The following is a 259,266-nucleotide window of genomic DNA, read 5'->3' on the forward strand; positions in this document are numbered from 1 at the left end:
TTCTTCAACCCAGAGAAGAAAGTCGTAATAAGCAAATAAATAAAACAATCATGAAGCGAAGGTCCATTTATAGAATATGAGGAAGAACCTAAAATCCCTAACCCTTCATCCCCAAAATAAAAGACCCAGAAGAACCGATCGAACAAAAACGTACCTGGAATTGCAGAAACGCCACCTGGGAGCGGAGCCCAGAAGCGGATTATTCTGATTTCTATTTATTTAATCAATTTGGAATCTCTTAGGCGGTGATCAGTAGAGAACCCACCACCCGGTAAAGAGATGATCAAATGCAAGAAAAGGGACAGCTGGGTTTAAAAGCTGACTCCCAACGAATGCTTATAAGTATTTAATACTTGTTAAAATTCAGAACCCGATAAACATCGATGAATTGAGAATGGTGAGTAGCAGAAACTTTCAACTTTCCTCCCTTGGTTCTTAATCTTTTTTCCTTCTACTGGGTAATTTATGGTGGTGGGAGAGGAACAAGTAGAAATTAGAAATTTAGAATATCGTGAGAGAAGTATTCGAGAAGAGATTCGAAGATGCTTGAAGATAGTTTTGTTCGTTGGGGAGTGGGACTCTCTGAAAAGTTCTGATCTGCTCGTTACAAAGCGCGCCTCACAATATCTTCACAGTGCATCGTAACCGTGCGTTCGGAGCATCTTTCCATGAATGATAACATCATGTACGGAAGATGTTCTCATCGCACGGCTGCGATGAACTATGAAGTTGGTGTGAGGCGCTCTTTCTGAGAAGCAGACCCGATGTGCTCTCTGCACGGGTAAGTTGGAAATTTGAGAGCGATGGGTCATTTTTGTAATTTTATTTTTCTTTTTTCTCGGTAGGAGTGAGCCAAACATGACTTGACTCGAAGAGCCAGTCGATGATGCCATGATGGATCTTCACTCGGAATTGCCGGAGGGCCTGAATAATCTATGATAAGCTGTTTCCGATTCCCACTTGACACCAATCCGACGATCACGAAAGATCTCGTCATCAAGATTCTAATGTAACAAATCCTGCTTTGGATAAAAATATCTTCTTCATTATTTGACTTTTGTTTTTTTTTTAAGTGAAAAAACGAAAATACAACGAACGATTTTTCTATTTTTTTCGATTATGAATAAATTAAAACAAAAAAACAAAAAGGAAAGGCAAACTCTAGACGCTGTTTATTATTGACTTGGTCAAATGAAAAATTATGCTACTCTTCCGATTCTTTGCCAAATAGAACGCTAAATGGGTCGGGTCTGATTCGAGACAGAGTGGTAGGTGGAGCAAGCCCGAATCGATTATTAATCGGTTCATAAATAGAACTGAACCAATCATAAATACCAAATAGAGAAAATCGGGTGTGATCCGACTAAGAGTAGGCTAGGGGTATAGCGTGTTGTAGGTGGTTTTCTATGGTTGTGGACATCTCTGAGAGGATTTGATCGAGCAGCTTGGAGCTTGTGGTTATCTCTGAGATTATATTCATCTTCGGAGGTTGTGGTTTTGCAAAATGTCTTGCCTTTGGTATAGTGTTAGATCTTTCTTACTATTCCTTAACCGCCCTGGACTATGTTCTCACTATTTTCTGTTCTTCTTCTTCTTCTTCTTCTAAAACGACTACCACTGATCATTTTCCGCTTTTATCCTTTCCGGCCACTTCCTCTCAGCTTAGATTAGAATAGGTTTTTCTATTTTCCTTTCTACCCTGGACTACAGTTGCACGTAAAAACTGAAACCTTTCTCCTAACGACAGCGTTAGAAAGGTTTTGTGAGCTAGCTCCCGTTTTCCATTTTCCATTTACTGTTGGGCTCTCCTGCAACCTAGTGTGCTACGTACCGCTGTAAGATTTGCTTTTTTTCTCTCTGTCTCTTTTCAAGGTTTTCCTCTTGCCACTATCTCCATATTGGAAGGCAGGTCCTTTTCTAATCTGCTATTTAAAGCTGAACAAAATAAGGAAATTCAGGGCTTTAAGTTATGTAGAGGAGGAACTACTATTTCATACCTCCTCTTTGCTGTATGCGAAGCTGAACCTAGTCAAGTCAGAAAGGTGAAAGAAATACTAGGAAAGTTTGAACAAGTGTCTGGTGAAAAAATAAACCTCTCAAAATCGGGGGTGCTTGTTTCAGCAAGTGCTGCATTCATGGGAGAAAGAAAAAAAAAATATATATATATATATATATCTTACTTTCATATGCTCCAATTTAAATGCCCAGGAAAAATATTTGGGAAATAAGCTAAGCTTTTGTGGCAGAATTATAGCACCACATGGTGAAATACTAGAGAAAATAAATTGTAAACTTGCATCATGGAAAGCTAAATTCCTCACACACACAGGTAGGGAGAACAACTTTGGTTAAATCAATTGTACAAGCAATGTCCACATATTCCATCTCTACTTTCATGCACTCTATGTTGGGAAGAAACTAAGTTTATCCACAAACTATTTCTCTCCCCAAAATAAAAACTTGTAGATATTCAACTATCACAATTCCAAACAAGATATCAACAAAAACAATCATAAGCCAAGCAAAGAGAGACACACACGATATTTAACGTGGAAAACCCCTCTAATGTGAAGGGTAAAAACCACGGGGCCAAGGAGACCCAATAAAAAATCTCCACTAGTAACTTGAGGTAACAATTACAGCAACTCAAACACCACAATATGCTCACAAACTTAGAGCAAATACATATTCTCAAACATACAAACGAGAATACCAAAAGCGGTGAAAATAACAGTCAGAAAAACTCACAAACGCGACTACTATTCAGGCCACAACATGGAGACATTCACTATTCCAAATCAGATCTCCACCGTTCCGATCGTAGGTCTGTGAGTTTCAAACAATCCCACCAAATTTCAGTCAAATCGAACCACAAATGACCCTTGATCAGAATAATTGATGAAGACTGCCGCGAAATGTTTTCTTTTCCCAAACAACTACGAGTTGCTTCTGTTCGACCTCAAAAACCGGCGATTCAAAGCTCCGATCAAAGATCAGACCGTTCAGAATGAAGAAAAATGAGTTATCCACTTACTTTCCAAATTTCTACTCGATCAGACGGTGGATCGGAAAGTTCTGGCCATTTGATGAACTCTGCGCACTGAGAAATCTGCACAGTAATTCGATTTCTCTCTTTTCCTCTCTCTCTTCAACACGCCACGCGCAAAAGAAAATCTAACCCTAGTTTTTGTTTTTGTTTTTTATTTTTTTTTTGAAAAAAAAAATAGTTGGCTGAAGGAGAGTGGGCTATAATATGGGTCAATATCCCATAATGGGCTGGGCCCAACAATTCTCCCCCTCTAGCCCATGAGAGAAGGGAGACACTTCAAAAAAGGCAACTATGCAGATTTAAGGCCAGCTGCTTCGGCACACAGTTCAAGCTTCTCTCGAGGCAACACTTTTGTCATCATGTTAGCAGCATTTTTGTCAGTGTGAATCTTTTCAAGTTCAATCAACTTGGAGTTCAAAACATCTCGAATCCAATGATATCTTACATCAATATGCTTCGATCTATTATGGAATGTTGGATTCTTACCAAAATGAATAGCACTCTGACTATCACAATATAAGACATACCTCTTTTGAGTGAAACCAAGTTCATGCACAAACTTTTTCATCCACAGCAACTCCTTACATGCTTCAGTAATAGCGATGAGCTCAGCCTTAGTCGTAGACAATGCAACACACTTCTGCAACCTAGTTTGTCAGGCCACAGCTCCCCCTGCAAAGGTAATCAAATAACCAGAAGTAGACTTTCTAGAATCAACATCCCCAACCATGTCTGAATCTATAAAACTACAAAGAATAGGTTTCCCAATTCCAAAACAGAGTTTTAAATTAGAAGTACCCCGGAGATATCTCAATATCCACTTCACAGCAGTCCAATGTTCTCTACCTGGATTGGATAGAAAACGACTAACAACACCAACTGCATGAGCTATATCAGGCCTTGTGCAAACCATTGCATACATTAAACTTCCTACTGCAGATGCATAAGGAATATGTTGCATTTCTCATTTTTCTTTATTACTAGAAGGAGTTTGTCTAGTACTAAGCTTAAAGTGTAAAGCAAGAGGTGTACTTACCACTTTAGCCTTATCCATATGAAACCGTTGAAGTATTTTCTCAATATACTTCTCTTGAGATAACCACAACTTCTTGGCCTCTCTGTCACAAGTAATCTGCATGCCAAGTATATGTCTTGCTGGTCCTAAGTCTTTCATTGCAAAAGACTTACTAAGCTCATTTTTCAACTGTCAAATCTAGAATAGTTATGACCAACAATCAACATGTCATCGACATAAAGCAATAAAATGATGAAGTCATTATCAGAAAACTTTTGCACAAAAACACAATGGTCTGAGGTTGTCTTCTTGAATCCCTACTAGATCATAACAAACTCAAACTTCTTGTATCATTGTCTCGGGGCTTGTTTCAACCCATATAGACTTTTCTTCAATCTGCAGACATAGTCTTCTTTACCCTTCACCATGAAACCTTCTGGTTGCTCCATGTAAATTTCCTCCTCCAAATCACCGTGAAGGAAAACAGTTTTTACATCCATCTGCTCAACCTCTAAATCAAGACTGGCTGCCAAACCAAGAACAACTCGGATAGAAGACATTTTGACAACAGGCGAGAAAATCTCCTCAAAGTCAGTTCCCTTTTTCTAACGATAGCCTTTGACAACTAATCTAGCTTTGTATCGTGGATTAGAAGTATTCTCCTCAGTCTTTAACCTGTAAACCCACCGATTTTGCAAAGCTTTCCTGTCCTTAGGCAACTTGACCAGCTCATAAGTATGGTTGTCAACCAAAAATTTCATCTCATCATTCATAGCGGCAACCCATTCTTTCTTGTGCTCAGACTCCATAGCCTCTTTGTAACAATCATGTTCTCCCCCATCAGTGAGAAGCACATATTCATTAGACGAATAACGAGTAGAGGGAATATGCTGTCTAGAATACCTTCTAAGTGGGGCAACAGGTTCACCAATAGCACCACTGGTAGAAGCATCAATATCATCAGCAACATCATCATCATTATCTTCAACCAAATCATCATGAATATGATTCTGGCCATCATCATGATTACCAAACTCAACTACACTGGGCGTATCTGTCTCAGAAACTGGATTAAGATCAACCAATCCATCAATACTTGAAGACTCTTATTTTTCTGCCTTATCAATATCCTCAATGGTCTGATCCTTCATAAAAATAACATCACGACTTCTTACAAGCTTCTTTTCAACTGGATCATACAATCTATAGCCAAATTCATCGTGACCATAGCCAATGAAGATACATTGTCTTATCTTAACATCTAACTTAGACCTTTCATTTTTTGGCACATGCATAAATGCTTTACAGCCAAAGACACGTAAGTGGTCATAGGATACATCTTTTCCGTACCACACATTGTCAGGAACATCAGCTTGCAAAGCAACAACAGGAGATAAATTAATAACATGTGTAGCAGTAAATAAAGCTTCTCCCCAAAAAGATCCAGACAACTTTGCTTCTGAAAACAAACGTCTAACTCTCTCCATCAATATCCTATTCATCCTCTCTGCCAGGCCATTAAGCTGAGGAGTCTTAGGGGGTGTCTTCTAGTGTCTAATGCCCTGCTGCCTGTAGTACTCATCAAATGGTCCACAATATTCACCACCATTATCAGTGCGAATACATTTCAGTTTCTTTCCTGTTTCCCTCTCAACAGAAGCCTGAAACTGCTTAAAGACACCAAGTACATGGTCTTACTCATCAAGACATAAACCCAAAGTTTCCTTGAATGATCATCAATAAAAGTAACAAAATAAAATGCACCACCAAATGTTTTTGTCTTCATCGGACCACAGAGATCTGAATGCACCAACTCAAGCAACTCTGATTTCCTAGAGGGAGGATGGCTCTTGAAAGATACTCTATTTTGTTTCCCAGCCAAGTAATGAGCACACTTTTCTAATTTTGCACCTTTCAAACCTGAAAGTAGATTCTTCCTCGCCAAACAATCAAGTCCCTTCACACTGATGTGGCTTAGTCTTTTGTGCCATAACACTGATGAGTTATCACACTTAACTACATTCACACCATCAATGGAAACTAAAGTCTTGGTTCAGTACAGACCAGAACACTTCTTTCCACGTGCCACAACCAAAGAACTTTTCGAGAGTTTCCATTGTCCATTACCAAAAGTACTAACATAACCATCATCATCAAGAACACTAGTAGAAATCAGATGCAAATGAATGTCTGGTGCATGTCTGACATTTTTCAAAATCAATTCAGTCTCATTACTTGTTTTTAGACAAATAGTGCCAATGCCAATCACCTTTGACAAACCATTATTACCCATCTTTAAAACCTCATAATCACCTGAAGTATAAGATGTAAAAAAATCCTTTTTCGATGTAACATTAAAACAGGCACCACTGTCAACAACCCAACTTGTCTCATCACAAGCAATATTAATCAAATTCTCATCACAAACAATCACAAGATCACCTATAGTGGTGGTGGCAACACGATCATCATTGTCATTATCTTTATTTTGTTGCTTACCTTTGTTACCTTTATTGTTTTTCTTCAGCTGAAAACAAAATCTTTTGATATGTCCCTTTTTACCACAATAGTTGCATTCAAGGTTTTTGTACTTAGACCTTGATTTGCTTCTAACCTTACTTTTACCTCTGTTACCTTGTCCTCGGTCTCTATCATTGCTTCTCCCCCTGTTTTCAGTAATCAAAACCTCTGATTGAGAAGAGGATGCTTGCTGAGTTCGTCGTCTAACTTCTTCATTCAAAACAGTAGCTTTTACATATTTCAAGGTCACTACACCACCAGGAGCAGAACTGGACAAAGTCACGCGCAAATTTTGCCAAGAGTCAGGTAGAGTATTAAGCAACCAAAGTCCCAAATTTTCACCTTCAAATTTTATACCCATTTCGGACAATTGATCAAAGCACCCCTGAAATTCACTTATGTGATCAGAAATATGAGTACCTTCCTTGTACCTCAAATTCATAGTCTGTTTCAACATAAATAATTTATTGTTCCTAGATTTAGAGGCATACAAAGTCTCAAGCTTATCCCACAAGGTTCTGGCATGCGAATCATTAGCAATATGATTCAAAACATTATCATCTACCCATTGTCGAATAAAGCCACAAACCATCTCATGCTCAAAAGCCCATTCTTCATCAGATTTATTTTCAGGTTTTTTAGTAGAAAAAACTGGTAAATGTAACTTTTTCACAAATAGCAGATCCTTCATTTTTCCTCTCAACTTGTGGTAATTGGTGGCATTCAAACTAATCATTCTACCATAATTAGGCTCCATCATGCAATCAAACAAATCCACAAACAAATAACTTGGCTCTGAAACCACTTTGTTGGGAAGAAAATAAGTTTATCCACAAACTATTTCTCTCCCCAAAATAAAAACTTGTAGATATTCAACTATCACAATTCCAAACAAGATATCAACAAAAACAATCATAAGCCAAGCAAAGAGAGACACACACGATATTTAACGTGGAAAACCCCTCCAATGTGAAGGGTAAAAACCACGGGGCCAAAGAGACCCAACCAAAAATCTCCACTAGTAACTTGAGGTAACAATTACAGCAACTCAAACACCACAATATGCTCACAAACTTAGAGCAAATACAGATTCTCAAACATACAAACGAGAATACCAAATGCGGGGAAAATAACAGTCAGAAAAACTCACAAACGTGACTACAGTTCAGGCCACAACATGGAGACCTTCACTACTCCAAATCAGATCTCCACCGTTCCGATCGTAGGACTATGAGTTGCAAACAATCCCACCAAATTTCATCCAAATCGAACCACAAATGTCCCTTGATCGGAATAATTGATGAAGACTGCCGCGAAATGTTTTCTTTTCCCGAACAACTACAAGTTGCTTCTGTTCGACCTCAAATAACCGGCGATTCAGAGCTCCGGTCAAAGATCCGACCGTTCAGATTGAAGAAAAATGAGTTATCCACTTACTATCCAAATTTCTGCTCGATCGGAAGGTGAATCGGAAAGTTCCGGCCGTTTGATGAACTCTGCACACTGAGAAATCTGCACAGTATTTCGATTTCTCTCTTTTCCTCTCTCTTCAACACGCCGCGTGCAAAAGAAAATCTAACCCTAGTTTTTGTTTTTCTTTTTTTTTTTTTTTTGAAAAAAACAGTTGGCTGAAGGAGAGTGGGCTATAATATGGGTCAATATCCCATAATGGGCTGGGCCCAACACTCTGCCCACAAAAATAATCAATCAAGTAGAGAAGTGTCAAAAAATTCTTGGTGGGATGGAGAAAATCCAAAAAAGAATCAACAGAGAAGGAAAAGTATAGACAGGTCCAATGCAGATTTCTGATTTCCACCCACACTGTCATTCACACAAAAATCAATCCATACATACTATTGCGTGGGATAAATTATGTTAAACCAAAATATGAGGGAGGAATGGGATTTAGGAAGATGGGGGCTTTCAATAAAGCCATACGTTTGTGAAACAAATATAGAGGTTGTTAACTGATGACAAAGGGCTCTGGTCTAAAGTAATAAAGAAGAAGAATATAATGGAGCAAATAAAGAAAAAAATCGCATGACTCAACTTGGTGGAAAAAAGTAGAAGAATATAATGGAGCAAATAAAGAATAACTTAATGTGGCAGTTGAAAGATGGAAGGAAGATCCACATACTAAGACCCATGGAAACACACTTTCCAGGATGGTCACCCCAACTTAGGGAGAAAATGACAATCCAACCACACATTACTACTGTCCACAGAAAACTCAGTTAATCATATATAACCTAATTGACAAGATCATCCCAAATTCCTCATGACACTCTCAAATCCCAAGCCTGCAAGCTCGGTTCATAGTGAAAGTTTTTCTCTTTTTTTTTGTACTCAAACTTTACATCAATGAAATATAAGCATTTTGACTCTGTGCAAAACTTTCTCAGTGTAACAACTCCTGGACCGGTGAACTAAACCAAATAGGAGTAAAAATATGTAGGTTACTCTGAATTGTCAAGCTAACGAGCTGGACTATGAGTAGGAATAACTGAAGTAAATTTTTTCCAAGTGTAGGTCACCCCGAACTGCCAAGCTAACGAGCTAGACTACGAGTAGGGGTAACTTCGCATATTGTATGCCGAGGTGGGCAGACATTGTAGGGTATATACCCAACCTGTCTGCACATGGGCTACTCGCTTACGTGTGGGTTATCACTTAGTGTCAACCCATCGGGCCTGACCTCAAATGGGATCAACCTGTTGTTATATGCCGAGGTGGGCTAGACATAGTAGGGTTTGTACCCAAGCTGTCTATGCCTTGAGCATGAAAACTGATTTGCTTATGCCGAAGAGGCGATTAGGACTTATCTGCCTATGCCGAAGAGGCGACTTGGACTTATCCGCCCATGCCGAAGAGGCGATTGGGACTTATCCGCGCATTCCAAAGAGGCGACTGGGACTTATCGTAGTGTCGATGTCTTATATCAGCTCGGCATCATGGCCCTTGGGCTTTTGGGAGTGACCCACAATCCTCTCTCCAACTCAGTGATCACAAGTAGTATCTTCTTAGGTTGCCGATGTTCTACGCTCGAGGTATTTGCTTCCCTTCCAAAGTCTCGAGCTCATACGTACCTTCCCCATATACCCATCTTACTCGGTACGAACCTTCCATGCTAGGTCTCGTACTTCTTCCACCAGGTCTAGGTTAGAACGGAGCTCGTCATCATTCGTCTCTTCTTCGTAGGCCTCCAAGCGTAGTGTAAGCACCCCGATCTCTGTTGGGATCATTGCTTCCGTGTCGTAAGTGAGGTTGAAGAGAGTCTTACCTATGGCAGTTCTAATAGTAGTCCGGTAGGCCCAGAGCACACAGGGCAGTTCGTCTACCCACAATCCTTTGGCTTGAGCTAGGTGGGCTTTTAATCCACGAAGTATAGCTCTGTTGGTGACTTTTGCTTGCTCGTTTGCCTAGGGTTGTGCCACTGATGTGAAATTTTGCTGAATTTCCATTTCAGCACACCAATTCTAAAATTTTATATCCTTGAATTGCTTCCCGTTGTCGGAGATGAGTACTCGAGGTAGCCCGAAGCAACACACTATGTTCTTCCAAAAGAAGTTTTGTACGTTGCAGGTTGTGATTGTTTTTAGAGGTTCAACTTCCACCCACGTCGTGAAATTGTCTACTGCCATGACCAAAAACTTCCTCTGTCCTGTCGCTCGCGGGAATGGGCCAAGTATGTCGATTCCCCACTATGCGAAGGGCCATGGGATGGGGAGGTATTTCAGGTCGGCAACAGGTTGGTGGTGGATGTTAGCGTGCCTCCGACACTTATCGCACTTCTTGACGAGCTCGAGTGCGTCTGCCTTCATCGTGGGCCAGTAGTAGCCCTATCGTAATGCCTTCTAGGCGAGAGCCCTGCCCCCAAGTGCCCGTCGCACAAGCCTTCATGGGTGTCGTGGAGAACAAACTCAGCCTCTGAAGGTCGCAAACAGTGCAAGTGGGGGAGCGTGAAGGATCTCCTGTATAGCTGTCCGTCTATAATGACGTACTTAGCCGACTGGCACTCTACCCTTCGAGCTGCATTGCGTTCGGTAGGGAGGGTCCCGTGAAGCAGATAACTCATGAGTGGATCAATCCAGCTCGACTCTACTTGTGCTACAGGAGTGACCTCTCTTGCCCCCCAAGAATGCCACGTCGAGGTAAGCCCTCTATGTACACGGTCCAGATGGTGCTGCTGCTTGTACTGGGTAATGGAGACAAGGCATCGGCCTCAGCGTTCTTGGATCTCAGGATCTGTCTGATGAAGTAAGAGATGAAGCCGCGCGTGATTTCCCTGAGTTTGGTTAAATAGGCAGCCATGGTGGGGTCGCGGGCTTCATACTCGCTGCTGACTTGGTTGACCATGAGTTGAGAGTTGCTGCATATGACGAGGTGCTTAGCTTTAATTTCCTTTGCTAGAGTGAGCCCGCCAACCAATGCTTCGTACTCTACTTCGTTGTTCGATGCTGGGAACCTGAACCGGAGTGCGTATTCTAGCTTCACCCCGCTTGGACCGTATAGAATTATTCCCACACCACTTCCTTGTGGGTTGGATGAGCTGTCAACGTGGAGGATCCAGGGCTCCTCGTCCCAGGTTGGACCAGATCTAACCGGGATTGGTGCCACACTGGTTAAAGCTTCCACCATGTGCTCGAGCTTAGCCAACTCAGGATTTGTGGTACTGAACGTACATTCTGCCATGAATTCGACTAAGGCTTGGGCTTTAATTGCCGTTCGAGGTTCGTATTGGATGTTGTACTCACTGAGTTCGATAGCCCACTTCGCCAATCTGCCAGACACCTCGGGCTTGAGTAGGATTTGTCTCAGGGGCTTGTTGGTGAGGACGGAGATGGTGTGGGCTTGGAAGTACGGACGAAGATTGTGAGCTATTATAACTAGCGCGTACGCCAGTTTCTCGGTCTCTGGGTACGTTGTTTCAGCATCCTGCAAAACTTTGCTAACAAAGTAGATGGGTTGTTGGACCCTATCTACCTCTTTGATCAGTACCGAGTTGACCACCTCATCACTCGTTGAAGGCGAGCTGACATTCTGCAGTCCACTCAAAGTCTTTACTCTTTCTTATAGCTTTAATGTAAGGTAGGTAGCGATCTACCGATTTGGAGATAAAACAACTCAAAGTGTCTATCCGACCATTCAGCCTCTAAACCTCTTTTAGTTTGTGGGGAGGTCTCATATCTAAGATGGGCTTTATTTTTTTCGGGTTGGCTTCGGTGCCACGTCAGTTGACTATGTAGCCCAAAAATTTACCCAATGTGACCCCAAAGACACACTTGTTGGGATTCAATTTCTTATTATACTTTCGTAAAATTTCGAAAACACTTTGCAAATCGTCTAACAAAAATTTTGAAAATTGGGTCCTCACGACCATGTCATCTACATAACACTCAACTTTATTGCCGATTAACGACTCAAAAATCTTGTTTACAAGTCTTTCAAAAGTTGTCCCGACATTTTTTAATCCAAAGGGCATGACCTTGTAGCAATACAATCCGATCTCAATTATAAAGGTCGTTGTTTCTTCATCGATAGGGTCCATCTTGATCTGGTTGTAACCAGAGTAGGCATCTAGGAAGCACAACAACTCATGCCCTGAGGTCGCGTCCACTAGGCGATCGATCTCGGGCAGTGGGAAATAATCTTTTGGGTAGACTCTATTCAGGTTGGTATAATCGACGCACATGTGCCATTTACCATTGGCCTTTTTCACCAGAACTGGGTTAGCTACCCAGCCCGGGTAATGGACTTCCCTGATGAAGTCTGCCGCTAAGAGCTTCCCGACCTTTTCATCGACTATCCTCCAGCATTCTGGGGTGAGGTTGCGCTTTTTTTATCTAACTGGCCTGACTAAGGGATCGATATTTAGCTTGTGATTTAAAATTTTAGAGTCTATTCCGGGCATTTCTGTTGCGGACCAAGCAAATATATCTAAATTTTAAAGTAAAAAAGCTTACCAAATGAGAGCGAAGTGGCTCCTCGATCGAAGTGCTGATTTGGAGGGTCTTAGCTGGGTCATTGGTCGCTCGAGCTCGATGTCAGCCGCTAGCTTGGCTTTCCCCTTATGGGCGGATACATATCGCACAACCCCTACTCCATAGTCCGTAGGGAACTTCATTACTAGGTAGTAGGTAGATACTACTGCACATAGGGCGTGTGCAATGGGCCGACCTATTATGCCACGTGCCAACCTCTACAGGTACTGAAACTCGCCCTAGAGGTCTGACCTCCTCGCCGCCAAAGCCTACCAGTGGAGTATCTGTTGGCTTTAGGTCATTTTCCTGAAGTTGCAACTTGTCGAATGTGTCTTTGAATAATATGCCCGTCGAGTTGCTCGAGTCCACCAAGATGTGCTTGACTTCGAAGTTGTTTAGCCTCAGCTTTATCACCAGGATGTTAACGTGAGGATACTGGATCCCGCACGCGTCATCCTCCATGAAGTAAATCGGGTCTTCAAGTCGAGTTCACTTTGGCGGGTTCTGCTCCTCGCTTTTTAGATCCTGGATTGAAGTTCGTCCTGTTGCCGAAGTGCACCCTGCGATGATGGACCCACCAGTAATCATATTGATTACCACACGGATCGGTCTCTCTTCAAGAAATTACCATGGCGGCTGCTCGTTCTGCCTATTATTGGACTCGGGAGCATTCCTTATTTTGGTTTCCTGCTGGTCTGTTTGCCGATCTGCCTGGCTTCTTTCTTCTCTCTGTATGAAAATTTTCAGATGCCCACGATGGATGAGCTCCTCGATCTTGTCGCGGAGGTTCCTACAGTTTTGGTGGTGGGATCTCCCCTCAACCTAGGAGGCCACTTGACAAAGGAAGAGTCTTCGATGGTCATTAGGATTTCTCCTCACTTATCATTTAGGGGTGTGTAGTTCGTCCTTTCAATAGGTGGGGTCCTAGAGCGTTGACTTGACTCGCGAGATCATGAAGGAGATCGGCTCCCAAACATGTTTCTTCCCCTAGTCGGGGACTTACTCTTTCTTCTCTTATTCCCGTCATTACCTATCTTGTCACCATCTCTTTTTCTTTTCTCTGCTAGGTTGTTTATCTTTTGATTCATCTCTTCCTCAGTTTCGATGAACTGGTCGGCGAGATTGAGGATTTTTGTGATGTCTTTCAATTTTTTGGCCACCACATGCCATTTGAATTCTCTGTGAGTTATGCCCTTTTTGTCGTGAGTCTCATCGCTAGGTCTAGGTCAGGGATCTACAGGCAGGTGTCGTTGAACCGCTTGATTTAGCTCCTGATGGACTCCACTTCTCTTTGAACTACGTTAAGCAGACTTTCCTGCGACCTCGAGCGCTTCTTGCTGGTGATGAAGTGCAAGGTAAATAATTCCACGAATTGCGCCCAGCTCTTGATTGATCTTGGCGCGAGGTTCCGATACCAAGTCCGAGCTACTCTCTTGAAGGTGGTGGAGAAAGCTACACACATGTAGGACTTGTCAGCCCCAGCTTGGTACATATGGGACTGGAAGGAATCCACATGATCATTAGGATCCTAAGATCCATTATACTTATCCAAGGGATGCATCTTGAAGTCCTTGGGCATCGAGGTCGCCAAGAGCTCGGAAGATAGAGGGGACGACCCAGAGAGTAGAGGAGCGGTCTTTGGGGCTGACTATCGTGGATGAAGGGGCCTTGCCTTGAGTTCGTGCCTAGAACCCCAAACTGATTTCCTGTGAGCGATCCTTCTTGATGCGAACGCCGGGAAAGAGTGGCCCTGTTGGGCTGACTATCCCCGGACCTATTTCCGAGGTTGCCTTGTTAAGCAGGTGGAATGATCTAACCGTCTTTCCTCCCGCGAGGTGAGACTTGACTCTTGGGAGAAACTGGGACTTGGGAAGTCTCTTCGCCTCGGCGAGTGATGTTCTGGTTCGTGCGAGGTCGATTCTGGTTTTGCTTAGTCCCGGGGTGTCTGGGTGGAACCGGCTACTGGCTCTGCGGTAGTAGGGGGAATTGCTGTTGGTAGTGTTGGTAGAACATGTACTGTTGGAACTACAGTACCTGCTGCATTTGGACCTGGATGGCCCGCATGCAGTGCACCAGGTTGTTGAACTGAGGTTGTTCGACTCCGGGGGCAACCATAGATGGCTCAGCGAAGGTTGGACCTACCACTGGAGGGAGTGGGGTGTTCACCTGTGTGGTGTTTTGTGGCATGGTCAGTGTTGGGACTCCAGCTGTTGTAAGCGGTATGGTGAACTGGCCAATGCACACTGAAGGAAGCTGAGGTTGCCCCCTAGAGACAATTGATGTAGCGCGATCGGATTGCTCCCTGTTGGAGGGTGATCTAACTTCCAGTCGGACGGTGAGCTAAGTGAATCTACAAGAAAGGATCAGAGAACCCGGTGTGGCTAATTCGGTGAGGTCGTTTCGATGCTTAAGTTAGTAATCTGATGCAAGCTGAAGTGCTTCGATAGCTTAGAGAGCTAGAGAGATAGAGAGCAGAAAAATCACACGTACTTTGTGCCATCGGGGTTGGAGCCTTTATATAGTTCGGTCCTCGTGGGTTTTGCAGATCGGTTCCGGGATCTTCGTCATGATGGGATCCGTTTCCGCTTTAATTGGGAGATAACGCTACCAACTAATAAAGCTTATCAATTTTGCCCGAACCGGGCGAGGAGGAGATAAGGCTTTTCGTTACGTGGCGTGATCCCATGAGGTTCAGAGTCTGTTGGAGAGATTTTTGGGATCGTCACGTAGTGGTCCGGGTCGGTATCCCCGAGCTGATACCTTTTAGTTCCAAACTGGATTGAATGCCGAAGTGCCTTGGGGCCGAGGTGACCCTGTCCCAAGGTGACCTTGTCCCGAAGTGACCTTGTGCCGAGGTGGTTGAATATCTGAGCTCAATTGTTGCGAAGTAAGCATGTCAGGATGAGCTGTCATCTCTTAGTGAGGTCGTGTCCATGTGTCCCCTTTTTACTAGGTCGGGCCAAATCACCCTTCATCAGAAACCTTATAGGTAACCGATTCCGTTTTGTCCTAATTTCGATCCCTGGCAAAAAATCGTTGAATCAATCAATGACCCATTGACCCAGGCGATCGAACTATTGACCAATTCAATGGTTTTTGTCATTTTTTATTGTGTTGTCAGAACATGCCATCTGTTTGAACCAAAGAGTTGAACCGTTGACCTAAAAACCGGTGGCCAAAACGGCTCCGTCTTCAGGTTGTATGAGTCACACGCTCGAATGACTGCTTAATGGACTTCACATACTCAATTTTTTGCTTGTAATTTTTTTGTCTGCATGGGTTGCCCGTTTTTTATTTTATTTTTTAATTGGGAACCATTCAGGAAACCAGTACCATTTTACAACAATCCCGACCCTTGGCCAAAAACCGTTGAATCGGTTAACGACCCATTGACCCGAGTGGTCAAACCGTTAACCCGTTAACCCATTCAATGGTTTTGGCAGTTTTTTTTTATTGTCAAAACAAGCCGTCTATTTGAATCATCAACCCGAAAACTGGTAGCCAGAATGTTTTCGTTCGAACTAGACGATTGAACCGTTGACCCGAAAACTGGTGGCTAGAAGGCTTTCGTAATTTTTGTTATCAGAACGGGTCATCCGTTTGAATTGGATAGTCGAATCGTTAGTTATGATAGTTTTAATAATATTATTTAGTTATTTTTAATATAACAATAAATATTAAATTTATGAATAGGATTTATTAACAATATTCATTAAATTAATAATTGCCAAAATTAAATTAAATTAGCGGTATTTATTAGTAATAGTCGGTAATTATAATATTTTATTAAATAATCCATAACAACACTTTTAATAACATTCTTAATTATTTTTAATATAACAATAATTACTAAATCTATTAACAGTATTTATTAATAACAATATTTATAATTTTAATTTAAAGAAAAATTAAAGTATAATCAGTATTTATTAATAACAATAATCACTAATTATTTATTTATTAAATTAATATAATAATCAGTAATTTTTTAATAGTATTTTTTTAATTACAGTATTTATAATTTTAAAGTATATATCTAGTTATTAACAATAATTATAATAACAGTAATTATTAATTATAACCACTAATTATATATTTATTAAATTGCTGTAATAATCAGTAATTACTGTTATTTATATGGCAGTAATTACCGGGTGCTCTCACATAATAATAATAATAATAATAATAATAATAATAATAATAATAATAATAATAATAATAATAATAATAATAATAATGATGATGATGATGATGATGATGATGATGATGAGGATGATGATAATGATGATGATGATGTTTTACTCATAATATAAATACATTATATAAAAGTACTAAAGGTTGATATTAAAAAAAAATATTAGAGGGGGCTAAATTTCATACCCAAAAGTACAGGGGAGGTGCCTATAATGTACCTTTAAAATAATTCATCAGATTTTGGGTCGTCCCTAAAGTTGTTGATCTAATCAATATCGTCTATCTACTTTTCCACTTGGTCCCAGTTAGGCCTCTTTTATACGATATTTTAAAAAACGACTCGGAATCATTCTAGACATCAGTTTTTGTATTCACTATCTGGTTTGAATGGATGTTTTGTTGACAAAATATTAAAAAATAATAATTAAAAAAAAACGGTAAAAAACTATTAAATAGATCTATTCATGAGTAAACGAATCATTAACCAATTCAACATTTTTGAGCAAAAAATGGATTTAAGGTAAAACAGAACTAATTGCCTAAACGGTTCCTACGCGGAATAATCCGGATCAACGACCAATTGAAAATATTGATTTTACACCTTGCAGACACGCAAACAAGTTGAGAAATTATAGGTTTATTTATTTATTTTTTAAATGGCTGATTTCCAAGTGGAAATCTTTTCAAGTTCTAATTCGTAGCCTGGCATATCCTAGTGAGCGAAATAACCACGAAGTTTCAGTGGAAAGCGTGCAAGATGTTTTAACAAATTCCTAGGTGCCTAAATTCAATCTATGTATGACTGAATTGATTAGCCCTCTCACCGTCTATTATGATGACTCCCGGAAGATCATACACCCAAAGAATATTAATCTCCAAGGCCAACAAGATTTGTTTTTATTAGACGGGTACCGCACTTGACACTTAGGCTGTTTTTTCCAAGCAACCAAAGTTTTCCCGGTTGGACGTATCTCTGCACCTAACCGACCCATGATTCCCCTCACGCAACATTCATGTTAGTCTCCCGATACATGCACGTGGTTTAATTTCTAGGTCAAACAGGGGATTAAGGAGGATTATGTTGTGGTCATCGTGATGGTTACCTTCTGGATCGATCGATGGATTGCAAGAATGAAGAGATGGAGATACAGAGGGGCTGCTTCCATGAAGTGAGCTTCGTTGGCCAAGATGGTCGACGGCGAAAATCCAAGATGCCCGTGGTCCGAGAACTGGTTCGTCAGGGGTTCAACAGCGTGCCGGAGAGCTTCCTAAGGATGCACCCAATACCCCCTGCAGCTGTGTCTAGCGATGATGTCTCAGCAGGGCCACCGTTTATCAACATGGCCAACTTACCGATGATAGGCTCCAAAGAAGAGATTCGAGTCCAAGAGCTAGCCAAGCTTGGTAGAGGAGCCAGTGAGTGGGGTTTGTTCCTGGTCACGAACCACGGCATCCCTTCATCTATTCTGCAGTCTGTAGAGGACGTTGTGAAGGGATTCTTTAGCCTGTCTTTCCAGGAGAAGAAGGGGAGTGTTGGATCGTATGCTAGTGTTGATAACATGGGTTACGGACGCAACTTTGTTAAATCGGACGACCAGCCGCTGGATTGGATAGACCGTCTTACTATGAGGGCTGCTCCTAAGAAGGACACAGAAGGGATCCATGTTTGGCCTCAAAAACCGGTTGGATTCAGGTCCTCTCTCTCTCTCTCTCTCTCTCTCTCTCTCTCTCTCTCGTAAATTCTAGTGTTAAAGAATAGAAAATTATTTCCCAATTTATATATGTTGCTCAGGGAACAACCCAGTAATCTGTGTTATGAGTGTGAAGTCCAAAAAGGACTGCCTATCTTATGTAAATTTCTCTGTCCACCCTACGCATAGAATAAATTTTTGTGGGAAAGTATTTTAATATTAAAAAGAAACAAAAACCCTCAACAGTGCAGAAACCTGCTACCTGCAGCAATTCTTTGCGTCGTAATGAAGATATTTTATCAGATTCTAGCTTGAAGAGAGCAAGCAGAGACAGAAGTTAAGACCTCTAGTACATATTTTACTTTTTACCAAGCGAAAAAGTACATATTTTTTGGGCAAAAGATAGTTTTTCATTTAGTTAAAATTTGAAGATTAAATCCCAGTCTTGAGTAGCAAAGCAAGCAGAAGTACCTAGTGTATGCGCCATATCATTATGTAACATAGTCAACTTGAGCTCGCTGTGCCCATCTGACTTCTAAGCTCATCTCTTGCAAAATATCTACTACTTCATTTGCTCAGCTTCCCTGCTGCATCCAGCAAAGTTAATTACCTACTGTCAACTGTCTTCTTCATTGTGGAACTGGTGGTTTTAGTTGTTTGTTGAAGAGATTATTGCTTGGAGTTATCTCCATAGTAGTCTCATTATTGTTATGAGCAGTGCAAATTTATACTGTTTAGTGCTTTTGTCCAACCTCTTGAGTTTTTGGTTTTGCCATTGGTTTATGGGTTTCTCAGAAAGAGTCAGCTGTCACTTGTTCTGGGTTGATGTAAGAAAATGGCATTTGTAGAACAAATGCTCGAAATCGAAATTTTCTCTTTCATTTGTACAGAGATTGTATACAACTTCTTGACTCTCTTTTGAAGCTTTTGCTTGATCTTTCTGGGTTGAAATTTCAAGCTTGAAATTAAACATAGACTTTTTGACTTTAAATAAGATAGAAAATGAAATGCGTTGGGATCAGGTGCAATTTTGCTTGAGTGAAGCAAGACACAGCAGATAGGTCGGCCCAGATTGGACATTTATTTAGTCCAGGTTTAGCCCTATGGTTATGTTCAGCCCAGTGTTTTCAAAGCCCGACCGGGAAAACCGGGAAAACATCCGTTTCACCCAAAACTACTTTTTGGGTAAAAACCGTTGATTTGGGTGATCGAACCACTGTTTCCAAAACCGGACCAGACCGGACAGTCAGACCAGAAACCAGGAATCAGTCACCTGACCGTTCTGTTTTTCTCCAAAACCGCTTTTTCCCCTAAAACTGTTGATTTTGGTCAGCAAACCATTGAACCGGCTGGTTAACCGTTCGAACCGTTTTCCAATTTTTAATTTTTTTATTTTTTTGTCAGAATGGGCCAGCATTTGGGTTGAACACCGTTCAAACCGGTTACTGGACCCCTGACCGGTTCGGTCACCAGTTTGTTTTTAAAAACCATGAATCAAACCATCGACCCGAACAACGGTTTTTGATCGTTTTTTGTTTTTATTTTTTTGTTAAAGCAGGCTGTCTGTTCAGTCTGAATGGTTAGACCATTCGACCCAGAAATCAGGCCCAAAAGGGTTACTTGTTCGGTCTGATTTTAAAAACCTTGATTCAGACAACAATTACTCTGTTTACTGTTGCTGAATGCTGAAAATAGATTCAAGGACAAAGGTAGTAGTACTGTTTCCTGAATCATAGGTTGTGCATATATCTATTAGGTAGAGTCCCACATTATGCGGTTTAATTGATTAATTGACCCTGCCAGATGTATTTTTAGAAAAGAAGTGGCAATAGTGTTTTCCGTATATCCTCTACTGAGAAGCTAGTGGGGGCTCAGTTAGCATATTCTCTGTTTATTAGCTGATAGGAATGTTAAACAGCTATCTCTTTTCTAAAATATATCAGAGGAGCTCACATGCTATTCTGGCAACTCTAATATGACATGTTGGTTTGTCCACAAGGCTACTAATTAATGATGTTTTTCTTCTTAATGTTCCTTGGGTTTCAGGGAAGAGTGGTGTTTTGATGCTTTACTTGTTGGTTGTTTTCTGTCATAGGGCTATTGTCCTGCTCTCTTTTTATTTGTTTGTCTCTATCTTATTAATTCAGTGATTAGGATATATTTTAATGGAGTTTTTAATAATTTTTCTTGTTTTATTTTTAAGAGTATTCCACTTTTTTGAATTAAAAAAATTGCAAAAATTTAGAAAAACAAAATCAGTATGGTCTTGTTACTTTAACAATATTTGAAACTAGATAAAAATGACAGTAGCAATTATATCTTCGGAAATATTTATCCGGATAAGTGCACTTATCAATGTTCATTTAATTCCTAAGTTATATAGTGACCATTTTATCTATAAAAAAAAGATAATTACTAAAGGGATAATATTGTCCCATTATGCATTAGTAATTTTTCACGCAGACAGGAAAGTCATTTACATAAGTCTTAGGAGGGTATTACTTACCTAGGTAACTGAACTGCTTACCAATTGTTCTTTTCTGTGAGACCCATTCATACTAAAACACAAATGTGGATTTAATTTTTTACCGCCGAACCCACCAACTTACCTGCCCCCATTTAGCGGAAAATGATAGTGTCATTTTGTTTGCAGTATAAATTTCATTTGCACCAAGTGTAAATGCATTTGAGTGCAAATTTTGGCTTATTTTTGCTTCAGATTTGACTTCATCTTATATGTTTGTGAGAAGTAAAATGGAATGACCTCCAAAATAAATGAAAGAGAAAAGCAGTAGGAGGGAAATTTGTCTAGGTTTTTAGGAATGAGGTAGGATGCAAGAAGATGTAGTCCCAATTTACTATGAGAAAGATTTGGGGAAGGAAGAAGGTGGTGCAAATTTTGCACCAGCTTTTGGGATGCAAAATTTAGCACTACCAGGGAGTGCAAAAGAGAGAAAAAAATAAAAAATTTGTATCAGGTAGGGATATATATCTTGTTTTGCATTGAAACAAAAAAAAAAAAAAGTAAAACTGAACCCGGTGCAACCGTATAAATTTTGCACCCAATCAAGATTTGCACTGCAACCAATCGCAGCCTTAGAACATATATATTGTTAAATTGCAATTCCGTAGTATATAGTCTTTTCCCACAATGCCTTGTTTCTACTGGAATCCTGATCTTGTATCAACTATCAGGTCATTCCTTTTCATGGGTAGAGTAGATGATCTTCTCTGAGCATGTCCATATCATCTTTCTCTCATTTGTTCATCCATTTCTCCTACAGAATTACCATTACCAGTGATTTGTCTTGATATCTCCATCTCTTCTGCACTCATTCTGGACATGTTGTTTTTAATCTTGTATGTAAAGATCATGTACTTAAGTTACATTTTTATGTTTAATTTGAAAAATGAAAGTGACTTTATAAAAGCTCCAAAAGCAATTTTCTGCTCTGATCGTTAACAAACATCCAAACGTGCTAATTTAATAGGCAATCTGGTAGTTAGACTTATTTCAAACGTCGGTCATGGTTCCTACATACAAGACAAGAGTGAGGTCTGGGAAGGCATCTCTTAATAGTGAATACAAGTAGAATACTTAAGGGATGTTTTACTTTTTTGGATTGTTAGAGGGGGAAGTTGGTCAATGGGATTTTGTTTTCCACTGATAAAGATACCCAAGTTTATTTTTTTTTAGATTTATGTAAGGTCCATGAAAAATTTATTTTCCCTGATAATTGGTACATTTATCTCTCATGTTGATTAATAATTTTTCCATACAAGAGAAAAGTTGTCAACATTTGAATGGGACAAAATTGCCCCTTTTAATAATAAATTGTTATGGATAAAGCAGACATTATTTTAATCTAAATAAATATTTCTCAAAAAACACTTACCCAGATAAATGCATTTAACCGGGTAAATAACATCCTGAAAAACAAATGAAAACATAGTATTTTCATTTGATTTTCCCTGCATGCAACAGGTAAATCATACTTTTGATTTGTTGCAGGCAAATAATGGAGAAGTTTGTAGAGGAAGCAAGAAAGCTCTGCGATGAGTTGCTTCAAGCATTAGCAGAAGCTCTGAGTCTGGAAAGGCACATCTTCCTCCAAAACTTCGAACCCACAGAAAGCGTGGTGAACATTAGAATCAACTACTACCCACCATGCCCAAGGCCAGACCGAGTACTAGGCATTACCCCACACACGGATGCCAGTGGGCTGACCCTCTTATTGCAATTCAACTCCACCACGGGAGGACTGGAAGCGCTCAAGGACAAGCAGTGGTTCAAAATACCTTGGGCTTATGACGCATTGCTTGTGAATGTAGGAGATTTGCTAGAAATAATGAGCAATGGAAGGGTAAAGAGCTCTTGGCACCGCGTTGTGACCCAGGCGGACAAAGAGATGATCTCGGTGGCACTCTTCTATAATCCGCCACTCCGATGCATGCTCGAGCCTGTAAGGGATCAGGACTCGGATAAGGAAGGCGAAGGATACAAGAAGGTGGTGGTGGAAGATTATCAAAAGCACTTTTACGACATTAGCCCAACAGAAGACAGACAAGCTATTTCCTTTGCCAAGGTCTGATCTATATATGCCATACTTAATTGCCCATATGTGTCTTTACTCTCTTTACATTAATTAATGGCTTTGTTGTCGTAATGAAAATTTATTCCTTTTCATTTTCTAGGTTGCTTATAGATGCTAATCTGTATCTAGTATCCACAGGCCGCCCAGGTTAAAACTTAAGAGCTATCGATGGGTCAGATCTGGTTTGGGACAGAATGTAACAGTCTTGTTAGAATTTTTATTAATTAGTGTGTGTGGGGGGGGGGGTGGTATTTGATCCAATTAGACCTGATAATACTTGTCATTTATAATTATCAATAATAATAACAACTTAAAACTTTATTTTGATAATATATAATCTTAACAAAACTGACTGTAAAACAGTATAATAAACTGCTTTTATGTCAATAAAAATAATAGGTGTTTTTAAGAAATTTATCACTTTCGACATAAAATTTAATAAAATTGTCAAAAAAAGATCTTTATATATTATTAATTATATGATTGATTAGAAACAATAAGATTAAGTCCTGACCCATTATTAATCGGGACAAAATTGTAAAACCAGAACTGATCGACATAATTGGATTGGTTGGTTTGGCTCTATTTGCAAGACTCTATCCATTGACGGCTCTAGCAAAGTTCATGATGTTGTAGGAATGAAAGGAGGTAATTAGGGTGTAACTCAAATATATTGCTGTCAGGAAATAAAAATGCAGGTATCTCAACAACAGAGACAGATTCAAAGAGCTGGAAAAAAAAAAGGAGAGAGAGAGAGAGGAGAATAACAGGAACTAAATGCCTACCATCTTTTTTTTTTTTTTGGATAAGTGAAATATAAATGCCTACTATCTTGAGACATTTAATTTGAAGGATCCAAACATTGACAAATGCCTTAATGACTTCAACCACAAACATATACATCTGAAAAAGCAAATGAGTGGGGGAGGGGGAGGGGCATGGGGGTGGATAGGGGACATGCAGGTGGGATCGAGACATGCAGAGCACGTTGCTGAACGGATTAATGGCCTGGTCGGAAATCTAGGTGCACATCCTTCTTTCGCAGAGAATTGAGAGGAAGATTCCTTCAGAGGTGATGGCCTCAGCCTCAAGCATGAAGAGAGTTAGTTAATGCAGTTTTATCTAAAATATTCTGGTTCCTTTCTAAAATCATTGTTGATTTGTTGTCCAAAATGCAGGCCCTAGAGACTCTGGGCTCTCCACTTGCATGGTTGTGTTGAGAGCTCTGTAACCAATAATATGCGCCCCCACGCTAATGTGGGGTGTTATTATTGGTTTACACAGCCCTTAATACAGCCATTAAGTTTTGCTAATACGAACTTTTTAGTGCTTTTTGTTTTGGCTCGGCTCAGGTTTCACAGCCCTTACCCCTTTCCTTAATTACTCTCAACTTCTTCCTCTTCAATATTTTCCTTCTTTGCAATTTGTTTCTCCTCTTGGATTTACGGTGTTGCATTGAACTGTTGATTGGATGGAGAAAATGGGTCCCACTTTTAAGACGATAACCTGGACCACGGGGCTTACATGGCTACATAAATCGTTTTTGCCGAAAATTCTAACCTCAACTAGAATTGGGAACTGGTCTGATTTGGGTTAAGTTCGATTTAAACTTTAAGGCTATGTTTGGTTTGAAGGAAAAAATAGGGAAATGCAAAAAAATCTATACAAGATTTATAAAGATTTCATTTCCTTTCCTTTCTTTTCCCTACATTTTCCTTTAAACAAAATATATTGTAATGAATATTTTAAAAATAGGACTGGACAAGAAACCATTTTAGGGACTGGTTTCTGGGTATGGTCTAATCATCTAGTTCAAATGGATGGTTTGTTCTGATTTAGAAAATTAAAATAAAAAAGGCCAAGAATCATATAGTTCGACTGCCCAAGTTGGTGAATCACTGACCAAATCAACAGGTTTTTCTTTTTTCTTTTTCTCTTTTTTTTTTTTCTCAAAAACGATTTTAAGGTAAAATGGAATCAGTTGGCTGACCAACTCCCAGCTCGTCTTGCCCAACTGTCGAAATTTCAAAACCATACTTTAAACTGTATCCAATCAGACTTGACTTCACCCGGGGAACCAAGCATACCCTATGAATGGAGTGGAGCGGGTTTACCGTTTATGTCGAGACAAAGTGGGGTGAGATAAAAATATAAAGTATAATATTAAGTAATTTTTTGTAGCTATTATACCTTTCGGGTACCGAAAAGATTGCAGTGGATAAACTATATTGCCAAAAAACACAATACTGGAAGGTTGTTGACCAATAAAAACCCCTAGTCAATTACTCAATTTTGATTAATATCACTTGATTAGTTTTCACTTCTTTTATACAAGATATTTTTGGTATCATAATCAAATTCTAAAGGTTCAGTTTGGAAGGAGTATAAAGGTAAATATATACAGTATAAATACATATAAAATAATACAAAATGTAAGATTTTACACTCTATATACTTGTATTTATCCTTCTTCCAAACTGAGCCAAAAGAACAAAAAAAAAAAGAGAACTTGAAGGTGGTCTCAATTGGCTCAATTGGTAAGATCTTTGGCTGGTCCTGGTTATAAACTCCTACTGTCTTTATAGCTGAATGTGGATACCCTTCATTGTTAGAAAAAATTCAATTCTCGAAATTCAACGAGTCTCATTGCCTGATTATGTGGCTTCACGGTACACTACTTCAGAATGAATTAAGGTCCCCTTTGTTTTTCATTTGGTCATTTATCTAGTAACTTGGATAAGTTAAATAACCCATGTTCTTTTGTTTTTCAGATAAATAAGATAATGATTATTTTAGTCATAAAAAAATCATTATTAATAGGGGCAATTTTGTTTCATTGTATGTTGAAAATGGATCACTTACCTGGATAAAAGATTTATAGGGGAAATAATTTTGACCCTATATCAAATTAAAAAAAAAAAATTGATATGTCTGATCAATGGGAACCAAAATTACATTGACGAACTTCCCCCACTCCTTCAAAATATGAAAAATGAATAGGACCTAAGGCTGTGTTTGGTTGCAATGTGAATAAATTTGCACTGATGCAAAACCATGGCAGTGCAAATGATTTGAGTGAAAATTCTGACCTATTTTTGTTTCAAATTTTAGCTTATTTTGTTTGATTTCAGTACAAATGAAGTAAATTAAGACATGAAACAAAATAAAGTAAAATCCAAAACAAAATTAAACAAGAAATTGCATTTTTTACATTTACACTCCCATGCATTTGTAATAGTGCAAATAAATTTTCACTGCAACCAAACACAGCCTAAGGCTCAGTTTGGAAGGAGTACAAATGCAAATACGTTGGGTGCAAAATCTTGTATTTTCTATTATTTTGTTTATTTTTGCATTGTACATATTTGTATTTGTACTCTTTCCAAACAGAGCCTAAATGCCCATTAGAGAGGCTGATGTGCAAAGGCGTGTGGCTATCGAAGGTGGGTCCTACATTAATAATCTATATGGCCATTTGGTTCAACCTCTTTTAAGGCTGTGTTTGGTAAGGTGCTTTTTCTAATGAAAAAAACACTTATTTGACAACATTGCTTGATTCACAATGGGTGCTTGCCAATAATAATAAAAAAAAAAGCAACAATAAAAGAAGAAAAAATAAAGGGGTGAGATTGAGCGGTGGGATTCAATATTCAGTCAATTTTTTAAGAAAAACAAAAAATAATAGAAACCAAACCTGATTGTAGCTCATCATCACTACAAATGGTGAGAAGTGAAAATGAAAATAAAAAGTGACGAAGAAAATGGGGTGATAGTTTAATTTAAAGTTGAATGGGACATTTTGGATATTAAAAACATTTTAAATGAACAAAAACGGGATGAAAAATAAGAAGCGCTTCTTAAAAACAGAAGAAGCTAGAAGTCCATTTACAACATTTTTTTTTACCAAGAATATTTTGGCGGTGCTTTTGGCTTCATAAACACAATAAGCACTCATTTTAATCTGCGCCAAACATGGCCTAAGTAGCTTATCCTGAATGTTTCAAAACAGTTGAATCAACTTAGCCGAATCTTTCAGCTCAGCTTCCTGAAGCTGTCTTTGGTTTGAAAGAAAGGCGAACACAACGTAAGGCTGTGTTTGGTTTGATAAAAAACAAAATAAAAATAAAAAAATTTGAGGGAAAATTTTAAAGAAGTCTATAAAATCTCCCTTAATTTTCTTTTCTCCGTAAGTTTCTATCATATCAATTTGCGGTGTAAAACCTGGTTCGGTGTAGTTTTACACTTTCACTTTTGTATATGTTTGGTTGGGATGTAAATTAAGAATGATTGTTGATGTGAATGACCATTAAAACGTACTTTTACATCGAGAATCGTTGTGAAAATTATATCGAAAAAATTGGTGTAAAACTCTATATCCATCGGTGCAAAACTAATCTCTCTCTTCCTCCTCAGAGAAACTGCTCTATCAATGTTGTGGTTTCAATCTTCATCGGCGCCTTATTGTTTCCATCATAGTTTAAAACTCTATGCGACCTTCTTCGCCAGCATCCTCCTATTAGAGGTAGTACTTCTTCCTTCACTTCTCTTTCTCTCTCTTCTGGTCCTTTTATGTAAATCTTAGACTTGTCCAACCTTAATCTAGAACATTGAGAGATGACTATGTGCAGCAGCTTCCCTTGTTTGAAATCCAACTCTTCTAACCCTAATCTAGAGCACCGAGAGATGACAAAACTCGTTGACAGGTTGAGCTTCGATCATCGCTCCTCCAACATATCCACCATTGGCCTTATGTAGTCATCAATCAGAGATGCCATCGCCTCTGACACCAGTTCACCCCGTTCTTCACTCCAAACGCTTATAAAATATTCACCATTGTTTTACACCGTTCTTCCAAACGCAAAAGAGTGTAAAAGGTGCATTTGGATGATTCGCCGTTTACACTGACACATCTTACCGTTCTGGATTCACATCGACAGACTTTTGTATTTACACTGCTTCTAAATGCAGCCTATATTCAAGGGAGAATGAGAGGAAAAGCATAATACATATCTAATTTTTAAATTGGGATTTGCTCTTTAGAGAATGCACCATACACAACCTCACAGGCAAATCCCGCTATGCATTGGGTACATCTTTCATGAACAATAACATAGAAATATAGGAGATATTCCTGATACATGGTAGAATTTGTATGTGAGGTCGGTGCAAGGAGCAGTGGCAAATTCAGAAAAAAAAATGCAGTAAACTTCTTAAACTATCTTTATGGTTTAGTTAATTGACTAAATGTATTCTTACTGTTTAAAAATTAACTAATACTATCTTTATTATTTTTTACAATTGAATAAACTCTAAGTTATAATTAACATCTGCTAATATTCCGTCAAAACCCAAATACACGTGTGAGAGTTAAAATTCTTTTACAACCCAATATTACCCCTCCTCACACCGCAGGAGCAAATTTGGATTTTGATGGGTTGACAGTGAAAACAATCGAGTTCCTAGCAATATATGTTTTGGCCCATTTCCATTCTCCCTCTCATTTTTCTCATTTTTTTCATCTATAGTCGCCACTACAACTCCAACAGTGGCAATGTTCTCACCGCAACATCAGGATAGGTCTGACTCGAATACAAGAAAGACATCGGATACAAGAGACAAATAAGTATTCATTTACTTTCCAACACTTTTCTGTCACTGAATCCATACCTTGTTGGGAGAAGATTTCTACAGGGCGAGGGGGAACAGGGACAAGACGAGTCATCTTCAACAGGGGGCAAACGAGTCATCTCTCTCCTTCTCTCTCACCTCCTCTTTCTCTTCGTTCTGCCACCACCGCTGCAAGTTGCAACGGCGGATTTGGTACTTCTCCTTCCACCGCTTCCAACACCATCGCTCCACGCCATTTTCAGACACTCTCTCTTTCTCCTTCTCTCTCTTTCTCTCTCCCCCCCCTCTTTTACTTCGTTCTCCCACCGTCGTTGCAAGTTGCAGTGGCGGATTTTGTACTTCTCCTTCCACCACTTTCAACACCACCGCTCCGCACCGTTTTCAAACATTATCTCTCACTTTTTCTCTCCCCTCCTCTTTCACTTCCTCCGTTCTACCACCACCGCTGCAATCTCCTTCCACCGCTCCCAACACCACCCACTCTACTCCATTTTCAAACACTATCTCTCCTCTCTCCTCTCTCTCTCTCTCTCCCCTCCTCTTTCACTTCCTCCGTTCTGCCACCCATTGTCAGCCATCATCGCATTCTCCAGATCCTTAATCACCGATTGATAAAATACTCAACCTCGTCAAAGTCGAAGATGCCCATGTAAGAGTTATCAGAGATTCTTGGTGAAAGCAAAACCAAAAGAGGAATCTGGTTCGTGGAAACCCACACACCCTATGGTATTCGTTCTCCACTCAGGTTCATACTAACTTCTCCTGGACAAAAACACCGTCGCACTGCCGGGAGTTGCAACGATAACCCCACGCATCCAAGGTGTTCGTTCTCCACTCAAGTTCAAACTAAAACATTTTGTGGCTCCCATCGAAAGGAGTGTGTAAGAGAGAGGGGGGATCAAATGTTTTGAATTAAAACTTAAAATGAGTGATAGATTGGTCGAGTCTTTGAGTTTAAGAGTGGTCATTTTATATTTTCCTCTATATTTAACGATTTTGGTAATTGGTAAACGAAGATTTGGCCGCCCTCACACTTATGCAACACGTGGCAAAGGCAACAGCTCGGCACAAAAGCACGCCTAATGTGCAAGCACCAAGGGGAGAAACCAGCGGTCCGAACTCCCTACTAGGGTCCCGAATTCACCCTTGGCCCCAAACTAGACAGTAATCCGAACTGGCCTGCATATAACAGATCAGGACATGCCTCGCCAAACTGGCCTGTCTTGTAATAGTATGGGACATACCTCGCCAAACTGGCCTGCCTTGTAACAGTTCGGAACACACTTCGCCGGGCTTGTCTACCTTGTAACAGCTCGAGATACACTTTGCCAAACTGGCCTGCTTTATAACAGTTCGGGATACGCCTCGCCGAACCGGCCTGCCTTATAACAGTTCGGGATACACTTCGCCGAACTGGCCTACCTTATAATAGTTCGGGATATACGTCGCCGAATTGGCCTGCCCCATAGCAGTACAGGACATACTTTCGAAATCAAAGCTTTGCCTCGCTCACCACTCCACCGCATCACTCTCAGGGCACCAAAACCAAATAAATTGTACTATGCCTGACACCAAGGAAGTCCGTACCCAAGGACAACGCACCTGACTGACTTGGGATCTGACGCTTGATAGCCACCTGCCACCGCCATCTCCAGTTAGAGAGACGGTTCCGACAACAGGTAGTGACGGTTCTGTCTCAGCAGAAAGGACGACACCCGAATTGATAGATGCGAGGGTAATCATACCCGATCTAACAAGGGCTTCGGAGCGAGTGCGCGAAGTGATTATAAAAGGCCCCTACCCCTAACAACAAGGTATGTGAACTTTGCGTCATCTGGTCTATACTTTGCCTTTGAGAGATTACTAGCTTGAGCTTCAGAATTATTTCACCGGTTTTTCCTTGGAGTTTCCTCATATTTTTCGTTTCAGGCTCCCCATCGCTCTAGTTCAGAGACGAAATCGTTGACGAATAAGACCGGCTAGATTTCGCTCCATCAGTAATGTAATGTTTAGACAATTGTAAAAATAGTAATGTTTAGACAATTGTCAAACCGTAGTTTAAAAAATTTACCCAATAAATCCTCTAAAAGGTACAAATTCCTGGTGAATTGACACTTATTGTCGACACATCTCACTTACTCCAACTTTTACATGTAGGGACGGCCACGGTATGCTTCTCTGGCTGGCTGGCACGCAACAAGCTACACGTTTATCATATGTGGTCAATGTACATCATGCCCACGTCATCCCGTTTCAACGGTCATAATATTTTCTCATGTCTCTACCGCAATTGTCTTAGCCAAGAGACGCGTTATTCATACAGGCAAACACCTTCCTGCTCTGATGCTCAAAAATCAAAATACCTCCACGGTTAATAAGAACTGAGGATTGAATACGTGGCTAATTTAATCTTTCATGCCTCCACGTGGCAAAGATAAATGGTCGTATGAAAACTTTCCAACTAGATTCGTTAAAGTAATCTTTTAATAATAATAATAATAATAATAATAATAATAATAATAATAATATATTTATCAGTTTCCTAAAAGAAGCTAAAGATATGGTCCGAAACCGATGGTCTCGACTCTCGAATCGAGTCCCAAATATTTCTGAAATTTGAAGAGAGAGAATATAGCGGGAGTGTGTGACCAGTGATTTACGACTACGTCGAAAGAGGAGAGAGGAGAGGAGTCGAGGACCCAGATACGAGATACCACACCCTTACGTATATGACAAAACTACTCCTATATGCTTAATGCCGTTTTCAACAACATGACAAAACTACCCCCAGAGGTTCCAGACTTGTAGCTGGAATATGTACGGGCATATTAGTAGTAATGAAATTCTGAGGGCGTTTGTTTGTCCCCGAGTGTTTAACATTTCGTGCTTTTTCAAGAAACAATCATTGCAACACAGTTGGCATCATTGCAACATTATTTTTTAGATGCTTGCATTTTTAAGTGATAGAGCCTGAAACACCAATCAAAATAAAATATACATATTAATTTTTTTTTATATTTCAATAAATGGGCCACCAAAAGAAAAAGAAAGAAATACCCCACCACCAGCTCCTACGATCTAAACCGTTCCTCATGGTCAACGTCTACATCTACATCATCGCAAAATTTTTAGAAAAAAAGCCCAAAACACATTCTTTTTTTTTCGGTTCAGAAAAAAAAAATGAAAAAAGAAATAAATAGAAAAAAAAAAGGGAGCAGCAGGGGAGTCTTATCTTATCATTACGCTAAAACTGCTGTACATCCGGCGGTACCGGTGATGGCTTGTGGCGCTTATACGGCGGCTCGGCTTGGCTGGGATCCGGATTGTCCGCACCAGACCTTTGAGTGTCACAACTCGCACAGGCAGCCGCATCCAGCACGCCGATCGGACTTGGAGGCGCGGGTTCCCTTCTCCGGTGTTTAAGGCTAGCCATCGGACACGTGTCCACCAGATAATCTTCCATTAGTTGGTAACAATTTCTCAGCATTTGCTGTAACCAATATCCAAACAACAACCGGCAGATTTTTTAGGTTTTACTTTAATTTAACGATTTCTCTCGCATTGACAAAATGGTTTAAGACTTTAATTAAACACGAGACATTACTTTGTCCACTTTGTCATAAAAAGACGCCACCCCCCGATCATCACCGGAAGTATCCACGTGTTTCCCGGCGGCGCTAAGCACGGCTGCGGCAGCTATCGTCGATGGAGAATAGCCCAAGAAATCTGTCACTGATGCACATACATTCAGAAACACAATAAAATTCTTTAGTATTTAGCGCTGTTATTAATAGTTTAGAAAACGAACCAAGGTAATTGCAGAAAAGATTCAATTTCGATAAATAGAAGACTGTATCAGAGAGAGAGAGAGAGAGAGAGAGAGTACCTCGAGTAGTGCTGATAATAAGATCTGAAACATGACTGAGAAATACGTGTCGGGGAACGAAACTGGGAAGCTTTGAGACGAAATAATCTACAAAATCAAAAGGCGTAACGGAGCGCATTCGCCATTTAAGATTGGTCATGACTAAGAGCTCCATTCGTTGGACTGTTCTGGGCTCGAACATGAATCTGGGTTCCAACACCTGCAAGTCTAAAAGGAGTGGAACGCTTGTTTCCTCCATTTTTGCTGCTAGGGAGACACATGCCACCGATAACAGCTGCAAAGGCCATCCATTCCCGTGCTGTTCGTTTCCCAGAACAATAAACAAAAAGGCGTCAGATTTCTTTTTACACATGTAAAACGACCTTTCCGGCGAGAGAGAATAGGGGACGGCGAGTAAGTACCGGCAGAGTATGAGAGGATAGAAAACGATCGAGATAATTGACAGCGAGGTACGCCGTTAGAGGTCTGAAACAGTAGTACGCATGCACCTGCGTGGCGAGAGAAAAACCAAACGGCAAAATCGATAAGGAACAAGTAGACTAAAATCACATTCAAAAGTAGTCTTATTAGACGGACAAATATTATGCCTTCAGCATCCAGCTAATGGCGTCCTGTCGCGCGGTGACATCAACCGAACGATCGCGAAAGCGTTGGAGATAGTCGGACTCCGGCATGTGATCGAGCTCCGAATTGATGAGTCTCGCAATAAAATGCTCATTGTCCTCATCGTCATCGTCGTTGGTCGGTAAACCAGTGCTCGTGGGGGGGTCAGGGTTCCAGGTGTCGGTATCCCAGGACGCTACCTCCCCTTCGCCACAGTATAAGCTACAAGCAGAGTGTTCGTCGGGGGACAGCGACATTATGGTCAAGGCAAATCAAGGCAAAATGAACGACGACGACAGCGACATTGTTGTTCTTAGGTGGTTTTGGTAAACCACTTAAGCCCTGTTTCCTGGTTTTGGGAAAGCCAGGGGGTTTGGTCATGGCCGCTTATGGTTTGGGGATGGTCATGTTTACCTCGTTTCTCTCTCTCTCTCTCTCTCTCTCTCTCTCTCTCTCTCTCTCCCTCTCTTCTCTTTCTTTTGAGTTTTGATGGCGGTCTTTGATATCGAAGGGCAATAGAAAGGCGTTTCAGCAACGACAGAGGGAGAAGAAGCTTTCAGCTTTATTTATATATCATAAACTCGAGGTGTCTACTTGCTACTCGCTAGTTGTGTGTCTTATGTCTGTCGCGGTGCACTCGATCATTTCCACTCTTTCTCGCAGGTTCCTCCTCTGTACACCACGTAACGTACTGAATCTCTGTAGTCCGGGTTACTGGTTGCATCCCGTCAAAACATCCGCTAGATTGAATATTTAAACGGGAAGAACCTTATTAACCTAGTATTTGCCACGTGGATGGATAATTTGACGAAACCATCAGGTAAGGTACGGAATTAATTAGGATTGGGCACTCAATCAATTCTTCGGTCTAGATCTGCCTCTTGATCCCAAAGTGTCGGTTACAACCAAGTGATGAACCGGTGGGCACCCTCCATTACAATCAAGATCCAGAAATCTTCCACGTGGCAACTGAACTTGGAGAGTGGAGACCCAAAAGGCTCCTTGGCTTCTAATCGAAATCACTCCGAAGGCCCCAAACACTCTTACTCTTGCCACATTGACTTTTTTTATGTTATTCCGGGAAAACAGTAATAGAGCTGAAGGGACTCAAGTTATTCCATGAAAACTTGCCAGATGTTTCCTACACGTGACGTGATCTCAAGGAGACGTGGTCCTCATACAAAAAAGGAAACCCTAATTGACCCAACTAGGCTAACCTTTTCCCCCGAATTAAATTGCCTCGAATTGCGTACTCAAATCAAAAAATTACTTTTGGGAGGGCCTACACAATAGATGGTCCCTGTCTACTGGGTAAATGTTACCGTAGTTGTCTTATCTTCCACCTTCATCTCTAAGGTTACCCGGCTGGCTAATCAGAATCGGTCATCCACCAAACCCAACTCCTCTCAGGGAGAGAGAGAGTTATCATCGGGATAGATCAATTACTTTGTGTTAAAAATAAAAAAATAATAATAATCTGTCTCTGCTGAGACTGAAGAGTCTGGAATTAGGGAGTAGTGCAATGAAATGGCTGGATATCTGACCTGACGGGTCCGATGGGAAACCATTTATTGCAGAGCATATCAGCCATACTTCTCAAATCAATAGCATGGGGCCAACCAATAGTCCCTCCATAAATGGTTCAAATTTCAAAGTTGAAACCCTATCCCATTTAGCTTGACAAAGAAAAGGAGGAAAAAGTGTTTAGATTCAAACAGACCCAAACCCTGTGATGGATGATGATGATTGATCATCAAAATATAAAGAAAATTAACATAACCCTGTATGTAGAAGATGGGATTGATGATGATGAACCACCGATAGTGACTACATTACTTTTTTTTTCATTATGTCATGGTTAATAAATAGTCAGCAACTCTTGGCAGAAGAAAATGGATGTGAATACTATTATGAATGAATGATACCTTAATTCGAAGTTTCAACGGACCCTTTTTAAGGCTAAATTCAACCAAAACTTTTAATGGAGGTGATCCACACTGCCCATTTCTTTCTACTGTGATAACGTGAGTGATCGATCTCACACTGTCACAGCCTTAAGATCAGAGTTACAATATGGGCTACTTGTAGGTGAAGAATGTGAGTAATGAGTTTGTATTTTTTGCTTGTCCTGTTTCTTTATTCTTTGTCAATATTAGAACCTATAACATTCAAAGGTCCCCCCCACCACCCCAAAATCCTCTCGGAGGCTGTGATCCTCTCTGTAAAAAGCTTGTTCCAAAGCTCAGAAGATAGTTACGGGACTAAAGTTACTTATCTCCTACTTTTATTTTCTTGATAACTGGGTAAGCTTAGCTACAGGTGATGCACCGTTTGGCACTGACGCCTTTGTCCAAGGAATTTCCCTCTTTTGATCCTGAGTTGTGGCCAAACATCTTTCAGTGTAGGAGCTGAGTGGGACCGACCTGCAAACTGCAATGAAGCACATAAGTGAGGTAGAGCGTAGAGGTAGGTTGGAATTTGGATTATCAATTTATGTAAAATGGAGGGTAAACATAATTAGTATGAGGAATATCGATATGGTCCAGGTTGACCAGGGAGTAGCAGCTAGCAGGGGGTCTAAACTCTAAACCCATGTGTGGGCGGTGCTGCTTAGCTGTATGCAAGAAGTCGGGATGGCTATTGGAGCAACCGTACCTGATGAACGGCTTCCTCTCTGGAACTCCTGTCTGAGGAGTGAGGACTTTTGGTTTGGGCTACTCAAAGCCCTAACCTAACCAGATGATCCTGTCTCCTTTAACCATCTCAATCTCATAAATGCAATCTAATCTCTCCCTGTGACACGTTTGCCTCTTCACATCATCATCATCATCATCATATGGCATATGGATTTGAGGAGAGCAGCAACCAAACAATCAAGGATACAGTTGATTGAATGGTTGGCATGGCCATGGGCGACCGAGATTACACTATTTCTAACTACTACTTCTAATCAATAATGTTCCAATGGCAGGAAGAAACAGCCTCCGCTACCCCGCCGCACGGCTATCAAGTATGAACAACTTGTCATCATAATGTCATGTGTGATGTGTGAGTGAGAGACCCTGCGAACAGCGCAGGCTGTGTCCAATATAAATAGCGGAAAAACACTGGCTATTGCTAATGAACAGGCCAGGCTGTTAGAGAGATTTCTGGATAAGACACGTTGTCATGGTTGTGGGGGGTAAATAGTAATTGCCCTCGATATTTCTTTTAAACAAAAAAGACAAGAGCCAAGAGGGGACTGAGAAGACAACTTACCATGCAGAGGAAGCTCCCAATCAGCCCAGGCTGTTTCTTCAAAAGAGTCAAAGTTTTCCCCGGCAAAAGCTGGAGCACTTGTATGACCCCATGATTTTGGACACTACAATTTAAACCAGAGCTTAAAAGTTCAAATAATGTTTTTAACATATGGTTGAGTCAGTTAATTTGGCATATCTACGTATCATCCGGCTGGGTTTCTAGGTCCTAATCAGAGTTTGGATTGGCTTCTAGGTCCAATCAGAGTTTGGATTGGCTCCCACAGCACTTGGAGCCGCATATCTCGAATATCTCCGTTCTTACAAGTTATTATTCACACGGAAATGTTTCCAATGCAATGTACTATATAAGGTTGGTGTAAGACAATGAGATATGCTAGCTCTATAAGGCGCAAACCCGAATTAGTCCAATCAGTGTCACAACGGTTTTTTATTTATCACATATGTTTTCTGCTCAATGTCATAACTGTAACAAAGATATGTACAATTCTTTCTATTATTTTGGGTAATTTTATTATTAAATTCATAAAATAACAAATTGATCCAATACAACCCACCGCCAGGGAGTTATCAACTAGTTTATTTCTTCCGTCCTTCCTACCTAACATTTAAAAAGTTCAAATAAAACATGTACTTGCATAAGCAAGTGATTTCAGTTTCATTTCCGGATACATGCGATTAGAGCTGCAAACAAGTCGGATCAGATTCAATCCAAATCCGATGCCGATCTGTTAAGACACGGATTCAGATATTCAACATTATTGGATTGGACTGGAGAAACCGATCCGTTAATTTAACAAATTGAATTTTTGATATTGGCTGATTTGATCCGTTAAGTATGAAATATTATATTATATATGTATATTTTATATACTATTTATATAATTATATAATTTTATATTTAATATATAATTTATATTACATAATATAAATATAATTTTATTCGAATTAAATATCCGATAATATAATCCAAATCATGCTCTGGAAAATCCTCAGATAGGTCAGATTTTTTTAATGAATCAGATATGCTCTCACTCAATCCAATCCGATCCATTTACAGCCCTACAAGAAATTCCCTGTATAGAATTAACTCGGAGAGGAGAGGCATGAGCGTGAACGTGGGCTTTTATTTTTTTATTTTTTTACCCTTTTATGATTCTGGGTAATGAACGTGGGCTTTATTCTCAGTCCAATCCACTCTCCAACATCAAATATGTCTTTTCTATGTGGTTGTTGTCATATCTGGTTTTTCCATTGGTTGACCGAAAATCTTCCCGTCCCATCTTCGGTTGCCATGGAGGAAAACGGAAATGGAACCTGTATTATTAGAAGGGAGACATATAGCTCTCAAATTCAATCATATAACATTTGAAGGTTCCACTCCTTTTCCCACTAATGTCCTATTGTTTTCCCCATAAATTTCTCATTTGATGGGAAACCACTTCCTTGGAGTCTTTTCTTTATTTAACAGATACAGGTCAGTTCCTGGAAAACGCCATTTCCATTTCAAGACCAACGTCTCATGCATGTATGATCGTGTATGGTTCTTTGTTTCTTTCTTTCGCGCAGCAACAGTATTGCACAACACCTGTTTGATGGATTTACCCAGTCTAGAAAAAGGAAGTAACTTCTAACTTGTGGAGAATGGAGACATTACAAACTCACTCCTCGAAAACTCTTGCCGAGTCACCTACCACCCATTGGGAACCACTTTGCTTGGATAATTAATCTACCACACCTTAAATGCCAGTGTCAATTCATAAACGTTAGTTATGAATACTTTCGCTAAACAATTACTGTGTAATATGTGGATTGGAACTTAAAAATTGTATCAGTTTCATATAGATCACTACAGGTGTGATATGATTTTATTGAATGTTGCTTTCACGTTTTGCTTTTTCTAGTTTCAGAACCAACAAAATAAGTATTTTTAAATACAAGATGTTATAATGTGTTTTTGTCATTCTTGAAGCATGGTTTGTTGATGTAATAAGTATGACATAACTGTCTTATGAGAGTTCACATCTCCCCCAAAACTAAAATTAATAAACACACATCCCACTGCAATGTAAATTCGCAACATCATATGAACTCTTTTATTTTCATCAGGCCCACGTAAAGTCAATAACCACACATATTCCTGTTATAAGGTGTCCCGCACATAACAATTTGGTTCTAGTTATATTCTTATTTTTATAGGCTGTGTTTGGTTCTGTGAGCGTTTATTGAAAAAATGTCATTACATCAGTGTTACATAGGTATTAGTGTTTATTGCATATGAAGAAAAATGAAACAATTGTTTGGTTAAATGGTAAAAAATTGAAACGTTTTGATTTTTGTGCATGGGGCATTTGGGGAAACATTAGATTCTTGTTTCCTCTAACACTTTAGTATTTCTTAAAACCAAATGTTGATGTAGCACACTTTAATGGGTATTAATATGAGTTGGAGAGTAAAAAACGTTTAAACTGAAACTCAATCAAACAGCAAAAACAGAAAATGTTTAAAGTAAAAAACATTTAAAATGAAAAAATATAAATAAACGTTTAAAATAAAAAAAAAAGTACAAATAAACAAATACATACTTAATCTTTTCTCAATAATTAATAAGGTGAGGTAAGCACAAGAGAATCACTCGGGATCTCCTACCCACATATTATTTCCACACCTGAGATATTCCTACAGTGATTCTGTAATGTCGTGTGGGCAGGGGTGTGTGGAAAGATTTTGAGGGCAAGAGATCCCAACATGTTGGGGAATCGGGATGTGCTCCCTATATAAATTTTCTCGCAGGGGACTACACAGCCACATCCCACTGTATTAAGAACATCTCTTCACGAATAATAAATACAACCGTAAGAGATGTTTCCGATATATAAATAGGACATTCAGTGAGGTCGGTGTGAGGAGTGCGGAGCAGATTGTGAGGATTATGGGCATTAGGAAAAAAAATTAAAGGCCATTCATTCTTATTATCTGTCTAAAAATAATATATTATCAAGGAATAAATCTATGATGCTAATGTTACGAAGCTATGAGAGCTTTGACCGACCAAACCTCCCCCTGCCGTGGTTGAATGTTGGTGAGTATATTATTTTCCCAATAATATTAGTTCAATTTTGTGAACCATACCACCATTTTCTGGCTTGACAGAATACCACGTACACAGGTGGATAAAAGCGTATATTGATAAGGTGCAAATAACCCACATGAAAAAAATAAAGGAAATGTAGAGGCCTGTAATTTGACTGTTCCCTGCTTTTATAGAACAGAAATTGAGAGGATCCCTTCCAGTGGCCAAATTAAATAAACAACTATTTCATGAATTTCAAACTTTGATGAAAGCCTCTAACACAAAACTCAATTCTTATGCCAATCCTGCTAATAAAATTGTGAACGAAAACTATTGACCCAAAAAGAGCCAAAACACGGATTTCTATGTCGATCTGAATTATCAATCTGGACAAAAACAGGTGGAGTTGACGAATTATGACTCAAATAGAAGTAGACGACACAGGAATCTTCCATGAAGCAGCTTGGTTAGATGAAGGTACAAAAGGGTTTTCACCCGTTTGCTCTGCATGACCACCTGGTTATATGGCTAAAAGGGGCCCTTCGTGCTCAGTTTTCAGAGAAGTTCCTTCTTCGATAGAGAGGTTGAATTAGCCAGCGAAATGGCCCACAGACACAGAGTTGATCCGATCGGCTGACTGAATTATTTTATGAGAGCAGCTGACTCAGGGCAATAAAGAAGACAATGCAACCTACAAATGCGATTAGTTCACCCATCAACTTATAATACCAGCATCCCGTTTCCTGTAGTGTTGAATTTCGAAATGGAATCGCCGGACAAGGACGAACACCACCAACGTAATGCTGTGTTCAAATTTCCGTCGGTGCAAGGGACAACTTTCTGGAAAAGCTTCGATCGAGCCTTTCACTTGGAAGATGAGAAATTATGTGTCTTCACTCACTCACACTCAGAGTATAGCTGTACAAGTACTATTAGAAGCCTATTTTTTTTTAAAAAAAAAAAGGCTTTTCAACTGGGTGCATACATGCGTTTGCAGACCTCCTCGATGGTGCAAGTGCAACTCTGTTGTTGCTTCGAGCTTTTCTTGCCGTATTATTCAAATTCCACCAACAGTAGTAGACTGAAACTCACAGTTTTGTACCTTATTTGACCGACTGTCAATCCGTGAAACCGAAACTCTATCTGATCCCAAAGATCTAGTTAATTTCCAACCCAAGCATATCATGTGATGGTTGAGGAAACATTCTCCTTTAAAAACAATTAAATTCTGACATACGGAATATCTAATAATATGGCGATGACATGGCTCTATACAGCCAAACAACTAAGATAATTAAGATTGATTCATTTTCTATTCTGTGTTCACTACAACATTCAGAGCAGCAGTTGAAAAACTGGTCTCATTGGGAGAACATTACCAGCGCAAAGGTGAGCTTCCCGACAAAAGCTGAGGCTGCTTCCAGCTTCCTTCCCATATTCCATTTGATAGATGCTTTGTGCGTCCAAACTGAAACTGACCGGCTGCACCATTATAGTTGGCTATGGTATGGCTAGACTCCGCTCAGTAGCCTGTGTACAGAAGTTGGGTGCATCAGGACCCAACCAAAAGTCCCATTCAGTCACTGTCGCGAGTGTAGAAAACGAAATCCTGATTCCTATCCTGAGAGAGCTAGGTTGTTGCCTCTGGCTCTGGGATCGCCATGCTTGCCAATGGTTGTTTGGACTCATCATCAGGTCACAGACCAGTGCGTGGTTGGGTGGGGGGGTCTACACACTAGATGTCGTGTTCACATTGTTGTGCACTGTGCTGTATTGCCTGTATTGATATTCCCAACCAGATCCGGACAGTCTGCACTTAGCTTATGTATTACACTTGTTCGAGCGAACACACACACTCTCTCTCTAGCCAGCCACCCGATATGGGGTGGTTGGTACAGTGGTATTGTGTTGATGTCGTGTTTTAGGTTGATCAATCCACAGCGTTGGGATACAGCGGATACAGATTTATTATGACAAACCATGTCAAACCACCTAGAGAGTTAGGGGGTGTTCGGCAACATGATTAGTTTTATTATTGAAAACAAAACCAGCCATGTTGTGGAACATCCCCTTATCTAATTTTCGTATACACAATATTGGGAAGACCACAACAATATCTTTGGTGTATTTTGGCCGAAAGTATTGTATGTTTTGCATTCTACTGCAGCATATGACATCTTGGGTGGATTTGGATCCAACATTGCCCATCACAACACCCAGAACAAGCCCATTTCACCCAACCCACTAAATCAAGTAATAATCAAATTTTCGGCCTTTTGGCAAATGAATTGGGTTGCAAGCATGCTTTTTTTATTTATTTTTTTAATCCAATCTTACAAACCCATCAGGCCTTTTTTTATATATCGATGAAAACAAAGTTTCTATAGTAGAAATGTCAAAAATATGGTTTAAATATTTTAGTCAGGAAAATTTTCCGAAACAAAAAGGTGGTCATCTTTCTAACATCCCAATTTGGTTAGCCATTGTTTGTTTCGTCGTCGTATTTGTCAACTACATTGCTTTGAGAATTATTCTCTTTTTCTATAAATTACTTTACAAAACACAAAACTAAAAACAATGAGACCCAAGTGCAACGGGAAAATCATTAAACCCTATAGACATAGATGGTAGATCCTGCCACAATTAGACTATTGTGGGCTTGAATCCAATTTTAAATTTAACCTCGAAATTAAAGCATGTTTCTATAGAATATAGACTACATTTAATAGTGTCTGCACATTGCCGATGCAAACCATTACTAACTTTGGACTCGGGCTTCTGCACGTGAGGAGTGCCATATTTGGATCGTTTCATACTCTAAGGCCTAAGGCTATGTTTGATTTGAACATATAAAAGAAACAGAAATTTGAGAAATGTTACTAAAAAAATTGTGAAATTTCTTAACAACTTTCTTCAAAGTTTTTAATATTTTTGCTGCATTTCTCTATTAATCGATACAAGAATTTTCTACAGAGTAAAATCATCACCAGAAAATGCTATTGTCAGAAAATTTGAATATTTTATTGTTGCCCATGTAAAAATATGATCATGGGGAGATATTCTGTTACCAAAGAGTATTTTTGACATTATATAATGTTTAATTGATGAAATAATAAGGGATGAACCCAAGTGTCTATTTTTGAGAATTCAAATTACTTAAGTAGAGTTCATATCTGCACCCCACAATGTCCCACAGTGCACGCCACTGTGTATTGAGAACATGATAATACCAGACCCAATGATGTCATCATCAGGAGATATTTCCAATACAAGGCAGGAATGCACTGTGGGATGTTGTGGGGCACCCCGTGCTGGGGCATAGATCTGAATTCACTCAAGTGTTACAACTAAAAGTTTAGAATACCTATTTATCACTACCCCGGAAGTATATAGGATACCTATTACCCTTAAAAAAATAGATTGAAATTATTCTTTTACCTCAAATCCATACTAACGTCTCATGCACATGAAGCTTCAAAATGGCCTAGTGAGCTCCCTATGTAATGGTGGGTCTAGATCATCCATAGGATCCCTTTACGTGGCAAAGATAGGTTGATACTAGTGACCCGATCAGATAACTAGCATTACATAATATCCAATAATCCGTATTAGGAAAACAAAGGATACGACGAAAGCAAGTAGACGTCACATAATGCAATTTTTGGAATTCTGCGCCCTACAGACTTGGTGGGCCCATTATAAATCTTTTAGTACCATTTCTCCAACGGCATTGGTTGGCGAATATATTCCATCAACCCAATATCTTGGGGTCTAGGGCCAACTATGCCAAGACCTATAAACCGGCCTGGGCCCCCACAACGCCACAACACCCAGCTTATTGTTTTGCTTCACAGAAAATGGGGGCCCACCCTTAGATAGGCCCTAGAATAAGGATTAGCAGGGCCAAAAGTAAGCCTGCCGCGGGACTGTTCTGTTCTTGAGTATTTTACAACCTGATAATTCAATTCCTACTGTAGAACTTGGAACGTTAATAGTAGAAACCATTTCATCATGTTGATTTTTGGGTTTTGTTCGTTTCTCGATAAGTTATTTATTCAGTTAAATGCAGTTATTAGGGTAAGTTTTTCTTAGGAGACATTTTATCCGGGTAAGTACATTTACCCATGTTCTTTTATTTTTCATGTAAATAAGGTAACGACCATTTTACTCATAAAAATCAATTATTAAAAGGGTTTTTTTTGTTCCATTCAAGTGTTAACAACTTTCCTCCTATGTGAAAAAGTTATTTATCCATCTAGAAAATAGGTATCACTTATTCATAAACTTTCCTTGGTCCGAACATAGGGTTCTTGGTCAATAGGAACCAAAATCCCATTGACCAAATTTCCCCCTCTCAAAATCCGAAAAGAGAACATCCCCTTCGTGTAGAAATTGTCTATGATGGAGGCGCTCTAAATGGTGGGCCTTGATTATGGGAGTATTTCAACATAGGCATTACCTTTGATTAGACAATTTAATATTTGCCACAAAATGGACATGACAGATGAGAACAGCATGTTCGTATCAAAGACTTCAATTTTCTTATAAACTATCAAGACTAATAAAGAAATAATTGTGAAGAAGGAATTCTCAAGCAAAAGAAGAGTTATACAGAAGGAATTTCCAAGAGAACTTTTTTTTCCTACGACATCGTTTTGTTACTGTAGTGGAGGGAAGAAAAGATTGTAGTTAGGGGTGGTCAAGAGTCGAGTTTTTCACAAGTTTTCGAGTTTGATTTAGTCTAATTCAAGCTTCACGCCTAATATATAACTATTTTTATTATTTTTAATTTTTTATATGTCAAATAAAAAATAATTATATATATGTGTGTATTACTTTTATAAAATGTTTGACTCACAATCAAGCGCAAGCCGAGTTGAGTACAAACTTGCAAACTTTTGACTTGAGTCAAATTCAAGTTTAGGTCTCTTGCTCAAATCAAACTCGAGCTCGAACTTGAACCTACTAATTTATTGACAAGCCAAACTCGAATAACCAAATATTCGGCTGGGCTCAGATCAAATCCACCCTTAGATGCGGCCTTAATCACCTGCTTATTACTTATTTTAACTCTTAAGAGCAGCTTAGAACAATTAAAGAAAGAATTAAGTTATTGACAGTAGGGGCTGCGATTATGACAATAGGGGAGTGCGTCTGCCATGTGCAGCGTTGCAATATGGAAGAGCCAACACAAGAGCAGCCCAGCTCAACATAACATCAAAGCCCTACTTGTCCAACCCAAGACCAGCCCAAAGCTAAAGCCAAACACAACTCAGGTTGGGCTTAATGGATTGATGCATTGGATTCACATCTGAATGTGGTCCAGATTAATCATAATATACATATTACAAATATAACCTAAAGTGTACATAATAGTCATCATCAGTTCATCACCATCATCAATCATGCTTTATTCAAATTCTCAACTATATGGGATTGGTTACATAAATCCTGTTTCATCAATCTAATCTATATAAATCTAATAGTGTACATAATATATTGATAAATAAACTATGTTTGGTTTGAAGGAAAAGATAGGAAAAAAAAAGAAAAAGGTAAATTTGTATAAATTTCCCTACTTTTCCTTTCGAGCCAAACATAATCATAATGTAAACATGTACATTGCATAGATACATAATGTACGTATTTACATAGGGTAAATATATTATAAAAGATGGGAAGAGCTCCAGTTGGGGCGGGCTATTAAAAGGCCTAAATGAAAACGAAGCCCATGGAAAATTTGTGTTGGGCCGGTTGGGCATGTCTTAGTTGGAAACTTCCCAAGCTATCAGGTAGCTTAGTGAAAGTCTAAATGCTCCAGGAATCTTCCACTGCCACTGCCAAGATGCTTTGGGGCAAAAGGTCGCATTCGCTTTACCAACCACTGTCCATACATCAAACTTCAACACTTGCCACGTCGCTTAAATGAGTTCTTGTTTGGGACAGTTTGTTAAGTACTTGAAATCTGAATGTTATGTACGTTTCTTTACTCTTTATCTGAACCCTTAAGCTGTGCTTGGTTTGAAAGAAAAGTAGGGAAGGGAAGGCAAAGCCAGAAATGAGAGGAAGAGGCAGAGAAAAGTTTCTCTTGCTTTCTTTTCCCTTTCCTTCTTTTTCTTTCAAACCAAACACAGCCTAAACAGCCAGTATTATTCAGAGAAAAGCCAAATACAAGGAGGAATATAGGGTTGGGGTGGAAAGTGAGCTTGGGGAAATGGAAATCCCTACAGATGGATGGGCCACATCATCTGTTTACGTGCCAAAAGTAGTATAGGTCATGTACGAGTTGGCAAGGAATATGGCCTTTAAGGCACATTAAAACATAACCCAGCCTCAAAATGGACCCAAGCAAGGCCACTGAACCGGAAAGCCCATTGATATATACACTATATGGGCCAGGATGGTTCTAAGTTCTAACCATGCCTCAACATCTCTGTTCAGTGCTCACCCATCTTGGCATTGCTGCAGGCTGCTGGCAGCAGCATTCAGTAAGGGGGCATTCTTTTATTGGATTTTGAGAGGGAAAAAGTTGGTTAATGGGGTTTTGACTCCCATTGTTTAAGAAATTTATGTTCTTTTTTCAGATTAATGTGCAGATAAGGAAAGTTTATTTTTCTGGGTATCACTTTCCTGAGTAAATGATACTCATCTCCTAGGTGGGTAAATAACTTTTTCACCCGCCACATGAATAAGACAAAAATTCCCCTTTTAATAATGGATTTTTATGGTTAAAATGATTATTGCTTAATTTAAACGGGAAATAAAAAAACATGGATAAATGCACTTACTGGGTAAATCTTTCTTGGGAACACTTACCTAGGTAAGGTTCAAAATATTGATACAAGGTGATACGCCAGTAGGGCATATTGGCTTGTAGCGGTATTGTTTTTGTGTTTTTTTTTTTTTTGTTATTTTTTTACAAAACTGATTCAAATGAACCGGTTTAAAGATAGTTTACTCTCTGAACCACTCATCGACCCGAAACACCCTCTCTAGGGCATATCAAAAAGACTCTGATACGAGCAATACATGATAAAATTTTGCTCTTGCCCGGATAAATAACTTTTACTGAAAAGCGAATGAAGGCTATAAGAGTTCAATTTGACAACGACACGACCGTTAATACTAATTTAATGTGGGGACATAACAATACATGGAAGGCTATGATTTCAAGGTGTGCTAAAACCATGTCGTAGTAAAAGGAGATTTTTAAATCTTAGCCTCAAGTGAGTTGCCATTTTGAACCCGAATGTTAACCACATAAATAGATAAGGTGATTTTTATTTCTTTATTCTTCTAATCTGAGCAATAAGACGTGGGAATTTGTCACTACTCACTATAGTATGTCGCTTTGCCAAAATACATTGTATATTAAGCAACAATGAGTGGCATGTTTTCTGTTACCTCCTTATCAAAAAGGACATGTGGTAATCAGTTGATTAAATACAAATTCCAGTGAAATAGGATGGCATTTTTTGCTCTCTCTCTCTCTCTCAAAAGGTATAGTTGAGGTATAACAGCGTATAAAATATAAAGCATAAGCCTTAAGTGTTGTAAGGCTTTATGAATAAAAGAATTAATTAAAGTTTATAAATTGGTAAAAATAATATATAATATTAATAAAAGAAAATAATCCATTATGAAAAAAATAAGAAAAATAATAAACTGAGAATGATAGATTTTAGAATATAATAAAAAAATCTCACTTTATTTATCCAAGAGAATCAATGAGCATTATCGGCCCTTTTGCATCGAACTCTCTTAATACACTAAAATTGTACTTGGTTGGAAGGTGGCCAAACCTATACACGACTTGTAGCCTAAGAGAAACTAATAGAACTTGAATTCGTCTATTGATTTTTCATTTTTATTCCTTTTACTTGGTCCCTTGCTTCTTCCATATATTTTCAACTAAAATAAAATATTTGTTATTCTAATAACCATTCATACTTGAGGCTTATGCTTTTACACCTCACGCCTTAAGGTATAAGCCTGAGGCAAAATCAATATCTCTCACCTCAGGCTTAAGCATTTTTAAACAATTCTCTCTCTCTAATTTATTGGCTACACTTGAAAAAAAAATGTGGTTTGCAATGTTTTGAACTTCTATAGCCAACAGTTCCAAAACTAAGGATATTGAATATTCAAGTAGGTGGAGACAACGTTTTAAAAAACAACTTAGTTTGGCCAGTGGTTTCTAGGTCAATGGTCCAACCGTCTGATTCGAACAGATGGCCCATTCTGATAACAAAATTAAAAAAAATAAAAAATAAAAAAAATGGTCAAAACTGTTGAATGGGTCAACAGTTTGACTGCCCGAGTCAATGGCTTGTTGACTTTTTCAACGGTTTTTTATCAGATTCTGGGTTTGGGATAAAACGGAACCGTTTGCCTAAACGGTTCCCAGGCTGAACGGTCTAACCATCCAGGTTAATGGCGGTTCAAAAATGTTGGGTAGAGGATGATTTCGTTGCTTTATCCTTTTCAGCAAAATTAAATTTGATCCTGTCTTTTACAATCATATATTGTAAACATCTTCTTTTTAATTATGGAGGAGAGATATTTCCAATGCATAACTACTAAAAGGATGTAAGGACGGTCTTGTGAGTTCCAAATCCAAATTCAAATTCCTTTTCAGCAGATAAAATATTCATATAATAAAGTTTCTAAGGGTAATCCACCCCATATGCCATATTACTATTTAAGAGCTCACAAAGTCACAATCTACTTAATCACCTATTCACTAAAAGACAGAGCAAGAAGCCATTCAGTTCACGAGTCACCTTTTCTGTTTGTTGGAAGAGAGCATGGCCATCTGATCACTGCCGTAAAATTATTTTGTTGTCGGAATACCCATCACCCCTGCCAACGCAACGTGTGTTCCATGATAGCGGGCTTATTGGATCATCACTCTTTCTTTGGGCCAAAATGTTAATAAGATGCTGAAGTGGGTGTGCAGAATCACAACTCGTCTGGCCAAGAGAAAATGTCAATCATGCAAATATTTCATTTGATTCAGTTAGTTTGTTGTGCAAACTAGTTTCAGTTTTGCTGGTGTATTGTATGGGAATGCAATTGAGTTGAGTGTAATTTCTGCTTTATTTTTGTTTTAGATTTGATTTTATCTTATTTATTTATTAAAGTAAAATAGAAAATAATATGGTGATGTGATCCCCACCTTATATGAAAAATAATGAAAATAAAGAAATCATTTATTTGGGAGTGAGGTAAGAATATATCAAGATGCATGGTGTAGTCCCACTTTATGAGAGAAAGAATAAGGTAGGAGAAAAGATTATGCAAATTTTGTATCAATTAGAAATACAAATCATGGTCAGAAACAAATGGATGCAAAACTGAATCAAGTGCAAAATTTGTATCTAGATCAGACTTCCAATGCAAACAGAGCTTAAGCACACGTTAGGCATGTGTGTAAAATTAAATATGACCCATATTTGATATATGGTATTTGAATTTAACTTTTATGACATATACAGAATGTAAATAAGTATTCACTTTTATAAAATATAGACAAGCTGGTTGCTAGAATTTCACTTTCCCTAATACATGACAATATCACAATAGGGACACACTAAATTCACAACAGGATACATTAATCATTTTGATAATTGATTTTTGTAGTGGTGATTATGGTGGGAAATTGAGCCACTTGATAACTGATGAATTAAATGACTCATCACTTCATCTTTTATGTTCGGTTTCCGTGCAATCTCATTTAGAATGCATGGAAATGCAAATGAACTAAAAGACATAACAATAAAGTATTATACACTCTATCAAACAACCCCTTACAGGGCTACTGTTGATTGTTAAAGTTTTAGTGAAATCTGTGGCTCTGTTTATGATGCTGAATAAACTCTTCCACCACATATAAACAAAGGGAATTAAAAAAAGGATTTTCCAAAACAAACAAGAAGAGACATTGAACTATTTATATATGAGGACAGAGGAGGAGGGGGGTCATTCGGCTGGAAAGTATGACAAAATGAAACGGGCAATCATGAATAAACAAGATTCCAAGCTATATTGTCAATATATCGGTATCCGGTTTCATTAATAAGGACACTTAGATTCAGCCAAATACCCTTTGTCACAATGTGTTCATCACACGTTTGACTACTCGCCCCTCGCCACCCTCCCAGTAACCCAACCCGACTACTCGATGTGTTCGAATCTAGTCCACCTACAACGCATGGCATTTCTGCTGTAAGCTTAAGCAACAATTCATCCCTTTGCATTAAAGAAAATAAATAAATAATCAATTTATCCTATTTGATACATAGCATTCTGGACTACCAATTCTTGACCCAATACTGCTTCATGTTTTCTGAACACCTCTCTCTCTCTCTCTCTCTAAAACCAAAATTATATTCCCTTTCTTTTACACCAATACAAATCTCAACACAATCCAAATTTTGCACCTGGTTTCACGTTCACTTCCACCAGATGCGAAAGTTTGCATGTTTTGATTCATTTGAATTTATTAGTAGTTTAAATTTAAAATCCTAAAAAATAGATGCAAAATTTACACCACCATCCTCTACCTTAAATTCTCTCCCATAAAAGGTGGGAACATAATTTTATTTCCCATTACGGTCCCAAGTGAATGTTCCATTTCCACCTTCTTAAAGGAATGGTACCACATCATTTTACCTTACATTTTCTCTCTCCTAAACAAACAAAACAAGATCAACCCTAAACTCATACTCAGCCCATTCGTATCCCGGTGCATTTACACCAATGCAAATAAAAATTTCTACGGCAGACGAACACAAGCCTCAGTGCCTTAAATTGTTTATACTCGAAATGGCACATCCCTACCTGAAATTGATTGACTCAACACGCCATAACGGAACATTTTATTTTTATCAAAAAAAAAAAAAAAAGACAACACGCAACGGATCAAACTTTTTTATTAATCTCCCATAAAAGTAGTATTGCTATCTCAATTTGAAAAGAGTATAAATACAAAATATACAATACAAATGCATGATACAAAATACAGGGTTTTCCACTCTATTCCTTCCAAATTAAGCTTTAATAATTTCTTTCAAACCAAACGTAGCCTAATGATACCAACCATGAACAAATACACCCAACCAACTCTCCCAAAGGTCACTAGTTCTTGAGGCATTCATTTAATTCCTTTGAAAATAAACAACACCTTTTAGGGACCATTTGATAACAGATGAACAGTCTTGTGTTGAGTTCTTCTCCAAGCTGGTGGAAAAGAGGCTCTGCGCCCGGAATGTGGATAGGCAATGGGATGGGATGGCCTCATTTGTCCCCCAGCCAGTCTTTTGCTTTGGGCCTTTTTTTCCTTTTGAGGAATGTTAGCCCTTTGAAGGTTTTTAGTTCTTCTGGTTCTGGCTTCTGGGTGGGAATCCGAATCGCTACAAGACAAAAAAGCCTGCTCCACATGCTACCATTCCAGGCCACTTCAATTTTCAGACCATAACGCTAGAGGTTGTGCGTTGTGCGTTGAGACTTGAGAGAGCCACCGATTCTGTAGGACCAACGCCAACCTGCTTTGGCTGGTTGCATGCACAGATTATGCAATTTCATTTTCTTTGATTCTTTCATTTCTTTCTCTCCCATGGTTTAAGACTCTACTCATAGTCGTCCTACTTGATATATACCGTAGCCTTCAACTGAACCTCAATCCTGGATCAATCTCTCTGATAGACCAGTTTTCTAAGCAAAATACTTATTAGGTTACTTAATTACCTTCAGAAACACCAAAAGATGAAAGGAAAAAGAAAAACATGATTTTTTATAACGTGGCTGCTGAATCTGAATGCGACAGGAGAAGGCTACAGGGTCTATGTCCATCGCTATTCTATTTGTATTGGGTGCCATTTAGTGTGGGGCTTTTCTGATACAAACCCAAAACTACAAAAAGGAGGAGGGGAAGAGCTAAACCGCCATGTGGGGTCTCAACGATACTGCACAGACAAGCAAACCGCAAAACGTGTTCAAGATTCAGTTCGATCCCCACTTTGTCGACCATCTCTTTTCTTTCTCTCGTCGTCTTCTTCTCCTCCCCCTCCTCTCTGCTTTTCCTCTTTTTGCCTTTTGTCCTATTCTTTTTCTTCTCTTTTGTTTTCTCTTGTTCGTCCATTCACCTGTTCATGCCTATCTGATTATCTATATTGTTTTTACTACTTTTTATTATTATTTGGAATTTTGGATGCGATGCAAGATGGAATAAAATACAGTATTCCATTCATAAAACAAGAAAACAGAATCATCATAGCATGCCTGTCACCAATTTGCATGTGTTTGGAAAGCTGGAAACTGCTGGTGGCGAAGCGGAGATTTTCCTTTTTCCAGAACAAAGAATAATAACAAGAGTCAAACAAGGAATTTTTCGTTTTGGGTGTTAAAATTGGACACAGACCCTTAACACTTTTAACCGATTACAATCTACAAGCAAGAAGCAATGGGGTGTCATAAATAAATTACTAGTCAGATCAGGCTCAGGGGCTTCGGATCAGCACACGAAAATGAATGCTATTTGTTTACTTATTTGTAGGAGCATTTCCGCTTAAGTAAGCAACCATTGGATACTACCTCAAAGAGAACGAATGACTGTTGCTTTGAGACATGTGGCTGTTGGAATCCATGAATGTAACGTAAGGGATCAATGGCAGGCGTGAAGCTCTCATCTGATGGTTGCAGAGACTTGCAGTAAGTATTTTTTCCCAACGAGGCAATTTGTCAAACAAGAGAAGTGTATAGCAGGTATTAATTAAAGGGGAAAGAGTTTTGCAGACTCAACCCTACACACGCAAACGCAATCATCAAGCAATGCAACTGTCGTATAATATTGGACTCTGCCTTTGGCTTTGCTTTGTTTTTTTAACTTTCCAGTACTTTTCCTTCCACCACCGCCGGTCCACAGTAAACCAAATCAGATATATTTCCTCTCATCCAGCCAGACCGGACCAGACCACCTGTCACAATGGACAATGGTCCCCCCTCCCCCAATTCCCCTTATCTTTGTTATTAATTAATTGATTGAAATAGAAAAGAAGTTGGTAACCGTGTCAGACAGTGAGGAAGAAAATCTAGATAGACAAGGGACCCAGAAATAAATCAATATTAACTAATACCATTGGAAGCTTAGTTGACAACAGTGAAAAGAGTTCCCGAATCCCCAACTCATTCTCAATGTGCTTGTTGAAGCATCAAAGTCTGGCACTCATTTTCTTTATCAAAAAGAAATATATATATTCGTTTCCACTTACCAGTGTGAGTGGCCAACCATTGTGATTGTGGGTAGGTAGGCTACATGTAGTAAAGAATTAACTATTTTGAATAAAACCGCAATTGTTCCTACTTCTTATAAGGGTGTTCATAAAAAAAAAACCAAATACTGAATCAAAATCAGTAATTTGGACCGAAAGATCTTGTTAATTGAACCGGTCATTTTGGTTTTAGCATTTCATTTTGTCAAATTTTTGTTTGTTTTTATTAACCTATTAAATTCATTATACATATATATGTCTTATTTTATTTATATAAATATAATATATATTCTAAATATAAAATCCCCCCCCCAAAAAAAAAAACAAACCACTAAACCAATTGATTCGATTCAATTTCGATTTGGTATTTTAAAACCTGACGGTCCGGTTCGAAGTGGTTCATTAGTTTGGGGGAGGGGAAATCGGGTTTACTCATGCCCAAACATAAACAAGTACCACTACTAAGTACCCTGCCAGTGGTGCAGGAAAAAGCAGCAAGCTCGTACTGAGAAAAATAGGCAGAGGCTCGTTCCATCCGTAATTGAGAAAAGATCGGTTTACTGTTCATCCATTCAAACTCTAGAAAGTGCATGTCATGACCAGACGAGGATATCTACTATCGACTACCGTCGGATAAGAATCCAACTTAAATGATTTTCTTTTTTTTTTTTTTCGAGGGTAAAATGCAAAAACCTCCCCCCGAAGCTTCTTACAATAATAAAAATCTCCCTTTTAGTTTCATTTTGATAAATACCTCTCTAAGTTTTTCAAAAATTCAACAAAAACCTCCCTTTCATCATTAACGCAGACGGAAAACGTGAAGGCTGATGTATCAAATTTTCCAAATACCCATTCAACCCTTGTGTAAATTATTTTACATACAATTTTACTAAACTTCCCTTGATCTCAATCTCCCATCCCTAAACTCCATCGACTCAGCTTAAACCTTATGTCAGTGATATCTCTCTGGTTGTTTCAGCTTGCTAAGAGATTATCCAGGGTTGGAAAAGGAAGGAAAAAGCAATGGCTGATCTTGAATTGAAAGTTAACAGACAAAGAAGAATGCAGGAATTAATGACACAACATGGCATTGAAAATTAGCAGAACTCGAAGCAGCAGAGAATAAGCGAAAAGAGAAGCAGATGAAAGGAGGCAAGATGCTTAGTCAAATTTTGTCATCTAGAACATGAGAAAGGCTCTCTCGGATTGCTTTGATTGAGCCTGAGAAGGCACGTAGAGTTGAGGATGTTCTACTGAGTGCTACTCAAATGGGTTAGATAGTTGAGAAGGTGTCTGAAGAAAGGCTTATATCATTACTAGAACAGATTAACAATCAAACAGCAAAGAAAACCAAAATGACGATTCAGAGGCGTTGGAGTGTTCTAGACTCTGGAGGACGATGATTAAGACTTATTTGGTGTTTGATGATAGAAAATGAGAAAGCTTTTAAAAAGGCTGTATAATTTTGGGTCATTTGACCAGCACTATTGAGCGGGTCTCACATTTCAATATACCTTTTGCTACTATCTTCGTTAGAAATTGAGTGCCTTTTGTTCTATCGTTTGTATGCATGAAAACGTATGAAAATGTAAAAGCTGTCTTTGATTTGTATTGCACCGGCGATGGCATATTCCAGCCTACTGGTATACATTCACAGTCATCCCTTGTTTGGTAAATAGTCTCTGTTATATCTTGCATACCAAAATAATAGTAAACCACAAATTTCACTAAAAGAAAAATGGAGACAGCAACAGAAAAACGAACACAAAAAAAAAAAAAAAAAAAGTAAACAGGAACAGAAAAACCAACAATCATAGCCATACATTTTTTTCGTTTTGCTTTGAAAAAAAATGTAAAAAATGGTGAATGTGTTGTGTTGTTACTCGAATGAGGGCAATTTTGATTTTTTTAAATATTTTAAATAACAATTGTCAGGGGTAATTTCGTAATTTTGTATATTTTCTGTCTGAATTAGTGATGGAAGGGCGAATTTTGTGAGATTTTTAAAAAAATCCCAGGGGAGGTTTTTGCCTTTTACCCTTTTTTCGATGTTCTATCACGTGAACAACTTATTTCGTGACAAGTGTAGGATTAGATTTCCTATCCTACGTTTCTTTCTAATTTGTGACAAGCTTTAAGGGTATTTTCGCAGCAAAAAAAAGTGTTGTGTATTTAAGTATTTTCATATATTAGAGTATTTAGACACGCGTAATATTCAGGTAGCTGTCTTGGACACCGGCTAAATGAAAGTACAGGAAAAAGTGCAGGATATCGGACTCGAAATATCGAGCCATAAGGCCCGTAACGAAAGCGGACAAGTATGTTCTCTACTCTGTAATCCGTTTTATGGGCATTCAGTCTTAGCAGAGACGATTGATAATATTAAGATTATATTTGGCTGAATAAGTGATTTTAAAAATAAATACTTTTAGTATTTATAGTGTAGGGAGGTTTTTTTTTTTTTCAAATCATTTACATTTATTCTAAGTACATTATTTTAGAATATTTTAAACATTTATTTGGGTTAAAGCATTTGGTGAGTCATTTAACCATTAAGTACTTATATATGTGGAAATGACAATTATAACCATAAAGAATTGTCAAAAATAGAGAAAAAAAGGAAATTCTTGTACCTATATTACTCTAATTCATATGATTTAGAGTACAGTCCACTCTCCGCCCTCTCGCATCCCATCTCGTTATGTCAAAAAATCCCATCCATATTATCCATTTAATTTTTTTTTTTTCTTTTAAGAAGTATGGTAGTGAGATGTAAAGTATTTTTTTCAAATTTTATAGGAAGAATAACTAATCAGTCCGGCTCAGAATTCTTAACCCCACTATTCAAGAGGGATGAATTCTGACCGTGGATTAATGTCAAATCCACGGGCAAGATACGGTTTATAAAGGGGCTATTAATGATTCTAATTTCAGAATTCTGCATTGGAGTGCAGTATACTTCTCCCATTAAGCTTTGTATAGGAGTAGTTATTTTAGGCCCATACCATACCAACAAGTGTTTATGTGCATTCGGAAAGTAAGTCCCAAATCCGAATAAGTTTAGTTTTGTATGAAATAAGCTTGTTTGGGTAAATTACAAATTACAAAAGATCCCTGGGTATTATAGGTTTAGTGAGAAGTGCCCCCCTGGCCTTTTATTTGCAATAAAGACCCCTTAAACTTTTACTTTATAAATTTTAGAAAAGGATTCTCATGCATTCAAATGTTTAATATTTTTTAAACTCCCAAATTACCATTTTCTTAGTCATTTAGACAATTTATAATTAGATTAATTTTCTAAATATAATATTGAAACTCTCTTGTTTGATCCAATAGATTATTGCAAATTTATGGCTGCATTCTATTATTCTATATTCAAACGAAAAGGTAGAGAAGGGAATGGATAATTTTTATATTTTAAGATGAAGAGAAACATTCATGTAAATAAAATAAACAATTAATTAAAAAAAAAACTTTTTTCTTATACCAATAAAATGATTATTGGTTTTGGGTAATTTTTGTCAAATAGAATTTAAGAGAAAAGGACGAGAAATAAGATAAGAAAAGTTTATGTGAATTTTAATAATTTAAGTAATTCTATCGCCCAACTTAACATGAAGTGGTATTTTGGCGAATAAAAGCTTGAGGAGGTATTTATCAATTATCATTCACCCTAAAGCCATTATCTTGGCCCGTCACGCTAATATCAAAATACCTATACTACCCAGCCTTTTTCACCAGCAGTCAAAGCTATTATTAGGTAATACGTCTACCAATATGCACTTGTTGACTAAAATAAATCACTTATAACTACTTATTTATCCAATAACCACCAGGGCTTTAAAGAAAGGAGGGAGAAGACTTGGGGGTACGGAGACTAGACTAGTAGACTACTATTAGAGTTTGAATTAAAACTCAAAAAGAAAGAAAAGAAAAGAATAATAAAGTGTTCGTAAAATGTAAATATAAATAGAGAAACAGGACCATAGCATTCATTTCAGCATGACATGATAAGCCCATTGAATGTGAAAAGAAAAAGTCGCACCACTCCTTCTCTGCTCTCTGCTCCCTGCTCCATCTCTTCTCTCTCACTCCCTCTCTTATTAGACTAGTTTTACTCTACTCTCGTACCTGCTGAAACGCCGTCTTCGAGGAAAGTAGTACATCAGATGGTTGGCAGATGGAAAACCATCGTCAAGCCAACGCCATCCTAATATTCGTTTTTGCATTTGCATCTCATCTCTGAGCTCACCTCAACTCTCTCTCTCCCTCTCTCTCTGCTCACCCGATTGACCTCCTTCCTCTCCTTCTCTGTATAAACCCCTAATAAACTTCTTCTTTTTCTTCTCTTCTCTCTTTCTTCTCATTGCAGGGAAGATTCTACTTCTACCGGAGTTTTCCTCCAGTTCCAGTTACCAGAGTTTATTCTCTGATCCTTTTCGTCTTCTTTGCTTTTTCTCTTCCTTTTTTTTTTCTTCTTCTTTGTGTCTTTGTGTGGGTGCAGAATCTTCAGATCCGTCGTATTTTTCTTATACATAAGGCTTAACTCTCTCCATAAAGAATCTCTCTTCTCTCATTTGTATTCGAGCCAAGTACCCGAACCTCGCCCATTTGTTCATTTATTTCTCTCTATTCTTGTCTTATGTTAGTGAACGTCCAAGGGATTGAAGTCCAACGGGATCGTCGCCGTCTATTAATGGCGGAGAATCCTCAACTCTAGGGATTTTTTTATTTTTATTTTTTTCCATCTTTTGGTAAACCTAACTCTAGGGATCTAAACTAGGAGCGCAGGAGATATTATTTTATCTCAATAACAGTTTCACGAAAAGAGAGAGAAAAGAAACGCCACAGTTCCGTAAATGCGATAGATGATCTAGATTTGCAGCTTACTTTTGCATTGCTCGGAAGAGATCATTATTAATTAAGCATCAGAAAAGTAAAACCGATAAAGAGAAAACAGTTCATCCGTTTTATTGCGAAAGCACTCGAGCATAATTGCTGCGGTTTTACAGTAGATTTATAGCTTTTGGCAGTTGGTACTGTGAAGGTCTCTCTTAAGAAACAGAAACTGTCGTGGAACAAGGAGAAACGTAGATTGCTTACATATTATTTGTAGGTCTGCTGGGTGTATCAGGTCGATTCCAGGAGAGGTGATCGACTCTGAGAAGAGATGGGGAACTGCCAGGCAGCAGAGGCAGCGACGGTGGTGATTCAACATCCTGGAAGCAAGATAGAGAGGATCTACTGGTCCGTAAGTGCACACGAGGTCATGACCTCCAACCCCGGTCACTACGTCGCTCTCGTCATCCCCTCTCCCACTCTCAAGACCGAGAACGGGATTCCGGTAAGGCAACTCAAGCTCCTTCGCCCTGACGACACCCTCCATATCGGCCAGGTTTATCGACTCATCAGTTTCGAAGGTAATATTAATTCAACACAACAAATCTACTGTAACTTGTCTTCCTACCATGTCACTTTCTTTTAACGACTATTTCGTCCTTGCTTTTTATTTTGCTTAATTACTTGAAATAGGTTCTTACAATTATTATCATTCCCTCCAATTCTACAGAGGTGTTGAAGGAGTTCGCTGCAAAGAAGAGCGTGAAATTGGGAAAGCTGCTCAAGGAGAGAGGACTCGAGTTGAGGAAAGATGGAGGATGTTCGAGGCCTCCTTCTAACTCCAATTCCAACTCCAAACCGGAGAACCCAAGTTCAGCCAAGGTAAGCTACAGCCATCTTCTTTTTTTCCTCTCTAGCTCTCGTCGTAAATTGGTTAGACCTTCCGTCGTCCGATTTGGTTTCTCGGTGGGAGCCCAAAAATTGTTGTGGGGGATCTGAGATAAGAATGTGAATACGTTTCTCGTCTTTTCCTTCTGTCCTTCGCCCTTTCTCTCTCTGGTTTCTCCATTCCCCCCACCAGAGGCATCTTTTTTTCTTTATTACTTTTAATAAGTTAATATTTTTTTGAACCACATAAAAAATTTCCAAGCCGATGAGATCAGTCTATTGAAAATTTGAAATCCCTTATCCTTTGGACATCACACACCGTCCATAAATAGTTTACTATCTGGAATTTACACGGGGATGCACGTCTTATTTGATCTTTGCATCTCAATTCGGTGCTTCTCTGGGTGAAGCTGTTTTGGTTAAATGCAAAGCAGACGATTTTTATTCTTGACCGTCGAAGTTGGCTAATTCAACTGATTAGGTGCCATCCCCAAAATAATAGGACCTTTTCCTTTTTTTATTAATACAATATAATAGAAAAAAAAAAGGAAAACCATCAAGCAAGTGGGATGGATACTTTGTGCAGACAGTAGAGAATAGAAATCTGTAGATTGGGTACGGAATTCAAGCGTGTGGATTTACTTTTAATCAAATCGACAGCCATTAATCCGCAGGTTGGAGATACTTTTGAGTTTTGTATTTCTTAATCTCTATTAATTAATTAATTACTAGTGCGATTTTTTTGCTCAAACAAAACTGATATCGATATTATTATTAAAAAAAATAGTAATGACTGCAACGGAATGTAGAGATTTTGCAAAGTCTTTGTTTTAATGTAATGGTGTTTTTGTTAATTATAAAGTAGACTAGTCATTAAGATAAACGGAGAAGTACGGATAAAACACTGCATCTTTGTCAACGTTCACGTGGATCAATGATCGATCGAACAGACCCTCAGACCATCTGAAAATTAGAATGGAGCACTGCACATAGGACACGTTTGTCAATTGTGTAGTTCATGTCATTGTCATATTAGAGAGAGAGAGAGATCCGGTTGTGGGAATAGTGGTAGAGGTGAAACTTGGATGGATTCCGAATTCATACAATTTGTTTATTATTTGGTATAATCATGGTTTTCAGGTGGAGCAGATGGTTCACCGACCGAGCAGCAGCAGAGGAGCGGGGAGGCATCATGGTGGTGGTGGGCAATGGAAGCCAGCATTACAGAGCATCGCAGAGGTTGGGAGTTGAAACTCTTCCCTACTTCCCACGCCCTTTCCGCTCTCTACCCACACACCCCCTCCACCGTTACAATAAAAATGAAATATCTTTTTAGTTTCTACTTCTTTTTGCGGCCTTATCTTTTTTCATCTCTACCTTCTTATTTCTTTTCTTCTTTTTAATATATATATATATATATATATATATTATCTGATTCTGATCTGAACACCCCCTAGCCTAGCCTGGTGTTTTTGTATTTTGCTGTACCTCATGTACACATCAGAAGCCTCACGCATGTTCGTCTTTATCCTCCTCTTTGGATGGATCGTAAAAAGGAAGTATTATAAAATTTGTCTGATATTACAGTATTTTATTTAATCCGTGGGTTTAGTGGAAAATTAATCTGGTATTTACTGAAAATGAATTGAAGCGATTCTTTTTCTTTCATGTGTTTCCCAAAATCCCCCCCCCCCCCCCCCCCTAGTGTTGTCAAACACAATCCCTAGAAAAGAAAACACTTCGTAAAAGTATAGAACCTTTACAATTATACAATCTCAAGATGTAGCTTAACTTGATCGTTCTTGTCTAGTACTTAAATTTGAGAAGTAATTTCCAGGATTTTGAGTGAATCCTCCACCTATTGATGACATGTGAAATGAGCAACTTTGATTTTCACTTCATCTCAAACGAGGGAGAGGAGAATGGGGGTTTATACTTTATAGATTTGGGTCAGGAGACTCAGGACTCAGGAGAGGAAAATGTTGTGTTTTTTCTTTAAATGGTCGCTTCAAACACTTGTGTCATCTGCGCTCTGTGAGACAGCTGGTGTGTTACTATTAGATATGAGATGATCGGTTCAGCGGATCCAGAGTGTCAATGACAACAACCCATCATCAACGAACGGTCTCAGCTTTAATTTCTTCTTTATTTATTGGTAAACGCGCTTTAATTTCAGTTTCAGTGGCTCATGTTTCTGTAGGACAAACAACAAGCAAATAGCAAGTTGGGCTGAAAAAGTGGTTTGTTCATCCCCTCAAAAAAAAATGAAACTTAAAGAAGGAAAGGACTACAGAAGGAAGGTACCTCCTGAATTAATTTCTATAGGGGACGTTAATTATTGATTAAAAATTGCAGCTCAAGGTCTTATGGTTTTAGGCTCCACCTTCTTTCCTCCCCTCTTCAGAAATGAGTGGGACCTCAATAAGTAGCCACTGACGCTGAAGGAGTCCGTAATCCTGGCTTCCATTGCCCTGGACCCGGACCCATGCTGCTGTACAATCTCTAATTGACCTTGCAACGTATTACCATTGTTTTCAAAACCGGATCAGACTTGACTGTGGGACCGGAAAAACCGGGAATTGGTCATCTAGTTGGTTTCATTTAATTCCAAAACTGTTGATCTGGGTGGTTGAACTGTCAAACTATTTGACCCAAGAATGTTTTTGGCCGTTTTTATTGTTTTTGTCAGAATGAACTGTTCATTCAGACTGAATGGTTGGACCATTCAACCCGGGAACCAGACCCAGCATGGTTCCCTGTCTGATCTAGTTTTAAAAACCTTGAGTATTATTACCACGCTCGGTGAAATCATCCCATAACCCCTCCTTTTCTCTCTCTCTCTCTCTCTCTCTCTCCATTTTCTTAATAAAGCCCCATTACACGAATTCATTTACCATCCATAGAACAAAAGTATTGACATGAATATGCAAAAATTACGTATCGTGCAATTTAAAGGGACGATGCTCATGGTAATTAATTGTTTCAGGCAATGAACTAAAAAAAAAAAGAAAAAAAATTTCAGGCAATGGAGTCAGGAAACTTCTCTTGGAGGGTTTACCTGGTTGCTTGTTTGGGTAGTTGGATAATTCAAAAGCGGGTTGATTATGATCCGGTTTTATCATCAACATTTGAACCGAACCACCTCTAATCTAAGAAGGGTTTTACCAATATGTTATTTGAATCTTATTTTTACATTCACACAATTCTCTTTGCTCATTTAAGAGGTGTTCTATATATCTTTAATAATCATGGGGTCTTTTCGTATAATTAATTAATCAAATACATGTATTATTAATATTAATACTACAAAAAATTCTCCTTCGTTGATAATTTATCCACTTTCCTGTGTATTCGGATGGACCCACTTATATCTGAAACTTTGATCATGAGTAAAGTAATTGAACAATTGATTATCAATTATTAGTTGTGCACTTAAGTGCTTTCTTGACTATTTTGAACCTTCGAAACTTTCATAATGATAAAGAAGAAATTTCTTGGTCTAATGGTAAAATCTTGAACTGACAAAGTTTGAGAAGGCAAGGGTTTCAGTGTAAAGCAAGTCACTTTGTGCATAAAATGACAAAAATTAGGATTGGATCCAATCCATCCCTCCAAGACCCTAGATAAACTAATAAGCTCATTTTTGTTAAGATTAACTCAGGGTTAAAATTGAGGATCATAATCTTTCATGTATTGACGTTCAGCTAATTCAAGGTGGGGCTACATAGGGGTGCACCTTAGGCGGACCCAACCCAAGCCCAAACCAATCGAATCCATAGTTTTAGACGAGTTGGGCTTGAATTTTCACTCCTTGGGCTCAAAAATCCCTTTTATTATTTTTTGGGCTGGGTCCAAGCCTAACTCTTTGGTAGCCTGAATCCAACCTATCTATATACATACATATATGTATACTGTTTTAGTAAAATATACATATGTGCACACATTCATTTATAACGAATTTTAGTATGGATTAATTGACCAACCTAATTGGACAGATCAAGCTTGACCTTGGGCTTAATCCGAACTTGACCCAACTTTAAAACATCAAATTTCTGTATGGGCTGGGCCCGAATTGGACAGATTGGATTTTACTTTGGACTTAATCCGAGCTTGAGCCGTAGGTCCAATTCTTAGGATTGGACCAGTGTTTAACTTAAACCTGGTCCAGCCCACCAGACCTGCACCCGTAGGACCACAGCATGACAACAATACTTTAATTTTTGGTTTTAGCACAATACTAAAGCCACATCGTAGCGAAAGTTGTTTGCAGATGCCCAGGACCAATATGGAGTAATAACTTTTACAATGACAAAAATACCCTCATACCCAAAATGCTCTTCACGTATTCAAGTTATTTTCCCAAGTTAAGCCAAGCAACAGAACAAGTAAAGAAAACCTTTTTTTTTTTGTCTACTTTTCTGAGAAAATCATTCATTCTACGTGCACTAAAAGCAGCCCAGATATGATCCGGTACCAATATCTGACATTGATTTCTTTCATTTTTTTAATACTTGTTTTCTTTTTGTGGACAAGCACGCCAGTGGTCAATCGTTGGAGGATGAATGGTTGAATACTGGATATGACGACCGCCACCACAAAGGCACAAACCCATTCCCGACATTGATTCGCTTGTTTAATGGGCAAAATTCACTTTCATTAAATGTCCACGATAATGTCAATTCGTTGTATCCATTCATCGTTCATGAACCTGCAAAGAATATACGAAACTTGTTTCTAAATTCATCGGCCCAAGTTGTGACTTGTGATAACAACAGATGTTAGCAGATACAGTGTGTGTACAGTGATTTATATAAACGAGATTAGGATTTGCTTTCTCCACTTGCTTAATATGCGAATTGGCACATTGAATACTGGGTTGATCTGTAATCTGTGTGGGGATAACGAATTCGTTGTTGTGTAAACTGTAAAGAACCCCAGCAAAGGTTTCGTAAAATCTGCAGTTGTTTTGCATTGATCCATTGTAAAGATCCATTCCTTGGTTCCATCAAAGGGAGATTTGGGTTAATTAATGGACAAAGATCAATTAGGGCCAGAAGTAAACCCCACCACAACAGGTACGACACACACGGTGAACGAGGCTGTGTGACTTGGCATGATTTGTGAACTTTGCATGGGGCCTGTGGTGTGTACTGTTAAGGTAACACAGCGAGCACCCATCCCCACCCACCACCACCATCTCTGGTTTTGGCCCCTTGTACACTTTAAAAAACATATATGCTGTAAAAGAACTGTTTCTGTGTCCTGATTGATCAATAATACCCTTCTTTTCAGCTTTGCCGACTGTTCCTTCCCCTTTTGTCTGCATGAACTTTTCGTTCAATTGTCCTTTGTTTTTTTTAAAACAGCACTCTACTTGTAATGTTATGTCTCTTCTGCTCTTCAAGCTTCTTTTTTATCAAGGTGGACTTGTAGCTTTTCATGATATTTTTTGCACACTGGAGAAGTCAAGAGGGGAGAGAGAGAGAGAGATGTATAGGAGGTATCTTTAAGGTAGAGGAGCAATCCTTTGAATTTTCAAATAAGACATTTCTTTTTACTTATGTTTTTTATTGTCCCAAAGTATATATAACCAGCACAAATGCATCGTTTGATAATCCAAAAAAGCAAAAAGAAAAAGTGTACGGCATGCCTTGGCAACTGACAGAAATAAGTGTCGGGCAGGCAGCGGCCTGTACAATCATCCATGCACGACTACCATGCAGAAACGGGCCTCTATCACAATACCACATATTCACATTGATGCAAATATAAGCTTCCATCTTTTCATGTCGGCGGGTCGGGCCAAGCTTGGGGTCGACCCCGGCTCAACTATAAGATTTAAGACCAGTCCCATGGCTCGAGGGTAACGGAGCTAACTAACGAGTCAGTCCAAACCAACCTAAACCTAGTATAGTATTACAAACCACCAAAATACAACCTAATATAATGCATCAGATTAAATGGGGAAAAAATAAACCTTTAGAATAGAGTTCAATGTTAATGGGCCCCATGTCTGTTGACTTTGCTTCTTCACTTTCTAGTTTCTATTCTTTAGTAATAATAACCGCTATGTTCCATGGTAACAGTAGTACTACTCCTTGCTACACTGTTTTCTGAAAAGAGAACGAGAACTAGCAAATGCTTATAAAAGATGCATGGAACAAAGGAACCCAAAGTTGAAATTTTTCTACTTACGGGAATAAATGTTGATATTGTTCTATTTGATACATCAAACCTAGATGTAAGCATACCACGGAACAACTAGTAAGTAAAACCTGTAGTATCAAATTAACAGCAGAAGAAAAAAAAGATTTAACAGTATTAGCCACTATCCAATAAAGTTGCTCCTTTTAGCAAAAATCAAACATATTTGCTCTAAAATAGGAGGTTGGAATCTGATTTTGAGACACTATAGACTATATAGCATGTATATGCACTATACCAAATGATTCTCTTGTCCCCCCCCCCCCTCCTCTTTCGCTACTTCACTTAAAAATAGATTCTATTGGGAAGGACAAATACCATGAACCAAAGCTTTGGCCGCTAGACTGACGGGAACAACTTATTAAGGTTGCAAGGGAGCGAATAAAATTCTTCGCTCCTGCTATCTGTCTTGAAATTCCTAAACTTTTCCCACCAGTGAGAACCACTGTCTCTAACAACAGTACTGTCCCCACGACCAAGTGTGCAATCCAGGAAAAAAGCTACCACTGCTGCTACAGTTACATTGGACGAGAATATCACATTCATGATGTTGTTGAACTGCAGATAGTAGAAAAGAAATCAAATATAATTTCTGGCTTGACAAAGATTAAGATTAGATCAGTTTTAAGTTTCCATACCGATATGGAATGTGTGTTAACAGGACCGTGGCCAGAAACCACAACATATTCATTGAAGTACTGTTGCACTGAGAATCCCATGAAGAAAGAGAAGCCTAATATGAACTTCGTTCTAAAACTGTTGAGGTTGCAGAACTGAAGAAAACCAAGACCTGCAGAAGCTGCTTGAACAATGAAAGACCATAACCGAAGTCAAATGCTGATGGAATATCAATCATTACTACCAAGTAATTCAAATGGACGTAGTAATAAACAAATATAAACAAGAGACCGTTTTTGAAGTAAAGAACTTGCTTCTCCAGTATAAGAACATACTTATAGATAAGTTCCTCACGTGTAGCAGTAATTAATTAATTATTTTTACCACCAAGTTGCTCTTGTTCCTTATAATTCCCAACTAAATATCTTTCAGAATCTTTATCATAAAAGAATATTTTTCAGACAAATTCAAAGCAATATATATTCTTTTCAGTTTCTACTCATATAAAGTTCACAGAATCCATGGATCTTAACAGTAACTGTTGAGATGCTCCAAAAACGAAATATAAAGTACAAGATTTTCACTACCATGCCACTCATGTCTTCCTTCATGGCTTAGTAAAACATAAAGCCACAGTCCTTAATCTTATTGGGTATTTGTTAGGGAACATTTTGAGGGGAATTATTTATTTTAATCCAAAAGTGGTGGTTTTCATGTCCTTATCATCACCACCATCCATGCCTTAATCCCAATTATATGGGGTTGGCTATGGGAATCCTGATTTTCCAATCCGTTCTATTTAAAGCCATATCAACTGTTAACTTATAGTGCTTAAACCATTTCTTACTACTTCTACCCATGCCCTTTTTAGTCTACCCTGAGCCTCTTCTAACTCCTTCAATGTGTAACAAATCACTTCTTCTAACTGGCGCAATTGGTGGTCTTCTATGCAAATGACCAAACCATCTTAGTCTACTCTCTCATTTTATCACCTATAGGAGCTACTCCTAAGTTCTTACGGATAACTTCATTCCTGTTCCTATATCGTAGCATTTGCATTTCTGCCACATAAATTTTCTGGACATGTTTTTTGACTGCCCAACACTCTGCCACGTTCATTTTCTAGATATGTTGCTTCATGGCCTTATGGTTAGTCAAAAATTTTGGATTACCTCTTAATATATGTAGTGGAAAATACTACTATAATTCTGCTTTAGAGTAGTGTGTTCAAGGCTTTAGTCAACTGGAATAGCTTGGAGTAATAAATGTGAATAAATTCAATCCCGTGATTCACAATATTAATCATTTTTGTATCAGAGCATTGGGAAATAGTCTACAAGTAAAAAATTTCAAAGGATTTAGTAATTAAGAGAGAAAAAAATAAGAGTTTGCTTACTAGGAAGATGGCAAAACAAAATATATTAGGACAGCTGAAACAACATGGTATGAAATTCTTTTATTCATGCACACATTTCTTGTTAGTTCCACCACTAATATTTCGGTCACTATGTATAAGATGTTTTTATGGAATATGCACCCTATCTTATTTGCTGGGACATAACAAGATACAGAAAAACAATAATCATTTGCCTTAGCACCAAGTGTAAGTGTGCAACCAACATATGATTACCAATACAACCACCATATTTCTAATTCATGTGCAATCCAGAAAACAAATAGATTTCAAAATCAAGTATGACGCACAGAAACCATATTAGCACGACACACATGCTCACACATTCACACACTCACATAGAGAAGAGGGTCATACCCACATAGGAAAAGAGGATACAGTTAAGAGCTGCTACTATTGGCATTGGAATAGAAGCAAAAAGTGCTCCAAATTTTCCTGCTTATTGACATGAAGAACAACATATGATTGACAAAAAAATGGAAGAATTTGAATTTGAATACAAAGCTGCCATTGACGATATAAAAAAAATGAAACTGAAATTTTCTGTGTTCAATTATATAAGTTGGTGGTCCAGCCAACAAGGAACTCTTAGGGTGGGGAAATGGAAACTTACCTAATACAGAAAAGAAGAGCATAAAACCTGCAGATATTTGAATAACTCTTCGACTTCCAACCCGTGTTAATGCCAACAGACCCGCATTTCCACTGTACATGTAACAAGAAAGAGTTAAGGCAATCTTTATAGTGAAATGAGAACTTGAACGAGCACCCCATGATGGATGTTCCTTGACGGCAGTCTCTGTTGCAGGGTTATGCACCCTGACAAAGACACTAGAAACCATTATCTATGAATTAAGGGCCACTCCTTGGCATAATGGTAAATTCTCGGGCCAAGTGTGTAAACATGGGTTTGAGTCTAAGAGCAGCCACTTTGTAGGAAAAAAATTGCCAAAAGTTTGGTTTCCAAGACCTGATATAGCTAGGATCAACATTGGATGAACTTTAATTAATTTTGATGAATTGTTTATTGTTTTAACTAGAAACAGTAGCTTTCATTTACTGTTCTTATTATTATTGTCAAAGTGTTACTTTTATTTGGGGTTATGAAATTCTACCAAATGGACCACAGTGTCCACAACTAACAGAGTATGAACTTGGCTTTGTGCAAGAGTTGCACCTGATGGAGACCCAAGTGCAGTTCCTGTGAACTTGTATATTTCAAAGTCAATTGGAGGATTTGAAATCTCACTAGAAAATACTGCTAATTCAAAAGACACCTATAAAATAGAGAAAAAGTCTCAGCCATTTGAATGTTGGCTCAAGGTCTAATATAGGTTTAATTAGACTGAATGAATTCCTTGAGCATTATATTTGCAATGTTCTATCCAAAAGCAAATGTGTTTCTCACTTGTATCTTTAGACATAAGAGAATCATATCAATCTAGTCTTTACCATCTTTGAGTTGCTGACAATGAGATCAGTTTTCATAAATACCTAACAACTTGGGTTGGCGATATGGTGCTTGAAAGTGAACAATTTCTCCAATCCATCAAAAAAATTAATTACATTCTCCATTGCGAATTCACTACTTTGAAGGGATATTTCTGTTAAAAGAGTTGAGTAGGAAATGATCTCTTTGCAATTTCTGATATTCAAAGAGCTCAATGGATTTTTTCACAAAGTACAATATAAAAAAGTTGTGTGGTTAAGTTCCTAACTAATGTTGCAAGATAGAAACTCTAGAAAGGGTAGATCAATTAAGCAACTAATTTAATTAGTAGTTGAATCTATTAGCTTGGAAACTGGAATACCTCTCTAGGAGTTAGGGGGTGGTTGAAATTATATAAACATATAGCTTTCCCATATAAATCAACTCATTAGCTATTTGGAGCTGAGAGAGACAACCCTCAACCCCAGTCAGGCATGAATTCAACTGGAAGCCCAAGTCAAGATCCTCACTGCAGTCAACTTATGAATCAGAAAACCAGAGGTACTTGTTATAGTTCTTATATCAGATCTAGAAATTCATATAAGCAATCTTGGTGAGAATTCATCATAGTCATTGAATTGATTTTCACATGAGAATTTGAATTTTAAAGTTCTGATTTTGAGTTTATAACACTTTCAAAGAATAAGTTCAGATAGCTTCCTCTGTTTTTAAGTTCATTACACTGAAGCAGTGGAGCCATTCCCTGTGCCAAACATCCCATCCAGCAGTATTCCTATTCCCTGAAACCGAGATAATTACATAAGAGATCAAGAGGGTAAATACTTTGAGAACATAGAATTTACAGAATCACAGCAAGACATCATGGTAAACACAGGCACCTGCCAACCAACTCCACGGCTGAGCACAGAAGGCGGTACAGGTGTTGCACTCCCATACCTTGAGACAGCAATAAATGTACCAGTAGACTGCAAACAAAGAAGAAATAAATCTACAAAGAAAATATGTTGAATATAGAAATAATGAATTTTTTTAGAGAGTGAGAGAGATTCCCATCTTGGAAGAATATTCAGGTCATTAATACAATAAACATAGAACGAGTTAATATTGAACCATTCCATCTCTAATTTGTTTTTGGTAGGAAATGTGTAAAAAGTTGGCAATGACCACATGAGCTACTATAGACTACAGACATTTTATGGCCTAAAACAAGCCAACCTCAATGAGAGCAGCAAAAGAAGCTGCCATCATTGCAAAAGCCTCTCCAACTTCAAAGGTTGGTGCACCCCATTGAAATGGATATGGAACCCTTATCCTGCAAGTAACAAAGAAATGTGAGATGGAATTTTTCTCTTTTTTTTGAAAAAAAAAACAAGATTCAAGGGTTTAAGGATGCCAAAACATCAAAGGAGAAGATGGGACCAAAAAAAAAAGGTTTGGAACATTAATTTACAATAGTGAAACAAAAAGGCAGAGACCCAAAAGGAAAAGTTGCACCAGATGTAAATTGTATGTTGTATCTATACTTGGAAGAAATGACAGGAAAATTGCCTTTTTACCAATGTGGAGGATGCCAGTTTAATTGTTCTTTAAGACCCCCCCCCCCAACACACATGAACAAAATAGAGGAAATGAAAATAAGTCTTGTTCAGACATTCTGCACATAGGCCATAGAAGCATTTAAACAGAACAGCTCAAATGAGACATGATCCAAAGAAAATCAACTCAAGTAGACCATCCAAGTGGAAACTCTTTCTTCCAACCATTTTAGAATAATCTGACAAGCATCCAACTTGCCTCTTCAACTGATGGTTAAACAGATCAACATAAACTTTGGTTCTATGGTCTACCAACTGACAACATTGATCAGTAGCTATAATACCCAGATACCTGTAGGTCCTGTACATGCCTAGCATACTGGTATTGGATACTTCTAGATGTGCTCTATAGCATTAACACAACCAGCGTATCAGCCTGTATCGGTGTTTTTTTTGTTTTTTTTTTTTCAAATCTGGTTCAGAGGGATCGGTTTAAGGCCCAGGTACCCTCTACACCATGGTCTGACCCGAAACACCCCTGTAGGGGCGTATCGGGAAGGCCACAATACGATACGTATCGGCCGATACAGGCCGATATGTAACAATATTTTGAACCTTAGTTTTAACAGATTATATTATAATAATATCTACACATGTTAGAATTTAATAAATTTGACAAGACATAAGTCTTGGCAATGATATTTAGCTTTAAAATTGGATATAAACACATGATATAAGCATATTACTACCCACATCTGTATCCATGTATAGAATTTTACAAAATGGAGAGCTGTATCCTCATTTCCTGTATCCATGTCTGTATCTATATCTGTATCTGGGCATCATAGATTAGTGGATGGGTAGACTGCATATAGGTCAAGGAATCAAGGGCACAACTCCCAACACTATATATTGGCTCTAATTTCTCTGAAAGTGATCGCAATCAATTAAATATGAGATGTTTGAGCCCTAAGAAGGAAAAGCAAAATATCATACCCCTTTTATATTTGTTCCAACCATTGAAATTCCATCATAACAACACGAAACAATACACAAAGAGACATACAAACTGGGGGGAGGAGAGAGAGAGAGAGAGAGAGAGAGAGAGAGAGAGATTATTGCCATAGAATATAATAATTTACCCAGCTAAATATTATACCAAACTTCACTGATCAACATGAAACCTGTCAAAGCTGAACCATTTTGGCACAGTCAGCAGCAGTCATCTAAATTTTTACACTAAAAGGAAGGGTTGGATACATCTCTGGTCAACTATGAAAAGCACCAAATCTGATGAAGACAACTCCTAGCAGTATCAAATTTTAGCGTCACAAAGATGGCTATATCATAGTTGAGAAACTAAATACACAAAGACATTACAATTTTTTGTTTAAAATAGAATATAATGTCTTAAGAAAAACCAAATAAGAAAACTGCAAACACACAATCTGATTAAGGAGATAAGTAATTCACAAGTTTTACTTTGGTTGGAAATAAATGGAGGTGATTGCTCACCAAGGAGCCGTTCTAAGGAGTCCAGAATGATCGGTTCGACAACTGATTTGAGTTTGGAGAGGACTGTCCTTGTATGCACCAGCTACAGTCAAAATATGTGCATAAACCCACACAACTGCAACTGAGAATGGCACCACAATTCTATCAAATACCACTCTCTTTGCTGTCACCATATTGGGGAGATACTGCAAAAGAACCACAATTTCATTCCCTCAAAAAAATAACTGAAGAGAACCAACAAACTCCATGCACAATTTGCAAACATGATCATGACACAGCAATTTTGGTGAAGAGGAGACATAAATACAAGTACACAAGGCAACATAAGGAGCACACTAGTCTGAAAACTGTTGAGAAAAAATATGGTGCACAGAAGATTCAAATCCACCATTTTATTCCTACCTGTGATTTGCCCTAGACCAAAACATTGACCAAATTGGAAACTCATGGATTTCATAGCTTATTGAAAATAAATAAAATCAACAGAGGATCATATCCATCCGGTCTGTGGACCTTTATTTAGCCAATTTCCATCTTTGGCATTGGTCTTTTCCAGAGATCCATCTAATAGTTTATCCCATCTCAACCTGAAAGCACTGGTCCCCATGTGACCAAAAAACATAAAAATTTGATTGTACATCACAACCCTATCTGATCATAAGTCTATTTTACTGTAAAAAGAGACGAAAAAAAGGCACAAAAGTTAATTAATAAAGTATGTCAAGAAACAACCAATAGCCTCAATGGATGAACAGGAAAAAATAAGTTCAATTTACAACAACCAGAAAATGACAGGAAAAGGGAAACTACCAACCTGTGAGACCAAGACTAATATGACTAATTCCGGAATTCCAACTTCAGCACATTTTACCAACTGCAAGCATCAGTAGGAACACCAGTTTCCAAATGAAAAACCGAAAAGGTTTTTATAATCACTAAAATGTATAGCTTCAAGATGATGTCAATTGTCAAATAGTTGTAAAGTGAAATGTATAAATGGCATTCAAACTATGTCTAGATCATCACAGGTAAAATGTCTACAAGAGTGACATAATAATCCAATCAACTCCACATTTAGTCTCGTACATGCTATTGAGAGTGACGAAAAATAAAGAATACTCAAGCAATCAACTATGCATTTAGGCTGGTAGGGTCATGTTTTCAATGCATGGGCTCCCCACCATCACATGGCTAGTCCAATTCTGTTCAGACTACAAAACAATATAATTGAACGGATCTTTAGGCAATATAAACTAATCCAATAAGCAATGTCCCGGACCAGAATAATCAGCATTGACTGATGCAGTGTGAAGAGTTCTGATATCTTACTAGCGGAAAACCAAGTTGATAGAGCCCAAGCCCAGTAAGAGTTACCAAAGGGACTGCAGAAAGAGGGCTTAAAAACCTAAACAAATGAAAAAAGAAACATGAAATCATGAAGTACCCAATTCCCCGTAAATGAAGAGACAATCATATATGCTGCAGGAATTCATCATCCATGGACACACATTTGGACAACCAACCTGACAACATTTCTCCAGAAGCCCAAGAAACCAACAACAATCTGGAAAATTGAAGCACAAATAAGCGCTCCCTGTATTCCTCTCATTGTCCGTATAAACCTCTGAGAATAAGAGAAACCCAACAGAAAAAAAGATATAAGAATAAAGGTATATAAAGCAAAGTTACTGAATTACAAATAGAAATGAAGAAGGGCAATGAGAACGGGAAAACAAACCTCTTGAGGGTTATCAATTGTATGATATCTATTAGCCAAGGCGATTGAGATTGTTGGAACAACAAAAGTGCATGAACCTCCAACCACGGTAGGAAGACGAGTTCCAAATAGAGATTGTAACAGTGTGTTCAATCCTGCAACGAAGAGTAATGACTGTATCACTTTGGCCTTCTCCTCCTGGCAAATAAAAAAAACGAAGGAGCCAAAATTAGTTGAAATTAAGAGAAACTTATCAGAAAGATTAAGATATATGAAAGCACAAAAGATATCCTCACATTGCCACCACCCATTTGAGGAACAATGATGCTGGGAATTAAGACGGTCGTGCCAAGCACCACCAAATAGTGCTGGAAACCCAGAACAATTGCTTCCGCTGCATTACGAAAAATACACATACGGAATATCAAAAAAATCAATTCTTCTATAATCTATCCAATTACAGCAAGAAATACTGGAAGGATGGGAACAGGGAAGTCCAGCCTGAAATTTAGAAAAGAAACAGAAGGTGAATAAAAAATGAAATGACTAATTTACTAAACAGTGCCAATTGAAAAAGAATAATAGAAGACTAAACGATCCGAGCCTGGAGATCCAGGATAATCGATTTAACTAAAATTGGTCATAGAAACAGAGAAACGGCTATCAACTTACACGAATTTAACAGATTGGAAACCCACGAAAATTCACTCGGATAATCACTAAGAATGCTTCAAGGTTTCTTTTATAAATCTCAAATCACGATGAAAGGAAAAGTCACTGAAACCGAAGTACTATGAATTTATTATCGATGGGGGGGGGGGGGGGGGAGAGAGAGAGAGAGAGAGAGAGAGAGAGAGAGAGAATGAGAGATGAAGCAGCAACACAAAAATAATATTAGAAAGAGAAACAACCGAACTCCTCAAGTGTTCAACCAGAGAACGAGTTCTGAAACACATATTGAGGACCAATATGAAAGATTGAAAATAGGCGGGAAACCATGCAGAGTGAATGGACGGCTGAAAGCGTTGCATAAATAGTCAATCAACGACCAGCACTTGGCGATTTACGATTTCATCGTAAAAGAATAGTAAATAAACAGAGCTGACCAGAGTCTTCATATATGTCACCATCGAAAGTTAGAGAAAGAAAGAAATGAGGAAGAAGAAATGCTAAAATGTGCAGCTGATAAGAGGTGAGGAATGGTACGCACGCCAATGAGGAGGGCTGGTGATGCAGTAGTCAATCCCCGGAAGTTGCTCTTTAACCGGATGTGGCTGAAAATCGTCGTTCTTTGACGCCGGTCCGCCGAGACCTCCGGCCATTTCTCTCCTCTGTGAGTTTCTCTGAGACGGAGCGAGCGAGAGAGGCGGGAGCAGAAGAAGAATATCAGTGCAAGAAGGAAGCAGAAAAAGAGAATAAAAGGTACGTAAAAGCTAAAAGGGATGGATAGTCAGGTTCAGCCACCTGTTGGTGCAGGGCCTATTCTTGGGAAAGAACCAAACGACACAGAGAGAGGGAGAGAGTATCAGACTTTCGGTTTCATACTCCTTATTTACGTGAAAGATGAATCGCATCTGCGCCCCAATCGTGTATTGGGATCACCCGAGATATGTATGTGGGGCACCTGTGGGTCTACTGGCTACAATGTGAACTCGTGAAAGATAGGGAGGTTTTATTGAAAAATAAATATATTGAGTTTATTTATTTATACAGATAATATAAATATATTTGTTTGATGATAGCAGAAATGGCTGAACTGAATGGTGAAAATGACTTTTATAATTAAATAGGCTCCAAGGTCGTTTATCTGGTGAAAGGGAAATTTTTTTTTTTTTTTTTTTTGGTAGGGAAGGGAAATGGGTTTATTTATTTATTTATATTATTCACTTAAAGACAATAAAAATAAATGTTTTGAATTTTTGAGCATTTGATCATTTTAGAAATCCTAACCAAACAGTCAAACACCTCCTTAAGTCAATTAATTAGGCTGCTCCAACCCTTATGAAACAACTCCTAAAACAAAATTTTCATCGCCAAAAAGAATGAATATATAACAAAAACATTGAGGATCGGAAAACATTTTCCACTCATTTTACATTAAAAATTTAATGGAAAATCGAGTTTGTGTGAAACTTGAGTGAATGCATAACCAAAACCTGATTCCTCCCTGGAAAATTCGACCCTCAAAACATGTGTTTGTGGGTTAAGTGAGCCCAAGGTTTTCCTCCCTGTTGACAGCTGGCGTGATTTCCTTCCGGAAAAGGGATTCTGAATTCGGTGGAAAATCAAAAGAGACGCCTGACTCTTGATCATATATATTAATGCATAATCAGCGTTGTGAATCGTGACCTTGTGAGTAGGTGGATGAAGGTGTGACGTATCCTGATTCAGGAATCAGGAGATTAATTTCATGCACTCACGCTTTACCACAAAAAGACTTGGGTCATGCTCATGCATGCCCCCTACTCCATCTCCATCATTACTTCTCAATTCTCAGGACGCATTCCTATTTCCTACTATACTTTCTTCGTCTTTTCTATTTAATGAAACGATACCTTTCACATTTTTATCAATTGAATTGAGATTAGAGCATGGACCATCAACCATGTTCGTTTTTCAAATAAAAAATAAAATTTAGGGTTCACTTTCCATCCTTGAAATCAATGGCGGAAAGCGCGCGGAATTGTGATTACTAATTTCAACAGCAGAAACCAACAAACAAGATAGGGCCAGAAATGCTGCTGCTGCTCTACATCTACGTGGCACCCATGCTGAGAGTAAGGAGATTTATGGGGAAGATGAAATTTCCACTCTTACAAAAATTAAATTAAAAAAAAAAAAAAGCCTGAAAACATTTTGCCATTTCAACATGGAAATTGGGGTAGTTTTGTATTTTTCCTACATGTGAAGTGTCGTGCTCGTGCAACCATTACCATGACTCCATGAGCAAGCAACTCCATGCTGCCAGACGTTTTTTGTCCGGCTACCAAATTTCCAATAGCTCTCGCCTCAACTCAAATGTTCCAAGAATTTAAAACCCAACAAGACAAAATTAGAAAATAAAAGAAGAAGAATCATCCATAAATTACAATAAAAAATAAGATTTTATTTTAATAATTAGTTGTTATTACGATAGGGATGAGGAATCGAATCCTCGACGATGATACTTGTGATGGTCGATCAAGCTTTTGTACTTGCACGTGAAAATGACCACTGAGCAGTGAGTACTCCCTCGGCCTAGAACATGAACGGAGTTGGAATTATTAAAAAAAACATTGGAGGGTATTTTGGCCATTAAGAATTAAAGGTCCCTCTCCTTGCCAATAATAAACAGTGAGATAGTGCACTGCAAGTAATTTGGTCGCAAACTGTTAAGAAGTCTAATGGTTTTGGTCCTTTTGGAGTTTGAACAGCTCTAACGTCGTCGAAACTTTTTTCCCCCGAGGATCAGAATTTAGAAGAGAGTGTGTGTGTGTAGTAAAGAAATGCACGCTTAATGGTTTAGCTGGAAATAGAAGTGTCTTTGGGACGTAACCGTTCATTCATAAATAAAAGATGAGGAGTGAAGAGGTGAAATAGAAGGAAACGATTTCGTAGCTCACTGTTCGAAGTTCAACAAGCTTCGTATTTCTTGAACGGGAAAGAAGAAAACGATTCCGTAGCCCGTAGGGCGCGTAGCTCTTCTTTATTGACATTAATTGTTCCCTTCATTCGCATGCTCTAAATGGAACAAAGTATAAGAATTGGAAACGGGTCGACTGAGTTCTAACTTGAGAGGGAGAAAAGCATAAATCTTGCCATTTCCATCGAGATATCGAAGTCAGTTACCAACATAAACGGGTGGGTAATGGGTTTGGGTTGGTGGGTCAACTCGGAGATTTCATCTTCATGTAAGTTTTAATTTGGTGCTTAGAAAATAGGTAAGTTTGGTTTGTTCACGATTTTGGCATGGGACATCGGACGTTGCGGCAATAAATAGTCCGATGTCCGCGATCTCATTGAAGTCGCTCATTTCACTTCACATGAAAAGGAATTCTTTGATTCTTCACTTCTATACGGCCTTTGAGTTTAACAAAATATCTACGACTGATGGTCAGGGCCTCCTAATTCCGCCACAAAAGGATGAAGTCAAAGACAGCTCTTTTTCAAATGCACCACCACAAGGCTCCCAGCCCGGATGGTTTCACTGTTTTTTTCTTTTAGCATAGCAGTATTGGGGTTTAGTAGGGGATGATATCACCTCCATGATTCAAAGTTTTTTCATAACAAGAAACTCCTGAGACAAATTAATCACACAAGTCTCATTTTCATTCCCAAAAAGCGTGGTCCAGAGCAAGCTGAACATTTCAGACCCATCAACTTAATCAATGTAATCTATAAAATTCTAGCTAAGGTGTTTGCCAATAGGAAGAAACCTGTCCTTCACAATCTAATTCAGCAAAACCAAGCAGCCTTCTTCATCAAGGACAAGAGCAGTAATCTTGGCAAAATAAATAATTCATAAGATAAATAACCAAAAAGGGAAAGTGAAATGGGCGGCCCTTAAAATAGACATAGCCAAAGCCTTTGATAAGATGAACTGGAAATTTATAATTGAAACCATGAAAATAATGGGTTTCCTCGACAGTTGGTGCAAGTTAACCCGGTAGTGCATTCCCACGACTTCTTTCTTTGTTAAATTAAATGGCTCTATTCATGAAATCCCCACCACTAAAGGAGGTTTAAGGCAAGAAAATTCTCTCTCCTCTTACCTTTTTATTATTGATATGCAAACCCTCTCATCTTTGTTAAACAGGGAAGAACTCAGAAAGCTTTTTGGAATCAAGATTAATAGGGATGTCAAGTCTCTTACTCATCTCTTATTTGTCAATAACTGCTTCATTCTCTGTAACACGGATCCAGAATCTCTTCTCAACATCAAGTCCACATTTAATCTGTTTGAAGAGATTTCAGATAACGCATCAATTATGGGAAGTATGGCATCATGTTCAACAAGAATACGAATAGGACTCATCAAAAGCTTTCAAGTAAATTATTGGGCATGAAGATCGTGAACTACAACTCCAAATATCTAGGCACATGGTGTATTGACTTAGAATGAGGGAAGATAGCCACATACAAGAATATAGTAGAAAAAGTGGCAAGCAAAATGAACACCTAGCAAGCAATGACCTTATCTCAATGTAAACAAACCTTATATAGAGCATCCCTCTTTATACAATGCAAACAAACCTTTCACATCGTACCACGTGTAAAATTGGGTAGGGGTGCAAATCAATCAGATCAAGATCCGATTCAAGATCTAATCTTATTTGGTTAAATTCGAATCACCTCTTGTTGAATCTTCGGATCAGGTCCTATGATCCGATCAGAAATCATATCAGATTAGGATCACCCCTTTTATAAATAAATAAATAATATATATATTATTTATTTATTTATAAATATGTCATTTATATTGTATTTTTGTACATTTGTTATGTTATTTTTTTTATAAAAACGTGTATATATAATAAAAATAATTAAAAATACTTGTATTTTTGTTTTTCTTTATTTATTAAATTAATATATTTTATTTTTTTTAATAATTCATTAATTTTTAAAGAAAACAAGTCGGATCAAATCAAATGCCATAGGATTTGAATTCAGATCGAGTCCTATCAGATATTTGGATTGGAATTCTAATCAAATATTTGGATTGGAACGAATAGGATCCGACATAAACAGTGTCGAATCGGATTCGAATACCGCTGCATCCTTAAAATTGGACAAGCTAAAAATAATTTGGTGGCATGGCAGTGAGGAAAAAGCTAGTGGCTGCAACTTGAAATGGAATATCATTTGTTGCTCCAAAGTGGATGGTGGTCTTGGACTGAGGCGTTTCCATCCTATGAACAAAGCTATCTTCCTGAAATCAATTTGAAAACTTGTCAGCAATAATGGCAATTTGTAGTCACAACAAAAAAGCCTCAAAATATCTAAAAGGCAAATGCTTCTTCGACCTAAAAGCAAAGCCCTCAGATTCATGCATATGGTGGTGGAAATGTGTCATCAAGTAAAATGGATGAAGTGAATTCAAATTTCTTCTAGAAAGTGGGTAATGGTGAACAAATTCAAACCTACATGGACCCTTGGGTCCCTTCGTTACCAAGCCACATACTCACCCAAAGGAGTTCAGTCCAACCAGTCCCCCATCTCTAGGTATGTGACTTCATCACCAGCACTAATATGTGAAACTGTATTCTTATATAGCAAATGTTCGATGAAAATAGTGTAGCAGCTATTCTCAACATCCCCCACCCCACAAAGGGACAAGATCCTATGGAAACCTTCAAAGAACAGAGAAATTTTCTATCAACTCAGCCTATCGTGTTCTTTTCCATGAGCAGGCTCAAAGCGAAGCCAGCATTGTGTTAAATGGTCTAGGCTTTGTTTCATTCCGTGCCCTCGCCGTTGTCTACTCTTTATGTGGAAATTTCTTCATAATGCAATCAAAACTAAAACAACTATGTAAAGCTGTAGTAGGAGAGATAATGTTTGGTAAATGTTCTGCAACAACTGAACTCTGGGCGATTATAAGGAGCCTTCAAAAATTCTACACTGCATGGGCTATACAAGCTCTCTATGATGATCATATCCACGATCTCATATCTTTTTTTTTGTAAGCATAATTAAAACTTAGACCAGTGGTCAAACCAGCGCATGTAATAACAGAGCAAGCTAGACTTAGAAGTCATATATTAGTTACACTAACCCCTTCGTTCTCCCTTTATTCTTTTATGAAAAATTGCACAAGAGTTACGTTTCACCAAAAATCATAAACACACCACGCTCCTGATCTGATCGTTGGGCGTTTAAAGCGTTTTGACAATTTTCTGTGGTACAAAGATGTAGGTAGATAGCAGTGGTTTTGGCAAATTGATGAACCAAACAATATTTCATCGAGATGAAGCCAACTTTCTCTCTAGTAACCAATAGGAGTTGACAGGCTGAAACCTGCCTGCTATAACTATGTTGGCAGGACAGGCGTGACATCTGAAAAAGGCTACAAGCCTACAACCACGAAAGTCGAAGGAAACCACAAAGGCGGAAAGGCCAACCAAACATTTAATCCTATCTATCCATTACTCATTAGTGATGGAATTGGGTGGGTTGGATTTAGTAGTTTTTTAAAAGTAAACAAAAAAATATATCCTTGTACTTGGTTGGTTATCCATTCAATCGGATGAATAGTTCATTTATTACGTCACAACTAAATAATAAAAATGTAGAAAAATAAAATATAAAAGATTGTAAATAATATAAAAAAAATAAGTAAATTGGTTCCATCTCTAATATTATATGCTCATATTTAAACAAAAATAAATTTGATAAATCTAATTTATTTTTATTAATGGTGAAAATGACTAAAATATAAAAAGGAAGACAATTAATATTTAACTTATTAGGGGATGACTAGGTCAATATTTATCAATTTAACTAGTCATGTCATCATGCCATTGACCAAGTCAAGCTTTTTTTTTTTTTGTGACAAGTGGTTTAATGGTGAAATGGAGCCAAAACCTTGATTATGTGATGGGTTGACTAGTCTAGGCAACTAGTTCCATCATAGGTTGAAAACACTAAAGCTTTATTTGAGTGTATTTATTCATGTTCTTTTATTTTCCATGAAAATAAAGCAATGGTCATTTTAGTCATAAAAATCCATTATTAAAATGGGCATTTTTGTCACATTCAAATGTTGGCAATTTCCCCCTGGAAAAGTTATTTATCCACCTACAAGATGTACCCAAGAAAATAAACTTTGCCTGATCTCCATATAAATCCAAAAAAAAATAACATGAGTTTTTTGGTTGATCATTGGGAATACCATTGACCAGCTTCCCCCTCTCAAAATCCAAAAAAAGAATGCCCCTAAGATTGATGGTGTTATCCAAGGTATTTGCCAATACCTCTTATGCTTAAAATTCACTGAAGTCTGACCATTCCATGATTCATACCAAATGCCTGTTTTTTCTAATGTAAAAAAAAATGCAAAATTTGGCAGCATGGATTTGCTTTCATTTTAAATGGACCATAAAAAAGCTATGGCCAAATAAAATACAACTGAGATTCTACAAATTGAAAAGTTTCCACATGAGAAAAATGATTCATAGAGAATTAGTCAAAATTTATCACTAAAATCAGTATTATTATACTTACTGGTAGATTTTGCCAAATCTGGACTTGCTCCACACAGATCCATCTCACAGTGTTTTCAAGTTCAACCATGCATTTAGAACATCTCCTGTACTTGATTTTATTATTTATGGGGAGATGTGATGTGAGGTTGGTGGGAGGTGCAGAGCGAATCTGATTTCAATTTTGCTACCACCCTACCACTATCCTGCTGTTTATTCAAAACAGGGGAAGTGAGGAATAGCATGAGCATGAACAATATGACTCATCATGCATCTGCTGCACAGTGGAAATGTAGGCTTACACCCACAAAATGGGACTTAAAACATTCAACAGCTATCAATCACAATCTATCATTCAATTTGAGCTAAGTTTTTGTTTTAGGTGGTCTGATCAACAATACTTGATCGGTTGGTTGAAATAAAAATCAACCATGCAAATGACAAGCAAATTTACATGTTGGTTACCTTTGCACATGCAGAGAAGTTGTGCTCCAAGATTTAAACTCTGATCACCCAAGTCACAATGGAGCAATCCAACCGTTGCACCATTATGCCTTTAAAATCCCCATAATACCCATTTAAATTTCTCTTAGATTTTGGCCCCTACCTATAGCTCCGCCCAGGTTGGAGACAGATTTTATGTAAGTCGTAATTTCATTTGTTATGTAAATAGAAACCTGAACCCTGTGGAACATAGGACTGCATTGTTGGAAGCTAATTAAAAACTTCATTAAATGGAGACTTCTTGATTTCCTTCTTTCTGTTTCTCTCTCAATTTTTTTTTTTTTTATAAAATCAACCATTTACTGAATGTCTTTTGGAGCCATCACCATGGAGCTATTGCTTCATGTTATGCTAAAATCATGGGCCTAACAAAGACTGGTTCTAATTTGAATCTGCTGCTCACTCGACTGTATACAACAAGCTACGAAATCAATCACATCACACGAGTGGGCACGTCACTCTTCCGTATACATGGGTTCATACGATCCAGATGCATCTCTATCCGTTCGTATCCGGGACTGGATCTGCTCCTTACACTTGAACGCCTCACATGCACATCTATCGTGTATTGGAAACATTTCCCATAAATAATAATTTAAAAGCATGGAAGATGTTCGTGGAAAATGAGTGTGAGAGACCAGATCTAATCTTTACACCTGGCGCCTCATACACACCTCCTATCATTTATTATGAACATTTTTCGTATTTATTAATTATTATTAATGGGAGATGCTTCCAAGTGGATGTATCTGTAGAGCGCCCATTTGTGAAAAGCAAATTCCGTCATACAGGCGCCTGTGTGAAGAACAGATTCGCTCTCCGAGCTTCATCAGTGAACCGTCCTCCTTACTTGTAATTGACGTTGAGATATTCCGAGTTCGGCTTAGGTTCAGTGCAAGCCCGTGCTCACACCATTCAATCAAATAGCGTTTTGCAACCCTTGATAATATTTGATGAAATAAAACACATGAATACGGAGATATTTGATATTTTCAATACGTACTGTAAAAATTATTCGGACGGATGTTGCATTGATCGAAGCCGAATTCAGATATTCCCGATCTACGGCGGAAAGGCTGTGAGGCCAGTGAGTACGATTTTGTGAGGATAAAGTCGATTTCACTTTTGGGCGCCCTATATGCACCAACGCCAGAAATATTATTTATACTTATCAGTGGGAGATATTTCCAATGCACGGTTTGGATGTGCTACGGTGCGCAGATGTTCGAATCCGTTCGTCAAATCTTCGCCTTCGCGCAGTGGGAAAGTTGTGAATTTCCATTATTGCCCTCCAATCTCTTATTGACTGTTGATAACAGATCTTCATAGAAGTTTGAATTACCTTCATGAAGTGAGGCAGCAAAATTGCCGTCGCGCGCTCATATTTTTTGATTTCCTAACCAGCCAACTCGGGAAGTCACGATGAGACGAATAACGCAAACTGCATTCTGCGTGGGATTAGTCGTTCGTTTTTTGTTGTTTTTCTTTCTTTTTGCTTCGAATTCGTCCGCTGTCGTCGCTGCAGATGATGACCTATCTATTGGTAAGATGCTCTCTTTGTTCTCACTTTTTCCTTTTGTCACATGTTGAACTCAATTTAAGAGAAAAAGTTGAATTGAGCTGAATCCTCCAAATTTGCGTTCTTTCCCGGTTCCCCTTTTTCGATGGGTAGCTGACCATTCAGCCTCATGATTGCTGGCTAGTACGCTGATCAATTAAATCCTCATGTCGAATTTCCATGAGGACGGAGTTCTTCATCAATCTTTAAGTTTCTGATTAGAGATTGGGCCCCGCTAGAATGGTCTAGGGTTTGACGTCTAGGAAGGGGATACTAATGGAGTTCAGGGAAAACAAGGTGATAAAATGCTATGCTTGCGCACAACGGAGATTAGCTTTTCATCTAGCGAATTCTCATTTGATGACAATTTTTCCAAATGCATTTGAGACCGTGTGTTCTGGAAATCTTTCAAGTTCATATGGTGGTTCCAGGCTTAGATATAACAACTGATTTCAATTTAGTTAGTTTAGCATTGTACCTTAGGGTGTTGTTAGAGTTGTGAAATTTAATCCTTATAATAGAGAATTCACATCTATACTCTGGAAGCCCAAATAGACTAAGGACTTGTGTGTAGCTATAAGAACTGCGGATTTACAGAAGTCTAAGGAGAGATATCTTGAAATTTGTGGTTTTGTCACTAGTAGGTCACAGGGGTCAGGCTACCAACGAATATGCCATTTTCAAAAATGGAAACATGGATGAGCATGGACGTTTTTGTTACTGAATTTAGAGGTTTGTTTCTGAGAAATGATTCAAAAGTGAAGTCAGAAAGTGGGCAATGTCTTACTGGAATAGAATTTTATTGTTGTTGTTGAAGTTCCTAACAAACCCAAGAACAATATAATCGTTTGGCAAGTGGAGAAAATGGAAAGACAATGCAAAACAGAGCACACAGAGATTTAAGTGGTTCAGCTTATGGCCTATGTTCACTGACATTAAAGGAGAAAAAATATACTATCAGCAATGGAGATTTACAGTTAGTGTTCACAGCCTCTCACCAAAACCCTAGCTCCCAATACACCCAAAGTTCACACTTCCTTGTTTCTCACACACTCACTTGTTCTCTTTCTTGGACTCCAAGATACAAGGCTATTTATAGCGAGAAAACCCTAAACTGGGTTGGCCTCTCAAAACTGCTAAGAATTGAATCGCAAGTCTCGCAAGATCTCGCTATGAGTCTAGACTTGTGAGATCACTCTGTGAGATCAATTCAATGCGATCTGCAATACTAGTTTACCGCCTAACATGACCAAGTGACATGCGATTCCACCTAATGTGTGATGCGATGTTCAAGTGACCTACAGTTTTGGATACTTGCAATGAACACTTGCTTGCAATTGTAATATCCAATTGCAACTACCTCAACTATGATTTCCTTAGCAATAAGAGTCCATACTGCATTCCCAAGGAGTGGCCCAAACCCTCTGATTCCACCACAGACCACTATGAAAATTTGCCTTCGGGTTTTTCTCAACCTTGTTCGGGTTGGGTCATGGAGTGAGATCGCAACTGGAATTCAAGGCGCCAACATGACAATTGCAACCAAGGAAGCCATGGAAAATTTAGTTTGTTTTCTTCTTAAAAGGAAAAAAGAGTCTTCTACATGATTGGAGAATGTAAGGCCATCCATGCATTTTAATCCAAACTAGAATAAATTATGAGAGGCATGGCTTGCAACTCATGCTTCACTTATGAGGATAATATGATACACACACACACATATGTATGTATTGATGAGCAACAGAGTTAAGACAAATTTTGCCCAATTTTGATAAATACCATATCTTGAAACTGGTATCTTGCTGCAGCATTTGGAGTGTGACACAGGGATGTAGGAAGGAGAGAAGTGACGATACAATGAACACTTAAATGCTCAGCCAGAAAACAATGTCACACAAAGGAAAATCAAGAGCATAACTAGGAACAGCTCGTGCGTTCAACATTTATAGCTAAAATTTAGTATTTATAAGGGAGTGAGAGCTGCTTCCATTTCTTTGCATTGGTTTTTTTGGTAGACAAGGGCTGCAGTTATAGAGAATTCAAGGTAGCTGGTTGAAGATGAAGATAAAAGTAAGTGAAAGAATTGCCTCTAAAAAACAATTGTTATTTCTTTTTACAAATATCATCTTTAAACCAGGTCCAAACCCCTTTTCAATTCCACCTCTGGGATCATCTTATATTACTGTAATCCATACTACAAAGTAAATGCATGCTGAAATGCTGTCAACTTGAAATTTGTATAATCATATTATAATAATTGGAGATACTTTATTTGGTAGATGTATACTCAAAGAAGTTTTATAAGTATAATTGCTATCTAGATAAACAGAACTGCATCTTTATCAGTAAATTAGTAGAAATATAGTTAGGTTGTCTAAGAAGGTGACTGCACGATCTGTTTGAAAGTTTTGCTGACTAAGTGGAAATGAATTTCTGATCATGGAACTTTTGCATTTTCATCAAATTTGTGGCCATCTGGTTGATTTGTGAGCTTATTTGACTTTTGTCAATATAACTATTTTGGCTCTGCAGTTGTTGCTCACCCAACCACGTTGCAGCTATCATCTGGCTTTCCTGTAAAAGATTCACCAGGTTCCAAACCAAGCATGTCAATGGTTTGCAATAGGGTTCACATCCGTGGCCTTTCGAGGCTTAAAGGCCTTAGGAAGTATGCCCATTCATTGAAAGTAATTGTGAAAGTTATTCAGACAGGATCAGGGATTCGTCTTCAAAATGTTGAGGTTTGTTTCCACAGGTGAGCCCTATCCTATTTTGCATGGTCACACCTCAAAACTGCAGGCTGTTAGACATTGGGAATTTCCATTATTCAAGCTATCTGTTTATTACTTCTCCATACTTGTCTCACTAGGACAGATTTTCAAGAACTTTGATGCTTCATTTGAAACGTCTAGTTTTTCCTCATAGTTAAATATAGTTCCCCAATCCCCACTTATTGCTTAGAGAAATGGCATATGAAGCTGACTGAACTATATAGTAGTAACTAGGATCTTGTGGGAAAATTCAAGATGTAGTGCAATTTCATTTTTCCCTGGAGTTAGTTGCAGAACATTGAAACCAGTTGCAATTTTGTGTTTCTTCACAGGAATATGTCTCTTGGGATAGGGATGTGCCCTCAAGGCAACTGGGAGAAACTTGTTAAGGGTTCATGGGTTCGATCTATGTCTCCTTATGACAGCAAGCTTCTAGACATACGGATGCCTGGTCTGACCTCTGAAATCTTTGAGGTATCCACTGAAGAAGGTATATTCCTTTGGCCAAGAATCTGAGTTTTGTATATGATCTTAGCTTCTAATATTATTAATTAATCTATTGGCAGAGTTTTTGTTATATCGCATCTTTTTTTTAGTCATGGGAGTAGTCCTGATAACATTGGCACCCGAGTTTGGCAACTCCTTAGTTTTCTATTATAGCAGTGCGATGATCGTTGGCATTATCCTTGTGGTACTGATGGTCCTTTTTCAGGTATGTTACTGTTCTGTTTATCCTTTTTTTCCATTTGTAGACTTGGGTGACCAGGTTGGGTTGCTCCATTGCGGCCTAGGTGAGCAGGGTTCGAATCTTGGAAACAGCCTCTCTGTATGTGCAGGGGTAAGGTTGTGTACATCTGTCCTTCCCCAGAATCCACATTGGTGGGAGCCTTGTGCACTGGGCTTCCATTTTTTTGACTTGAATAACTCTGAGTTTGACATTGCATAAAATAAAGGGTTAAGTACTCTGCAACCCAATGCAGAATTCTGAATGACAGCCCCCCCATAGTCATAGCCCCCCAACCGGATCCTATGCGTGATATTGGCATCAATTTATGGTCAGGATTCATCCCCCCTGTATGGTGGGGCTACAAAATTCTGATCTGGACTGATCAGTCATTCTCCCTAAAATAAATCACCAAGAAGTGTTCAGTTTATGGTTGCAAATTTGATGTTCTGTGACATGGAATTTGTCTAAAAATTGAGATTAAATATTTTGAATCTTTTTATTGTTATTCTGTATATGACCAACTTTCTGATTTGCATCAATTTCACAGCCAGTGCATGAGTGCAACCTGGTATGAGTATGACCTGCCAAGTTGAAAAGGGAACCAAGTTCCTAACTGAGTTGGTCTGACTTCAAGATTGGTGTTGTCAAATCTGGATTGGACAAAAAATTGGAAAGTTCACTAGGCAACTGGTAACAGTTTAACTGGTAATTTGATTGTTCAGCCCTTCAAATTTGTCAAGAGATCAGGACCCAGAAAACTCACCAGGTCACTGGTTCACCAGTTCAACTATCCAAGTTGATTCAGGTTTGACTTGAGACAGGATTGCTCCAACTGGAAAAAGCTGGTGATCTGAAGTTATTCAGAGGTCTAGATAGCATTATGTGACTAATACGCTGCATAATTACAAGGAAAATGCCAAAAGAAGAATTGTTGGATGTAGAACCTAGCTAAAGGAATCATGATGCAAAGAATATCAATATTTGATGAGAGCACAAAATCAAAACTTGTTACTTCTCAAAAAATAGAAAAAAAAAAGACTCCTAAGTAGTATGTATAATGGGAGGAAAATAACATGAAGAACCTTTTCTCTTGAAAAGAAACAAAATCTTCAAGAAGCATATCTTTTTGCTTATTTCATCTTCTAGAAATTAGGGAGATGAATAAACTGGGGAAACAAAACATCGACCAATAAGCATTGAAACAATTAATTACTGAAGGGTATAATATCTTTATTTTTAATGTCAGATAATGTCCAGTCTATAAAACTGTTGGTCTTGGCGGAAATGTAGTTGAACTAAAAATAACAAATAGGTCAGAAATGTTGGAAAATTTGTATAAATTTTACAATGTTGTGAACATTAATCTATAAATTTGAAGAAAATATCAATCTATGAAAATATCTGTTAATATATAAAATTATGAAGGGACATATTCTTTTAAATAATATATCATTATAAAGTGATAAAAATGATGCTTTTGAAGTGATACACCATTTCAAGGTGTCCACTTCCTCTAAGAGTTTAAAAATTTTAGTCTATAGTGTTTGTTATCGGTATCTTAACTTTAAATATTATGAATATATTTTGAGAGGAATCCTATGAATATATTTCATAATGAAAATAAGAAGGAAAGAGTCTTCTATGTGGAAAATTTGAAAAATAATAGATTTGAAGAGAAAAAAAAATCACGTTAAACAAATTATTTAGATGACATATATGTTCATATATATTGAAAACCTTACACTGATATGATTAACAAAGTAAATATTTTGAGAACAATATAGAAGATTTTCATGCATTGGGGGATATATATTGGGGTAGAAGAGCTGGGGCAGACCAAAAGGGACATGGATTGAAGTGGTAGTGAGAAATGCTTTCAGAGTTTATAATTTAACAATGGATATGACACTGATGGAATGGTGGAATGGAATTCATGTAGCTGACCCCATAAAGTTAGGAGTTGGGACAAAGCTTAGATGATATCATGATGATGAGTTGATAACAATGAACCATATAAATAGAAATATTTAGACATTTTTAATCATCATCATGTCAACTGCATCACTAGTTGGCTTGGTTGACTACGGATGGGTTGAAACTGGTCCCTTGATCCGAGTTCTAAAGCATCAGACTGACTGCAGTACGTTATTTAGCACTGTCAGCCATGCAGAAATCTCCTTTCCAATTTGTGTAGGTTGGACCATGTCATCTATTACAATTCCATCATTTACATGGATCTCCGATAAGAGATGGGACTTCATGCATTCTTTTCAATTTTGGTTGATTATTTCATTTATTTAACTCCATTCTTGATATGGACTCTGACAGGGCATGAAGCTGCTCCCCACTGGTCGAAAAAATTCACTTGCAATTTTTTTATTTTCTTCTATCGTGAGTTTCAAGATTGTTTCCAATGTTGGGTTCTTTCATTTCATTATATTTCCTGTTGAAATAAGTTTATGCAAACTCTAATGCCATCTTGTTCAGGTTGGCATAGGATCTTTTTTTATAAGCTATTTGCTAGGCTTGGTGCATTCACTACTTATAGAGATGGGATTCCATGAAGACATGTACAATCCTGTGCGTAAGTTTTTCTCTTCTCTATTCCCAAAAGTTCTTTGTAATTCTATTATGAAACCATTCCATGCAGGCATGTACCTACTTTATCTATGCTTCGTTTGGCCCAATAAATCCAATAACTGTGACAATACATTTTCATTATAATGCATCCGTTACTAGATTAATGCTCCAAATATGCTGTAACTAGTGGAACATTGCTCAATGTACCCATTTCATGGTTTGCTCATGCTTTGAACACAGAGCTGTTGGACGAAAAAGGAGGTTAAATGGTTGAATAATGTTGTCTATCAGAAGTTCTTTTCTGGAATCACATTCAAACTAGTGGAAAAGCCTATAACATGCCAAAATCAAAGTCACTCTATTGAGTCTGAAGTTATGATAACACAATCTGAAATGTCGCTTATTTTGGATTTGGATGATCCATTTACATGATCAGATCCAATTTGATTTCTGAAACTTAACATCCATTTAATAATTGCTGATGTGGATTTGACCCCATCTGATCTATTTATATATAATTATGTATATGCAGCTATCTATCTATCTATCTATCTATATATATAATATGTTTCAAAGTTTATAATTAATAACTTCCAATTTGAGATCCTTACATTGGATTATATTCGGGTTCAAGGTTTTAATAATTGGATTGGATTCAGATGTGGCTGGATCTGATCCAAATTGCATCCCTACTCATAGAGATCAATTTAAGATAATCAATGTATCAATTACATGGAAAATGCTGTTATTAAGTTTTAGTTATGGGACCAGTTTTGAAAAGGTATACTCAAAAGATCAATGTGCTGGGTCAAAAGATCAGCCAATTCTCTAGCTGATGGTTTAGCTAAACAAGGGGCAGAAAGGGATTCAATATTTTGGGCTAAGTTGTAATTTTGTCTCTTCCTATTCTTTTGTTTTCTTGATTGTACTTGGAAGATAAGTGTGTTTGTCTTCCTTATGTAACTTCTTTGGTGAATTAATGAAATTGTTGTTGATCAAAAAAAAAAAAAAAAGATCAATGTACCCACATGCCTAAATAAGCACTATATATAATTTATTTTATAATGCCAAAACTTTGTCTTCATGTCAGAAGACCGTCTCCATTTATTTTCCTCTCCCCATTCTACTCCTCTCTCTCTCTCTCTCTCTCTCTCTCTCTCATGTGTTGTTAAGCTAGTATCTATTAAGTTTTCAATCCTATACTGTGTGACAGCATCTTGCTAATTATGACTTAGGGGGTGTTCAACAACATGGTTGGTTTTGTTTTTGAAAACAAAAACAACTGCCATATCAGAAAAAAAGAACAATATAATTTTGCTGATGTGGCAGTTGTTTTTGTTTTCAAAAACAAAACCAACCATGTTGTAGAAAATTCCCTTAATTATATACTGCAATTACAGGACATGCTTGTAGTCTGTTTTGTTACATGATATTCATTTTTGAAATAGCTAAACGGAGATGGTGAGCTGGTCTCACTGCAGTAAAAAGTTACATGATATGCAACTGGTTAGCTGCAGCAAAAAGTTTTATATTTATCTGTCCAAGATCAAGTTATACTTGGTGTAAATGGATTACGTTGATGCATACCTTTTTGGTGTGCATAGCTCCTGCTCGGATGCCAAGTTTTTATGCTAAAAGCAACGGTAGGTATATCAGTATTTTTTTAGTGCTCTAAAAATTCATGGTCTGCCTTTGGACTCAATTTGTGCATGCATGTGCATTTAATTAGGGTAGTAAAAATGACCACATCTCTCAATAGCAACAGTACTAGAGTGGTAGAAAGATGGTGGAAAAAATCTTTAGCATTTGAAGATGATTTTCTGAGGCAATACCAAGGTTTTTAAAACCAAACCAGACAGGGAATCGTTCTGGGGTCCAGTTCCCGGGTTGAACGGTCTGACCGTCCAGTCTGAATAGATGGCCCACTCTGACAAAAAAATTGCCAAAAACCGTTGTCCAGGTTGGCGGTTTGCCCGCTTGGGTCAGTGGTTCGCTTACCGAATCAACGGTTTTTGGCCAAAAAAGGGTTTTGGGGTGAAACGGAACCAGACAGGTGACTGGTTCCTGGTTTTTCCGGTCCGACTGTCTGGTCCAGTCCGGTTTTGAAAACACTGGGCAATACAAGTTACGTACATCAATATTGAAATTACCAATTTGAGCCTATTTCCAGATGGAAACATGCAAGTATCTTGATATTATTATTGCTTAAATAACACTAATTTAAGTCTTCAAAAGCTGATTTAAGTTATCCATTGGTGCATAGAAGAAGCATATGTTGGGCTGTTTTTTTTTTTAATACAGGCATATTACAAAACTATATTGGACGATATGATTGTTTAATTCTTTATTAGGATGGTGTCCCAAGCATTTTATTGCAGGTAAATGTGAAGGTGTTATCTACCGGGTAAAGCTGATGGCTACATATTGTCTGACGAAGTTTCTGGAAATTGAATACTTGCAGAGAATCCTCTAATCTTGTTTGTGCTGTTTTCTGTTTGCAGTCCTATGTTGATATTCTTTCAGACCTTTCTAGGCAAACCTCATTATTACAATTTGGAAGTTGTGGTTTTTTTTAACTTCCCCAGCATTTTTTTTCTTGTTTCTCACAATTTTCATTTCCAATCAAATGTAAACCACAGTTGGCAATATTCTTGCTGGTTTGTGTTGCCTTGGCTGGAGCTTGGTTGGGGTTCTGGGTTGTCCGTAAATTGGTTGTAACAGAAGATGGATCAGTTGATAAAAGTATAGCTCGTTTTGTCACATACAGTATCTGGGTTTTTGCTGCTGTCATGATCATTCAGGTGCATGTTATCATCATTTTCTACTCTTCTTCAGTCTCATCAGATAGTGCAACTTCCTTTTAAAAAATCAAATTTCCTTATTCACTTCTTGTTCATGATCCCATTATGAAATTTTTATTATTTTATCACACATGGGGATTACCAAAGTGGAAGTTATTTTTGAGCAGAGTTCTTTGGACCCCCTTTTGGCAGCAGGGGCATTGGTAGCCGGAATACTGATCTCATTACTACTGAGGAGGGTTACAAAGTTGAGATCTTCACGTCACCGGCACAAGTAGGTCCCCTGTCCCAATTAACTTCTGAAAGATGAGATGTAAATACCTGTGTATATTCCTTTGGGACTTCTCTATCCAATTCTTTCAACCATGTACTACTTGGTCCTATACCTAACCTTTGGCATTTTTTGCACAAAGTGCCTGCTCTCAGATTCAAATCTACACTCTCATGCTGTCAGCCTGATATTTTATCATCATGATCTGCTACACCTGCATTCTACTCCCTCTTGCTACATCCTATTGGTTGTAGTACCATATGAATATGAAATTAATTGATTACTAGTATTTTCAGGCATTCATCCAGACTGGCAAAGCACAACCGTAGAAAACTCCCAAACCAAGATTTCCCCACTGAAGAGTCAGATGATGAATATCAACACAAGATTCGAATGTTAGGAGAGACGAATTTATTTGGAACTGAAACTAGACCCTTCAGACTGTCTTCCTGCAATTCTTCCCGAGGTTTGTATCATTCCTTGAATTATATTTGACATCAAGTAGAAGGCAGGGTTTAGATCAGAATTAGTTAATGGTGCAAGCTTGACAATTTCTTACGCAACCCTTCAGGTCTAGCCAAGACACCACCTTGTCGGTCATTGGATTCAGAGACCTACTATTCTACTTATCACAAGACACCTGAAAGGAAAGAATTCTCGAAAGATGAATGGGACAAGTTCACCAGAGAGTCCACAAAGAAAGCTTTGGAGGATTTGTTCTCTTCTCCTGACTTCAACAAATTTGCTGTAGCCAATGCTGAAAGGATAACTTTGGCCCCACCGAAAGACCACAGAAGTACTTCCAAGCAGCAAGGGAGATGGTTCATTTGGTTCTGGGAATAAAAATAACTTTATGTAATCATAACTGTTTCAATTCCAATTTGGTAGAAAAATGAGGGCGGTATCTAACATCAATCAAATTGTAATGTCCTCTCTTTTTGTACAAAAACACGTCCTCAAAAAAATATGCTTCACCTGTAATGAGTTCATCATCATTTATAACGTATGGTCTCCCGGTCAGTTGTTGGTTGGTGTGCGAAATTGTGATTTGAGAGTGTTCTCGGCCACTAGGAAATAGGAATAGGAGCATGGACGTCTGGTCTGATTTGCGCTGGGCGTGGGCTATTGAACAAATTACAGGGACTGATGCTGGGCATAACATCTAGACTGATTTTGGTAGGTCAAGCTGGAGAAAGTAGCGAGCCCAATTGGCCTGAGTAACCCTATTCATGCATATTTTTCTAGTCGTGCAGATCAATATGCCACCACCACCAGTATTGCCTTAGTGTCGGCAAACAAGTTGCGCTTTATTCGGCTCAAGCTAAAAACGGAGCGTTCTTGTTAGGCCTTAGCTAATTGTGGGTCGCCGAGATCCCCCTATGCGCTGTCGGGATTTTTTCAAGTCCTGTGTGAAGTGTGAACTGCCAGAACTAATTATAAGGTTGTGTCAGAACAAGTCCTGGAAGAAGCGGGATCTGTTCCTCACAAATGGGCGCCTCACAGGCAAATCCACAGTGCAGTGGGAACATCTCCCTGAATAATAACTAATAACTATGGGAGATGTTTCCAATTCATGGTAGGATGTGCGTGTAAGGCACCCGTGAGGAGCCAGGAGTGAGGAGCAGATCCGGTCTCGTCCTCAAAGGGGACCGATTTGTGCAGATCTATTTTTTTATGAACTGGGCACAATCTGACAATCCCACGAAAGAAAAAAAAAACAAAAAAAAAGACAATGAAACTAATATAATGATAAAGGTCAATTTGTGGATATTTATCTTTCTAAATAGAGTCGTGATAAGGGCTGTCCCTCTATCAAAAACAGTGTGTGCCCAAATCACTCAGATGTAGTTTACCCATAAAAAATGATTTGTATAATCGGGCATTGGAATTTGGATACAGTGCATCGTTCACATTCTGACAAGGGTGGTCATTCTATAATCGGGCATTGGAATTTGACAAGGTTTCTCAATAATTGGCTCTTGTCCATCAAACGGGAATTAACAAAGCCAGACCAAGTCGTGTTCTTATCCAAAATTAGTATCTTGCTGAAACTAATATGGGATGAAAGGAACCTTAGAAGGCATCAAATCCAAAAAATGCCATCTTTCCTTCTTGAGATAGGAGACTCCAAGGGACCAAGAAACCTGCAACGAGAATTGGTTACCATAGATTCCAAACATATTAAAATTTATACTGATGGTTCTTTTAATCCATTTTTAAATAGTGCAAATGCAGCTTTTGTCATAGCCACTCACAATAATCACTTACTATTTGCATCAGGAAACGCCATTGCATCTCAAGGAAGCCAAGATGCTGAATGCAAGGCAGTTGTTAAGGGACTAGAAAAAGCACACCAAGAACGATATAAACACATATCTCTCTTCTCTGATGCAGCACAGGTTATACAGGCCATTCAAGAAAGAAACAACATTGGCAACTGGATAACCCAAATGCATATCAGAACTATAATGCTCAATATCACAAAATTTGAGGACTTTCAAGCAAAACATATCCCTAGAGATCAGAATACTCTAGCTCATCTTTTTGCTTACTACTCTAATAAGTTTGATGTAAATATAATATACAACTTTTCTGGGCTTCATCTACTTTCAAATTATCAATAAATTTTATTTTATTAAAAAAAAAAAACTTACAAATGTGCCTGCAAGTTCACATTCGGTTAGGGGTCTGACGCTGTCGAATGGGAATATGGTAGAGGTGGACGTGGATCTAACCCTCCAATGCACACGCAAGTTAGGGATGCTACTTGGGCCAGGTAGTCGGGATAGGATTGGGTCATTGAGCAACCCAACCCAACTCAAACCTGACATTTCTTTCCTTCACTATAAAAGAGGAAGGATGAGCTGAATTTGATTTACACCAATGACTTTGTTCCACACCAGCCATAAAGTGCTTATGGCCCACAATTACTCAATTGACTGGCATGGAACAAAACGATTGGTCTCACAGCGACTAAAACAGCTATAAAATTCAGCTAATCGGCCCTTCAAAATACCATTACCCAACGCTGATCCCAACTATCAGGGTCATGGGAGGGGTAGACTAGATACTGCCTTAACCTTTGACATTTTTTGCACAAATTGGCCACCCTAAGACTTACTAACCCACGTTTTAATGCATACCAGACCGAGATTTTACCATTAGACCAAGTAATGGCCTTTTCCTTTCTATATATAAATATTAAATAAATATGTATGCATGGATGGCCAATACATCAAGTTTAGAGGCATACGTTTCCCAGTGTAACATAAGTATTCCTAATTCCTAAAGCACCATACGTTTTATTTAATCTATATATAAATATTAAATAAATATGACCGAGATTTTACCATACGTTTTTTACCCAATACTGCTTATAGGCTTTCCAGGTGGGCCTCACTTCCCAAAGCCAAAAGCCACGGCCTGAAAGCCCTTCTAAACGATAAACATGCATGTACTCAGCTGGGTAGTGGAATTAGGTTCAGGAATTCTTGAGCTTGAAGGTCCATTGACTTGCACAATGCAGAGAGCCTTCTTTTTGATTGGCAATTCCCACGGGTTTGAACCTTTTTTTTTCTTTTGATCAATTCCACAGGTTTGAACCATGCCCATAATGGGAGGGACGCCAACTTACCATTTTAAACTACAGTCGTGAGAAGCGTCACCCGTCACCCCTTTGGTAATGCCAGGGACTAATAAAACCATTGATTAACAAATTAAAATTGAATAACTGCCATTACTAAATCACCAACAAGTTAGCATCATAGATAACTTCGGAAGTTCACTCCTCTATAGGAGTAGGATCTGTGTTAAATTGCTCTTAGAAGTCGTAACTATGTTGCAGATTGCCTTGAAACCGTAGGGAAGAGGGTTATTCCAGACCTAACATACTCAAATGCAAAAGAAAAAAATGCCATGCAACATTTTAAAATAAAATAGAAAAATCCCAGGGAAATCAGTTAAAATTTACTGTCAAGCTAAGACTTGCATTTTGAAATGAAAAAAGAACTCTGCAATTCCTAAATTTAAAGACTGTCAAGCTAAGACTTGCATAGTGTCAGGTTCCCAATGTCAATTATGCTCTAACAGGCATTCTGAATAATCATGAAGTTGCAGGGATAGTATTTTTCATTTTGGTTTTGCCCCCAGTATTCCAAGGACAATACGTAACAAGCAGGTTGTGTCTCATACAATGTACAAGGGGTGTCAAATATCCTTTAGGTTACTTCCATAATTAACATCTTCTATCATAAAATAACATAACAAAAACTATTAAAGGTGGGTTGACAGAGAACTTTAGACTATGAACATCTACCTGAAATTTTGTGGCTGGCTATCAATCATGATTCCTAGAGATGACCTGCAACTCAAGCCCAACTTGCTGATTAGATTTCAAATGCCATGTAAAGAACAAATAAAGAATTACCAGTATGAGGTGTGCAATCATATAGTATATGTAAGTGAGGAATAAGGAAAGAGAGATGGAAGGTATGTCAGTGTCTAGAATTTCTTCCTCAAATTAGATATCCGGTTGACAGTGACCATCTCAAAGATCCAGGCTGTCCAATTAATCACATCTTTTGGACAGTCAAAGAGAGAAATGGTTCATAATGTTACATTCCAAATTAATTTAATTGATTAGATGGCTAGGATTACTATATCAGTGCTACTTAGGTGTTCAACCCCAAGATGAAACTTGTCAATTGGAAGATTTATTTTTTCGTTGATCCAATGTCCAATCTGAAGCAACAAACTATGCATAAAATGGTCATATTCCCATGTCTAATAGAGAACCTAGACCTGGTATGTATTAGGTTATGAACAAGAATAAAAACATTTGCCCTATATCTACTCGGAATAGAGAGAAGGAAACAGGATCAGGCTCTGCCCTCCAACGCATATGAAGGAGGTTAACTTGCCTTAGATATTAGCGGTTTGGCATGTTCTTCCCACTCAGTAGCCCACTTTGCAGAAGATCCTTTCTGCAATGCACCTCTCCGCAATGACTTCAGATCATCACATGCATCAGGAAACCCCTTAAAGAGCATCTGCACATTGAATAGTTTATCAGGACTTCTGTTTTCAAAATAACACTTGACTATGCATTGATTGGTATCTTCCTAATCCAGATTAATTATTTTTCAGAAAGCTCAAATAAGAATATCTCAGACATGAAATCATCAAATTATATGAGATAAAGAGTTCATGAGAATTACTAAATAAAATATAGGGATAACTACTTATACCTCCCCTGATTTTTCTGGCATATACTAAAACTTCCCCTAGGTTTTTTGAAATGACTTTAGTAAACCTTGTTGGCTTACATCTCCCTTCTGTGAACTCACCATGAGTTGTCGTCCCCTTAAAGCTCATTTAACATAACAAACTTTTTGAAATTCTAAAACTTCCCTTAATTAACTTGGCATCTTTAATGAATAAAAGTATCACGTTTGAACCTAGATGTTCTTAAAACTTATGTTTGCCAAATTTAATTATTCTTCTAACATGTACAGATTTTTTTTATAGTACGATTTGTTAGGACATACCATTTATATATTTTAAAAGTGTTAATACTGTAGGGTACATCTAGAAGTGTCCATGCAGTTGTCACCAATCAGTATACAATGTCATATCATATCCAGTAAGTATCATTTCCAACAATGGTTTGCTAGGCATGTACAGGTATCTGGGTATCATATGCCATGAGCCAGTTATACCTAACAGTTAAAAACCCTTAACTAACTAAACCTTGGTGCTAGGTCACACTGATTTTTGTTTTGGCCCAAAATGATGCTTGTCTCGCTCTTGCTACAGCATATGGACATACTAGATTAATAAGGTCTAGCATAGTAATTTATGAAGCACATTAATGAGAAACAAAGAGAATAGTAGATTCTGTACTTCTATGATTGGACTTTCACATCCTTTCTTACCAAATGGAACTAATGAATGCAAGGGCAATATGGCCAATTCACTCTGTTAGAGGTAAAACTATTCCCGCATCTGGGAGAGGGTGTTTTAAGTACATTTAGAAACCCCAACGGAAGTTCTAGCATTTGTCAAGTGGATTGAATCATTAAAAATTAAACGGGTCATATGATTTGGCTGTTTGCCTACTGGGGTTGCTTGGTGGTTAACCAAGTCAACAATTTTGTAGAGAAGATGGGCCGAATGACCCATAGACTATTTATCCTTCTTTATCTTTTTATGTCCTTTGCTGTAATGGGCCTTAATCTGGGCCCTTATTTTTTCTTATATTATGTTTTCATTTTATGCCCAACCAGGGGCCTCTCTATAAATTACTAAAGTTTAACTTTATGAAATGGGATTAGGGGTGTAAGAGGAGATTATGTTAGAAATCTCTCTCTGAACCCTAGTCGCCGCCACCTTCTTCCTCCTCTTCTCTCTTCTTGAAACCTGATTTCTTCTACTTTCTACTGATTCTCTGCAACATTTTTAACAGTCCTTTTCATTTCAAAAGGCTGTTTTTCTTCTAATTTTTAAAGATTTGATGAGTTTAGAGTTGAATCCATGATGTCATAACAGTAGGGGTGCAACTTGGGGAGGCCCAACCCGAGCCCGGACCGACCCAGCCCACAATTTTACATGCACTGGGCTTGGGCCTAGAGCCCTTAGGTAGCCCAAACCCAATCAGAGCCTGACCCAACCTTATCCCAACCCAAGTTCGACCCCATTATATACATGAAAATATGCATATATACACATTTGCATGTATATATGCATATATGCATAAGTTTTTTAATAAACCATATACAAATGCATACATACATTAAATGGGCCCAACCCCAGCCCAACCTGAGTGCATCAAAATTTAGTGCGGGCTGGGCTTGGGTTGGATAGTTCAGGCTAGGCCTTGGGCTTGGCTTTAGGCTCAAATCTTAGAGTTGGGTCTGGGTTGAGCAAAAATCCGACCCAGACCACCCAACTTGCCTCCCTACACAACAGCAATAAATAAATAAATAAAAGATAAAATAGTACAAAAACCAACAATCCATCAAAGGGGTCAATGGGTCGCTTGGTGTTTTAAAAACCGACCTGGAGGCTGAACCATTTTTTTCTCCAGGTCAACCATCTGGATTGGAGAGGTCAGAATGTGATACGTCTATATATATATATATATATATATATATATATATATATAAACCTTAAAATTGATATTTAAGGCCAAAAAAGGCATTTTTTTTGTCAAAAATAGTGGGGTAAGGTTACTTGGAAAGCATAATCTAGAAAAATTAGCAAAATAAAAAAAAAAGGATCATCCACCAAGCACAAGGTCTAGAAGTTTTCATATACATGTAATTTGTAACTTGTGAGCTTATGACTGGGTCAAGCAAATATATATATATATATATATATATATATATATATATATATATATATATATATATATATATATATTTGTAGAGGAGATGGGCCGAATGGCCCATGACTGTCACTTCATGTTATGTTATGTTTCTCTCTGTTATGGGCCTTATTCTGGGCCCATACTCTGTAATGTTCTGTTTTTGTATTTTTCTGCCCACTCAAGGGCTTCTCTGTAATTTATCAAAGATTAACTTAAATAAAAGGTATTAGAGTGTTAGAGGGAGGTTTAAGTTCGAACTCCTCATCCTCTAACTCTCCTTGCCGCAGTTCTCTCTCTCTCTCTTTTCTTCTCTAATCTTCTCTTGTTAGTTTTTTTGGTTTTCTAGCACAATCCCTACTTCTAGGACTATTTTTCAACTTGGTATCAAAGCGGGTCGTTACTTGGCGTGTCCCTCATGTGGTTTTAGTTCAGCCAACTGCATGAGGAGGTTCTAGGGCTGAATGTTTACAGTCATTCGCCTGGTTCTTGGAGGTCATTGGATGGTGCCCAAGTTTCTATACACTTGGAGAAGGGTTCGGTTACCAGGAGGAATCAGAGGGCAAGTTTTTTCCAGCCTGATTTGAAATCAGAGAAAAGGGTTTTCGAAGCTAGCTCAAAGAGCAAAGAGTTCGGCCTGGTTTGAAGTTCAAACCAGAGATACTGTAAGTTGTTTTCTCAAGTTCTTTGCTGAGTTATTTTTGTTATTTGGGAGGACTGTTAAATCATTCAAAGCACACCTCCATTCGACCCACTGTTGCTAGATTGATTTCTGGGTTATTCTAGAAGTATTGTTCGGCTGTTTTTGGGCTTCCAAATTGCTGAAAACTGATTTAAAATTAAGTGGTACAAGCATCTACTTTAGTTCAGGTGTTTCTTGGACCTAGACAAAGTGTTCTTGAAGTGATTTCTGCTTGTTAACAGTGAAGTGTTGACTGCTGCATGCATAGTGAATGAAAAAGGTCCTCTTAGGTACTGTGGACTGTTTTCTTTGTTCTCCTTGGGAAATTATTGTTGGGAACCAAGAATACATATTGTTTGGAGGCTTGCTGATTGTTCCTTGAAGGCTGAACCAGGGTTTCTTCTCTTTGAAAATGCTGCCACCGAACTTGGTTCTCACGGCTGTCAGTTCTGAACTGAGTTTGTGCGTTGCTGTGTTTGCTATTACTTCAACTCAATCTGAGTTCTTTGAAGTTAGATCACTTTTAAAGGCTTGCCGAAACCCTAATTGAAACTATTACATAATGGACTACTCAGAAATTGAGAACAAGAGCACTGCTGAATATGGACATAATTCGGGAACTACAACTGATTCCTTGTTGGCTGTAACTACAGTTAAATTGGATGGAACCAATTATTTGGCCTGGTCACAATCCGTAAAAATTCATATTTGCAGTAGAGGAAAGTGGGGGTTTATCTCTAGGAGCAAGAAAGCTCCCTAGAGGAGGATCCCTCCTATGAGAAATGGGTGCAGAAGAATTATACAGTGATTGGGTGGCTTGTGAACTCAATGCAGCCACAGATTAGCCAACATTACCTGTGGATGAACTCGGCTAAAGAAATCTGGGATAGTGTTGCAGAAACTTACTCCCAGAAGTTGAATGTTGCCGGAGCCTACAAATTGAGAAGTGATGTGAAGGCAGGGGGAGAAGTCACTTGCAACATACTTCTCAACCCTGAAATCTCTATGGCAAGAGATTGATTTGATAGAGGCTGTGACATGGGATACCCCCAAGGATGTTGAAACCTACAGGAAATTGGTTGAAAGGAATAGGGTCTTTGAGTTCTTGACAGGGCTGAACTCTGAATACGACATTACAAAGCAAAACATCTTGTCCAAGGAAGATGTTTCATTGTCACAAGCATATACTTTGGTCACCAGTGAAGAAAGTAGGAGGCAAGTGTAGGTTCAAGGAGTCGGTATCAATTATCATTTTGCAAATATGGGAATTAAACCCAAAGGGGTTACAGGAGCTCACAGTGGCACAGGAAGGAATGAGGTGGTGTGTGAATATTGTAAGAAGCCGAAACACACAAAGGACAAGTGCTGGAAATTGCATCCCAATCTTGTACCTATCAGATTCCAGAAGAAGAATGATAGTAGAAAGACAGGAAGTGCACATGCAGCCACAAGCACAGATACAGAGGTTGAGTCTATCAGTGCACAGTTGGCAGCCATGAAAGCTGAATATGAGAAGTTTGGAAAGATGATCAGTCAGCTTGAAGGTGTATCTTCATTATCCATCCCTTCTGGAAGTCCAGCCACCATTGCATTTGCTCACTCAGGTATAAGGGCTTCCGCTAACCATGCATCCACCTCAGATAATCACAAAACCCCTTGGATCATAGACTCAGGTGCTTCTGATCACATGACCAACCTTTCCACTTTGTTTGTTTAATATGATTTACTTCCTGGCCGTGACAAAATCACCTTAGCTGATGGTTCTCTTGCCCCTATTTCTGGCAAGGGAACTGTCAAGGCTACAGGATCATCCACCAAGCACAAGGTTCAGAAGTTTTCATATACATGTAATTTGTAACTTGTGAGCTTATGACTGGGTCAAGCAAATATATATATATATATATATACACCTTAAAATTGATATTTAAGACCAAAAAGGCATTTTTTTGGCAAAAATAGTGGGGTAAGGCGACTTGGAAAGCATAATCTATAAAAAATACCAAAATAAAAAAAGAAAAGGGATCATCCACCAAACACAAGGTCCAGAAGTTTTCATATACATGTAATTTGTAACTTGTGAACTTGTGATTGGGTCAAGCAGGTCAATGGTATAACTGTCTGGGTCAAATAGGTTTTGACCAAGTCAACATTTTTTTTGTCAAACTCCAGGTTTGGGAATTAGCCAGACCGGAATTCCCTCCAGGTGACAGTTCGAGCGGTTCGACCATCCAAGTCAATAGTGGGTTGAAAACACTAACCGAGCCAATGTTCTTCCATATTTAAAAGACAAACCTGAAGATGACCCAAACCAGAGCTGTGATTGGGTGGTGAGTAGGCCGGTCCAAACGGCTTGGGTCAATGATAGGTTCAAAACATTGGAAAAAAAAGAGGTACAAGCTATACCTATGCTATACTAGTCAAAAGGATCATCATCTAATCCTTGTTCCAACCTTATGGGGTCAGCTACATGAGTTCTGTTCCACCGATCCATTCTATTTAATGTCATATCCATTGTTAAACACTTAATCTATTAACCCTTAAATCATCTCACTACTTCAACTTGGCCTGCCCCTAGCTCTTCTAGCCCCTGCAACTTGTAACAGACCACTTCTATGGTCTCCTCTGGCTAGAAAATCAGAAATATTATTTGCTGACCAATGACACCCATATAAAACTTGCATGCAAAGCATTAGATTAAAAACTTACTCCCCTAATCTGATCTTGTAGGTGCCAAAGTCCATCCAGCTCATTACTGTCTTCAAATCTCCTTCCACAATATAATTTGCATGCAAACCATCAGCTGAATGTTACTAATGAATTATGGCTATAGGTCCCTCTAGTTTCTCTTTAACTTCTGTATTACATTCCACAGAATTTTATGCACATCTCTATTGTTTGTGGCAACATCACACACACACACACATCTATTGAATATGAGGATCTAGATTGTTATGTCACATAACAAAGACAGCACAAGCAAAGCAGATCTCCTCCACTCCTGATCTAATCAGGAATTGGGATGACACCTTGCTACTGAAAAACCTAAAGGAATAAGAGCAATCAGACACAGAGACACAAAAAAAGGCAAAGAATGGGGACAATAAGACAGGTGGAGATATATATATTGAACTTTGTTAGGTATGAAACAGTAAATCAATCAACTCAGACAAACTTACCAGAAGTTCATCAGCTAGCTCAGAAGATGATGAGAAAAGGAGACCATTTTCCTCAACTTTTACAAGTTCTTCAATGCTTAGGCACAGCCAAATCAATATAAGTACCTCAACATAAAGAGACAAAGTACCACTGCAATTTGGGCATTAAATTCAACCCAATGACAGAAATAAATAAGCAACAAGAAATTACCATGAGAAGGAAACGGCACAAACAGGCAATCCACATCCAAACATATCCACAACCTGAGAACATCACACACAAACAAGGGAAAGCATCATTAGTATTGTGTGATTGTGTCAAGTGATATTACTTGAATTATTATAAAATCTTTTCTTTGTTATTGCATTCAACTTATTGTGGCAAACATTCAAACAAAAAAAAAAAAAAAAAGCTGCACTGAAAATTCAACAATGACATACTTTCATGGGAAGATCCAAGCCAGATGAGGAAGTATGGAGGCAAGCACCCAAGTCTGCTGACCCTGTGAATAACAAACATGAGTAAGCATTTGTGCATCAGTTTACAAAGGGAATTGAAAATTAGAAAACAATGCAGAAAAAAAAAAAGAATTACCTACCAAGAAGCAACGGGTAATCCTCAGCAGAAAGCCACATGGTACGAAAGGCCACACGTTTCAGATTTAGTCTCCTTATTTTCTCTTCATACTTCTCTCTTTCTGGACCTTTTCCTAATAAGATTGAATTTGTTTGAAATCCCTATCAAAAGATGTAACCGTACAAACAGACTTTGCACAAGAACAAGAAGCAGGACCATTACCAGTAATGATGAATAACAACCTCGGGTACAAGTATTGTTTTCCATTGCACATATTCTCCCAAAGCACTTCATTCTTATCCAAGTCATCCTCGTTTAAGATAGCAGCAACACGCCTATCATACATCACTGCAGCTTCCAAAAGCATGCCAAAATCTTCATCTGGAGTCCTGAAAAGAACGGCCAATTTTAAAACAAACATCATCTTATATATTGTTTATCATAAAGACTGTATGTAAGGGATGGGCAGGTCATACTATACCCCTGTCCTCATTTTTCTCTCTTTTATCCTTTCTAAGGGATGGGTAGGTCCTGACTAAGTTTCTTTTTTTAATAGTTTCCCATAAACAATGCATTTTTTTTATGAATTTAACAGCTTAATTTGAAGATTAAACTTAAAAAAGAAAATATATTAATACCAGTTAAACAAGAAAATAGAGAGAAGCTCAGGAAATGAATAAAAGAAGCTAAAACAAAGAAATGCCAATACTGAGCAAATTCATGTCATAACCATGAAGAGTTTATTTTTCCCCAGTCAAAGCATTGTATTTTGATTAAGTAATGATTTACACATTTACAATGTAAGATGCTCTGTTGTAGGCTAGCTGCTAGCATTCACTACCTATCCAACATGACCATGAAAACATAGTTTACAAGTACCATTTGATGTTGTCCTAAAGAGAATGCAGAGCACAATTTCTCATGGACCCAACAAACAGTGGACGAAAATTTGTGTATGAAATTTATGCCCCTCCTATACTAAGCAAATTAAATGGGTTAAAAAAAAAACTCACCAGCTTGTACTGCTAACAATAAGGGCTGGCCTATTCTGCTTCAAAAGAATGCCGGTGGAAACCTGGGTTGTAAAGAGTGTCTCATTCAAATCACTGCTGCCAATACCCATAGTTCCTGAAAGAGGAAAGAGGCTTATCCTGTAAGCCATTTTTTCTTAAATGAACTAAATAGAAATAGAAAACCATTGATTTGTTTGACAATCTACATTACCAAAGCTGACACAATCATGAATGCCAGGAGGATCAGTGAGGTATTTGTTCAGTCTGAAGAATAGCTACAAAAGGCCCTGACGTTACATTTAAGAGCTTCTGTTTGAAATATGGTAACAAAACATTAACAACTAATTCACCTTGTGTTTCTCCTCAAGTGAGGCAGGATGGAAAAACTCTGGAGGTTGATCGTATAGAACAGTTGCTCTAGTCATTTGGAAGATGATAGTAAAAATAAAATAAACTATCAAAGGATAAATGAAATGTCTTCATCTGAAGACTGAAAAAAGTGAAATTTGAGTAGATCCTCTTACTTGATTCCCCAGTTATGAACCAACTCAAGTTGCATTGCCTTTGTAACACACAAGGATCCATTTGCCATCTTCCCATAATTCTTTTCAATCCTGAAAAGAAGGTATAGAAAAGCTCATTCATCAGGCATATAGCCAAAAAACAAGTTATTCATAAAGAAGAGTGGATTCTTGCAGCCAAAATTGAGTGACACCATCGGTATGCTGTGACAAAGCGACTGCTCCTTCCAAGGGACAAACCCAACAGAGTATATCCAAAATTATGCCAATCCACAACAACAGCGGAACGTCTCAGCCTGCTTGCCCATTTCACAGCAACCAATGTTGGAACAGAAGGTGGATTCTATAAAATGTTAAGAAATTAAAACAGGATCAATTGCACTGAGCATTTGAAAAAAGCAAACAAGGGACAAGCACTATTAGATCACTCTAGTCCAACTGAACTGCGAAGGAAGAAAGAAGCATGAACTCTAAAGAGGATTCTGTTCAAAAAAGTGAATGTATGGTGATGAACATATTCCAGGAATAAATACAGAAAATCATTAATTTTTTTTTATCAATAACTCATTAATTAATTTTGACTTGCAATGATAAACTAATTTATGATAACAATTAGCCAGTGAACTAAATTATACTCTTAAATAAAAAACAATAAAGAGAATATCCCTCTTTTGTTGTCAGAAGATAACCATAACAAACAATGAAAGAACAACACGCATCCAAAATTATGAAAGAAAGTACTTGCATATAACGTGTCACAAACAGCATTAGGGATTAAGTGCTCAATGCTAGGTTAAATCCAGGCATTAATAGGAATTATAAGTTGTCTTGATTCTTGAGTCCACAAATAATGTACTAATCAGCAACTGAATCCTTAAGCTTAACAAATTATCCACTAGTAATCAAATAAGAAATCGTAGTATGTGCCACAGGGGCACTACTGTCTTTTTACTCTTTTTATTTAGTCGCCCTATATATAATAATAAGAACTGGCACCACTAATATACTTTAGGACTCCAATTGTTCTCTTCTCTTTTCCTCCCTCTCTTCTCTCCTTTCTCCATTCTTTTTCTATATTTTTCCACTGATAATATGGTATCTGAGCGCAAGAAAAGGGCGTATCAGACTTTTAAATAACGTGCATTTATTTATTTTTATTTTTTTTCAAACATGTTCATGGGATTCATACAAGTCCTGGCTACCCCCTGAAACTGATCATACCCCAATACTCCCCATATTTTGCATACTGGCGGGTCACCGATACAATATGCATTGGCCAATATGTTGCAAAATTTTGATCCTTGGTTGAAAATTATCATTTGATATTTTACTCCATCTGGGAAAGAAGGAAAAGAGAATAAAAGAAATGCAATATCAAGAAAGATGAACATTTAAGGGTTGGGTAGCAGTGGTGAGTGGCTAGCCTATAAAGTGGGCTGCTTGGCAGAATTGTATATTACTTGTATTCTATCCATTTTACACTTGAATTAATAAACATAACGGTTATCAAAAAAATAGAAGGAAAAAGAAAAGTCAGTTGACACACACAACAATCTAAAAGTAGAAGAATGACCAGAATAGGTGGATTTTTGGATAAATAGAGAACTTTTATTAAGAGGGTGAGGAGCCCTCAAAAGAACAAAGCAAAATACAGAAGCTGGAAAGAAAACAGAACAAATAAATAAATAAATAAATAAATAAAGCATGGGAAGAAGAGCTTCCCTGCATCATCAAAGATGAATCAAGAATTACAAAACCCCAGTGCCTTGTAAAATGTTCAGAAGTTGCCCCCTCAAACTCCTTGGGGGGTAGTATCCGAGCACCCAACATTTCCTTCTGGCTTGTTTGTGATAGCCTCAAGAGTAGTGCTTTTGCCTTCCAAGGTTTTCATATTCCTTTCTTTCAAGATAGGACAGAAAACGGCAAAAGGAATCAAGTTCCAGAGTATCCTCCCTCTGAAGAAAAGACCCTTGACAGGCCATGAGAACATCAAAGTAGGGAGGTCATTGGGGAGGACCCACTGCTGTCTAGTTAATGAAATGAATCTAGACCAAATAAATAAGTGTAAAACAATTTCCCCCTGCTGTCCATAGAGACTGCACACATTTTCAATCAACATAGGATAGGAGGGATGATGCAACATACAGCTGGTTCTTATAGAAATGAATACTTCACTACTCAGTCTAATATTTAATGCAAGAGGAAATAACCAATCCATTGGGCACATTCCATGCAGATGGGTATTAATAAATGAGGCTTCTCAAATTTAATGAAGGCAAATTCTGAATTATGAGTTATGGCATATGATTTCCTAGAAAAATAAATAAATAGAAAGAAGAATTTCAGATTTGGAATTTTGACCACCAAGCTTTCATCACATACATGGCAGTTATCAACAAGGACAGCTTCTGGAAGAAAAAATATATATATATAGAATAGGAAACAAAATTAATAAATGCAGTGAAAAAGACTAAGCCTAAAGCTATACAAGATAACACATCATTGTACCAAAATTTTAAACCAAAACAAACAGAACTTGACTTTACATAATAAAACTCTCACCTGTACAAGGAAAACATCTGGAGAAGGTATTTTAACACACAGAAACCACAGAAGCATAAAAAACTGAAATAATGGCTTAAGCAAAAGCATCAATGGGTAGAGTATCCTTGGTAGACCCTTGGCGCTTGTTGGCCATTGTGGCTGGAGAAGAAAAGAGAATTCTGTATCATTTCATTGAAAGAGAAATAGGTACTCTGAACCTATTGAGTGTACCTACCATTTTGTAAATATGAATTGCTGGATTATCTACAACTGCAGCATGTGGTTCAGAACCTGTTCAGGCATTAAGAAATGAAGCATGTGAACTGAAACCAAATTTGAGAAAAGAATACTTGGGTGTCAAAAGTTGCCACTTATTATTCACTTTTCAACTATAATTAATAAAGTACAGTGTTGTTATTCATAAAAAATAACTACTTATTATATGCTTTAATTACCAATACTTAAGGATTATACCATCACAAGTATGACATAAAAAATCTATGAAGATTCACACAGGTGCAAGGAGTTAATCAACAACTATAGATAACAGGAAGGCCTGTAAAGACCCTGACCATGGATGACACAATCCATGAAGCTGCACAAAGCCATGCAAACCTTACATTCAAATTTTGCATATGGTATGACAGTCCAAGACTACAAAAGGATTCAGACAGTATGGCAAGCTTATTTAACACAACATTGAAACAAGACACAAATATTAAACCAACTCACAAGATAGAATGCATCAGTGAGCATGGCTAGCAAAAATCAGATTGTCCCAGAAATTATTGATTAGTTAGATAGATTTAAATGTGGTTTCAGAAAGCTCATGAACAATCATTACAGTCATTTTCCTTTCCAATGAACAAGTAAAGGATTCTGTTAATAAGTATAAAGATCTATAGAAAGGGGTTTAAGATATAAAACATTTACATTGTAACACCATCTACACTGAGAACAGCTGACCAGTTAAATACAAAAGTTTCTGTTATTACAGTCATTAAGCTACTTCAAAGCCAAAATGCAATTCATAAGATAACAACTAGCATCTGTACTTTGGGGAGTGTGGGAAGAAAGAAATACCCAGTTGTTTGAGAACAAAGCTAAGTCAAAGAGTGATCTGTTATCTCACATTAACCACCTATGTAATCTGGGGGCCTCCAGCACAGATAAGTTCAAAGGACTCACTGTAAATAACCTCAACAGGACAATCAGTTTGGTAAATAGCTTGTATAATATCCTTGCAAAAGTTTTGTCTCTGAGATTGAAGGAAGTATTGCTAGATATCATTACACCAAACCAAGGAGCCTTTGTGAGTGGAAGACAAATTATAGATCAAATCCTAATTGCGAATGAGAGTGTTGAAAATGTCAGGAAGGATGGAAAGAATGGAGTGATATGTAAGTTGGATCTGGAAAAGGCATATGATTTGGTAGATTGGGATTTCTTAAGGAGAGTTATGACCAAATTTGGATTTTGGGGCTAGATGGTGCAAATGGATTATGGGGTGTGTCCAGAATTGTCATTATTCTATACTAGTGAATGGGACAGTGGTAGATTTCTTTCCAGCCATTACGGGTATAAGGCAAGGGGACCCCCTATCTCCCTTCTTGTTCACACTAATTGCTGATGTTCTGGGGAGATTGATTCATAGAGCAAACTCTAGGGGTCTCATTAGAGGATGGAGAGTTGGAAGGGAGGAAATCCCCCTCACCCATCTACAGTTTGCAGATGACACAATTCTGTTTTGTGAATGAGGAAACTTGGAATATATTAGGAACATGAATTTTTATTTTTTATTTTTGATCAATAACACTTCCATTAAATCATCAATAGAAGATTTACAAGAGAAAGACAAACACACTTATCTTCCAAGAGCAACAAAGGACCTCAAGAAAAGGAAAAATTAGTGATACTGCTTTTTGAACGAATGTCAAGATTGAAGGTGAACTTTGAGAAAAGTTGTGTAGTGGGTCTGAATTTGGAGGAGGGAGAAATTAGGGAGAGTGCAGAAGTGCTAGGGTGTGAGGTCTCAAGATGGCCATTGAACTACTTGGGGTTGCCATTAGGTGACAATCCAAAGAGGGAGAGTTTCTGGAATCCGGTGGTGGAAAGATTTGAGAAGAGACTTGTTTCTTGGAAAAAGAATTACCTCTCTCTTGGAGGTAGGATGACATTGATTAAGGCTACTCTAGCAAATTTACCCATTTATTTCCTTTCAGTGTTCAAAATCCAAGTAAAGATTGCTAACAGATTGGAAAAGATGATGAGAGATTTCTTTGGGAGCCGAGAGAGGAGAAGATAGACCATAGGGTAGGCTAGAAGGTGGTGACCAGGAGTAAAAATGGTGGTGGGTTAGGGCTTGGGAACATTAGAGAAAGGAACTTGGCCCTTATGGGGAAATGGATGTGGAGATTTCCACTACAGAAGGAGAAATTATGGGCTAAAATAGTGGTAAGCATACATGGGCTGGAGCTAAATGGATGGGATGTTGGAATCTGGGCTAGGACCACAAGCACTTCGCCTTAGAAAGCCATTCATGATCAATTACCAGTTTTTCCCCTTTTATCAAGTATGATTTGAATTCAAGCAACTCCATAAAATTCTAGGAACAAACTTGGGTGGGGAATGCCCCTCTAAAGGACCAATTTCCTTCTTTGTATGCCCTATCTGTTTTGAAAAATGAGCAAGTTTCCTCTTTCATTACCCCTTCCTCTTCCAATTCTGGGTTTGGTTGGAATTTGGGTCTGAGAAGGGTTGTAAGAGACTCAAACCTTGACAGTATTTCAAGTCTCCTCCAACTTCTTGATGATGCTTTCTTAGATCTTGCTAAGGAAGACTCTAGAATCTGGATCCCCACCCCTATGACCCCCCCTTCCCTGTTAATGAGGTTTGGTGCAGGCCAATTCCTCCTAGGGTTGGTAGTTTTTTGCTGGGAAGCCTTTCTGGAAAGAATCAACACTAGTGATCTGCTACAAAATAAGAGACCTAATACTTGTTTGTCCCCTCATTGGTGTGTTCTTTGTAAAGCCGATGGGGAGACTGGTTTTTATCTATTAGTGTCTTGCCAATTTGCAAAATCTATTTGGGAATGGGCTTTCTCTTTGTTTGGGTGTACTTGGAATCCTCCATCAAATTTGCAAAGTCTTTTTACTCCTTTTTTCAGGTGGCGTATGAAAAGGGGAAGGACTATGTGGAGAGGACTAAGGGCAATAGTGTACTGGTCTCTATGGGAAGAAAGAAACTCCAGGATTTTCTCTGAAGAAGAGAGAAGTGTTAAAATCTGAGGGCTCTGATCCATATAAGGGTTGTACAGTGGATGAAATCCCTAGAGCTATTCACAGATTATACAATGGATGACATCTGAGGAAGTGCGGTGAGATTGTTAGTTGTACCTAGACTAAAGCAGTAATGAGTGTGTTTTGGACTCCCCCACATGCGGGTTTCATAAAACTAAACTTTGATGGAAGTAGCAAAGGGAACCCTGGACAATCAGGGATTGGGGGTGTTTTCAGGGATGAGAATGGGGTTGCTTCTGCCATGTTCTAAGGCCCAATTGGAGTGGGTGACTCTCTCAGAGCTGAGATCTACGCAGTTATGGAAGGAGTCCAGAAAGCTAGGGAGATGAATATCAGAAAACTCATAATTGAAGAGGACTTGGAGGTGGTGGTAGGGTGGCTGAATAAAGATTATAGTAGTTTATGGAGTTATAGCAATGTGAAAAGGAAATTCAGATGGCTGGTTCGAGAAATGGAAGTTAAAATCAGTTGGGTAAAAAGATCAGCTAATTCTTTTGTTGATGGGTTAGCTAAACAAGGGGTGGACAGGGTTTCAATGTTCTGGGCACAGGTGTAATTTAAATTTCTTTTTTCTTTTAATATTTTTCTCTTTCTCTCTTGTTTCCTTTCTTGGGGCTCAAGCTGAATTTGGAAGATAAGAAAGTTTGTCTTCCTCTTTGTAATTCTTATTGTGATAATTAATGAATTGTGTTATTGACAAAAAAAAATGACCTCAACAGGAATACTGGTAATTTCCTGTTCTCCTCCCCTCCCTCCCCAGCCACCTATAGGAGTCCAATCAAGGCCTTTGGACTCTAAGTTTTGATGGAAGTGCTTCAGGCAACCCTAGTGCTGCTGGCATAGGAGGAGTTCTAAGGGATGAAAATGGAAACATCTGCTGGGTGTATAGTTGGCCAATATGGCATAGCAGATTCTACCAAGGCAGAAGTGTTAGCTGCACTTACAGGGGGACCAGAATAATTAACAGACTACGTATTCAGAACCTCTCCATTGAAGGCAATTCAGCAAACACTATAAAATGGTTAGGAAAACAAGAGACCGGGCCGTGGAGACTCAGTCACTTTCTGACGAAGGCAAGGGATTTACTGACTGCTTCTAATGCAAACCTGATTTGGATTCCTAGGGAATTTAATGCTCTTGCAGATGGACTAGCAAAATTAGGTGCTCTGTTAGAAGATTTGTACCCTGATATGTTTCCTCCTGTATAATTCCTAAGGATCTGATCCCTGCTTTTTGTTTTTTTTTTCTTTATATTTGTACACCTTGTGTACCCTTTTCTTTTCTTAATGAAATCAGTTACCTTTCTCTCAAAAAAAAAAAGAGATAACAACTAGCATCTGCAAAGATACACAAAAAGGGCCTCTCTTTTCCTTTAGAAGATTTATGTTTCTTCCTTTTCATGCACACCAAGCTTCAAAAGATCACCAAAGGAACCATATTCCAGATCCAGAGAACAAAGCCCCTACAGCCCACAGATATCAATGGCACATAGAGAAGGCAAGTACTAAGTACTAACCAAGGAATGAAACAGTTCAAGAATTAAACCCAAAAAATACATTTACTTTTCTGATGCTCTGGAGCAATTAGAAAAAGATGATATGCAGATTTCTGAGAAGATTTACACATCAAACATCCATTTGGAATCTTTTTTTTTTAGAAGTGGTAACTATTTCATTAAAGAAAAAGGATAAAACAAGAATGCTGAGGGAGAGATTTCCTCAACAGCCAGCTACAAGGGGAAAAGAGCCAACAGGCTAAATATTACACAGTGAAATCATTTTCCCACAAAAAAGCACCCCACTGATCTACGAAATGCTTAAAATGAAAGCCCCTGAAGAGATCACCAATGGGCGCCTATTTGATCAGAATTTTTTCCACACTCATGCACACTTTCTTTGATGAAGCAACTTGATCTTCAAACAAATGATTGCTCCGCTCCTTCCAAATGCACCAGCAAACTACCAAAGGAGAGACATTCCACAGGACCTTACCCCCTTGGAGAATGCCTGCCCCCGCCAAGAGGACAGAAGGAATGCAAGATTTGGATGTGTCACCCAATTCATGCAGAAAAGATTTAAAACATGGGACCACACCTTGTGAGAGAAACTACATAGAAATGGGAGATTCTGAACAGATCCTTCATCCTCCCCACACAAACAACAAATAATTGACAAGGACCATTCCTTTTTTCTTCAACACATCAAGAGTAGGGATTTTACCCTTTGTAGCAGCCCAAATAAAGAATTGAACCATTAGAGGAATCCTAAGCTTCCACGACCAAACCCAAGGGGGTGACGTCCCATCTGAGTTTAACAAAAACTGCAACATAGAACTCACTGTAAAGAGACCAGAATTTCCTTTGTTCCACCAAATCCTGTCCCTCTCTGTCTGCTGAAGCTGGATTTGTTCCAAACTTTGTAACAAAGCAGCCCATGAATCCAGATCCCAATCATTTACCTCTCTTCTTAGCCTCAGGACCCACACTACTTGGTTGTAGATAACCTCCAAGCAACCACAAACCCATCCGTATCCTGAGCCAAAGCAAAAATTGATGGAAAGTCCAAGCAATAAGGGTTGGTAGCACACCACCTATCTTTCCAAAACAAAATTCTTTCCCCTGAACCAGGCTTGAAAGAGATACAGTTGAAAAACACTTCCCTGATTTGTTATATGTACTTCCACAAGTCAGTTCCATATGCTTCTGAAGCTGGGCCAGATTCCCATCTGAAACTAGCTTCCCCACACTTGTTTCAATTACATTTTTCCAAAACACATCACCCTCCATAGCAAATCTCCACAGCCACTTGGCAAGTAAAGCACTATTCACTTGTTTGAGAAGCTTTATGCCTAAGTTCCCTTGCTGTTTTGGTTAACACATCTCTGACCAAGCCACAAAATGTAGCTTTTTATGATCTTCTATGTCATCCCAAAGCAAGTCTCTCCTTAGTTTCTCAATGCAGCTTAACACAATACTCGGGGCCCAAGGCAACTTAACACATCACATCACACACCTTATTGAAGACGATGTACTCGAGGCCAGACTATATATATCATCTTCAATAATGTCCAAGGCAGTCGAAAAGTTATACCAAAGGATTCTCCATCAACATTTTCAAAACCTGGCTGTCTAGCAGCACTAAACCCAAACCAAAACAAGAGATCCAATACCTGCACATAACCTCCTAAGCTACTCAGCCTCCACGTAAAAATATTTTTCTATTCCTTTCTCTCCAAATCCCAGGACCTCCCATCGAAAGAAGGCCATAGTGAAAATATCTAACACTCTGATCTTTGTTCATATCCTATTTTCAGTAAAGTGTCTTATCAATATATAATCTGTCTTACTATCCATGTCCTTTTGGGTCATTAATTAATCCTCTTTGGAACTTTCAAAGCACCAGGTTGCTGCTAGTGTCATCAATGTTTGCCACATGAACATATCATCTCAATCAACTATGTACTTCTTGGGCGGGGAGGGGGGGACCTTGGATGTCCTTGATCTTAATTTTGTCCTTCTCAATCTTTCCATTCATCAACCTCAACATCCTTACTTTAGTTTTATTCCAGTACTTTGCTCCATTAAACACAAGGTTTTATTAAGGGGGTCATTCCATGGTGCAATGGTAAAATCATGCGTTGAAAAGCATGAGAATGCAGGTGTAAAAGAGCAAACACTTCATGCATAAAAATTCCAGGTTAGGTTGGTACCATCCCCGCTCCTTCAAAGACCCCGAATTGCTAGAACCAGCATTGGCTAACTGCCTTTTTAAGCTTTGGTCTTATATTCTTATTATAGTTAACATCTTATAATAGCTTTATTATTTTTATTTTTCTCTTTATTTTTTAATAAGAAAGTGAACTTTATTAATGATCAAAAGCGACAAGGTAATAATGCATAAATCCAAAATAAAAAAACAGAAGGAAGAGAATATGATAAAGAAAAACATAGAAAATGAAAGAAAATCCCAAGACTTATTAGGCAGGGGCTGGAGACAGAACCTCTGTTTTTTTTTTTTTTGATAAATAACAGAAATTCATTAACCAAAAGCAAATAAAGAGTGCAAATTCCACCCCCACGTTGCCCCAGCAACACCAAACTAATAAAGAATAGAAGAACAGAAAAGCAGGACAGATTACAAATTAACTCCCAGCCCCGGAAAACGCCAAACTTCTGTTTTTCTTATCAAAAGCAAAACTGTCACAAATAAGAACTTCTCCCCTTTTTTCTTGTGAAGCAATCAATAAGAAGCATCTTAAAAGCTTCCAGTACTAGCTAGTGCATAGGCCTGGGCTGCTGGCCCTAAACCCAGTCCAGCTGCACAAGTTGCACCCTTGGCCTAACCCCATCAAGGAAACAGTAGACTAAATGGCTTATACTAAGACATCAACCCCTCAAGGTGATGATTCAACTTGAGAATCATAATAAACTACTAAGCCAATAACTGATAAAAAATGCATAGATATGTCAAGAGTATTTTGGAAGCATCCAGTATACTTCTAAATTCTAATTCATCAAGAAAAAAAATGTCTAGATAATTGCTGCACAACCAAGAAAAAAACCTTCACCATGACACACATGGCATGAATGCCATGAAACATCAACGAAGTCAAATGAAACATAATATGTAATTGAATGATCATATGTAGCTCATATGTTGTCCATGCTTACCCCCATATGCAACAATGTCCACCTCCAAAGATGCCTGCAGGATCAATGCACATCTTAAATCATGAGAACATCAACTACTTAATGATGATGATGTGAAAGGTAATGATGCACAAAATCTAAAGAATGGTAAAAGACAATTAAGTAATAGCACCGGTAAGACGAAATGATCTGTTACAAGTTGAAGAGGCTAGCTAGGGGCAGACCAAAAGGGACATGGATTGAAGTAGTGAGAAACAATTTAAGGGCTGATGGTTTAACAGTGTATATGGTACTGAATAGAATGGAATGGCAGAACAAGATTCATGTGGCCAATCCCATATAGTTGAGACAAGACGAATACATGCATTCATGTGCCATAAGCTATCAAAACCGGTGCTTTGAAAAATGGACCAATATTCATGGTTGAACAATTCAGAGAATCAAACAGTTCCCATTTCCCAAAACGGTCAAGTACAAAACCCTAATAGTTTCCCAGTCAAAATCAAACCTCTTCACTTCTTATACACAAACAACTTGGAATGTTTATCTGAATGCTTGTTTATTTTTAAATTTATTTAAGCATTTCTGCTGATCTAACAAATTATTTATGCATTTCTAATTTATTTTTGTATTTTAAAGCAGTTTCTATTCATGGTTTCAGATAGGCCAGACTGGAATGTTGAACCGCTGAACCATACAACATCAGTCCCTTTGTCCCTGGTTTTTTAGATCATTTCTTTCATGTCCTTCCTTGGGCCAAAAGAAGGAAGATCACGTGCAGATTTCTCAAGGAAGAAATGCCAGAGTGTTCTTAAACAAGAACAACAATGTAGAAACACCGACCAACCTGATAGCCATGGGGGTGGCTCATTGGCTTTGTACAAGGGAGGATTTTAGATTTTTTTGGTACAAATAACATTTGAGAGAGTGGCCTTACATTGCTTCTTCATTGACCAGGAAAAAAAATATTCCCATCAACATTAGTCTCCTCCTACGCAGCATTCCATTAAACTGAAATTAACGGCTGTTCTATGGCGAATTTAAGGCCTATGGTAGCTGGAGGTGCATTTAGAAGAGATGAGGCCTGAAGTAACTCCATTTCAGATCTATTGAGGACTCAAAGGTATAGGATATTCTGTTCATGCTGAAATTTATCATTTCTTCAGGGTCGGAAAGCAGCCCGCAATCATACGAAGCAGAGAGTTAGAGAATATCAAGCTAAAGTGGATTTTAGGGTGCGATATCATTTACAAAATGAAGGCAGTTGCTCCATGTAAGCTTCATGAGTTAGCAGCAAAAAATATATTATGGCCCTACAAAGAGTCACAGAGGATAGATATTGGCGATCATCAAAAAGCAAAAATGTATGTTTCCATGCAAGGTTATATGTATAGTTGCAGTATTTTGTACAGTGAAGAGTTTATGTAGTTTTGGTAATTAACAGTAAAACGGAAATTGAATCGTAATTTTTGGTTAGGGATTAGATAGATACAAAAAAAAAAAAAAGACGTAGGGAATGACCTGACGAGCAAGGGAAAGAGCATGGTACTGCATTCGGGGACTTCGACCGATATCGCCAAGAACCACCACAGCTGCCCTACCTCTCTTCTCGATTTCTTCGTTTCTTCGCCCTGTTCATCACAATCACTGATTAATTCGATTTGCTCTTAACCTTTAAAACTGTGTAATCATTTAGATCTATAAATTAAAGAGAAGAAAACAATAAATGGCTAGGTCAGAATGAAACACTGCCTGCCATTTGAATGGAGATATGTTTGGTCGGAAGTAGTTTTCGCAGTTGGATTGTTTCCCCGCGTCTCCGCTCTCCAAGACACCAGCAATAACGTGTACTCAGCAACCGCAACAACATGCAAATGAAACTCGAATCTAGAGTATAGAATCTACGGATGCTAGACCAAGGGCTCGGACTTAGGACGGGAGATCTCCGTTATCAGTGATCTATGAGCCGGAAACTCGACCAACTCGAGTTGGTGATCTGGCCGAGTCAGCTCGTCGATTAGTATATAGATGAACAAAAATTGAAAATATATTTCTACCAGAAAATAAAAAAAAAACTGAATATATATATATATATACATTGGTATTCAAATAATCAAATATATAAAAAATATGAAATAAAATATATCCAAATCTATAAGTTTTCAAAAATAAAAAAGAATAGCACCCATATTAAATTACTCTTTTTTTGTATGAACTAAGAACTAGTCATGACCCATGGGATGCATGGGCTTTGTTAAGCAAAATTATGGCATAAGATGTCTGCTAACATTCTTAATTGACCTAAGCCAAGTACATCCAAGCATTATTTTTGGTTTATGGTGTCTAATAAATTTGTCTTAATTTTCATTATTTTTAATCATTTTCCTTGCTAGATAATTAGTATTAATATTTACTACTTTTTATAATTTTTATATCAAATTTAAATGAAGTTTAGTCTTTATTGATAGTTTTTTTTTATTAATTATTGTTTGAGATGCATGAGAATTGTTAAGTGAAGTTAAAGAAGAAGAATATCTAAAACAAATCCATTTGTGGAGAGTTGGTCCAAGTTCAACTAAGTATTATTTTTCGATTATGTATTGTAAATAAAATTGTATTATTTTTAAATGGATTTTAAATTAAAAGTGATTTTAATATTAATAAAATTCTATTATTTTAAGCTGTATACAAATGTATTTTAAAAACAATAAACTCTTATTAATTTTTGATATTTATATTATTTTAAATAAAATACAAATGAAGTTTAAATTTTACTAATAATACGGTTTATTGTTTTTAGATGGACTTTGAGATAAATTAATTTTCATTAATTATGTGTGTTTTTATTATTTGTAAATTAATAAAAATAAGTTAAAATTAATTAAATTAGTTTTTAGTTGTTAAGTTAGTAAATTAATTAAGCTATTAATTAACTTATAGTAAGTTAGTTAAATAAATAGTTTTTGTAGAAGGCCCCTAAAGCAAAACTTTCATACATCCAACTTCGGCTCATAACCTCCTTGATAATCTAGCAAAAGAAGTTTGCTTTGCTTATTAACATTTAGTTTTTACTGGTCGGAACCTCTGCGATGTACAATCTTTGTCAAGTATATTTATAGTAAAAGGAGTCTTATGACAATATTCCTAATTCCCATCTATTTAATAAAGTTTTCACCCCCATAAAAAAAATTATCAAAGATCACTGTCTCACTGAGCTAGCTCTTTTAATGAAAATTTTGTCATATTTTTTTGTTTAATACCACTTGGTCCATTATTTTGTAAGATATAGTTGATTGTTTTGGTTTAATTATATTTTGACCCCTGTAGTAAAAGTTCTAAAAAATCGTTGAGCTAACTCTTTCAATGGAAATTGGTCATATTTTTTGGTTTAATTACCACTTAACCCATTATTTTGTAAAATATAGCTGACTTTGGTCTAATAACCTTTAATTCAGACTATATAATCATTAATAATAGTTTAATAATTACTGAAGTAAATTAAAAATTAAACCGGCTTGGTCTAACCACACTTGTTAATAATTATTTATTATTCATAATTAATTATAATAATTAGTGATTATTATTATTATTTATTAAAATAGCGATAACTAATCAATCAGTAAATTGTATAATTAATCCGGCTGACTAAACCGATTAATGTAACAATTATGGTTAGACCAAACACGGACCAAAACTAAAATGGTTGGAGGGTCACACTCGGATCAGACTATCCATAATCCGATCCATTAAACCCATCTTCTTAACCTGAGCCTCACTACAGTATCATTCGATAGAACGACTAGTAGCGGGCCTGGGTGAGGAACTGAGATTTGTTTCCGTCCCAATTCAGACTAACGAATTATTGGTGATTACAATACCCTCCCCTCCCATCCCCTCCCAAGTGCTACTTACAATTACGTTTTGATGGAATGTCTATGAAGCTTACCCTAATTAAATGGCTAAAGCAACAAAAATCCATAAAGCTCCCACCTGCCTATGGACAGTTACACTTTGATAAGATGTATATGGATGTGTTATACAACTCCCACCCCACCAATTTCAGTAGTGTAATCTGAAGAATGGGCTACGATGGAATGTCTAAATTTCATCAAGGAGCTGGGTGTTTGCTCAGTTTTAATGGAGGACGTCAAGACGATACTATAGTGGTTATTCAATCTTTGTTAGAGAAATTTTGTTAAGCATCCCCTAGTGGCTACTGGCTAGTGCTCAATGAGTTTAATTTCAAGGTTTGCCAAATATGATAGCCCATAGTTTGAATACCTAATGAATCAGCTTTAATCGATGGTTGCAGGAAGATGAGGATGATTGATCCGCCCAGAAAGAGATGGGACAGAGTCCCTGTTTTGATGTAAAAAAAAAAAAGGAGAAGAGAAAAATTAAGTTCTTAATGAAAATGTTGTGTAGGTGTGTTAGTAAGGACTTGTACATCTAGAAGATGGTTGCTCTTCCCCTATGTTGAAGATGAAAATTCTATCTTATATTCAGAAAAAGAAGGGGGCGGAGCCCCTGTTTTGACGTCCAAAAACAGAAGATAAAAAACTAATTATTAGAATTAATTAATTGTCAAATCGGGAATGGACCAAATATGGGTCGGTTGACGCTCATATCCAATTAGAAGCCGGTCTATTTAACTTAAATTTCCAGGTCAGATTAGTTAAATGGACACTTGGACAGGGTTGAACTATGCAAACCCAACCCGCCCCCATTGTGAAACATTGTCTTCTTCGCCCAATTTCAATCTATAGTGTTTGCTCAAGAGCGAACAATAACTCATTCTCCAGTTTGAGTATGTTTTAACAAAAATAGGTAGGGCTCTCTAAGGTCCAAACGAACATCATAAAGTAAAATGATTTAATAATGTAGCAGACCCAAAAACGCATAAAAACAAAGATCCAATAACTTCGAGCCCAACCGACGGTCGTAGGAGATTCAAATAAATACAAAGAAGGATTAGTTTCAAAGAAATCCAAAGAAACTTCGGTATTGATGATGCGCGATCCGGCCGGTCTTAGTTGTCGACGATCTTGCTTCTGAACTGAATATCAGGGAACTTGAAACGGAGGAGATGAGGAAGCTCCGGGGGGAACCCGGTGTAAAGGCTCCAAAGCTTAAGTTAGAATCCTTCAAAGGCAAGATAAAACCAGATAGCGTAAAGTTTGCATACCTCCTCTTTGGGGGAGTGGAAAGCCTTTTATAACCACCTCGAGCACTCACTCCTAGACTCCTGTCAGGTCGGGAATGAGTATTTCCGTGCTTCTGCCAGTTTGGGCGTCCTCGCCTCTGTTGGGGTAGAACCGTCACTGCTCTTTTTGTTGGAGTCGTCTCTATAACTGGAGGTAGCGGTGACAGGTGACGGTGGCAGGTGACCGTTTGTAGTGCGGCCGTCAAGCGTCAGATCCCAAGTCAATCGGGTGCACCGCCCCTGGATACGGACTCCTTCGGTGTCAGGTACGGTGTGGTTCGTCCAGTTCAACGCTCTGGAAGCAAAGTGCCTGGAGCGGTGCGTGAGGCGGTCTTGAGTTCGGATAAGGGGGGAGGTTCCGAACTGTCATAAGACGGGCCAATTCGGGTCTCTGCTTTGTGTGACGGGGCCAAAGGGAGAGTTTGGGCTCCTCGTAGGGAGTTCGAACTCTAAGTAGGGAGTTCGGGCACCTTGCAGGGAGTTCGGGCTCCTCGTAGGGAGTTCGAGCTCTAAGTAGGGAGTTCGAACTCTAAGTAGGGAGTTCGAACTCTAAGTAGGGAGTTCGGACCGCTGGTCTCCCCTTGGTGTTTGTACCCTCGGTACGCTGTTTTAAGTGCCGAGCTACTTGTTTTTTGCCACATGGCGTGATTTGCAAGGTCGGGCCAAATTTTCCTTCATCAATTGCCCCCCACTCCTCGTGCTAAGGGTCTTGCCCTGTCGCGAGGAGTTCGCAAGGTGTCAGGTAGATTTGTACTGCACTTTGAATCTTGGTTCTGCTGGCGCGAGGTGCGTTGTCAGGGTTTCTTGAGCTTCTTCAAGCGTCCATTTAGGCAGGAAGCACGTCGGCCTGTCTAAACACTGATAGATGTGGCGGCGAGCGCGTTATTTCGAATCTTTAAAAAACCGCGCCACTTGGGAGGCGCGAAAGCAGGCGTCTTTTCAAATTTGAAAAAGACGTGCCGCTACCGTTTTTCCTGAGGAGACGTCGCTGGCGTTCCGTCAGTTTCGAAAAGATGTGCACCGACGCTGTCAGTTTCAGAAAGACGTGCGCCAATCACGTCTCGGTCTCGGGAGACGTGCGGTCAGTGCAGCAGTAGGCCGTCGGACTGGCTTTGATCTAAGTCATTGCCTTTCGGTCACTGTGAGCATAAATAGCGGGGGGGGGCAGTTGTTGTCACTTCTCTCGAGCTCGCGTCTGAGTTTCAACTCGCATCCAGTTCGCGTCCAGGTTTTTACAGTTCGCGCTCAAGGTCTTCCGCTCGTCCGAGCTCCTGTGGTCTACAGCTTCTGTCCGGGTGAGTACTTTCTTGGATCTCATCACTCTCGATGTCTAGCTCGGATGGCTCAGATAGTCCTTTCAGCGGGTCTGATGCAGGTTCTACGAACCAAGTTGCATCCCCCGATAGCCCTAGCGAGCCGGAGGTAGAGCTCGAGGAAGAGTTCGAGCTCGTAGGTCGTGGCGCTTCGGGTAGTTTGGCGTCCACCTCTCGTTAGGGTCGAATGTTAGACAAGTTCGGCCTTTCGACCATGACGCCCGAGTGGCTCCAATCCCTCATTACTTACTATAACTTGCCCGGGGAGTATGCTTATTTCATACCTTCGGGTAGCTTTCCTTGGGAACACGGTCCTGATGAGATCGTGATATTCCGGGAGTAGCTCGCCGCAGGGCTGCGATTGCCTTTCCATCCCCTCTTTGTCGAAGTCTTGAACCACTTCGACGTGACGGTCGGCCAGCTTCACCCGAATTCCATTCGAAACTTGGTGGGGACAATCTCCTTATTCTGCGACGAGAGCTTTCCGTTGGACTTGGAGATTTTTTCTTCAATCTCGATGCTTAAGAAGCAAGCGGGTCCCCTCCCCAAGCGCAGGCGGGCTTACTACCTGTCTCCTCGCCAGGCTTTAAGCTTTTACAAGAGCTCCCCAACAAGGTCCCAGCATGGAAGAGGGACTATTTCGGGGTGCGAAGTGTGATGGGGTGGCCTTTTCAGACCGTGTGGGGGATGGCCGCTCCTGACTCCGGGGTCACGCTTGACAAGTAGACGGCGAAGGGCCTCCGGCAATGGGCGCGGCTTGGGCTGAAGTGTCAACAGTATCTGACGGAGGCCAAGCTCATTGCGGTCGGCCTGAGCTTGGGTAGGTTCTTCACTTAGAGACTCTTATCTTGCTGTCTTTCTTGCTTTTTACTGATGGCGAACTTCTTTTCGCAGGTGTGATGGATTCGCGAGGGACCCGGGGTGGGCACTTGTTTCAAGGTATGAAGAGGAGAAAGCGGGTTGCCAAGCGAACTCGCGCCGAGATGCCTCAGGATGCGGAGCCCGGGGTGTCGGGCTATCAGCCAGAAGATCCGCCCAGGGAGCTCGAGGTGGTCCCTCCGATGCAGGAGCCGGCAGGGGGCCCTTATGCTGAGACTACATACACAGGGGCTCCTACATACTCTAGGGCTCCTGCTTACTCCGGGTCTGCTCCTACGCGAGCTGGGCCCTCGGGCTCGGGGGCCCCGGGGGATTTTAGGAGTGTATTGACGCTGACCCATGCTCTTCAAAAGAGTAAAGAGGCTATCTTCCCCGAGGAGGTCGCGACGTGGACTGATTTCCCTCTGCATCAAGTGGCCTGCCGTGCCATTACCCATGCCATGGTGGTAAGTGTTTTCCTTTTTTAGAACTCTTTGGCTTTTGTTTTGTTGGTTCTATTGATCATTCAGTCTCTTTTGGTAGGTGAATTCTTCTATTCACGCCTTGTCGGCTCAGGTGGAGAGGAGCTTGAGGAAGGCGCGAGCTGCCGAAGAGGCTCACCGTGCTGCCGATGAGGCTGCTCGTGCTGCCGAAGAGAGTGCTCGTTTTTAACGGATCAGGCAGGCGAGGTCTCAGAGAGATGCCGAGGCCATGGGAGTGGTGGTGAAGCACATGGTGGACTTGAGGCTGGATCTGCAGCATCAGGTCGAGTATCTTCAGGAGGACATCAGGGAGAGGACGCAGATCTTTTCCCAAGGTATCGAAGATGCCAAGAAGAAGGCCGTCGATGAGTACATTGCTTCGCCGGGCTTTGATGATTTGATGGTGGATTCATATAGGAGGGGTTTTAAACTAAGCCGGTGGATGATCCGGAATACGTACCCCGAGCTCGATGTTAGCGCCATATCCACTTTGCGCATAACTCAGGAGATGGCTAATGCTGCTGACGCCGAGTCAGACTCCGAGGGCGAGGCGGGGCCTTCGGGTTTTGTTGAAGTGCCTTCTGATGATGAAGAAATAGCTCCGGGCTTGTAAATTTTTTTTTTTTTTATGTACTACCTTACTTTTGAAATAGAATGACTTGTTTAAGTGCTGGTTATTCTTTCTCCCGAACTGAGCATATTTGCCGAACTGACTATACGTCCGGTCTGTTTTCTGCCGGGTTACCGCACTCGCGCGGTTTGTTTTGGTGCTCTGAGATGCCGGTCCCTATTAGTTTGTTGTCTCCATTTCGCCTTTGGCTTTCTTTGCTTGCCTGTGCCGAGGTTTCTTCGTTAGTTCGGCGTCCTAGCCCGTAGGCTTTGGTGGTGATTTTATCCACTTTGCTTGGCGGTCTATAGGTAGTATCGCCTTAGGTTGACAATGTTCCATGCTCGGGGTACTTGTTTTCCCTCTAGGGTTTCGAGCTCGTATGCCCCCCCAAGTGCTTTCTTTACTCTGTAGGGTCCTTCCCAATTTGGTCCGAGTTTTCCTACGCCGGGTTCGGGTACCATGACCTTACGGAGAACTAGGTCGCCAATGCGGAAGTTCCTCTTCTTTACTCTAGCATTGTAGTACTGAGCTACCTTTTACTGATAGGCCGCAGTTCGGATGCGTGCGAGGTCTCTCACCTCGTCCAGTAGGTCGAGGTTGGTGCGTAACTCGTCTTCATTCGTCTGCTCGTCGTATGCTTCTAGTCGCAGTGTAGGTACTTCGATTTCTGCCGGGATTACCGCTTCGGTGCCGTAGGTGAGGTTAAAGGGGGTCTCCCCTGTGGCGGTTTTTTTCGTGGTTCGGTGGGCCCATAGAACACTTGGTAGCTCGTCTGCCCACAACCCTTTAGCTCGGTCTAGTCGTGCTTTCAGTCCGCGGAGGATGGCTCTGTTCATTACTTCTGTTTGGCCGTTTACCTGCGGGTGTGCGACCAACGTGAAGTTCTAACTAATTCCCATACTTTGGCACCATTCTTGGAACTTGATATCCTCGAACTGTTTGCCATTGTCGGAGATCAGTACCCGAGGTAGCCCGAAGCGACATACTATGTTCTTCCAAAAGAAGTTCTGTATGTTTCGGGCTGTAACCGTTGCTAGAGGTTCAACTTCTATCCACTTTGTGAAGTAATCTATTGCCACCACTAGGAATTTTCTCCCACCTGTTGCTGGTGGGAATGGCCCCAGAAGGTCGATGCCCCATTGTGCAAAGGACCATGGACTGGTGAGGTACTTGAGGTCGGAAGCAGGCTGATGGTAGATATTGGCATGCTTTTTTCACTTGTCGCATTTTCTGACGAGCTCGACGGCCTCTGTCTTCATCGTTGGCCAGTAGTATCCTTGTCGAAGTGCCTTTTGAGCGAGGGCTCTGCCCCCCAGGTGTCCGTTGCACAAGCCTTCATGAGTGTCGTGGAGTACGAGCTCGGCTTCAGCCGGTCGCAAGCATCGCAGGTAGGGGAGCGTGTAGGATCGTCGGTACAACCGTTCGTCTATTATGACATATTTGGCTGCCTGGCGCTGCACCCTCTTGGCTGCATTGCGGTCCGCAGGGAGGGTTTCGTTTAGCAGGAAGCTCGCGAGTGGGTCGATCCAGCTCGGCTCTGCTTCAGAGACGGGAGTGACCTCTTCTGCCCCACCGAGAATACTGGGCCGAGGTAAGTCCTCTATGCAAACGGTTCTCATGGCGTTGTGACTCGTGCTGGCTAGTCGGGACAGGGCGTCGGCCTCAGTGTTCTCTGACCTCGGGATTTGCTTGATGAAGTGTGACTGGAAGTTGAGCAGAGTCTCCTTTACTTTTGCCAAGTATGCAATCATAGTGAGCTCGCGTGCTTCGTACTCGCCTGTAACTTGGTTGACCACGAGCTGGGAATCACTACAGATAACTACGTGCTTTGCTCTGATCTTGTGCGCTAGGTTCAGCCCCGCCTCGTTGTTGGATGCCGCGAACTCAAAGCGTAGTGCGTATTCCAACTTTGTTCCGCTCGGGCCGCGTAGCACTATTCCAGCCCCGCTGCCCTGCTGGTTCGAGGAGCCATCTACGTGAAGGATATAGGGCTCCTCATCCCAGTTCGCGCTTGGTCTAACCATGAGAGATGCTACACTGGCTGCTACTTCACGGGGTTCAGACTCTATTGGCTTGGGAGCTTCGAGCTTGTCCGAACTGGGGATCTCGGGCTCGACCGGCTCAGGGGCTTCGAGGCTAAACGTGCACTCGATGATAAAATCTGCCAAGGCTTGGGCCTTAATAGCAGTTTTTGGCTTGTACTGGAGGTTGTACTCGCTGAGTTCAATGGCCCATTTTGTCAGTCGACCGGAAACCTCGGGTTTGAGTAAAACTTGTCTCAGAGGTTTGTCAATTAGGACGATGACGGTGTGAGCCTGGAAGTACGGGCGGAGTTTCCGAGCTGCTGTCACCAGTGCGTATGCTAGATTTTCTATCTGCGGGTACCTTGTCTCTGCTCCCTACAAAATTTTACTAACATAATAGATGGGTCGCTGGACCCGGTCTGTTTCTTTTATTAGTACCGAACTGACCACCTCGTCGCTTGCCGAGAGGTACAATTCTAAGACCTCGCCCTCCTCGGGCCGGGCTAAGGTCGGCACACTAGCGAGGTAACCTTTTAGCTCGTCAAACGCGAGCTGGCAGTCCTGGGTCCACTCGAACCCTTTGCCTTTGATTGCTTTGAAGAAAGGTAGGCAGCGGTCTACTGATTTGGACATGAAGCGGCTTAGAGCAGCTATGTAGCCGTTTAGCCTCTGAACTTCTTTTACTTTTCGAGGTGGTCTCATATCTAGAATGGCTTTTATCTTGTCCAGGTTGGCCTCAATACCGCGCCGATTGACAATGTAGCCTAGGAATTTGCCTGAGGTGACGCCGAAGACACATTTGTTGGGGTTCAATTTCATGCTAAACTGACGCAGGATTTGGAAGACAGAATCTAAGTCTTGTATTAATTCTTGTGAAAACTGTGTCTTGACGACCATGTCGTCTACATAGCACTCTATCTTCGTGCCAATCAGGGGCCGAAACAACCTATTTACAAGTCTTTGGAAGGTCGCCCCGGCATTTTTTAATCCGAAGGGCATGACCTTGTAGCAATATAGGCCGAACTCGGTTATGAAGCTGGTTTTTTCCTCATCGGATTGGTCCATCCGGATTTGGTTGTAGCCCGAGTAGGCATCCAGGAAGCTTAGCAACTCATGTCCCGAGGTCGCGTCCACTAGGCGGTCAATTCTGGGGAGGGGGAAGCAATCTTTCGGGCAAGCTCGGTTCAGGTCGGTGTAGTCGACGCACATGCGCCACTTGTCGTTCGCATTTTTTACCAGCACCGGGTTGGCCACCTAGCTCGAGTAATGGACTTCCTTTATGAAGTCTGCTGCAAGGAGCTTCTCGACCTCCTCATTGACCGCCCTCCAGCGTTCTGGGGCTAAGTTGCGTTTCTTCTGTCTAACGGGTCTGACTACAGGGTCAGTATTAAGTTTGTGAGTTATCAGGTCGGGGCTAATGTCGGGCATGTCAGCCGCGGGCTAGGCAAAAATATCTAAATTTTGAATTAAAAAACTCACCAGTTCGGTTTGTAGGGGTTCCTCGACGGAAGCACCGATCTAAAGTGTGCGAGATGGGTCCGTAACCGAAGTCGGGATTGCCACCGTTTCCTCTGTGGGCGAAGCTCGTTCCTCACCTTGCTCCGCAGGCCGCTCTAGTTCGGGGTCGTCGGCCGCCTTGGTTTTTCCCTTCAAGGCGGAAACATAACACTTGTGGGACTCAAGCTGGTTGCCCTGCGCTACCCCCACACCGAAATCCGTAGGGAACTTCATGGCCAAATAGTAGGTGGAGACCACCGCCTGTAGGATATGCGTGATCGGCCGCCCTATTATGGCATTGTATGGGGAGGGGGTCGCGACCACCAGGAAATCATGGTTGAATCTGACCGCACAAGGCCATGTGCCGACTTCCATAGGTACAGTTATTTTTCCGAGGGGCCTGACTTCCTCTCTGCTGAAACCCACCAGGGGAGTGTTCGCGGGCTTCAGCTCGCTCCTCTGTAACTGTAGCTGTTCAAATGCTGATTTCAAGAGGATGTCCGCTGAGCTGCCTGAATCTACGAGTACGCGTCTGACCTCGAAGTCGCTGATCCTTAGTTTAATGACAAGCGCGTCATCATGGGGGTAGCGGACCCCTCGCGCGTCGTCCTCCGTGAAGAAGATTGGTTCTTTAGTCTTTGGTCTCTTTGGGGGGTTCCGTTCCTCGAGGGCCGCTGCCGAGGTACACTCTGCTACCACCGAACCTCCCACAATTACATGGATGGTTCCCCAAACTGGCCTCTCTTCCGGAGGCTGTCGCTGCAACGGTTCGGCAGGTCTGGTGCTAGACTCGAGGGCATCATTTTCGTGCTCCCCTTGCCGACCTGCCTTATTGTTATTGTTGTGCTATACAAAGTTTCTCAAGTATCCGCGACGGATGAGCCCCTCTATCTCGTCCCGGAGATTATTACACTGCTTGGTACTATGACCATGGTCTCTATGGAAACTACAATACAAATTCTTATTTCTTTCGTTCGGTTTTCCCTTTAGGTGAGGTGGCCACTTCACGTATGGGGCGTCCTTGATCGTCATTAAGATCTCGGTCCGCCTTGTGTTTAACGGAGTGTAATCCGTCCGAACTGCTAGGGGAGCTCGGAACGACTAGTTCGGCTTTGGCTCCCGGGCCGGGTTTTTCCTGTCGACTGGGTTGGAGGGCTCGCCTTCCCTCTTTCTTTTCTCGTTCCCGCCTTCGGTTTGTTGGTTGATTTCTTCCTCTGTCCTCATGAACTTGTCCGCGAGCTTGAGGAATTCGGCCACGGTTGCGGGCTGGTTAGCTACCATGTGCCATTTGAATTCTTTGTGCGTTACCCCTCTTTTGGCCGCCGCAAGCTGCACCGCGGTATCTGCAAGCATGCTTCATTGAATCGCTTGATGTAGCCCCGGACGGATTCTCCTTCCCTTTGGACTACTCCGAAGATGCTTTCCTCTGTTCTGGGGCACCGTTTGCTGGTGACAAAGTGTGCGGTGAAGACCTGCACGAACTGGGCCCAGCACTTTATCGACCCGGGGGCCAGGTTCCTGTACCAAGTGCGGGCTACTCCCCTATAGGTGGTGGTGAAGGCCATGCACATGCATGATTCGTTGGCCCTGGCGAGGTGCATTTGGGACTGGAAAGCGTCAACGTGGTCGTTGGGGTCGAAGGACCCGTCGTACTTGTCCAGAGGTGGGAGCTTGAAATTTCTGGGTAAGGGGACCGCCAGGAGTTCTGATGCGAGGGGGGAAGGAACCGAGAGAATCGGGGCAGCTCCTACCTCGTCCGAGCTCGTCTCTTCTCTGCCTCTGAGCTCTGACAAGACATGGGTGGCGGTTCGGCGACTTCGTCGGCGCCTTCGTTATTGAGTGGGCCTTGTACTGGCGCTGCTGGCCTCCGTGTTGCCGAGCTCGATGGGCCCGGAATGCTGGTAGTCTGCTGCCAGGGCGCCGAATCGGTTTTTCATGAGCGGGAACTCGGGCTTGGAGCGCCGAGGTGCCGATCTCGCGGGCGAGGTTCCCGACCCGCCTACGAGCTGCGAGGCGGGGTTGATTTTTTTCTCTCTTCGGCCTGGGGACGAGGTCTGGCTGTTAGGGGGGTTCTGGGGCCGGGAGGCCTTTCCTTGGTGGGGGCGTCCATCCTGCGGGGAGGCCTTGACTGGCCTCGGAGCGGGGTGGCGAGGTGGAAGTAGTGGTTGGTTCAGTGGCAGTTGGGGGAACTGCTGTTGATAGTGATACTGGGAGATGTTGCGCAACACTTGGTGCTGGTGAAGCTGGTGCTGCTGGAACTGTTGCATTTGGGCTTGCATTGCCCGCATGCACTGCATCAGGTCGTCCAACCGGTTTTGGCTGACTGCCAGGGGGACGGCAGTCGGTTCAATAAAGGTTGTCTCAATAAGGGGATGCTTGTGGCAGGAAGGTTTACGGGCGCCACTGCTTGTGGCGCATTCAAGCTAGGGATCCCATCCACCGAAAGGGGGATGGTGAACTGTCCAACGCACACCACGGGGACTTGAAGTTGTTCCCCGGTGGCGTTTGTCTCCGTGCCACGTCCGGCGTTGCTGGAGGAGGCCATGAGTGTTGGGTTTTTTGAAGAAAAGGGGTTATGGAAGTTTGGAGGGAGGCTTTTTGAAGCGTTCCCACAGACGACGCCAATTGATGATGCGCGATCCGGCCGGTCTTAGCTGTCAACGACCTTGCTTCTGAACTGAATAGCAGGGAACCTGAAACGGAGGAGATGAGGAAGCTCCGGGGGGAACCCGGTGTAAAGGCTCCAAAGCTTAAGTTAGAATCCTTCAAAGGCAAGATAAAACCAGATAGCGCAAAGTTTGCATACCTCCTCTTTGGGGGAGTGGAAAGCCTTTTATAACCACCTCGTGCACTCACTCCTAGACTCCTGTCAGGTCAAGAATGAGTATTTCCGTGCTTCTGCCAGTTCGGGCATCCTCGCCTATGCTGGGGCAGAACCGTCACTGCTCTTTTTGTCGGAGCCGTCTCTGTAACTGGAGGTAGCGGTGACAGGTGACGGTGGCAGGTGGCCGTTTGTAGTGCGGCCGTCAAGCGTCAGATCCCAAGTCAGTTGGGAGTTCGTACGGTGTCAGGTACGGTGTGGTTTGTCCAGTTCAACGCTCTGGAAGCAAAGTTCCTGGAGTGGTGCGTGAGGCGGTCTTGAGTTCGGATAAGGGGGGAGGTTCCGAACTATCATAAGACGGGCCAGTTCGGGTCTCTGCTTTGTGTGACGGGGCCAAAGGGAGAGTTCGGGCTCCTCGTAGGAAGTTCGAACTCTAAGTAGGGAGTTTGGGCACCTTGCAGGGAGTTCGGGCTCCTCGTAGGGAGTTCGAGCTCTAAGTAGGGAGTTCGGGCACCTTGTAGGGAGTTCGAACTCTAAGTAGGGAGTTCGGACCGCTGGTCTCCCCTTGGTGTTTGTACCCTCGGTACGCTGTTTTAAGTGTTGAGTTACTTGTTTTTTGCCACGTGGCGTGATTTGCGAGGTCGGGCCAAATCTTCCTTCATCAGGTACCTAAAAGATGTTTGAACGACTGAGAAATTTCTGATCCCTTCCCTCCCCTGCTTCCTCCAAAACGACTGAGTAAAGCTTGAAGCTCGTCTAGAACGATTGAGAAAAACTTGAATGTCATTTGAAAAAGTTTGAAAAAGCTGTGGGGGAAAACAACTGTAAAAAAAATTCGTATCGAAGAGTAGTGAATGGATTAACTTGAAGAAGGATAGAAAACATAGGTGTGTTGGCCCTGTTTTCCTACCCTGTCACGATTCTTCTCACAGTTAGGATTTAGGAAATGCAAAGTGAGTGGGCCTGGCATAATGAGGTGCACAAATAAGAGAGAGAGAAAAGAGTAATGATGTGGTTTTATGAGTAAACAAGGAAGACAAAAATGAGAGGGGTTGAGAGTTTTCTGTTGGGGTAATGGAAAAAGCTCAAGCCACTTAATGGAACCTTCTACTTTTAGTATATATAGATGTGAATTTACTATAATAAAAAAAAGGGTTATCGTTCACAACCGAGTACGTGAATTTTGAGTTTATTTTTTGATAATTCTATGAATTATTTTACTTTTTCCTCTTTTTTTTGTGTATGGAGATAATGAAAATTGAAAATGGAAACATTTATTATCAAATCAAATTCGAAGGACAGGCTTGTAAACCAACCAGCACTCCACCAAAGGAATATCTAATGTCTTGTTTCTCAATTTATTGGTAAGGGTGATCATAAAAACCGAAAAGCAGAAAAATTGGATTAAAAAAAAATCCACTTAACTGAATTATGCAATCGATTTCAGTTAATTTAGAAAAAAAAAAAAACAAAAAAAAAAAACAATGGTTATCCGAAACCGGTCAATCAATTAATCAATTGACAGTTGGGAAATTTAAAAAATAGATGATACCAGCTCGGCTTCAAAGAAGAACTTAGGCCACGGTTCACTTAACCGAAGCCTGAGCACCATTAAAACACTCCCAACATGCAACACTATCCCAATAAATTATTACAGTTGCACATCCGAAACATCTCTCAACACTACAATGGCCTATTGGGACAGTGATGAGAGTGCTTTATTGGTAGCATATCTAAATTCATTTTATTAACCATAGGCGCATCAACTGGTGGGATGATAAACTCATCATTTTTTGGTGATGGGAAGGCCTAACAAACAATGGATATTGAATTGAGCCCCTCCAGCATGTGGGACGGAAGCTAGTGACTGACAGGTTTTTTTTGGCTTAGAATACCGCAAGTAGACCTCTTCATGGGCTGGGCTTTAGGCCCAAGTTTATACTGTTTCGAATTGGGATCATTCAAAATTTGGCAAAGTCAATCCTGAACTTGCCCATAAACAGGGCTAATCACATAGAAGATTCACCACCAGCTCAGTTTTAAAGGTTCTACCAAATACCGACCCAGGCCCATCTAATCCAAACTGCATTTCATGCAACCTGACATGGAAGACACTGTAGAGGAACAAGGCCACCCCCCCCCCCCCTCCCGGCCCCAAGTCCCTCCCTCAACATCAAGCTATATCTATTGGAGAGCTGTATATGGCATCTTGCCCACAAGAGTCAATCTCATTAAGCATTGAGTATCCACTGAACCCATTGTGTGCGCTTTGTAATGAATCAATTACCTAAGAAACTGGAGCATCCATTTTTGCATTGTCCACCTGGGTATCTGGGTAAGTTCATTTACCCATATTTATATATATTTTTTCAGGTAAATAATATAATGACCTTTTTACTCTTAAAAAGTCAATGTTAAAATGAGAAAAATTGTCTTACTATATTTTATAAACTTTTTTCTAAAGTGGGAAAATTATTTATTCATCTTAGAAATAGGGTAAATGATACAAAAAAAAAAAAAAACTTACTTTACCTGGGCCTAAGGCTAAGGCTGTGTTTGGTTTGAAGAAAAAAGTAGGAAAACCCATATAAGGTTTGTAAAAATTACCCTACATTTTACTTCCTTTCCCTACTTTTTCCTTTAAACCAAACATAGCCTAAACGTGTATCAGAAGAGAATATTACAAGATGAGTTAGTAGACTGGTGGAATTGCTTAGTGGAATATCAAGAAATGTAACACTATTTTGATGCATGGTGTAACCATATTATGGTGTATTTCGTAGGCATGAAATCTGTGGTTTTTCACGCCCAGAATTTCTCTATATCTTTGTAATTTCTGGTTCTATTAAACGAGACGAATGAATTTTTTGCAGCTATCAGTAATAATACATCACATCATCTACAAAAAATTTGACTTTAATTTTGAAATAGTGAACGGTGGGCTGACGTGGTGGATTGCTATTAGACTATTAGTCGAGCTTAATGTTTTCTTTTTTTGAGGGGTGGGGTGTACCAATTAAAGCCCGTCTTAGTTAGATCAAGTCTGGTTGGGCATGAACAAGCGGTTTAAGACTCAGTCTTGTTTTCTATGAAGTATAAAGACTCAGTCTTGATAAAAAAAAATATTTTCTTTAAAACCTAGGTCAAGCCTCAAGTGCCAACTATTCCGTTGCTTCCTTGTGAGAGTTGATAAATATTAAAATAATCTCAATAGGAACACCAAACAAGCGTGTTATGTGTTCATCATATATTGCAATCTCAGCCTGAAAATGAATGGTCACTACCTCTTATTCTTCTAATTTTCTTTTCCATTCTTCAATGATAACATCCATGGTAACTACCTCTTATTAATATTTTCTGGTTCCTATTTTATTCACTTGGTCTATTATTCTATCACGACTTTCTTCTCAGAAATTGCTGAAGAACCTTCCCTCTATTTTCTCTCATAAGGGCCGGCATAGCAAAGTCAATGCATCACTTGGTTTTAAGAGAATTCTAAGTATTTATTTTATATATATTAATGTTCTTGTCCATGCCAGCGCTATATTGTTTTTGAATTTTTATTTTCCAAGTGAACAAGGTCCCATCTTTGCCATACAATTACAAATTATACAAAACAGTTAAACATGAGACACAGAGCTATATGAAAATAAGGGTAAATTACAAATATGTGGGGGTAGTGATAGATAGGTACGCTTAACTTTCAATTGTAATATTTGAGTATTCTGAACTTTCAAAAATAAGCACATAGGTCTATCTGTTAGTATTCCATCAGCCAAACATTACATAATGCTAAAAATGTCCTTATTGTATATTTCTGAGATCATTCTTTAGGTAACTGAATGTCTCCCCATGATGATGTTTTCATATGGGCAGCAAATAAAATATTCAAAATTTTCAATGACAGTATTCTTTAGTGATGATTTTACTCTGTAGAATGATTTAAAAAAAATACATGAGAAGGGTATTTTTGATATTATGCAATGTTTAACTGAAGAAATACTAATACTAATAGATGGACTCAAATGTCTATTTTTGAGAATTCAAGGTACTTGAATGCTGCAATTGAAAGTTCAAATTACCTATCGGTCACTAACCCAAAGTACAAGGTTTCTATCTGTTATTTACCCTGGAAGTAAATAGGTAGATTCCTATCGATTATTAAAAAAGAAAATAATAAAATGTCTAATTACTTAAATATATTCTTTTATTTTCAAAACTACTTAAAGTATACCGTATGTCTGAACATAAGTAGGCCCATAGACCCTGTATTGGTAAAATGTTTTGGCCCCATTCTACTCTTGTTTCTCCTTTTGTATGCTAAAAAATACTTGACTCTTATCTCACCGTATTTATTTTACACACTAGTTTTAGGTTTTCATGTTAGGATATAGAGATCAGATTGGCTGGAGAAAAAATCATGCACAACAGGTTAGCCCAACCACTATGAATGAGCTCGTCAGTGTTTACCCGTGATTCGTGATAAATATATACCAGCCCAGTGCACATGGCATGATTTTGTCTCCAGTTAATCCATATTGTAGGATTTAGGGTTTTATGGTTTAAGATTAAAGAATTTAAAGTTTAAATTTTGTGGTTTAGGGTTTAAGATTTAGAACAGAGTTTAGGATTTAAAGGTTTAGAGTTTAAATTTTGGGTTTAAGGTTTAGTCTAAAATTCAATAAGTATCAAGACACGTGGAGGAGCCAAATATTGCCCTTGTATGCTTGGCAGTGGTGGCGGGACAAGCAAAGGACGTGAGCACACCATCATGCAAACATCACGAGAGAGAGCGGGAGTTCTTGTTCCCTGTCAACCATGTATTTAGAATCAGGGCGGATGGACAGTAATTATTTGGGTAAAATATAAAAACCTCCCTTGAGGTCTTGACAATCATTATATATCAAGAAAAAAATATTATTGTTTCTATAATAAAGATTTTGAAATTACAAAGTTGCCCTTATTATTTGTTAAGAAATCTTTTAATTTAATTAAAATATCAGACTTACCCTTTTAGACTTCACTCATTTATAATGAATTTATAAAATTAAATTAGGGAATTTTTTTAGTTAAAAATTAAATTTTTTTTGGGAGTGTTTTAGTAAATTTTCATTTAAATTGATAAATATAAAGGTCAAATGGATATTTTCAAAAAATTAATGCATTAATCAAAGTTTTCTGGTTGGGATAATGATGGAAGGGAGGTAACTGTAAAATTTTTCAAAACCATAAGGGAGGTATTTGTTAAAATTTAAAAACCTCAAGGGTAATTTTTATATTTGATGAAAAGAATGAAAGTAGTGATGATAATGATGAGATATATGGTGTATATTACCCGTACAGTTATTAGTCCAGCTGATGGCCTTGACTGCTGCTGCCGGCCCTCTCTCGTTTTATTTTTAAAACTAGAATGTTACACGGCTAGAGCAGAATATATTGGAGAATGTTTGATGACCATTTTGACAGTTTCAAAGGGAAAAGTTGGTATTTTTCTAATTCTAAGATAGGACACCAAACACGCTCCTAAAGACCGTTGCCAAATGCTGGCACATAATGGTCGAAGAGAGATCCATGTGGTGCCAACTAGAAGTAGTGACTCTGTCTCTTGGTTGTTGGTTATTGCTCACCGCAAATTATTATTGTACACATGTAGTGGAACCCCACATGTGCAGCCTATTTAATGTGTCATATTGTTAATTTGGGCTGGACATATATACGACGCACGTGTCTGCGCTTACATTTAATTCGTGACAGGTGTCCTATTTTGTTCTATTCAGTCAATATATTTTTGTATTTTTTTTAAATGGTGATAATATGCAACGCTCGAGTAAAACCAGTTGGAACGGTATTTTATTATACATTGCCTGATAGAGGCCTGGTGGCACTTACATATTCAAAACACTTATGAATTTTATGGCAAGAGTACAAGTACAAATACAAATTTTATATATATATATATATATATATATTCTTGTATTTTATTTTTGTACCATAGGCTTAGTTTGAAAAGAGCATATTCTTCCAAATTAAGTTATATGTATTTGAATTTGTATTTTTTCAAAATTGAGTAGATGAGAGTTTGTATTTTCAAAGAGTACAAATACATATTTATATTTGTATTTGTACCGTACAATGCAAATCCAAAATTTAAGGGGCCGGTTGGTTCGTCAAACTCTCAGTTGTGAGTAGATGAGATGCATAATCATATTGGAAAAAATTTGACCAATAAAAACCCTGTTATGAATTTTGTTTGAATAATGTGTCATGTTTATGAAATACTTCGAATATTAGATTCGTAACTCATTCAATTTGCAAATACTTCGAATATTACATCTCTTATAGTTTCGTTTTTGTAAAACCCTCCCTTAAACTTAGAAAAATTGACAAAAACCTTCCTTCCGATATTGATTCAGAGTCTCAGACGGAAAACAATTACTGATGCATAATTTTTTTTAAATACCCATTTTATCCTTTTTCTAAATTAATTTACATATACTTTTACTAAAATACCCCAATCCACATATTATCATCTTTAAACTTATGGGAGCTTTAATTTTTGTGGTCGAATTGACTCCTAGCACCGGATTTCTTTTGACGACCTCTTCTCCTTCACCCCGATCCCAATCTCCTCCACTTCCCTCCGTTAGAAAATAACACAAAGACCACCCCTCCACCACCACCGGCACCTCCAATTTCTTCATCACCAGCTTTATGATGATCTCCTCATTCTTGTTTGTATCTCTACAATGCCCTCCCTTTGGAAATCGTTCCTTGTCTCGTACATCATTTTCATCGTGGTTTTTATTTATTCTATTATTATTTAAAGTATTTATTTCTTTTTATTTCAAAATGATATGTAGCAGAGCTGGAATGGCTCTCCAAGTTCGTCGATGACTCCTTCACCGAGTTCCCTATGAACGAGCCTGTTGCAATCACAAACGTCCATCTAGACACTTCAGTTCCCAACCGGGCTAGGAGCAAACGATCAAGAGCAACTTCAACTCACATCAACTGGACTTCCTCGCTGGAATCTAACACTCCTCTGACCGGGATGTCTATGATGGGTAAAGAGAGTTCATTAGCTTCCTCGTTCATCACGACAGAGCAGTTGGCAACAGCGTCGTTGTTGTCAGGGGTTTGTAAGTGCACCCACTGCGCATCGAAGAAAACACCACTAGCTAGTAAGGGTCACACAAGCTCTGATCGTGGGAATTTTGCAAGGTTATCGTTTTGAATTTGGGAATGAACATGGCCATTGCTCAAAATATTCCCTTTTGCCAGAGAATAATGTTTGTTTTCCAGTAACTATTATTAGTTGACGGTTGTTTTTATCAACATAATCCATTCTTCATCGGTTAGTTATTTCAGTATCTATTTTACAAAAGGATAAATTGAGTATTTAAAAAAATTATACATGGGTAAACATTTTCCATCTAAATCAGTAATCGAAGGGAGGTTTTTATTAATTTTTTTTTTAATTTAAGGATATTTTTGCTAAAGTAAAACTATAAAGTAGGTTTTTATGTTTGTCAAAAATTTTAAGGGAAATTTTTATTTACCATTTTATTATAATTTGCCTTATAAATCCTAATTAGTTTTTTGGATCTATTTGCCATGATTGTCAACAAAAGGAAAAATGGTGATGGAGATAAAAATTAACAACGGAGCTGCCATAAAATTGAGATTGAATTTAGATTCAGCTATATCCGAAATCTGATCCAATATTTTGGATTGAATGTGCATATATGTATGTACCATTTAATCGACATGTGCAAGGGGGAGAGAGAGGGATGACGAAAGGTAGATGAATTTTGCATCATACAATGTTTTGTATCACACGTATTTGTTTTTCCACCTTTCCCCATCCCTTAACATATATCACATCGAATTTGTATGAATTATTTGGTAGGTAGACTTAAGACTTGTTTGATTCGATAGTAAACAAGAGTGAAACATTGAGTGAGGAATGTTTTAACAAAAATGTCGCGTAAGACTTTTCATCAACTTTTCATCTTATACTTTCTTCAAACCAATCACAATCACAATTATTGTCGTTATTTTAGACAACAACGACACCTTAGAATTCACAAAGGTAAATCTAGGTTTTATGCACATTTTATATTATTATTTAGTGTCAGTTAAACAATATTAAGATTTAAGGACCACATAAAAAAAAGTAAAAATGTCATTTTTATTGCAAATGGTGCTGTGATGTATGGTTGGTAGCATTGTTTTCTCATAAAATGAGGCCTTTATTTTTGTTTGGAATTGTTGCTGCGAGGTAGGATGCTTTCTGGAGCAATAATTTTTTTTTGTTTGGTACTGTTGCTCCATAAAATATTTTCAGCACTTTTACACATTATCCAATGCCATATCACTGCCCTGTTGGCAACAACAAGCTCCAGCTTCAGGAAACGTCAAATTTGGCATTGCTTCAAGCCATGGCTTCCCAATTTTCGGGGCGTGGTTTGGAGCACCGCTTTTTATGGAAAAACGTTTCCAAACAAATGCCTATTTCCTAGTGCATCATTTTTTCCAATGTGGTGCCATTGCTCTATGAAACGACAACGATGCCAAACAACCACTAAAAGTTGGTTTGTTCTCAACCAAACAATAAGATTGGGGGGAGAAAACAAAACAAATGCATGGCATAGATATAGTAAAAACACCTTGAGGGGTATCAATTGGACTGGATTTGGTCCAATATGATATAGTCCAATATGAGTCCATTATAAATGGACCAGGTCCAATTCAATCCAATAAATATTTTGGACTGGTCCAATTCAATGTTTGGTTCGTGTAATATGTTCAAATTCATTTTGATTTAGATTGTTTTCAACCCAAACCCATTCCATTGACACCCATATTCTTATCTTATATCAATGGACCATTTTTTTCATTTTTTATTAAAAAAAATGTTTTGTTTATATTAAAAACCTTCAAAACTGAAAAATAATAAACATCTCACTAATACTTGAAAAAAAAGAGAGAAAAAGAATGAAGAAAAAATATTGTATATATATTTATTAAATAAAATATATTTTATTTTATTTAATATATAGTATCAAGTCGGGCTAACAAAGCCCAAGATTGGCCCAAAAGAAATTGGGCCATGTGCTTTAGGTCCAAGCCTGAGCCCACGGGCCTAAAATTATGATGAAGCTCGACTTATAACGGGCCAGGCCGAGCCAACCCGTCGAGATACCCGGCCCATGAATAGATCTATTAATGAAAGTCGTTGAACACATCCTTATGAACGTTCTTATTTTTCCAAGTCAATGAACCAACCACATCACAAGGCAAGAGCGGATTAGTTGGAGACAAAATCATACACACCCAGATGAACTACCTATCACTATTGAATACGCTAGTGTTCAGTACAATTGGGTCCCAGATGGGGCCCACAATGAGCAATGGCGTGTTCAATCATGATAGGTAGTTTAGCTGGGTGTGTATGATTTTGTCTCCAATTCATCCAAACTGAACACAAAGAACCATTAAGAAACATTCTAAATTTATCCATCCGTGCTAATCTCATGATTAAATTTTTTTTGTTCACCATTAACATTTTTAATACTTCATCCTAGGGCTTTGTTTTGAAAATAAGATGGGAAAATGAAGAGAAAGATAATGGTTCCTATCCTCTATTATTAGTTTGGGCCAACTTTGTTTGTGTATCAATAGAATACACTCAAATCTAAGCTTGAGTTCGGCCTGACCATTGGGCATAGGTCTTGAAAAAAAGTTTTTATTCAATATATATATTTTTTTATATTAAAAGCCTTTGTTTGAAAATCCAACTTTGTTTGAAAATAATTTTTTTTATTCAATAAAATGTTTTATTTATATTAAAAAGCCTTCAAAACCCAAAAAATAATAAAAGATCTCACTATTACTTGAAAAAAAGAGAAGAGGAAAACAATATTGTTTATATATTTTTTGTTAAATAAAATATAATTTTTATTATATAATATATATTATCAAGTTAGGCTCGAGCTTGAGTCGAACTTTTTTGAGAAACCTAACTCGACTCAAAAAAAGGCTGGGCTTGGTTTTTAGGCCCAAGCCCATGAGCCCAAAATTATATCCAAGCCCAACTTAAAACAAACCAAGCCAACCCGGCCCATAAACAGGTCTAATTATCAAATGTATTTGGTTTGAAGAAAAAGGTAGAAAAAGGAAGAAAAAGATAAGAAAACCTTGTACAGATTTTCCTTCCTTTCCCTACCTTTTCCTCCAAATTAAGCATAGCCTCAACTTGACATGGCGGGTCTAATGAATTGGACAAATAAGAATGTTTGGAATTGAATGGTTCACTTTCTTTTATTCAATGACAGACGAAAGCTTCCGTCCCAAGATTTTTATTGGGCCAGATGGATCTATTAATCCACGTCAGAATTGCTTGTCCCAATGCGTTTAAATGAGAAACGATTGATTACGGCGTTTGTCTAACGACGTCAAGTTAGATCTAATTTGAATAACTCCAACTATTTTCAACTTTTACAGCTTACATCTATTTGGCTTTGAGTTTTTTTCCCAAAATCAAAAAGCAGAGAGAAAAGGGAGGCCAAACTTACTCCTCCCCATCACCATTGCAGAGCACATGATAAGCACAACCATTTCCATAATACGAACCGATTAGCTTTTATTTATTTTTGTTTTATTTTTTATTGTCTATTTTTTTATTTCATTCTGGTTTCTGTTACGCCAATAACCCCTTTGTTTCTATTATTAGAACAAGTTAGCTTTAAGCCTTTAAAAATCTTCTTTGTTCTTCCGATAACTTCATCGATGACTAGGTTTAATCTTAAACAATGAATTGTTCGTCTGCCGATAACTTCATCTATAACTTACAGAAAACAACTTTGTTTTAATGCATGAAACTATTTGTTTGTATCTCACCAATATATAAAGAAAAAGTCAAGGGTAATATTTGGCTTGTTAACCTTAGGTTAATGTGTTTCTTTCACATGTAGGGAGTTGTTAACGTATTAAAACTAAAACCATATTTTCATCTTTGTTTTTTTTTTTGCTTGATATTACATAGTTTTCAGAATGGTGAGACAGAGTTATTGGCGTAACTGAAATCAGAATGAAAAAATAGACAATAAAAAAATAAAACAAAAAAAAAAAGCTAACCAGTTCGTATTACGGAAATGGTTGTGCTTCCTTTCTTGTTCTATGCAATGGTGAGACAAAGGAGATATTGGCGTAAAGGAAACCAGTTCGTATTACGAAAATGGCTGTGCTTTTCTGTGCTCTGCAATGGTGATTAGGAGGAGTAAGATCGGTCTCCCTCTTCTCTTCACTTTTTGATTTTGGAAAAAAAAAAAAAAAAAAACTCAAACCCATATGGCTTGCATTGGCGTTGTTCAAATTAAATCTGACGTCGTTATAGATTCTCATTTAAACGTTGGGACAAGCAACTGTGACGTGGATTAATAAATCCAACTGGCCATTAGTCCTTCGTTGAATAGTCCAGATCTGTTCTTCACGGAGCGTTCCTTGCACCAACCTCGAAGAAAATGTGAAAAACCCTCGTAATTTCTGTATACGTTAGGCCCGTGCTTATGCATACGTGGTATATCAATAATTTGCCAATTGTTCTTGGGCTCGTTAAGAAAAAAGTTTCAAATGACGTGGCGAAAATTGATTGGTGAAGTATCATGATTTTAACGAGGCAAACGTTTGGCTGCATAGAATTTGAAGTCCTTGGGGTTTGGGAACGTGCAGGCCAAAACGACCTTTTTTTTTTATTTTTTATTCCCTATTTCGAGACCTTTGTATTGTATTTACCTGAAAAATAAATATTTATATGTATTTGCTTCGTAGATTTAAGCCGGTCCCACACCCCAACGGTTATTGTACACGACCAAGGTGGGTACTTATTTACTAAGAAAAGAAGAGCGTAACACCCAATAATTCACCTCTGCCTTATCTAATAATCTAACCAGCAACCACTGTTTATTTTGTTTTTCCTTCTATAAATAACTCCTCTCTTGCGCTGGTTTCATTTTCGTATTTCGGCCAGCACTGCCAAAGCAAGCAAAACAGTAAGGATGAGTTATTATAACCAGCAACAGCCTCCCGTCGGCGTTCCTCCTCCCCAAGGTACGATCCACTCTCCGCCCTCCCGATCTACGGTTTTCTAGAGGGTTTTTGCTCCTTTTTTTTGGTTGTTACAATATAATCCATGGTCGATCTTTTGTTTCGTTTATTGTAGCTTAGAATTTGAAGGTGGTTAGGGTTTTGACCTGATTATTTGGTTTTTTTTCCTTAATTCTTTTAGGATATCCTCCTGAGGGGTACCCAAAAGACGCTTATCCTCCACCAGGTTATCCTCAAGCGGGTTATCCCCCACAGGGATATCCTCCACCCGGTTACCCACCGCAAGGGTATCCTCCGGCGGGATACGCTCCGCCACCACCACCTCAACAACAACAGAGCGGCGGTTTCTTGGAAGGATGGTAAGCTTCATTCCCGCTAACTTTCTTTCCATTTGTAATTTGATCATTTTCCTTGTCTAGATCTGAGAGAGTATCATCAGATCCAGAATGTTTCGCCTATCTTATTTAAGAGTCAAAATCGAGTTATCACTTGTCGCTCATCATAGGCACGGCGCACGCTGGTAAGACGGTGCGCACGATAATGTACGTGATGGTGGTGCGCATCAGTGGAGGATGATCCTCCCCACGGCAGATAGTTTATTACTTTTTGTCAAATATTTCGTAAATCGTGAATTGTGGATGGGGCACAATTCACAACACAAGAATTTTACCCTATGAGATTTCCTGAATGCCCTCCACATAACTGCCGCCATGTGGTCCATCCATTACACTACTCCAATGGGGTCTCCGTTGATTCATACGTGCAATAACGTTGAAGATTGGGGACTTTTGTGTCATTTAAATAGTATGACCGTATGTTATGGCGAGGGAAGTTAGAAACTTAGAACCGTGACAACCGTCTGGTCCGTCTCTAGCCTCGCCTCATCTTTTGATGAAGAAATAGGGGTAATACGGTCATTTTACGTAGTTCTGTAATTAATTGAGGAATGACTGAATACTAAGTGGAAGTTTGATTAAAATTTCAAAATTTAAATGGATGCAGTTTGGCTGCTCTATGCTGTTGCTGTCTTCTGGACGCCTGCTTCTGAAAGGAGAGAAGAGAGAAACTCTCGCCCAGCAGCTGCTATTGATCGACGAATTAACGAGGTTCAATTTTAATGATTTGGATAAAAACGAATCACTCTGGCACGGTGACACCAAACGGGCATTCTCTGCTTAAATCATCTGTTTTAGATTCCATTTTTTTCCCTCTTATTAGAGAATTTGGGAGTTTGTTTATTACTTGGAAACGTAACCTCACCTTTGGTGGTGTGTGCGGGTTGTGGGGCCAGATTTGATAATGTGGGTTGTGTGCAGGGGGTTCCGTTATGTCAACTTTACACCTCTTTTTTACTTAATTTGGTTGATTGATAGGAACTTATGCTCTTTAAATAAAAATCAGCAACAGTTGTCTTATCTCTTGTTCATTTAGTGATTTGCAAATAATGAAATACAAGCAAACTTTAGGGAAAATTCGTTTAACAGTACACTGAATTTTGGGGTTGTGTCAGGTCAGTCTTCAAATTTCAAAAACAGTACCCTGAATTTTTAAATTGTGTTTAATAGGTCTCTAATACTGTTATGTGACATCAGGTGAGTATTAAATAATTTGAAAATAGTAAAATTATCTTTTATGATATTTTTTGATCATTTTATCTATTTTATCTTAGTGTTAGAAAAAACTACCTATTTTATAAAAAATAATTTTATCATTTTGAAATTATTTAATGCACACCTGATGTCACATGGGTGTTGACGGATGATCAACTAACTGTAGGGATCTCTTAGACATAATTTGGAAGTTTAAAATATTGCAGAGATACATTTTGAAGTTCAGAAACTGTACACAACCCCCAAAGTTCAGTGTACTGTTTAAGAATTTTCTCCAAAGTTTATTTTCTGCCCCTGGGATGGAAAACAAATGCAACCTTAAATTAGGAACGGAATCTTTTCTTTCAATTTGGCGAAAGCATCTGCTGCTTTCGGTGACAGCTTTTGCTGACTTGTTTTATTAGCTACTTTGCACAAATGAATTAATAGTGGAGACCGGATCTGTTATTCATATGCACGGTGGATGTGCATGTGAGATGCCCATTTGTGATTTGCAGATCCCATCACGTAATGTAATAGTGTCGGTGAGAGGTGTCAGATCTTCTCGTTTTCCAGGTGCACAAAGAAATCAGCGGCTTTTATTTGTTTATCGGAAAGTATATCAAAAGCTGGTTTGGTGATGGGGCATCTATTTTTTATCTTTAATGGGTTTTTTTAAAGATGTTCTTCGTCCTTAAGATTTGAATGAATGGTTGGAATTCACAATTCAATTCATGGAATACAAATATTCTAATCAAATACTGCTGATTTTATGTATAAGTTCTAAATTTCCTTCCCTAATCCTCCCTCCTCGCGTTATCCGAAAGTTTCCCAATTACCGAATTAGAAATTAGAAAGAATGTCATTTTTCCTAATTTTATTACTCACTTTTTGGCAAACGTTTATTTTCAACACTACCGTTACATTGTTACATTAAAGTTTTCAACCAAATACCATTAAACTAATCCCCCTTGCTAGTTGATATCCACGCACAAGATGACACATTGACACTCTGTTGGCTGTACTAATCACAATTAAAATGCGATTCTTGGTTAAATTATAATTTAATATATTAATATTTTTAGCCATGGATGTCTAATACCGCATTTGGTTTGAAGGAAAAAGTAGGAAAAAGAAAGAAAATGTAGAGAAACATTTACAAACTTTGTATAGAAAAATCTACTTTCCCTACCTTTTCCTTCAAACCAAAATTGCCCAAGTGTCATCATAAAATTAAGGTTTTAAATTTTGAAAAATTCTGACCATTTGGAGCCTTTTAAAATTTTTATGTTATTTCGTATAAAATAGCTTCATTAAATATTAAATATTTCATCAATATTTTTTTATTTTATCTTATTTAAATAAAACTGAAAATTTAGACAATTTTGGCCTAAATAAATCCACTCAGTCCTATCGGTGGTCTTAGCTGTCACTGAAATCTTCAGATCATGCCTTAACTAACTAGCAAGTATAGTATAACTCGGAGTTGGTATTCATAAACATTGTAGTGGCCCAAGTCTTCCAGCTTCTTTTTGCCCTTGGTCATGACTCATCAAATTGTACCTGTACCTTACTAATTAGCAAGTATAGTATAACACGGATTTGGTATTCATAAAATTGTCTCACTGGATTGCAATGTTTTTCAGGGGTACATTAAAAATCTCCCATTTCAATATTTTAAAAACTGACCTCGAGGCTGGCCTACTTTTGCCTTTGGGTCATGAATCATTGATTTGATTGTTCGAGTTGAATGAGTCAAATTATGTGTATGAGTAAATATATATTTTATTAATAAATAGTAAATAATTATGTTTATATATAATATATGTATTGTTTTATATTTAATTTTTATTTATAAAAATATTAAAAATTATGATTTGATATCAAAAAAGAGTTTTTTTTACGAAAATAGCAAGGCAAGACATCCACAACATCTTTAGACATATAAATTTTGAAAAATTACCTAAAATGAAAAAAAAAAAAAATATATATATATATATATATATATATATCACCCCAATTGGACATCAAAATATAAAGTTATGACCTCCAAAAATTTATACATACATTAAGTGTACAACTTATGATTCAGAGTGACCAGGTTGAACAGTTTAATGATTGAATCACTCAAATCAGATGTTGGCGCAACCAAGAGATAAAATCCTAATTCAATATCGGTTGGCACAGCCAATAGATAATAATTAAGTTTTTTTTTTTTTCTGTTTTATTTTAAGGAAAAATTCTCGATAGGTATTTTATACTTTATGCCGGATGCCAATTTAAAATTCAAACTTTAAAATACAATAATTTAGTACCTAACTTTTATTTTGCGACAACCGTTAAGTATCATGTAAAAAGACACCAATGCCCGTTTTAAGTTTCATCTAATTTTCTTTATCAAATGAATCCAGACAGAAGAGAGAACTTTTCAAACTCCAACTTTCCATCACTGCCACCACTTTCTGCGACTACAGAAGTTGCCGCCACAGCTACAGTTGTTATCTTTCTCTTCCCTCGTGAAGGACTGCAAGGAACTAACCGACTACTACGGAGCAGAGAAAGAGTCGTCCAGCCACCTCTGCTCGCGGATGGGGGCATTATCTGCCCCTCCTGAGAAAGGTGAACTCAGGAGCGCATGGAGAGCGTTTTGAACCTTGTTTACACGCTTGTGGTGGCGGATGCGCCGAAGGACGTCGTCTTTGTAGTCCAGGGTTTCGGAGGCGTGAGAGGGTTTTAGATACAGGTGGCTTGTGATGGGGTTTTGGGTTTCAAGGTCTTCCTGATCTCCAGAGTAGTCAATCTTTTCGGACTGAGAAAGTCGGTTGGTTCTTGGAAGAGATAATGAAATCCATTTATAAAGGAACTGGCGAGCAAATGAGAGACGGTAAAAATTAAGAAGGAAGTGAAGTGATGAAGGTTAAGAACGAGGGATGGGTGGTTTTTTATAGCGGTTTTGCGACCACCATGGTCCATGGTGTGGAGTGGTCGGTGGATGATTTTTTATGGGTTCCAACTTCCAAGTGGAAGTGGTTTTTCCTAGGGTGAAAGATTTGAGGAAGTTGGTTTTGTTTCTCAAGAATAAAGAAGCGGTTTGGATTTATTTTACAAAGGAAAGACTTGAAAATGACGAAATTTAGTCACCAATCCACCATTAAAACAACAAGAAACTTGGCTGTTTGCTTTTGTACCAGAAATTAAAAAGAAAAGGGAGGAGGTGGAGAGATTAGAGAGGAAGAACGCAGAAATTTAGAAGCAACGGCTTGTTGTTCACAGCTGCTCAGAGCTTCGTCTGCCAGTATTACTAACCTGCGCTTCCATGCGCCTCCAAAGAGTGGTTTATCCATCTTCCCTAAACCTTCATCCTTATCTATGCCTAATTATCAGCATAGATGCAGAACCTCTCTCCAGGTTTCAACAATGGCAAAGAAGCTTCAGTTCAGCAACAAGCAAACTCTAGAACAGAGAAGCCAGTAGAATAAGAGGAGGAGGAAGTAGAGGAAGACTTGCCGTGGATTCAGAAGAAGATTTGGGTGCTGACCTAATTCAACTCAGAAAAGCTTCTATGCTGGATGATGCCCAGGCTGCTGAAATTTTAAATATCTCAAGTCGGATTGTGTGAGAAAAAAGGTCCAGTGGTAATGGATGTCAGGATACTCGGAAAAAGGGTTTAAAACGAAAGGTTGTTGTTCAGGCCCTTTTTGGGAAGATATTTTATTTATCTGAAGATGGTAGATAGTCCAGAATCAGGGGAATCCAGTGATGATTCATCCAATGCTTCACGAGATTGATAATGTAATTCTGGGAGTGTAGAAGCAGGGAGCAAATTGCAGTGTTAGGCTTAGTTTAGCATGTTGATTCAATTCAGGAGATGGTAGATAGTCCAGAATCAGGGGAATCCAGTGATGATTCATCCAATGCTTCACGAGATTGATAATGTAATTCTGGGAGTGTAGAAGCAGGGAGCAAATTGCAGTGTTGGGCTTAGTTTAGCATGGGGAGAATCAGAAGAGTAATGTGGGAGTTTAGTAGCCCCAGAGAAAGATGGTCTTATATATTATTTAGTTCGGGAGATTTTGTGTTTTCTTATAAGCAGTTCAGAAGAAGATAACGTGAGAGAAGAAAATATTGGCGAGTTCCATTTTTTTTCATGGCAATACATTCTGCAGTGAGCTTGAAATACTAAATCGATGGTCTTTTATATTCAAAATACACTAGTTCTGGCCATGGCCGTGCCCAGTGGGGAGCCCTGTATTTAACAGTGTATTTTATTTTTAAGGGTAATTTTAATATTTTCAAAAGTCTTAAATGACACGTGAGGTCATGTGATATACATAACTGATGGTCCATTAATGAAAGGTATTAGATTGTGGAAAATGAAAGTTCGGATATTATTGGATTTTAAAGTCTAAAGTATAGGGTACTTATCTAGAATTTTTTCTTTTAATGACTGAAATATGACAAAGAAGTTCCCCTTTCAAACACAAAAACCATTTTTTTCAGGGACATGAACAGTTTTCTTGGTCGTGATTTCGATAAATAAATCTGGGTTTCATTTTTTTATCCTTATAATTGGTTTGAAGAAATGCAAAATTATTAATATCGACACTGCTAAATTTTCACTTATAATAGGGATTGGGGACCAGAATTTGCATCAACTAGACTGTCCAACTATTTTCAAAATGCTTTAAGGTAACTGGTGACCTTTCTATTGCTTGTTATTATTGTTGAGGAGAAGCCCACCAAAGATAAAAGTAGTTTTTCCTTTATTTCTCTTTGTTTTTTTTTTTTGTAATTTTTATAAGCCAAAATGCATTTCGTTTTCATATTTATATTTATGTTCTTTAACCAATCGTTTATCCATTCATATTTTAAGATAACACGATTGTGAAAGATAGGTTCCGATCATAATAAAAGGCAGAAACAATATCATTTCTTTTTTAATTTTTATTTTTGATAAAATACTAAATTAATAGATGAATCTTTGCTAGATCTAGGACTTGTCATTCATAACTTTCTAAATAAGGAAAATTAGTGCGACGAATTTCCTGCAACATCCTTAGTTGACAAAGGAAATTCAACTTTCTTGCTTTTACTTTTTATTAATATTTTACACGCAAGTCCGTGTGAATGTTGATTAGTATAAATCCATGAGAGTTTGTGTACCAAGTTAGTTTTTTGGGGAATGAAAAGTTGCTTCTGTTTTTAAAAGCATCTTTTTTTTTTTTTTTGGTTTCGGAAATAAGGGTATTTTCCTTATAAAATTGAACAATGTTTTCATTTTTTTTTTGTTAACATGATATAAAACGTGTTATATCTTTTGCTGACGTGATCTGTTTTTAGGGACAAAATAGCATTCGTGGTTTCATGTTGAATAGCATGATTTCATGGAACAGTAATCAATTTTGGGCCTCTATCAGAACAAGATGGTAGTGATTTAAAAGCATGTCTCTTCTGACTTACAAGTTACAACCATGGAAACTAGAGGAGCATTCTTCATCTGCGTTTTAATTTTGTGCACGTATAACAAATTAGATGTTAATTTTAGGAAAAATATAAGTACAATGAAATGAAGATGGTCATTCCTAGCACGGCCCAGCCCATCCCAAGGCCCATGATCACCCCCTGAGTCGGTACCTTCATTAAGTGGTATGTGGTGAACTTCAACTCTTCAGCACCGTATCTGAGCTTGGAAAGATGTTCGCATGGAGAGAGATAAGGATGAAGGATCCGTGGTAATCAATGTTATTGGGCTGAGATGGACATAAAACTGTTTTGGTGATTCAGTCACAATGTTGTGTGGTTCAAAACTTCAAATGTCCATTAATACAAGCCTACAAAGACCTCTAAAGAACAAGCTATCAATGTGGAAAGCTTCCATGCCCAAGCGGGTCGAACAACAATGGTACAGGGCTGTTGCTCAAGCCTTGCCAGTATATTCCATGTCCTCGACCACTCAGCAATGGAATTTTTGTAATGGCATTTCGGGTGGAAAGGGAGTGTAGTAAAAAAGAAAAGAAACTATTCATATCCTTAACTGGGAAAATTTATGTTGACCCAAGAAAGAGGGGGGATTTAGGTTTCCTGAGGCTGTCTGCAATGAAACAATTGATGTTTGCAGAACAAATCTGGAGACTCTTAATTGAGCCAAAATCTAAGTATTTGAAAACAAGGTCTACCCAAGTCAGGTCTCTCTGAATGGTGGAGGCAAATACTAACCACAACCAAGTATCTCAAATACGACTTTATGGCAAGCCAAAGATGGCAGTCAATATCTTTGATGACCCATGGATCCGTTCTATGCCTGGGGGATACAGGCACCGCATACAACACAACTACTCTCTCAGTTATGAAAGTAGAACCCAACCACACCTCAATCATGATCAATTCCTTTGGAAGCATTCCGGTTCTTTTCTCTACTCCAAAAAGTCTTCTTACAGATGTTTTACAAGAAGCGTACCATCTATTTCACACCATGTGACTCCATGGAGATCTGTATGGAACCTCAAGATTCCTTTCAGGTTTCAACTTTCAACTGTTCCTATGGAAGCTTTACAGGGACGCCCTACCCACTAGGGACAAATTGACATTCTTAAAGAAAGATGAAAAGCATTGCGTTCTTTGTTATATGGAACTTGAAAATATACATCATCTGTTTTTCTCTTGCCCTCTTGCAAGGGCCGTATGGATTGCAGGTGGGCCTTCATGAAATGAATTTTCAGGCAACTTTGCCTCATATACACATTCAGAGTCAGAGGTGGTTTTAGACACTTCCTTCTCACCTGTCAAAACAAGAAAGGGAAGAGTATATGCACAAAGTGACCATTGCTCTTCGTCTGATTTGGGAAATGAGAAACAGGAAGCTGCATCATGGTCTTACCCCGGATCCCATATGGATTGTAAGATCGGTGAACAATTACACATTGCCACAAGCCCACAATAGCTCCCTGAGAAATCAGAAATTCCATTGCGTATTTTAATTAGAGCTGCAAGTCGGGCCGGGTTAGGTCGTGTTGAAGCCAACCCTAGCCCAACCCTAAGTTCTAAACTTCAACCCGACCTTCAACCCAACCAATCCAATCCTAACTAAATTCCTTCAACCCTAACTCAACCCAACCCAATCCGAAGTCAATTTCGGGTTGAGTTTGGGTTGGGTTGGGCTTGGGTTGGGCCCAACCCAACCTTCTTCCCATCCTTTAAAACCTCATAGAATTTCTCGATTTTAAATCTTAACTCAACTTTCACACATATATTAATCCTATGTTTCATTAGTATTTGTTTGTTAAAACCTCATAGAATTTCTCGATTTTAGATCTTAACTCTAACTTTCACACATATATTAATCCTATGTTTCATTAGTATTTTTTTGTTGACGTTATTTTTTTGTTCTTTTAGTACAAAATTCAGAAAAACAAGTGTTATAAATGACTATAGTTTATTATGAGTTATGGCTTACGATAGGTCTTTTTGGGGCGGAAAACAACAGAGGAGATGAAGAATAAAATTTTCAAAAAACATAAAATAATGTTATTTAGGTTTTAGTCTTTCTGATTAGGATTAAGTGAAGTGATTATCTTAAAAGAAATACATAATACTATGTGGTGGGGGTTATACAAATATCATGCATCTAAACAAATCAATGTATATTGTATTACATATGACATATATTATAGAGTCGGGTTTGGGTTGGCTAAGGGGTTAACCCTAACCCAACCCAAAGTAAAGCTGGGTTCATGAATTTCAATCCTAACCCCAACCTGAACATCAACTCGACCCGACCCGACCCAACTTTTTTGGATTGGGTTAAGGTTGGGTTTCGGCCAACCCAGCCCAAGTTGCAGCCTTAATTTTAATGGAAGAGTAGCGTATTTGTTGATGGCTCTACATTTATTCTCTAAACAGAGCTGTCAGTTCTTATTTTGGTTTAAAAAAAACAATTATTTGATGGTATAACGACCTATTATACATGTAAATGGGATAAGTTTGACAATGTCAACATTTCGTGGGCTGAACCGATTTAATCAACCAATTAACTGGTAACCATAACCATAACCAACCGGGTACCGAATCACCATCAGTAGATAAACCAACCGTGTTGTCAACGCCCCCTTTGGGGATCTAATCTTAAGATATGGAATCCTCTAGGCTCTCCGTTGTAAGGTCAGTGGACCTGCACCCTGCTTTGTCCTACACTCCTACCCCTTAATCCCCTGTAACGTGTATTGTGAAATAAAATAGGCTCATATAGCAATGGCATTCTCAATATGAGGCATTGAGGCATATACCCCCTCTGACATGAAAACTAAATTCACTTCTGACGAAAGTGTTGCAGTCAGGAAATTGATTTATGGATTACAACTGCAAGGGTCCCTGCAAACGAGGATAAAAAATGATACCAGATTACCAATTAAATCTACCTTTCATGGAATTGATTATCCCCGCCCCCTAATTCAATTCAATGGTATTTCTTCCTCCATTCTTAACAGAAAACGTGTCCCTTAATTTATGTGTAAGTTATAAATTGGTTGTTCCTTGGAAAGCTACTTGCAAATTTGTAGAGTATATTTGCAGAAAATCGGCCTCTCCCTATGTATTTTCACAACTTTTTTCTCTTGAAATACGGTAATATCACCATTGGGATATATATATTTTATTACACATGATATTGAAAAAAATAATGTACTAGGTAGTATCATATCAAAGTCAAAGCTATGGTGTACGCATGCCACAAGTGACACAAATGTGAATATAAAGAATATTTTTTAAAAGCAGATGCAGTTGGATTTGCAACTCTTACAGTCTTACTAACTAGAAAATCAATAGGCCTAGTTGATCAAATGGCTATTGCAATATGGAATAGCCTTTTTACCTCTTTTAAAAAATAGATAAGAACAATATTTATGATCCATCATAAGACATGATATGCACAAGAAAATTTGTGTATTTCATTAATAAAAAATATAGAAGTATTAAAACAGACAGCATAAAGAGAGGTTGCAATGTATTGTGGACAATGAGAACAACATTTAGATACTCTATTTGGTAGCATGCGCAATCATATTGCTCAATGAACTTGCTTGCTCTTTGGCAGTCTCGACCAACGAATCCTGCAGCCCAAGAATCTATTTCACTCAACAACTGTAGGCATTTTAGGGATCAACAGCATCATGAATGGGAATGAAAAATACCTGGGCAGCTATAAGCCGTGCAACTGTTTTTTTACTTGATTCTTGAAGTTCACCAGCAATTAAGATCTCGTCCAATATGTAGTAGGCCTATCAAATTTGCACATGCACACAAAGAAAAAGAAGAAAGAAATTACTCGCACCCATGTCATTATACAAGTTTTACTTCATCTTAAATGGCTATATTATATATGGTTTAGTTGTGCATTAATTGGAACTATTCAAATAATGGGAATTACTCGCACCCATGTCATTATACAAGTTTTACTTCATCTTAAATGCCTATATTATATATGGTTTAGTTGTGCATTAATCGGAACTATTCAAATAATGGAATACCTTCTATATGACTCCTAGATAAAGTGGTGGGGTTTTGATTAAAGCGAGACACCTGGCATGATAGGATGGTCATCTGTCATCATATTAAAATCTATAGCTAGTTCTGCATTCCATACAGGAATCCTTTATATAGCTTATATATTGATAAAATTATCATCCTTCAGACATGGAAAAAAGAAATAAAAAATCATTTGACCTCTAATCATAGATAAGGATCAAAGAAAATACCTTATGAAAGTTGAAGATCAAGTCCAACTCACAGACCTAATGAAGGTGCAAAGAAAAAAAGGAAAGTTCCATAAACATCTAGTTAATAATAGTCAATCAAATTCTTTTTAACAGAATCAAAATCTCATTATTCATCCAAAAATAATAGTCAATCAAAAAACTATATAATTTATGCTTTGCTGTTAAGTGTACTCACACTGCCAAAATAGCGATCCAGTATCTCAACAAAGTGGTGAATTATTTCAAGGATCTCTAATTCATTGTCATCCTGATCAATACACATGCAGAAATAGAGGCTGGCATACCTGCACAAATGATGCTTATAGGAAATAAATGGATTGAAATTCTGCCAAGAAGCCAGTAATGCTTCTTCCAAAAGGGGTTGCCCTTAAGTTATTTGGAATCCAAAACCAAAACTGGAATTTGTGCTTTACCTTTTGTACACAACTTTGTGTCCTCTCCACTCCACAAAGTTACAAAGCTTGGGACCTCGTGTGAGAATCACTCCACTGAGCTCTCGGATTACCTTAACAAAATTATAAACCCACGTAAAGTTAAGAGCAGTAATAACTATGCCATATTCAGGCCACAACCACAGGATTAAAATATTATATATATATATATATATATATATATATATATATATATAATTGATTGTATTAATGGTAAAAGCCAATTACATCAGCCCATGTACAATGAGAGCCTGCACAATGGGAATATACAAAAAGATCTGACTAATCACTCAATAAAAGGTCCAGCTTGCAAAAAAGAAATAAGCTGGATATCCTGAAAAGTTCTTTGTACACCCAACCAGGATGCAGGAGCATGAAAAACCTATAAGGTTGTTCTTAACTGAACCTAAATATGAACATTTGTTGTAATAAATGTGTCTATTTCTTTCTTTGCAAAAAGACCACAAGACAGCATCCAGAAAAATCCTCCATAACATTTGGCCCCTTATGCTCAATCCACCCTGCAGAAGCTGAAAAACTGATTCAGGGCGAGCAAGAATGTAAACCAAAACAGGACCAGGCCATTGCCCACAACTGATGGGCAAAGATACAGTGGATGAATAGGTGATTGGAGGATTCAGGAACCTCGCTGCATAAAGGACACAAGATACTAGGAATATATGTCTCCCTTCTGATCAGCTGGTCTGAAGTTAATCATCTACCATGAGCTGCATTCTAAACCAGGAAGGCTATTTTCAACAGGATGTGGAAATTCCAGATTAAAGCCCAAGGGAAATCAAAGCCTTTCCCTAGCTGAGAGGTTGATGTAGAAAGACTGAATTGAAAAAAATACCTGAGTTCTCCCAAGACCAAATTTTTCATCATCAGTTTGAGGATTAGGTTTTATGCTTTGAATGAGGCTTAGCAACTCGGTCATTGGACTGATTTCCCAATCATTGAGATTTTTTCTAGAAGTAGGGCTCTAAACTGCTTCTCCATTCATCAACTCAACTCAGTCAAAAAGAGAGGGGAGCCTTTCACACAGAGCAATGCCCCAACACCATTACCTTTGCCAACTTTGTATCTTATGCCCTTCAAGAAATCAGGAAGAACAACAATAATATTACTCCAAAGAGCATAACCCCTTGGGAGAAGACCAGGACCTGAGTCCCATTCAAGGTTTGTGAGCCCATACATAACTACAATGATCCTTCTCCAGAGGCTGTTTCTTTCTTCACTGAATCTCCAGCACCATTTACCAAGAAAGGCCTTGTTAACAGATTTAACATGTTTTATGCCTAAACCACCAACTTTCCTTGGTTGACACACAGATTTCCAATTCATCAAGTTGAATTTAAATTTATTTCTCCAACCAGCCCAATAAAAGGTCCTCATTTTCTTTTCTAGAAGCTTTGCAACGCTTGCAAGGATTTTAAATAAGGACAGACAATAAACAGGGAGTGAAGACAAAACATTCTATTTCAATGTAAGTTTACCTCTTTTTGACAAATATTTTGATTTCCACATGATCAATTTCCTATCAAATCTTTCAATGACTGAATCCCAAGTCCTCGTAGAGTTACTTTTTACACCAAGAGGCAAGCCCAAGTTTGCAGCCCAAAATGTTAGCCATCCAGGTATCTGAAACTCATTCCTCTGTCAACATTATTTCACTCTTAGAGAGATTGATTTTGAGGCCCAAAACAGCTCCAAACCATCTTAGAGTAAAAGTGTAAAACATAAGTCAATTGATCAGCTGAAGCATCACGAGAGAGAGAGAGACAGAGACAGAGACAGAGAGAGGTATCATCAGCAAACTAAAGTAGAGAGATCTGTTTTATACCCTCCCCTACTCAAAACCCTTGATAAATCCACCAGCTACTGCCCTACAAGTGTGAGCTTGCTCAAAGTTTCCCACACTATATTGAAGAGGAAAGGAGACAAAGGGTTTCCTTACCTTAAGCCTCTTGAGCTTTTGAAATTCCACAAGAGACACCATTGAAGAGAATAGAGGTGGGTGTGGTAACACAAACCATGATCCAACTTCTCCATTTGGATTTAAAATTCATTCTATTCAGTATACATATAGTCCCGAAAACTCCAGCTAACATGATCGAAAGCATTTTCTATGTCCACCTTGAGGACTAGACCTTCTCTACCTTCCCTTTTCCGCAAGTCGACCAACTCATTAGCAATAAGAACCCCATCAAGAATGTCTCCCTGCCACAAAAGCTCCTTGGGAAGGACTGAAGGATAAATAATTTGGCGCATCACTTTTTTCAGCCTTGTGGCTAAAACTTTTGCAAGGATTTTATATACACTACCCAAGAGACTGGTGGACCTAAAATCTTTCAGCTCTAAGGCCCCTTCCTTTTTTGGGACCAGGGTGATAAAGGTTGAATTAAGACACCTTTCCAAAGCAGCCCTTGCATGGAACCCTTCAAAAACCTTCAACAGATACTGTCTGATAAAATGACATCCCCGGTTATAGAATTTCATTGTGAAACTGTCCGAGAGGTATGTAGTCCCCCACCCACACACACAAACACATAAAAAAAAAGAACCCCCAATTGGGCCAATTAGAATTCTTCACTAAATGACCTACCCTTTTCTTCCACATGGATGGGCAATGTGGCCAATCTTAATCATTATACAATGGACCAGATAATATATGAACTGCCCATGTATTAAATCCCCCAGTCCACATTGGCCTGCACCCAAGCTTCCATTGACCTTTTTAACCAAGCGATATTTTCAAGTGCCAAAGTGCTTATTTTGGGAAAACAATAAATGGTTTTAAGAAAAAAAAAAAGTATTCCATGAGTAGAGGATAGATCAGTAGATAGATGGCCACGCCAGCTCTTTCGGTTCCTAAAACATGTTGCCACCAAGAAGGTCCCTGGGTCAATTAGATGAACCAACCTATTTCTGGCATATGAAGGAGTCTTGTTGTTTCGAAACTGCTTTGTGCTTCTCAAAATTAGAATTAGAGAAATGTTCTATTACTTATCAATTTACTAGAAGAAACATACAAAATAGAGGCAGTTGCATCTGAACATAATCATCAACAGAAGAAAAGCTTTTTTTAATGGTCAAATAAATTTTCATTAAAAAAGAAAATAAAATGCAACCTATCAGATGATGAGGCATCACCCGCAGACTATCATAACAGAATCATCCCAAATACATATCAGAATAAATTTTCCAAATTACAAATCAACAGAAGAAAGGCTTAGATGGCTAGAAAAACCATGGTTGTCAGGGAACTAGATGTTGCCATATATTTCTATCTAAAAATCCATATAATTAGGATGATACTGTTAAATGCATTTTTAGATAAATAGCAGTAATGGCACAAACAAAGAAAATGGATGGGACTTTGGGATCTTAGCACGGATTACAAGAGCATCTCCATGGAAAGCTATTCAAACTATATTTCCCTTGTTCTTCCCATGGATCAGGTATGATTTGCACTCAAGTAATCTTATTAATTTTTGGGAACATATATGGGTTGGGGATTCCTCTTTGAAGGACCAATTTCCAGGCATCTTTGTTATCTCTACCCTTAAAAATGAACCAGTTTCCTCTTTCCTTGTACCTTTTAACTCACCCTCCGGTTTCAGTTGGAATCTGGGTTTGAAAAGGGATGTCAAGGATACAAAGTTAGATTGTATCTCAGCCTTATTATCCTCTCTTGAAGGGGTTTTCTTGGAGCCATCAAAGACAAACAATAGAATTTGGACACTCACTCCCTCGGGTGCTTATACTTGTGCCTCTTTCTTTAAGCTCCTTTTACCTCCTCCTATTGGACTGTCGTTTTTTTTTATGAATAATAATAAGTTTATTGATTCAGAAGCAACTTTAGAGTGAGTTCATACATCATCCCAACAAGAGGCACGAGCTGCAGCCCCTCCTTGAGTCTTACAAGTAAACTAGGAAAAAAACAATAATCACAACTGAGCCCAAAATAATTCTTCCCTATTTACCCCTTGCTTAGCTAACACATCTGACAAAGTATTTGCTGATCTCCCCACCCACTGTACAGTGACCAACATATTCCTTGTCAACCAACTAAATTTCTTCATTTCATTCTTGTATCGCCACATAGCCTCTTCAGAATTTTTTAACCAACCCACCACCACTTTGGAATCCCCCTCGATTATTAGGTGTTGTACCCCTAGCTGGTTTGCAAATTGCACCCCTTGTACAGCAGCTAAGAGTTCTACCCTGATGGAGTTCCCAATTCCCAAGGGACCTGAGTAGAGCAACAAAATCTCTCCCTTCTCATTTCTCAAAGCACCCCCCACTCCGAATAATCCTGGATTACCCATGCTGCTTCCATCAAAGTTCAACTTTATTGAGCCTTCGGGTGGAGGAGGCCAGCTTGTAATTGATTTGTCCTTTAAAGATGAGCACCTTGCTACTGCTGACCAATTTCTCCAAAGGTCATTAAAGGAGAATTGATGGAAGATTTCCAAGGTCTTCAGCCAATGTATTGCCCTGTTTAACATAGTCTTTCAAATCTTGGTTGTTCCTTTCCTTGTCTTGAAAAATTCTGAGATTCCTTTCTTCCCAAAGAGTCCAAGTCAAAGCAACACAAGCACATCTCCACATAATTCTCCCTGTTTTTGTAGGCCAATAAAAGGTAGAATGGTTGAAGAGCATGTGAACTTCTGTTGGTAGACTCCAACTACCCCCAAACAACGAAAGTAGCCAAGCCCAAAGGTCTACAGAAAAGGGACAAGATACTAGTAGATGGTAACAATCCTCACCGTGAGCTCTACAGAGGATACACCAATTAGGAGAAATACAGAGAAAAGGTCTACCCTTTTGTAGGTTGTCTAAAGTGTTTACTTCCCCATGGAATACTTCCCAACAAAAAGCCACAATTTTTGGGGGGACTGGCCTGCACCAAATTTCTTTAGACGGAAAGGGTTGGTGAGAAGAAAGTTGAGAGATGGACTTGAAGAAAGAAGCACAAGAGAAGGTTCCAATGGGTCTAGGAGTCCAAACTCTCTTATCTGGCTTGGAGGGATCAAAACAAACCTGATTAAGACAACCAAGCAAAATAGAAAGAGACTCAATTTCAGCATCCCTAAGTCCTCTACGAAACCCAAAATCCCAAGTAGGATCTAAGGGTGTTCCCAAAGGTGAAACAAATTTTGAGACCACCTCTTTTTTGTACAAAGAAATAGAAAAAAGCGAAGGGAACAAGTCCTTTAACGGTGAGTCTCCTACCCAAATATCCTCCCAAAAAAGAACAGAGTTGCCATAACAAACTTCATACCTGATAAAATTGAGGAAATGAGGAAGGATGTTGTGAATAGCCTTCCACGGTGTTGCTAGGTTAGCTTGCCTCGATACACCAGCACCATCCGTTCTCTGACCTCCCATGAATGCTTCCCACCACCTCATGCCACAATGTCTCTCTTTCCAAAGGCCAAGTCCGCAACCATTTCCCTAACAGAGCTTGATTCTTTCTAATTACCCTCCCAATTCCCAAGCCCCCCTCTTCTTTACTTCTACACACATTTTCCCAATTAACCAAGTGATCCTTTTTTTCTTGTCCCGGCTCCCATAAGAAGTCTCTCATCAATTTCTCCAGTTTTCTGGCTTCCCTAACTGGTATCCTAAAGACAGACAAATAATAGGTAGGTAAGTTAGCCAAGGTAGGTCTTATTAGGGTAATTCTCCCTCCTAAAGAGATATAGTTCCTCTTCCATGAAGCTAATCTCTTCTCAAACTTTTCTATCACTGGGGTCCAAAATCTACTCTCCCTAGAATTTGCCCCTAAAGGAAGCCCTAAATATGACATAGGCCAAGCAGAGGTGGAACACTCAAGACACTCCGCAATAGCCTCGACCTCCCCTACCTCCAAACTTATACCCACTATGCAGCTCTTTTCCAGATTTATTCTCAAAATAGACACTTTCAAATCCTTTTATTATCTCCTTTAGGTTTGCTACCTTTTCACTAATACCTCATTCACAAAAATTCATTAGGTCATCTTCAAACTGAAGGTGGGTGACAGGGACTTGGTGTCTCCCTATTCTCCAACCCCTAATGGCATCTTCGCTGTCAGCCTTAGTAATGATCCTGCTAATCACATCAGCTACTAAGGTAAAAAGGAAGGGTGAAAGTGGATCCCCTTGCCTGACACCCCTGCAAGCTGGAAAGAAGTCTCTCACCGTACCATTTACCAGAACAAAGTAGTGACAAGTACTGATACACCGAAAGATCCAACTACACCACTTGTCCCCAAGTCCACAGTTTTGCATAACCTCCAATAGAAACTTCCAGTCCACCAAATCATAGGCCTTTTCAAGATCCAATTTACAAATGAATCCTCTTACTAGACCTTTTCATTTCCTCCACACACTCATTCGCAATTAAGATCTGATCTGTTATTTGTCACCCTTGAATGAAAGCCCCCTGGGTTTCACTAATGATGGTAGGGAGGACTGTTTTGATTCTCAATGAGAGCATTTTAGCCAGAATTTTATATATGCTTGTCACCAGACTAATAGGCCTATAATCTTTTGGGTGGTTGGCATCATTCTTCTTAGGTATCAAGGCCAAAAAGGTGGCATTAATTCCAGGGCTTATAGTGTGATTATCTGCAAATTCTTTAAAGACTTCAGCTAGATCCTCTTTCAACACCTCCCAACAGTCCTGATAAAAACCCATTGTAAAGCCATCTGGACCCAGAGCCTTGGATCTATCCATTATAAAGACAACTTTCTTAATCTCTTCTTCCTCGAAATCCCTTTCCAGCCACTTTGCCACTCCATCAATTCTTGGCCAATCCACCCTTTCCATGACTATCAACTCTCTCAATGGCCTTCTATAAATCGATTTGAAGTGGTCCACAAATTTTCTAGCTATGTCATCCTGGTTGGTAAACACCTCCTCTCCTATCTCTGGCTTGGTCACAAAATTATTTCTTCGTCTCCCATTTGCCAAATCATGGAAGAATCTAGTGTTCCCATCACCTTCCTTAATCCACTCGTGTCTAGATTTTTGTCTCCAACTGATTTCTTCCCTCAATAACACCTCTTCTAAATCCTTTTTTAATTGTCTCCTTAACACTATGTCCTCCTCGGTCAGCCCATTGTGAGATTCCTTTACATCCAAGTTCTCTATTCGAGAGATTAGGCCCAATTTTTGCTCCTCAAATCTACCAAACTGATCTCTATTCCACTCTTTTATTTTGGCTCTCAACCTTTTTAATTTCTTGTGGAACTTGATCCCCTTCCATCTTACCCCCCTCTCCTCCTCACCCCACCACTCCTTCACTTTTTTCACAAAATATGGATGGGTAAGCCACATATTTTCAAATCTAAAAGGTTTGGGTCCTATAGGAAAAGACTCAGTACCTATTTGGATAGGACAGTGATCGGAGGTGACCCTGGGTAACGCCTTAGCAACCAAGTTTTCCAAACTATTCTCTCAGGCAAGGTTAAATAGGAATCTATCCAACTTCGAGCACAAAGGGGTTTCCTGAAGGTTGGACCAAGTGTAATTGGCTTGCAGCAGAGGTATTTCCTTCAGATCACAATCCTCAATAAAACCATTAAATTTCCTCATGCTTGTTGAGATTACCTGTTGGGGATTATTGGTTTCATCAGAGAATCTAATGACGTTAAAATCCCTGCCTAGGCACCAAGGACCATCCCATAGCCCCTTGATTACATATAGTTCCTCCCACATCTCATTCCTCTCTCTATAGGAATTAGGGCCATAAACATTGGTTAAAACCCATACACACCCATTCTCTACATTCTTGCACTTAATGGAAACTGAGAATATGCCTATCAATTCTTCCACTACTTCCACCACATCCTCCCTCCACAGTGTTACAATCCCCCCTGAGGTTCCTTCTCCAACCTAAACCTCTAGACCTCCAAAAACTCCTCACCCATCTCCCATCTAATTCCATCAATTTGGATTCTTGTAACAGCACAATATCAGGTTTTTCCCTTCGGAGTAGGTCTTTGATCACCCTTCTCTTCCTTGCACTCCCTAACCCTCTTACATTCCAGCTAATAATTTTCATCGAGACAAAGTAGCAAAAGAACCAAATAAGAGGCCATATTCTCCTTATTTTAGGCCCTCCTCCTATCCCCTCTACCACTGAATTCTAAATCCCCCTCAATGTCTGAAATTAGCCTTTCCACTTCAGATCTTTTTTTCTTATTTGTTCCTTCCCCCCCCCCCCCTCCTAATACAACAATCATCCTCTTTCTTTTCTCCATCCTTTCCAGCCAATGTCTGAGGAAGAATTTTACCCTGCTCACACTTATTTTGGCTACAACATCTTTCTCCAAGTCCTTCCTTTTTATTTTGTTCCTCCATCATTGTACAGATCAACTCCCAAATTCTATCCACCTCCCCCTTACTATTTCCTTCCAACACCCTCTCTCCTCCTTCCACTATCACCCACTTTCTTACAACAAAACCTCTAGGATGGGAAGCTGGGATATCTGTTACAGGCAGAGCAAACAAGTTAGTACCTAAAACATAATTGACACCCATACCTGATAGAACGGGGGTAGGACTAGAATCACTGGAAATGACTTGCTGACAGGCGGCAACTGGTTTTAAAGCCTTTTCCCTTTTTGGACAAGGATGTGAAGTGGACATGGTGAAAGAATCACTTCCTGACGACCTACCCACTTGGAAGACCTTTCTCTGTGTTTCCGACATTGGAATACCGACATCCATCCTCACAGCCGATTCTTGTCCCTCTCCACCAACATCCTGTAGTTCATTAGACTCAGGGTTAGCTCCCTCGAAGAAGGGAGGAGGAGTTTTCACAGCTTTAGAACCATTTTCTTCACCATTTATAGCCTTCTCGCCACCTACCTCTTCAGTCTCTTCCTCTAGAAACAACAGCTCTGTATGCAAACTTTCTGTTTCAAAAAAATCATTGTTGCTTTTCAGAGACAGACTTCCCAGACTTAGCGTTACGTCTCTATCAGAATCGTCGTTGTTGTTTTGTTCACTCGACCAGTCTTCAAACCCTGTTCTGTTCTCATCACTAGGCTTGAGGTATCTCGGGTTGCGCCTATCTGGTGAGAGACGGTTCGCCAGGTTGGATGGGACCCACTGTAGAGAGCCTCGTGACTGCGAATCTGGAGATTTTTTTGTGCCTGAACTGTTCAAACGAGAGGAGGGGTTCAAGGTAGAAGAAGATAGACGCTTAATTTCGTCTATCAGCTCGTCCCTCCTCCCAGTCACGTGCTTACTGAAAGTACCTCCCAGCCCATCTATCTTGTAATGGGCCTTGGGCTAAAGCCTATGGAAGCCCACCTTTACAGCCTTTATTTGAGATGCCTTCTCCGACCCTTCATCAAGTGGATCCACTCGATTGGGCCCTTCATTTCGTCCCACATGACCACTTAAAAGGTCACGCCCCCCTGATTTAATGGTCGAACCAGCAACCTTCCCTGTCTGAGGTTGCTTGTTCAGCCCTCTCCCTTTCGAAACTAGTGAATTTTTGTTTGTTTCCCCTGACATCACCTGTGCAAATGATCTGCCATTTGTCATAATTTTTTCTTGCTTTCTCAAGGTTTGACCTTCCAACTGCCCCATAACTTTTTGGCTTCCCAGAATTTGTTGGCCCTTTTTAGTGAAACATCCCTTCCCATTTGAATTAACCACTCTCACAAGTCCACGTAGTGTTTCTTCTTCCTCCTTCTCCCCTCCAACCATACGAGCCTCCTTCCACAGCACTACTTCAATGGAGGAAGCTAACCATACGGAGACAAAGCTCCCCTCTGTTCGTACCTCTACCTTTCGTGGAATGTCTTCTGGCTTCACACCACTTAGCAGGATTGCTACTGAGTAAAGATCTCCCCAGAAAGCACCTTTCAAGATTCCTCCACACAACACAGCTATAGATTCTGCTATCCTCCAAACATTAACCTTTTCCTTGGCTTGTATCACAACCTTACTATCCCACTCCTCTCTCTCTAGACATCCCACCATTCTGCAATGGCCTTTTGTTTTTGCCATGACCACTAGCCCTTGTTCTACCCTGCTGTTGCTGAGATATACCTTCTCCTCCCTTATGGAGGCTTTTTTCTCATTTACTACTCTTTGAGCTAAGAATTCTTTGAGCAACCAATCAACTTCCCCCCAACCTTGGTTCTGTTTTCCTGCTGGTAGACACACCAGTTGCCTTTGTCCCTTACCAAAGAATTCAGCCAAAGCTATGAAGAACCCCTTTCTATTCCTCTTACATTCAACAACATATCTTCTCCCTTCTAATGTACTAAAATCCTGCCAGTTTATCTGCTTACCTTTTGAACAGGCTCCAACTATGAACTCTCTTAGCCACTCGATCACTTCTAATCCTTCCAACAGTATTGTACCCTTTTTCGCTTCCCTTACCTTCAGGCTTACCTTCCCCTTAATTCTCATCTCTTCGAACAGGAGATTTTTTGCTTCTATCTTCAAGGATCTCCTCCACTGACCTACCTGCACGAACTCCATCCCCTCCATTTTCCCTCCCATCTTAGTTCCTCACTGTTTCAAGAGTCCCTTATTGGACTGTCATTCCCTGCTAAAGAAGTGTGGTGTCAACCTATACCTCCAAAGGTTGGGAGTTTTTGTTGGGAACCCTTTCTAATAAGAGTTAATACAGGGGATGTACTTCAAAGAAAAAGACCCAATAGTTGTTTGTCCCCTCACTGGTGTGTCTTCTGCTAATCTGATGGTGAGTCTGGATACCATTTACTAATTTCTTGTCAATTTGTTAAAGTTATTTCGGAATAGTTTACTTCCTTGTTTGGGTGCAGGTGGACTCCCCCTTTGAATGTGCAAAGTTTATTCACTTCCATGCCCAGTTGGCAAACAAAAAGGGCCAAGATCATGTAGAGATGTGTAAGGACTACATTATGTTGGACTGTTTGGGAGGAGAGAAACTCAAGGACATTCTCAGATAAGGAGAGAAGCTTGGAAGTAGTCTTGGAGACTATCCACATAAGGCTGATATATTGGTTCAAAACCTTGGAATTGTCTACAGTGTTCTCAATTGATGAGGTGAAAAGGCATTGGAAGGAGATTGCAAATTCAATTCCAATTAAGAAGACTTCAAGTTCTTGTTGGACACCTCCACCTCATGGGTTTACCAAACTGAACTTTGATGGCGGCAACATGGGCAATCCAGGGCCATCTGGAACAGGGGGAGTGATAAGAGATGAAAAAGGGAATTTATTAGCTATGTTTTCTGGTCCAATTGGAGTGGGTGATTCCCTGAGGACTGAGATTTTATGAGCTCTTGAAGGGATACAAAGGGTCAAGGAAATGCATATTAAAAAATTGATCATAGAAAGGGATTCTGAAATTGTGGTGAATTGGTTAAAAGAGGACAGCTCTATGCTCTGGAAATACAGCAATGAAAAGAGGAAGTTCAAGTGGCTCACTAAGGACACGGAAATTCAGTGTACATGGATAAAAAGAAGTGCAAATGCATTGGCAGATGGGCTAGCTAGGCATGGGTGAATAGAAACTCTATCTTTTGGGCTGTTTTGTAATTGTTTCATGGTTTGGGTGTACTTTGGATAGTAGGGAGTTAAGATTTTTTAGCTCCTTCCTTTGTAATTCTGAATTTCTCAGTCATTAATAAAATTCATTGTTATTGATAAAAAAGAATAAAGAAAATAACTTACTTTTGTTCTTTCCTTTTGTGAATAAGGAGAATACCATTTTGTCAACCTCACTTTTCCTTGTCGACTAATAAGAAGAACAAAGTGAATCTGCAAAAAATGCAAAAGCATATATTAGTTCTGCAAGCTTCCCATATCTCCTAGCTATACACAATCCTAGAATAAGAGAAAGGAAGGTATAAGTGAATGGCTACTGAAAGAAATACATTTCCTTTGAGCTTTTAGTAAGAATTCTTATAAAATAATGTATCATCTGATCCAAGTAAGGAAGCAAATAAGAAATATCTTTCATGCAAGAAGAAACCAGATTGTGTACATCATAGGGGGGGGGGGGGGGTTGATCAAGTACATCATCATAGAGGGTTCTTCGAATGCTATAAGTATAAGCCTATTCATTTGAAATGCAAATGAGATTTTAACCTGAATAAATTGTTCAAGCGAAACAACAAATAGTCTCTTATTGGTGGAACCCTATGTCAAGGACACATGTAGTGTAACCAAATACTTCCCAGAGAAACAAATGATCAAGTAAAACATGTTAGTCCAAGAAACTCTCAAAATTACTAATTTAAAGAAATAATCTCAAGTGAGGAAGCCACAAAAAAAGTATTTCAATTCCAACTACAGAAAATCAAGCCTCGATGCTATTTCAACTCCAGCTACTTTGGTACAGAAAATCCAGCCTGAATGTTATTCATCATTTAAGAAAAAGAAACAAAAAAGGTCTCGTGACTAAATGGCAGTGGACAAATAATGAGAATAACTAAAGCCTGAAAAGGAACCCGGTTAGGTTTTATTCAATCTAATAAAAAAACGGTATAGGCACTTGACACATGCTCTAGCTAGTACATCAAAGTAAGTCTTACCATGTAACTTTTTAAATGGTTCAAAACCAATCAAGCAATTTCATATGCAAATTTGATCCAGACTTCAGCTGAAGCCTTTTCACATTGGATATAATTTAAATCTCAATTTGATTCATCATCATCATCCAAGCCATTTCAATTCTTAATTTATTGGCTTCACAAATCCTGTTTGTTTTGTTTAATGTCATATCAATTGTTAAACTATTGGCACTTAAATCATTCCTTACTACCTCTACTCTTGCCCTTTTTGGTCTACCCCTAGCTCTTCTAGCCCCTTCAACTTGCAAAAAATTAAAAAAAAAAAATCACTGCAAAAGCCTAATTTAACCTGAACAAAAATACTCCCTACCAATCCAAAGTTCCAAACAAAGATTAACGCATGGTCTTTTGCTCTCTAAGGCATCTATAATAAAAGAGATTTAACTGAAAATTGTATGAACCTCAAAAGGGAGGCCTCCAATCTACTATGCATTGTTACACATTTGCTGGAAAGTTTCTTCAAAATGACTCTATGGTATTCCCAATTTCCCCATTGCAGGTTGTGTACCCATAACCCCACTTGAATATGCTAACTACGCAACCCAGTATGGATATCATGTCTATGTCATTGTATAGGAAAGGAAAGAGGAAGAAAGGGAAAAGGAATCCTTGTTAGATAACCTAAAATTTACTAATTTTCTTTGCATCAGCATGTCACACAATAGGAGTTTAGATAATTTTCTGGCTGATGTGAGAAGCCCCTTATTTTCCAATATAAACATTCAAAGAGCTTTGCAGATTTGTAGTAAATTATGTTAAATTTCCCTACTAAATGATTCAGGATGTTGTTAATGAAAAGGAAACAACTGACTCGACATGCACAGTTCATGAGCAGATCTTAAGCATTTATAATAACGAATTAATTTGTCAATATAACTTCTCATTCTGGATGTCCATGACTCGTTTTTTTGCAAAATAGGGTATGCAATAGAATTCCTATTTAAAACATCCATTACTGGTTTGCTGAAGATTATAAATCCATAAGGAACCAAGGGGAATTCGAATTTACTTCTAAGGACTAACATATCAAGGCATGTTAAACGGAGAATGAACAACATTAAAATCAAATACACACAACATTTACCAGAAAAAAATGGAGAAACAAATAAGGAAATTGGGGTTTGTAATCCAGCTCCCAAAAGAAGAAAAAACATTCATTCATAGGGCAGATCCGGCAAAGAAATGAACGTCCGTCGGGATGAAAATGTTCGGAATGAAATTTCAGATCCAAGTGAGAGAAAATAAAATAGATGAACAAAATTATCCAGAACTAGGGCTTAAAATCAAGTTAAAAGAAATTTTCCAGTCATCTTTAAAGCATAACGAGCACTGGAAAAAATGGTTGCAGAATCTGGAATGCAAAATTACAGATCCTCTTAGGAACTAAAACGCGCAAAAGAACAAAATTTGATCCATCAAAAGCAGGGTATCGGAAGCGAGATTCAAAATCGTGAAGAACGATTCAATTGCTGATCTGATCAAAGAAATGCTCTATCGAAATTAAGAAAACTACAGTTGCACGGTCGTTTTAAGATTCGTGGAGGAATGAAGAAATAAGAAGGGGTGAGTTTCGTTTACCATGGCTATAGATCGAGCTCAATCCAAAAACAGCCAACGAACCTTGCCAGTTGAACAATAACTTCGAGTTGTCGTTTGCAGATATTTAAGATCGAGAAAGGCCGATAAACAACGAGTTATGCAAGTCTTACCATTATTATTATTTTTGCACTTTTTTTTTCCTCAAAACTATTGGTCTCCGTTTGGTTTATCGGATGGGATGAGAAAATGTTAATATTTCAAAAATATTCCTTTTTTATCTCATTTGTTTTGAGGGAGATAGAGGGATGGGACTAGAAAAATGTGAGATGTAAGATCCCAAAATCGTGGATTTGGGGTCGCATCAAAACCGTGCAACCCGGATGGAAAAATTTTGAGAAACCATTTGTTACCATTGACGACGAACAGAGGAGGGAGAGAACCAGTGCCTTCCCCGTTACCATCGGCAATCTGCTACCTCCCCTTCCATGTTCGAACCCAAAAGTAGAGCAGCTGCAGCGGCACCCCCCTCTCAACCACTCCCTTCCTCCCTCTCTCCTCTATCCTTCTTTTTCTTCTTCTTCCGTCTTTTGTTTTACACCCAAAAAAAGCATTATTCGTCGTCTTCTCAACAACAAACATAGGAAATACCAATGGCGGTGACCAAGATCATTTACCCCCTAGTACCTCTTCGTTCATCGTCTTCGCTTTCCGTTGGCGAACTACTGTCTCTGACGACACTATTTGATTTCCAATGGTGACTAGCAACATTGTTCATCGTATTCGCTTTCCGTCGACGAACTACTGTTCGTCTTCCTCTTGGTGAAATAAAGCATCCCACAGCGGCTATACTCCATCATTCCTACCGTATCCAACAACTGTTTCATTGGTTTTGACTAGTTTCTCCAACCATCCATTGTTTTTTTATTCCCTCATTTTCCCTCTCTCTCTTATCGTCGTTGCAGTCATTGAATTCTCTTCTTCACCTTACATGAATCTAACGAAGAAGTAGCTCGTCACAGTGCTTTTCCCATTATTTCCCCATATATAAAACCAAACAATGGAAGTGTAAATTTGTACACTTTTCTATCCCATCCCATCTCATTTTTTCCCATCCCACCCAAATCTTCCCACAAACCAAACGGAGCCTTAGGGCCTCCTTTCTTTGGGTCAAAACATGTGGTTTAGAAGGATTTTTATATAATTTTACTTTAAAATAGTACAAAATTAATAATAAACCATTGTAGATTAATAAAAAAACATTTTTCAAAAAATAATAAAAATTAGCATTAAGATAGAAAAAATAATATAAATTTATCTAGAAAACAGGAAATTGGCCACTCTTACTAAAGCCGAACCTAGATTGTGATAAGATAAACTAAACATAACCCAAAAATAATAATTGAGTTGAGCTTAGATGGACACCATTTAATTGAAAATGCAACATAGCTCCATCTTCAATTTTTCTGATAAATAAAGCTTGTGCATCTCACGGGTCCTGTTTGAAGTTTGATTGTTTGAACCATAGATCCACTCCTCACACCGACCACACAACATGTACCAGCCACACATCGGGAACATCTCTCGTACTTGTATGTTATTATTCATAGGAGATGTTCCCATTGCATAATAGGATGCAGTTGCGAGGTTGATGTGAGGAACGCTCTATGAGGAATAGATTATAATTCTTATACAAGCGTTTTTCAATGACACGTTAACATTTTATTTAAAATTTTCAATTTAAAAGTCATGGTCTGATAAATATTTCTTGAAAAATGTATAAAAGTGGTCTGAAAAAATGGGTTTCAGACATGGTACTGATATGGCACCATTTTTTTCAAAAAAATGGCATCATGCGCACAAAAATATATTGCCACGTCAAAAGGATTTTTTTTTCTTTATGCTCAATGGACATGTGGACACTGATTACTAGGATTTGAATATCATAACATGCATCTTTTTGAGAACACCTTGGCTGTTTGGGAGCTTCCTCCATATCACACATTATCCCATTCTGCAACCCTTTCTTGTTTGTCTTTTTGGTTTAAAGAATACTAGGCAGGACCCTTGTGACACATGGACTTTATTTATCAGCAAAATTGAAGATGGAGCTCTATGGCATTTCCAATTACATGGTGTCCATCTAAGTTCAATTCAAGTATTATGTTTTGGGGTTATGTTTAGTTTATTCGATCACAATCTAAGTTACGTTTTAGTGAGAGTGGCCAATTTCCTATTCTCTAGGTAAATTTATTTATTTTTTTTTGCATCTTAATGCTAATTTTTATTAATTTTTTAAAAAAGGTTTTTTGTTAATTTTCATTGACTTTTTATTAGTTTTTTACCATTTTTAGGTAACATTATAAAAAATCCTCTTATAACAATTCTATAAACCACCTTTGTGTTTTGACACTAATAAAGACCTCCCCTATAGTTTTGAGGAAAAAAATGCAAATACCTCTTTTTCCCTTGGCTCTTCGGTAACAAAGATATTAAAGTTACAAAAATACCCATATCATTGTTAATGCATTAACATATATAATTTAAAGTTTCAGCTTTACCCTCCACTAATATATTTTTCTAGACAATTTTCAAAGAATAATTCTCCTTACTCTTATTGGACAAATTTAAAAAGGCTAAAGGGAAATAAAATTAATGTATTACATCAACAATTTTTATTTGGAATGCTAACCATAGGAGGGTATTTGCGCCATTTTTCAAAACAATAGGGAAGGTTTTTGTTGAGGTAGGAGGTTTTTATAATTTTCCTTATTTTTAAATAGAATTTAAATTGATTCTAAAATAATTAAACTATTTTTTGAAACTAATATTTTTTATTAATTTTTTAAATTAGTAAAAACTGAATTTATTTAATTATATTAAGTTTTCTTAAATTTAAATTCCTTATGAAATTTAATTAACTATATAATTTTTTTAGTGGAACTTAAGTTGGTTTTAAATTAACAAAATTTAATTATAAAACTATTAATTGCTAGATAATTTTGTATTAGTTTTATATTAATTTTAAATTTATATTCATTTTTATTTTATCTTATTCATTTTATCAATTAAGTTCTTTTTATTATATTGGTAGAAATATATTTTATCAATAACAATAATTAATAATTATTTTTATTTTATTTAAGTAACTTACTAAATTATTTTTATTATTTTCAAATGGAATATAAATGGATTATAATTTTAAATGAGACTATTTAGCGCAATAATATATCCTTGATATCTCAATTTCAATATAATGAATCTTTATTGATAATTAAAGTTTAGTGCAAACATGTATATATATATATGTGTGTGTGTGTGTGTGAGTGAGAGAGAGAGAGAATTAGTTGGATGAGTTATTGAAGGAGAGAGATGATGCTATAATTAATGATGAGACATTATTAAAAGAGTTAATGAGGGAGAGAGAGAAAGGTGATTGGTCACTTGATTTATTTTGTTCAAATTTAAAATTCAAAAGAAAAAAGAAAAAGGAAAAAAGATAGGTGCCTTTGAGAACTGAGAAGAAAGCATAAAGAAAAGATAAGTGACTTTGAGAATAAACCATAAAGTAGGAAAGTGACAACTTTTTTTAGCAAGGAAAATGCCAATTTGGCATTTTGCATTTTAATATAGGATATAGATTATATGCAATTATTGTTTTACCTTGGGTTCAGGTCTAGCTTGGGCTTTAGGTCCTATTCTTAGGGTTGGGCCTAGGTTGAGTTAAAACTTGATCCAACTCAATCAATTTGCACCCTATATCAGTCAGCTTGGGCTTTAGGCCCTATTTTAAGACATCTTTTTCTGTTTTCTGTTATCTTTTTTCTTTTTCCTTTTTTTTTTTTGGGGGGGGGGGGGGGGGGGGGGGGGGGGGCACTTTATATGGATGAGGGGGAAAGGGTAATAAACATAAATGCCATTGGGTGCTAAGTGGCCAAGGGGGGAGCAAATAAACATGGATGGAAAGCCAATTGTTCATAACATAAGTGGAGGTTCTGGGCTAAAGGAAAAAGGAACCCTTCCCTCGATCCCCCCATCCCCTCTTAGCTCCACCCCTGGGGGAGAGAACTCTTGGACAGCAAAGGTTGTGGAACGTAGGAAGCCAAAGTTTTTCTCTTTATCTCTTTAGATTTGCAACGTATCAAAAAAGAGGAAATGCTTAACATGAATTTATAAACCTTGGAGTTCAATGAGATATACTGGAGCCATCCATCATAATGATTGCAATGCAAATGGACACATTGGGAAGAATCAGATCATATAACAAGTTATACCAATCACGAGTGAATATGCCAGTGTTTCATGTACATGGGCCCATATACATGTTTACAAAGCACTTTAAATTACAAATGCAAATATGTAGAGTGCAAAACCTTATATTTTGTATTGTACAAATTTGCATCTGTACTCTTTTCAAGCTGAGCCTCACATGTTTATTCATGAACCTGTTATACACATAGGAGGTGCAACTTTTATTGCCTCAAATCAGCATTCTCTGGCCTTTAGGTTATATTCGAATTTTGACAAAAAAGACCAACCCGAGCCCACCCAATTGCAGATCCCCATATCCACATGAGTGCAAGTAGCAAACCCCAAACGCATTGGGATTCAACATACATACTTAACCACCCAACCCAGATAAGCATGTTTTGGGATTCTTGGTTGTTACATATTAAGAAATGTTTATTTGGTGAAAATTAGCCAAAATATACCCGTATATGTCATTTTTAATAAGGGTGCAGAATGGCAATGGGTAGGGTATTTGTGCAAATTGCCCTACCAATTCTCGAACCAGCCTATGTATCCCTGGTTTCAAATTCGTCCCAAGCCCATCTAACTTTTTCTCTCAATTTCCCAAACCTGTCCCATCCCAAACCCATTAAACCCATCCCACCTGCTAAACCCCTTGACCAAACGTTTTCTACTAAAAAAAGCTTCTTAATGCTTATAGTGTGACTTCAACCCGGATCAATTAATGATAGCACAAAATTTCTTAGCACTACTTTAAGCCATTAAACCATCTCACCTTTTTGTGTGATTTAATGAAACGAAATAGATTTTATTAATTTTCGTGTTCATCAAAACAATCAATACATATATAGGGTTAACAATTCCAACTAATAATTAAAATAAATAATATTTAAAATTAGCATTTTATAACTAAATAAAATAAACAATCTATCAAATCCAAAATTACATAAAATGATGATTTTAATCCCAATAAGTTTATACAAATAAAATATTAATAATATAATAATTATCTTACTACTTAAAATTTATAAGTTTGTTCATGATATATAATATAATAGGTTCATATTTATGCATCCTGGGTATTGAGTATCGGATGCTATATTTTCATTCATTTCCTTAATTTTTTCTTTCAAATCAAACACAACCTAATTTTAAGCTTATATATATATATATATATATATATTATATATATGCCTCTGGTTTCAGGTCGTTGGTTTGAATGGACGGTCCATTTTGACAACAAAAATTACAGGGAAATTTTGAGTGTGTGAGGTCCATTAAGTAGTATCAACGTGTTACGTCATTCGAATATGTGACACATACGACCCAAAAAGGGAACTGTTCTAGCCACCGATTTTTGGGTCGACGATTCGATCACTTGGGTCAATGGGTCATTGACCGATTCAACAGTTTTGGCCAGGGACTAGGATTGGGGTAAAATGGAACCGGTTGCCTGGATAATTCCCAATTAAAAAATGGCAGTTCGACCATTCAATTCAAACGGACAACCCGTTCTGACAACAAAAATTATAGACAAAAAATTGAGTGTGTAAGGTCAAATAAGTAGTATCATATGTGTTATGTCATTCGTGCATGTGACTCATATGACTAAAAAACGGAACCGTTCTAGCCATCGGTTTTTAGGTTGACAGCTCAACCGCCCAGTTCGAATAGACGGCTCGTTCTGACAACAAAAATTAAAAAAAAGGCCAAAAATGATTGAATGGACCAATAGTCGATAGTTAAACCGCCCGGGTCAATGGGTCATTAATCAATTCAATGGTTTTTTGGCCAGGGACCGGAATTGTGATAAAACGGAACTGGTTGCCTGGATGGTTCCCAATTAAAAAATAAAAAATGGTCAAAAACCATTGAACAGGTCAACGTGTTGATAGTTCGACTGCCCGGGTCAATGGGTCATTGGTTGATTCAACGGTTTTTGTGTAGGGACCGGGATTGGGGTAATACGAAACTAGTTGTTTGGACGGTTCCTAGGCTGAAATGCCCATCGGTCTAGGTCAATGGCAGTTCGAAAACCATGGTTTTTTATGCTTTTGGATCTTCACTATTCAAAGGTTTCTTCTACTGTTGGCTTTATTTAAACATGTCAGTATGTTCGTTTTTTCCTTTTTTTTGTTTTTTGTTTTTTTTTTTTGTGTTTAAGGTCACTTTGGATTTATCTTTCAAGGTTTTGGAATTTCTTGCAATGTCCACCATTCCCATGGCTATGGCTACAAAGTTATTTCATCTAATTATTGGCATTTAGAAAAAATGACCCGGAAACGGAACCGTTATGGCCATCGGTTTCCAAAACGGATGGCCCATTCTAACAACAAAGAATTAAAAAATAATAAAAAATAAAAATAGCCAAAACCTGTTGAACGGGTCGACGGGTCAATAGCCTGGGTCAACGGGTCATTGACTGATTCAATGATTTTTGGCTAGGGACCGGGTTTAGGGTAAAATGGAACTAGTTGCCTGGATGGTTCCCAGGTCGAAGGGTCATACTGTCCGGGTCAAGTAGGAGTTCTCGATGTGAAACAAATGACAGCTATGAAGTATAACTCAGAACTATCACTGTATGATCATATTCTTTTATATGAGATGCTTTACTGAATCAATATTTAAAAAATGAGCATACAATGATATTTTTTAAGTCTTTATACGAGTTTCAAGACTTGGTGCTTATAATTATAAGTTTCTTATTAAAAAATCAGTCTTTTTTAATGTAGTAAATAACAATGTTGTAATTCCAATCCATCGCTACGAAGCACAGCCCTCCGCTACTTTTTAGTTATCAAAATAAAAGATGCAAATTTCTAAATATATTTTATTTTATTTATTTTTTAAATGAATAGAATCCAGGAGTGGGGTGCAATTTCAGATTTGTGTTGACGTTCACACAAGATTCTGATTTCTAAGTCCGACGTAAGCAAAGAAAATGTGCAAAGTGTTTCGGTGGCTCCTAGCCTCCCTGCCGGTTCACAAACCGGTCCAGCAGAGAAAAGTCTTCGCCAAGTCAGATCCTATTGTTATAATATGCGACTTTCTAATTAACGGTCAAGATGTATCATCAAATTATGATGTGCACCACTCGACCTAATCTTGTTTATTATTATTTTATTGAATTTTCTGTCAAATGGTCCCACCTCACCAGTAGAGGTGCCGCCCTCCTTGGTAAATGGGGTCAGCCCGGCATGACCTATGACCTAGTCCTGTGCGGGCCCATGCCATGCTATAAGCCGGGCTGACCCATGAATCGAGCCTTGGGCCAGGTTGAATCATGCATCGGGCCAAAGTTATTTATTTAAAAAAATTGATAAAATCTTGAAATTTTAATTTTATATGAATTTTATGTATATAATTACTTATATATAATATTTAAATAAATTAGTATAATAATATTAAAATTATTTATTTTATTAATATATTATATACTATATTTTATTATATAATTATAATTTATATAATATTATATAAAAAATATATAAAATATGTATAAAACATATATATGGGCCGTGTTGGACTGGGCCGCGGGCGGCATGACGTACTCAGTCGTACTGTACTGTACCAACTCAGGGACCTAAAACCCCAATCCCAGCACATCCCGCGGACCATTGTATTGGGCCATGCCATGCTAGTTCGTGCCGGTCCGCGTGCGGCACAACCCGATTTACACTTCTACCACCAACCACTACTATCTAACTTCGCATAATTCCCAACTTCACATTCCAAATAGACACAGCACGTGCTTTCGCTCCTGGTGGTATGAGCTATGCTAACGTGTTTCACAACGCTACCCACTTTTATGGACCGTGGTGATTGTCGTGCATTTAAGTCCGTCGGTTTTGGGGTATGACCTACCCAAAATCGACAGATGAACAGCAGCGCTTACATGGAAAAAAAGCTGATGAATATTGCGGGTTGCTTTTGGTTTTGGAGCTATACTAATGTGTTTCGCAATGCTACCCATTTCTATGGATCGTGGTGATGCTCGTGCATTTAATTCCGTTGATGGGTATGACGTACCCAAAACCGACGGATGGACAATAGCGCTTACATGGGAAAAAAAGCTGGTAAATATTGTGGGTTGCTTCTGGTTTTGGAGTTATGCTAACGTGTTTTACAACACTACCCACTTTTACGGACCGTGGTGATGGTCCTGCATTTAAGTTCGTCGGTTTTGGGGTATGACGTACCCAAAACCGATGAATGGATAATACATAATAGCGCTTACATGGGAAAAAGAGCCGATGAATATTGCGGGTAGTTATGGTTTTGGAGCTATGCTAATGTGTTTCACAATGCTACCCACTTCTATGGACTGTGGTGATGGTCGTGCATTTAAGTCCGTCGGTTTTGGGGTATGACCTACCCAAAACCAACGGATGGACAGTAGCGCTTACATAGAAAAAAAGCTGGTTAACATTGAGGGTTGCTTCTGATTTTGGACTTATGCTAACATGTTTCACAACACTACCCACTTCTATGGACGGTGGTGATGGTCATGCATTTAATTCCGTCGGTTTTGGGGTATGACCTACCCAAAACCGATGGATGGACAATAACACATACATGGGAAAAAAGGCTGGTGAATATTGCGGGTTGCTTCTGGTTTTGGAGCCAATGACGGATGGACACGAGGGGTTTACACAGATTTTCCAATGTGAGCTCTCCTGTTGGATACTCGGGTTTCCGTTATTGAATTTGGTCTACAGGGTTGGGTTGGGCAGGTTTTTTATGTGAAGATAGCAAGAAAAATAGACTACAAGGAAATTTGGGCACTAAATTACAAAAAGTCCCTATCTATTTGCTGAAATGACGACAGGAGTTGCCCGTTTAGACATGGAATTCTCTTTGGAGTACAAGGACGCCCAAGGTCCAACCAATGGAGTCCATTCGGTTGAATCAACATTAATTGGGCCTATGAAGATGACCCATTTCTTTCAGAAGAAACACTTGATGAGGCCCATATGTAGTAGTTCCCAAGCCCATCAGTGAAAAATCTCTCATCTCTAAATGACTATTTTTCTTTTTCTTTGTACAAAAGAAATGACAGGATCTATGCTCAAGGTCTTCTAAAAAGAAATGACAGGATGTAGTTCCTGAGCCCAACAGTGTTAACTCAGGAAGCTGCTTTTGGGCTGACTAATTGTGTTTTTTTATTGGGCTTCACCACAAAAGGATTTGATGGGACTCAGATGGAAAATGGACTCTATTTTCTTTGTCAAATCAAGGTCCAATTGAAACTACAAATTGGTTGTAGTTCGGTAATTTTGCTATATAAATGAACCCCACATGAACCCGTGTCTCCCGTTGTATTTGTCTCGCTCTCGAGACTGTGGAGTTTGAGTCGAGACAGACTTATTGTTTCCTTCTTTCAATCCTTAGTTGATCAGAGACGCAGACCTCAAGTCATTGTTCTTTTGCAATTGCTCTCTAACATTCAACTTCTTCTTCACCATTAATTTCAATTAGTTAAGAGATTTGGAACCTTGAACAATTGGGTTTTTGTATTTTTTTTCTTTTCATTTTTCTTCTTTTCTCGTATTTGGAACCGATTGGAATCCGTTTTCCCTTTGACTTTCAATTTTCAATCTTCAAATCAGTAAATTATCATCTTTTATTTTCTTTGTTTCTGATCGGGGAAAAAAAACCTAGTCCAGCTTCTCCCTTTAAATTTGTTGAAATTCCAGCTTTCTGGTTTCATTTGATCATTATTAAACTACATTTCTTAAGTAGGCATTTTTTTCGTAGTTGAAAAGACTTCTTCAGCTTTTGTTTTGAAAGGAAAGAATCAATAAATATTTCTTTTTTTTTTTTTTTCAAATTTCGTTGTGGTCGAAATGGCGAATGGATTGCAGAATTGGGTACTAATGGTGACTACTCAGACCCCAACGAATATCGTAGTCATCAAGTACTAGGGGAAGAGGGATGAAACCCTAATTCTTCCTGTAAACGGCAGCATCAATGTAATGCTTGATCCAGAGCATCTCTACACGACGACGACTGTTGTTGTTAGTCCCAGTTTCGAGACTGACAGGATGTGTCTCAATGGGAAGGTGTATTTCATGGATACCTCATTTGTTTGTCTAGTCGAGGTCTGATTTCTGATGCTTTTTAGTATTTGCTCACTCTAGGAAATTTTAACTTTTGCTGGTTAATGTAGGAGATTTCCCTCTCTGATGGTAGATTTCAGAACCGTCTGAGGGAAATCTGATGCTGTGCAAACAGTGTTGATGATGAGGACAAGGGGATCCACATTAAGAAAGAAGATTGGGACAAATTGCACGTACATATTGCTTCCTATAACAACTTTCCGACTGCTGCTGGATTGGCTTCTTCTGTTGCTGGTTTTGCTTGTCTTGGTAAAATTGCATGCAACGTTTGCTCTGTGGTGTTTTAAATTAAAAGTTGTACATCTTGTCCGGTGACTGGGAATTGGGAAAAAGTTTACAGGAGTAATAATTGTAGCGAGTAGTTTATATTTATTGCAGCCAAAGAAAAAGGTAGTTTATATGTATTTCAGGAATGGGGGCTAGACGAATTTTGACTAGCATTGGTGTCTGTTCTTGTTATTCTTTTAGATAGGAAAATTTAGGTTTGTTGAGGAAATGATTAGATAGAAGAACTGGATTCGGGGTTTGGAGTGATTCACTTGATATCTTCACTAAAGATGTAGGTTGGCAAAATTGTTACACATATAGGAAAGGGCTTACACAAAATGACGAGGATTTCCGTGGAAGAAATGGATTCAGGGTTTGGAGTGATTTGATTGATAATATGTATGACCTTGTATTTTAAACCAAAAGAATAATTGTTTTTCTTTTAAAGAAACAATATCAAACATATTAGTGAGCAACCCTTAAATTGTTCAAATTATGATAAATTCAAATTTTAAGATAATGCAGTAGAATTGCCATTATTATTCTCAAAATCTAAATCCTTTCAATTTCTGGTATTCAGTGGACAAGAAAGTTTCTACCTTTATAAAGCTGATAAGAAAGATATAAGCAATCACGTGATGCCAAGGATAACTTAACATGTTGATATAGATATATTAAAGGGTTGCCATTTGGCGAAAGGGAAGACCACCCCTATCGTTTTAATAGATATATAAGATATATAAGATATATAAGATGCCACTGGTTTTTGGTCGATGGTTCAATCGTCCATTTTGAATGAATAGCCCATTCTGACAATAAAAATTATAAGCAAAAAATTATAGAATCATTATGGCCACTGGTTTTCGTGTCGATGGTTCGATAGTCCAGTTAGAACGGATAACCTGTTATGACAACAAAAATTATAGGAGAAAATTTGAGTGTGTGAAGTCCATTAAGCAGTATTATACGTATTATGTCATTCGAGTGCATGACTCATACAACTCGAAAATGGAACTGTTGTAACCATCGGTTTTTGGGTTGACAATTCGACCGTCCAATTTGAATGGATGACCTGTTTTGACAACAAAAAAAAGGCCAAAAACCATTGAACGGGTCGACGGTTTGACCACTAGGATCAATGGGTCGTTGATCGATTCAATGGTTTTTGGCCAAGGACTGGAGCTGGGGTAAAACGGAACCGGTTGCCTATATGGTTCCCAATTTAAAAAAATAAAAAAACGATGGTTTGACCGTCCAGTTCGAATGGACAACCCATTTTGACAACAAAAATTACAGGTAAAAAATTGAGCGTGTGATGTCCATTAGGCAGTATCATACGTGTTATATCATTCGAGCGTGACTCATACGACCCAAAAATGGAACCGTTCTAGCTACCGGTTTTCGAGTTGACAGTTCAACCATTTGGTTCAAACAAACGACCCATTCTGACAACAAAAATTAAAAAATAAAAAACGGCCAAAAACCATTGAACGGGTCAATGGGTCAACAGTTCGACTGCCCGTGTCAATGGGTCATTGACCAATTCAATGGTTTTTGGCCAGGGACTGGGATTGGGATAAAACGGAACCAGTTGCCTGGATGGTTCGTAATTAACAAAAATAAAAAAATGTTCAAAACCATTGAACGGGTCAACAAGTTGATAGTTTGACCGCCCGGGTCAATGGGTCATTGATCAGTTCAATGGTTTTTAGCCAAGGACCGGGATTGGGGTAAAACGGAATCGGTTGCTTGGACGGTCCCTAGGCCAAAATGTTCGTCTGTCTGGGTCAACAAATATTCGAAAACCATGGTTTTTTTATGATTTTGGATTTTCACTATTCAAAGGTTTCTTCTACTATTGGCTTTATTCGAGCGTGTACAATCTAGGGTTTACCACTATTTTATTTATTCCCTTTTGTTTTTTCTTGTTTAATGTTTTATTTTATTTTATTTTTATTTTCTTACAAGATGATGTGCTTTGCCTCTTTCTTTGATTGCATGTATGTTTATCTCCGTCTCAAAGCGAAACTTTGGATTCGAGTTTTTGATTTTTTTTCCTTGGCTTTTCCAGTTTGGTGGATTTATCGCCAATTTTTTTTCTATGTTTAAGGTCACTTTGGATTTATCTTTCAAAGTTTTGGAATCCCTTGCAATGTCCACCCTTCCCATGACTATGACTAAGTTATTTTGTCCAATTTTTGACATCTAGTAAAAACGACTTAGAAACGGAACCGTTCTGGCCACCAATTTCCAAGTCGACAGTTCGACTGTCTAGTTCGAACGGATAGTCCATTTTGACAATAAAAATAAAAAAAATAAAAAAATAAAAAATGGACAAAAACATTGAACGGGTCGATGGTTCGACCATTCGGGTCAACGAGTCGTTGATTGATTCAATGATTTTTGGCTAGGGACCAGATTTGGACTAAAACGGAACCGGTTTTCTAAACGGTTCTCAGGGCTGAACAGTGCTACTGTCTGGGTCAATTGGGAGTTCTCAATGTGAAACAAATGACAACTATGAAGTAGAACTCATAACTATCACTGTATGATTGTATTTATAGGAGATGCTTTGCTAAAGCAATATTTAAAAAATGAGCACATGATGATCTCTTTTAGTCTTTATATGAATTTCAAGACTAGAGTACTTATAATTACATATTTCTTATTAAGAAACCATTGTCTTTTTTAATATAACAAATAGCAATGTTGTAATTCCATTCTAGCCCCTACGAAGCAGGGACCCCTCCGTTAGTTTTGATGTATTACAATTTTGAGTAAACGGTTAAGCCATATAATTGGACCATTTGGCCTCATAACATAGTAGCCAAATTGGTTTAAAATCTAGTTAGAGCCTCATAACACATAATAAAAGTTCCAAATAAATTGGCATTTCGAATTCATCTTTCTAAGCTCTTGCTATGTTTGGTTTGAAGGAAAAGATAGGGAAATTTTTACAAACCTTCTATAGATTTTCCTACTTTTCCTTCAAACCAAACACGGCCTTACTGATTGTACGTTTTATCTTTAAAATCAGATCTGTCCACAATATTTATCTGTTTTGTTCCCAATATATTATCCACAAAAGGCGTCGTGCTCATTCAAACGCCCTAAGCAAAAATACAAAAACTGCCACTCAACCCTAGTTTCATAATTTTCAGCCCTAACTCTAATGGGATCTTATATCTAGAGTAGAGGTTTTTATTGTTCAGTCCACCAGAAATATTTATCACAATTCAAAGGGATTGTATAACATAGGAAAAAAACAACAACAAAAATTTATGAGGGGAGTAGTCAATAAATGTGCTATTTGGTAGAATAAAGGTAATGACTTCTAGCAAATTAAAATACATATGAGAGTAAAGAATTTATTGTTGAAAAAAGATGAGCATGTAAAATTTCAAAATGAAATACTCCAGTGATTATTTTCATTGTTTTAACAACAATAACAACTTTTTGTTTTTTGTTTTTGGAAAAATTCCGATTAGTACCCTGTATATTGGGTCTAGTGCCATTTTGGTCCCTAAACTTTAAAGTGCAGCAATTCAGTATTCAGACTTTTAAAATGTGTCAATTCAGTACATATCCTTAATCAGCTATTAATCAACCATTAAGTGACATTTGAAAAAAGACACAAATACCCTTTGATTGTCATTTAATTTTTTCTATCAACCATCTAAATATTGGCAAAAAATTAGCAATCCCAAATCTTTACTCCTATTCAAGAAAGTTGGGATCACATCTCATTGGGGACGCCAACTTTCTTGAATAAAAGAAATAAGGATTTATGACTTAATTTTTTGTCAATGTTTGAATGGTTGATAAAGAAAATTAGATGACACTTGATTTTTGTTTTTCCCAAAGGTTATTTAATAGCCAGTTAACAGCTGATTAATGGTAATATCGGATTTACACATTTTGAAAGTTTCAATATCAAAATGTCACATTTTAAAGTTGGGAGACCAAAGAAAGTGGCACTAAGCCCAAAGTACAGGGTTTGGGAATTTTGACTTTTTTTTCTTTTGCACTCTAAATATTTGTTCGAAAAAGTAAAGACAAACTCAATGCAGATTTCTGAATTCCATCTATAAACATTCAAAATGTCAAATACCCCTCTATACAGAGTTTGGGCATCAATTCGGAGTGACACCTACCCAACTATACTTAGGGCCTAAAAAATTCTGACCCGTCATTCTCCCATTTTTGTTTTGATGTAACCTTTTCGGCTTTTCCCCATTTAAGTACTTTTCCACGGCAGCTGCTGCTGGCATAATGGTTGTTATCCCCGCCGGTCCGCCACCCTGGCTGGAAGTGGCAGAATTGCTCTATGGATTGAGACTAGTTATCGAAACGGTGTTCACCTCACTCTTAACATGGGACGATTGGATTTGGACTGCGGCCAAGCCAAGAAGAACAAGATCGATATGATGCTGGGTAAGAGTGAACACTGGATAATTCTCTGTACGTGCATGAAACTGATAACTGGAATATGCAATCCGAAGAAATAAAAGATGCCTCTAGAATCATTATTATTGAAAGCATATGCTTGCATAAGAGATAATAGTTTGTTGTCCGTCTGCTAAAGCCTAAAGCGACTAATAGTCTGAGCGAGATAGACCATCTTATATGTTCTCCATCCTTTAAGTTTGGGTTATTTTGGCATAATGGTCTGATTAATTTGTTCTCATCCCCACGTCTTCTCGATTGAGAACTGCCTTGTTTTTACTCTAGATGTACAATTTACCATGAAATCAATGATTACGGTAGAAGTCCGGATACATTCATACCGCTAGGGGCATCATCGACTATTCAAATTTAGAATAGCAATGTTGTACTGGCCGTTGGTTCGCTCTTCGCTGTTCTGGACTGTTATGGGCAATAGTGGAAATTAAAAAATCAGGGTCTTTTTGACGATAACCATTCTCGTGGTACAGACAGACAAAAAATGTAAGATCTTTTTAGCTGAGAGTGGGTCATGCACATACATTGTCTCTTTGATTTCATCCATGGCGTCTCTGCGGCCTTCTGTTTACGTGTCTTTTTGACGTTAAACGAGGGCCCTTAGTTAGTTAAAGTAATAAGACACTTGTCCTTCTCCAGATTCTCCAACATCTCTAAAGTGTCGTCGTCCCATCCCCCCACTCTCTCTTTCTTTTTGCCGCATTTTCGTTTTTTCCAACATTCAACCTGTCTATTCTTTCTACTCGATCGGTTGGGGTTTCGACTGATAATGGCCGCTTCCACCTCACGGCCTTGGATTTCTCTGCAAAATCATGGAGAAATCTTGGCTTTCGCCGAGAAGAACCCGACGTTCGGTTGTCGTAAATGTGATTTATGCTGCGATGGTCCGATCACCAAGTGTTTTGGGAGGTTTCAGGGGATAAGAGCAGTGGCTCTTTCTCCTGAAAATGGGTTGAGTAAGAGTAGGAGAGGCTCTCCCGAAAACTACAATCTGGTCTGCAGTGAAACGGAGAATCACGTCGACGGCCGTAATAGTTTAGGTAAGGAACAAGAACTGTTCGTTCGCTGGCTGCGGGACACTTGGCCATACTTCATTGCGCATAGAGGTAGTACATTCATCGTTTTGATTTCAGCAGAAATTGTCGAAAGTCCACACTTGGACGCAATTCTGAAGGTACTCATCTCTCCCCGCTCTGTGCTTCTCCTACTTATGTTTTCCTTTTCGAAATTATTAGCAAAGAAACCGCCATTAATGATTTTCTGTGCAAAATATGTTGACATTAAACTGTAAAAACTTTGAAACGTGTGGAGGATATTAATTATCCATGGAACGAGAATCAAGGGGTTGTTTGACTGTTTGCATTAGCCTTGACTACTCAGGAGCTTACAGCAGATGAAGAGAATTATTATGTACGTGAGTTAAACAAACTTAAGAAACCTTTGGACATCGCCTCGGAGAGTAATTATTTATTAGAGAATAGAGATGATGTGTCGGCACTCGGCAGCCCATACGTTCTAAATAGCTGAGAAAATCCATTTAAGTTTGTAATTTTTAATAGCACCGTACCCGATACGCGTTCTCCGACGACTGTTAGTTGTTTCCGGCGGATTAAAATATCTCGCCTTGGAGTTGAACGCTAGAGTGATGGGACCAGGGTAAAAAAGGTGGAAATCTGATAAGAGTATGCAGAGGTGTTCATGGAAAGGGATTTTGTCCGCATATTACTGGAAATCGTGAGACATAAAAATTTACCAGTCGCTCTGAAACTTTGATTGTTCTTGATTCCCTGAATAAAAAATGAAGAAATTGAAGATGGGGCTCTTTGGGCGGTCGGTGGACATGTTTATTATAACCGTCTATTGTTGCCCAGCAATTTAGAAAAAGGAAAGGACAGCGTCACAGCAGGCAGAGCAGTCTTCTCTTCTTTTCGCCCTCTTCATCCTTGATTTTTCCACCGCCGCCTCTGTTTTTCTAATTTACTCTGCTGTGTTTCGTTTCCTCTGTTTTTGGAAGGGGTCATTCGCTTCTTCGGAAAATGAGCAAAATCTTTGCAGCAAAACAAAGAGGAAAACGAGAAAATCTGTTTTTCACGGTGAAGCAACGCCATGTCAATCCTCGGGGGCATCAACTTTGATTGAGCTGCGTTGACTGACCGAGGTTTTAAAATACTAAAATGTAAACCAGCTTTCCGGGTTTTTCCTTTTTCACCAAACCTAGCTTTTAGTCTTTACAGTCACACATCATAAAATATAAAATATAAAAAAATAAAAAGACAAATTTCTTAAATTATTCTTATAATTTAGTTAAGGGTTTCAGATAATATTTTTATAAAATAATTAAAATAAGGTAATTTTTTTTTTAAATACCAAAAAAGGGCAATGATACTATTCATCCTTTCCTTGCCCTTTGATCTTTGCTCTCTCACACTCAATTATCTCCCTTTCCAACTGCTGGGCGACAGATGCGTCTTTGCTTGAATAGGTCGCTCTAAAGAATCTTCAACTTCATTTTAAACCGAAGGAATCCCAATTCCTATCGATCAGGTGAAATCCCGATCACCTATGCGCATAGCCGTTGCCTCCTGGTGGCTTGTGCTTATGAGAATTCCAATGATTTGTGATGGAGGTTGATTTGACCCGACTTCTTAACTAGAGGACACGTGGACATGACTCAACGTAAATGATAGTTTAACATGACAGTTTGGTCATAACTCCGCGTAATGAGCTCGCTGGAAGTTCAATATGAACATCCCGCCACAAGACAATTCGCTATAGTTCGTTACAATTCGTTGTAAAACGACTTGTTGCAAGGCAGCCGCTATTGGAGCTCGCTACGAAGGAGTTCGCTATTGAGTAACCCAGAGTCTTCGGGAAACATCTTATCCGACAAGACCGTGCCTGCCAAACTACTCCCATGTTTCTTGTCCAGCGGCGCAGCACCTGCTAGTCCAAAGGACTGTGCCCACGTCTCATGTCAGGCAACGTTATGCATGCCAGCTCCGCATAACGTCTCTCAGCTGAAAGGACCGTACTCTGCGACGGTTACCCATACCAATCGAATCAGCCTGGCGAATAACGGCTGTAGTAGAGAATCATAGGCGGTTACACCCGATTTGATAGAGCATCAGTATATAAAGGCCCCAGTTTCCAAGGGGCAGGGTAATCGAAAATTTCACATCTTCACTCTTAGCATTTATTTCTTCGTAACTCTCTAAGTTTTCCACCGAGTTCTAACTTAAGCATTGGAGTGTTAGGAGTGAAATCCCTACTAGCTAGGAATGACTAGATCGCGCTACATCAATCTGATTCGTCAGTATGTCTCCGATCTTAAATCGGGCTCGCTAGACCTGTAGAAGCAGGCGACCATGGTTTTTCTACTGGTGAAGGAAAACCAAAACACGAACCTGATTGTCTCCACTATGCCACGAACACGAACATGAAAGTCAAAGGCAGAGACAACCGAAAAGCGAAGTCAAAACCTCGGTAGACCTGCCTGCTTTTGATTGTAATTCGTTGTGTTCGACCATGGTTTTCCTTCACTAAACACAAACACGACTCTTTAATCAAAAAATAGTTTTCTTGGTTTCTGTACCGGATGCAAAAACCGCTTTGGTCGATGAAGGCGACATCTTGTACTGATAGATAGAGATCATGGAGGATGAATAAAGGTGCAGAGAAAGACGATGAATAGTGTCATTGTTATTTCATATATTTTTTTAAAAAAGTTACCTTATTTTTATTATTTTATAAAAATATTATCTTTTATTGATATTCAAGGCAAAAGTTGCCCTTATCTTCTAAAACCTCTTTATATATTATTTTAAAATATCTATTGTTTCTGACAATTGATATATCACTGAAAAATAAAATGTTAAATTTACCCTTCAATATTTTTTAAGATTCAATTTATAAGAAGTATAAATACAAATATATACAGAATAAATACATGCAAAATAATACAAAATACCCTTTTCAAACTGAGCCTAATTTTCAAAATAAAACCTAACTAATCAGAATTTTGAAAAACTGCAATCTCTTTCCTCTTTCATCCTCTACGTGGCATTTCTCAGGGAAAGTCCATCAACAAAGAGGAAGAGGCTACCCTCTGATCTAAGTCTGCCGTTGCCGCCCCCAATCCCACCTCAGCAACAACCTTCTTAAACTGCATCTTTAAATTTTATATCAGAGATTCAGAAATCTAGACTAGAAAGTATGTAGAAAGCGTTAGCAGGACCGTAGTAGTAGGAGGGAGTACGGTCGACGCAACAGGCCCTCCTTCTTCGTCCTGGTCGCCCCTGACTTTTCCAAACTGCTTGTAAGATCGAAGAACCCAAAAGGGATTTTCAATTTTAATTACAGTCTGATTGCGAAGGCAGAGTCGATCAACTTGATCAATTCATGTTATTTATATTTTCTTTTACAATTAGTTATTACTTGAGGAAATCTCTCCCATTGACAATGGTGTTGTTGAGGAAACTTCTCCCACGGAAAATGTAGTTTTGAATATAAACAAGGAAAATGAGAACGCTGACAATGTTGTAGATATGTCACAAGTAAATGGAGTTTCTAAAGGTATTAACTCTTATGGGAAGGAGGTCGAAAGCTCTAAGTACTGATTTAGTAGTCGAATACTGTAAAGTAAGTTCTAACATGCTTTGATTCCTTTGAATTGTTTCTGTTGGATGAATGATTGGGTATGGTCCGTATGGAGACATGGATATGATGATCTGTATTTAGAAAATTGGATCTGGTCGTGACAATGGCTTGAAGAACACTAAAATACCTAAGGATCAAGCTAATTGGAAAGTTCCAATTTCATTTTCTCGAACTCAGAGGCCAAGTATGTCTCAAAGTTTTTCCTTCCCTTCAAGGGGATGCTTACCGATGGGCTTGAAGAAGAGCTTTGATGGCAAGTCGGTGAAATTGGATTCTAAACACTCCCCGGCAAATGACACGGAAAGTGAGGGCTCAGTTTCCAATGGATATGCCTCTTCATCAATTTCTCGTGTGAATAATTTCAACAGCTCCAACGCTGTGAGCTCTGTGAATGCTAAATCAAATGGTGGTGGTTTATATGCCTAGCGGACCACTTTGACATCTGTTGAAGGGTTTGTTTTCCTTCTTCTCAATATCTCTTTGTGCTTTTTCCCTTGTCTGCACTACCCTTCTGTGTTTATTTAAAATCAGGTTAGCAAGTCTGTTTCCTTAGATGCAAGTTGTAACCGGCGGTCGACCACAATCCAAAGAACACCAGTAAGTTATTGTTCTTACAACCTATAGAGTTATGCATCCGTTCAATGGATCGATGCCTAAAAGACTCACCCTCACAAGTCCGACCGGGAAAAGCAAGTGATTCTCACCCAAAGAAAGAAACGCAAGGCGATGCTATAGGGGTGGTCAACGACTTAGTCCGTCTTGGGGATCCTCCGTCTTGGTGCATCACCTTCTGGCTGCCATTAATGGAATAAATGGAGATTCTGGACAGAACCGGCACGACATGGAGGACAGTTGGCATGAGACCTCAGCCATATATCAATGCAGTCCACATGGATAGCTGGTGCAGCGGTGACAGAGGTATACAGGTCTCACTCTCAGTCTCGATACCCTGAATTTTATGTGATAAAAGGGTGTTTTAGGGGTTCTCAAAGAGTTTCAAATCTGCGCCCCACCCTTTATCAAAGGCTTCTCAAAGGGTGATAAAAATGTATCAATGAACGGTTATTGATAACGGTAGTAAAGGTTTTAGACAATCGTCAGAAATGGTAGAGAGAGAAAATATCTCCAAGTCCAAGGTGCACTTTTCTCCCGCTGGAGATTCCTTGTGGCCCCCACACTTCCACTGTTCGCAAATCGCAAGTTCGCAAACATGGCGGGCGACGAGCGTCGGTCCTTGGTCCCGCGCAAGTCGCAACAGTAATGCATACATCCTCGTCGTGAAACGATCCTCACGTGCTTCAAGATCCAGTCTTGTGGCCCTATACTCTTACGCGCTAGATTGAGCCATTGAGGTTCTTCAGTCGTTGAGTCTCTTCCCGTCTTCCGTCTCTGGTTCGCTCTTTTTTGCTTTGCGGCGTCTTTTGCTACTTTTCAGTGTTCCGGCCACGTCTATGCCAAATTAGGGTTCTCCTCTGGTTTTCATTCGTTCATCAATGGTTGCTTCGAGCTTGAGTCCCTGGATCTTCGTCCAAAACGTTATAGAAATATTAACATCGAGCGAATACAGATCAATTCAAAGTAGGATACCGCGGTTACCCCATGGTTTAAGTGGAAGGAATGGAAGCTACCAATCAAGTAAGGAGTTCCCATTGTCGCTGGGGTATTATGGTCTTATGAGGAGGAGAAGATTTTCTGTCAATTGTGATGCATTTGGCGATCCTGACCATTCGAGCACTGACGAGCGTGACAAGATGAAGGAAGAACAGTTTGTTCGGTGGTTTCGAGAAGCTTGGCCGTATTTTAGGGCGCACGGAGGTAGCACATTCGTTGTGGTCATTTCCGCGGAAATAGTAGATAGTTCATACTTCGATGCGATTCTGAAGGCAAGTTCTGTGTGTGTTACTATATACTGATTTTCTTATTATATCATCTTATTCCATTTTCCTTGCTTTAACAAGACATTTTTTTTTCCTGTTTGATTGACTGCTAAATATTAATTTTTAATGCTTATGATGTCGTGGAGGGTATCTTAGTTCCCTAAAAATTGAATTTTCATAGCTCTGGGTTGATGTTCGTGGCATGCAGGTTTCTGTTTAGTGAGGGAATTTGTAATTCTAAATTTCTAATACACAGTGGTCGAGTCGACGTGATTTTATTTTTCTCTTGAGGAAAAACTAAGGGTTCAAGGGAAACATAAAGAAATTAAATAATAAGTACTCTATTATTGCGAATGCACATGGGTATCATTTTATCTTCCCACGCGTTACCCATGTTAGATACTTATATATTTGTTCTGCAGTTCCGAACTGATGTTTTTGAGAAGGTCATGATGCGCAGAAGAAGGAAAAGAACCATTTCGTTATTAAATGGATTGGGTGTAATTTCAAGGTGGTTAGATAGGGACCGCCAACTAAACTAGTTAAGGCATTCGTTAGACCTTTTGATGCGGGAAAAAGATGTCTGCAAGTCAGCCGGCAAAACTACGTACTAGATGGAATTTATGCAAAACTAATTCATACTCTGAATAAAGCGTTATTTCTTTTCTTTTCTTTTTTTTATAACTACTTTACTGTTCTCTCTCCCTCTCTCTAAAAAATGAATCTTATTATCTTAGTTGGAAATGCTGAGGTATAATTGAACAGCTTGTATATTTTACTATATAAAATTCTGTACTTCGGAATGTTTGGATGCTATTTGTCATTTATTCACTGCTTTGTATATCAGCATTAGAAAATATTTCTGCAGGATATTTCTCTCCTTCATGGCCTGGGGGTTAGATTTGTTCTTGTTCCTGGTACACATGTACAAATTGACAAGCTTTTGATGAAGAGAGGTAAGCATCTTGTGCTTAACTTCTTACTTTTCTTTATAAATGAATACATACTACTTGCTATTGAATTTCATCATTTTATAATGATGGTCTCTACCTTTGAACCATGACTTTCTTTACATGACTGATGTAGCCATAGTTGTGCTATGTTACTTAGGCATCTCACTGATATAACCACTATTTCATGGTGCGCAAGAAGGATAATTTGCATTTTGATTTTCTTTCTTTTACTATACCATTGTAATGTCATAGATGCTATAAGGCTAGTTGTCTTTATAGATTTGATTGCAGAAGACTGAAAAGAGGAGGAGAAAGAGAGAACTGAAGAAGGAAAACAAGAGTGAACTATTATTAGGGAGGATTGGGAGGTCACTTACGTGCCTATCTCTCTATTTTTATTCATAAAGAAACCTTGACTAACACGATTCCACCACATTAATACCCTGATGCTATACATTACTCTATTGCATTAATTTGTAGTCCCAATGACTAAGAACACTCTACCTCAAGGTGGTGCATAAATATCATACATAATTAGCTTGCTAAGAATATTTCACATTTTGGACTTTACAACTACCTTAGTGAGAATATTAATTAGTTGAACCTCAATATGTATCCTTCTATCATGTTGGATTAGATTATATGCTATACTAATAGTAGTTTGGTTATCATAGTAGATCTCCATTGGTCCCTCTATCAGATAACCAAGCTCATGGAGAAGCTTCTTGAGCTAGAGCAACAAACAAGTCCCATGTAGGCACAACATATTGCTTCTTGCTTCTCTAAATAAACAGGTTTCCACTAACAAATTTGCAATACCCAGACATTGATCTTTTGCCAGTGACTGAGCTTGAACAGTCTGCATCTATATAGGCATCAACTTTCATGTACCCATTCTTCTTAGACAATTGCCCCTTAATTGGAGAGCTTTTGAGATAACACAAAATCCTGTTAACTACATTATTGTTTGAAATACTGCTAGTAAGACACATCAAACACCTCACTCTGTGCTGAAGAAAAGACCAAATTAACCACTAGGTTAATGTATCAAGTTTTGATGGCCGGTATTGAGTAAGGTTGAATGTCAGATGAATTTTTTAGGAGCATATTTTTTGTTGTTTGTTTAGTTGAATGCCCTCCAGCTACCTCCCTGATGAGTACCAAGTATTCTGAATTATACTTTGAAGTTGGACCTTCATATTTCTAATATTCTGATTGTTTTATTTTAAACATCTATTGCTATGAAACAGAGCTAGAAGAGGTATGCAACTATACATGAATCCTGCTGGATCAAGTAATATGGTTTTATTAGTAGTAACTACATCATGGAATCCTGTATCTTTTTATCCCTCTCTCGTGTTCATGCTGATGTGTTCCTTTGGGTCTGCTATTTTACAGTTAAGTAAAAACATTTTGCTTGTAGGAAAAGAGGCCAGATATGTTGGTCAATACCGGATTACGGATTCTGATTCCTTAGAGGCAGCAATGCAAGCAGCTGGGAAGATCTATAATATAATGCAAGCAAAGCTTTCCCCTGGCCCTTCAATATTTAATATTCGCCGGCATGGTGAAAATAGTCGTTGGCATGATGTTGGTGTCCGTGTTTCAGGGGGTAATTTTCTTGCAGCTAAGGTGAGTCTTTTTTATCAATAATGATTAGAGAGCTTTATTAAATATGTTAAGTATATGAGTCCATTGCTAAGAGGAGAACCGATTAGCATTTAGCAAGGAAAGAAAACAGGAGATGTACAGAACAACATGAAGTTGTTGAGTAAAGAAAAAATAAGGAAAAAAACATGGGAATACAGTTATGTTTGTTGAGTTGATGGGTACTAAAAAGATGGGAAATGTTGGTTATGTGATCAGAAACACCATAATCTATTATCCAAGGGATACGTTGATTACCTGAGATGGTTGCATGATTAGTAGTATTATGAGTACCTAAATGTGCGAAGGCTGTAGAAGCAGGAATGCCTCCAAATTTCTCCAACTCTGCTCTCACAACAGCCAATTACTCCACCATTGATGTATCCTCACTGGTCCCCTTTTCTTCCTCTAGTACTATGGCAAGATTTGCATTTCCTTCCTTTTTATTATTTTTAAATCCGACTGGCTTCAAATGAGGATATAATTTCCAATAGTAATCCTTAGTATACTTTGGTTTCTTGCAGAAATCACAAATTATCTCCTTCTCATTCTTCTTTCCATTCCTTTTTGGTTTAACACTCACATGGGCATAGTGCTAGGGTCACTAACTGAATCTGTCTCCTACTCTGCTTATAACTAACCATAGCATACAGCATAGACAATGACACAACATCTTTTTCAATTATATTTTACTTGGTAATGTCATACCTGGGTTGGGCCCAATTAAGAATTCAAAGATTATTACTTTCCCAAACTACTATGTCCAGTAAATCAATCTTTTGCCACAAAGATTTTAGCATAGAGTAGTGCAGTGCCAGTGGTTTTTCCCCTTGTTGCAGATTATTCACATCATTCCTCAATTTATATGCTTTGGTCACATTCATCTTTTGGGAAATGAGAATATGTTTCTACCACATTGTCCCATACTTGGTTGAAATCATCCACAAATAATGCTTACTGATTTGTGGTTGCATGGAATTCACCAGCCACCCAACAACCATGTAATTCTCCTGCATTCATTTCTCATATGTGGGATCCTTCTCATTTTGATTCTTGCTACCTGTAAGATAACCTAGTTTCCACTTACCACAAGCATATTTGTACAGATTGAGACCATTCTAGTAATTAGTTGCATCTAGTCTAACTGTAGTCACAACACTGTAGAAATTGCTTGTAGACCCCGCTTGACCAATCCCAGATTATGTGTACTGCTTCGATTCAACTCTAGATTGCTGCTCCATTGAACAAACAACTTAGTTTAAAAACAAACAGAAACAAAAAACTGGTATGCAAACCTAGAATAACTGATCTGCAATCAGTTCAACACTTGAAAGTTGAAACTAGGGTTTCATCAACCTGACAACATAGGATGAAGAGAGAAATTGCAAATGCTTCTTGTAGTGTTCCTAGATCTCTGTCAATAGCAACCACACTCTATGATGGATCAAATAGCTCCTACAGAGCCCCCAGCATCAATCCACTTGATTAACCCCTAACACGATCAAGGTCAGATTTCTCTAGTTGGTTCTGATTTTGGGCCAAGATCTCCAGGAATACCTTCTGGGCTTCAAAATTGCAATCAAAAGTCTACAAAATGTCATACCAACTAGGTGGCAACTCTTCTTGATGATCAACAGCTCACCTCTCCATACACTCTACTGATCCTAGAGTGTATGGGTTCAAGAGAAAAGAAAGAAAGGAACCACTCTAATACCAAGAAGTTAAACAGAACAGCATAAATCTTGTGGTTTAATCATGAAAAATTAGTAGAAGAAGATTCAGATCTATAGAAGAGATAGAGAAGAGGAAATAAGGTTTGGAGGAAAGAAAAATCATGGCTGTCTCCTTGCCCCCAATAATGTTTTATTAACTCTAATCACCACCTAAAGAACAATTACAGAAAAACCCTTAATGGGGTGGCTGCTAAAATAAAAGAATATGGGCCTTAGTCCCTCTATAACTAAAGACACTACTCAATAAGGGAACTTAAGAAATAAAAGGAAGGGAGGGCCATAGGCCCAGCCCATCAGCTCAAAAATGTTTGCTGCTCAGCCCTGGGCCTGGTGCCTCCCATACAAGATTTGATCTTCCAATACCTAGCCTAGTCAGTGCACTACTAAGGCGTTACCATTTTAGATTTGGTGAGTTACCATTTTAGATGTGCTGCTTAGGGTTTTGACTTTTGATTCAGCTGAGCTTTGAATCCTGCTAATTTTCTCTCTGGCAAGATTTGATCTTTCTGTTATCTACCAAAAAATGATATGATCTTCCAACACCTACACTGCTAAGACATTTTATTTTAGATTTGTTAACTTACCATTTTATATGTGTTTTTAATGATTTTAGTTAGGCTGAGCTTTGAATCCTGTTAATTCTCCCTCATTATTCCTTTTGATAGGATTAATGTCTTTTGTAAATCCTTAGTCAGGTGTTGGTATGTTCATATTTTATTTATACCACTTAAGTCTGCAACTCTTCCTGTTTTTTTCTCTAACCAGAAAAGAGGAGTTGTCAATGGGATTGACTTTGGGGCAACAGGTGAAGTAAAGAAAATAGATGTCACTCACATACGTGAGAGGCTTGATCGAGATGGCATAGTAATACTTAGCAATCTGGGATATTCCAGCTCTGGAGAAGTTTTAAATTGCAAGTATGCCACAATAGCTTCTACTAGGCCTCTTTGGTTATTTATTTCCTTCATTTCATTGGATGGATGTTACTGTCATGCAGTTTTCAGTATACAAGAAGATAATATATTTATTGTTCTCTTTCATTTTGATATACATATGAAGCTTAGTATGTATCATTTTATTAGCTTTTCTATTCCCTTATCTACAGTTTCATATTTCATGGCATCCTTATCTTTGCTGTGATTTTGTGCTTGTGCTTTATAGTCCATTCATTAATCTTTTTTGCAATGCAATTCCTTCTCTCCCTGATCTGTGTTTCTTAAATACTAATCATGGTCATATTATGGAAAGATAGAGATACTGCTAGTAGTCAAGGTTTTGAATATCGATACAGGCCGATATGCTGGTTGGGGCGTATCGGCCTGTATCATTGGGCGCTTTTAATTTTTTTTTCCAAACTGGTTCAGGGGGGTTGGTTTAAGGCTCGTTTACCCCCTGAACCAGGTCAGACCCCGAAACACATACTGTAAGGGCGTATTAGGGAATCACCAATACGACATGTTGTGAATTTTTAATCCTTGCTAGTAGTATCAATAGGTTAAGGAAAGAGCAGAAAAAGAGATGATAAAGAAAAAACCCATAGGTATTCATGGTGCCATGAGCTTTACCTATGTCAATGCGTCATACTTCTGAATTTAGAAGAGTTTTGTTTTCCTTTCTCCTCTTGCATTTTAAATCTGTTAGACATTGCCTTCAACAAGCTACAAAATTTAAATCCTCTGAATTTTTCTCAGAGAATAGCTTTCTAATCTTTTTTGTCTTCTTAAATTGTTGAAGAGTTTGATTTCAGGCTGGCTAAGCTGTAATTTCCAAAGCAACTTCAAGAATTTCAAAATTCACTTTCTTGATTTTGTCTTCTCTAGATGAAGCTTGTGATAAACAAAGGACCGAGGATTCTTTTATTTGTTGGCAGTGTCATTATTTAGACTTTAAAAAGCGTCTTTTGGATGCCTTGAACTGAGAATATTTGATCAGAATTTATTCCTGCATTGTCTGCATTAGAATCCTAAGAAGCTAGATTATTGCTAATTGAAGTTTGTATAATCTCTTCTAGTTCATATGACTAGAAGTTTTCTAGACAAGAAAAGAAACTAATGTTATTCAAGAGAAAAATCAAGTTATATTTCTTTTATTGAACCATCTCAAAGAACCATTTAAGTTGAAAGCTTAAACTATTAGGTGAGGTCCTTGAATAGGTTGATATTTTCTAATACGCCCCCCTCACATGAAAGCCCATTGGGCTTGGATCGTGAACAAGCACAGACCCACCCATACCTTGTGCTGAAACTTATTTAATTATAATGGGAGTAATGAGGATCGAACACCAGACCACTTGGTCAAAATGGCTCTGATACCATCTCAAAGAACCATTCAACCTAAAAGCTTAAACTATTAGATGAGGTCCTTGAATAGGTTGATATTTTCTAACAAACCATGGCATGGTCAAAACCTAACACCTAGTTTCCTACTAGAAAATCTTGACCATAAAGAAACTGCTCTGATAAAGCTAAATAAGAACTTCTATAAAATGAATCACGTTACAATTTGTTAATATTTTGGGCAGTCTCCCAAGTCACTTCATCTTCATTAGATCTTAGTTAGCTCTTAAGGTTGTTGGATATGTAATTAGATGATCTTTTCATTGACTCCAAAATCAACCTAAAAGTTGTAGCCATTTAAAAGTTTCATGTCACATCTCACAAGAAAAGTGATGAATCTACAATTTAGGTGGTATTTGGTTCATGGTTCTGAAAAAGGGTGGTATGGTTCAAGAACCATATCAGTCTCTTTTTGCAAATGAGTATTGGCGTGTGAGACACACCATGCCAATCTGAAAAAGTTTCATGTATTTTCACTATTTACTTTTGATCTACAGTCTTCATCAGATAGAGACATTATGATTAGAGCCATATTGGCGTACGAAACACACCATATAACTTACCACATCATGCTTACATCATCTAACCATATGGTTGAGAATCCTACAAAAATTTGTGCCAAAAAATGCCATTTTGCTAATTCTGGAACCATGAGTTGCTGGTTCCAGAACCAGAAATAGCATACAGAATGCTTGTTGTGTTTGTGAACCAGATGAAACACAAACACAACCACGAAACCCCCCCCCCCCCCCCCCTAAATCTTCCTTGAAATTAGTAACTCTCAACGGGTTAACCCCAATAACATTATTGATCTGAGTGGACCAAATTGTCCTTGAGTGATTAGGATACAAGATGCAACTATAATCGCCTGATGCTGCTTTTGTTTAAGTTAATTGGCTACATGGATGTCATCATTATCAGCAAATACCTATCATAGTACTTTTCTTTTGGAAGAGAACCCTCTAGGATAATCATTTCCTTTTTTACTTTTTTATACCTAGTGTTAGTCATCCACAAAATGCCCTGCTTACAGGTGTTTTTGGGAACCCATTTTTTTTAATAATTATATAAAATATGTTTGAAACTGAAGCTTGAAAAAACTAAAAAAAAAAAAGAGTATGGTTTAAAGTACTGATACACCTCTGCTGATACATGAAGGTGTATTGATACTTTGAACCATGGGTGCTACTTGAATGTGAGTTTCACAAGGCCTATTGGGTTGCGATGTGTTTTCCCATGCCTTGGGCCAGGTGCATGCTCCATTGGAGGTCATTGAATGAGATTTAGCCAAGAAAAATGAATAATTTAGAAACTACAATTAATTAATTCTGAGTTATTTATGCAATTGAGAATTGGGTTTGATTATTGACTATTGAGTGTAAAAGAAAAAAAGAAGTGTGAGAGCAATGGGTTAGGCAGTAAGAGCTGGCCTGAACTTTCTAAGAGGTGCTAGGCACATACTATATTACATCATTCTTTTTTACATAAAAAAGGGCAGCCCAGTTCACAATGCTCTTGCCAATGTAGGGTCTGGGGAGTGACAGATTTATGCAGCCTTGCCCCTGCAGATAACATAGAGAGGCTATTTCCAAGATTTGAACCCAGGTCCACCCTCATTTTTACATCTTGATATTTCTTTTTGATAGGAAACGGTTACTTTCATTGAAGATAATTAAAACACAAACACAATTGTCAACCACCCAAATATAGGGTGCTGACCTCATTGTTACATCTTGATAAGATTCTAAACAATTACCCATAAAAAATTCTAAGCTATTTTGTTCTAATATGTCCATCATAAAAGGGAAAATATTTTATTATTATTTCCTAGACCACAAACATAGTAACATGTTGCACACAAACAGGAAAAAAGTTTCAGGTTAATTTTGCTTTAGTTGGGTCCAGTGTAATAGGGACACTGACTTCTCTTTTTTTGTTGGTGGGGGAAGATACAAGGTGGTGACAATAAGAGGTAAACCATTTTTGTTTCTAATAACCTAAAATGTCTAAAGTACCATTTTGATGGATTGCTGATTTTAAACTTAATGGAGTTGCTGAAGGTTAATTTAAATTACTGTATTTTTGGGACTGAAATATCTGAAAATTCTTGGTTATCTTGAAAAGTTTTTGCAACTCCCACATTATTTCATGTTTGAAAATAATTAGTTGAATTGCTGAGGTAGATACATAATCCTTAATATCTCTTGACATTTAATGCTATTTTGCTATACTCTATGTACTCATTTCTGCACCTTCGAGCTGTCATATGTGTCAAAATTTCTGATGTTATAAGAATAAAATTTACAATTCCAAGTCTTCATTGCCTTGGTGCTCAATCACAAGGTTAGAGAGTGTTTGATGCTTTAACCTTTTGAGTGTTGCAGCACATATGAAGTTGCTACTGCTTGTGCCTTAGCTATTGGAGCAGAGAAGCTTATCTGCATTGTGGATGGTCCAATTCTAGATGAAAGTGGGCGGCTCATTCGTTTCTTGACTCTTCAAGATGCAGACTTGTTGATCAGAGAGAGAGCTAAACAAAGTGAAATAGCTGCTAATTATGTCAAGGCTGTTGATGATGGTGCCACTTATTCTGGATGCAATAGCTCTCCTGATTCCAATGGCAATAGCCCCCCTCAGTATGCAATGCACTCAAGCAAACAGTACAATATAACATTTCAGAATGGTGTTGGTTTTGACAATGGAAATGGGTTATGGTCGGGTGAACAAGGATTTGCTATTGGAGGTGAGGAACGTTTGAGTAGATTAAATGGTTACCTGTCAGAGTTGGCTGCTGCAGCTTTTGTTTGCAGAGTAAGGCTTTAGTAACACACTACATGGATCCCTTTTCACTATAATTATTACTATGTATTTTGCAACTGAAAATATATAATGTTTAATATGTGGTTTTCTTGTCTTTTTTTTTTTTTTTTAAGTTTATACATGAAGGCTATAAATACATTTCAATGTAATGGTATTTTAAGTGTACACACTTGAGACTGGAGTATTGGTACTGGGGAATGGGCCCATCCCCAAATTTTATATGCTTTGACCTTTTTTTTTTAATTTTTTAATATCAATTAAAGATTTACCAATAAAAAGTGTACAGTTAAAGATTTTAGTTTATTGCATTTTTTGGTTGCAGGTCAAAGCATATCTTAATCTGTCTAACTGATGTTTTAAAACGTATTGGTGTGATGCAAGGCATTCTGTCATTCTAAGGCATAAGGTGTTAACTGGAAAGTGAGCTCCTAAGCATGGATTTTTTATTAATAAATATTAAAAATAAGATTTTATATAGTAAATATTCCATAAAAATAGGAAATTTGTGAGAAATTAGAAATTTCATATTTGCAATTTCTAATAACTACTGGCCACTATTTTGACCTTGCCCTGATAATATTATTGGTGGTAAAGTCCTGGAATCCCCTCTTTGTTAAAAGAAGCTAATGTTTTTCTTTGATAAATGTTAAAAGAAGCTAATAATTACTTCATTGGAGAAGACAAAGAACAACATAAGACTACAGTGATGAGATTATAATAGTTTGCACAATCTCCTTTGATACATTGAATATCTTGAAATGAACTGCCATTCTCTGATCACTTGGCCTACATAAATGTCTTTGGAATCATCCCTCCTTGGAATCAAGTCAAGAATTGCTCTAATAGAGTGGGCTTTATTGAAATGTCAACAAGGATATTAAGAAGTTGGTTTTGAAGTATAAGCAGCCAATCTTTATTAGTCTATTTTTTTTTTAATTGGCAAGCATTCAGTCCTAATTTGTAAGTGATTTATGTAGTTTCCTTTTTCATCCATAGATTTATTTCACTTGGAAATAAGCAGTACTAGTAACATATGGTTGTTGGTTTTCCTTGCAGAGTTTACTTTGTTGTAACTGATAAATCTTGTATTCATGCAAGATCTCTTCATTCAACTAAATCATGTTTCTTCTGAGAAATGTGTACCTAAGTTTGGCATTTCTTAGTAAATTTCTTCCTATGATACATATGTGCAGACATATTTGGACTGAGTTGCAAATTGAATACCATGCGTTTTTTTGTTATTATAATTAACTGAGCTTCAAATTTTGAATGTCTTGCATTGTTGCTTGTAATTTCTATTAGGGAGGCGTTCAAAGAGTACATCTATTAGATGGCACCATTGGTGGAGTTTTATTGTTGGAGTTATTTCAAAGAGATGGGATGGGGACAATGGTGGCTAGGTAAGTTGTCCTTTCATGTGAACTCCTATATATCAGTAATATAACTTCTCATGGGTTCTGCCTTGTTTTATGTATTATTTCCTTGGATTTTAAATGTTTGTTTCTTATTTTCCCTGTATTTTTTATAGCTCAGATGGTTGCTACCTATCATACGTTAGATATTCAACATGCACATTGTACATGTGTTGACAGGCTAAGATACTGATATTAGCAACTTATATTCCCCTCTACTGCACAAATCCTTCATTTTTTATTGTATGTTGTCATTATGAATTCCTAAGAATTTAATTTCTGGTTTCGGTAAATGTCATAAACCTTGCTTGGGGTTTTCAAATTTCTCCAACCACCTTTCACATTTTGCCATTAGTATCAATTGCCTCTTTTGTAAAGAATCTGTCATTTGCTAAAAGACAAAGCAAGAAGTCATTCAGTCCAGCCACTTAAACTGTTATCAAATGGCCTGTTAATTATCTATGTGTTTACATGCAACAATAGGTCATCACCTAGTTTGACAAACCTAGCCTAGTGAATATCAATCACAGAAAAAAATCTAGTGATCTTGGCCATACCTTGGATGTGAGTAACCAACCACCTTGTACCTGGGCTTCACCTTAGGCAACATTTTCCAATCCTGGGATCTATAAACTTGTTTGCTGTTGCTGAAGCATGTAAAATGACATTGAGATTGCCTTGTATTTTACTATGTTATGATGCTCAAATTTTTATAACCATATGTTTTTGACTATGTGTTACCCTTTTCAGTGACCTTTACGAGGGAGCACGGCCAGCTAAGGTGACAGATCTTCCTGGAATTAAACAAATTATACAACCCTTAATAGAGCGTGGCACATTGGTTCAAAGAACTGATGAGGAGGTCCGTCCTATACTTTTGATTCTTTACTCTTCTATGTTTATGTCATGAAATAAGTAACTATAAACTTCATCCTGCCACCTTGCTTACTGTCTTTTTATGGAATTAGAACTAAGAGATTGTTGTCCTTTTGATATTTTAGCTACTTAAAGAATTAGATTCATTCATCATTGTGGAGAGAGAAGGTCAAATTATTGCTTGTGCTGCCCTTTTCCCTTTCTTTAATGAGAAGTGTGGAGAAGTTGCTGCTATTGCTGTATCTCCTGAATGCCGTGGACAAGGACAAGGAGACAAATTACTTGGTATGATATTGAAACCTAATTATTCTCACATTACTTGTTCTAATTGTTGCAACTGTAGAACTTTTAAGATATTTGCCATTGACATAAGTAGTAATAGATGACTCATCAGTCATCATGTTCTTCAGTGTTCTCTTTATTCTTGTTGCAACTGAAATATTACAAGTAGACAACCCAGGTTTTATTTCTCATAGACAAGTAAGACCTTCAGAAGCCTGAAAATGTTGATTCCCTTCCCCATTGCACACAATAAAAAGGCCATTTTCAGTCAAGGTTCAAAGTATCTGTGGTGGGGTAGTGCTCCTTTAGAAGAAAAACTCCCCTTGTTGTACTTGCTTTCTTCTTTTAAAAATAAAACTCTCAGTTCGTGTCCTTTTCCTCCAGTGGGCTTTCGTCGAATTTTGGGTTTAGACATAACTGGTGGGGAAGTGGAAATTCCCTTGTGGCTGTGCATAGAGTCATTAGACTCTTTGGAAGGTGTTTTTTTTGGATCTTCAAAGCTTGATGCCAGACTTTCACTCCCTTGTTCTTCTGGTCTCTTTTCTTGTTCGTCCTTTGAGTCCCTTTCCTCTTGTGGCTCTGCCCCTACTTTTCCAGTGGAAGAGGTGTGGAGTGGATTTGTTCCACCCAAGGTGAGGGCTTTCTGCAGGGAGGTTTTTCACTCAAAAATAAACACTTGTGAGACCCTTCAAAAGAAATGACCCAATTGGTGCTTATCTCCTCACGTCTGTCTTCTCTGCAATGCGAATGGGGAAACTTCTTTTCACATACTTATCTCTTGCCCTTTTGTGGCTGGTATAGGAGGAGTTTTCAGAAATGCTGATGGGAGCATCCTTGTTCTACTTTCTGTCCAGCTGGCCATGGTAATGCAATTAGAGCAAAAGTTGTAGATGTCCTACAGGGCCTAAAGTTGGCAAAGAGGAACAATTACACCAACATTATTGTTGAAGGGGACTCTAAAAGTGGTGGTGCATTGGGTTAGGCAAGAAGAGAGGTGCCCTTGGCAGTATAGACATATTCTGAGAGAGATCTCTGAACTCAAAAGAAACAGAGCTGTAGCTGTTCAATGGGTTTACAGATCTGCAAATGGGTTGGCAGATGGTTTGGCTGGACAAGGGTTAGAAAGAGAAAATCTATTATGAGGAGTTGGGACTCTTTCCTAACTTGTAACTGCTGCTTGGGGGCTGGTTTTTTGTTCTTTCTGTTTCTTATTTTGGGTCTTGGTCATCTGACTCTCTGGGTAGACTGTAGAGGTGTGTAAATCGGGCCGTGTCGCCCGCGGCCCGGCACGACGGTGCGCAGGCTGTGCTGGGTTGGGGGTTCCAGGTCCATGGGCTGGCACGGCACGGCATGACTATGCGTGTCATGCTGCCCACAGTCCACATGCTGGCATGGCCCAACACATGGCTCCGAACAGCCCGTGGGCCCGCAATGGGCCAAGTGCAGCCCGCCTGAGAAAGTACTAGCCGTTGGGGGACCCCCAACAGCTAGTTTCAGCTTTTTTAGGGTTTTTTTACAGAAATACCCCCTCAATCAACAACTATAAGCTTATAAACAGCTATATAAGGGGGTATTTATGTATTTTGGCTTTGGGGGGATAAAAAGACAATAATGCCCCTCCAACAGCTATATCCTATGTAACAGCTAGTTCGAAAATTTGGGGGCATTTGGGTAAAGTGATAAATGACTTCATAATGACCAAAATACCCTCCCAACAACTAAAAAATGACTAGTTTTTAAGGTATTTTGGGCAATTGAATTATTTTCAATTCTTATAAATAGCCCTATCCTCCACCAGTCTCATCACACCAATTCAGCAATTCTCTTCTCAAATCTCATACTCTCTCAGTTTCTTATATCATATAGTCTCATACTGTTATACACTTAGCAATTTAGAAGGAGGCTTTGAGGCTTCAACCATTGAAATCAAGTTGAGATTCTGTATCGGTAATCTGACCATCTGGGTAAGTGCAACTAAATTATTTTTTATTTTTTTAGAATTAAAAAAAGGCTGGCTCCTCCTCCTGAAACCAATTCCCCAACATTAAGTTCACTAGCCCGATTTGGAAAATATTTAAAATAGAGGAGATTGAGGGGAAGGGAAAAAGAGTCGTTTGCCAAAAATGTAGGATTGACTTTAGCTTTAGTAGCAAGGGTGGTACTGGCCACTTGGACAGACATTTGTTCTTCCATGAAACAAGAAAAAGACATCTACTTTAAAGATTTGTTGGATGCCGAGGATAAATTACATGACACTACTACACCTAATGAAGCATATGATTAAAGCCAATGAGATGGAGTAATTTTTTCAATTTTATTTAAATTATTTTTTCAACAATGCATTTTTTATTTTTAATTTGTAATTTTTTTTATATTTTAAATGAAATAAAATTCCTATATTTTTTCCAATTTGTTGTCCATTTTGTATTTTGGTAAGTATTTTTTTTTTTCATTTCTTAGTTTTTTTTTTTCAATTTGTTCCCAAAGGAAAGTTAAGTATTTTAGTTTTACTTAGAAAAAATTAAAAAACAACAAAAAAGTTGGGGCCTTTTTGGCCCGGTTCAGTCCAGGCTCAAGGCCCAACCCATAGCCCCACTTGGCACAGCCCAAGCCCATGGCACAGCACAGGCCTGTGCAGGATTGGGCTGTGGGCTGTTCTGGGCCGACCCCCCAAATTATCCCAAGGGAGGGAAGCATGGCCCAGCTCGGCTGCATGTGGGCTGTGTCGTGCTGGCCCAGTATGGCCCGATTTACACCTCTATCTCTGGGATGACTGAATTCCTGTACTATTTTCAGCTTTAACGAATCTTTTTCGTTATTCATAAAAAAGGTTCAAAGTATTGATACACCCGATATGGAGGAAGAGGTGAATTACTGTATTGGTACTTCAAACCAACCCCACGCTTCATTTTTTTTTTTTTACCAAAACCTGTTCAGGGGGATGGCCTAAGGCCTGCCTACCCCCTGAAATGGGTTTTGATCCCAAAGGATCCTAAAATCGTGTATCAGTGACATGCTGATATAATATGATGCACCTGGTATGGGGTGTATCATGTTGAAGATTTGAGCCTTGTTTCTAGTTTGTGTTTTTTTCCTTGTATCTTTTGAATATTATCATCAGCATACAAAACATTTTGCATGTCTTTCCTTTTACTCCCTGGAGAAGCCAAGAGGATATATTTTATGCTGCAACGCAAACTGGTTAACTGTTGCAATCAAGGTTTTAAAAACTGACCTGGAAATGAAACCACTTTGACCACCGGTTTCTGGGTCAGCAGTTCGATCATCCGGGTCAAACTGTTTGGGTGGGTCGATCTATTTGACCTATTAGGGTAAGAGGATGATACATATATGTTTCATTACTCATTTTATGAGAAAAGAGAGAAGTGGCTGTCGGCTGGGAAAAAGAAAGGAAAGGGAAGAAAGAAAAGGAAAAGAAAGGAAGAAGAGGAGGAAGAGAGCAGCGGTGGTGGCGATGACGACAGTAGCAGAGCAACGGCGACGGTAACAGAGCAGTGGCAACCGTAGATCTGATCTCAGATCTTGCAAATTTCTCAGACTCTCTCTCTCTCTCTCTCTCTCACACACACACACACACACACACAGTAGTGATTTCAGATCTGAGATCTAATTTCAATCCTTCCCTCATTTCTCGATCTCCTCTCTGTAAATGCTCTCTTAAAAAAAATTAAATAACAAATATTTTATTAAACTGTAAACCACTGCCCAGGTTGAACAATTTAGTGGTTTTCTGACTAATTCAACGGTTTAAAAAAACAAAAGTGGTTTAGTTGAAAACCGGACCCGGAGATATGACTGTTTTCTGGGTCAAACGGTTCGACTGTCTAGGCCGGTCCGGTTTTCGAAACAATGGTTGCAACTTTCTACTGTATTGTCTATTTTGCTTATGCTTAAGATTGGAAATTTTGTAGAACCTACAGTAAATCTGACCATAAATAGAGTAGCAAAATCAACCCAAACATGAAGGGTCGTTTGGGTCTGTTTATCGGTTTAATCGGTCAGTTTATCAATGCAACTTGGTCCAATGCATTCCAGAACTGGAAGTCTCAGTTGAAGTTTGATTTTTGGGCCATTACACACCATGATTAAGGCTGCATTTGCCATTTGGCATTCATAGATACTCATAAGACCAATGGGCTTGTGATGCAATCTGAAATCTGAATGATTCAACTTTTAACATGCATTAAAATTTAAAAATATTAAATAAAAAAACAAAATACTAACCTGTGAATGTGATGCTTGAGTCTTGAGAAGTTGAGACTTGAGAGAATGAGAGTTGAGAAGAGGGGAGGAAAACAACAGTACTTTTAGTTGTAATGGTAGTGGATGAAACTTGAAAGAAGCCTTGAGAGTGCTTGAGGCAGACCAGGCGAGGATGAAGATTGGAATTTAGAAGAGCCAAAGAGAAATCAAGATTCAAAACTCTAGGACTCTTATTTGGTGGAAAGCATGCCTTAGAGAGTAGAAGCTCTCTTTGACTCTTTCCAGAATTGAAAGACACCAACGTGTACACTCTCCAAGACTCCATTGACTCAAATTATGTCTTTTCCCCCATATTCAATGTTTCCTATCTGGTGTAAAGTTTCCAACTCAAAAAAGAAAAACAATCCCAAAGACAAAACTAACTCCCATTTAGCTAATATTTTATTGTTTTTTTTATGTTAAAGATAAGTAGCTAATTAGAAAGTAGAAACTAGGATAGGGAATTAGGGATTACCGGATTAGAGAGAAGACTAGAAAGTTAGAAAGTAGTTAACTCGGTTCGGTTTCGGTTTTCACACATGAAAACCGAAACCAAACTGAATTATTGGTTTATTTACCTACACAAACCGTAACCGACTGGTGGTGTTGAAAAACCAACCAAATCGGGTTGGGTCAGGCCGGTTTGGTTGGTTTGAAATCAAATATGAAAATCCCTACTTCATACATTAAAACCACACCCCAAAAACACAGTTTTGGGGTGTTGCATCACTTTGTCAATTGCTAAAATTATCCATGCATTTCTTCATTGATCCACAGTAAAAAGAATCAACAGGGAATGATATCATAATGGGCACCTATTGGTAAAAGATTTAGTGGGCGATTTCTTTGGTTTAATCGGTTCTAACTGCCTTTTAAAATGCTTTGCTTGTTGGTTACTGCACAAATGATCGCACTACTTGCCCTATGTAATTAGCTTTCGTTAGCATTTTCAATGTTTTACTAAGGTGTGTTTCATAATTCCTGCAGACTACATTGAAAAGAAAGCATTATGTCTTCAACTGGAGAAGCTTTTCCTACTTACAACCCGAACTGCTGATTGGTATGTGGTCCCTAACAATTACAAATTTAAGTGATTATATGTTATTTCTTGTTATGACTTATGAGGCACCTTTTGTTTGGTCATTAGGCAAATTAGATTCTTAAAAATTTTTTTGTCTGATTTTTTTTTTCTCCAGAACAAATTAAACACTGACCGTATGTTTATAAATCCTGTTTTTTTTATCAGCAACAGAAGAAGATTCTTTTAATTCTACCTCTTTTAATTAATAAAGTCTTCTTCTGTTGCTGATAAAAAAATCAGGATTCATAAACATACTGTTGGTGTTTAATTTGTTCTGGAGAAAAAAAATCATTTCAAAATGCCCAGGAAAAGCTATTATTAACCTCTTTCAGGAAAAAGCTAAATACAATAGACACTTTGTTTCCAGTTTCAATACGAAGTTGTTCAACTTTTTATCTCATTATTACTGTTACCATGACACGTTCACGTTTGCTAATAATCAATTTTCCATCTATGCAGACGCTAAATGCATTCTAAGATGACAGCTTCAAAAATTCTTGACATCATCCTTTTTATTAGGGAAAATTCCCATACCCTGTACTTTGGGCATAGTGCCACTTTGGTCCCCGAACTTTAAAATGCAACAATTCAGTACCCAAACTTTCAAAACATGACAATCCAGTACCTGCTGTCAATTAGCTGTTAAGTGGCATTTGAAAAAGACAAAAATGCCCTTCGAGTGTCATCTAATTTTCTTTATCAACCATCCAAACATTGACAAAAAAGTAACAGTCTCAAATCCTTGCCTCTTCATTCAAGAAAGTTGCGTCTTTTTCAAGTGCCACTTAATGGCTGGAACAGCTAATTAATGGCAGGTACTAGATTGCCACGTTTTAAAAGTTTGGGTACCGAATTGTTGCATTTTAAAGTTCGGGGACCAAAGTAGCATTAGGCCTAAAGTACAGGGTACTAATAGGGAATTTTCCCTTTTCATTATATAAAGATATAGAATAATCTGATATTCAACGCATAGGGTGTTTCTCAATTTCCAAAACGGATTTTTAATCCCCGACTCCATAGCCAGATCATCTTAGAATGGTCCTTTTGTCAATGCATGTTCCTATCACGCTATAATTGTTATAATATACAAACTTTAGTGAATCATGCATTCTAAATGATGCTTCGTCTGATATGAATGGCTGTAGTTGAACCTCAGTCAAACATATTTGGCGTCAATGGATATTACTCTGTCGTTCAAAGAATTGGTGCTATTATCTTCTTATTGCCCATTTGTGATTACCAGTGTTATTCTGAGGCACTTCACTGATGGAAAATGTATTTTACAGGTTTGTGAGGCGTGGTTTCTCCGAGTGTTCCATCGAGTCCATCCCTGAAGCAAGGAGGGGGAAGATAAATCTTTCCCGTGGATCGAAGTACTACATAAAGAAGTTGCAGCCAGACATGAGTGGAATTACTGTTAATAGGGTATTGAATTGAACCAAGTCTGGTTACTGTATGTTATATTCCTTTTTGCCTGTTGTTTACAAGAGCTGCAAGGTTCAAAGCTCATTCAAAGTTTCTTGCTGCAGGTGGTTACAACCACCTAAAAAGAGGCAGTATTGCCTCCATTTCGTCTGCTTCTAATATTATTGCAGTGGGAACTTGTCTTTTTCTATTAAACTCATCATAATTTTTTTCCTTTTTCTATTAAACTCATCATAACTTTTCAAAACCTCCAAAGAGCCCCCCTTATCAGTTATCAATTAGTTTTATTGTCCAAAACCCACATTCCGTTTTAGTTTTTTGGTGTCATCATGAATAATGAGTTCAGCTTCAGTCAGGGCCAAGCCCATTCTCCCTGCTTATGTGCTTTATTTTATAGGGAAATATTCTCACAAAAGGCAGTTGGAACAGTGTGGATACGGGTTTGCCCTGATGGAAGCCGATCTCGATCTTGACTAGCCATTCAGAGGCAATTTGACATGGTAAAATATTCAAATGCATGTGGACAATTTTTACTAATCACTAATAGTGATTAGTAAACTAAGGACTTAAGGAGGGCTCCCTGGAGGTTTTGAAAAATCACGGGGAGTTGAGAAAAATGCAAAAAAGTTATGGTGTTGATTTACGAAGAAACAGCGGTTCAGCTACAACAGCCAGCAGACTAAACCTTGCTCATGAAGTCCTTCCCTTGCCAAAGCGTTAGAAACGGTAGGCAATGATACAGTGTAACACTCCTTTTATTACTAAATAAATCAACATGCATTTGTAAGTTTTTTTTATTAGGTTCGAACCTCTTTAAAAATGTACTTGAAAGACTTCAAAGACTTGAAGGGTGAATACTTGGAGCAATTGAAATTATGACTTCATCTTGTAAACAAGTAACACTAGTCGAACATAGGTATGACTTCTTCTAGAATAGAAATAGAGGATCAGATCAGCACCTTCTTTTTTCGGATAGGAAATAATTCTCTCTTCTTTAAGTTTCTGAATTTTTTTCCTTTCATTTTTGGAAGAAAAATAGGGGCTCCGCTCTTGTTCTTCATTTGATTCTTTTCTTCAATGTTTTAAAAACTGACTCAGAACTAGAGCTGCTTTGGCCATCGGTTTTTGGGTCAGCAGTTCGATCATCTGGTTTGAATGACCCATTTTAATTTAAAAAATAAAAAATAATTAAAATAAATCATCTGGTTTGAATAGATGGCCCATTCTAATTTAAAAAAAAATAAAAAATAATTAAAATAAATAACGATAAAAAACTATTGTCTAGGTCGACGGTTCAACCACCTAGGCCAATGGGTAACTGACCAAGTCAACGGTTTTTTGCCAAGGAACAAGTGAAGGGTGAAACAGAATTGGTTGCCTGGACGGTTCCTGGGCTGAACAGTCTGATCATCCAAATCATTGGTGGTTCAAAAACATTGATTTTCTTTATGTTTTTTTAAGCAATAATAGAGACGTTTGGCAAAATGCTTTTTGAGAGCGCATTTTTGTTCTTCAGAAACAGAAATGATGTTTGTAAAAAGAATTCAGGTTAAAAGAAATCCTACTCAATCGATATAATAAAAAACCCACATTTCAAGATATCCAACAAAGTAAAAAAAAAAAATGAACAAATGAATTTAGATAATGGAAACTTGGCATCCGTTAGAGATGATTGTTGTCAAAGATTAGTTTGGGTAATCTATTCAGAGCAACGATGAGTAAAACAGAGCAATGATGAGTAAACCAGGTCCGGCGAGAAGGAATACACTTACCTGTTTACGTGAATCTGGCCGAAAATGTCGCTGGAGCTTTGTATCGTTTGCTCACTGTCCGATTATTGATGCAGTAGGAGCCAAGGGAGTTCCCTCCTCCGAGATGTGCAGTGGCAATGAGGTAGTATTGAATGAATGAAAGGTGATTGTTTAGGGCTTGTTTCTATCATTTTGCATGAAATAACCAAATATATCCCTTCTCTCGCATGGGAATGATAGCACATGTTCATTAATATGCATTAATGTTGTGAGAATCACGCATTCTCTGGGAATACGCTCTTTGAAAGTGTCGATTTGTCACTCCCAAAGAATGTGTTCCTTGAGTGTTGTTCTCACGTGAGAATAGCTTGTTTCTTTCTTTTTTTTTTTTTTTTTTGTACCAAACACATTCCTGCTCCACAAAAACATTGGGAACGATAGAAACGTTCTCATAAAACTTTGCCAAATAAAAATGGTTGTTTTTGAGATAATAGCCTCAAAACATTATGAAGAAAACATTTATTTATGAGATACAACAAGCCTTGAAACACTAAGAAAAGGAATTTTAGGAGATTAAGCATTGTGCTATCACCTAGGTTCGCTTTGGTGCATTGAAAACTATGAAAGAGACTGAGGAACATGTAAGTTTATTAAGGGCTAACTTTTATGGGAGATGAAATAATACCAGAGGCAAAAATAATTTTGTAGATGAGGTTTATTTGACAAATCATAAATACAGCATGATAAATTTCTAACCCATCGGCTCAGTTTGTCATCAAATCCGTTCCATCTCGATTTTCCATTTCTACTCCAATTAAACAAACCAATCATTTGGTTTGACCTTTGGAGTTGTTTGATTAAAAATACAAGAAAGTTTGAAAAAATTAATAAGCAAGTCCAGATTACCCTTGAAAGATATTTATATCAAAATAAGCTTAAAAGTGAAAATAGGATTATAGCTTATAACAGAACACATGTATTTAAGTAAACTTTTTTAAGGATCCCGTAGTGTAAACGGGTTCGCTCAGTTTTGATTGTACACAAGCTAAAGAGCTATTTTTTGTTATTTTTTAAATGAAAAAATCTATGATCCTAGAAATATATGATATTAAAAGGGATTTGATCAATCAAAACCCCTATGAATTTTGATAAAAATATATCTAATTAGTTACCCTTGATTGGTGATAATTTTTTCAGGCATCATATCTTTCTGGCATCATAGTTGAATCCCTTTTAAAATTTTCTTAGGCAAAGCGGGGTAACCTTTTTCCCAACCCCACTCCTCCCCCGATGAAACTGGTCTATGATCCTCTAATTTCCACCAGTTCTCCCCTACGACCAGCCAAAGACTATCAGTAATCTCTTTGATGAACATCCTCTATTGCATGCTTTTATCGGAAAGGGCACAGCAAGACTAGAGATGTGTACAGTGTTCAAAGCGAAAGGAAGAATTTAATGGAGCTCAAGTTTGAACTTCAAAGATTAAAGTTGACTCATCAAATCAAACTGTACTCAACCGAGATTTATTACAATTACTTAGACATGCGAATACCATTTTGCCATTCCATTATGGTGGAATATATCTTGTGTTAAATGGTAAGCCCCCGGGCATTTTATAGCCACTTCAGCCCTTCTCTACCAAGAGTCAAGATCCAATGGTCAATAATCCCATTTAAGAGGTCCAAAGAGATATATCTACATGATCATCAGATCATAAGAATTTATATTTTGAAGGGATCAATTTGAACTGTTGGTTAGGTTCTGTTAATTTTATTGAATTTACGTTTCATGCGACCACCGGTCCAGGATAAATCCGAGACTCCCAGTGATTTTGGAACATGCCAGTGTTTTAATCCGACACCAACTTGACGTGATATTGTCTTTTTCACATCTCTGGGGTCTCGGATTTATCCTGTGAACGTGGTCACAGGAAACGTGCTCTGAATTTTATATGCAAAGCAGATGGTTAGAATCTGGAAACACAATTAGTGGTGTAGTTCTTTCCTAGGACCCTTCCAATTGTAGCGTTAAATGCCTATGTGGATGTATACAACAGGAGAGAGGACAGAGAAAATAGGAGACCAGATTTATCATTTGCTCACTTATCCTCTTCTGTAGTTCTGCTATGAAGCATTGTCCGAAGAGAAAGAATGGAGACCAACTGGAAGTCTGAAACATTGAGACAAGTCTGCAGGAAGCCAGGATCCAAGTTTGGACGGACTCACTTCATTTTAAGCTCGGCTAATATATTTTTTGAAGTCAGTTACTTACATAACAAAACAAATTATACAAGTTTGGGATGTTAATTGTGGCCAGTGAATATCATATTGCGGACTTAATTAGCATATAAATTTGGGATGTAGGACACAATGGAACTCATTATGGAATTCCAACTTAACCCAGCTTAGCCTGAAAACCTTAGTAAACCTGGAATGTAGACCGAGATGAGCCGGGCTAACATCTGCGCATCAACAACCAGCTAATAGAAGGGGGGTGATTGGTGAGTCGTTATCTAATGTTGGTCCCTGCTATCCGGGGTCTTTGGAATGTAAACTAGATATGGACCTTACCCAAGTGGCCCCTCTCAGAATTGAAAGTTTGAAACGTCTTCTCATGCTTGTCAGGCGTCAGCCCGATACATTATCAGTAAATGTAAATGGCCTCTTAACAACAACCAGCTAATCTCAACCATTTTTATCTGATGAGATATGCTTTCTCTCCCTCGCCTTGCGGACCCCCTCTCTGGCTCTCTCTCTCTCTCTCTCTCTCTCTCTCTCTCTCTCTGGGCCATGGTCAGATCTGCAAGGGAATGGAACAAATCAGGTGCCTTCTGATTTCGTCCCTTTTCAAATGGAACTGACTACTCCCTATTCTCTCTATAATCAGTGGAGCGCTATATCATCAAACAAAGATTCACCCGGCATTGTCCAGTGGTGTGGTTGGACAGGAGACGTCCAGTCACATCACCCAACGTTGGATGAGATGGATATTAAGAGGCGAGAAATTTGATCGGGGTTAGAATCGTAAATTCGACATCCCACAACCAAAAAGTCCAAACTCGAAACAAAGTATCCCTTGTAAGCCAATATAGATAACCAAACAAGGATGCCCAACCAACCAACACGTGTAAAACAAAAGTGCCTTGGTGTTGGCGCCAATTCACACAGTTCACAGAGGATTTATATGAATGAACGTCAAATGTCAAGCCACCCTCCCATGCTTATGTGCCCTATGACATGCATGGAGTCCTCAAAAGAAACGGTCCTATCCAAGCGCAGCTGTTGCCCTTCCATCAGCCCCACCAACGTGTCATCCACTCCAACACTCCCTACCACGTACTCAGCGCCCAGACCCGCGTGCCACCTTCTCCTTCATCATCCTTTCTAGTTGCCCTCATCTTTGGCATACCTCGATGGCTAAGCTAAAAGGACCAACTCCACCCCTTATCCCAGAACCCTCTCGCCTCCTCTCTCCCCCTCCCTGTCTGGCTCCCTCTCCCAGTAATTCTAGTTTTCGTTTTCGACCCTTCTCCTCCTCTCATGACTCACAACTTGGTGGGCCTGCTCAGGCATCATCAAGAAAGCGGAATGAAGGAAACCATGATCATGAACTCCCTAAACATTTATTCCTCTTCCTCTAAAACTGATGAGATCATGTCAAGGTATAGACCCATTGCTCCCAAGCCTCAGATTCCCATGCATCCCATACTAGAGAGCCCAACGGCACCCAAAAACTTCTCATCCCATCTACGAGCTAGGCCTACCGTGTCCAGAAAGAGGAGCAGAACCGAAATCTCACCTACAACCCACAAGAGAGCAAGGGCGCATCTCCGAGGGTTCTCTTCTCTTTATCATACTGCATCCCTCGCCAAGAACACCCTACTCGGTCTATCCTTGCAGGGTTTTGCTCATGGGTTTCTCCGGTTTCCCATTCCTACTCCAGGTTTCGGCCCAAGTCCTAGTATGGAGGAGCCAACCGCAAAGCCTTCCAATCCAGTCACCCTTCCTCTTCTCCCATGTCCCTCTCCAGTTCCTGTTGCAGCCCAATCGGTACCAGAAATGGATAGCACAAACCCCTACTCTCAGAATGAAGAAAAGCTTTTGGACTTGAACTCCAGGATTGAAATACCGGAGGAAAAGGACCTGTTGCAAAAGCTGCAGGAACCCCCTAATGATCTACTGCGGAGGATGCAGGAACCACCCAGCTGCCGAAGCGTTATAACACCTCAGCCTGTGAGACCCATAGGGTCGAGCATCAGCGTTGTGTTCATTAGTGAGAATCCCACCCCAACTTTCAACATGCACACCTCTAAGAGACCAGAGGAGGTCGAGGAAGAAGTGGAGTCCGAAGCCTTACCAGCTGTTGTCTCCGATTCTAACCACAAGGTTAGACTGGCAAATTCTGCGTACAAGGAGATGGTGGGGCAGCCAGAGTGCCCGTGGCTTGATGCAACCTATGATGGACGATTAAGGGGCAGTGCATGCAAGAGGATCAGCGGGGAGGTGATGTTGGACATTCCAGGTTTAAAAGTACCGGTTTCTTCAAATGGGTTCTCCTGCAGGGTGACGATAGAGTGGGGAAGCAACGGGAAAAAGTGTTCAATCAATGCTCCTTGTGATGTAATCAGACTGTCCTGCGAGTCCAAGGACTATTTGTTCACATGGAAGTTCCATACCAGTGAGGCTTCAAAGTCCAGTTTTAACGCTTAAAAGTCTTTCGTTTCGTTGTATATAGCATAAAGAGTGTAATATAAATGCACCTTACTATAGAAATAATGGAAATGAAGCATAGTACATTTCATCAGTGTGGTTTTCTTATTAGAAGGGCAAATCTTCACTTGTGAGAAGAGGAAAGATCGGATAACAAAGATATGCCGAGCCTCGTTAAATCACCTTTCGCAACTTAAGAACGGGGTGGGAAGATGGATTCAGTTTTACTCACTCTTGGGTGGGCCCTTCCACTTGAAGTTGTCCGCATATGCCTTGGGCTGTAGGAAAGAAAAAAAAATAGACATCAATAAAATGAAACCACATACATTGTGCGGTAGCCAAAAATAAAATATAAACACTGACCGAGAAGAGAGCTAAAACATAACATGAGTGAAAAGGAAATAGAAAATGTAGTGTAGCCAAACATTCTAGGACATCAATTGGTTCAATTCATGTGGTCAAGTGCTGGGCGACACGAATAATATCCTGGTCCCACTACAAAACACAGACCTGCTCAAGTGCTAGTCTTTAGCTATATGGTTGTAGCGTGCTGGGCAACACAAATGGCACCCCGATCCCACTCCAAAATAGAGACATGCACAAGTGCTAATCTTAGAGGAATGGGAGTGACATTACAGTGATCGCCTCGCACAATCGTAAGTCACACGGAATTTGTAGATCAAGTTAATTGTTACCATACTCATAAAAAAAGTCAATTGTTATATAATAATATCAAAAGGGAAACAACAGACGGCTGGTTGTCCGAAGTATTGTTATATAATAATATCAAAAGGGAAACACAGACGGCTGGTTGTCCGAAGTGCATATCTGGCAATGTGGCTAATATTGTCTAGAAAACTGTGGTGATAATCCATTACATAGCAACATTAACTATTTGTTTAAAACATGATAATTACAATTTAATCAATGATGCCTTGTCATAACTCATAAGGCACCACAGCATGCATACTGCCATTAAAAACTTCTGTACAGTAGCCTTGTTATGCTTTTGCGAAGCTAAATTTTTTACCCTCTCAAGACCTTTTTTTTGGTTAGTCTCAAGATCAATACAGCCACATTCTCAGCTGTAGAGCATACTGCATATAGCTCAGATCCAATAAATTATTTATACCAATAAAAACGCACAGTATACAGAAGCCATAACCATTTTAAAAACTTCGGAGAAACTTGATGATGTCTAATGAACAAAGGCAATGGGAAACAAAAAACAACTACCAATCCTTAAATTAAGCCTCTGCTTGGATAAGCTTTTGCTTTTGAGATTGAGCTATGGGAAACAAAACGAGCCAAAAAAGTGTTTTGAGCGTTTGGTGAGAGTTGCTTTTAAAAACTTAACAATCTAAAGCCAAAACACTTTTAAGCTCCAAAGGACAAAACCTAAAATTGGGGTTTCCTGAAGCTTATCCAAACACAACTTAAATTTTTAGTTCTGATTGTTCTATGGAATGGAACTCTGATGAAAAAATAAATCAATTTTAACATGTTTACCAATTAAAGATGAGTTCTCAACAAATTTGACAGGATCTTGATCAGATTAAATGTTTCCAATTCAACTTTTATGACTGGAATATCTAGGTTCTAGAAGGAAACCTTACCAAAATATCATTTACAGCAAACAATGGCAAAGAGTAGCAAAAAAAATGCATTAGCACATTTTGGCCACAGTTTTTAAAATCTTTTCAAGCTAACTCAAAATGATACAATATTACTAGATTTTTTTTTATCAGTAAAAGTGATTTTATTAAGAAAATGATATGAGAATTAGTACAGAAATTGAGTAGCCTCGGCTACCCCATTATCCTTTAAAATTCCACCTAAGATTTTGCTTTACATCCTTACAACTGAGCCCAAAAACAATGTTCCCTATTAGCCCCTTGCTTAGCTAGCTGGTCCGCAAATCCATTTGCTGCTCTTGGAGTCCACTGAAATAATATTACTAGAAATTTCCATCAATACAAATTACAAAGTTATGGTCTTCAAAAGTTTTTTGGAATCTGGGAACAGGTTTACCACTAGAAAACCTCAGAACTATTGACTGGTGTTTATTATAGCTCTCTGATCATTTTATTTTTGAAAATTAGCCACTTCCCATTGCATAGATTATCATAAGCCTGCCAGTACTATGCCCTTCAGTGCCATTATCAGTCTATTGTTTGGCCTCCACTTCTATGAAAATGATGCAGGTGAAAAACCATTAAGTTGGGCAACTCAGAATAACCAAGGTTCACTTACCCTCTTTTCACTCTAAACTCTACCCAAATCAACAGCACTTTCGACAGGGTTTTATAAGTACTATCTGCCAAACTAAGTACTTCTACAGAATTTTATTAGCAACACTTTCATATCTATTGTTGATTTCGTTAAACAGTGGAGTTTGTTGGATCTAATCTTCTCCTGACCTAAAGTCTTCACTTACAAGCTGCTTCATCTCATCACTATTCACAAATTCTTAGGCATCTAGGCGAACCCTCCGGGTGAACTCAACGTAAAGAAAGTCAGTGAGTGCTTACTAATAGCGAAAGGCTAATATCTCTCCGTCAGAAGGCGAACATCAGGTAACTTCGTGCTGTAAGACGACTGGTTGGTAATGAAAGGCAATGTACTAAGAAAGCGCAACTCTATTAGGCCGAGCGAGAAAGAAAGGTTGTCAGTGCGGGTAAGAAAGAGAGGTGAGGTGACTAGCTTAGTGACTGTATTCAATCTAAAAGGTTGGCTAAGTGACCGTCAGTGCTGTTACCTTATAGTAAGAAAGCGGTCTTTCAGTCTTTAACAGTTGCTTCAAAAGTCAATTCAAGGTTTCCTTTTTTTTAAACTCTGCCACTGGTCAAAGCTTTTTCTTGCATTGTTGGTTTGACGCCTAGAAAAGGGAGATTGCTCTATCAGGTTGGCATGGAACACTTCAATAAAAATTTCACATTAATCCTTCCTCTTAAACAGAAGCATGGTCTATCCTCAACATGATTAGGACTGATAACTAATTACAAGGTGAAGGCCAATGACATAAGTTCATATAATAGGAAGAAAAAAAGACACATGTGCACTTCATCTATATGCTGCAAGGATTCTGTAGGGCAGGCAACATGATACAAGATATTTTGGATTTACATTTCACATACAAGATTACAGGGATGGAATTGAAAAATTGTAATCCCAGAATGTAAATCCTGTAAATCCCGTAAAACCTTGGGATGTTCTTCAATTCTTAGGCCTACCATGCATTGTTTCCTAATCCTCAACTTGTGATTATATTACTGAATCTAATAACTAATCAATCTAAAATGGAACTTCCAGTAGAAAAGCTAATATGATACAAAAGCCAGTGTACAAAGAATATCAAACCTTTAGCAGAGGTGTATGACGCTTTTTAACCTGCAAAAAAGTTGGCAAGGTCATGTCAAGTATGTGTAACATGTGAAGAATATAAGGGGTTAATTGCAAAATATGGTCATCAGGAAAATCAGATAGGAAGGAGAAAAAAATGAAGTGGCATCAACCTTCTTCACATTCTAAGCTAATGATCAAGACAAGCTAACATATAACAACAATAATAATCATAATTATAACTAAAAATGCACAATGAGAATAGGAGCAAAAAAAAATACAGCCAAACCACTTCAATCTTTAACAAGGTTTTGAACTTCAAGCCCATCCAAATTCCAAAGGATGAGTGGAAAAAGGAAATTGTACCAAAATAAACCCCCAGATGCTCCACCACTTTATTCAATGTTTCCAACTACTTAGCAAAACCAAATTTTTTAAAAAGCCAATTTCTGCCTAGTTTTAAAGATTTAAATGAAGAGTATCTCATAGTGAGAGTTCTCTTCAAACTAATTCAGGAGGTGCACTTATGTGCATAAACATCACTTTTTTGGGGGCATTCAGTGCTATGCACCATTAATAACTTCCCCCTGACCCCTTTTTCCCCAAAGTGCTGGTTGTGGGATTTGATTCCGCGTTGACACTGTAACAAACCAGCTAACAAACCACTAAAAATGATGGCTGGTCCTCAGGCACTATTGGCATTGAGCTATGGACTATGATGAGATTTTCCTTCTTTCTACACACAAAAAGATAAATAACCATATCATTTTTCTTGTTTTTTGATCAGTAGCTGTGGAAATTCTATTTATTTATTTATTTATCAATAACCGTTGAAATTTTAATAATGATATAAAAACTGTACAGTGCTAATTAGAGCTGCAATTTGAGCTGAGTTAGCCCAAACCCAACCCAAAAATGTCAGGTTGGTTAGGGTTAGGGCTGGGGTTGAGGCCTTGGCGTATGCATATTTGTATGTCAACAATAAGTTTAAAAGCAAAATTTTAAAAGAATGATAACTATGTTCTTTTACATATAATAATGCTAAAACTGAATTGATCTGGAAATAAGAACATTTGGCAAAAGGAAATAGAGAAATTGGGCCAACTCGAACCTAACCCAGCACAACCCAACCTGAAAACTTCGGGTTGGGTTAGGGTTAGGTTGGGGGCTCCACAGCTTGGGTTGCGTTACCTAACCCAACTTGCTCCCCTAGTGCTAATGTACACTCTCATATACACACAGTAGCAGCTCTATTCAATAGACAAACTGTTTTACCCCAGAGTGTATTCGCCCAATAACGATGGCAATACCTGTCTACTTAAGGCCTCACAGGCTGGAGAATCTGCAAAAAAATTAGCAGATTCAGGTGTCCAAGAAGTTTCTGCTTGCAATATATGAATGAGGTGCCTCCTAATTTCATTTCTGCAATTCCAAGGTCCTGCCACTTCTCCTTTCAACCAGCAGATCTATAACCACTCCCAAAAAGTCTGATGAATTAACCAACCTCAGCCCCTGAAGTGCTGCCTATAATTTAGCTCTAGTGAAGTTTCCAACTCCAACTTATCCAGAAAAAAAAAGTCCACTGTCCCCTTCATAGTCTTTAAAAGCACCACCAATACCTAATTCTCCAAGATAACCAATACTACAGCCATCAAAGTTCATCTTATTCTGCCCTGTGGGGGAGGGATCCATGCTATGTTGGATTTGTTTCTCATTGTTGATGCTGATGCCACCATAGACCAACCTCTGAGCATATATTCTGTGGTAAAGCATGAAAGTTCCTCTCTTTATCTTCTCCCAATAAATAACTCTTGTGTCAATCAGGCCAGTTATTGATACTCTGGCCTTAGCTAAGCAACCTTATCTTAAGGAACAGTCATGTGGACTCTGCAGTTGATAGAATTAAGGTATTGGCTTATGTAGCAGTTTCTAGAGAAAGCGTTTTCAACTAAAGCAGGAAAGCAATAATCTGTTATTGTGAATCATTAATAGAAAACCACATTAATAAGTAAAGAAGAAAAGCGTTTTTGTTGTATTCATTTTTATTTGGCCTGCTTGAGTAAGAGGTTCTTGGGTGCAGTCCTTCATTGTGTAGACTAGACAATGGTACTTTCTATTATTGTCCTCTCTTTATATGCTAAAAGATCTTTTTTATCTGGTCACAATAATGAAGTCAGAAGAAAGAAAGAGACAGTATAAATCCAAAACCTCAACAAAGGCAAAACCAGAAAATAAAGAATCAAAATGTTACACATAGGTTCTTTTTTATTAATTGTCATGCATATTTATCAAAAAAAAAATTAATTGTTATGTATAATGTATACATAAGAGAAGTAGAGAAGGGTTTCTGGATGCTAGTTGTTTATAGATCCTGATTTTCTATATTTGTATTCTCTACTAGTTTTCATTCAATAATTTGCTTATACTCTTTTTGAGACTCTTTTGTGTTGTTCCCATGCTTCTGGGCAGTGTTGCATAGGCATGGACATGGGAATCAGAAGCCAATGTGTGTCCAGGAGCCTGACTTGGCAAAGATGGGAAAACATGGACTCGTAGAAATGCATATGGAAAAAGTATATACTATCAAAATAGCTCATATTTTTTGGGTTCTAACTATATATACCCCATTCTGATTTATATTTTTCTTAGAAGAGAGAGAGAGATTCTGAGGCTTAAGCCTCATGAATCAGAATATCCTACCATCTCACCTCATGCCTTTGCCTTTTAAGGTACCACTTTGGGTGACCTCTCAAAATTTTTAAGATGACTGCCCTCCACATGAACTAAAGTTTGGTAATGGATAGATACACAGAGAGGGGGGATGGTATTGTATGACAAGATTCTTATTACAAAGTACAAACAAGGAGAAAGAATATAAAAAACAAAAGTTCAAAGATACAAAGATTCCTGAATAACTCATTTTCTTTGAAACTCAAAGAACTATGGAACCATACCGCATACTCCCAACCATGTCTTTCAGCAAATGCCCTTGCTGCTTCTTCACTATCGAAACTAAGTCCTGCATCACCAACATTGGCATATGGGTCCCCTGTGGATGTCCAGCCCATTAATGGATTTTCCCACCTAAAAGTGCAAGTTGATAATAAGAAACAGGTTATCACATTATTAAGAAATATGGTCCAAGGGAGTATTTAAAAGTACTACAATATCTCAATTACAAATTTAACTTATGTTAGTAAAGAGCCTGTATTGTGGACCCAGATAAAAACATCATTTTAGAACACTGGATCATCTTTCAAGACTCAAGTAACCTCTAATATATTAAGAAATATGGTCCAAGGGAGTATTTAAAAGTACTACAATATCTCAATTACAAATTTAACTTATGTTAGTAAAGAGCCTGCATTGTGGACCCAGATGAAAATGCCATTTTAGAACACTGGATCATCTTTCAAGACTCAAGTAACCTCTAATATTGCCCATGTGTGACAATTGGCAAGCATTATCTGATGACAGGCCAGCTATATCTTTTCTTTCTTTATTGGGCCTATTATGCTACTTTATTTTTTATATTGTGTTAGTGCGCTGTTAGAGTGTTTCTTTATTAGGCCCATGGGCCACATTTCTTTATTATTTTATGGATGCCACCTCACCATGGTTGCAGATATAATTTATTCTTTATTTCATCTTTAATATAAAAGAAACTGGGGACTCTCATGACCCCTGTTACTTGGAGTGGGTTGCTCTCCATTCTTCTCTTCTTCCCTCTTCTTCTCTCTTGCTACAACTCTCTTTTCTCTCAATTCTTATTTTCTGCACTAATTTTAGAGAGCTTTTATTGCCAAAATTAACCTACTTGACATCATAGCAGATTCTTTTCTTCTTCCATTGAGATAGACCCATGTACGTTGGGCTTGAAGGTGCTGAATTGCTGATAAGTCTGGTTGATGTTGCTTGGTCTTTTAAAGATTTTTGGAGAGTTGTTTGAATTAGTTTTTCTGCCTAGAGAAGTATTCTAAGGTGTGCTGCCTAACATCGAGAGAAGACTAGACTGATTAGTCTGCTTGATGTTGCTTGGTCTTTTAAGATTTTTGGAGAGGCTTTTGAATAGTTTTTTTCTGCCTGCAGAGGTGTTCTAAGGTGTGCTACCCAAAATTGAGAGAAGGCCAGAGAATTCTGACCTGAAAGAGGTAAGGTGTAATAGAGGCATTCTAGGATTGGCACTTGGGTTCCGTTTAGCCCCTTTCTCTTAATTATTGAGATTATCAGCCACTGGAACCATTTCTGGAGAGCCTAGTGTGAGAAGCACCTAGTTCTCCTTTATCCCAGTGGTGCGAGGGTTGATCAACCCTGAGAGATATTTGTGGCTTGTATCCATTATCTTCAAAAGAGTGTTAGATCTAGATTTGTTTACCTTCTTGTCTTGTTGTGAAAATGATGAATGTCGTGCAAGAATTTGATATGCATATACTGATAAATTCATAGGGTAAAATTTATATAAAAAAAATTGCACATGGACATGTCACTGCCATTTTAGAAACCATCCTCCCCCCACCCACAATGAATTCATGAAGATATCTCCTAAAGCTTTGGGCATCACTCAGAACAAAGAAATCAAGACTAACCAATTCCACAACGGATTTTTTGAGGAATAGGTCTTACATGGGGTTTTCCACATGATTTGGTGAATCAGATGATATGGAAAATTTTAAAATCAGAATCATCAAATTGATTCCTCCAACCAAACATCCTCAAAATCATCACAAGAACGAAATGCAAAATATTTAATTCAACTGAAAATGGCTTTTTATCCATACTTAAATTCAACTTACATGGAAACTGGCCCTTTCTGGGTGAATGTAAGTGATCCAATCTCGAAAAATATTCAGTGCTCTACTCATAGCCAATTGGTGCTTGAGGGAATTAGGCAACTAGTACAGTATAAACTAACTAATGACAATTTTGAATAAATAAAATATAGAGGAGTCACCAGGTAAACTGAGTATGCCAATTGTCATGTTCAATATAGATTATTCAACCCACCCCAACCCCAACCTGGTCTGCCCATGATGGGTTTTAATACTGGAATATCATACCTGTTAAATTAAATGCCATTAGAACTGCTTACCACCATAGTTACAAACACACACACACAGCTTACTTTTGATTAATTTTTTGATATATACAACTAATTTATAAAAGATATAAAATTAAAAAAAAAAAAAAAACTGAAGACCATAGAGCTTACTTCTGGGTTGACAGAAAATTAATTTTCCACCTTCCAACTTTTCCAGAACCTTGTTGGGATGCAGTTCGAGCAGGTGAATAAATTACAACCTGCCAAGCATGAAAGGAAATGAAATAAACCAATTGAAGTAAAAAAAAAAAAAAAGGAAATAATCAAATAAACAAGTAGGTCTTGGTCGCAAAATAAGCATGTCTCAGTACTTATTGACTTGCTACGATTAGGGATTAGGATATAATATCTTAAAGTTCAAGATGAACTTGAATAAATGTTGATTTAGATAATCTCTGCATTATCTACTAAACATCTAGACAATTAAAAATAAAAAACTTTTCCAAGCAGGCATACCTCATACTGGTTTTTGATAAATAATATACACTTGTAATTAGAAAAAAAAAAGATGTCTTATTTTATAATAATGATGAATGGATGATAATTAAGAACCTCTTGACTACTAATATTGTTAAGAGTGTGACTGATATTGTCCCTTCCAATGTCTTGAACTCATGTTTCCATGAGCTTCTAGAGGATTGGGGTAGAGGACTCTATAGAGTTGTTATTAGATGCATGAGAGAACATCTAATGGGAGATTGAGCCATTCTATTAGAGGTCTCTGTCACCATCATGAACATCTAGCTCAAATAGATCTCGAGGTTACCCAATTTCATAGCTAATGGGCTTGCCAAGGAAAGGATGTTGATTAATGAGTTATTATTGGGTTTTCTATGATGCTGTGCTTGTATCTATTTTGCCTCTTTTTATCAGGTTGGGGTTTGAGACCTTGAATTTGTTAGGGTCTGTTGCTTGGCCAGTTATTCCTATTATGAATTTTCTTTTCTTTGGGACCATTAGCTTTTATACTTTCTTCTATACTATCTTTCTAAATGAATTGTTTTCATATTAATGAAAAATATTTCTAGTTCATGATTTAGCTGCCACTCATCAGGGATTTGGTGCCCAATTATTTGACTAAATAAAGATTTGTCTCCAACTCTAAAAAGAAAAAAAAAAGTGATTTGAGAAGGAAAAGTAGTGAAGTCTATGAGAGATGTACAAAAGTCACATGACCCAGCTTAAATTTGTATACACACGTTTCCCTAAATCAACTCTATTGCGGTCAACATAGCTGCAAGCTCCTGATTTTCCATTAATTTCACGAAAAGTGCAACATTCTTCCCACTGAAACTGATAAAGTATTTGCTCAACTTCCGTCCCATACAAATATTACTTCCATTATAACCATATTTCTCAGTTTCCCGCATATCTGAGGATGTAAGCTACTTGCATTTGAACTTCCGTGAGTATAATATTACAAATACCATTTCAGACTTTAGAGTTTTTCTAGTAAAGCAAATGGACCTGGGGTAGTAGCAAGGTCCCTGGGATAGGACAGTTGCACTTCCACCATTGTCTTAAATTGATGTTTTCTAGTAAAGAAACTAAACTTAGTAAAGTTATTTAAAATATGGGAAGATAATCGCATATGTTGTCATCAGAAGAAAATATTACATGGATAGAAACTAGAATAATCGGTGAGGCAATTGAAAACATGATCTGGATATTTTCTATCTCAACCTATTTAGAACATAAAATCACGCCTAAATAAATAGAATTGCAACCAATAATCATTACTGAGAAGTTCACGGTTCTGGAACAAACTTCGAACCCTAATGACACAATGCAGCTAAAACTGATAAAGGAGGGATGAACCTAATACCTGGACGGTGGGGATCAGGAGGCGCTAATAAGTTTTATTTTGTATAATTGACGAAACAACATAATCCTTCTAAGAGATCTAAAAGAACAAAAAGGTTGTTGTGAAAAAGTCTGGTAAATGCAAGAATCAGACAGTAATCGTACCCTCCTTCGAAGATGCTCTTCGGGGATTCCCGAAACGACTCCGACCTCTCCGGGCTTGACCTCCACCAAAGCGTCTGCGGAGAACGATCTGGGCGCTGAGATAAAAGCAGGACGAAGCACACGGGCAGAAGATAACCCCCGTTGCAGAGCATTTGCCATCTCCAACAATTACTTGTTTCTCCAAATGAATTCCTCAATCGTGTTTCTTTACGATATCAAATCAGAGGGAAGTGCTGCCTGCTTCTACCGTAGCCACAGTGCGCAATGCGCATCCTAACAGCGTATCTACTGTTTAAGGCCTTTTGTGGAGGGAAAAACTTTGGCTGTATGTAAAAACAGGAAGACTGCTATGAATGACATCTCATAACGAGAGTGTGGGCGAAAAAGTATTTACACTCAATTTTTTAATGGAAAAGATAGATGAAGACTTGAATTAACTAATGTGTCAAGCTCTAAATAGGGGCTGAACCGCTGCTTTCTGAGCACTGTGGGCCCCATTTGAGAGCGCTTTAAGCCAAACATAACTTTAGGCTTTAGCCTTTCTTGAACTGCTTTCAAGAAATTAGTTTATTGAAAAATCAATTTTTGGGGGGAATGAAAGCATATTTGGGCTTTCGATGAATTAAAAATAAATAAATAAATTTGGGCTTTTGGGTTTTCACCAAACATATATTCCAAGCTTTTCATGTGGGGCTTACCTTGCAAAGCAAGAAGCCGCTGTATGAAAGCCCTCCCAAACAGATACATTGAAGAAACTCTTTATTCACAACTTTTCTATATAAAATAAATAAATAAACCATTGTTTGTTTTTCCAATTGAATAAAACCCCAATGAGAAGTTGGTAATAATATTGATGTGGTCCAAGAGATTTGAAGACATGGTCAATCTAAGTAGGACTGGTAATTGATTATCCGAATTTGAATTTGATCCCATTAAGGGTGATCGAAATTTGATCTTAGTAAAGCTGGGTTTATAATTATGTATAGTTAAAATTTTATTTAAATATGTATATATATATATATATATATATATATATATATATATATATGATTGTGTATAATTAAAATTTATGGTCTATCTATTAGTAAGTTGAGTTTATGTAAAGAGTGAATAGTTCAAGTTTCATAATTTATTTTCAATATATTTTGTTCATAATACAAAATTTGTTTAAAATTGTGTATAATTAATTTATTAATGCATTCAACATTTGTTTACAATTCAAATCCGATTATAAATGAATTAAAATTGGATTTGCTTGATATATGATTCCATCTGATTCATTGTAGTCTTAAATCCAATGGATTTAATATGATGGATGGTCTAAATTGCCCATAAGCCCCCCTCCACATATGCAAGCATGGCCATGAAATTTAATATTGTTAGATTTAATCTTATGGGTGTCCGATTATATGATTGCATAGATGTATACATGCATTTCTTATTTTTGTAAATGAATAAAGTGCATAATTGATTCATGTTATTATGATATGTTTTTGTGTAATACCCTTAAACTGGACACTTATGAGACTCGTGTTAGTTTAGAATCTTCACAGTCGTTTGATAGATTTTGGAAAATTTGTCCTCCCAATGTTGACACTGATGTGCCGCCAAGTTGGTTGGGGTGGCTTTCTTAGCTATCAGGTTGAGACCTGGGGTACATGCAGTGTGGATTTTCTTGAAACCTTGAACCAGACCAAATTTCAGTATTGCCCTTGACCTTGGAGATAGATGGGCAAAACTGGATTGTTACACCTGATCCCTAGACTCGATTATGGTATTGCACTAGGTGTTGGATTTGGCTGTCTTTGATATACCAATCAGTGACATCTTTTACCAGGTCAAAACCTGGGTATGTTGGGACAGTTCGTGAATTCACCTAAGTGGGTGATCATAGTGACATGATCAACCCCTTTGTTGGACAAAGTGAATGATCGGAGAAATGCACTTTCTCTAATGGAAACCTAAACTGCTGGCAGTGGATTTCAAATGTGTTTGAAATTTGATTTTGCAAAATGTATTTATATAAAGATATACTTACATATTATGGTTTCAAATTTGTTCACAAAATGTTTTAATTCCCGGGATCCATGTGAGTAGAGAGTGCAATACTGTACCTTGCAGCCAAGGGAGAGGTCCTCTCTTGTTAGGCAGTGTTTGATCATTATGGGTTGGGAGGTTAAGTGTAAGACCATTGGGGGTAAAACATGATGGGCTAATCTTGTATCTGCCCACAGTTCTTGGGTTTTCATAAGGTGACTGGATCGAATAACCATTTAGTGCAAATGTTGGGCCCATTAAGAGCTCATGGTGATGGATTCAGGGGTTTATTGTCTCCTACAGTGAATTCGGCCAAGCCTTGTAACAGAGGCTGGGCTGAACCCATGTGGCTGATGCATAGATCAATGTTAGGATCCCACGCCATATAAAGAGAGCCAATTGGGTAGCATGTTAAGGAGCAAGTGAGCACATAAGCTTAATGGGCCTAAGGCCCAATTCAAACTAGGCTTAAGTTAGTTAATTAAAAGGGGCAAGATCTGATTTATAATCTGATTAGGATTAGCTGAAGTATAAGATAAGTCTTATCCATTTAAGAGTCTAAATTCAAATATCAGATTTGGATCAAGAAACTCTTCCCTAATTAGATTAGGAGGCTGATCCAAAGAAGACTATAAATAGTGGCGAATTCCTCAGTTTTACACACAACAATTTGTATAGTTCTTTCCTGTTCTTGCCATCCCTACTCAGCTCGATTTCCACTTGTGGATCTGATAGAAAAAGGTTCTTGATATTGTTTCTTGGCTGAAGAAATAATCTAAAGTTGTACTCACCAGCCCTTGTTTCATTATTGCTGAAGAACCATCATACTGATCTCGTTTCACCACACACTATGTCATATTCATTGGAGGCGGGTTTTGGTCTTATCCTTGGGCGTGAACACCTTCATTGGGAGTTACTGTTACTTCGTATCAGATATTTCTCTCTCTCTTCCTTTGGTTTCAGATATGGTCCGGTTTGTTTTAAGAATGATCATTAAAAATGCAGCTTTCTAAAATAGGGAATGTTATTCTCAGATGGAAGAGAGAAATTTTTGAAGTTTCGCCCAACCTTCTTGCAAGGTATGGCCATCCATAAGATGGATATCTTATCCCTTCATTTAATATGATGGATGATCTAAATTGCCCATAAACTCCCCTCCACATATGCAAGCATGGCCATGAAATTTAATATTGTTTGATTTAATCTTATGGGTGTTCGATTAATTGATTACACAATGTATACATGCACTTCTTACTTTTGAAAAGTAGTTTTATAAAATTTAAAAATTTCCACCAAAAGTTCTTGTTTTTAATTTTGTATTTTTCCCTCTTACCTTGTCTCACATCGAACACTTAACAAAATTTCCCTTAAGCATAGGAACTTGCTTACATTCCTTAAAGGTATAAAGTAGAAAGTATAAAAATATGCTATTATGCAATACACGTGTGTGAGCAAAGTATGCTTCTAATGGTCACAGAAATGCCACGAGATACCTTGGGAAGTTGAATCATGACTGTTAATCTTCCGTTCTGTGAGCTAATGGTCATAATTTAATTGAGTGTCATCAAAAGATACCATTAAAATTTTAATAATTATCAATCATTAAAATAGTTAATTGTCTATCAAAAAAACCGTTAAAATAGTTAATTGACACAAAATAATTATTTGATTCAAATTCATGACTATATGGTTTCTCTTCACAAACACTTAAAACTATTCAAAGGGACTCTTGGTGCTTATAAGAAGGGTGTAAGATAAGATGTTTTTTGCACACGACATAAATAGAATTCTTTTATCATTCTTTACCTAAGTTACCAATTGTCTCGCAGGTTTCCTTGGAAAAATTTCAACTTTGTTGTTTACAATTTCTCATCCAAAGCTCTATTTGTATCCTACAATTCAACATTAAATTCAATATATTGAGTGGGGCAAATGACATTTGAAAAACATTATCTCTTAAGTATGCCATATAACTTCACCTCTACGGCTCTACCACATGAAGACAACCCCAACTATTTCTACCACATGGAGAAATCCTCTACCCATCAAAATAGCAACCCAAACATATATTCATATTTCAAGTTAGAAGTTAGAGGATTCATTTTTAGTACATAACAAGGAATTTTGGTCATATTAAGAGGGTGTTTGGAAATTGGCATAGCTGCATATTATGTCCTTGGCATTGTATGAACTTGCCACATCGGTGCTCATGCTTAAAATGATCATGACTCTGTTGGTAAAATTTAGCGCAAACGTGCGATAAAACATGATCAGTCACACCAACAGTCTAACATTCACTTCATTCAGGGCCATCTACGTTTGGGCATCTGAGTAACACCTAAAGCTTTACATTCCTTTGAAATCCTGAACATAAGTCCAGTATGCTTGTTTCCCTCATACCTTCTTGGGTATTTGGGAAACCTTCTACTGAATCCATTCGCTCAAAACTTGTTTATTTTATCATGAAGTTTTGATATTAGAGCATTGAGGTGAGATTGTGAAGGCATTCTTATTACACCGATGACTGAGGAGTAGTCCCTTACTCATATCTCATACGTCATTCCAACCCTGAGAAGCCTTTCCTGTGGAATCAACGTAGTTTTCTCTCCTTGTCTGAAGTTCCTCCTTAGGAAATTGTAGCCATAGTTAACAACCATCTTCTTAAAGAAGGATGATTCTGGCCGTGCCACCACCTCTGCTTCTCCTAAGAGATATACCACTCCTTTATTCAATGCTGTCTGAATAAACTGCATCTCTTCTCCAACTCCATATAGGGATCCACTTACCATTGGGTTCGGAGAATATGTTGATCCAGCAACAACGGCTGTATTGGGGGATGCCGGTGAAAGATGGGGTGGGTTGTTCTGCTGTAGAGATTCCTCAATATGCACTGCTGATCGACCTGATCCACGCATTTTTCCTTCTTTTGACCATAGATCGGAATGTGCGAGGATCTGCTCATCAGGCTCCATAGCTGCTGTTTCTTCAATAGGCTCACCTTCGAATATGAAGTGTTCATGGCGGACAAATTCTTTCAAGTATTGGACTAGTTGACGCTCAAACACCTCAGGCTCCTCAATGGCGTCCTGGTATCCATATCTTACAACACACCGAAAGATCCTGTTTTCTCTGGGTTCAATTTGTCGGAACAGTAACCTGTCCTCAATGGCAACCTTTCTGATTGGAATGTACTTTATAGAGACAGACACCAACACTGAGTGGATGGATGGGATGTTGGCAACAAAATGGGAAAATATTGGAGGAATGCCCTGCACAAGCTCTGAGTATAGAAGTCCAATTCCAGGCATCCTGTTTATTGTTGGGTTCTTGATCAAATCTCTCACGAAATCACTAGAGACCTTGTTTTTAAGCTCGAACTCGTATCTTTCTTTGTGAACATAGTGCCATATGCCCATAACAATCATCAAGAAAACTGAGAAGGACAGAGGAAGGTAGCCACCCTGTATGAACTTGGACAAGACAGAGGATAAATATACGAGTTCTATCGTACCAAACACCAGAAAGAACAATGCAATCCACCAAATGTTTGTTTTCCAAATCATGAGCATTATAAGAACAATCAGAAGTGTTGTGATCACCATCACATTAACCACTGCAATGCCTGCACCAAAAATCACATTTATCAACTTCTAGTTTCCTTTATTTTGTCTTCCACCAGTAGTACTGATGAATTGGGATGACCTTCTTGCCATATGCGTTGCTGATCTTTCCCGTTGTTTTGAAGAGGACTGTAACTACAACACAGGCAACCATGAGCATGTAGTTAATCTCAGGAATGTAAACCTGTCCTTCGTACTTGGCCGATGTGTGAACCACCTTCACCCTTGGAAAACAGCCTAGACTTTGGGATTGGGATATGATCGCAAATGCTCCAGATATCATAGCTTGGCTGGCAATGATGGAAGCAGCAACGGCCACAACAAAGGTTGGCCAGTATAAGGGATCTGTCCGCCAGTGAAACCCAGAACAACAAGTTAGAAAAAAAACCTTTTTTTTAACTTGCAGAGATTCCATGCTTATTAATTAGCTTTGACTTACCTGGAATAGACTGGTAGAAAGTGTCGCCAACATTCTCAGGGAATTTGGTGAGGTATGCTGCCGGACCAATATAGGCAGATAGTAACGCAGGAAGCACAACTCCACAGAAGCTAATCTGTCATTCCATGATCAAATATTTTGAGTTTCCTCACTTGGGTTTAGAGAGCAGGACCCCAGGAGTGTAGGCTAATAAATGCATACCTGAATGGCTCGGACTGAGAAGTGGCCCAAGTCAGCGAACATGGCTTCAGTGCCTGTGTAGCCATCGTAATTTGGTGAGAAAAAGCCAGGAAGAATATATACAAAAATTCAAAGAGAAAATAACTCAAATAGCTGGTTAATTTACCAGTGATGCACAACACAATCCCACCGAGAGATAGCCATCCTTGCTTGCCGTTTCTTTTGAAGTAATCTATAATATATTTTGGATTGAAAGCACGCAAAACCCCAACATCATACTTGAATAAGTTGTAGAGACCGATGCCGCCGATTAAACAAAACCACAAAATGATGGTTGGTGCAAATGAGTAGCCAACTTTGTCTGTGCCGAATTGTTGAACAGCGAAGAGACAAATCAAGATTGCCACGGAAATTCCGACTATGGTGTCTGAACAACGAAAACCCATTGAAAAAAGACAAAGAAAGACAAATTGTTAAGAGTAACAAAAGCCCAGCTGTCGATCAAACGTTTATTACTGACTGTAGACAAAAAAAAAAAATCTGGGTGTACAATGAACTAGTTTTAGTACTTCAGTTGGATGATTTGTTCCCCTTGGCAGGTTGGATTAGCTTGGGACTAGCCGATTAGATTTGGGACAAATACAAATATGTAGATGCAAAAACCTTGTATTTTTATCTGTAATCTTTCCAATTGGGTCCGTCCCACTGCTCAGCGTTCAGCGAAAACCGACCCCATTCCCAATGGACGAGTTAGACCCACAAACTTGGTTTACAATGAAAAAGTACCTTGATGAAGGGAGTTTGTTGCCTCCTTGATTCCGCCAACTGCAGAAAGCACTGCAAAGAAAATAACAATTTCATTGATTTTCATTTTTGTTCTCTCTTTGCCCATATGTAAAGATATATTTACATCAGTACAAATGACATTCGCATTGCAAATAAACAACAACAACAAAAATAGAGGCTACGCATGGTCCTTGGAACAACACACATAAATAACCAGTGAGCGGGTAGAACAATTTATAGCTGGAAAGGGTGCTGTACAAATTCAAGCTACCTGGGGTCCTGGGCCAGTGGTTTTGAATTCTCTGTCCCAGGCTACCTACTTCTGCACAAAAATAGGTTGGTGGCCTTACAAAGGAGCCATGCATTGAAAAAGATCCAATAGAGCAAGACTCTAAAAGATTGTAGGTTCAATATTGGACCCCAATAAAGGTTCCGATCTGTTTCTGCCTCACTCTATCATGTGGCAAGCTTCAACACAACAGATTGCTACCACACGACAATTAAACATGGTCAAATTCTGTCATAAAAGCTTCAACCCATCTGTTTCTGCCTCACTCTATCATGTGGCAAGGTTCCCATCTGTTTCTGCCTCAGTCCTCTGTTTGGGGCAAGCAGTCATCAAAGCATATCACTTCTCTTGTTTACCTAATTAGGCTGTCTTTTTTATTTTTTTTATTGGTAGAATAATTGGGCTGTGTATGGACAGAAACAGAAATTTGAGGGAGGAACTTAAGGTTTTGTGTATTTGCAGTGTGAATTTGAACCGGATACAAATTTTGCACCTGGTTCAGTTTCATATTCATTTATTTGCAACTATTTTATGAATTACACTCTTATCTAATATAAAATTTGTATTTTTATCACATTTGCACTCACGGGCAGTGCAAATTTTGCATCCTGAAGGCATGCAAAATTTGCACCACCTTCCTCCTCCCTTTGTTATCTCTCATATAAATTGTGAATCACATCATCTTATTTCCTACATTTCTAGATAAATAATCATCAACTTATCTCCATATTCTCTTTCATATAAAGTGTGGGGACCATTTCATTTTATTTCTGACAAAAAGAACAACACAAAGTCAAAAAGTAAAAGGGAAAGTAAATCAAAATTTAGACCCAACCTAGCACTGCCATATACTTACTCCAATGTTTGATTGCAATGCAATTTTATTTGCACTAGTACAACGGCATGAGAGTGCAAATGAAAAAAAAAATGCAAATTCTCATTTGATTTTATTTTGGGTTTTACTTTGCTCTGCTTCGTGTCTTTAATTTACTTTATTTGTAATGCAATCAAACAAAACATAGCCTAAAAGAATTTGACAAAATTTGTTTCTCTTAGTTTCTATCAACCTAGGAAGCTTTTCCTTAACAAGATGTAAAGTTGGGCCCGAAGCCCCGCCCGTGAACAGGTCTAGACTGACATTGGACCGGCCCACCGGCCAGGGCCTTTTAAGGGTAAAGAGGATGTGATTTCCTGATAGTTGCCGTCTTCCCCATAGTCCATATACATGAGGGTTAGGCTTTCAATTTTGCACGAGCATTTGATCTTTGACTCGTCATTCTTGCGAGCAAGTTGCCGTGGCCCAGAGTCCAGACCTCCATTTTCGTAGAACAATACGGATGGATCAACAACCGCAAGAAGAGAATAATCCTGGACTAGGACTCTGTTTCGTTTTTCCTATCTATGTACAGAAGCGTCCAGATACACTCCGGATCTGCTCCAAAGCACAAACAAAGGCGTGTACAACAGGCTACTTAACCAATCATGAGTGAACACGTCTTTGTTTGTTGCAGATTAGATCCCGACCTGCCCAGAACCAATCCGGCCGGATCTCCAACACTTTCGCCTCACACTAACCAATTAGAGAGAGATCTGTGTGCAATGGAACTGCTACTGTATTAAGAAGTCAATGAGTTAGAGCATATACTGACCTGAGATGCATGGAGTAAGAACTCCATCCCCAATCACCATAGAGGTAGCCAGAACGGTGACAAGAAAGAGCGCAAGTTTAGCCACCATACTCGTCTCCAGCTTTTCTTTTATCCTCTCAGCCCTTCTCAACTGGTTCGATGGCGTGTCGAGCTTGTAGTTAGACAGTTCCCTGTCCTGCGGCTGGTCATTTGGAATTAAGCTCACCTTCGCGTATCCGCATATCAAAGAGTAAAGTGCAAACGTTCCCCCTGTAGAGAAACCAGACACGCACGGTTATATATTAACCGTCTAACTCTAACATCACACAGAGAAGCAAAGTCTCAGCTCTCAGGGCCGGAATGATCAACTCACCATCGCCGTTGTCGTTGGCCCGAATAACTATGAACACATATTTGATCAGGGGTACGAGCAGCAGTGTGTAAGTTATAAGAGACAACACGCCCAGTATGTCATTGCTGTTGTGGATTATTCCGTCGCTGAAAGTGCTTGAATACACGTATAGAGGAGATGTGCCTATATCTCCATACACCACTCCTACGCTCTGAAACGCCAAAATCAACGTGTTCCTCCAACCCAGCTGTTACACAGAGAGCATAGAAAACAGGAATTTGGATTAATTTTGATTTTTGGTCCGCCCAAGAAGAGAGATAACAACAGCGTGCATGAAGCAAAAAAAGAACATAGACGATAGATATTAGTTCTGTGTTCTGCAGAGAAGTATCACACCTTAGCAGCATGGCTCATCCACCCACTTGAAACTTTTCCGGCTTCTAAGTTGAGCGAGTCAAATCGGCGAAGCTTATGATTCAATGAGAACTTTCGTTCATTCACAACCTTTTCAGGTTCTTTCATCTCTATTTCTTCCACTCCAATAGTTTCATTATTTTTTTTCAACTGGATCTGCCATAGTTTTAGTTCCAGTTTATCCTCAACTCAATCTCCTCTCTCTTACGGCCTTATGAGCTCCGGCCGTGTTATTCTTCTGCCCCTTCATCCCATTATATAGGAAAGAAAAAACGGTCCAAATACAACCTGGCTAGATATCCCCAGTTGAGAGGATGGAGGCAGTTGCACCAATGTGTGTCTGTTTGGTCAAAGTTCTTCCCGTATTATATATACTAGAACTGGCAATGGGATTGGGTGGGTCGAGTTCGGGTTGGGTTGATGCATGTTCGGGTTGGTTTCGGGTCGGGTTGGTGAATGTTAGGCCCTGACCCTAAATATTCGGGTTAGAATTGACCCACGTGTCAATTTGGCTCAACTTTATCAATTATTGAAAATTAAAAAAATGAAATATGAAGAATTGAAGATGTCAAATAAACTATTAAATGAATTAATCTAAAATTCTTATCTTGAAAAGAAAGTTTGCATTCAATTGATCTTTATGAAAGGGAAGATTGACTCTTCCTCCAACAAATTTACCACCAACTACAAAAAAATTATAAAATTAAAAAGGTCAACAATAAAAGTAAAGATTAAATACCAAAGAATAAAACTAACGTAAATAGATGATTACTGATTAGATGGCCAAAAGATATATACAAATGTTCTAAACTTTCAATAAAATTAAATAAAAAATCAAAATAAATTTAAGTTCAAATACATTCCACCATTTCTAAATTTGTTCCTCCTAAAACTCCAATGAACTTGAAGCTTCCGATGATGATCCTTCAAGAATGCTTAACTTAGAAAAGTGCACCTCCAATCCCGTCATTTCCTTGGTCTCATTATCATCAACTACATTAAGTCAAAAAAGATAAAATATTAAAGCATTAATAATGTAAGAAATATATTTGGTAATTAAATAAAAATATATATTATCATCTAAATAAATTGTAATGTTTGAAACAAATCAAAATAAAATTTTAATTGATCGTGATATCCAAATAACCAATTGCGAGTAGTGATCAAAGCTTGGGCATTTTCTAGCAAAAGAGAAGCTCTTCATTTGGTTAGAACTCTACCTTCCATACTAAAAGCCGACTCTGAAGCAACACTAGTTATAAGAATACTTAATAAATCCATTGCCATAAGAGATAGATTAGGAAACCGATACTAATTATCTTTCCACCAAAAAAGAACATTCAATTGTTGCCCATGGTCAAGTTTATGTTCATCCAAATATACATCCAGCTCTGACTTATTTGAATTTAATTGCTCTTTCTCAAAGTAATTAAATTTCTACATAAAAAATCAAGTCATAAGTCTTAAAAATTATAAATATAATGAAATATAAATGAATTAAATTGCATTATACACTAAACTTACAGAAACATGGGACCCTAACCCTATTTTCTCGGGTGGGTTAGGGTCGGGTTCACGGGTTGGGTCAACTTTTTGCCGGGTCTAATATATACCTTTGGCCAATCATGCATCACAGAAGTTGCTGTTTGTTCATTCATTGGTTTAGACAGTCGAATTTTCTATCGTTGCATTGGCATCCGACGGCTTCATTTCAATCTTAGCTCGTAGGGGCACGTGCAAGTGGCTTCGTGTCATCGTGTGGTGTGATGATAATGAGTAATGAGTTGCCCAGTTAGGGTTGTCTGTCAAGCGTCAACCGATACCGAAAATCTGATACCCATTCCGGCATCCGATCCGACAATTCGGATTTTGGATGTTAAAATATGCATCCATTTAGCAATAGATTTGGATTCGGATTTAACTCTATTCAATCTCAGAAAAACTTCAATCCGATTATATACAACATAATATTGTATATTTATACATACTTTTTTATATATTTATAAAAGAATAAAAATAATATTTTTAATTTGTTCCCTTATTTAACAACCATAGAGTGGAGTTGGATTAAAGCTAAATCCTAATCTGAAATCCAAAAGATTAGATTCAAATCAAGATTCAGATTGAAATTTTAATAATCGGGTTAGATTTGGATGCAACCGAATTTGATCTGAATTCAATCCAATTACAACCCTAATGAGTAGTATCCACAATAAAGTGTAGGTAAGGGGTGCAAGTTGGGCAGGGTCAGGTTGGGTTGAGGTCAATCCTAACCAAACCCAAATTGTTGAGTTAACTTTGGCTGTTGAGGCCCAATAGCATAGGCTGTTGAGACAGTTTCTGGGCTGGGCATGTTTTGGGCAATTCACCTATTTAAACCCATGTTTTACTTTTTAATAAAAATAAATTAAGATATAATTACTAATTTATCCATTTTCGTTATAACGTGGCATTTTTAGAAATTCTCTCAACAGCCTATACTGTTGGGCCCCAACAGCTAAAGTTTTTCCTAATTTATTAAACCCCAATTCAAAGTTAGGATCCAGCAGTTTATATCTGATTGGTCTTTCTCCACTTCCTTTTAACCAATATTCTTATTTCCTAGACTCAAGGGTTGAGGTCAATTCAGTTTTATTATATAAATTGGATGGTTGCTTGGTAGAAGACATAAAAGTTAAATGATTATATACTACCTTATATGAGCAAAGCATGTAACTTACACTAGTGTTTATATAATACTTATATAACAAATACGAAGTTAAGTTAGATTCAAATTGGCCAATGTTTCAACCCTAACCCTAATCCAAACTTCAAATTAACCCAGCCTATTTTTAATCCTAGGTCTGGGCTAAGTCAGCCCAAATTGCAGCTCTACGTATAGGTTGTAATTGGAATATATTTGGATCAGATCCAATCACATTCAAACCTGATCATCCAAACATAAGCCGAAAGATATGATATATTGGACTTAGATCAGATTTGGATTTAATCTGAAACCTAAAAAAATTAAATACAACATATTGAACTTTTTTAATTATAAAATTTAATTGGACCCGAATCCTAATTGAGTCAATGAGATTAAATTTGCATTCCATCCAATCATTAAGGCTTAGTTTGGAAGGAGTATAAATACAAATTTTTAGAGTACAAAACCTTGTATTTTGTATAATTTTCTATGTATTTGCATTTTATATATTTATATTTGTGCAAATACGAATTTGTAGAGTGCAAAACCTTGTATTTTATATTATTTTGTATGTATTTGTACCGTACATATTTTCATTTGTACTTCTTCCAAACTGAGCCTAAGGTGCTATTTGGCAAGTATTTTTGAAAGATCTGACAGCCAAAAGACATAACTTATATATATAACAATCTTAGCAGCCCAAAGATCGTTTAATTGGAGGCGCATCCTTCCACGTGAAGATGAGATGAAAAAGGCGAGAAACTCCATTTCCAATTTCCCGAAATAAGTTCGAATCAAGTTTCTTGCATCTTTTCAGGGTATAGTCTTTCGGTGAAAAGATCTTCTCCCAATTAAATAAAAAAGACCAAAAAAATAAACTACAAGACTTTAAAAATTCACAGCCCACACGGAAAGATACACCTAATGGGACCTAAATAAATACAGACATTCAAATCCAAAATAATCGGATCCGGATTCAGAAGCTAGGTGAAATACAAGTGTGACGAAGCCTAATTGATACCCATGTGCAATTAATCATAATGACTAGTCAAGGCCAAAATTTACTAGAGTAGGTGCTTTCATGCATAGGGTGTTGGCATTGTATAATTGTATATGGTTTTGTTTTGGTTTATCCAAACCATATACATTTGCCCAAGACCCCTTAAGACTAGGGCTAAAATTCGGGTTGGGTTGGACTGAGTTGATGATCGGGTTAAGGTTGAAATTCTTGAATCCAATCTTAGTTTGGGTTGGGTTAGGGTTTGACCCCTCGGGCAACCTGGCCCAACCCAAACCCGACCCCTTATAGTATTAGACTACTAGTCTACAACTCTAGTACATGTTATATAAAACATACACTGACTTGTTTAGATGCATGATAATTGTATAGCCCCGCCTTTCTTTAAGTAATTCATAGGTACTTGACTATTTATCTTTTCCTTTTGTCTTGTAATTTTTATGTGTGACCTATCAAATAGATCCAAATTATTTGCTGGATCTATGAGCTGTTATTAGCGATTCTATTTCTATAATTTTATGTTTTATTATTGTTGATTTCATGAATTTATATTTTTGAGAAAAAATTTATCATAAGTCATAACTCATGATAAATAAATACTTATTTTTCTACTATATTTTAAGGGATGGGAAGGTTGGGTTGGGCCCAACCCAACCTGAAGTTGACATCGGGTTGGGTCGGGTTGGGTTAGGGTTGAAGTAATTAGTTAGGGTTAGGGTTGGGTAGGTCGGGTTGGGGGTTTAGAACATAGGGTTGGCCTCAACCCGACCTAACTCGGCCTGACTCGCAACCTACTTAAGACTCCTTTTTTTCGGTATTATCTTTAGACTTCAAAAAAAAAAAAAGAATGTAAATCACGATAGGAACGGCAAGGGGTCGGGTTTGGGGTGGGGCACCCTTCCCCGTCCTCGCCCAGTAGCCAAAATCACTTGATCTGTTCCCAGTGGCAAGTGGGTTCGGGGCAGGGTGCCTCCTCTTTATCAGGGATGGGGAATCCCCGAATTTTCCTCACTTTGAAGGGGTATTTTGGAAATTATATTATGAGAATTTAGGGGTATTTTAAACATTAGATTATGGAAATTTAGGGGTATGGGTATTTTAAACATTAAATTATTAGATCCTAAAGATTTTAAAAATTTGAACAAATTTTAAAGATATTTTAAAAATTAATGTTAAACCTAGACATATTTTAATAATTTACCATCAAATTTGGCGCAAAATTATTTTCTTCATTCCCATTTAAGATCATGGAAAACCATCCAATTCGGAAATGGGCAAAGCCCAGGTTTTATAGGGAAAATTGCTATGGTTAAACTTCCGCTCCAAAGAATTTTTATATACAAGTCCCTTCTGGTTCCTCCTATCCATTTATAAATTATACGTGCATCCCAATTACCCTTTAGGTGAGTCTCTTCTCAGATGTCATCTACATTAATTAGAGTAGGGATCTGCTACTAATAAAAGCCTCCCAACTCTGTACCAGCATGCCACTGCAGGTGTACATTCGGAATATCTCCCATGTCATCATGGGAAGATGTGCTAAATGTGTGATTGCAATGGCTTGTTGGGACATATTGGCAACATTTGATTGGTAGCATATCTGAAACTCCATTAAGTTAAATACTAGAGTCTACATTTACTAATCACTCATCTATGATCTATCCGATTACATTGCAGCCATGGGTGGAGCATATCTGATCGCTCTTATGTGTGCACCCGTAAAACTAAAATTGTGGCTGAATCCTTAATTTTGATACCACTTTGTTGTGCACCGGGAGATGAGTTGTCAGACCGTGGAGGAAACTTATGCACGTTTGGAAAATTGACACATAAGAGTTGATATTATCTTTGACCCAAAAACTTAAGGAGGTGCTTGGTAAGTTTTTTTGTGTGATTTTTCAGGCTTTTTAAAGTTTTATGGAAGTCCAAAGCGGCCAAAAGTTTAAAAGAGACAAAACATTAAAAGCTCGTTACATTTTTTGACCATCTAGGTTGGAAAGTCTTTTTAAAGAAACTTGCCCAACAGCACCTAAGTTATTTAGGTTGTGAACTAAGTTCATTCACATGTACACCCTAACACTGATGAATAGCATGCACCTAGGAATGGTAATGGGCGGAGATCATATTTCCCGTCCCTAATTTCTGCAGGAGATAAAAATTGTCCTCCATTCCCGCTTACTGACAAAAATGGATTTCCCACGGGACCGAATCTCTAAAATTTTTTAATTAACAGTCTTTTCTTGAACCCATCTTAACCGCATTAGGGATGAAGAAAATTGACATCCCTACATAGTAAATACACAACACAAGTCAGACGTATCCCAAGGACAAACTGGAAAATATTCATTTAGAAAACAGGTTTCTCTGAATTGTTAGATTGTTATGGAGAGATCTCCACAAAATGATTTAATTTATGATGAGGTATGAAGCTTCCATACACAACCCCACAGGCCTTTTCTATACATAATGCACAACTGATACTGGGAATGGAGACGAGAACATTGCATCATTCATGCCATTTTCAGCAATATATATATTTTCCGAATCTCTTGACAAACCCACCCCGGAAAGAGCTGGCTTAGTAACCTTTGATTCCAACATCTCGCCTCTTGACAAAACGCCAGCCTCTTTTACGCGTCATTTTTAATTAGAAGTCAATGTCTTGAAAAGGTAGCAGCATCAATAGAATAGCCCCCATATAATAAATCCCCTACATTAATTCCACGTCATCTTTTTCAAAGCTTAGATAGGCAAGGCAATATCAATGATAAAAAAAAAGGAAAAATGGAAAAAATAAGTTAAAAATGATAAGACATTTATACCCGATAACTCACTCCATAGATATCTCTATTTCCATTTTTTTTTTCATTACCCCATATCTACCTACAAAAAACTAACTACTACTCTATTAATTGAAATAATACCACCCATGTGCGCAATGCGCCTAGTTTCATCAGCTCTTATGTTGATGTGGGAAATGGGCTCGGAAAGCAACAAACTACTGTGATGTACTTTTCAAATGTGGGCACCCGTTCTCGTTTCTCCATATTTCATAAATAAATATCGCAACGTCGAGGCTGTCCTCTACAAAAATAAGAACTGATAACTCTCCTTTTGGACTTTTAACTTGGAGATGGTCCTTTGGTCGAAGTCGAACTGTCATCTCAACAAACCGTTCAATTTAAAAACTCTAGCTCCAAAATAAAGGGTGTTAATCTGCAATTTATGATTTGAAAACTGGATCGGACGGATTGATTTGGGAATCGGTTACATTTCGAGATCGGCTTCAATCAGTGCAAGGCCTGTTTAATACTGTTTGAATAGTCTTTACAGCCTTGCATCGGAAGTATCTCCACACTTCTATGCTTTATTTCATGGAGAGATATTCCCAATGCAAAGCTAAGAAGTTTGTTTGAACAGGCTTTGCATCGACTGAATCCCATTTCTTCAATTTCACCCTTGGGTCAAAAACCATGGATTTGGTCAATAACCTGTTGACTTGGGTGGTCGATCATTGATTCATCAACCTGAACAACGGGTTTGGTTGTTTTTTATTTTAATTCAAGGTTCAAAATATCGATACGCCCGATACACTAGTATGGACATATCGGGTGAATCGATACTCATTTTGGTGGTTTTTTATTTTTTATTTTTTTTGTCAACTGGTTCAGAGGAGCCGGTTTAAGTCTGTCACATCCTGAACCGGTCAGACCACCGATACACTCACTATAGGAGCGTATCAGTGAGGTGCCAGAATGATACGTATCGGCCAATACGTATTGATACTTTAAACCTTGTTGTAATTATTTTTTTAATTTTTATTTTTAAGTTAAAATGGGCTGTCTGTTCAAATTGAATGGTTTGTCCAATCTGATTTTTAAAACCTTATATATATATATATATTTTTTTTTTTGTTGTTTTTTTGACTTTTTTAGTTATGTAAGGTCTACTTTTTGCTGGATGATTTTTTGTTGGTGTTAGATTGTCTTATTATGCGTTTCTCTGTTTTTAACCTCCTTTAATGAAATTTTACTTCACCACATAAAAGGGTAAAAAAGGTAATACGATTTGCAGTTGCACTGTTGTCGATGAGATTGGAATTTCAGTCTGTAATCCATTATTTAATAAAATAAGAACTCCTCTAGGGTCGTTTTAATTTAATTTAAATAGATGAATTAACTACATACAGGCTAGGCAACCGTTATTTTTTCAATACTTAGTTTTATGAAGTCACCTTCAAACTTTAATATTATTACTATGCATTAGTTCTCCTAGAGGGCCAACTTGTTATCATGAATATGTATAAAATGGAAAATTTTATGATATCGAAAAGATATGGTATTAGAAGAGTTTTAACCAATTAAAAGCATTCTCGTGATTTATCATCAATATCATCTGGTTGATCATCTCGTTTATGATATCGGTTAATTGGTTTTAAGTTATTCCGATATTATAGTCAAATTCATATAAAAATATTACGGGTGCAAATTGAATATATCACGTGAAGAATCTATACAGCATCAGCCCAGCCTGAGGACCTTGGCCGGCCCATTCAAACTTCGCAAAATCAAAATGCTCAACTTGAGTCTGTCAAAATTGCTACCTGTTCTTTTCTTTAAAAAAAAAAAAAAGTTCGAATGAAAGTCTGCTGTTTCGTTAAGAAAAAGAAGAAAGAAGAAGAATTGAGTGATTTTTTGTCATTCTAATTTTATAAGATTTAAGGGCCATTTTGGGGAGAGCACATCTGCTGCGAGCAGCACTCTCTTGAGAACGCAGTGTAAAGTCCAGATCAACAGCACTCTCTTGAGACCACAAGACATTATGGCCATGTTCACCCAAACCGCGCATCAGGAACATTTCTCATAGTTTATATCACTGATATGCTCAATATATATGTAGCTGAGTGAATGTGATGAGCAAATCCAAACCCCAAAAAACCTTAAATACATTTTCAGAGGAAATAGTTTATTCAAAGCTGAAGCCCTTTTGAACAGGCCCGAGAGATCAAGGGAGTGCTGCGATCATAGTCAGAGTAGATATGAGCTCCAATTGGAGGGAGTGCATACTTGGGATCAAATCCCATTGCCCAAGGTTGGGGAGTTTTGAGCATATGGCCGCATGGAGGATGGGTTACCCCCATTAAAAAATAAGAGTAAAAAAAATGAAATTGGATTTGCTCCTCACATTAATCTTATGATACATTATAGTTTTGCATTGTGATGAAAGAAGATTTGGCCCTTTACTGACATCATGACACATGACATCTCATAATAGCTGGATGACACCTTGGCACTATCTAGGCAATGACTTGCCTTAGCCACCAATTGGCAATTTATCTCCAAAGACCAACCTCTGCCACCGGCCTAGCAACTTACCGTTGTCGACCTAGTGGAAACCTAACTGGTGAGTGCGACATTGTCCACAACTCAAGGCGGTAGCAGCACTTCGTCCATGGTCGACCTGTGGTACCTTATCAGTATTGGCCGAAGTGACCTCGACGTGAGGAGCAACTTCTCTCAAGAGCTTGCCGACCTGATTGAGGTCCAAGTGGCGCCTTGCAAGACGTGCTCGCTGACCAATCTTGCATGCATCCTATCATTCTCGGGTCTCTAGGAAGTTGGTTTTCACACCAAATGTTCTAGGAAATCGAATAAGGCACAAAGGTTGGTCTACATGCACGACTATCTCTGAGGACTTTGAACCAATTAGGCACATCTTCTTGGAGATCTCGGACATAGTGTGTGAAGCCCACGGCAAACAATGCCTATATAAGGGCCTTACCTCCAATCTCAGAAGGTATGTGCAATTTAGCTTTCACAACTCTCTATTTCTCTCGCTTTTAGCTCTCTCAAAAATTTCCAACTCACTGACTTAAGAATCGGAGTGTCCACCCCTGGTAAAGCAACCCGGGCACTCTATTTCCTTGCAGGTCACCCCAGTAAACTATACAACTCAGAACTATTCAGCTAGGCATCCAAACCACCAGTTAGGAACTGTTCAACTAGGCATCTAAGCCACCTTCAAGTTAGGAATTGCACATCTAGGCATCAAAGCCACCTTCCAACTAGAAACTATTCAGTTAAGCGTTCGAGCCACCTTCCAACTAGGAATTGTTCAGTTAGACATCCAAGCCATCTTTCATATAGGAACTATTTAGCTAAGCATCTAAGTCACCTGCTAGCCAGGGTGCCAAAACAAGCATCATCACATTGAAAATGTTTTACCATGAATAATAAAATCAAATACGGAAGATGTTCTCAATGCATGGTTCAAAACAATATGAGATTGGTTGAATCACACTTTGTGAATAGCAAATCTGGATTAACAAGAAAAAGAAAAACAACTTCAATTTGGGTGTTGAAAAAAGAGATAGATCAGATATATTCACTATAATTATTGAAATGGAAACATGAATTCACATCTAAGCCCCACAACACATCCCAATGGTGTATTGATAACATCTTTTAACGATAATTACGAAAAATGTTTTTAATACATGCTGAGATGTGCATGTGGGGCACTAATGTGAACTCGGAAAAAATATATTATCTGCTATTAATAATACAATATTATTGTATTATTATTGTTGGTAGAGAAGAAAATATGGTTAGAGACTGACGTTAGTATATGTTCTACTCGTTTAGTTTGAAGATTTATGAGGACCTGTAGAGATTCGGTGAGCTATAAAAAAAGGCCGAGTCCAATGCATTTGGGCAATCTTTTCACGGTGGAGAAAAATAAAGGATCGGTCAATCCGACAGGACGATTACTTGTGACATCCCAACTTGTTATGTTATATTATTATATAAAAATCTTCTTTCTTTCTTTCTTTTTCTAATTACTTTAAAATTAGGTCGTGCCTAGTTAAGAAAAATGGGATATTCCCTTTCAACTCCCTTTGTGGACCAATATTAGTTAATTTACTAAATACCTTCCATATCCATAGTTTTGCATATTTACTAAAGCCTATAATTTGTGTGTTCTAGTAAAATACTCTATTATGGGGCAAATTTGATAAATTTAATTGACTGCTGTCTAGACATGACCACATGACCACTCAAATTATGGTTTTTGAATAGCCATTGACCTAGATGATCGGATCGTTCGGCCTCAGGCAATTAGTTTCGTTTTACCTTAAATCTGACTTTTGACTAAAAACTATCAGATCAGTTAATGATCCGTTGACCTTGGCGGTCAAATTGTCGACCCGTTCAATAATTTTTGGTCATTTTTATTTTTAATTATTTTTTAAATTTTTTATCAAAATGGGCTGTCCGTTCGAACAGAACGATCAAACCGTCAACCTAGAAACTGATGGACAAAATGGTTCCATTTCCAATTCTTTTTTTAAAACCATAACTCAAGCAGAGTCGAAAAATGTTCATGATTCATGGTTGTTTATTCCAAAAGTACACCTAGCAATTTACATCAAACTTTTAGAAAGAAACATTGTTTGATCGCTAGATATACAAAACAATGTTTGGTTTCAGCACAAAAAAAAAAAAAAAAGAACAGTTATTTTAATATACAACAGCATATATACCTTCTTCAAGCAGAGAACAAAACTGTAAGAATGGAATGATTACTCACATTTTCTCAAGACCAAGAACAAAATTTTCATATTTATTTTCTTTTTATTAAATTTGTTGAATGGATGTTATAGCCAATGTGTGCTTTTCATTTCTCCAGAATAGTCAAAGCATCAACAATTGCATATTCTTTTATATTCTTTTAAGGAAGCATGTAATCTAAGGCAGGTTGTATTTGTATCTTGATGTTTATGATCTTTAAACAAAGAATAAAAGCCTTACATTATTGATGATACTCTGAATGTTGGACTTTTTGCCATCACACTGGAGTCAAGGGCTGTTTGAATTGGCTATGTCATACCTCCATGATATTCACATTTTTAATAGTTGATATAGTACAAACAAAAATAAAATGTAATAAGCAGAAAAAGGGGGAAAAAAGACAAAAAGGATTCTAAACAGCAGAAATATTCATTTGTAGGGAACCATTTTTTCCTATTATTTTGTTGTTAATGGTGAATGGTGATGCTGCCATTTTTTCATGTTGTCTTGTTAGAAAGAAATAATAAAAAAAAAACATTACAGTACAATTATTCTTGCTATTCTAACATTGAATTAAGTCAACATATAGCTGTAGAATCTAAATTATAGGAACCTTCGGAAGTTGGTTTGTTTTATTATAAACAATAATGGTTTAAGTATATGGTTATACTCAAATAGATAAGAACTAAAGAATTTATATTTAACTATTACTGTTTTATGGCAAAGAAATGTTGACTTCAATACCTAGCTAGGGACGGGAAGTGTGATGGAAGGGGTACAGTTGGCCAAAGTTTACGCAGTGGATGTTATACATTGTCATGTTCTTAGTTCTCGCTACCTTTCTAAGTTTTAAATAGAAATCATGATCACAAGAGAGGATGGTAGAACTTCAATTAATTATTTCTTAAAAGAGTTTACACTTAACAGAGAGGAGTTGGAGTTGAAAACTTAAATTTTTTGATCTCTGATGTACATTAATTTCTATTGTCTTAACTAGTATTTTTAGGAGCCACTTGATAACAGTTGAAGTGGTTGAACTGAAAAGCTTAATGTTTTTTAGTGAATAAAATTTTTAAGGAGATTGTGAACTTCGGCTGAAGCTGAAGTTTGGTAGATTTCTTTATTTTTTATTATTTTATTATTTAATATTTTTATTTATTAAAAGACGAAGCAATAATTTTTTTTTCCAAACTTCAATTATTATCAAATAGCCCCTTAGATCACATTCATAGAAGGAGCATCACTGTATATATCATTCAACAACCATTTGGTAAAAGTTGGTACTGGTCTCTGATTTTCTCAACAATTAGAGATGGTATGTATTTTCACAAGGTTTTTGAAACCGGATGGACAGGGAATCGTTATGGGTCTGGTTCCTGGGTTGAATGGTCCAACCATCTGGTCCAAGTGGATGGTCCGCTTTAACAGAATAAATTAAAAAAATTACAAAAAGCAAAAAATGATAAAAAAAATTATCCGAATTAATGGGTCAACTGCCCAGATCAATGACTTACTGACCAAATCAATGGTTTTTGTCCAAAAAGCAATTTTGAAGTAAAACAGAATGACCAATTCCTCATTTTTCCAGTTCAACCGTCTGTTCTGATCCGGTTTTGAAAACCATGATTTCTCATAACCAGCTTGAGGGTCCTTCATTCGATCAAAAGGTTCACCCTCCATTTTCAAGGGTAAAGCTCATTAGGACCATCAAACCGAAATTTGGAGCTTGAATCTGTAAAAGCTTTTCAAAAGCAGTGGAGGAAGTGATCCTGTGGTTCTCATTAGATCGAAGAGCAGTGGTTAGAAATCGAAGATCTACAGCTTGATTAGCTATTTAATGGGTTTCTCTGGGGACGGAGTCTACAAACTTTGATCTATGACTTGCAACTTAGGCTATGTTTGGAAGGAATATAAATATAAATTTGTAGAGTACAAAACCTTGTATTTTGTATTATTTTGTGTGCATTTATACTGTACATATTTGAATTTGTACTCCTTTCTAACTTTCTAACTGTGTTAAACTCATTAGTTGAAGTTGAGGGTTATATAAATGCATAATCGGAGAACATATTTGTGCATACCGGAGAAGGAGATGGGAGAGATAGTGACTTAGAAGTGGAGATAGGGAGGGTGGAGATAGAGAGGTTGACGTAGGGGTACAAGTCGGGCAGATTGGGCGAGGCCTGGTCAAACCCAATTTTTCCAATCCAAGTCCAGTCTATACTGTAATTTGATGAATTCGGGATGGGCTCAGTCCCGAATTGGATTTAGGTTGGTCATTGAACCCGTTCTAAAATTATACATATATATGTATTTATACAAATATGTATACATATATTTATATATATATATTCATACATATGTATATAAATAGGTAAGTGTATATACAAATGTCTCTCTCTCTCTCTATATATATATATGTATGCAAAATTAATATATACATATGTGTATAGTTGAGCCGGATATGAACTACCTAAGGACTAGGCCAGGTCCGGCCCAAAAAATAGAAAAACCCAATTTCTTGTACTTAAACCCAGCCTGAGGACTAAAAATTCATTCAAACCCATCCTGTATAAAATTCCGGACTACGCTGATTTAGACTCAGGTTAGGCCCGCCCAAATTGCACCCCTAATGGGTGGGTTGATGCATGGGCAACTTAGGAGGCATGTTGCTCTTAATTACAGGGATCATTTGATTTCTATGGAGGAGAATTCTCTTCTGATTATATAGTGTCCTAAAAAGAAAAATGAAGTATCATGGAAATTGAAGATTATTATTATTGAGGAATGTTGGAGATCTTGCGAGCAACAGGAATGCGGATTGGACGTATCATCCTATCCTTTATGATGCTAATCAGGTGGCGGACTAGACAGTTTGGTAAACTCTATCATCTCCAGATTCTTATCTTTATTTCTGAATTTTCCTTTATGCTAAGTTTAGAAAGAGTATGAATATATATAATTATATAATATAAATAAATATATATATATAATAATACAAAATGCAAGACTTTGGAGATCGGCTTCCGCCAGAGCAAGTTAGTACTATAACGTTTCAATCGCCTTTTACAACCTTCCATTGAAAATCTCTCCTTATGAAATAAAGTATTTAAGCAATGAAATTTTGTCAATGCATGGTTGTAATGGCTGTTTGAACGTAGAAGTGTTCATTGGACTGGATTTGGTCCAACTCAATCCAGTCCAATGTGAGTCCATTATAAATGGACCAAGTCCAATCAAGTCCAGTGAATAATTTGGACTATTTTGGATCAGTCCAATTTAATGTTTGGACCGTCTAATTTGTTTAAATTCATTTTAATTTAAACTGACTTCAACTCAAGCCCGATCCATTGACACCTATATTCTTATATTATATCAATGGACCAGATATTGGCTTAATCCAATCAAATCCAATTAGTCCAATTCAATATAATAAATATTTTAGACCCAATTAGTCTAATCCACTATATCTTTTTGGTCCATCTAATCCGTCCAATTTGATTTTGAACTGAACGGGGTCCAATCCAAAACCGGTCCATTGACACCCTTACTTGAACGGGCTTTGCCCTGAGCCGAATTCAAGGCCTTGCATTCTATATATTTGTTTTTATATTTTTTTTCAAACTGATCCTTATCGTAATTTGTTAGTGATTTATGGGGCGGAGCTATCCTCCTCTTATGTTGCTTCTCCTAATTTTATGAAAAAAATGAGGATTAAGAGAAATTTGCAAATAAATAAGGTTGCGTTTGATGTAAAAGAAAAAATAGAGAAAGAAAAGAAAAAGTTGTAGGTTTTCCTACATTTTCTTTCAAACCAAGCACAGCAAGGCTTAATAAATGATTAGTAAATTTGAACAGATTTGAGATTTCCCTACCTTTTTGCTTAACCAAATACAGCCTAAGGGACCTCGTTAAAGGACAAAATAACAGTAACGCTGAGTCGCTGATGCTCTCCTTCAAAGCCGAAACTTTAAAGTTAGAAACAAACGACTGTCGTCTTTCGTTTGGACTCGTATTTTTCTGTTTTTCTTCTTTTCTTTTTTTTTTTCCAATTTTTGGGTCTCTGACTCGTTCCGAATCTTCTCCATAGAGAGAGAATCATTCCCTTCCCAAAGCCAAAGGCCATTTTTCATCCCTTCCTCCCCCCTCTCTGACCAACCTACCCACCCCACAGAATCAGGAAAATCGGTAGAAATGGCGAGTTTTGGCGATCGAAATCCCCCAGTCCCCGAAGAAACTCCTTCTGCATCAACATCGTTTACCTTTTCTGATTTTCCTGAAGATGTTCAGCTCTGTATTCTCTCTTTCCTGACGCCTTCTGAGATCGCTTCTTTTGCCTGCACTTCGAAGCGTTTCGTTTCGCTCTGTCGAAGCGACAGCAAGCTATGGTTCTCTTTGTGCGATAGGAGATGGGGCTCCAATACCAACATCAGAAAATGGGGAAATGGGCAGATCAGATTCATGCTCCTCTACAAAACTCTTATCCGATGGGAGAATTTGATTGGTTTCTGGCGCCAAATCGGTCAGACCAACCTCAGTGTTTCGGCGCCTCCGCTGGTTTTCTTCGAATGGGGTCCCTATTTCATCACCGGTTCAAGGGTGTCGCCTTCGAAGTCGGGCACTTATCGAGTTATGAAGACGCCCTTTTTATGGATGGGTCTCTCTTCGAAGGGTGAATCCATTAATTTTCTCGACTCAGATTGCCGGTTCGTGTCATCGGGGGATTTCGCCAAGGCAGCTGAAATGGGGGATTCGGATGCAGAATTGGTTTCAGTGAATATTAATTTCATGGGTAAGAGCCATTTTGTTGTAGAGGAAAACCAAAACTCTTCTGCTTCTTGTTCCCCTGAAGTGAGAAAAAATGGTTACCGGAGGAGCTCTAGCTCCAGTAATTTGCGGGGAGACGATATGGGAGTTATGGAGGATGTAATTGGTGTAGAAAGCACGTCGCCTGGAAGCCTCCCGGACCATTTTGCATCGGAGATTTACCAGTACTTTGCCAACCGGACTAGCCCTAGCGGGGATAAGGCTAGAAGACAGCGGAAGAAGGAGAGGGAGAGACTCGGGAGGCGGAAATGGGAATCCGAGCATTTTGTGAAGGTGGTTAACTGTGCGCCCACGCCGTCCCGTCCTTTACAAGGCCTCTGGAAGGTGCTTTCCCAATCCCTCTCCCTATTTTTTCGCCATTATTTTTTTTTTTTTTCGTTTCTTCGATGTTTGTCTCTTTTGTCATTTTGTTTGACCCACTTCTTTTCACGATCTTCTGAAACCTGCCACCGTTGAGTGAACAAATGATAATAAGGAAGTATATAAGAAAAAAGAAAGAAGCATTAGAATTTTCAGATCCTCTGGAATAGTTGATTTGGGGACAAATCAAATAGGTTGGTTCTTCAATTGGAAAACATGCAGATGATATTTTTCTGCTATTCTTCATATAAAATCATTGTGCTCCTGCCCAATATGTTAATTTGAAACCGATTCTCCAGATGAATTCCTCTCAAATTCAATATGCACAACATTCACCTTCCTCACCCAACAAAAAAAGTCCTGATATATGGTATCTGTAAAATTATGTGCACTAAATGTAGCAAGAGGATGTATTAGAGAAGTCCATCAGTTACCATTGTTGGGGAAAAACACTTCTACTCAAATTTCTCTAGTAGGTTAGAATGGTAGCCCACCATCCCAAGATGTTTCTAAAGCAATCAATACAACTGAACAAAACCTTATCCCAAACTTTTTTTTGGCTGTTTCATCAAAGTCCACAATTTCACTCTCTCTAAACAACAATTTCGGTTTTGTGTTCTATGGGGTCAACCAATGTTTCACGCCAACTGCCAGTCTGACATACTCCTTTATCTGGGTCCTCATCTGGGCTTGGGACCTGCAATGCAAGAGAAGTTTAATAAGGGTCATAAGTGGGTGCCCATAGAACTGCTTGCCTAATTTAATCCTCCTTTTGACCATCTAGGCAATTTTTATTGTTGTCGACAACATAGTTGCTAGCTCACAATTCAAAACTATGTTGTCGACAAAATCACCCAAATGTCCTAAGGAATTTGTCTAGAAGATTGTTTGATTGATGGCCCCCATGTATGCCACACATCAGTGCAAACTAAAGGCGTGAACATCACCATATATTAATCATCTTCTTTGTCATTCCTCTTTTTAATGTTTTCCTTTCCTTGGTGTTGGTGGCGGGGGCTTAGGTAGGATCGGGGAAGGTGAGTATATGAGGATTCTTGAAAATGGTTCCTTTGATGAACTAAGTTTCTCTTGCTTCCTCCTTCAGGGTATCTGTGATGGTATGAGGTTGGATTTTTATCTTGTGACTTATGATGATATTGGGGGCGTTGTTTGCCGAAGGATTGTAGATGCATCAGAACCATTCTCTGGTTATTCCCCAGTTTTCTGGACATCAAACACTACATTTATTGAGTCCCCCTTCTCTGCTGAAGAAGAACATTTGTATGATAGTCGGGTACATCTGCATCAATTCGCTGCAGCCAATCATATTCATGAGCACCTGCCTACCATAGAAAATGAGGTTGTCTCACGCATTGTTTACATAAATTCAAGTTACGATCTGGTGATTCCTGACTTCACAGGGTCTACTACTGATTCCCGGCATGTGGAGGGCAGGATTTGGCAGTATGAAAATGGAACATTTGGTTTTGGGTTCCTAAGGAACAATTTTATCATCGACTTAAAGCACATTGCTTTAAATGGTTGTCTGCTTGATACTATGGAGAATTTATAATTGATTTCTTTAATCTGAGATTAATTTTGTACACATATGTTAGCCAGGCATTTAACTAGGTTCTATTGGGTTCATACTGGCATTGTATGGTATATATATCTTGAAAATAAATTAGTTATGGAAACAAATTACCATTTTTTAGACTTGTGTATAATCCAGTCCGGATCTCTTACACTTCATGCCTTGTAGAAATGCGTATACTGTCCAATGAAAATTTATCAAAATTCAGGGGGAGGGGGTCTGATTGGTCCATGTTCTTCCAGTATCATATGGCTGGCAACTCAACTTTTCTCATGTTTTCTGAAGATTCTTCCATTTATGTTATCTAGTGTTGTTAAAATTACAAAAGAAAATCCCTCCCCCAAGAAAAAAATAAGGAAAAGTACGAAGTTGAAGTGCCAAAGTATCACTATTCTTCTTCTTTGGGATCAGTAACCCGAGTGTCACAATGTTATGAAAGCAGGAATTTGGAATCCTACATAGTAACCTCTAGGCTGTGTTTGGTTTGACAGAAAATAAGAGAAACAGAAGGTTGATGGAGAGTCCTAAACAAAATTTGTGAAATTCCTTAAAGAACTTTCCTTCAACTCTGTTTCTCTCTTAAAACCAAACACAGCATGGTAATTCTTGCTACTCTATTCCATTTCTTTTTAATTTACTTATGATGATGTGGGACTTTTCTAAACATGCATAATTTAACAATTGGTATGGTATTAAACAGAATGAAATAGCAAAACAGGATTCGGATATGGTATTAAACTGAATGAAATGTTGAAACACGACTCATGTAGCCAACCCCATATAGTTGGGATAAAAGGCTTGGATGATGATGATGATCGATAACCTATAGATTCTATACAATAAATAGTTGGGTATCAAGGTCATGGAATCAGCCATCCTATCACACTATCAAACAAATTTACTTCGACATTTTTCTTCTACATTGCAGATCAAAAAGACCCAAGTTTTACTGATATGTCCTTTAGATGTCTTGAGTTTATGCTCTTAGAATTAATCCTTTCAATTATCGATCAAGAACTTTTCATCATTTTTCCAGATATGGCTTTAGATGTTTATTGGCTAAATTCTAAATACCATTATTTTCAGAATGGATGGAGGAACGGACAATAAACAAAACCTTTTGAAATCACTCGAATTTATTCAAATTCAATAGAAACCTGGTAAGAATCAACTTTTCTTTTCTTTTTTTTTTTTTTTCCATACAGAAAATGGGCCAGACGCATCTCAGTTGAGCTTCCACAAGGACAAAAGACAGTTTTTAATTGGAAATATTAATATGCCATCTTATAAGTAGAGCAACTGATTGGACTATGGAAATAAAGGGGAAACCTGTACGAGACTGAAGCAACATCAAAAGAGGGAGAAACAAAATAAGAGAGTTAATAGAAAATCTTCCAACAGATTATGATTCAGCTGCAACTTCCACGGTATTGACTGTCTCCTTCGCTGTCTCCTCATTGTCACCTTCAAGTTGGCTGTAATTGCCTTTCTCCTTGAAGAGTTGAGTGTGATGGTGCCTGCAGTAGAGTTTACCCTCATGTGCAATATAGTTGGATGGGCTGATAACACAACCTCCATGGGTACACTTGAAACAGATTTTATGGTATGCATTTCCATCCACCGTTACCTGCAACAAAGACCCACTGTACCCTTAAATGTTTGTCATTTCAGTATGAATCGGAAATATGTACTGGGATTTCAGGTGCATCATATTACATGGAAAAAGCGTTAATGTGGATGAAGGTGGAAGGACTGCCATCTTTACCTTTTCAAGGGGATACACAGTCTTCTTACAGCAGATACATTTATCTCTGGTGCCCCCAAACATATTTGAGACTTTGTTGGTGGTTGCATTCTGTTCAGGCCAAAGCATTTGCAAAATTAGTAGTGGAAAGTGGAAACAAATCAAGAATTACATGTAGTCAACTAAAGCAGTGTTTAGTTTGACAGAAAATAAGAGAGAAACAGAAAGTCAAGTGAAAGTTCTCAAGGGTTTTTGCAAAATTCCTTAAGAACTTCCCCTGGAGTAATTTCTACAGGTAAATGAAATCTATCTATGCTAACATCCTTTGAACTGGAAAACATTCTACGGATGTCCTAGATGTATATGGCATCATATAATTTATCCATCTGTTTGCTGGAAAAACTGATAGGCATGCACCTAGAGAGCAGGCAATTTACCTCACTTTCAGGCTTCTCTGGTTTTGCAATCTTTGGTGTCCCTGAGAGAACATTGAAAAAGTAGGTTTGAGTTGCAGGAAATTAGAATATGAGGGTAATAAGCAGCGGTTCCTGTTGATCCTGTGACGTGTTACCTTCAAAACTCTTATCCAGGCTGCCGGTTCTCTTGAAAAGTTGATCAAAATGTGGCCTACAATACAAAACTCCTTCGAAGGAATTATAGTTGCTAAGCTGCATTAAGAACAAACAGTGAGTAATTTGGCACCACCTACCACCCAACCTACAAATTCAAAAACATGGTGCAAGTAGAGACCCCCTCATTTTGATGGGCACTGGATTTGTTTTTCCTTTTGGCTCCATTTGGAAAGAGTACAAATGAGTGTAAAATCTTATATTTTGTATGATTTTTTATGTATTTGTACTGTATATATTTGCATTTGTACTCTTTCCAAACTGAGCCTTTTTGATGAATAGCACTGGAAAATTTGTATTTAATATACCCAAGATCAAGAATGGAATCCATTCATTGGCCGTGCTCATAAGCCTCATTTTCCTTAGTATTAGAGATGTATATAAAGGGTGCATCAAGTCATCAACAACATTCCACAAGGAATTGACCTCATCAGACCACTGTTATCCCTTATTAGCTGAAGCTCCTCTACTGAGTTTGAAAACATGAAGATGAGTGGCAATAACTGAATACAGCCAGCTTTGAGCAGTAAACCAGGAAAATTGGTGATGAACTAGTGTTGAGCCTTTTAGTATCCAGACAACAACTAAAAGGATAAAAAGGAAAAAAAAATCTCATAATTCCGGTACCAACAGGTCTGCATACAGGTGTAAAATGGGCCGTGTCAAGTCCGTGGGCGGTCTGCACTTTGTGCGGGCCATCACGGACCGTGCCGCCCTCCTCGGTGAAAATTTTGGGGGCCAGCCCAGCACGGCCCATGGCCTGGGCCCAAGCCGTGCCACGGGCCGGACTGGTTCGTGGATCGAGCTTTGGGTCAGGTTAGGCCGTGTATCGGGTCAAAGCTATTTATTTAAAAAATTGACAAAAAAACTTAAAATGTTAATTTTATATAAAATTGCTTATATATGCAATAATTAAATAAATTAATATAATAAAAATTAAAAAAATATTTATTTTATTAATATATTATAATTTATATAAATATTTATAATATATATATATACCCATAGACCTAAAATCCTAGGCCCAACACGGTCTGCATGGTTGTACCGGGCCTGGCACGGCCTGCAGACCATCGTGCCGGACCGGTCCAAGTTCGTGCCAGGCCATGCCGGTCCGCGGGCGGCACGGCCCAATTTACTCCTTTAGGTCTGCAGATGGCTCTTTTATATCAAGTCGATACATTGTGGTAGGCTTTGTTACCTTGTCTCCTGATTATAATTTTATTGCAGAAATAGGGAAGCAGTGTACATTTCAAGGCCCAAAGCAAGCAGGGGAATGGGCCATACTGAGTGCGTTGAAGTGGGTTTTAGCTTTATGGTTTCAGACGAGCTCGAATACTCTCAGATTCTGCGAATCTTCTTTTTCTGTTTATCACTAAAAAGTATGAAGAGTAGATAGATGGAGCAAACCTTGATCCAAGAATTAGAATATCACATGAACTTCTTTGATGGTTGTATTTTTTCCTATATAAAACTAGAACGTTATGTGCTAGCTCTTATGTGGATTGTATTTTCACCGTTTCCCTACAGCTGGCTATGGGAACAATACTTCTAAGGCCAAAAATCTCGTCAAGCTATTGAATGAAACCTTTCAAGTCCAGACGATACGCTAGATACCATAGAAACCCATGTCAGAAAGGTAACATGACGCTTTAGATAACCAAATGTGGAAAGAATCAGGCAAATGGTCAGAAAAGAGAACTGGGTAAACTATTGAAGAAGCACAAAAGTTTGAAACAGTGCATTTAACTGAAAGAATTTGGGCACAAGTCCCACCTACACATTCGACCATTCGAGTACCAGAAACAATACACGTAGTAATGTGGCGAAGAAATTTATCAAGCAAATGGTGGTCGAATAACCTCACTGGAGGGAGTAAACTAAACAAAGAGACACGGATAATGCTGGAACCGAAACCAAGGAAAGGAAAGCTGAGAAAGAGTACGTACCTTGAGAGTTCCCTTGCAGTGATGGCATCGGAAGCAGGACTTATGGTAGATACGGTTATCAGCAGTGAGCTGATCGACCAGATACACAGTCTTGGCGCAGGCCATGCATTTCTGGGTTGTTCCAGCGAAGGCCATGGCTTCCAATCCTTCACAGAAAGCAAGAACAATCAAATTTCCAGAACCAGGTCTCCTCCTCCTCACTTTGCTCTTCCTCCTTTCTCTCTTCCTCAGCTCTCCGATGAAACAACAAAATAAAAGAGAGAACCAAGGGAAGAGAAAAAGGCAGAGAAAAATGTGGGTTCCAGAAAGTTGCGGGCAGCCAAAGCAAAATTATACATCATAAACAAAAGGGTTGCCATTTCACAATCATTTCGACCGAATTTAAACCACCCCACTCCATCGTTGTTATTGTCTGCTATTCTCTTTTTTCAGATTTCTCCTGGATTTTTCTAATAAATAGACATCCCTCCCAACATAAACAACAGTGACAAAGAGAGAGAGCGAGAGAGAGAGATGGCAACTACCTTTACCTTGGTTATGTTCCCTATACTATACAACGCATCGCACCTTGTTTAAATGTTTTTAGTTGTCCCCACACGGTGGATCATCGAGTTAAAACCCCATCAAGATAGATTCTCTTAAAATGTTTAAATCCTAACGGGGAGATGGAGAACAGACATCTACTACAAGAACTTGTACCGCGAAGTAGTTTTTTAAAACCAGATTTGATCCAACAAGGAAGAAAATGAATAAAAGAAAGATGGAATGGGAAGAGTTTATCGATGGAGCTGATACGTGGATGATCCAAAACGGATTTCTTTCATTCCGCTTTCCAGACATGGAGGGGGGCCTGGATCTCA

The 259,266-nt window shown here is 38.3% G+C and overlaps 14 protein-coding genes, 4 long non-coding RNA genes and 1 pseudogene across 29 annotated transcripts in view; 11 read left to right on the top strand and 8 right to left on the bottom strand.

The window, feature by feature from the left end:
- The window catches only part of LOC148850066 (heptahelical transmembrane protein 4-like), a 4,788-nt gene extending 4,256 nt beyond the window's left edge, over window positions 1-532 (bottom strand). The window contains exons 1-2 of the mRNA XM_088946200.1: window positions 155-532; window positions 1-2 (exon numbers count right to left, since the gene is read on the bottom strand). The exon at window positions 1-2 is cut by the window's left edge and continues 275 nt beyond it. The gene's annotated coding sequence lies outside the window, so the exon portion shown is untranslated. The remainder of the gene's footprint in view (window positions 3-154) is intronic.
- Window positions 533-17,687: 17,155 nt separating this feature from the next.
- LOC148850067 (protein LATERAL BRANCHING OXIDOREDUCTASE 1-like) lies at window positions 17,688-23,263 on the top strand. Of its 2 annotated transcripts, XM_088946522.1 has the most exons (3): window positions 17,688-18,452; window positions 22,463-23,036; window positions 23,146-23,263. In XM_088946522.1, the coding sequence occupies exons 1-3, from the start codon at window positions 17,878-17,880 to the stop codon at window positions 23,161-23,163; spliced, it is 1,167 nt and encodes a 388-aa protein (XP_088802648.1). In that variant the 5' UTR covers window positions 17,688-17,877; the 3' UTR covers window positions 23,164-23,263. The 2 variants fall into 2 exon arrangements, with proteins under 2 accessions (XP_088802648.1, XP_088802649.1); XM_088946523.1 differs by lacking the exon at window positions 23,146-23,263 and having other exon boundaries at window positions 17,689-18,452; window positions 22,463-23,137.
- An 8,395-nt stretch (window positions 23,264-31,658) lies between these two features.
- Window positions 31,659-33,909, bottom strand: LOC148850068 (cyclin-D2-1-like). The gene is made up of 5 exons (XM_088947770.1): window positions 33,147-33,909; window positions 32,961-33,047; window positions 32,560-32,857; window positions 32,278-32,405; window positions 31,659-32,163 (listed from the first exon to the last, which is right to left on the bottom strand). Exons 1-5 carry the CDS (start codon window positions 33,417-33,419, stop codon window positions 31,918-31,920), a joined length of 1,032 nt encoding a protein of 343 aa, XP_088803896.1. The 5' UTR covers window positions 33,420-33,909; the 3' UTR covers window positions 31,659-31,917.
- A 19,877-nt stretch (window positions 33,910-53,786) lies between these two features.
- LOC148850069 (uncharacterized) lies at window positions 53,787-54,166 on the top strand (annotated as a pseudogene).
- Window positions 54,167-56,757: 2,591 nt separating this feature from the next.
- On the top strand, window positions 56,758-60,131 carry LOC148850070 (uncharacterized). Its single transcript, XM_088943847.1, has 3 exons — window positions 56,758-58,183; window positions 58,333-58,484; window positions 59,631-60,131. The coding sequence occupies exons 1-3, from the start codon at window positions 57,934-57,936 to the stop codon at window positions 59,739-59,741; spliced, it is 513 nt and encodes a 170-aa protein (XP_088799973.1). The 5' UTR covers window positions 56,758-57,933; the 3' UTR covers window positions 59,742-60,131.
- Window positions 60,132-64,648: 4,517 nt separating this feature from the next.
- Window positions 64,649-75,230, bottom strand: LOC148850071 (nucleobase-ascorbate transporter 7-like). 2 transcript variants are annotated; one of them, XM_088943849.1, is made up of 15 exons: window positions 74,408-75,230; window positions 74,154-74,286; window positions 73,240-73,337; window positions 72,965-73,141; window positions 72,750-72,850; window positions 72,556-72,631; window positions 72,041-72,100; window positions 71,227-71,411; window positions 69,392-69,488; window positions 69,055-69,141; window positions 68,897-68,955; window positions 67,340-67,431; window positions 67,084-67,161; window positions 65,333-65,493; window positions 64,649-65,252 (listed from the first exon to the last, which is right to left on the bottom strand). In XM_088943849.1, exons 2-15 carry the CDS (start codon window positions 74,263-74,265, stop codon window positions 65,034-65,036), a joined length of 1,602 nt encoding a protein of 533 aa, XP_088799975.1. In that variant the 5' UTR covers window positions 74,266-74,286; window positions 74,408-75,230; the 3' UTR covers window positions 64,649-65,033. The 2 variants fall into 2 exon arrangements, with proteins under 2 accessions (XP_088799975.1, XP_088799976.1); XM_088943850.1 differs by lacking the exon at window positions 72,041-72,100.
- A 7,586-nt stretch (window positions 75,231-82,816) lies between these two features.
- On the top strand, window positions 82,817-93,337 carry LOC148850072 (transmembrane protein (DUF2215)). Of its 5 annotated transcripts, XM_088942516.1 has the most exons (11): window positions 82,956-83,170; window positions 84,994-85,255; window positions 85,718-85,940; window positions 86,289-86,446; window positions 86,523-86,668; window positions 89,012-89,074; window positions 89,171-89,263; window positions 91,903-92,064; window positions 92,232-92,338; window positions 92,632-92,801; window positions 92,907-93,337. In XM_088942516.1, the coding sequence occupies exons 3-11, from the start codon at window positions 85,792-85,794 to the stop codon at window positions 93,176-93,178; spliced, it is 1,320 nt and encodes a 439-aa protein (XP_088798642.1). In that variant the 5' UTR covers window positions 82,956-83,170; window positions 84,994-85,255; window positions 85,718-85,791; the 3' UTR covers window positions 93,179-93,337. The 5 variants fall into 5 exon arrangements, 4 of the variants coding, with proteins under 4 accessions (XP_088798639.1, XP_088798640.1, XP_088798642.1 ...); XM_088942513.1 differs by lacking the exon at window positions 84,994-85,255 and having other exon boundaries at window positions 82,817-83,170; window positions 92,623-92,801; XM_088942514.1 differs by lacking the exon at window positions 84,994-85,255 and having other exon boundaries at window positions 82,817-83,170.
- Window positions 93,338-96,434: 3,097 nt separating this feature from the next.
- Window positions 96,435-118,087, bottom strand: LOC148850073 (UDP-Glycosyltransferase superfamily protein). Its single transcript, XM_088943851.1, has 17 exons — window positions 117,890-118,087; window positions 117,659-117,768; window positions 116,159-116,192; window positions 108,426-108,481; window positions 108,209-108,349; window positions 105,841-105,989; window positions 105,650-105,739; window positions 105,476-105,542; window positions 105,337-105,400; window positions 105,126-105,240; window positions 104,335-104,501; window positions 104,135-104,245; window positions 103,977-104,038; window positions 103,747-103,799; window positions 103,557-103,632; window positions 97,255-97,383; window positions 96,435-96,695 (listed from the first exon to the last, which is right to left on the bottom strand). The coding sequence occupies exons 1-17, from the start codon at window positions 118,005-118,007 to the stop codon at window positions 96,672-96,674; spliced, it is 1,566 nt and encodes a 521-aa protein (XP_088799977.1). The 5' UTR covers window positions 118,008-118,087; the 3' UTR covers window positions 96,435-96,671.
- Window positions 118,088-137,503: 19,416 nt separating this feature from the next.
- Window positions 137,504-138,307, top strand: LOC148850074 (uncharacterized). Its single transcript, XR_016098619.1, has 2 exons — window positions 137,504-137,676; window positions 137,809-138,307. It is a non-coding gene; the product is annotated as an uncharacterized LOC148850074 (long non-coding RNA).
- Window positions 138,308-142,659: 4,352 nt separating this feature from the next.
- LOC148850075 (uncharacterized) lies at window positions 142,660-144,468 on the top strand. Its single transcript, XR_016099272.1, has 3 exons — window positions 142,660-143,056; window positions 143,235-143,412; window positions 144,056-144,468. It is a non-coding gene; the product is annotated as an uncharacterized LOC148850075 (long non-coding RNA).
- Window positions 144,469-153,562: 9,094 nt separating this feature from the next.
- Window positions 153,563-170,000, bottom strand: LOC148850076 (AP-1 complex subunit sigma-1). 2 transcript variants are annotated; one of them, XM_088944821.1, is made up of 8 exons: window positions 168,999-170,000; window positions 166,519-166,605; window positions 154,826-154,917; window positions 154,588-154,696; window positions 154,392-154,427; window positions 154,164-154,215; window positions 153,828-153,914; window positions 153,563-153,746 (listed from the first exon to the last, which is right to left on the bottom strand). In XM_088944821.1, exons 1-7 carry the CDS (start codon window positions 168,999-169,001, stop codon window positions 153,877-153,879), a joined length of 417 nt encoding a protein of 138 aa, XP_088800947.1. In that variant the 5' UTR covers window positions 169,002-170,000; the 3' UTR covers window positions 153,563-153,746; window positions 153,828-153,876. The 2 variants fall into 2 exon arrangements, with proteins under 2 accessions (XP_088800947.1, XP_088800946.1); XM_088944820.1 differs by lacking the exon at window positions 154,164-154,215.
- Window positions 170,001-178,522: 8,522 nt separating this feature from the next.
- Window positions 178,523-180,044, top strand: LOC148850077 (uncharacterized). Its single transcript, XR_016099273.1, has 2 exons — window positions 178,523-179,269; window positions 179,377-180,044. It is a non-coding gene; the product is annotated as an uncharacterized LOC148850077 (long non-coding RNA).
- Window positions 180,045-184,743: 4,699 nt separating this feature from the next.
- On the top strand, window positions 184,744-209,996 carry LOC148850078 (putative amino-acid acetyltransferase NAGS1, chloroplastic). Of its 5 annotated transcripts, none has more exons than XM_088944822.1 (11): window positions 184,744-185,228; window positions 191,456-191,543; window positions 192,964-193,172; window positions 195,686-195,837; window positions 199,641-200,067; window positions 201,379-201,476; window positions 202,239-202,350; window positions 202,490-202,649; window positions 207,897-207,969; window positions 209,277-209,415; window positions 209,813-209,996. In XM_088944822.1, exons 1-11 carry the CDS (start codon window positions 184,824-184,826, stop codon window positions 209,864-209,866), a joined length of 1,917 nt encoding a protein of 638 aa, XP_088800948.1. In that variant the 5' UTR covers window positions 184,744-184,823; the 3' UTR covers window positions 209,867-209,996. The 5 variants fall into 5 exon arrangements, with proteins under 5 accessions (XP_088800948.1, XP_088800950.1, XP_088800951.1 ...); XM_088944824.1 differs by lacking the exon at window positions 209,813-209,996 and adding an exon at window positions 209,520-209,610; XM_088944823.1 differs by lacking the exon at window positions 184,744-185,228 and adding an exon at window positions 189,608-190,593 and having other exon boundaries at window positions 209,813-209,993.
- Window positions 209,997-214,753: 4,757 nt separating this feature from the next.
- Window positions 214,754-215,875, top strand: LOC148850079 (uncharacterized). Its single transcript, XM_088944151.1, has one exon. The coding sequence runs from the start codon at window positions 214,754-214,756 to the stop codon at window positions 215,873-215,875; it is 1,122 nt and encodes a 373-aa protein (XP_088800277.1).
- FRO1 (NADH-ubiquinone oxidoreductase-like protein) lies at window positions 215,863-226,707 on the bottom strand. The gene is made up of 5 exons (XM_088944827.1): window positions 226,284-226,707; window positions 224,427-224,515; window positions 222,172-222,301; window positions 219,236-219,265; window positions 215,863-216,153 (listed from the first exon to the last, which is right to left on the bottom strand). The coding sequence occupies exons 1-5, from the start codon at window positions 226,440-226,442 to the stop codon at window positions 216,100-216,102; spliced, it is 462 nt and encodes a 153-aa protein (XP_088800953.1). The 5' UTR covers window positions 226,443-226,707; the 3' UTR covers window positions 215,863-216,099.
- Window positions 226,708-230,756: 4,049 nt separating this feature from the next.
- On the bottom strand, window positions 230,757-237,686 carry HAK5 (high affinity K+ transporter 5). The gene is made up of 10 exons (XM_088944157.1): window positions 237,642-237,686; window positions 236,011-236,211; window positions 235,636-235,861; window positions 235,284-235,532; window positions 233,346-233,396; window positions 232,726-232,986; window positions 232,581-232,633; window positions 232,380-232,494; window positions 232,031-232,285; window positions 230,757-231,942 (listed from the first exon to the last, which is right to left on the bottom strand). The coding sequence occupies exons 1-10, from the start codon at window positions 237,684-237,686 to the stop codon at window positions 230,864-230,866; spliced, it is 2,535 nt and encodes an 844-aa protein (XP_088800283.1). The 3' UTR covers window positions 230,757-230,863.
- A 13,565-nt stretch (window positions 237,687-251,251) lies between these two features.
- On the top strand, window positions 251,252-254,204 carry LOC148850082 (F-box family protein). The gene is made up of 2 exons (XM_088944327.1): window positions 251,252-252,454; window positions 253,596-254,204. The coding sequence occupies exons 1-2, from the start codon at window positions 251,498-251,500 to the stop codon at window positions 254,061-254,063; spliced, it is 1,425 nt and encodes a 474-aa protein (XP_088800453.1). The 5' UTR covers window positions 251,252-251,497; the 3' UTR covers window positions 254,064-254,204.
- Window positions 254,205-255,202: 998 nt separating this feature from the next.
- Window positions 255,203-258,905, bottom strand: LOC148850083 (LIM domain-containing protein WLIM1-like). The gene is made up of 5 exons (XM_088944328.1): window positions 258,407-258,905; window positions 256,400-256,496; window positions 256,266-256,306; window positions 255,850-255,939; window positions 255,203-255,711 (listed from the first exon to the last, which is right to left on the bottom strand). The coding sequence occupies exons 1-5, from the start codon at window positions 258,539-258,541 to the stop codon at window positions 255,487-255,489; spliced, it is 588 nt and encodes a 195-aa protein (XP_088800454.1). The 5' UTR covers window positions 258,542-258,905; the 3' UTR covers window positions 255,203-255,486.
- Window positions 255,898-257,949, top strand: LOC148850084 (uncharacterized). The gene is made up of 2 exons (XR_016099143.1): window positions 255,898-256,123; window positions 257,688-257,949. It is a non-coding gene; the product is annotated as an uncharacterized LOC148850084 (long non-coding RNA).
- Window positions 258,906-259,266: the final 361 nt, after the last annotated feature.

This window comes from Nelumbo lutea, chromosome 5 (genome assembly GCF_056320005.1).
Source record: "Nelumbo lutea isolate HS-2025 chromosome 5, American lotus-T2T, whole genome shotgun sequence".
In the NCBI taxonomy this organism is placed as follows: Eukaryota; Viridiplantae; Streptophyta; class Magnoliopsida; order Proteales; family Nelumbonaceae; genus Nelumbo; species Nelumbo lutea.

Coding starts and splice junctions, on each gene's coding strand:
- LOC148850067 (XM_088946522.1), top strand. CDS start 17,878: ATGGATTGCAAGAATGAAGAGATGGAGATACAGAGGGGCTGCTTCCAT. Junction 18,453..22,462: donor CAAAAACCGGTTGGATTCAG/GTCCTCTCTCTC, acceptor GATTTGTTGCAG/GCAAATAATGGAGAAGTTTG.
- LOC148850071 (XM_088943849.1), bottom strand. CDS start 74,265: ATGGCCGGAGGTCTCGGCGGACCGGCGTCAAAGAACGACGATTTTCAG. Junction 72,851..72,964: donor CAATTGATAACCCTCAAGAG/GTTTGTTTTCCC, acceptor TCTTATTCTCAG/AGGTTTATACGGACAATGAG. Junction 71,412..72,040: donor TATTAGTCTTGGTCTCACAG/GTTGGTAGTTTC, acceptor GTTCTTTTGCAG/TATCTCCCCAATATGGTGAC.
- LOC148850070 (XM_088943847.1), top strand. CDS start 57,934: ATGGGGAACTGCCAGGCAGCAGAGGCAGCGACGGTGGTGATTCAACAT. Junction 58,184..58,332: donor TCGACTCATCAGTTTCGAAG/GTAATATTAATT, acceptor CCAATTCTACAG/AGGTGTTGAAGGAGTTCGCT. Junction 58,485..59,630: donor AGAACCCAAGTTCAGCCAAG/GTAAGCTACAGC, acceptor CATGGTTTTCAG/GTGGAGCAGATGGTTCACCG.
- LOC148850083 (XM_088944328.1), bottom strand. CDS start 258,541: ATGGCCTTCGCTGGAACAACCCAGAAATGCATGGCCTGCGCCAAGACT. Junction 256,307..256,399: donor CCTGGATAAGAGTTTTGAAG/GTAACACGTCAC, acceptor ATGTTCTCTCAG/GGACACCAAAGATTGCAAAA. Junction 255,712..255,849: donor CTGTGTATCCCCTTGAAAAG/GTAAAGATGGCA, acceptor TCTTTGTTGCAG/GTAACGGTGGATGGAAATGC.
- LOC148850078 (XM_088944822.1), top strand. CDS start 184,824: ATGGCCGCTTCCACCTCACGGCCTTGGATTTCTCTGCAAAATCATGGA. Junction 191,544..192,963: donor CAAGCTTTTGATGAAGAGAG/GTAAGCATCTTG, acceptor TTTTGCTTGTAG/GAAAAGAGGCCAGATATGTT. Junction 202,650..207,896: donor ACAAGGAGACAAATTACTTG/GTATGATATTGA, acceptor TAATTCCTGCAG/ACTACATTGAAAAGAAAGCA.
- LOC148850073 (XM_088943851.1), bottom strand. CDS start 118,007: ATGTTGTTGCGGTTGCTGAGTACACGTTATTGCTGGTGTCTTGGAGAG. Junction 108,350..108,425: donor CAATTCATATTTACAAAATG/GTAGGTACACTC, acceptor TTTCTTCTCCAG/CCACAATGGCCAACAAGCGC. Junction 104,246..104,334: donor GTTGTTATTCATCATTACTG/GTAATGGTCCTG, acceptor CAATCTTATTAG/GAAAAGGTCCAGAAAGAGAG.
- LOC148850079 (XM_088944151.1), top strand. CDS start 214,754: ATGAAGGAAACCATGATCATGAACTCCCTAAACATTTATTCCTCTTCC.
- LOC148850082 (XM_088944327.1), top strand. CDS start 251,498: ATGGCGAGTTTTGGCGATCGAAATCCCCCAGTCCCCGAAGAAACTCCT. Junction 252,455..253,595: donor CTTTACAAGGCCTCTGGAAG/GTGCTTTCCCAA, acceptor TTCCTCCTTCAG/GGTATCTGTGATGGTATGAG.
- LOC148850076 (XM_088944820.1), bottom strand. Junction 154,697..154,825: donor CACAAAGTTGTGTACAAAAG/GTAAAGCACAAA, acceptor TCATTTGTGCAG/GTATGCCAGCCTCTATTTCT. Junction 153,747..153,827: donor CACGGCTTATAGCTGCCCAG/GTATTTTTCATT, acceptor CTTGGGCTGCAG/GATTCGTTGGTCGAGACTGC.
- LOC148850068 (XM_088947770.1), bottom strand. CDS start 33,419: ATGTCGCTGTCCCCCGACGAACACTCTGCTTGTAGCTTATACTGTGGC. Junction 32,858..32,960: donor TATCCTCTCATACTCTGCCG/GTACTTACTCGC, acceptor GGAAACGAACAG/CACGGGAATGGATGGCCTTT. Junction 32,406..32,559: donor TATTATCAGCACTACTCGAG/GTACTCTCTCTC, acceptor TATGTGCATCAG/TGACAGATTTCTTGGGCTAT.
- LOC148850072 (XM_088942513.1), top strand. CDS start 83,050: ATGAGACGAATAACGCAAACTGCATTCTGCGTGGGATTAGTCGTTCGT. Junction 86,447..86,522: donor TGAGGTATCCACTGAAGAAG/GTATATTCCTTT, acceptor ATCTATTGGCAG/AGTTTTTGTTATATCGCATC. Junction 89,264..91,902: donor ATGAAGACATGTACAATCCT/GTGCGTAAGTTT, acceptor TGTAAACCACAG/TTGGCAATATTCTTGCTGGT.
- FRO1 (XM_088944827.1), bottom strand. CDS start 226,442: ATGGCAAATGCTCTGCAACGGGGGTTATCTTCTGCCCGTGTGCTTCGT. Junction 222,302..224,426: donor AATTTTCTGTCAACCCAGAA/GTAAGCTCTATG, acceptor TTGCACTTTTAG/GTGGGAAAATCCATTAATGG. Junction 216,154..219,235: donor GTCATACACCTCTGCTAAAG/GTTTGATATTCT, acceptor TCTTTCCTACAG/CCCAAGGCATATGCGGACAA.
- HAK5 (XM_088944157.1), bottom strand. CDS start 237,686: ATGAATGAACAAACAGCAACTTCTGTGATGCATGATTGGCCAAAG. Junction 232,634..232,725: donor GATTGTGTTGTGCATCACTG/GTAAATTAACCA, acceptor ATGGCTACACAG/GCACTGAAGCCATGTTCGCT. Junction 232,495..232,580: donor TCTCAGTCCGAGCCATTCAG/GTATGCATTTAT, acceptor ATGGAATGACAG/ATTAGCTTCTGTGGAGTTGT.